General features: G+C 34.2%; 3 protein-coding genes across 3 annotated transcripts; all 3 read right to left on the minus strand.

Annotated features, from left to right (window-relative positions):
- Positions 1-23,365: 23,365 nt before the first annotated feature.
- Positions 23,366-116,502, minus strand: LOC114339846 (period circadian protein-like). Its single transcript, XM_050645619.1, has 3 exons — positions 116,426-116,502; positions 30,143-30,174; positions 23,366-23,871 (listed from the first exon to the last, which is right to left on the minus strand). Exons 2-3 carry the CDS (start codon positions 30,164-30,166, stop codon positions 23,605-23,607), a joined length of 291 nt encoding a protein of 96 aa, XP_050501576.1. The 5' UTR covers positions 30,167-30,174; positions 116,426-116,502; the 3' UTR covers positions 23,366-23,604.
- On the minus strand, positions 86,057-112,540 carry LOC126881379 (uncharacterized). Its single transcript, XM_050645618.1, has 2 exons — positions 109,966-112,540; positions 86,057-86,483 (listed from the first exon to the last, which is right to left on the minus strand). The coding sequence occupies exon 1, from the start codon at positions 112,512-112,514 to the stop codon at positions 110,310-110,312; it is 2,205 nt and encodes a 734-aa protein (XP_050501575.1). The 5' UTR covers positions 112,515-112,540; the 3' UTR covers positions 86,057-86,483; positions 109,966-110,309.
- On the minus strand, positions 113,987-115,544 carry LOC126882625 (uncharacterized). The gene is made up of 2 exons (XM_050647599.1): positions 114,111-115,544; positions 113,987-114,013 (listed from the first exon to the last, which is right to left on the minus strand). The coding sequence occupies exons 1-2, from the start codon at positions 115,542-115,544 to the stop codon at positions 113,987-113,989; spliced, it is 1,461 nt and encodes a 486-aa protein (XP_050503556.1).
- Positions 116,503-288,358: the final 171,856 nt, after the last annotated feature.

Genomic DNA, 288,358 nt, shown 5'->3' on the forward strand with positions numbered 1-288,358 from the left:
TATTTATCACCAAATGGGCCTTTTAATGAGTAGAGCATGTAGAATATGTCAAATGACAGGAATTATGACAGGTGATAAATAGCAGTCTAATTTTTGCATGAGAGTTTAATCTCTATTCGGAGAGTTTAAGTCTGTTATGTCGGACAAAATAAATGTGCCGTTTTCGTGGTGTGACCGTTCCAAATTTTCAACCTGTTTCACAATTAAAACTGCCCCTGTTCCAGTGTTCCCATATATAAAAGTTTATCCGACTAAACACCCTTAAGCTATTAACAAATTTTCAGCTTGCTATTAATCAACTTTTTTTTCATACGCGGGATCCAGACCTAATAGATGCATTTATAACCCATAATACTTATATAAAATATAGTATTACTATCAGAATCTCTAACTACTAATGGAAAGATTTTTACGTTTCCTGAAAAATTTACACATTGTAACATACAGTGCTTCCATAAAGTAACGCATAATTTCATTATTTCGTAAACCGGCGACTTTAAGGAAAATTTTCGAAACAGGTCGATTTTTATTTTTAAATTACAATTTTTTGGCATATTACATATCATACTAGTGATGTCATCCATCTGGGCTTGATAACGTAATCGATGAATTTTTTAAATGAGAATAGGGGTCATGTGATAGCTCATTTGAAAGGGTATTTAATTCTCTATTTACTAATACAAACAATAACATAATTATATATACAGGGTGTCCAAAAAGAATTCTTTAATTAAATTAATTGAGACAAAAAGAAAAATGTATGTAACTTATTTAATTCAAAATTCGTTTTACTTTTGTCAGAAAATTAAATGTTAGAGCTGCCATCCACCTGCCTCTTGGAAGTTTAAGATTACGCTTAAGCGAAAATCAATATTTAGGTTTTAAATAAAACATTTTTATGTTTGCTGGCACCAATAAAATATATTTAGAATTAAACAAATTACATACATTCATCTTTTTATACCAATTAATTTAATTTAAATAACATTTTTTGGACACCCTGTATAAATAATTATATTAACAATTATATTATTGAATAGAGAATTACATACCCTTTCAAATGAGCTATTACATGCCCTTTATTCTTATTTAAAAAAATCAACGATTACGTCATCACGCCCAGATGGATGACGTCACTAGTATGATATGTATGCCAATAAATTGTAATTTAAAAATAAAAATCGACCTGTTTCGGTATTTTTCCTGAAAGTGTCCGGTTTGTGAAATAATGAATTTATGCGTTACTTTATGGACGCACTGTATATTGTTTCGCAATGACCCATTAAATTATTATAAATGCAATTAACCATTGACCATGTCATGAAAATGGCAATATAAAATTAATTTTTCAAATGTCAAACTTTAAAATTTGTTTTTGTTAACAAAAAAATAATTTAAATATCTATTATGAAATTCGTTACAAACAAAATCTGATATTTCAACTAAACGAAACAAAATACACAATAAAAGTGAATTATTAAACTCATTCAGGGACCCGTTCAGACAAAAGAGCCTACAACTGGTTTTTACCTGAGTGCGAGTGGAAGACTTGTAACGTGAAGCGATCGATATTATGTATCTAACTAGGTACTGTCTTTTCCGTAAAAATGTATATCTTGGCAACATCCTGTTGTTGCCAAAGTGATGTTTAAGCAATGTTTTTGACCTACGGGGGTCAAATTGTCGTTATAGTGTAAGGAATAAAATATATAAATAAATCGGATTACTGAAAATCCGACAACGGTGCCAAGCTTAAAGAAGTGTACTAAGCGAACATTCACGGATTATACCTAGAAAATGATAGCATTTCTAGGTGATGCCAAATGACTGCAACGTGAAAAGATGCCAATTTAATAGCGGGATGTATATATATATATATATATATATATATATATATATATATATATATATATATATATATATATATATATATATATATATAAAAACAAATGTTTAAATTTAGATGAAAACTAGAAAAATAAAAACTTACTGCTCGTGGTTTACAAAATAACTAACATAATTATAAAAAACATAAAAATTCTTTCTAAAAAATATAAATTGTAAACGTAAATTAATTTTGAAATATGTCAAAAAGACATTAATCAAATGTAGTTAGACTACTTTAATAACTCGATAGATTGGGAAAGAAGTTAGTTAACAGTGTATAAAATAATGATATAAAGATGTAAGTAAATTTGAAGTTATAATTATTAGTAAAAAAAAAACTGATAGTAATGTAAAACAAGTTGATTTAGAATGTTATAAATATTTTTCTTTTGATACTATTTAGTGAAATTTTAAAAATTAATAAGACCAAATTGTTTCTAAATTGCATAAATTTGTAATATCAGATCTCAAAATTAAAGTCAAAGTTAGTAAAAATTACAGTCAAAGTTAGTTAGTCAAAGCCAAAATGTTATTATAAATAATGCTTAGATTATTGATATCAGATCTCTTATTAATACAATTTGATTTTTTTATCCAAACCATTTCTTTAAATTCTCTTTTACGTAAATTTACTTCTCTTTCCAAAATTGTTGCTTCTTGAAAAATGAAAACATGATCATCATTAATAACATGCTCTGCCAATGCACAAGAAGGGATATTTCTCTTGATATCACTTTTATGAGACGTTAGTCTAAGAGATAGGTTACGTGAAGTCTGTCCGATGTAACATTTACCACAAGTACTACAAGGTATGGAGTAAATAACATTAGAACTCTCCATAATTTTTAGCGGAGTCTTAGTTCTGGTATAAAGACTGTTCAAAGTTTTGACATTTTTAGTAGCAATTTTAATGTTTTTGTTTTGTTTAAATAACTTAATTAATTTTGGTGTTAAAGATGGTAGATATGGTAAAGAAAAATAAGATAAGGTAGGTATACTTTCTATCTCTGTTCCTTGTTCATTGATATCTGTCTGCAGTGTTCTATTATAATTAGTGCTAAAAATTAATTTATTTAATAAACCCCTAGGATATCCATTTTCTAGTAAAATTTCTCTTAATTTTGTGAGGTCACTATTAATAAAATCCCTATGTGATAGTTTACATATTCTGCTTTTTAGACCTAAGATCAAGTTAATTTTCATTTTATAAGGATGATGTGAAAGGTAATGAATATAGCGATTACTACAAAGAGGTTTTCTGTACCATTGAGCTCTGAGGATATTATTAGAATCTCTGTGAATCAGCAAATCTAAGAAAGGTAAGCAATTGTTTACCTCTCTTTCGTAAGTAAATTGGATATTTTCATTCCAATTATTAAAAATAGACAATGTATACTCAATTTTTTCCGATGGTAAAGCCAAAATTAAATCATCTACAAACCTCTTTATAAAAGGGATTGGAAAATTAATTTTACTTCTTACATCACTAATTAGGTCATCCAAAACAAAATTACTAACTATCGGGGAAATTTTTGAACCCATCGGTGTCCCATGGACTTGTTTGTAAATAATATCTTGAAAAATCAAAATATTTGAGTTAAATATGAATTCAAAACACTTTTAAACGTTTGTAAATTAAGTTTACAATTTTTTGATATTAAATTCCAATGTTTCTCAACACTTACTAGTACCATATGTAATGGTAAGTTAGTAAACAAAGATGTTACATCAAAACTAATGAGTTCATATCCATTTGGCAATTTAAAATTATTAATGTAGTTGCTAAAGTCAAAAGAATCTTGTATACTAAAATCATTAGAGAAATTGTATGATTTGGTTAAGATTTCTGTAAAGAATTTAGAAAGTTTACTGTTGGGAGAATCAATTGCTGAAATAATTGGTCTCATTGATAAAGTAGGTTTATGTATCTTTGGCAGAGCATAAAATCTAGGAACCACAGAGTTATATATTGTCAAAGTGGAAGCATTTGATATAACTTCTTGTATATATATAACTTCTTGTGCATTGGCAGAGCATGTTATTAATGAGGATCATGTTTTCATTTTTCAAGAAGCAACAATTTTGGAAAGAGAAGTAAATTTACGTAGAAGAGAATTTAAAGAAATGGTTTGGATAAAAAAATCAAATTGTATTAATAAGAGATCTGATATCAATAATCTAAGCATTATTTATAATAACATTTTGGCTTTGACTAACTAACTTTGACTGTAATTTTTACTAACTTTGACTTTAATTTTGAGATATGATATTACTAATTTATGCAATTTAGAAACAATTTGGTCTTATTAATTTTTAAAATTTCACTAAATAGTATCAAAAGAAAAATATTTATAACATTCTAAATCAACTTGTTTTACATTACTATCAGTTTTTTTTTTACTAATAATTATAACTTCAAATTTACTTACATCTTTATATCATTATTTTATACACTGTTAACTAACTTCTTTCCCAATCTATCGAGTTATTAAAGTAGTCTAACTACATTTGATTAATGTCTTTTTGACATATTTCAAAATTAATTTACGTTTACAATTTATATTTTTTAGAAAGGATTTTTATGTTTTTTATAATTATGTTAGTTATTTTGTAAACCACGAGCAGTAAGTTTTTATTTTTCTAGTTTTCATCTAAATTTAAACATTTGTATTTTTAGATTGTCTTGATAAAGGAAATAAATTGTCCGAAAGCTCGACAAAAGTTCAAAGTGTTTCACTTCTAATCAGCCCAAAACACATTGACTGCATTCCCCAAAATTATTCTTTTTGTATTATTAACAGTCACTACATATTAATAATTATATATATATATATATATATATATATATATATATATATATATATATATATATATATATATATATATATATATATATATATATATAGTTTAAATATGATTCTTGAACCTTAATATATTTTTTAATTTGGGTTTCTTGGGCTTAGGTTCACAAAGAAAAAGAGATGGCTATGATATTATGTCATATCATTTAATCGACGTTTCGACAGGAATATCCTTGCCTTTTTCAAGATCATTACGTGACTAAAAAACATTTCGTCACAGATACAATACCAAAATTTAAGAAAAAAATTTTGAATTACCCTGCATGTAAAGTTGGCAGTGAACAATAACAATAATAGACGTCACAAAATAAAACAATGTTAAAAACATAGGGACAGACCCACTAGTACATACGTTTAAAATGTATGTACGTATATGTTTAAAATGTATGTAATATGTTTGATGTCTTTTTTGTCATTAATAGCATGGTTGTTCTTTTTTATTTCTATAGACTCTAGGAGCTCCCTCTTTTTCTTGTTGTGTTCAGTTTTTAAGATTTTGGTGTTGACAAAATCGAATTTATGTTTTTTCTCGTTTTCATGTTTTCTGAGGGCCGTTGAGTTTTTTTTATCATATTTGTGAGAACGTATTCTTGAGTTGAGTAGCTGACTGGTTTGTCCAATGTATACCCCATCGCAATCTGAGCAAGGGATTTCATATACTACATGCGATTTTTTTGATTGAGGAGTTTTTGTTTTTAGTTGTGTGAAATTACTTTTCAATAGATTGTACCCTTTATGAGCAATTGTGATGTTGTGTTTAGATAGGAGATTTGCAAGCTGTTCTGATAACCCTTTTATATACGGAAGAGACATATAATTCTTCTTTACCTATTTAGTTTTATTGTTATTCTGGTTGTTGTAGAAGGTATGTAGTCGCGACTTAAAAGTGTTTTCAATGAGATGATGGGGGTAAGAATTAAGCGTCAATGCTGTTTTTGCCTTTTTGATGGCCTGAGGTCTGTTTATGGGGTCGGACAATCTGATGGCTCTATCAGCTAGCCCAATAACTACTGATTTCTTTTGGGACAGAGGATGATGTGAGTTGAAATTCAGATATCTCGACGACCAGGTTTTTTTAGTGTGCCATGAAGTGGTTATGATACTATTTTCTCTATGTTAAGTCAGGTCCAGAAAGTTGGTTTGACAATTTTTTTCTATTTCTAATGTAAATTTGAGTTTTGGGTGGAAGTTATTAAATTCGTTTAACAAAATATCCAGTTTATCCTCTGGTGCTGCAGTCAAACAGTCATCTATATAACGATAGAAAAAAGGAATATCGAAATCTATCTTATTTAGGACAATTTCTTCTAGGTGCTCTAAAACTAGTTGAGCGATAGCACTAGATATGCTAGCACCCATAGCACATCCACCTGTTTGTTGGAAGAACTTGTTTTTATATATAAAGTATGTTGAGTTTAATGTTGTTTCAACTGCTAAAAGAAATTCTTCTAGTGGAATGTCCGTAAATATTTTGATTTCATTCCACTTTTGCTTAATAATATCTTTCGCCAAAGCTGTTGGAATATTGGTGTATAAAGATACGACATCGAGCGAAACTAATTTGTACTCTTTAGGTAAATGTGTATTTTTGAGTTTTGATTTCAGGTGATCAGCGTCTTTTAAATAGTGTGGATTTTTATTAATTATATTAGAAATAATGTTCTTCAAATATTTTGAGAGGTTTTCAAAAGGGGACTGAATACATGAGACAATATGACGTAGAGGCATACCTTCTTTGTGTGTTTTGGGCAGACCGTATATTTTTGGAGCAACACCATTATGTATTTTGAGGAAGTTAGCGGTATTTGGTGAGATGTAGCACTTTTTTTCCCATCTGTTCCTCAAAATACATAATGCTGTTGCTCCAAAAATATACGGTCTGCCCAAAACACACAAAGAAGGAATGCCTCTACGTCCTATTGTCTCATGTATTCAGTCCCCTTTTGAAAACCTCTCAAAATATTTGAAGAACATTATTTCTAATGTAATTAATAAAAATCCACACTATCTAAAAGACGCTGATCACCTAAAATCAAAACTCAAAAATACACATTTACATAAAGAGTACAAATTAGTTTCGCTCGATGTCGTATCTTTATACACCAATATTCCAATAGCTTTGGCGAAAGATATTATTTTTCCCTGGCCTTGTCTGTCATCATCTCCGTGACTCTTACTTGCTGTAGTTCTCTGAAGAGGAATCGCTCGGCAACGTATTTTGGGACTTTGGCTGCTTCTCTTGTGGACCGCCTGTATCTTCTTTTTTGTTGTGTTACACACGTGTCCCCATGCGAGAGATGCGTACGTTAATATCGGAAGTATTATGCTATTTATGAGCCTTATTTTAGTCTTCAATCTTAGTTTATTTCTCTTTCCTGTTAGTCCTCTGAGTGTTGCTCTTGCCATGTTGGTTTTTTGGACTGTGGCTTCTACATGTTTCTTGAAGGTTAATCCTTTGTCCATGATGACTCCTAGATATTTGGCTTCGTCTTTCCACTCGATGGGGGTGTTCTGCACCGTCAGTTGTTCTTCTGGCTGTTGTCTACCTTTCTTGTATAGTACCGCTTGCGTTTTTTCGGAGTTGATGGCTATCTTCCACTTTATACACCATCATCATTCTCTTTGCCTTATCCCTATGCGGGGTCGGCTTCCCTAATTGCATTTCTCCACACAATTCTATCTTGGGCCATATCAATGTTAATCCCCTTTACCAACATGTCCTGCCTTATCGTCTCCCCCCAGCTCTTCTTTGGTCTTCCTCTCCTACTCCTTCCAGGAATCTGCACTTCAGCTATTCTTCGTATTGGGTGGTTAACGTCTCGACGTTGAACATGACCAAACCATCTTAACCTATGCTCTCTCATTTTGGCATCAATTGGTGCCACACCTAGACTTCCCCTAATATACTCATTTCTAATTTTATCCTTCTTTGTCACTCCACTCATCCATCTAAGCATTCTCATTTCCGCCACATGCATTCGCTGTTCCTCTTTCTTTTTCACTGCCCAACATTCAGTTCCGTACATCATAGCTGGTCTTATGGCTGTTTTATAGAATTTTCCCTTCAGCTTCATTGGAATTTTTCTGTCACACAACACACCACTCGCTTCTTTCCACTTCATCCATCCAGCCCTAATTCTACTGCATGCATCTCCATCTATTTCTCCATTACTCTGTAATACCGATCCTAGGTACTTAAAACTATTGCTTTTTACAATCATTTCACCATCCAAAGGTACCATTTTATTTGTAGTAGCTCCATCTTTAAATGAACATTCCAAATACTCTGTTTTTGTCCTACTAAGTTTTAAACCTTTTTCCTCCAGAGCTTGTCTCCACTGTTCCAGTTTTTGTTCTAAGTCTCTTTCACTATTTCCTACTAACACGACATCATCAGCATACATTAAGCACCATGGAATGTTACCCTGTATTTTCGCTGTTCTGGTCCAAAACTAATGAGAATAAATACGGACTAAGCACAGAACCTTGATGCAATCCTACTTTCACATGAAATTTATCAGTCTCTCCCACACCTGTCCTAACACTAGTCGTTACTCCCTCATACATATCCCTCACAATCTTTACATATTCACCAGGGACTCCTTTCTTATTGAGTGCCCACCACAGAATCTCTCGAGGAACTCTATCATATGCTTTCTCAAGATCAATGAATACCATATGAGCGTTTGTTTCTTTACTCCTGTATTTTTCCATCAACTGCCTTATAATGAAAATTGCATCTGTTGTTGATCTACCCTGCATAAAGCCAAATTGATTCTCGGATATTTCGGTTTCTTCACGTATCCGTCTATCAATTACTCTTTCCCATATTTTCATGGTGTGGCTAAGCAGTTTTATAGCCCTGTAGTTTGTACATTGTTGTATATCTCCCTTGTTTTTGTAAACAGGTACCAGTATACTGCTTCTCCATTCGTCTGGCATTTGTCCAACTTCCATAATTCTATTAAATAGACCTGCTAGCCACCTTGTTCCTGTCTCTCGCAATGCTCTCCATACTTCCCCAGGAATATCATCTGGTCCTACCGCTTTTCCTTTCTTTATTTTTTGAAGCGCTTGAGCCACTTCCTCGTTGGTTATTTTGGTGACCATTGCTGCTACTGTCTCCGTTGACTCTACAGGCTGTCTGTCAAATTCTTCATTTAATAAGCTGTCAAAGTACTTTCTCCATCTCTTTTTGACATCCCTTTCGTGAACTAGTATTTTATTATTTTCATCTCGGATACATCTAATCTGATTAAAATCTTTTGCTTTCTTTGCTCTCTGTTTGGCTATTTTATATATCTTCGTTTCGCCTTCCCTGGTATCAAGTTGATCGTATAGGTTTGAATACGCTTCTGCTTTAGCTTTTGCTACTGCTACTTTCGCTTCCTTTTTGGCGACCATATAGTTTTGAAGATCTATGTCCGATCTGGTTTCTTGCCACTTTTTATATAATTTTCTCTTCTCTTTTATGTTTCCTTGTACTTCATTTGACCACCACCAAGTCTCTTTATCTTCAAACTTCTTTCCTGACGTTTTCCCAAATATTTCAATAGCCGTCTCTCTAATAATATTGGCCATTTTTCTCCAAATTGTGTTAGGGCTTCCTTTCATGTTCCAACATATTTTTTCTACTATTCTTTCCCTGAATAGACCTTCCTTCTCATCTTTTAGCATCCACCACTTGATTTTTTGTGGTCCTCTCCGATATTTTTGTTTAGTTTCGCTTTTTACTTCGATGTCCAGAACAAGCAGCTTATGTTGTTGGCTTACTGTCTCACTAACTATTACCTTGCAGTCCTTGCATTCACGTATGCCTTCTTTCCTTATCCTTCCACTTTATACACCATTCCTCTATATCTTCTAACGCTATTTGCAGGTTGGTCACTGCTATGTCTACGTTTCTGTGTTTGGCCGCTATCGCTGTGTCGTCTGCGTAGAGGCTCATAAGGGTACCTGGTGTTCTAGGTACGTCTGCGGTGTATATAGTGTACAGCAAGAGTGACAGGACTGCTCCCTGTGGTACTCCAGCCTCCGGGCTCCCGAGCTCTGACAGGACTTGTCCTATCCGAACCCTGAAACTCCGGCCGCCTAAGTACGAAGAGATCAGCCTCGTCATCGCCCCGCTGTACCCATAGCCTCGCATTTTATATAAGAGCCCCTTATGCCATACTCTGTCGAAAGCTTTGCTCACGTCCAGGAATGCTGCTCCAGTGTACTGCTTATCATTGAAACCAGCTGTTATGTACTTAGTTAGTCTGAGTACTTGTAGCTCACTGGAGTGCTCTGCTCTGAATCCAAATTGAGCTTCTGGAATTATCTCTAATCTGTTTGTTTCCGCTTGGAGTCTGCTGAGGATGATTCTTTTCACTATCTTGCTGATCGCTGGAAGTAAGCTGATTGGCCTGTAGTTCTGCGGGAACGTGTGGTTTTTGCCAGGTTTTGGGATCATGATGACATGGGCCTCTTTCCGTCTGTTTGGGAATATTTTGTATCTTAATATTGCGTTTACTATGTTTGTGCAATACACTATAGCTCTTCTGGGGAGGTATTTTAAGGCTCTATTTGATATTTCGTCTAGACCAGGCGCTTTTCTCGGTGAACTGTTTCTTATGTGTTCGCTTATTTCTTCCGGTGATGTTGGGGGGGATGATGTCTTCTGGCTCCTCCGGTCTTTCTTCTTGCTCCTCGACTTCTTCCTTGAAGTCTGCGTCCTCATCTTCATGGAAGTTTAGCCTGTATTCTCTTTGGAGTGTGGACCTTATCGCAACAGCTTTTTCTTCTATGGAGTATACCATGCCGTTTTCTCCATGGTATGGTGGTTCCTGTTTATCTGAACCATCTCAGATAGTTAAGGGGTGGTTACCCCCTACTATAGGGGTTAATGAAGTAACACTACTCACAGTATATTCATTTATTTATAAGTTGAAGTAACTACGGTAAAGAGTTGGTGGCTAAATATTTATCCGCTGTTATGTTTACCCGCTGGGATCTCAAATACCAATGATTAATGTTTACGCAATGAATTTAGAACTAAGAATGTGGAATCCCCTGTTTATGTTTTGGAATATATAGAAAGTGAAAGTGTTTGTATTATAGATGCTGAATCAGCTTGATTATAAATAAAAAAAAATATTTGCTACTACAGCTGACATTAGCGATAACTGATACACTTGTATAGTAATATGGGTTAATCATATTTATGATAAACAACGCGTATTCGTTTACCAAGGACATTTAAATATTAAAAGAATTAGTCTTGCCCTTAATAAGATGGTCACTAAGAGATGCTGTGAATCCCAATACATCTTCCCCTTCCCTCAAAAATTTTCTGACTACGGAAAAGGAAGAAAATTTTCAGATAGTACCACCAACTGATTACTGCGTTTTAATCAATACAAATTAAATTTTTATTTCCTATAACTAATAATTAAATACAAAAAAAATGTTCGTTATCAACCTTGTTCATGTTCCACTTGTCACGCACCGTGTTCTCGGATTGTAAGCATATAATCTATTCTTATGTATTTCCTTGATTTTATTCTTTTCCATTCTGATATTACAATTAACGTTATTTACCCCTGTTATTGTGAAGGGGCCTACATAAAGACTATTACACTTACCTTTCTCTTCCCTTTTTACCAGGACTTGGTCTCCTATTTTAAAGTGTTGTGATGTTGTATTGGGCTTATTTTTTCTTGCCGCTCTTTTTTGTCTTCATTGCTTCTAGTGAATTGACCTATCGTGTCTATGTACGCTGTGTCCTCTGGTTTCGAAGAAGTGTCCGATATCACGACTTCTTTGACATGTGCTCTTTTCGGTTTGTTAATTTGACATTCACGGCATTGTTTAACGTATTTCCTTACATCTTTTTCCAAACTTTTCCATCTAAATCTCGCTTTTAGCTTCTTTATTAGTCTATTATTTCCTACGTGTCCTCCAAACATCGGGTGATTATGATATTCTTCTATTAATCTGTGTTTTTCTTTGTCATCTTCTATTGTTTCTGGTACATCACATATGTATATTTCTACATTCTTCAATATTTTGTTTCCTTGTTTAATAAATTGATTTATTGTGCACAATTTAAAAATAATATCGTTTACCTATATTTTTACTTTACGTACTGCATTCTCTACCGCCAGCTTATCAAGCTGTGCCAACATTTGGTTTAAATCGAAATGATTGAATCCTGTGGCTATGCTCTTGCTGTATTTTATTTTGTTTTTGACCCTAATGCTCAGTCTTGGTGAGATTACTTCTGCTCCAAAAGACAAAATTGGTAGTCTATGCGCCTCTAAATTATTTAGTACCTTTCTTACTGTCTATTTGGGGGCTTCTCGCTGTAGTGCGAGTTCACTTTCTGCCTTCGTTTGCCTTGATTCTTTCTCCTTTTCTCTTGCTTGAGCTCGTGTTATAGCTAATATATGGGTATTGTCTATGTATAGGTTTTTTAGTTGATGTAATGTTATTCTTGAAAGAGTGTCTGCGTAGTTATTTTTCCCTGTTATATACTCTATTTCGAAATCGTTTTCCTCTAAATCTAATCTGATCCTTGTAAGTTTCGAAGTTGGTTCTTTCATTGCAAATAAATGTCTTAGTGGTTTATGATCCGTTTTGACTAAAAATGTTGGTGCTCCATATAAATAACATTTGAAATGATTAATTCCCCAATGAATCGCTAGTAATTCCTTAACGATTATAGGTTTATTACATTCTCCTTTATTGAAACTTCTTGATGCGTATGCTATTGGTAGGTCTATTCCGTTATAATCTTGACTTAAAATTGCTGAACAACTCTCGTTGGATGTGTGTGTTGTTAGGATAAATTGTTTATTGAAATCTGGATATTTTAGGATCGGTGGCTTCATCAGAGATGGTTTAAGCTTATTGAATGCTTTTCACATTCTTCTGACCAAAAAAATTCTACTCCTTTTCTCGATAATCTGTTGATCTGGTGTGCATATTTCGGCAAATTTTTGAATAAAACGTCTATAATAGTTACAAAATGCTAGGAATCTTTTTGTTTCTTCCGCTGTCTTAGGTGTCGGGTATTGTTCAATCGTTGCATATTTTGCTTTGGCTGGTGATAATCCTTCCTGGGAAAGATCATGTCCTAAATATGTTATATCTCTTCTAAAAAATTGACATTTTCCTGGGTTAAGTTTCAAATTGAATTTTCGACATGTCTCGAATGTCTTTTTCAGGTTGTCTAGGTGATGTTTTTCAGATACTCCTATTACTACTATATAGTCCATGTAAAGAAATGCTTTGTCTGGTGTTAATCCTGAAAATGCTATTGACATCATCCTTGAAAAGCTATTCGGGCTCACGTTTAATCCAAAAGGTAATCTGGTAAATTGAAATGCTCCATTTTCCGTGCTAAACAATGTGTATTTCCTAGATGATTTTTCTAATGGTATTTGGTGAAAACCTGACATTAATTCTATAACTGAAAACCATTTTGCTCTTCCTAGTTGATCTAATATCGAGTCTATTCTTGGAAAAGGAAATTTGTCTGTGATTATTTTCTTGTTCAGTTGTCTAAAATCTATGCATAATCTCCATGCTTTATTTCCATCTATCGCTTTTTCGGTACCAGCACTACTGGGCTCTTGTATTCTGATGTGGACGGTTCTATTATTTATTCCTTGGTCTCTCAGTTTTTGTACTTGTCGGTTTAATTTCTCTGTTTGTGCATGAGGTGTCCTATAGTTTTTAATATATACCGGAGTTTGGTCTTTAACTCTCAGTTTCTGTTCGTAGAAGTTGTTACATATTAGCATGTCATGCCTTAGGGCGAATATATCTGGATAATCTTCGCATAAAGATATTAATTTATCGCGTATGTATTCTGGAATGTCTAACTTCAATGATTCCCGTTATTCCTTTTTCCTATCCTTGCTGTCGTTGTTCAGTCTATATATGTTGAATAATTTAATGTCTAATGTTTTGATTGCGTTTGTCTCTACTTTTACTGTTTCGTAGGTTGTGTTCAAAATTTTGATGTATGGATTATTACTTGAAATAATTTCTCTCGCTATGAATATTCCTGGTTGTATTTCCTGTTGTTTGACTATCCTGTCGTTCTTCAGCGTTTGAAAAATTTTTATGACTCTCTAAATTTCACATCTAGGCGGTATTATTATCGTGTCATTATCTATATTGTCCAAAATGTTCGTACTAATGTAACAATCATTGTCCTCTTTAATGCACATTTTAAGGTTTGCGTAGTCCAGTATGCATTGAAAGTTTAAAATTAAGTCTCTCCCAATGATTCCGTCAGTTGGAATGGGAAAGCTAGGTTCAACTAATTGAAAGATATGCTCAAATCGAGATCCTTTTACTTCTAGTGTTGTTTCAACTTCTCCCATTGTTTGTAATTCTCCTTTAGTTACTCCTTTTATTTTCGCCTTTGTGTTTGGTTTCACACGTTCCTTCATAAAATCTTGTGAGCATTTCAGTATTGAAATATCAGCTCCTGTGTCTATGATAAAGGTATTTGTGTTTTCTAGGACTCCTGTTTTCATTCGTAAAAAATTCGTTAGGTTTAAGTCGAAGTTTTAAATATTATATTCCACTTCTGACTGTTTACTTCCATTGTTTCGTTCATTCAAAACCCCAACTGCGGGTTTTCCGGTTCCTCTTGGCTGTCCTCTAACTCCAGTAGCCTTACGTTTCTGTTACGTCCTCCTCTCTGGTTCCCTCTGTACGTTTGGTTGTTAGATTGTTTATATCCTCTGTTCGAATAGTTCCGTTGGTTTTCTGTTGCTTCTCCTTCGTTCCGTTGTCCGAAGTTATTTCTTTTTCCTCTATCGTATTTGTTATGGTATCCTCTTCGGTATTGCTGCTGTCCTCTCCTATTTTCATAATTCGTCCTATAATTGAACACTCTTCCATGTGTGTTCTCCTCTGTCGTATCAATCGATAAAAATTTAGATACTACTTCCTGCGGTGTTGTGAAGTTACCTGCCTCCAGTATTAACTTAGCTCTATCCGTATTAACATTTGGTTTCATTGATGCTACAACTGTTTCCGTTGTGTATTTTTTCGCTAATTGCAATGGCGTTCCTTTCGCTATGTATGCTACCTTCAACTGTTCCGCTAGTTCCTCTACCTCAGATGCGTACACTGCTGCATCTTTGTTTCCTTGCCTTTTCTTTGCTATAACTTGTCTATTATCGTTTTCGGATTGTCGCCTCTTAATTATTTCTTCAGTGCCGCGGCTATAAGTGGGATCGTATCCTATGTAGTTATCAGGTTTCTAGCCTTATTGGTCAATCTTGTCTATATTAATGTTATTGCTGTTTCTTCATGTCCTTCTGCTATTTTTCCAAGTAGTTCTAATGCGTCTAAAAATGGTTGTAGTTTACCTGCGCTTCCATCAAACCCGTTCGGCATTACCGTGCTTGCAATATTCAAAAATTCGTTAATTGTTAGAGCCATGTTTAATATTTTTATATCTTGTTTTATGTCGCCTTTTTCCTCTTTTATTTCCTCGTTAATTGTTTCCTCTATCTCCTCGTCACTTTCTTCCTCTTCTACTTCTTCGTCGCTTTGTTCTTCCTCTATTTCCTTGTCGATTGGCTGATGTATTGAACTTGGAACTACTGTTCTTAAGTTTACAGCTTGAAATGAGCGTATAACTTTGTCTCTGATTCTTCCAAATTATTTGTTGCACGCTTCTCTTTGTTTGTCCGATAGTGCTTCCCAATTGTTCTTCGTTAAGTTGGTGAATTTGTTATAAAATTTAATTAACTGTGTCGTTACTTCTTCTTGTATATCCTTAGATTTAGGTACTTTCTTCTTCAAGACCCTTCTACTTTGTCTTATTACTTCTTGCGTAATCTCCTCAACTATTTTGACGAAGTCTTCCCAAGTAACTTTGTTGCTACTCATTTATTCATAATTTTCCTATCCTTATTCCTGTACTTCGTAACGAACGCATAAATTTGATAGTCTTACGAGGTATAGTAAATATATATATATATATATATATATATATATATATATATATATATATATATATATATATATATATATATATATATATATATATATATATATATATATATATATATATATATATATAATATTATGTCAAAAAAATAGTAAATTGCAATGGAAATTATTATATCAATCATTATGCATCATTATAAAAATCAGTTCAATAGTAGTCAATAAAAATGGTAATAGTATAAAATAGTAAATATATGTATAAGAAAAATCTTGTAAAAATGTAAAAATGGATCAATACCTCCTATAAATAACCATAATATTTGTAAAAAAAAATCTCGATAATAGATTCTAGATCTCGATAATAGATTCTCGATAATAGATTCTCGATAATAGATTCTCTATAATAGATAAGTAATTAAAAATAGATTAAGTAGATACAAATAGGTAAAATTAGGATACGTGTATCTTAAATTACGATTATATTATTATTATATTGTGAATTACGACTATATTGTGGAAATACCATAAGAACAGATAATATGGACTTACCACTTTAAACGTCAATGTTCGCATCACCAAAAGTCCTCGCTGCACGTCCCATACCATTGTCCATTTTCATGATGTTCATCTCCATACCATGTTCCATTCGGCTCCATGTCAGGCCTGATGTCTCCATCCATTTCTATATACCACACTGTTTTCTAGGGTGGTCGAGGTGCAAGATCCTCAGCAATAGACGTTTTTTCCATACTCGTCCCGTTTACCAGTCCTGTGTTCTTCCCTAGTCTTGGATCGCCATATGGTGGTTCCTGTTTATCTGGACCATCTCAGATAGTTAAGGGGTGGTTACCCCCTACTCTAGGGGTTGATAAGGTAACACTACTCACAGTATATTCATTTATTTATAAGTTGAAGTAACTACGGTAAAGAGTTGGTGGCTAAATATTTATCCGCTGTGATGTTTACCCGCTGGGATCTCAAATACCAATGATTAATCTTTACGCAATGAATTTAGAACTAAGAATGTGGAATCCCCTGTTTATGTTTTGGTATATATAAAAAGTGAAAATGTTTGTATTATAGATGCTGAATCAGCTTGATTATAAATAAAGAATAATATTTGCTACTACAGCTGACCTTGCATTATCGATAACTGATACACTTGTATAGTAATATGGGTCAATCATGTTTATGATAAACAACGCGTATTCGTTTATCAAGGACATTTAAATATTAAAAGAATTAGTCTTGCCCTTAATAAGATGGTTACTAAGAGATGCTGTGAATCCCAATACAATGGGTTTTCTGTCACTTCTTAACATTTTATGGAGCTTCCAGACGTTTTTCATGTTTGAATCTAGTTCTTCCATCTATTGTACATAGCTGTCCCATTTTTCGCTGCGGTGTTGTCAAAGAGCCGTCTTCATCTCTCTGTTTAACGTATTTGCCCAGGTTTTATCTACTCTGTTTCTCGTTCTTCTGGCTATTTGCTTCGCTCTGTTCTTTTCCCTTATAAGGTCTTTTACTTCTTGTGGTATGTCTTTGAACCTTACCGTATGGATCTCGACTTCTTCTTCCGTTGTGCTGTTTCTAATTGCTTCTTGTATGATGTTTTCTAGCTCCAGGATTTTTCTTCTATTTGTTCTGGATCGTTTATAATTGGCACTATATTTATACTTTCACTAACTAATCTTTTATAATTTGTCCACTTTATTTTCTTTTTAATTCTTTTCGGTTGGTTTGTTTCTTCCCATGTTCCTAGTTCTAGTAGAATGGGGTTGTGATCTGTGGTTCCTTCGTCTAGTGTGATTAGGCCTGCTTGAAGTCCTAGGTTTTTAGCAACAACGATGTCTATGTGGGTGGGAAGTCCATTTTTTGGGAAGTGTGTTGGATCTTCTGGGCCCATTGCCACTATATCTTCGTTATTTTCTATATAGCTGTTTAGTAGTCTTCCGTTTCGGTTCGTAGCTCTATCATTCCAGTTGGGGGATCTCGCATTTAGGTCTCCTATTATTATTGTTGATTCGGCGATATTTAGGAACGCATCTAGGTCTTCATCCATTAATGGGTCTTGCGGTCTTACGTAGGCTGATGTTATTCTGACTGCGCCTTGCCTCATTTTCACTTCTATTGTTGTTGTCTTCATGTTTACTAGTGGTGGAGTCGTGAATATTGTGTGTTTAATTCCCTTCTTGACTAGGATAGCCGTTCCTACTGATCATCTTGTGTGGTCGTTCCTATATACATCGTACCCAGGAAACTTTAGGTTGGTAAAGTTGTTGGTAAGCTTGGTTTCCTGTATTGCTACGATGTCCATCTCGTATCTGTTGGCGAGTTCGTCTAGGATGTTTTGATTCGTTGATATGTTGCCCGGATTCCAGGAGCCTATCCTCAAGTATCCCCTGTCTGCCAGCATTACTTCTGTGCCTCCCTGGTGCCCAGTATCACTTGTTTGACTACCTTAGTCACTATGTTGGTGACCATTCTGACTAGGTAGTCTTCGTCTGGGATCGCTGTGTTGTTCTGCGTGGCCTGGGCGTAGGAAACCCCGGTTGCTTGCGGTTGTCTTTGTTGCGCTTGTTGTTGTGGCCTCCTTGGTGGTGGTCTTCCCCATGTTGGGCACCTAGGGCATCCTCGGTAGCTGGCTGGATGGCTGCATTTGCAGTTGGCGCATGTTGCTTTTTTCTCTCTGGCACGTTTGCACTGCTTTGTAGGGTGGTCTTCACCGCATTTAACACACTTTGGGTCTTTGTGGTACGCGTTCTGGGCGTGGTGGTATCCCTGGCAGTTGAAACACTGCTTTGGTCCGGTTGCCTTCCGTAGGTCCTCTACCATGACCTTCATGTGGCACAGGTTGGTTATCCTCTTTGCTTCCTCGATGTCCTCGTGATCCAAGAGTCAGAACGAACATTGGGAGCTGTCTCTTGGGGCCAGCTCTGGTGGACATATTTTTTGCTGAGTGGCAGACAATATTGTATTGTGCTGCCATTTCTTATTTTATTGTTTCCTCGGTGGTGTTAGTGGGTAACCCTCTGAAAACCACTCTGGGTTTTTTGTCTTCGTCCAACGGGAAGACTATCCATTGTAGCCTCTTGTTTTTGTCTTTGGCGTCATATACCTTCGCATATTCTTCCATTATCCTGACCATATTTCTATAGTCTTCGGGGCTTTTTGCTTGGATGAGGGTTTCCCTACCGCTCCTGGAGATCTTGTTTACCGTGATTATTTTCTGTTTTTGGGCTATGCTGAGGATGGCCCCTGTTTCACTCACGCTCTGTAATTTTATTACAGGCGGTTTTCGTTGATGTGTTATCTGTTTTTCAGGCAACACGGCGATGTCTTCATCTTGATTCGTTTCCATTATTTCCAACTCTGGAACACTGGGACGTCGCGGGGCAGGCATACCACCACCTGTGCTCGTAGCTGGGTGGATCGGTTGGAGTGGTCCTTGTGGTAGGACGTACATTTCCTCTATTTGGGATGACTTGGCCCTTATTGATTTGGGATGACTTGGCCCTCTTTAGATGTTTTATGCGACGGGAATTCTTCTCTCTTTTTTGTATTTTCTTTCTTCATAGTTCCGGTGGGCTTTTGGTGGTTTCCAGTCGGTAGTTTCGACAGCTTTTCAGGTTGGCTTTTGATGTTGTTGTCCTGTTGTTGCTTCTCAGTTTGTGGCCTCGGTAGCTTTGATGGCTGATTTCCTGTTGGTGGCTCATCTCTAGTAGTTTTCGAGTTTCTTTCAACTCTTTCAACAGGTCGTTCATCCGGTTTGACATCTTCATAATTTCTTCTCTTTGTTGTGCCATTACGGCATTTTGTCGCTCGATTTTGGCCCTTTGTCGGGTTACATCTTCTTCTTTCTTTGCCATTTGGTCATCAAACTGGGCACTCATCTTTTTTAGCAGTTCCCTCATGGCTGCTAGTTCTTCTTTTGCGCTTTTCACATCTTCGCTCTCGGATTTGGCTGTCCGAGCTCTTTTGGTAGTGCCTCTGCCTGCCGCATCTACCTCGTCTTCTTCCATGTCCTCTGCTTCACTCTGCGGTTTGTCTTCACTCTTTTCGCTTTTTCCTCTTTATTCTTTGACTTTTTCTTATTCGACGATTTCCTGGGAATTTGAAAATCCCCGTCTTTCTGTGACCGCTGGTCGTCAACGGTCGAGTAGCCGTCGCCTTCTTCTGAAAGTTTCTGGAAAATATTAGAACCCTCGTTTCGAGAGTCCTCATAGGTCGGCGGGGAGTGCGCCTTGGTACGGGGGGGTGACCGAGATCTAACTCGAGATATCATGGGTTGGGACGAACGGTCCAAATTTTGTCTGCCGACTGGCCCGACGCCAGCTCAGCTTCAGGGTTGGCTCCCTGCACCAAACGCGGTTGTTCTCGTACCCAGACAGAACTAGGTACGGGATCCTCTTGACGTTCTCGTCCTACAGACCTAGGGGCCGGGCTGCCCGATGTAGATCCTAAAAAACTACACCTTGCAGTGTCGATACCCTTTCGGAGGCACTTTAGTATCCCGTAACGGGCTCACGTCGAGCCCGTTTTTCTTTTTCCGCTAGCCGATCTCTAGCTGTAGCGTCTCAGAGAACCTATAAAAATAAAATTCCCTGAGTTCACCACATCCAGTAGACTGGCTTTTGCCTCTCCTTCTTGCCTAAGGGTAAGTCCCCGATTTCGCTACAACGCTTACATTCGTGGTCGGAAGAAAAATTCCTGCTAATCTAGCTACTCCCTTCACCGTCGGCTCCTCGTCGACTTCTCGCCTCAGAGAGTGAGAAGCGCTCAACTGTTGTCGCGCTTACAGTCGCGACTGAACTAAAAAGTTCACAGTCAAGCCACCCCCACCTCGTCGGCTGCTTTCGCTGCTATTCCGCTCCGCTGGCACGCGTGTTGCTCCTCCGGTGTCCAGACCAAGCCGTAGACTCTATTGAGTTTTATACTACGGCGTTAGCCTTTTATTAATTTCATGGCCTAGCTGAGGCTCGAACAAGCGATCGCAAATCCACTAAACTTGTCGATCGACTGCGCTTCAGCTAATTGGACCGTCTAGATCGATTTTTTTTTATTAATTTTTTTATTTTATATAAAAATCAATTTTATTATTAATAAATAAACTAAAGTTATTTATTTATTAATATTTATTTATTTATATTTGTTTTTAATTTTAAATATATACTTACTTTACTTAAGCCGCCCTCTTGTACCTTACGGTGTCGAGGTTTTAAATACCTATATATTAAATTGTTAATATTAGAATTATACATTATAAAAATTTTTAATATAGAATATAATAATATAATGTTAAATATAATAATATAATATATTTAAATATAATAATTTTATCCTACTAACTTAAGAAATACAGGGTGTAACAAAAATACAGGTCATAACTTAAATGACATATTCTGGGACCAAAAATAGTTCGAATGAACCTAACTTACCTTAGTACAAATATGCACATAAAAAAAGTTATAGCCCTTTGAAGTTACAAAATGAAAATCGATTTTTTCGAATATATCGAAAACTATTAGAGATTTTTTATTGAAAATGGATATGCGGCATTCTTATGGCAGGAGCATCTTAAAGAAAAATTATAGTGAAATTTGTGCTCCCCATAAAAATTTTATGGGGGTTTTGTTCCCTTAAACCCCCCCAAACTTTTCTGTACGTTCCAATTAAATTATTATTGTGGTACCATTAGTTAAACTCAATATTTGTAAAACTTTTTTGGCTCTCAGTATTTTTTCGATAAGGCAGTTTTTATCGAGTTGCGGCTTCTTTTTTAATATGTTTACATAAAAATTGTATGGGGCTTTTGTTCCTTTAAACCTGCCAAATGTTTGTGTACGCTCCAATTAAACTATTACTGCGATACCATTAGTTAAACAAAATGTTTTTAAAACTTTTTTGCCTCTTTGTATTTTTTCGAGAAGGCAACTTTTATCGAGATATGGCTTCTTTTTTAATACGGTTCAAAATATACCTAAAAATGTAAATCATACATAAGTTTTCATATTATTACCAAGTCTCCATAATGTGGTGGATTTGACAAAATATTCAAAATATCTCGATAAAAACTGACCTTTCGAAAAAGTACTAAGAGCCAAAAAAGTTTTAAAAATATTGTGTTTAAGTAATGGTACTACAATAATAATTTAATTGGAACGTACACAAAAGTTTGGGGGGTTTAAAGGAACTAAACCCCAATAAAATTTTTATGGGGTGTCCAAATTTCACTATAATTTTTTCTTGAGATGCTACTGTCATAAGAATGCCATATGTCCATTTTCAATAAAAAATCTTTAATAGTTTTCGATACATTGGAAAAAATCGATTTTCATTTTTGGTCCCAGAATATGTGATTAAATTTATGACCTGTATTTTGGTTACACCCTGTATATTTAATAATTTTCTTAGTTAGAATTACTTAGGTTTTATAATCAAAGTTCCCCATGGGCAGTTATTATCTTAAAGTAATCTTATAGTGTGTCTCTGCAACTACTAAAATATCAATATTGTTTTAAATGGTAAATGTTTTGATGTATGAGCGTGTGAACTCATTTCGTGCAATTCTTTATGAATTTTGCGACCAATTCTTGGATTCATTGGATTCTTTTCCAAACGATTTGCATATGTTATTTTATCTTTTACCTACGTTATGTTTGTTTGTAGTCGATTGTCTTTTTGGAAAAAAAGTAGTCTATATGTTTGTTTTCGCTTAAATGATTTTGTTAATTATGTTATTATAAAATTATGTGGGGCCGGCGTAGCTGAGTGGTAGTGTGCTAGGCTAGCGTGCCGGTGGTCCGGAGTTCAAATCCTACCGCCGGCAAGAACAACTAGACATTTTTAAAATGTTTATAGGCCCCAGGTCGACTCAGCCTGAATAAAATGAGTACCTTGGGTAAAACCAAGGCTAATAATAGGCGGTTGAAGCGTAGCACTGGCCCTGTTACCTTCCTTGTATACCGTAGGCCCTAGATATAGCAGACTACCCTGCTATACTCCCAAAGCCACGTGAGCGGTATAAAACGGGAGACTATTATTATGTTATTATGTTTCGTAATAGGTCTGGATCCCGCGTATGAAAAAAAGTTGATTAATAGCAAGCTGAAAATTTGTTAATAGCTTAAGGGTGTCTAGTCGAATAAACTTTGATATATGGGAACACTGAAACAGGGGTAGTTTTAATTTTGGAACAGGTTAAAAATTTGGAACGGTCACAGCACGAAAACGGCACATTTATTTTGTCCGACAGAACAGACTTAAACTCTCCGAACAGAGATTAAACTCTCATGAAAAAATCAGACTGCTATTTATTACCTGTCATAATTCCTGTCATTTGACATATTCTACATGTTCCACTCATTAAAACGCCCATTTGGTGATAAATAGCAGTCTGATTTTTGCATGAGAGTTTAATCTCTGTTCGAAGAGTTTAAGTCTGTTCTGTCGGACAAAATAAATGTGCCGTTTTCGTGCTGTGACCGTTCCAAATTTTTAACCTGTTCCACAATTAAAACTACCCCTGTTCCAGTGTTCACACATATCAAAGTTTATTCGACTAGACACCCTTAAGCTATTAACAAATTTTCAGCTTGCTATTAATCAACTTTTTTTTCATACGCGGGATCCAGACCTATAAGAAAAGTACAGTTAGAAACTTCTATAACTAAAAAATATTTATTAGTACAATACTAATTTCTTAAAATTATTACATTCTGTAATAAGTACTTAGAGTATTATATTAAATTAAATAAATAAATTAATAATTACAAAAACATTTTACAATACACAATAAAGATAGATAAACTATACAATTTTATAGAGTCCTGATGTAAAATTAGGTATAAACATTTCATTAAGAACAGTTTTTATGATTTTCAATTGAAATCACTGGTCAATTCAGTTTGAAATCAAATTTAAAGCCATCACCAACGCCAACGTTAACGCCAACGCCACCACCACCGTTATTGGCTTTGCTGCCGTTACCGCCATTGCCTGTTCCTTTGCCACCGCCAACGCCAACGCCAACGTTAACGCCAGAGTCCTTGCCAACGCCAACGTTAACTCCAACGCCACCGTTACCGGCTCCTCCCCATTGAGGATCCGGTGCAGGTGCTGCGGATATAGTTTGGATTATCAAAAGGACGACGCAGATGGTTGCCTAGAACAAAAAATAAATGTTAAGCTCCCATTTCACAGAGACGTTACGATATAACCTACATTTATATTGTATTGATTATTCTCAGTTCTCAGTCTAAAATCTTGACAGGCAAGCTTTTCTAAATGCATGGCATGCTACGATAATTGTGCTATTTAATTGCAACTGAAAGAGCTATGGTGCTGTGCTAGTAAAAGTAATTCCACAGGAAACGAAGCAGTTAACAATCACAAAATTACTAGCCGTATGTTTAAATTGGAACATAAGAAAGAAGTTAATAGAGAAGGCGAACCATCGCGTGGCTATCGAAAATTTTTACTGCGTCACAGTGTTTTTATTAACATTTAAACAAAAAAGTGGGACATCTTTTATTTTTCAATATTTTAAAAGAACTACGTATTGTTTTTAAACAGTGGAGTAGTTTTTAACACTAGAAAGTCGGGCATATCTTACCTACCTAGAAAGCCGGAAGGGATCATTTTGGCCCCACGTTCTTTAATCAATTAAAACTCAGTTTAAAGAAATTAAATCTTCTCTAGACGATAGAATCTGATTTTATTTTTTACTTTCATTGTTTAACACATTCGCTGCCTATCAAAAACATTAGGAACATCATAGAGTTTGCAGTTTTTGATATTTGCCACACCACACATTGCCTTGTTACAGCTGCGACAATGATTGGAAGTATGATTTCCTTTACAAAATATTTTCAACTGATATTTTTGTCGTTTTTGGATAATAACAGTGATAGTTGTTGGTAGACCTGGTGTTGCTAGGCGTAGTTCCAGAGTTCGGGAGGCAAGGTATGGAGCCCATAATTCTTCCCACAACCGAAGAATAAACTTACAAAGACTGAGTCTACTTCCAGGTATTTCTTTATAAATAATCCATGCCTTTATTGCTTCCAAGTCAAAAGTATTATAAAACACATACACAGGCCATCGTCTTGAAGTTACTTTTGTAGTATAAAGACGCGTCATTTGGTCCTCTACACCCACAATTGTATCTTTGTGTTCACTTGTGTTCACCAACAATTTTATCTTTATTACGTAGATGATCAGTACCAGTATAAGGGTAACCATTTACAATAAACATACATAAATATAATTTTACCCATCCGACAGGAATTTGAAAGAAAAGCTCGTCGAATTTCCCAGAAAACGATAATAACTTACACAGGGCCAATTTAGCCCTTTTAGACTTCTAAGGTAAATTTGTTAGAAAAACCATTTAATAAATTTAGTAAACAATATTTTTTGTGTTAAATAAGTCTTTGTATCAAAATATTAAAAGTCATAAAATATGAAATTATTATTGCCTCAAATAAAAAAACTACTAAACTAACCAAACTAACTAAAAAAAAAATAACTTCAAATCGCAACAGAGGCCAAATTGGCCCCTCCGACTTTCTAGTGTTAAAAATTCTATTTGTTTATCCCCTTTTAGAGAAAAAAGCTCGTTTTCAAATGGCTGTTTGGCGCTTTGTCAATATTTGGAAGAGATTTTTTGATCTTATTCATTTCGTAGAGTTTCAAATTTTCATGTTTTTAAAAAACCATTTCCATTCATATTTTTTTATTAATAAATAATTGATGCAGAATGAAGGAATCTTTTTCGCCTTATAAACAATTAAATTAGTTATCTGCGCCGTTTTAACCTTTACAAAAAACAAAATACACCATATAAAAGAATATGAAAAAATACATCTTAAAAAAATTAAGATTGTATGACTGATCGAACCAAAGATATTTTTTTTAATACACAGAGCAATTATTTTAATTGGGTGGCTTTTGTCAAAAAAGATAATTTCATACCCACAAGCTGAAACTTGTTTTAATCGATAGATTATAATGCCAAATATGCTATGTTTAAAAGTCTGCCGATAATTTTCCATGGCAACCTATTCATTTATAACAATTTTTAAACAAATTATAAAAAAATGCTTTCTCGCTTTGAAATAACTTTTTTATAACTTGTAGGTATTATTTTAATAAATATAAATATTTGGGTACAATAATTAATGAAACTAATGAGTAAACAGAAGAGATTAAAGCAAGAATAGGACAGGCAAGAAATGCTTTCAACAAACTGAAAAAAGTACTCTGTAGCAGGGACATTACAATTTCTTTAAAGATAAGACTTCTGAGATGCTACGTGTTCTCCGTATTATTCTATGGGTTGGAGGCTTGGACATTAAAGAAGGATGTTTCGGACAGATTAGAAGCCTTCGACTTATGGGCCTACAGAAGAATATTAAGAATAAGTTGGGTGGATAGAGTCACGAATATCGAGGTTTTGAGAAGAATAGGAAAAGGTAAAGAGGTTTTAAATACAATTAAAGTCAGAAAACTGCAATATCTGGGACATGTTATGAGGGGCGAGCGTTATAACTTGTTACAATTAATAATACAAGAAAGAATACAGGGTAGAAGGAGTCGCGGAAGAGGATGCATCTCCTGGTTAAACAATTTGAGCGCTTGGTTTAATTGCACTTCTGCTGATCTCTTTAGAGCAGCGGTATAGAAAGTGCGAATTGCCGTGATGGTTGCCAACCTTCTTAGAGGAGATGGCATATGAAGAAGAAGATTATTGTTAGAGGAAAGTTAATCTTGTAGTTTTTTCATAAAATGCTTACTTTAATCGTAAAATTCAAAGAAACAATTAAAAATGCCGAAAAAGCCAATTTTATCATTTTCGGGGTTTTTTCAATCGGTTGGGCATCGAATTTAATAAAATCTTATTGGATGAAAGCTTAAAGTAGTTTTAAAATAAACAATTTTTGATTTTATCTTTTCAATCATTTCAAAAGAATTTTTTTCGTATATCTTCGTATATCTTTCGTAAGAAAGAGTTTCGTATCTCTACCCGTGAACGTGATCCTGCATATAGATTTTTTAATGCATTGAGGAGAGTGTAGCTTACTGGTGAAGAGTGCAGAACGTCCTATATCTTATTTAAGAGTAATATCATTATTTAAGAGTAATGTTATCATAAGCTTTTTGTATGTCAAGGAATGTCAGGGGCGTTTCTCTGTTTATTGCTGTTTTTTTCTATAATTTGTGTTAAACTAAATAAGTTGTTTTTACAGGAGTGGCCAGTTTTAAAGCCCCCTTGTTCTTCCTCTTCATATTGGCTGTATTCGGACTCTATTATGTTTCTCAGTATTTTTCTATACAGTCTACTGAATGTACTGGACACCAAACTTCCCACCAATAAGCCATTTTCCATTCATGGGGTACTGGATGTCCATATAAGAGTTCCTCAAAGACTTTTGTATTAGCATTCGAAATAGCTTAGGTGTTCCATTTCTAATCAGTTGTACTGGAATACCTTCTGGAACGTAAGTTTATCATTATTTAAGCTTCTCATCATCTTATCATAATTTTTACGTCGATAATTATATGTTCTCCTGCTATTTCTATACCTGGTGAAGCTATATTTTACAGATATTCTTATCATTTTTCTGTTAACCAGTTTTTATATTTAGTCCAGGGCGCATCTGTCTTGAGAAGGACGTTGAGAGGTGACTCAAATTTTTTTGCAGAAATTGCTTAAAAATAACTCAAATAATAATATTTGAGTTATCCTTCCACTTAACATGGTCCGGAACATTGTTTAAATAACTCAAATAATAATATTTGAGTTATCCTTCCACTTAAAATGGTCCGGAACATTGTTTAAATAATCAAAGTGTCAAAATATGAAGGAAAAATTCGATTTTTTTATTGGTTTTTTGATTATAACTTTAAAATTATTCATTTCTAAGAAAAGTTGTACTGACATAAAAGTTGCGTAATTAAATTTCCTAAAATATAGGATAAGTTACAAATTAAAGAAAATAGTCACCCTTGTTGCAAAATAGCAATAATTGCGAAAAAAAAACATACAAAAAGAAGTATTCGCATTTTACGCTTTTCAACCATTTATGCTACACTTAGGACCTTCATATTTTACCCAGAAAAACTTTATGACATAGTAAAACAACGCTATATATTTTATTAAGATCGGTTTAATAGATTTTGCAAAATAAATTTTGAAATCAAGCTTTCGCAAAAAAAATTCATTTTTTAAAATGTTGCAGGACTGAAAATAAAGCAGATAGCAAGTTAAATTTTTTTGCTTATAGAAGTGTACTGTACCTTTCATTTGCAATTTGCAAAATTAAAATCGATTAATTACCACGGCGATAGGAAATTTTTTAAATAAACATTAATTTTTGGTGCTACGCGCAGGAGAGCGGTGTTCGATTAACACAAGTTGATTTCCACCAAAATTTCTTCCAACCTTTATCTAATATATTATTTTCTTACTCTATATTTTGTTGAATTTTAAGATTTTAATCCCACAAAAATCAAACTAATTTTATTATTGTTTGTGAAATATTGTTTAAACAATTGCATATGTTTAAAACTAATAAACTTTTATTCTCTAAGTTAAAATATATGAACAAAGAAAATTTTTGCTAAAAAAGTATTATTTCAAAGGATAGAGTATGTGTTTTTATTTTGCAATAAACACATTTATTTATTTATATCGAAACGTAATAAAAATTAAAATGTATTAATCATTATCAAAGGTCATTGGAATGCCCAATCAGAGCAAACTATCCGCTGTCCTACGCGTAGCACCAATAATTAATGTTAATTTAAAAAAATTCCTGACCCCGTGGTAATTAATCAATTTTAATTTTTCAAATTGCAAATAAAAGGTTCAGTAGACTTCTATAAGCAAACAAATTTCTACTTGCTATCTGCTTTATTTTCAGTCCCGTAACATTTTGAAAAAATGAATTGTTTTTGCGAAAGCTGGATTGCAAAATTTATTTTGCAAAATGTATTAAACCGATCTTAATGAAATTTACAGTATTATTTTACTGTATTATAAAGTTTTTCTGGGTGAAATACGAAGGTCCTAAGTGTAGCATAAATGGTTGAAAAACGTAAAATGCGAATACTTGTTTTTGTATGGTTTTTTTGCAATTATTGCTATTTTGCATCAAGGGTGACTATGTTTTAAATTTTTAACTAATTTTATATTGTAGGAAATTTAATTACACAACTTTTATGTCCGTACAACTTTTCTCGGAAATGAATACTTTTAAAGTTACAATCAAAAAACCAAGAAAAATATCGAATTTTTCCTTCATTTTTTGACATTTTGATTGTTTAAACAATGTTCCGGACCTTTTTGAGGATACCTCAAATATTATTATTTGAGTTATTTTCAAGCAATTTCTGCAAAAAAATTTGAGTCACCTCTCAACGTCCAAATGTGCAAATATTTTTACAGGTGCGCCCTGGTCTAATTGGTCCATTCATTTTTGTGACTGTACCAAAAGAAATATTAACAACATAAAATATGAAGTTGATTATGATTATGATAAACTCTGCTGAACAACTCCAACTACTACTAAACAAGAAAAGCAGTGTCTATAAAAACTATGGACTAAAAATCAATTTAAAAAGGGCTTAATAAATGATAATAACAAAGAAAACAGATATACAAACAAACAGATATTTGTTAGGTGTACCGATAGAAAGGGTTAAAAAATACAAATATAGTATGTTCGCCAAACTCAGACACAACTAGCTATTGATTTTAGTAGGTAATTTTTTTTGTTTTTGGCCAATTTTGCCAAAATTACTAACTATTTAGTAATTATTAACTATTTAGTAATTATTTTTTTGCCAATCTTACCAAATTGGCAAAATTACTCACTAAAATTACTAGCCAGTTGTGCCTGAATTAGCGAACCGACTATATCTGGAAACTTGCATTTCAGAAAATAACGATCAAACAACAGAAATGAGGGCCAGGAGTAGAATATAGATATACTTTATTGTTACTGAAAATTATACAATTTTATAGATGAAGCTTACAAAGAGTCAGAAAATAACAATAACAATTACAATCAACTTTATCTGGGACACGTAATGAGAGGACAGCGATATGAAATGCTAAAATTGATAATACCGAAAAAATAAAACCACTAAGGAGTATGGGAAGAAGGAGGGTGTTATGATTGAAAAATTTAAGGGGCTAGTTTAAATGCAGTTCAGTATAATTCTTTAGGTAATTTATTAATCAATAGTAGAAGTACTTAGAGAAGTGGTAGATAGAGTAAAGATATTGGTGATGATATCAAACCTCCGATTGGGAGATGGCACTTAAAGAAGAAGACTAAATAGATAAATTTAATAAAAAGAAAGAATATAACATTGAATAACAAACATTATTATTTTTATATTTATCAAAAATTAAAGCACAAACTCACCACTATTGCAAACGCATTCTTCATCTTGAAATAATCTTCAATATAAACAAAATTTAGAAACACTTTTTAATATTTATTCGTTAAAAAGTAATTTATCGATACAGTTAAAAGGAAGAATATCTCGCAAATAGGCAAATTATTCTTTTTATATACCATAATATTATCTACATGAGATTTTTATGACGTAGAGGATGTTGACACTTTTTTTAGTTAGTAAAGCCGGGATTTTACGCCCCAAAATGGTCTTTTGTGATTGATATGATTGTTTTTATTATTTTATTTTGCAAAAAACCCACAATTTAATCTTGAGAAACAATTATTTTGACCATTCTCGGAAAACGTTATCAAAATATAAAAAAAATAAATTAAACTCATTTTTTGTCGGTGCTTGGTGAAAAAAATTCTTCTAATAATTTAATTTAACCTGACTCATTCATATTAACAATTCAGACATGTATTATTATTTTTAAGTAGACATATTATTATGATAGTACGGGATCCGAATATAGGTCGATCTGTACCCATCTGCTTACCGGATGAAACATTTTTTTTATTAAAGTTCATACATAGACAAATATTTCTAGCGTGGGTGGCCTATCAAAATTTTGTCATAGCTACCCAAGAAGCAATTGGACGTAATATTACGACGTATTAACGTTGGATTAAATGCCCCAACGTTAATACGCGACGTTGCGACGACGGCGACGGTCAGAAAACCATTATTTGCACCTAAGTGGGGAATAGAAATACGGGTTGCCTCGACGTCCCCCTCTCGACTTCTCAGCTCGAGATATTTTATCGTCAAATTACGTTAGTTTTTAGGACTTTGGTCTTGTAACGTAATAGCATTGTTTATCTACACAATGGTCTAGTTATGCAATGGTAATAGTATAAAATTCTTTATCACAGAAGTACGGCCGACACAATTCATTTTTACCAAATAGGTTAATAATCTTGAAGGATATTAAATCATCAGAAACGAAGATGCATGACGGCCTGTTGATACTTATTTAAGTAGGTTCCTACTCTATTCAGAATATAACCTAAGTGACTTGTATAATTATTTTATTAATCATCTGCCTCATTGCATAATGCGGTCGAAAATTTACAAACGCAAGGAAGTATACTGTTAAACTAGGTATAAAAATTGCTAAAAACTGAAAGCGCCTCAGAAATTTACAGGTTATGTCGAACAAAACGGTAAAAATAGAAATAACCATCGTAATTAAAAAAAAACATATTATTATGTCTAGACCCATACAAAATTATTCTTGATTTATATATAAACAAAATTCGTTAATTAAAATCAAATATTCATTAAAATCTAGCAAAACAATTGCCAAACATTATGTTTCAAAAAATGGCTGAACCATGGCGATTTTTCATTAATGGCGGATTTGACTCGCGACCTAAATTGCACTACATTTTAACTGATTTGGACAAGGACACCCCCTGCCGACCTTTAGTATAACCTATTTTTACCTTGCACACCTCGAATTTACCTATTGGTATACCTAATGCGTCCTAAAGTAAGCGCAAACAACCTGGTCTTGACGACAGACTCCCGACGACCGGTCGTCACCCCCATTGCTCATTTTTGTTGTCGTTATTAATTTGGGTGTTGCTACTAGTGTCCTCGCATCTTTTGGTAATCCGGAGATTCCAAAAGATAACAAAATATCTAAAAGCTCATTATTCCATTTTTGACTGCCCAACGCCTCAGCTTCTCCAGCCTCAAATACTTTGATTCTATTTTAAATTCCAAATTAGTCACCTCATCATCATCATCTGTAAGCTCAAACTCGTTAGCGATTAGATCACATTCATGCCCTTTTGGTGTAGTATCAGGTCTGTTGGTGTTGGCAGAAGTCAGAATGACATCTTCCTGTTTGACCTCATCATCTGTTAAGGTTAATCTGCTTGTAGATGCTTGTGCATGTACATCAGGCAGCTTAAACCGAAGGGTTTTATGAATACATTTTTTAATCTACTTATAGTTGGTTATTTTTATTTGTTGCATATATGTTTACCTCATGAAAATCTTTAGTCCCATTTTGAGTAATTAGCTCTTCAGGTTCTGTATGTGCCATTTTCAAAAGTTTAGCTTTTTGTCTGTAAAAAGGTGTTGAATATCTAAAAGTTTTTAATTTCTTTTTTCCATGCATTTCCCCTTCATTTTGAGACATTGTTTTCCTCAAAGAACAACTATATATTTTTTTAACTATATAGGTTTTTCATTCAATAAATTGTTATTGTTAATATACTGTGTATAGAAAAACTAGAAAAACCAAGTGTAAAAAAGTAAGGTTATGTTATGCAATGTAATATCTGTCATATTATAGTCATATAAGTCAAGATGAGTTAAGTCAGATAGGCCCTAATCAGCAAATCTTTACGTCGTTTTTTAGTTGGAAACTAAACAACCAATTGTCGAAAATTTACTTTACGACGTTGGATAGTCGTCGACGTTTTTTAGTAAATTACAGGTATCTTATAAAAAAAAACTTTGACGTCAGGTTAACGTATACAACTTTACTTAAGTACTACGTTGTTATTACCTACGTTGTATTGTCGTTCTCACCTTCCCGCAAGTACACGCAGCAATCTACCATATACCTACTGAGGAAACACCCGACGTCTCCTGAACGTTGGGTTCGATACTAATAAATACTCTGTAATCCCCGACGTTGAGCAGTCGTTAAATGTCTTCCGGTAAATTACATTGTAGTATAGACGTTATACCTGACGTCAGCTTAACGTTAAACCTTAACCTAATAATTAACGTTGGTATTCTCAACGTTAGATTGTCGTTGTCGTCTTCCCGAAAAATACGTCTACCATACTCGATAAAACACCAACGTCCTCTGAACGTTGGCATCTATCCTAAAAAATACGTTGTAATTCCCGACGTTGAGTAGTCGTTGATGTATGCCACTTAATTGCACTTATACTACAGATAGGTTAAGACCGACGTCAGCTTAACGTCAAACCTTATCCTAATAATTGACGTCGTTATTCCAGATGTCGCATGTCGGTTGGTCATCAGATTATATTACTTATTAGCAGCAACATAGGTCCATAGGAAAAACCGACGTTGTCCTTGGTTAAGGCTTATTGTGAACCAATTTTGTCCTTAAATTTAACGTCCCATTAGGACAAAATTGGTTGCAGGTCTTAAAACTGCTACTTAGGTATCCTTAAAGGTGGGGGGTGTAGTGGTTGAAATCAATAGTTCAAGCACATTTTTTTCTAAATTATGGTAGAATTATTTTATTTTTAAATTAAATAGTTATATTCAGTACAATTCATAGAATATTCAAAAAAAAATTCAAGGAAAAATATTAAAAAATAAGCCAACGGTGGCAAATTTTTAAAGAAACAATGAATTTTGCAGTGGACATCAGAACTCATCGTTAGATGATGTTAAATAAAAATTTCAAAAATATTTTATTAGCTTATGAGTTCCTCGAGCTAATGATGTCGAGTTTTTTGGTTTTATCGGATTTTGACTGTTTGCTATAATTCAGAAGTCAAAACAACGAATTTTTTTTTGCAATAAAGGGTGATAATCAACATATTTATTATTGGAGAACAAGCCTACGCTCTCTCCGATGAGACTCCAATTAGAGTCGAAAATCGCGATTCAGAGGGCTGGACTGCGCTCAGTATTCTAATTGAAAAATAAGATTGTTTTGCCTTCGCATTGCAACTGAATTAAAAATGAAATTTTTATTTTATTTTTATATTGGTGTTTACTCCTTTGAGTAACTAGGTCCATTTTCTGTTGAAATTTACCAGCTGAACACACGGGGTCGTGAATTGTAAGTTTTGAATTCCCTCTTGTCTTCTTCGCTTCAGCATCCATATGGCTTGCAAATTTTAGAAGCCTTGGAGGTGTTACCAAGGAAATGGGCCAATAAGTTTTCAATTTAAAAATCTTTTAGTAATATTTTTAATATTTTTAAATATTATTAATAATGCTATTAGGATTGAAAACTTTATCCTCCATATTTATTATTGTTAAACAAAAATAAGCATAAAACAAAAAATATCTCGACAGTGTTACCTCAAGAAATGTCTAAAGAAAATATATACAAAATTCCAGGTGAGTTGGTCAAGTAGTTTTTGAGTTAAAATATCTGCAGGCTTAGAAATAAGCAGTTTTGAGAAAAGGGCGTTTAAAGTATTGTCAACTATTATTTTCAATTTCTTTTTTGTCTATCAAATTGTAAAGTGGTGGAAAATGAGAACAGCTGGCTGTTGTCTGTTTCTCACTATGCTCAAGCGCGCTGGCGCGAAGTTGCTGCAAAGCGAGTCAAAGGTAGGGAGGTAGGGAGATAGTGTTGAATATCCCTATCTTCGACTCGCTTTGCAGCAGGTTCGCGTCAGCACGCTTGAACGTAATGAACAACGGTCAACAGCTGTTCTCATTTTCTTTTGTAAATCTTTTTTTTTCTAAATTTCTAAAAAAATTTCTTTTCGTTCTCATTTTACGATTTGACAGACAAAAAAGAAATTGAACATAAAAGTTGACAATACTTTAAACGCTTTTTCCTCAAAACTACTTTTTTTCAAAGGCTGTATATATTGTAACTCAAAAACTAGTTGACCGATCCACCTGGAATTTTGTATATCATTTCTTTAGATATTCCTTGAGGTAACGTTGTCGAGATCTTTTTTGTTTTATGCTCATGTTTTGTTTAACAATAATAAATATAATTAATTTCACCCTTTTCGGCAAAAAAATTAATTTTTTTGATTTCTGAGTGATATCAAAAAGACAAAAGTCACCGCAAAAATAATTATATTTTGAGATGTGTTCAAAAGTTTGTCCCATTGTTGTGATGTAGCCCTTTAAAGGGATTTTAATAAAAATTTTATACCTTTTACAAAGGATTTTTTCCAATTTGTCTATGTATGAAATTTAATAAAAAAAATGTTTCATCCGGCAAGCAGATGGGTACAGATCGACCTATATTTGGATCTTAGACTATGATATAAATAGTAAGTCAATAACATGCTAAGGATACATCATGTATATTTTAAAATAACATACATATAAAATCAGAGTTTTGTGTGTATTTTGAAAGTAAACTGAATGTAAGACCAAATACTTACAATGTCGGGATAGTATCATTAGGTTTTTTCCTGTTTTTTTTCCTCGTGATTTACTATGGAATTACTGACACGAGAATTTCACTGTCCACTGTATGTCTTTTTGAAAACAAATCATATGCTATAATTTTTCTGACTTTGAAGTAAAAGTTGATTTCATATAATCGAATGAACTATCTTCCAGTAAAGTCGTCCTAGGAACGCAATCAATAAATATTGGCAATATCATTATAAAGTCGTCTACTATAAAATATCTGTCTGAATTTTCAATATGAATGAGTCAGATAATATTAAATTATTGGAAGAATTTTTTTCACCAAGCAACAAAAACAAAATTCAAACGTCAAATAAATTTAATTTTAAAGTAAATCGTGCTTTATTTCTTATCTTAAATGGCATAAGAGAGACTGTCAAACTAATGTCAGAACGTGTATGTATCAATCTCTAAATTGGTGCCGAAATTTGTAATTATTACTGTAAATACTAGTTATTAAAATTAGTTTTCGCTCAAACAGTGACTAATAACAATTGTGTTACTTGTTAATCATCAAGAACAAGCTGTAACTTCAGTCAGTAAGAGAGTCAAACTGTCAATAGTTTTTCACTGTTGCTATCCCGTCCCAACGGACGCCAACGGTTAGGTAACCAGTATTGCAGTAATGTATCCAAGGTTATCACTATATCACTTATTTCCAGACATCCAAAGCGTTAATATAAACAAGTTCAAGTTACTTTTGACTACATCTGTTGACTTTTGACTTACAATATCTGCGCTGTATTGCCCCCCACGACACTCTATCACAAACGAACAATTTAAAGATTATTTCAATTCACTTGGGAGCCGCTTCATAGCAGCAGGGGACTATAATGCCAAACATACCAGGTGGGGATCAAGACTAATCACTCCGAGAGGTAGAGTTCTCTTAAATATCATAGAGTCAAATAATATGGATTATTCATCAACCGGCGAACCAACATACTGGCCCTCGGACAGAAATAAAATCCCCGATTTGGTCGATTTTGCTGTAATTAAGAACATCCCTAGGTCTAATATAAAAGCTACATCATGCTACGAATTATCTTCTGATCACTCGCCTATACTATTCACAGTTGGAACCCAGGTACTTATTAAAGAAATATCCCCCTCACTTTATAACAGACGCACACACTGGCCAAAATTTAGATCTATCCTGGAGAACAAGGTGTCTCTAGACATTCCACTAAAAACCAAAGAGGACATTTTTCTTGCTGTGGAACAACTAACTACAAATATCCAATCAGCTGCCTGGCAAGCAACACCAACAATACAAAATAAATGCATAATAAATGACTGCCCACAAGTTGTCAAAGAAAAAATTTTGCTAAAGAGAAGACTGAGGAAAAGATGGCAACAGACCAGAGATCCTGCTGATAAGCGTAGATTCAATAGTGCATCAAGGGAATTAAAAAAGCTCTTCGAAGATCTCAAAAACCAATCACTTCAGTACTACTTGGAAAATTTAGATTCCACTAAAGATACCGATTATTCGCTATGGAAAGCCACGAGAAAACTGAAACAACCCCAGAAACCGTCACCTCCAATTAGAAAATCGGACAGAGAATGGGCTCGTAGTGCACAAGAGAAAGCAAGTTGTTTTGCAGAGTATTTTCCGAAGTATTTACTCCCAATCAAGTGAATTCACCTGTGGAAGTAGACGTATTCTCATTTCTTCAAAGTCCATATCAAATGAGTTTGCCTATTCCGAAATTTAAGTCGTCCGAAGTCATCTTGGCTATTAATAATTTAAACGATAAAAAATCTCCAGGGTACGATTTGATCAGTGGAAAAGTATTGAAAGAATTACCTATCAAATGCATAAAACTTATAACGTTTATATTCAATGCCATATTAAACTTAGGTTACTTTCCTGATCAATGGAAAGTGTCTCAGATAATAACCATTCTAAAACCGGGGAAACCTCAAGAAGAAACTACATCGCACAGGCCAATCAGCCTCTTGCCAATCACGTCTAAAGTTTTCGAAAAACTATTAGTAAAAAAACTCGAACCCTGGATCAAAAATCTAATTCCAGACCACCAGTTTGGATTTCGATCCCATCAATCAACAATCCAACAAGTTCACAGAGTGGTAAAACATATAAATGCTGATTTTGAGGCCAAAAGGTACTGTTCAGCGGCATTTCTTGACGGTAGGCAGGCATTTGACAATGTATGACATGAAGGCCTCCTATACAAGCTAAAAAAGACATTACCGCACAGCTTTTACATTCTTCTTGAGTCATATTTGTCAAGTAGGTGTTACTTTATTAAATACCAAGATGCAATTTCCAAACTCTATTCTATCAAAGCTGGCGTACCACAGGGTAGCGTGCTGGGACCTACCTTGTATCTCTTGTTTACCGCAGATATACCTCCACCTCTTCAGGAACCACTAGAGGAGAGACCACTTACAGAAGAAATGATGCTAGGAACATTTGCCGACGATACTGCAATCCTAGCCTCACACACAGACCCTATTTATGCCTCGCATATCCTTCAAGCGTATCTAGACAGAGTACAAATTTGGTTTTTGGAATGGAAAATTAAAGTGAATGAAGGAAAATCTATTCAAGTTACATTTACAACACGAAGAGGAACTTGTCCTCCTGTAACTTTAAACAATCACCAATTACCATCAGCCAACGAGGTAAAATATCTTGGTATTCATTTGGACAGAAGTCTCACATGGAGGAAACATATCTGGACCAAGAGAAAGCAACTAGGTCTCCAATTCAGAAATATGTATTGGTTAATGGGCCGTTCATCAAGACTATCTCTGGATAATAAATTGCTGCTCTATAAGGCAATACTTATGCCAATCTGGACATATGGGTTGGAACTATGGGGAACAGCCAGTCACTCCAACATCGAAATCATCCAACGCTTCCAATCAAAAACCCTCAGAACCATCACTAATGCACCTTGGTACATCAACAATAGAATTATTCATCGAGACCTTAAAACTGATACGGTACAAGAAGTCATCACAAAACGTAGCGCTGCTTACATTGCCAAGTTGGAGGATCATGAAAACCAGTTTGCACTTAACCTCCTAGACAATTCCCAAGAACAGCGTAGGTTAAAGAAGTTCAAACCATTGGACTTACCATTTAGAGTAAACTTTTAAACTAATGAGTTAGTAGTTATGAAATGTAATTATTTTGTACAGAACTTTATAAAAATTGTACTTTCCCTAATAGCACACGACGTCCTTTTCACGTCCAAAATAGGTCCATTTTTGGTCCTTACGTCCATGGACTATTAACGGACGTCCTTTGGACGTCCCATTTTGGACGTCCTTCGGAAGGAATAAATATGGACGTCCTTTGGACGTCCGACGTTGGACGTCCTTCGGACGGAATAAATATGGACGTCCTTTGGACGTCCGACGTTGAACGTCCTTTGGACGTCCATACTGGACGAAATACGGACGTTTTATGAACGCGTATATATTATATTGGACACATTATACCAATTACGGGATCAAATAGCAAAATAATTCAATAAAATATTAACTTACGCGTTAACTTTACGTTAATGAAATACAGTCAAACCTGTCAGTAACGGCCACTAAAATGAAAGAACTATTGGCCGATATAGAAAGGTGGCCGTTATTGCCAGTTTTTGTAGTCTAGATATACAGTAAAACTTGTGTTACTGGCCACCTGATAAAATCGGCCACCTGTACTAACGGCCAGTTTAAATATTCCCCAAAACAATTATATCTAGACTACAAAAACTGGCAATACCGGTCACCTTTCTATATCGGCCAATAGCTTTTTCATTTTTAGTGGCCGTTACTGACAGGTTTTACTGTAATTGGTTTGGGGAATTTTTAAACTGACCGTTAGTACAGGTGGCCGGTGTTTGCAGGGGGCCGGTAACACAGGTTTTACTGTAGTTTAAATTGAAAAGATTAAATCTTAATTCAAAATTGTATATACAATTATTACAATTATAAACAAACTATATAGTTTAATATCCAAAAAATGTTTTTGATTTTATGTAATGTAATGAAAATCTTATTTGTAAATTATTGGTTACAATGTTTAACAATAGGAAATATTCAAGAATAAATAAAATAAAAGTTTAATCCTAACAACACAAAACATTCCAGGAATGTAGGTACTACCGTTCTATTCCGTGAACATCTATCTGATTAAATTATGGGTGGAAAGTTACCACAAGATTCTATGAACATAGTACAATGTCTTCCTGGAGGGGTAAAATTTTCCATTACAAGATTTTAAGAGAGGCCATTTATTGTACTGTTCAATTTGCGTTCATTTTCAAATTTGCCGCGCGAGTATCTATGTAGCGTCTCGTGGTCATTGGTCATCACATTTCATTTTCATAACATAACCGATAACCTAAAAATTTAGTAAAAAAGTAAAAATTTTGATTGGAAAAAAATGCATCGATAAGGGGATGTGGGAAATGGAAATTAGTGGCTTTTTTGCTGTACTGTCTGCTAGTTTTTGCTCTGGGCACTGGCTAGATCTCTTGTTTAAACAATTTTGTAAGTATTATAAAATCCGTTTTCAATTTTCTTTATTCTTTATGAAACGAATCATTTATACATGCATATTATTACCTGTAAATAGGTACCTATTTCTTTTGATTTTTAATTGTAAAGAATAGAAAAATTACCGTTCATTTTAATTTTTTTTAGAATCAGCTGAAAGTGGCCTACAAAAAAAAACCAAGAAGGAAATGTATAGCCTTGTGGCTATGAAAGGCAAAAGAGAGATATAAAAAGTGTATTGGCTAGTTGGAAGAAAGTCCACATTGTCCATGCATAATAAGTTATTACATTATCAACAAATATCAAGAAGATAGCAGGGTCACGAGCATCAACTTCATGAGTTCAAGAATATCGAGGAAATCCAGCTCCTCGATACTACTGGGCAAACTAGAAGATTGAAGAGGACAAATCCTTTTGAACTAGTTTGAGTGATAGGTGATAGTGAAAAACGGAGCATAGTGCTTGTGTGCTGTGCCTGTGTATGTTAGAATAGTGCACGATCTTGTTAGATTAGATAAGAGACGCTATGGGGTAAGCTCTTCATTTTAAGAAACAGTAGTAATTTAGGCTAAATTAAAATTGCTCATTGGTCAGTTATGACCAGATTGTTTTTTTATATTTGGCAAAAAGGACTTAAGTCAGAATTGCACATTGATAATGTTTTGATGATTTCTGGACCAGAAAAAAACTGTTGTAGATGTAAACTGTATGTACAGTAGAATCTACTACAGTACTGTAGAAATCATCAAAACATTATCGATGTGCAATTCTGACTTAAGCCCTTTTTCCCAAACATCAGAGAATTGTAATGTACAATAATTCTCCTATCTGCTTTTTCATGAATTTTGTAGGAGACGAAAAACCATTTTTAGGATCATCTGCTTTCACATGTTTTGTAGTAAATAGATAGTTGAATTTACTACAAAACATGTCAAAAAATATATGAAAACAGGAGGTGACTATAAAAAAAGTTTTTAGTCTCTCTTACAAAACTCATGAAAAAACAAATCGGAGGTATGTCACATCAGTGACTAAGAATGTCTAAAAAATATACTTTGATGTCCCAAGAACCAAATGTAACCTACAGTCCATCTAATTTACTTACTGTTGCACGTCATTATCTACGCCAGAGATCTAAGTTGACATAGTTGCCAAAGTATAAAAAGATCCTGAATCCATTTTAAATCAAATATGTCACATAATTATTGTAAACGTGGATTATACAACAAAACAAATTAATATTCAATGTAAATAAGTAAAAACTTAAGAAATAGAGAACAAGAATTAAGTTATAATCTTTTAAGATTTGCAGTGCAAGAGTTTTTGCACTGCATTGTTAATAATTAAAAAACGGCTCCGAACTCTTGGCAAAAAGCCGGTAGGTTTCTTTGTATAAGTATGTCTACAATAACAACTAAAAAAGTTGTCAGATACCTCGATTATTCCAAGTCGTTATAAAATTAGGTGAAATTTATATTTTTATAGTAGAGGATCTTTTTATAGTAAAGTAAATAATAAAAACAGTAAATATAATAAATAAAACAGATACTTATAGTAAAGAATACCCAGATAGCACAAGTACGTTTTATGGACATCCAATGGACGTACATCTGTGTACATTGGAACGTCCAATGGACGTCCCGCTAAGGTACAATGGACATCCGATGGACGTCCAACGAATGTCCAGAGTTCACAAAATTGGACGTCCATAGAACGTCCGCTACAAACGTACATTGTACGTTGTATTGGAGCTTTCAGTGTACACCTTATGTACATTCAATGTACGTCTTATGGACATTTGTAGGGCACTTTTCAGAAAGCAATCCAGTATCCATAATTTTGTGAATACATAGCAAAAAGCTTTTATAGGAAATAGTTCCTTATAATACTAAACTTATAGATACTTAAAAATATTACACAAAAGACCTTTTTTATTTCTCTTTACTATAACTTCATTATAATATATACTTTATTATAGGAACTTCATTAATGCACGACTGCACTTGCACGATAAACAGAAAACACAAATATATCACAGGATGTATTTTCATAAAGACGAGATTCAGATAATGACGCCTTAGGAAGCATGCACATTAAAAGAGGTTTAATCTCTGTTCTGTTTCTGTTCCAAACTATTTTTAGAGTCAGTACCGTTGTTGTATATTACAAGCGCGTTTGCCATTCTGTGAATTATCATAAATAAACCATCTTTCAGTATTCCACAACAATTAACAGCGATAATCCCCTAAAAGTACCTGCCTAAACTACACCTTTCACGACCGATAGCGCGAAGAGCGACAACGTTGTCAAGAAGATTCTCATTTAGTTTGTATTGGGACTTAAAATAATAGTCGCGTTTTGTGTAAAATATCCATGGACCACAAATGGATGTCCAATGTACGTTGAAATCAAACGTCCAATGGACGTCCCGTAATGTACGTACATAGTACGTCCAGTTTTGGTCCATGGACGTTTGGACTTTAAATGTACGTTATATGGACGTACATCGGACGTTGTGTGCTATATGGGTATAAACAAATATGAAGTGTCATCACCGTAACTGTCAAATAAATGTTACCAATTTATTCTAAAATGTCACCTTCGTTCGATTACAGTTACAGTGTGATCCGAACAAATCTGCTTCATAAAAACGCTTTATAATCCATTTATACAAATTAAATGAAACATATTATTGTGTATTTCTTTAGGTTAACATTAATAGAAATCTTCAAATATTATTTCTACGCGTATATAATAAAATATGTCTAGTGGCTGTAATTCCAGTGTACTCGGCAAAGTGATTCTAAAAAAGAACACACCTACCGCCTAAATATTTCGTGTTGGTATCATGCAACCTCACAGGCTACGACGCGGATGACGCGCAACAGTTAGTAAATTAGACGAAGTATGTAGATATATACAGGGTGTAACAAAAATACAGGTCATAAATTTAATCACATATTCTGGGACCAAAAATAGTTTGATTGGACCTAACTTACCTTAGTACAAATGTGCACACAAGAAAAGTTACAGCCCTTTGAAGTTATATATATATATAATAGCACCAAGGGTCTTAGAGGCCCATGGCTTGAAAAGTTTGTTTTTTTTCTTCATTTTCACGTTTCTTTATGTACTGAGATCTTCTCTGGCTTGATATGTGATTTTTCTCCATTCCTTCCTGTTATTCATTTTTCTTTTCTGACCCTGTAGCACCATTCTTTCCAAATCTTTTTCGACCTCTTGCTTCCATCTATTTTTCGGCCTTCCTCTTCTCTTTCTTGAAGCTGTAGTGTAGTTTAGTACCATTTTTGGAGTCCTCGTGTTTGGCATCCTTTCAATGTGACCTCGCCATCTAAGTCTCTGTGCCTTTATCATTCATTTGAAGTTACAAGATGAAGTGATTTTTTCCAATATATCGAAAACTATTAGAGATTTTTTATTGAAAATGGACATGTGGCATTATTATGGCAGCAGTATCTTACGAAAAAACTATAGTAAAATTTGGACACCCCATAAAAATTTTATGGGGGTTTTGTTCCTTTAAACCCCCCCAAACTTTTGTGCACGTTTCAATTTAATTATTATTGCAGTACCATTTAAACACAACGTTTTAAAAACTTTTTTGCCTCTTATTGCTTTTTCGAAAAGTCAATTTTTATCGAAATATTTTGAATATTTGTCAAATCCACCACATATTTGTATATGGTTAAGTATGATTATGGAGACTTGGTAATAATATGCAGACTTATTTATGCTTTACATTTTTAGGGATATTTTGAACCATATTAAAAAAGAAGCCAGATCTCGATAAAATGTGCCTTATCGAAAAAATACAAAGAGGCAAAAAAGTTTTAAAAACATTCTGTTTAACTAATGGTACCTCAGTAATAGTTTAATTGGAACATACACAAACATTTGGGGGGTTTAAAAGAACAAAACCCCCATAAAATTTTTATGTAGACATGTTAAAAAAGAAGTCGCAACTCGATAAAAACTGCCTTATCTGAAAAATACTAAGAAACAAAAATATTGAATTTAACTAATGGTACCACAATAATAAAATTGAATTGGAACATACACAAAAGTTTGGGAGGATCTAAGGGATCAAAACCCCCATAAAATTTTTATGGGGTGCACAAATTTCACCATAATTTTTCTTTAAGATATTCCTGCCATAATACTGCCACATGTCTATTTTCAATAAAAAATCGCTAATAGTTTTCGATATAATCGAAAAAATCGATTTTCATTTTGTAATTTCAAAGGGCTGTAACTTTTTTTATGTGCATATTTGTACTAAGGTAAGTTAGGTTCATTCAAACTATTTTTGGTCCCAGGATATGTGATTTAATTTATGACGTGTATTTTTGTTACACCCTGTATATACAGCCGATTACGCACCACCTTAAAAATTGGGCATTTTTGATGTCTCGAATTTCCTAAACCTGTTGTTGCATCTAAGTGATTTTTTTATAATATTCTAGCCTAGGCCCTAGGCTATAGGTTAAGTACCTCCTTATGCTTGTCATGCACGGGGAGCTATACTGTAATATATATTATATCACATCGCACTCTATAGTAATGAGTGAGCCTGCACATATGGAACCATTTGTTTTCTGTCTGCAGGCTCACTCATTACTATAGAGAGCGATATGATATAATGTACATATATTACAGCATAGCTCCCTGTGCATGACAAGCTTAAGGAGGTAACCTATAGCCTAGGCTATAATATTATAAAAAAATCACTTAGATGAAACAACAGGTTTAGGAAATACGAGACATAAAAAATACCCCATATTTAAGGTGGTGCGTTAATTTCTTGGAGAAGTGTATTGTAATTTAATGTAAATAATGTAATATCCAATAATTGTAATTTAATATAAGATGTAATATAAGTTCCTTAAAAAATATATTTTTTATTTCCCACGACATTAGATGGATGTTCGGCAGCAAGACATTGGACCAAACTGGGACGTCCTATGAAGGCCCAATTGACGTCCACCGAACGTCCCTTCGGATGTTAAGTGGACCTCCATTGGGCGTTTGGTAACGTGGCATTTGGACCAAAATTGGACGTCCTGTGAAGGTCCAATTCACGTCCCCTAGAACGTCCGGTTAAGGTCCAATTTTCTTCCGATTAAGGTCCAATTTACGTCCGATTAAGGTCCCATTTACGTCCGATTAAGGTCCAATTTACGTCCTATTAAGGTCCAATTTACGTCCGATTAAGGTCCAATTTACGTCCGATTAAGGTCCAATTTACGTCCGATTAAGGTCCAATTTACGTCCGATTAAGGTCCCATTTACGTCCGATTAAGGTCCAATTTACGTCCTATTAAAGTCCAATTTACGTCCGGTTAAGGTCCAATTTACGCCCGATTAAGGTCCCATTAAGGTCCAATTTACGTCCTATTAAGGTCCAATTTACGTCCGATTAAGGTCCAATTTACGTCCGATTAAGGTTTAATGTATGTCCGATTAAGGTCCAATTTACGTCCGATTAAGGTCCAATTTATGTCCGATTAAGGTCCAATTTACGTCCGATTAAGGTTCAATTTACGTCCCCTAGGACGTCCGATCAAGGTCCAAATTACGTCCGATTAAGGTCCAATATACGTCCCCTCGGACCTTAGATGGACGTCCAATGGACGTTCGGTAGCGCGACATTTGGACCAAAATAGGACGTATAAAGGACGTTCCTCGGACGAAAACGGACGTCCAATGGACGTCCCTAAAGTCCGTGAAGGACGTCCAATGGACGTCCATTGGACGTCCTTGTGCTATTAGGGTTGATTTTGCCAGTGGGTAAAATCTTTCTTGTCCTTAGTCAATGTAATTACTTTTGTTTATTGTTGACACTCAACAGATTGCAAAATAAATTTAAATAATAAAAAAAAAACTTTTGACTACATGAGTAACAATTTAAATCAATGTTCCCCCACTGTTAGCAACACCATGTCTGGGCCCAATTCTTCCAGTAATCTTACTAGTTCATATGCAACTGGTACTATGACTAAACAACGTCCGAAGTATCCCAAGAAGGCCGAAGCAATTTTATAATTAGTTGTACGTCTCTATAGTATCCAATGATTGTATATCCAATTTTTTTTCTTCATAATTTTTACCTAATGTTATTTAAGATTTAGAAATTAACTGTTATAATAATTAGTTTTAAGTCCTTATTGTAATTAATTATTGTATAATCAATATTGTTTGTGTCAATGGCCATTGCTGCCGAGAAACATAAATTTAAATAAAAAAAAATTGCATAAGATGCCACAAGCAAATAGTTTCAGGGAGTCATCGTTATCAAATATCAATATAAGACCACATTTACTATTTCAATTAATGTACAATCATCTTCCGTTACAACTTAAATCTGCAACATCTTTCCCTAAGTTCCGAAAAATGACAAAAGCCTATCTATCCAAAAGACCATATTATTCAATAGAAGAATTTCTTAATGAATAACTAAGAAAATTGGGTTCCATGCGCAGTAGCATAAACTTGTCAGTTCCTTATGTTGTACCATTTTATTTTATTTGTTGTATGTTCAATTTGCAATTTATATATATTTTGCAATAAATTGTTTTTGTCTTGGCTTTTATATCTTATACTGTATATTGTTGACGATTTATCTAATTTTAGTAAATTGTAGTTGTTATTTGTTATTTATATTATGTTTTTCTTTTGACTGTATGTAAGCTTTGTCCATAAAATTGTAAAAATTTTCAGTGGCAATAAAGCATAAATATTTCTATTCTATAATGATCAAAAACATTTTAAACTCTATTGAAATTTTTAACTTTCCCTTAACACATTCAGCAAACGTAAATAATCCACCTCCCTGGTTAATACCTTCGCCTACTTTAAATTTTCAACTATTATCATATCATAAATCTGAAAGTAATCCACAAATATTTATAAGCAATTATAATAGAATACTTTCTTCTTTCCCAGGGCCTCACCGTCCACGTGTGCAATGTGTGCGACGCACACAAGCGCCAGCAATTAAGGGGCGCCACTAGAGTTTTCACAAAAATTTTAGGCGGATCGAAATAACACTTACCCATGTTTTTCAGCTTTTACTAAACGTTGGGATATCATAAAACAACACTTTGCAAGTCTGGCTTTAAAGCATTTATCTAATACACGCTGGTCCAGCAGAATTGATGCTTTAAATCTATTATACAAAAACAACAATGTTTTATGTGATACAACGAATTAGGATAAAGATCGTGATTGAAATTATCAAGTTAGATATTTAGGAGATAAAATATCAACATTTACATCCATAAACACAGTTGTTCAGTCTACATAAAGTTCTGATGAAAGTTAACTTCGTTAAATTCGCAAAGTTTTTCAACCAAAAACAAAATGAATATGCAGCTGGCCTTAAATGCTTTGCAAGAGATAAAACAATTATTGTTGGTAGAGTTTTGGACAGATATCAAATTTAATGATGATATTACTACAGCAAATGAAACTGCAGAGAAACTGGATGGGAAGCCCAGTTATCAACCAGCCACACAGTTGCGGTTTCGGAAAAAAGCTGACAATTCGATTACGAACATAAAGACGAACCGATTTTGGATCCTGTCGTACAAAGTTAATTGAAAATGTCATACAAAGTTAATTTATTTCGTTGTATTCTTGAGCAAGCATTAGCCCTAGAAGGACCAAGGAGGGTTAAAAAGTATCCACATCCAACATTGCATTACATCCGATTTTCTAAATACATTTGTTCCTAAAAATCTCAAATAATTAGTAGTTGTCGGCATACTACTGCCCTATTAGATGGCGTAATTAGCATTTTTATAATTTAATTCATTTCCTAATTCTTTTTTAAAAACTTAGTGAATATTATACATTTTATCAGTAGACTATAAATAATCCTCTTGAATACCTTCAACACCATCCCAAAATGGAAATGGACGATATCATTCATGTGTGAAATTAGCAAAATCTAAAATAAAAAAAGGCCAATAAGTGGGCAAAAACAACAATAGTTTGTTCAAAATGCAAGTATGTATGCAGTAAGCACAACAAGAAGTCAAAAATGTTTCTGTATCCTACGATGATGCCAATTTCCACTGAGTCCGAGTAAATTATAAATTCTATCTTTTAACTGTTCCATTAACGTCTAGGAATAATATAAAAGTGTTATTTTTAAATTAGTTTAAATAAAGAAGCACGTTTTTAATTAATTTATGTGTGTACATTTATTGACCCTCCTCGGTGTTTCTAATAAAAGGTTGGTCCTGCAAGGGTTAATGTCAGTAAATGAAAGATTTTCATATTGGAAAATCATGTTAATTCTTTCAAATTTTTATATAATTTGAACGACAGTACAGAAAACTCAATTAAAATTTTGTGTAAAAATTTGGAAAACAATCTTAGATTTAATGATCATCTATATATTTTATTATAGAGGTAGACGATTTGTTTAAAGAACTATATGAATTATACAGCTTCAGCCTTTGTTAAAAGAATTAAATAATGATGTTTGTAAAATTTTAAAATATTTATTTATAAAGGGATTAACTGTTTCTTCTTCTTGATGTGCCTATCCGTGAAGAATGTTGGCGATAATCATGGCAATCTTTATCTTAGCTATATCCCCGCTATTCAGAGCGGAAAAGCTGCACAGATGTTGTGTTGAACCAAGTTCTGAGGTATTTTAACCAGGATGTTTTTCCTTGCTGGACCTCACTTTCCAAATATTTTTCCTTGCACGATGGCTTGTAGTGGGGCATATATAGATTCATTTCGGAGTATTCTAACTTCGAGATTTGATGGTGGTCAGTACTTCTCGGTTCTTCTTCATTTTTCTGAGAACCTTCTCATTTGTAGCCCGGTCGGTCCACGGGATTTTAAGAATTCTACGGTATAGCCACATCTCAAAGCTTAAAATTTTCTGCTCATATCTTCGTTTAAGGTCTACGATTTAACACCATAAAAAGGACAGAGAAGATGTAGCATCGCAGCATGATTACTTTTATACCAAGAGAGAGGTTGTGACTCTTGAAGAAAGCCCCATACGGTTGAAGGTGAATTTAACTTTTTATTTCCAATGCGCGCTCTTATTTCTTGATTGTTAGTCCATTCTTCATTTATTATGGCGAGGTACTTGTGTGCGTCACTCTTTCTACAGGGGTTTGGTTGATTTACAGTTGCCTCTCTGTTATCTTTTCCTTGCTAATGATCATAAGCTTTGTCTTTATTACGTTTATATTGAGTCCGTATTATCTACTGTCAGCCATAGGCCTATAAGGCCTGTTAGCGCTGTTATATATTATCGATTGTAATATGTGATTTTGTTCATGAGGACTTGAAGGTCTTCTAGGTTGTCCGCAACAAATGTTATGGTCTCATCTACATACATGATGTTATTTAACAGGTACCCGTATAGTAGAATTTCTTTTCAGTTTCGTTCAAAGCTTCGATAAATATTCTTTCAGAGTTAGAGATTAAAAATTAAGTAGAGATATTCACGTATTCAGTGTGTTCACCTTCAACTCTGAGGTTTGCAATATGATTGCAGTAAATGCTGGAAGGCGCGAAAAGTGATTTTTTTCTGAAATAGATATTTGTTTTCAAGTTTACCTGTATCTTTAGTTATTGATGTTGTTATTACCTCAAAGATTTATTTTTACTTAATTTTTTTAACTTAGTTTATTTTCCTGTTGCATATATGAGAATTTTTAGTTATTTTTGTTTGTTTACCATAAATAATTGTTCCATTTCACATTATTTAATTTAACGAGACGATTTAAAAAAAAATGGGTATTTTTGGGCGCCATTAAATGTTTTGCACACAGGCGCTAACACGTGCTGGCGCGGCACTGTTCTTTCCCTGGATATATCCAAGTTTACACAGATGCATCTAAAACAACTTCTGGTGTAGGATCATAATTATTTGTTTTAAGAGACATAATAAAAAGTTTCAAATTGCCCACAGAATCCACTGTGATAACTGGAGAAATGTATGCAATATACAGAGCTCTAAATAATTTAAAAACAGTCAAAACAGATAAATTCCTTATTATTATGACTTATTCAATCTCCTCCATAAACTATCAAAAATGTACACCTACAACCCGACATCTAAATTAACTAAAAACGAGATGCAGCAGCTGAAGAACAAAACATTAGTGTTCGTGTGGGTACCGTCAGAGCCACTTACAGTTTGGCCGCTCACGTGCAATTCCAAGTATGCCGCCCCCTCTTTAACTATAACTATTTAGATTGGCCTTTCAGAAAGTCCCTTAGTTTTGTTACATACAGAAGGGTGTGAAAAAAGAAAAAGAATACTTCACAAATAATAACCATTTAATAATGATAATTTGCAATATAACATTTTAAAACTATACGTTAATATTCTTAAGAAACACTTACTACAAAACAAAAATGTAATTATTATATTCTTAAATAATACAAATTGTTACAAAATTATTTAAATGATTGCTTGTTTTAAAAATACATTACGAAAAAGTACAAATTTTTATAATTATTAAAATCTAAAAAATAAAATAACACAATATCAATATGTATTTATTTTATAATTAAAAAATGGTTTTAAGCATAATTATTTAAAGGATAAAAGGAAACAGCTTTAAAATTTAATAAAGCTCCAATAAATGAACGTGAAATACGGCGATACGGTATAATTTTCAGGTCAACTCCTAATTGCATGAAAATTTGGATTTAGGTTCTACTCATACTCCACTTCAAAGTTGAACTTTGTGCCGATTGTTTGCTTTTACTTGGGGGATGAAAGTCACTCCTTCTCGGGGGTGAAAAAAATATACGTTTAAAATAAGACCGGAAACAGATTAACTGACTAACCTTAAGCAACTTTTGTTCTATCGAGTTTTTTAACTTAGGTACTAGGTTAATTCAGTAGTACTAGAGTCATTTGCGACTAAAAATGTTTACTTTTCAACAAAAAAAAAATACGTTTTCAGGCGGTTTTTTGCAAATACTCAAAAAGTAAGTATTTTATTGAAGAAATATTCTTAGAAAAAATGTAGCATATCAAAATACGAAAAAATGGTACAGTAAAACCTGTGTTACCGGCCACCTGTCAAAACCGGTCACCTGAATTAGTCGCCAGTTTCAAAGTTCTCCAAACCAAAATTTGTGGACTACAAAACATGGTATTAGCGGCCACCTTTTAATATCGGCCAATAGTTCTGTCATTTTTAGTGACCGTTATTGACAGGTTTTACTGTATATTCGTAGTATATAGAACCAGTGAAAGCAAATTTGTAGCTCATGAAAAAGATGCTCTTATCCGTCAAATTCCAAATCGAATATTTCAACGTGAAATTACCAAAAATTGAAGCTCTTTTCGGAAAAAACCCATTAAAACTTTTTTAATATGTTTACAAAAAGCTTTAAATTTATGTTTTATAAAAGTTTCTAGCATCAAAAGTAAGCAAGTTAGCTTCAAAATAAAGTTGGTTCCTTTTTTTTGGTGAAAATATCGTGAAAATATCGTGAAAATCTCCCCATATTTAGCGGCCCAAATTAAATTAATCGTTATCGCTTTACAAACTGTACTTTTTACTTATACATATAATATATTTTATATTATGATCTGTAGTACTTAAGTTTAACCGGTTCAAAGTGCTTATTTTTGAAAGAGTTTTAGTTGAAAGGGCTTGAACGAAATAGCCATATCTTAACCAATTTTTGTCTTACGGAAAAACAACATAAAACTTTTTTTTAATTTATTAAATAGACGGGATCACCCCGTTACAGCATTATAATTATTATAATGTTATTATAACATTATATTTTTTTATCTAATTTATCTTATAACTACACTTTAAAATTCAATACTTAGAAACAATTATTCTATGTAGAGTTTACTATTAATCATGGTTTTAAATTGATTTAAACTTTTTAAACTAAAATACATATTTATAAAAGCAAAAACTACATTTTTTTACTCTGAGATTTTTTGTTTCACTAATACTTTTTACGCTAAATAACGACATTTTTCCAAAAGTTTAAAAATATTTTTTTTTTAATATAAAACCAATTTTTTTCTAAAATATGCACTTCGAACCGGTCAAACTTACATATCATAATATAAACAATACATATACCTGTAAATTAAATGGTAAAGCGGTAACGATTAATTTCATTTAGGATGTTAAAGTAAGGAGGATTTTCACGATTTCTTTTTATCAAAAAAAAGGGGCCAACTTTATTTTGAGCATAACTGGACAAAAATAAACATTTTCTTAAACACTTTAAAAAATCTTAATGGATTTTCCCCGAAAAGTGCTTAGTTTTTTGGTTATTTCACGTTAAAATATTCGATGTAGAATTTGACGAATAAGAACGTCTTTTTCATGAGCTACAAATTTGCTTTTACGCTATTACTGGTTCTACACACTTTACGAATATACCATTTTTCGTTTTTTTATATGCTATGTTTTTGTAAATTATTTTTTATAAAATACGTACTAAAAATTTCATTAGTTACAACTTTTTCGTTTTTTTATTTGCTACATTTTTGCTAAGAATATAATTATTTTTCGATAAAATACTTATTTTTGAGTTGTTTTGTTTTTCTTTTTTTTTATTGAAAAATAAACATTTTTCCTCGCAAATACCTTGAAAAGTATTGACGTTGACCGACAGAACATCTATAGACGTCTAATCTCTATTGATGTAATGTGACACAACGTCTATAGACGTTGCATTTTTCCCTATTCTACTTTGCAAAATACATATAGTAGCCAGATCAAAGAACAATCTGACCCCAAAAAAAATAAAGGAAGGATGAAAATTTAACAATAGGTAGTTGAAATTGTCTATTATTATATAAGAAAAAGTTTACAATTCTACATCCTCTGCATTTTAGAAAAATGGAGGGGAATACCCCCTCTCTAAGGTGAAAAATATACATTTAAAATAAGACAGCAATTAGATAAAATGACTAATTCTAAACAACTTTTGTTCTATAGAGTTTTTTCACTTAGTCAATACTTTTTGAGTTATTTGCGAGTGAATATGTTCATGTTTAACAAAATAAAACGTGTTTTTGGACGGTTTTTCGGAGATAACTCAAAGAGTAAGTATTTTAACGAAAAAACTATTCTTATAAAAAATATAGCTTATAAAAAATTGAAAAAAACGATGTATACATGAGGTCTGTCGATCTAGAAGAAGCAGAGTTGCAGCTAATGAAAAGTAGGTTCTTCTTCGTCAAATTCCAAATCGAGTATTTCAATGTGCAATAACCCAAAAACGGAGCAGTTTTCGGGGAAAATTCATTTTAAATTTTTAAAGTGTTTAGAAAAAAGTTTATTTTTGTTTTAAAAAAACTTGTAACATTAAAAGTAAGTGAGTTACGCTCAAAATATTGTTGGTCCCTTTTATTTTTTGGTAAAAAAATCGCGAAAATCACCCCCTAATTAGCATCACAAATAAATTTTATTATTACCACTTCACAAGTTACTTTTTCTATGTATTATTTATATGAGCTGTAAGTTTCATCGGTTCAAAGTGCTTATTTTTGAAAAAGTTGTAGTTAAAAAAAACTTGTAATTGAAATGGCCTGAACGAGTAACTAATCACGAGTTTAGGGAAAATTTGAACAGCCATACCATAACCAAATTTTGTCTAACAAGAAAACAAAAAATCATAAATATTCAGAAAAGCAAAACGTACATTTTATTACTCTTTTAGATTTTTGTTATTACTAATAATTTTTAAGTTAATTCCACAAGCAATTCCAACTTTTTTCAAAATTAAAAAAAAAATTTTATTTTAAACCCAATTTTTTTTAAAGCTGAGCACTTTGAACCAATGAAACTTTTAGATAATATAAACAATACATAAGTAAAGTAACTTGTGAAGCGGTAACGATTAATTTTATTTGAGAAGCTAATTAGGGGGTGATTTTCGCCATTTTTATACCAAAAAATAAAAGGCACCACTTACTTTTAATGTTAGAAGCTTTTTAAAAAAACAAAAATAAACCTTTTTCTTAACACTTTAAAAAAGTTGTAATGAATTTTCCCCGAAAAGTGCTCCGTCTTTTGGTTATTTCACACTGAAATATTCGATTTGGAATTTGAAGAAAAAGAACCTACTTTTCATTAGCTACAACTCTGCTTCTGCTGGGTTAACCTTCCGATGACCAACATTTTTTTGTTACACGGATGACCAACGGGGGTAAAAATGACCTCAGGTCAAAAATGACCTGGAATAAATGTTTTCAGTATTTAAATCTTCATCTAACAATACATCCTCGTTTTCTGATACTATTTCATCTTCTATAATATATGATATGGTATGATGATATTATCATCATAAAAATCGCTAGCAGTAACAATTTCCTATAACTCAGCCTCAGTAAGATATTTGCGGGCAATATCTTATATGTACACCAAATGCTAGGAAACTATAATAATATACGCCAGGAAATAATAATAATGACTAACTGTAGCAGACAGGAATGTCATGATTCGTACATAACAGGCACCATAGTCTAAAAATAGATTTTGATAACGGGCAGTGTAAAACTACATACGTGGAATTCCACATAAAAGACGGTATTTTACTAAACATCAACTTCAAAATATATTTTTTATTCGTAAAATATAGGGAATTTTTTTTATTTCAAAATATGAGGATATCTAGAATGATATTTAAGTCAAATAAAAAAATAGTGAGTTAAAAATTAAAAATACTTTTGAATTTATTAAAGAAAAACATACGTTGGGGTTCAAATTTACCCCCTTGGTCATTAGAAGGTTAACAGAACTCATGCATACACCATTTTTCAGTTTTTTATAAGCTATATTTTTGCTAAGAATATTTTTTTGGCTAAAATACTTAATTTTTGAGTTTTCTCCGAAAAACCGTCCAAAAACATGTTTTTTTTTTGTTAAAAATGAACATATTCACTCTCAAATAACTCAAAAAGTATTGACTTAGTGAAAATACTCTGTAGAACAAAAGTTGCTTAGAATTGGTCATTTTATCCAATTCCGGACTTATTTTGAACGTATATTTTTTTCACCCCCGAGAAAATATTTTTCACCCCGTGTTTTCCAATTTTTGTAAAATGGAGGGGATGTAGAATTGTAAACTTTTTCTTATATAATAATAGATAATATCAACTACCTATTCCCAAATTTTCATTCATCCTTTATTTTTTTTGAGGTTTTCGTAAAATTTTGTGTTCCCTAATCGGACTATAGTGTCACAAAACTTGCCTATAAATTTGACGCACTGTCCGTCAACGTGTTAAAAACTCTACCTATAGAACAAAAGTTACTTAGAATTAGTCAATTTATCCATTTCGGGCTTATTTTTAACATTTGTATTTTCACCCTCGAGAAGAGGTGACTTTCACCTCCCAACTAAAAGCAACCAACGCCTACGGTACCAGTCCAACTTGGAAGTAAATTACTGGGATATGAGGTTTAACGCAAATAATTTGCCACCTATATCAAAATGTATTTTATTTCGGTTAATATAATTGAGGAATGTAAGGTATTAGATTTTGTAATAAAAAATTTTAAAACTACATTATCGATTTCATAACACACTTACCACAGTAAGATGCCTCAGTTTAATCGAAAAATTAAGCTTCAGTCGCTTTAACACAACCAAAGGCGGATTTGAAGAATTGCCGCCCCTGGGCTATCCACAATTTGTCGCTTCCCCCCACCAGCATTTTATACTTTACCAAAATTTTCCGCCCCCTGGATTCAGCCCATATGTAAATCCACCACGAACACTGATATTCAATTATTGTCTTACTTTTAAAATACTCACAATAAATTCACAATCACAAGATATTTTGACTTTTTTAGAAATTTATAATCCACACTCGTATTCGTATCGTACAACAACTTGATGACTAACAGAAAAAGAGTTTAGGGACAAAAGCACAAACTAAGCATCAATTAATAAGGCGATAAAAAAGTGTTTAATATTAAATGAAACAGAGGCAAATAATAATGTTCCTGAAATTTATTACAAATAAACAAAATGCGAGTGGATAAGTTAAGTGCTGTTTTGCTTATATCGCAGGTTCTGAATACATATTATAGTTATATTTTCAAACGTACATATTCAGCTGTAATGAAATCAGATACATTAACAGACTTTTATAAAAAAAAAGGCTATTATATTTCCAGTTGGTGATTCGCTTTATTTCGTATAAAAGAAAAATAGTAATTGCTCTCCGTCCTTACTTGTTCTGTTTGTTTGGGTTTTGATTTGCCGCCCACTGAACATGCCGCCCTTGTGAGCTGCACCCCTTGCACGCCCGCTAACGGCGGGCATGAGTACCGTCACATATAGGCATTAAAGGAAATGAACTAGCTGATCAAAATACTCAAGAAACAGCAAATTCCCCAAATATCAGACCAAAAATAAAACCATTAGCGGAATATCTCAAACCGCATTTTAAACAAAAACTTATAATATGTAATTGGACTAAACGTTGGGAAGAAAAATCGTCAAAGTTGAAAGAAATAAAACCAAATTTTGGACGATGGAGTAACTACCGTCCAGCCGTTCCTTTCAGGTTGTGTTAACCAGATTTCGATTAGGACACAGCAATCTCACACATGAATATCTTATGAAGAAGGAACCTCAACCAAAATGTACTAGTTGTGACGTGCCATTAACAGTGAAACATGTATTAACAGAGTGTCCCAAATATAGTGCTGAAAGACTAACTTATAAAATCCCATCAATTATAAGGGATATTTTTAGTGACTCTACCAGTGAAAATATTGTCAAATTTTTAAGAGAATGTAACATGTTGAACCACGTATAATTATGTTATTTATAACCATTATTGTATACAGTAAATCCATCCGCTTATAACCAATATGGTTGATGCAGCTGCCTTTAAATAAAGAAAAATAGCTTCGGAACAATATGGTATTGTTTTGTTTTACTCCATACATAATAAACTAATCGTTTGCTAAGTTGACACATTGCCGCACACAAATGGTACTTTATTGTGTTTTTTCCTTCCTGAAGCAGTCCGTGCATGTATCCTGGTCACACTGCATCCTGCTCACACTGAAAACACTATAAACTTTTGGCTTATAGTGTTTTCTCGGTCTCTCTATTGCATAGTCTGCAACTCAGATCTACATACCCCCACACCCCACACAGGCACCCATATGAGTTTTACCCCGTTATGTTCTGCCAGGGTGTTAAGTTCGTCGCGGCATTCCCAGAATGGCATATACCTCTGCCTGAAATACGGAGGTATATTCTCCGAGTGGAATGGAGCCGTTATAGTCCCTATTTTCAATATGTACTCCTGATACCCACCCATCTTCTATCTTGGACACCTCTGTATATCAGGTGTGGCCCTCATGTTTCGGATATCTGCTAGAAAAAGTATTTTCATTTCATGAATTTCATTTCATTTGGGGACTGAACAGTGATGTGGGAGAGAGGGGATACGACATAAGGGATGATTTTGTATTTACTAGATGGAACCACTTGATTTGACACTTTTGTGCTACATCCAATATGGCGACGGTCAGGTTTTTATACGTTATAATATGGAATATGTTATTAATTAGTTATGAAAATGATTAATCATTTATATATTTATATAATATAATATAATTTTAAAATTATATATTTTATATAAGGCAGAAAATACTACCAAAGAGTTGTTCCGCCAAATTGGATGGAGCGTTTTTGCGAGTGAAACCGAGCCCATCTACCTCACCATATGCCGCATCCCCTCCCTCCCACATCACTGGGACTGAATGATCTGTTGTCATCTTCCATATTGGATCCCCACATATATCCTTGATGCTTCAGTGTCCTTTGCCCACTGTAATTTTAATTTAATTTCTCTGCAGTTTAGGTGTCCCCATGTTTGCCTCAACCTTCATTATAATGTGTAAGAGAAAGGTCTAGTAAGTCTGTGTCATGAGCATGTAGTGTATCATGTGTGCGTCTGATCACCATTAAAGTCGTCACCGCTCTTCTGGTTATTTGTTCTAGGTGTTGATTCTAGGTAAGCCTCGAGTATGTTATGACTCCGAGGTATTTTACCTCCCTCTCCACCTTTGGGGAAATCCCTTTGAGTTTCACACGTCATATTTCCTTTAATGGCCTCCTGCTGGTGACGGTTAATATGTTGGGTTTGTGAGGGCTGACGAACAATTATGTCTCACTCGTCCATTTTGATACACCATTCTATCCAACTGAAGCTTAATTCATCCACTCTTTTCAGAGGGATGGCCCCTCTGATTGCATCGAATGTTATTGAAGGCTCCCTCTATATCGAGCATGGCTCCCAACATTACCTCTTTGTTTTCCAGATCATGCTACATTCTCTGTACCAGATGTTGCAGTGTTGTTTCTGTTGAAAAACCTGGCCTATATGCAAATTAGTCGTGTTATATTGGGTTTTCAACCAATATTCCATACCTAATAAATCTATCTACCAATTTTTTCAGTGTCTTTAGTACAAAAGACATCAGACTTATTGCCCTAAGACACTTTACCGTTATTGTCCTTTTCATGATCATTTTTCAGTGCGTAACAAATGATAGGAAAAAGAGTAAGTCCGTGATAATACACATTTATGACATTTATTCTAACATGACATTTTAGTTAAATCTGACAGTTGTCACATTTTATTTTCAATTTAGAATAAAAACAAATTAAATGTGTTTCTTGCATTTATAAAATGGTATTTTCTTTGATTTGTATAGTCTTATAAATTATACAGATTATATTTGTAATATTATTATCTAATTAAAAAAAAAATATTTTTTTTAATTATGGCGCCATCTATCGACAACTAGAATAATCACAGAACTAGAAGTAATCACCGACGTGCCTTTTTTCTGTCACATACAATTTAATGCGTTAGAAAGAAATCGAAAAATTGTGACGCACTGAAAGATGATCATGAGAAAAAGAATATCTGTCCTCCCTTAGCAGGACTTGGTATGACTACTAGACTTGTCGACCTTTTCGGTTGGAGTGTGTCGAACATACTCCAGCGGAATACTTCCACGAAGTATTGTATACATTTACTTGTACATTGCTTTTTTACTCTTTGAAAAAGTGCAGGATAATTTATGTCCATTCCCGATGTTTACATGGTTTGAATCAACTTACTTCCTATTTTATTTTGTGCTGTGTCACCATTTATTTTGCAGCTCTTTAGCTTCTAGTTTTATATTTCATGATATATGGTCCTTCTTGCTGTAGAACTTCTGGTCTCATGATTCTTGTTGCTGACCCAGTGAAATGAACGTTGAAGAATTCCTCAGCGTTTCTTCACTGGTCTGTGTGCAGTAGCCCGACTATATATGGAGCATGGCGATACTGCTACTAGGTTCCTTCGAGCGAACCCTTTTGGAGCCTAGCCACTTCTGAAATATGTTCTATCTCCTAGCTCATTTGGCTTTCCTAAGGGCTTTGTTATATTCAGTCAGAGCCTTGCGCTATTTGCACTCTTCCACTTGCCTGATCATCTTGCGGAACTGAATTCTTTTGTCGCATCTCTCCTTCTTTTATCAAGTTCTTTGTTCTACCAATGCAGTTTCCTGTTGGAGCTCCTTGCTGCTTCGGGATAAGTTATCTTTACATGATGATAATGTTGAAGCCAGAATTCAAATTAAAGGACAATGTATCAAAAACATAAGATACGCAGATGACACGGTGGTATTCGCTGACATTTTGAAGCCCTCCAGATGTTAATCAACAAAATCGCACAAGTCAGTCAGGGATACGGACTTTCACTAAACACGAAGAAAACAAAATGTATGACGATCTCTGAGAGAGCAATTTGGACGAATCAGTGTGAACGGTCAACAAATATAAAGAGTTAAAATATACACCTACCTTGGTCGAACGTCAATGAAAATTGGAACCATTCCATAGAAATCAAATGTAGGATAGAGAAAGCAAGATCTGCATTTCAAAAAATAGCTAAGTTATTTAGATGTCATGATTTGTCGATACCCATGAAAATCAGGTTACTAAGATGTTATATATCTTTCCTGTACTGTTGTACGGAGTTGAGTCGTGGACTCTCAAAGACGCCACCTGCAAGAAAATTGAGACTTTTGAGATGTGGCTTTATCGTAGAATCCTGAAGGTATCTTGTACCGACCACATTACTAATCAGGGTGTTTTGCTGAGAATGCGAAAGGAAAAAGAGCTGTTAATCACAATAAAAGCAGCTAAAATCGAATATCTCGGTCACATCATGAGAAAGAGTAAAAGATATCGACTGCTGCAAGGAAAAGTAGAAGAAAAGCGAGGACCAGGAAGGCGAAGGATTTTCTGGCTGAAAAATCTACGAACGTGGTTCAACACAACAACCACAATTCTTTTTAGAGCAGAAGTGTGCAATTTGAGATTGTCGTGATGGTCGCCAACATCCGAAACGGATAATCACTACAAGAAGAAGATATTTACATGCTTCTATGACTCTATCCTGAAATGGTTCAGTACCAGCTCTATTGTGTTCCTTATCGGCTTTATAGCCCTACGAAAACTGTATGTCAGGTATGCTTGATAGGCTTCCCATTAAGTTTTCCTGGGGTTTCAAAAAGTCTTTGTTCCGTGCTCGTGGCCCGTTACTTCAAAGCTTATGTGTGTGGTCTCAAAAACTCGCCTTATCTGACAAATAACATTTCCTAACGGTGCTGCTTGCAAATGCTGTCGCCATCCTAATTTGCGATTGAAAATGAATGTAGAGGGCATGTCGATCGCTGTGTCATATAAATGGTATAAACATACATTCAATTGAGGACCACAACAATACCAATTTGATTTAAAATATTTTAATGTACTCATAATGCAAATTCCATCAAATCAACAACTTTCTGGTGTGTTTATACCACTTTCAGCAGTTTAAATTTATTCTGCCAGAGGTTAGAAACTTTGTTTTCAATTGCGAATATTGACAATCTCCTTACTATTTGCAGTTACAAAGGTAAGTTTGTAGTAATTACAGTAATAAACAGTAGTTATTACTTACTTTTTTCGTTCCCGGAGCTCCCCCAGCTGATGTGATGCGAATTGGAGTCACAACCAATGATTATCTGCAATTTTTGCCTCTACATTCTCTCATCAGCTACTCCAATTTCCTTGGTGGTAGTGGGTAAAAATCATCATAGGGCAGGTAAGCTGTTCCGAGTATTATCTCCTTCATCCTTCAGGGTTCTTAGATGAGAACAACATCAAAACCCTACTTTACCATAGCAAGTTCCGCCAAAGCTGCCTTACTGTGCTGATGGCTGGTTTGGATCATTCTCACCTTTGCCATCTGACTCCCTTACGATCTTGAACGTTACCCTTCCCATCTTATAAAGGGCCTTGAGTTGGATCTGCTTGCCCTTCGACCTGCCCTTCGACCTTCTGGCTTTTCAGTGTCCAGTCTGTCATATTAAGCCCCATGCGGCAGATTCGTGCAAATATTATAATAATTGCGTATTTAATGATACAAGCATATAATTTGGACCACATTTACTACACATATTAAAAAGGTTGAAGTTTAGATATGAGACCATCTCAGATTTTGCCTTTTAGAAAAATGGCGGGCATTCAAACACATATTATGTGTTTAATAGCACGATATCCTTTGAACGAAAAGCCCGATTGCAACCAATTTTGGTACATTAGTTCTTTTTGTGATTTATAAGATTAATGTGATAAACTGGAAGAATCGGTTTACCAGAAGTTGTGTTTTTCCTGGTTTTTTATGTAAAAATATGTTTTTAAGTTCTTCACCCTGAATATATTGATTTTTCAAAAAGGTAATACCGTCATTGAAAAGAACGTAAAAATATTTTTTAGGAAATATTTTGAACTTTTTAGTTATGTTAATTACCATTTAGTAATTGCATAAGGTATCTTTACATGTATTCCTATGAGCATATTTTTCTGTAAAACTACACATTTTAAAGTAAGTTTTAGTTAGTTGGGAAAATGTTTGCATTGAAAATTATAAATTATTATGAGTCAATTTAAGGTCCCATAATAATTACTACTTTAGCCTATCCATTCCTGGACAAAGGCCTCCCCATGAGTTCTCCATTCTTCTCTGTTTTGTGCTATTTGGTGCAGTTTCTCCCCATTTTTGTTTTGATGTCGTCTAGCCATCGTTTTTGTGGTCTTTCTCTACTACGACTGTGCTCACGTGGTTTCTAATGTACAATGTTTCTCGCCCACGTTTCGATGTTTTGTCGTGCTACGTATCCTACCCAAATCCATTTCTTGTATACACCGTTCTTAGGCGTCAACGCCCTTCGGTAGGGATCTATGGAGGAGTATCACCAAGCCGGAAGCCCTTATCCCTTCCCGTACCGCTCCTCCATAGGCCGATCAGACGCCAGTTTATTCCAGACCAAGCCGTAGACTCTATTGAGTTTTATACTACGGCGTTGGCCTTTTATAAATTTCATGACCTAGCTGAGGCTCGAACCAGCGACCGCAAATCGCAAATCCACTAAACTTGTCGATCGACTGAGCCCCAGCTAACTGGACCGTCAAGACCGACCATCCATTTCATTTGCGCAATTATTCCATCCATATCCTACATCTTCCACTTTCGTCCTGTATCGCACGTCCTCATTTCGTATATTTTCCCTCAGAGATATTCCTAACATAGCTCGTTCAATCGTCCTCTGTGTCGTTCGATTCCATTCCATTCCATTCATAATACTTTAATTATAACATAGTGGACTGAATGATACAATGTATAAAGATAAAAATCAAAGTAATATATTATTGGAAACAAATATCGCCACAAGCACAAATTGCGGTACACTGCAAGGCAGCCTTATTTCAGCCACACCGAATTAGTTCTCTGCAAACTTGGGAAGCCTCTGGTAATGTTGTCCAACATATTTCCCATCCAACTTCAACTTTTTTCTTCCAGCCCAATCCACTGGTGACCGGAGCACTGAGGCTGCGACCATCATTTGGGCCCAGCAGTAACTAGCCTGATAAATTGCTCTCTGTATTTGCTGAATGAGAGCATCTTGTGACGGAGGAAGATTGTCGATTGCTCTACATTTCCGGTTAAACAGGTGTTTTCGTGTATCACTAACTAACTCGTGACTGCCAGTACGATCATATTTATAACAATACTAAAAACCTCTCCAATGGTTTCAGCAAATCTTGTAAAGTTTTCAGATAAGGTCTGTCAGCCAATGCACAGAACGTTTTAGTAATGTCTGGATAATGACTCAGACGAGAAGAAATATAGTCCCAGAAAACATTATACATGAAGATGACATTGAAACGGTTGAAAAGTTTACATACCTGGGAGTAGAAATATATGCCGACGGATCAGAAGATGGAGAAATACGGAAGAGAATAACGCAGGCAAACAGAACTTATTTTGTCCTCTCCCATATATTTCGGTCTAAAAGTGTCCACCGAAATACAAATATTAGAATCTATAAAACCTTAATTCGACCAATAACACGCTATGGCAGTGAAGCCTGGGTACTGAAAAAACATCCAAAAACAAATTCGACACATTCGACAAGCAATTTGATTCAACCCGACCTGTGGGAGATGTCCACCCTATCGAAAAAGTAGTCGAGGTGTTTTGACCCGAGTACAACAGGGATCACCCCACCTCGCTCCAATGCCCTAGGCCATCCCTTTCCCCCCATAGCATGCTGATGCGCGATGGAGCACAACTATCGTAGTCAAATGCTTTTCACAATGGAATCCTGGGTAATAAGATTCCATGTGGTACCCTAATCGAATGCAAAAAACTAGGCCAGCGTGAAGCGCTCTATGCCTTTATCTTCTTAATTACTTATCCGCGGAACTAAAATTGCTTGCTTGGGCCCCAAGTCATTGTACCGCGTCCCATTGAGCTCTGTCCAATGACTTGTTGCTCGAGTTGTTTTGGGTGTTTTTTTGGTTTTTTTTTTATATTTTTTTGGGGGCTTACGCCTTTTTTGTATTTTATGTATTTTTTTGGGGGCTTACGCCCATCTGTATTTTTCTATTTCTGACTTAGCTTAAAGGTGATCGTGGTATTGGACCTACGTGTGTTACGTTTTCTTCGGCACTTGTTTTCGAGCTACGAACCCTTCACTATTTACACTATTTTATTTCTTTATCCCACTTAACAATATTTGTTGCTTTGGACGTATGTGCTTCCATCGGTGGAGAGCGTCGTACCTTAGCATCTCTCGCAATATTGGGCTTGGATGGTGTTCCAGTTCTGCAAATTTTACCCTGGCCTTGTCTGTCATCATCTCCGTGACTCTTACTTGCTGTAGTTCTCTGAAGAGGAATCGCTCGGCAACGTATTTTGGGACTTTGGCTGCTTCTCTTGTGGACCGCCTGTATCTTCTTTTTTGTTGTGTTACACACGTGTCCCCATGCGAGAGATGCGTACGTTAATATCGGAAGTATTATGCTATTTATGAGCCTTATTTTAGTCTTCAATCTTAGTTTATTTCTCTTTCCTGTTAGTCCTCTGAGTGTTGCTCTTGCCATGTTGGTTTTTTGGACTGTGGCTTCTACATGTTTCTTGAAGGTTAATCCTTTGTCCATGATGACTCCTAGATATTTGGCTTCGTCTTTCCACTCGATGGGGGTGTTCTGCACCGTCAGTTGTTCTTCTGGCTGTTGTCTACCTTTCTTGTATAGTACCGCTTGCGTTTTTTCGGAGTTGATGGCTATCTTCCACTTTATACACCATTCCTCTATATCTTCTAACGCTATTTGCAGGTTGGTCACTGCTATGTCTACATTTCTATGTTTGGTCGCTATCGCCGTGTCGTCTGCGTAGAGGCTCATAATGGTACCCGGAGTTCTTGGTACGTCTGCGGTATATACAGGGTGAGTCATGAGGAACTGTACATACTCCTACCTCGTATAGAGGCCCATATGGGGAATAACAAATGACCATTAAAAAGTGTCTGCTCCCATTGTTTAATAATATACAGGGCGAGTTTCGCATTTTAACAGAAATTTGTATTCGTCATAATTTTTGAACGGTCATATCGATGTGTCTCTTATTTTGGCCAATCGTTACACTATTGTTACCTAATCAACTGATTTATTCAAACTAGAGAAAAATCAGGTCCGGCTTTAAAAAAATTGGTTCGTTTGGGTCTTAGAAAAAATTTCACTCTGTATAAGCTTTTTGAAAAGTCTAATATGAATTTTACAAATTAGACAAATAGGCAATTAAAATAACATATTTATTTTTTACCGCACACGATTGCTTAATTTTTTATAAAAAAATCAATTTTGATTATGAATTAAAAGTTTGGTAAAGTGAACCATACATTTAACAAAATTAACTTTTATTACCAAAATTAATTTTTTTGAACAAATATTTAATTTAGGTTACCACCAATCAACTGACTTATTCAAACAAGAAAAAAATCAGGCCCGGATTTAAAAAATAAGTTCGTTTTGGTCTTAGAAAAATTTCACCCTGTATACGCTTTTTGAAAACTCTAATATGATTTTTACAAATTAAACAAATAGTCAATTAAAATGGCATATTTATTTTTTTCCCCACACGATTACTTAATTTTTTATAAAAAATATCAAATTTGACTATGAATAATTAAACGTTTGGTAAAGTGAACCATAGATTAAAAAAAAATAACTTTTATTACAAAAATGAATTTTTTTTTAACAAATATTTAATTTATGTTATCACCCAATCAACTGATTTATTCAAACTAGAAAAAAATCAGGCCCGGATTTAAAAAATTAATTTGTTTGGGTCTTACAAAAAATTTCAACTTGTATACGTTTTTTGAAAACTCTAATATGAATTTTACAAATAAGACAAATAGGCAATTAAAATGGCATATTTATTTTTTCCCCACACGATTACTTATTTTTTTATTAAAAAAATCAAATTTGACTATGCATAAAAAGTTTGGCAAAGTTTTTGCATAGATTTAAAAAAATTAACTTTTTTTACAAAAATTAATTTACAAAAACAACGTTTTTCTTAAAATTAAAAGTTTTACCATTTTTTTTTTCTATAACACGTCTAGATCTAAAACTTCTCATAACACTTCTTTTGGACTCTATAGTTTAACATAGACGTGATCAAATTGATAAATTTTAAATTTTTCCGCCTAATTTTTGCAATTTACAACTTTGCAACTTTTACAAGAAGAAGACTGAAAGTCTACAACAATTTTCAGAGTCTTCACAATGGTAAGAGGTATGTGCTGTAAAAATTTCAGAAAAAAAATATTACAACGGAACAGAGTTGTAGCGAGTTAAACCGTGAGTTCATTTTTTTTTCATTTTTAGGTTAAAATTCCGATTTTGATAAATTTTATTTTTTAATAAAAAATTAAGTAATCGTGTGGGAAAAAAATAAATGTGCCATTTTAATTGCCTATTTGTCTTATTTGTAAAATTTATACTAGAGTTTTCAAAAAGCGTATACAGGGTGAATTTTTTTCTAAGACCAAAACGAACAAATTTTTTAAATCCGGACCTGATTTTTCTCTAGTTTGAAAAAATCAGTTGATTGGATGGTAATATAAATTACTTATTTGTGCAAAAAAAATTAATTTTTGTAATAAAAGTTATTTTTTTTTAATCTATGGTTAACTTTACCAAACTTTTAATTCATAGTGAAATTTGATTTTTTTATAAAAAATTAAGTAATCGGGTGCGGAAAAAAATAAATATGCCATTTTAATTGCCTATTTGTCTAATTTGTAAAATTCACATTAGAGTTTTCAAAAAGCGTATACAGGGTGAAATTTTTTCTAAGACCCAAACGAACTAATTTTTTTAAAGCCGCACCTGATTTTTTTCTAGTTTGAATAAATTAGTTGATTAGGTGGTAATAGTGTAACGATTGGCCAATATAAGAGCCACATCAATCTGACCGTTCAAAAATTATAACGAATACAAATTTCTGTCAAAATGCGAAACTCGCCCTGTATATTATTAAACAATGGGAGCAGACACTTTTTAATGGTCATTTGTTATTCCCCATAGGAGCCTCTATACGAGGTAGGAGTATGTACAGTTCCTCATGACTCACCCTGTATTGTGTACAGTAGGGGTGACAGGACTGCTCCCTGCGGTACCCCAGCTTCCGGGCTCCCGAGCTCGGACAGGACTTGTCCTATCCGAACCCTGAAACTCCGGTCGCCCAAGTACGAAGGAATCAGCCTCGTCATCGCCCCGCTGTACCCATAGCCTCGCATTTTATATATGAGTCCTTCATGCCACACTCTGTCGAAAGCCTTGCTTACGTCCAGGAATGCTGCTCCAGTGTACTGCTTATCGTTGAAACCAGCTGCTATGTACTCAGTTAGTCTGAGTACTTGTAGCTCACTGGAGTGCTCTGCTCTGAATCCAAATTGAGCTTCTGGGATTATCTCTAGTCTGTTTGTTTCCGCTTGCAGTGTTCTGAGGATGATTCTTTCCACTATTTTGCTGATCGCTGGGAGTAGGCTGATTGGCCTGTAGTTCTGCGGGAACGTGTGGTTTTTGCCAGGTTTTGTGATCATGATGACATGGGCCACTTTCCATCTGTTTGGGAATCTTTTGTATCTCAAAATCGCATTCACTATGTTTGTAAAATACACTATGGCTCTTCTGGGAAGGTATTTTAGGGCTCTATTTGATATTTCGTCTAGACCAGAAGCTTTTCTCGGTGAACTGTTTCTTATATGTTCGTTTATTTCTTCCGGTGATGTTGGGGGGATGATGTCTTCTGGATCCTCTGGTCTTTCTTCTTGCTCTTCGACTTCTTCTAAGAAGTCGTCGTCCTCGTCTTCATGGAAGTTTAGGCTGCATTCACTTTCGAGTGTGGACCTCATCGTCTCAGCTTTTTCTTCTATGGAATATACCATGCCGTTTGTTCCATGTAATGGGGGGATGGGTTTTCTGTCGCTTCTTAGCATTTTCTGGAGCTTCCAGACGTTTTTCATGTTTGGGTCTGATTCTTCCATCTCTTGTACGAAGTTGTCCCATTTTTCGTTGCGGTGTAGTCGAAGAGCCGTCTTCACCTCTCTGTTTAGTGTATTTGCCCAGGTTTTATCTGTTTCTCGTTCTTCTGGCTATTTGCTTCGCTCTGTTCTTTTCCCTTATAAGATCTTTTACTTTTTGTGGTATGTCTTTGAACCTTCCCGTATGGATCTCGACTTCTTCTACCGTTGTGCTATTTCTAATCGCTTCTTGTATGATGTTTTCTAGCTCTAAGACTTTTCCTTCTATTTGTTCTGGATCGTTTATAGCTGGCACTATGTTTATTCCTTCACTAACTAATCTTTTATAATTTGTCCACTTTATTTCCTTTTTAGTTCTCTTCGGTTGATTTGTTTCTTCCCATGTTCCTAGTTCTAGTAGAATGGGGTTGTGGTCTGTGTTCCCTTCGTCTAGTGTGGTTAGTTCTGCTTGAAGTCCTAGGTTCTTTGCAACAATGATGTCTATATGTGTGGGTAGTCCATTTCGTGGAAAGTGTGTTTGATCTTCTGGGCCCATTGCCATTGTATCTTCGTTATTTTCTATGTAGCTGTTTAACAATCTTCCGTTTCGGTTCGTAGCTCTATCATTCCAGTTGGGGATCTCGCATTTAGGTCTCCTATTATTAGTGTTGATTCGGCGATATTTAGGAACGCGTCGAGGTCTTCATCCATTAATGGGTCTTGTGGTCTTACGTAGGCTGATGTTATTCTGACTGTGCCTTGCCTCATTTTCACTTCTATTGTTGTTGCCTCCATGTTTACTAGTGGTGGAGTCGCGAAACTTGTGTGTTTGATTCCCTTCTTGACTAGGATGGCTATTCCTCCTGATCTTCTCGTGTGGTCGTTCCTATATACATCGTATCCAGGAAACTTTAGATTAAAGTTGTTGGTAAGTTTAGTTTCTTGTATGGCTACGATGTCCATCTCGTATCTGTTGGCGATTTTGTCTAAGATGTTCTGGTTTGTTGTTATGCCGCCCGGATTCCAGGAGCCTATCCTCAAGTATCCCCTTTCTGTCAGCATTACTTCTGTGCTTCCCTAGTGCCCAATATCACTTCTTTGACTACCTTAGCCACTATGTTGGTGACCATTCTGACTAGGTAGTCTTCGTCTGGGATCGCTGTGTTGTTCTGCGCGTTTTGTGTGGCCTGGGCGTAGGAAACCCCGGTTGCTTGTGGACGTCTTTGCTGTGTTGGTTGTCGTGGCCTCTTTGGTGGTGGTCTTCCCCATGTTGGGCACCTAGGGCATCCTCAATAGCTGGCTGGATGGCTGCCTTTGCAGTTGGCGCATGTTGATTTTGCATCCCTGGCAAGTTTGCACTGCTTTGTGGGGTGGTCCTCGCCGCATTTGATGCACTTTGGATCCTTATGGCACGCTTTCTGGGCATGGTGGAATCCCTGGCAGTTGAAGCACTGCGTGGGTCCTGTTGCTTTTCGTAGATCCTCTACCACGACCTTCATATGGCACAGGTTAGTTATACGCTTTGCTGCCTCGACTTCGTGTTGGTTTAGAGTCAGGACGAACATTGGTAGTTGTCTCCTTGGGCCGGCTCTGGTTGACATGTTTTTCGCTGCTTGGCAGTCAATATTATACTGTACTGCCATCTCTTCTTTTATGAGTTCCTCGTCGGTATTTGTGGGCAATTACTCGTATTACCACTTTGGGTTTTACATCTTCCTCGAGTGGGAAGGCTGTCCATTGTAGCCTTTTATCTTTCATTGTTTTTGCGTACTCCTCTATGATGTGGGTCATTTTACGGTAGTCTTCCGGGCTTTTTGCCTGGATGAGGGTTTCCCTACCACTCCTGGAAATCCTATTTACCGTAATGATGCCTTGCTTTTGTGCTATACTGAGGATAGCTCCTGTTTCGCTCACACTCTGTAATTTTATTACAGGTGGTTTTCGTTGTTTCGTTACCTGTTGTTCAGGCAACGCGGTAGCTTCTTCTTCGTCTTGGTTTGTCACCATTCGTTCTGACTCCGAAGTACTGGGGCGCCGTGCGGCAAGCGTATCTCCACCTATGCTTGTAGCTGGATGGATTGGTGGAACTGGTCCTCGGGGCAGGTTGAAGGTGTCTTGTATTTGGGGAGAAGTGGCCCTCATAGCGTTGTCTGCTTGGTGTTCCCATGTCGTCGCCTCTTCTTTTGAGATCGGTGATTTCAGTATTGGGAAATCTTTGTTTTTCGGTTTATTTTCCGTTCGAATTTTTTCAGTCTCTCTTCAGCGGTTGGTTTTGGCTTTGTGGCTTAAGGGGCTGGCTGTGGCTTCTTAGCTCCTGAGGCTGGCTGTGGCTTCGGTTCGGTTTCCTGTTGGTTCTTCTCAAGGAGTTTTCTAGTCGCCTTCAGCTCTGCCAATAGTTCGTTCAATTGGTTTGACATCTTCTTGATGTCTTCACTTTGTTGGGAGATTTCGGCCTTTAGTCGCTCGTTTTCTTCATCTTTCTTTGCCATTTGATCTTCGGCTTTTTGAAACCTGGCTTTCATCTCTTTTATCACTTCTTGCAAGGCTGATACTTTCGGATCCTCTTCTTCGCTCTAGGATTTGGCTGTCCGTGCTCTTTTGATGGTACCTCTACCTGCCTCGTCCGGAGCGTCTTCCTCCATGGCCTCTACTTCTGGGTTGTCCTTATCTTTCTTTTTTCCTCTGGTTTATTTTTCTCGTCGCTCTCTTTCTTTTTCTCCTCTCTCTTCTTTTTGGAATTTTCTCTCTTCTTCTCACTCCTAGGGAGTTTAAAACCATCGTTGTTTGCACTTTTGTCGTCCATGGACGAGTATCCGTCAGTTTCATCTGAACTTAATCCCTGAAACAGGTTAGAACCCACTTTGCGTGTGTCCTCATAAGTTGGCGGGGTAGGCGCCATGGAACGGGGGGTGACCGAGATCTGACTCGATTCATCTGGGGCTTGGGGACGGAATTACCTAATTTTGGTGAAGCCTTTTTGTCTGCCGACTGGCCCGGCACCACGTCGGCTTCAGGGTTGGCTCCCTGCACAAAAGCGCGGTTGTTCACGTACCCAGACAGAACTGGGTACGGGATCCTCTTGCTGTTCTCGTTCTACTGACCTAGGGGCCGGGGCTGCCCGATACAGATTCAAACGAACTACACCTTGCAGTGTCGATACCCTTACGGAGGCACAGTAGAAATCCCGTAGGGCTCTCGTCGAGCCCGCTTTTCTTTTTCTGCTAACCGATCTCTAGCTCTGGCGTCTCAGAGAATTCAATAAAGTCAAACTTCCTAAGTTTCACCACATCCAGTCGATCGGCCTTTGCCTCTCCTTCTCGCCTCAGAAAGTGAAAACGCTCAACTGCTGTCTTGCTTACATTCAAGACTGAACTGAAAAGTTCACAGTCAAGCTATCCCCACCTCTCGTTGGCTTCCTTCACTGCTGCTGCTTCGCTCCGCTCGTACGCGTGTTGCTGCTCCGGTGTATGGCACCGAACTTACTATGTGGTTACTATTACTAGACGATACAACAACGAGCTTTATTAACTTTATAAGGAAACGCCCCTGTCAGAATTCATTAGAATACAAAGAATGCAATGGGCCGGACATGTGATAAGAATGGGGGAGGATAGGCTACAAAAACGAGCAATGAATGCTAGAATGCAAAGAAAGAGACCGGTTGGGAAGCCACGAAAGCGTTGGGAAGACACAGTAAACAGCGACGCACAAGCCCTTTTAGGGGTCCGTGTATGGAGAAGAGCAGCCACAGACAGGCAAGGGTGGAGGCAAAAAATAAAGAAGGCCAAGGATCAATTTGGGCTGTACTGTCATAGAAGAAGAAGAAAAATGTCTGGATGTGCATTCCAGCTATTACATGCAGAAATAACGATACGGTTTCACACCCAGTTTTAGAGATAGTCCTTCCACTATAACTTTTCCCATGCGGTACGATTCATTTTCAATAAAATTAAGTCAAAACAGAAAGTGAAACGTACGCCGATGTGTGTAGTATATAGTATACAGAACACAAAATGTATATACACATCGACGTTCGTTTCAATTTATGTTTTGACTTAATTTGATTGAAAATGAATCGCACCGCATGGGAAAAGTTATAGCGGACGGACTATATATAGTTATAGCGTGAAACAATGGCAAGACAGTATAGAGATCACGACCCAAGGATCGTGATAAATCATACGATCCTGCTAAGATCCGGTAATTCTGTCCCCCTCAAAAACAACCTATAGTTCCTCAATGCTTAGAAGGTGTGCTGATAAAATGGCAAAAACTAAAACATCTGGGTCTGAAGTGCGTATTTCAGCTTTGATACATCCTTGCATATCCTAAAATACAACAAACCATTGGCACTGATATTCGTGGACTACGAGAAAGCGTTCAATACCATAAACCAGCAAAAAATGTTAAAAGCATTGACAGAATGCCGAATAGACCATCGCTACACTAACATGACAAATTATATCTACCACAATGCAACGGCTAGCGTAAGACTCTCTGATCAACAAACTAATAAATTCTGTATGCAGCGAGGAGAACGGCAAGGAGACACCATCTCACCAAAGCTGTTCAAAACCCTTTTAGAATACACTTTTAAGAAGGCAGATCTGAACGAATATGGTATCAATATAAATGGAGAGAAACTCAGTCATTTGAGATTCGCAGATGACATCGTCCTTATAGCCGATCATATCGATGATGCAATAATAAAGTTTGGTTGAAATCGGATTTTTAGTTCGCAAGTTATCGTGTTTTTAGACACATATGTATAGCCGCCCTTTTTTATACCCGCCATTTTTATAAAAGTAAAAATCTGAGATGGCCTCATATCTAAATTTTAATCTTTATACATATGTGTAGTATATGTGTTCCAAATTATATGCTTGTATCATTAAATGCCCAATTGTTTCACATATCAGCCGCACTACCCTGCATTCTGCTTGTCTAAGCGACTCCTGAACACTTTTTCGCTTATGTCGGTCTCAGGCACGTGCAAAAGAACAATCAGTCTTCTTGAACCTTTGGATTCGACAAAATTCAAATCCGTCGACTCCCAGAGATCCAGAGGCTTTTGTACCACCCCTCCAGCCCAGATATGGTAGGCTCATTCACGAATCCCCGCACTGAATCTCCTCTTAGGAATTGCAGTGGATTTTGACTTCCACCTAGTGCCTCATGCACGGCATCTTCCAATTTTGTCCTAACCAGGTCAGCTTGTTCCTAGTTCAGTTTAACCTCAAGATGGCGTCTGTCTACACCTCCATCCTCAGTTTGTCTGTCGCTTAGCCGTAAGTGCCAGTCTGCATTTTACCGCCCCTTGCATCTTCAGCACTAGCGACTGGGCCAGTCTGCGTTTTACCGTTCCTAGTCACATTGTTACCTGCGTGTTTCGTATTTTCCTTCGGTCTTTTGGTCTCTCGAGGTTTTTTGTTGGGGTCGAGCCTCCAAACAGGATCGTTTTCATTCACATGGTTGGCTCACTTTTCCCCTTTTAGCCTGTGGTCTTCTTATGTTGGTTTCCTTTCACCCACGTCCCAGCAGCCATTTCTACGTGGTCAGCTTCCACGTCTCTTTCTTCGGTACGATTATATCACTGTTAAGTGGCTACTCCATAGTAACATCTCTCTATACGCATAAATTTTATTATACAAGTTGTGTCAGAAGTAGCGGCACGGGTAAAAATTTCGCGAAATTTACATCGTAACGAAAAACACGTGTTCCATATCTTTTAAAAATCTATCGAATTACACCAGCACGGCCCACCAACTACACCCCCCTGGAAATGGAGCGAAGGTTACTTTAAAATCTTAATTTTTGTAAATCCCATTTTTTTATTCTAGATTTGGATTCTTAATGCAAAAATAACTAACTTTTATAACGTTGTTGATCGCTTTAATCGGAAAAATAATATTTATCGTCACCCTCTAGGTAAATTGGAGAAACGGTTTCGAGAAATACACTTAAAAAAAATAAAAAAACCAAACAACACGGCTTTAATATTTTTCAAAAATCTGTCACACCAAACAGGACTCATCCCCTCCGCCCTTTGCAGGGTAGGGGGCGAGGACAACTTTACAGTCTCAAATGAAAAACCACTTGTTTCATTGGAGATTAGGTTCTACAAGAAAATTTAAACCTATTTTATCTGTTTTTTTTTCGATTCGCTCTAGATGGCTCTGTAATCACAGACAAACATATACAGATCCGATGTCTGCAAACTAATTTTTATGGTCTGAATACGATTTTTGAACGATGTTTTGTAGAATCAGAATCTGCAATAAAAAAAGGAGGTTCCTATTTAAGTTTTTAAAGATACTCCCTCCAATTCATCCCCAGAGAGTAGTTTAATTATAGAATAATAAAATATAACTATAGAAATTATCATCAAACCGCAAGCCCATATCCCTTGCCGTACTGCTCCCCCATAGGCCGATCGGACTCCAGCGTATTCCAGTCTAAAAGTCAGATTAATTTATTAAAATTTTAAATAGCAGCGTTAGCCTTTTTGTTTTTACGGTCACAGGGCCAGGGTTTGAACTCATATACTTCACAGCGAAATTTAGTGCGGGCGAGTTGATGTCAAAGTAGGGGTTCCTATTTAAGATATTAGAGCTACCTTCCGCCCGACCCATAGATAGTGGAAGTGGTAGGTCGTGTTTGCTGTCATTCGATAGATTTTTCAAAAATATTGAACACGTGTTTTTCAGTTTTCCGGTCAGATGTAAATCTTGCGGAATATTCGACTGTGCCGCTACTTCTCACACATCCTGTATTATTTTTTGCAATTTTGTTGTGCAGTTAAACTGCAGAGCTAAATAATAAACTGTTTCAGGATAAAAATTCCATAAAATATTAGTAAATTATAAAGACAATCATAATTTCTGCAAAATAGCCTTAAAAATAAAGCAGCTATAGCTATTTGTATAACAAGGTAGGAAAGTGCTACTTTTCCTCCCGAGAATGAAGTTTACTGCCCGACGCGTAGCGGAGGGCAGTAATCATTCAAGGGAAGAAAAGGCACTATACTCCCATGTTACAGATATGGTTTTTCCACCTTCCTCAAATTAATAAAAAGTCATTTTTTCATTTCTACTTAATTTATTTATGTAACTAACCAACAAATTTTATTAAAACTGAAACTAACAAGTAGGTACAATATAACTGTCAACTGTCAAATATAAGTAAAATTATTAATGTAAACATTGTTAAATCAAAATAGCAATTTACTGTTTTTTGCCATTCTGCAAAATACAGGATGTTTTATAAATAAACATTAAAATGTATACATACTTACGTAATAGAAAATAGATATTTTACAGGGCGTCAATAAGTTATATTTCATGAATGAAATAGCATGACGTCACTTTTACTTTTCTTCCCTAGGGAGGAAAAATATTTTCCTCCCTAGGGAGGAAAATTACAACTTCGCTCCCTACAAACAGAGCCGGAAAAGCATACTTTCGGTAGAGGTAGGTGGAAAAATTATTGTTCCAGCTTATTCTTCCTAGAATTCAATTTCCAATAAAATTAATAATCTATTTTCCGAGTTGTAACCAGAATGATCCTAAGGGAGGGTTACAACTACTTGATTATAGAAAAAAGGGGGGGGGGGTAGAAAAAAGAAAATACATGATTCGACCGAAATAGTCCTGTCGCCAAGGAGGGTACAGCGGCTTCCTTTATACAGATGGAATTACCCAAGTTTTTTATGTATTTTGACCCGTAGAACACGAATTTTTTGGGTAACAGTTGATCCAGATGTCGATAAGTTTTTTATAAACAAAGAACTTGAGGAATTACATAACAGCAATTTCTCGCAAAACAAAACATTTTTATGTATTTTGGGTCATTCTAAGCAAATGTTCTTACAAGCTTTTTCGTAGGATGCATAGTTTTCGAAATAAACTCGGCTGAACTGTCAAAAAATCAAAAAATTGTAATGTTAAACCCGAATAACTTTTGAGTAAAAAATAAAATATCAATTCTGCTGGCCGCATTTGATAGTTCAGGTCAAATTATATCGGTTTTAATTATTTGCATAGCTAACAACTTATTTTTTTTATTGTTAAACAAAGCTATAAACACGTAGTGTTTCCCGTGCCCAATACATGCGTTTTAATGCATCCTACACGTAGAAATTGCCTCGCTTGCACTTCTACCTACTCTACCTACTCTTTCGATTCTAAATGAGAGATCATTGAAAGCATCACTCAAGCACTATGTGGACGAGGGCATTTAGCACAAAATAAATAGATTTTTAAATAAAGCACCTAGAGACTTACAGTTTTTTGCATTATATTCAGGTCGTGACATCAGGAAAAAGTCTACTATTCAAAAATGGGTGGAAATGCATAATTACACTGTAAAGTGCATAAAATGCATCCAAAATTGCATAGATATAAAAACAAAGTTAAAATCAGTATACTAAGGAACAAAATTTATTATTTGGGGAGTTTTGGGTTCACTGAATACGATTACGCCATCAGGACTGACCCCCGGATTACCTGGTGCCCAAGGTCAGTGCAAGAGACGTCATCGTCTGGAGTTTCGATGGTTTTCGGCATTAATCGGTGCAAACGGATTACTCACGGGTTTTAGGGGTCACTAAGTACTAATATGCCATTAGAATTGACCTCCGGAGTACTTGGTGCCCAGGGTCGTAAATTGAGCAACTGGACTATTTGGGGGGTTTTTAAGGTGGTTAAATACGAATACGCCATCGGAACAGATCTCTGGATCACCTGGTGCCCAAGGACACTGCAAGGGACGTCATATTCTGGACTTTCGATGGCTTTCGGTATTAAATTGGTGTAAACGGATTACTCGGGGGTTTTTAAGTTTGCCAATCACGAATATGCCATCAAAATAGACCAAAGGATTACCTGGTACCCAAGGTCACTGTAAGGGACGTCATCTTCTGGAGTTTCGAGTGCTTTCGTTATTAAATTGATGCAAATGAATTACTTACTGGTTTTTGGGGTCGCTAAGCAAGCACGAATATGCCATCATAATTGAATTCCGGAGTTTCCAGTGTTTTCGGCTTTCAACTGATGTAAACGGATTACTCACAGATTTTTTGGGGTTGGTAAACACGAATATGCCATCAGAACTGAACTCCGGAATAGTTGGTGCCCAGGGTCGCTACTAGGGCACGTTATCTTCTGGGGTTTCGGGGCTTTTCGGCATTTAATTGACGCAAATGGATTACTGGAGGGTTTTTTAGGTGGCTAAACACGAATATACCATCAGAACCGACACCCTGTGCACCTGGTGCCCAAGGACACTGCAAGAGAAATCATTTTATGAAGTTTTGAGGGATTTCGGCATTAAATTGATGAAAATGGATTACTTGGGGGATTTTAAAGTCGTTAAACACGAACATGCGATCAAAACAGACCATCGTAGCACCTGATTCCCGCTGTCACTGCAAGGGGCGTCATCGTCTGGGCGAGGTTTTTCGGTACTATATTAACGCAAACCGATTATTATTAGGTTTTTACGAATATACCATTAGAACAGACACGGGACCAGCTTCCAAAATTTGTGGGTACTAAATTGATTCAAACGAATTACTCATGGCTTTTTGGGGTTACTGAATAGGAATACGCCGTTAGAACACACACTGGAGCACGTGCCAAACGTACGTTATCTTCTGAGGTTGCCTGGGTTTTCGGTACCAAATTCATTCAAACAACTTACTTTTGGGTTTTTGGTGTTATTGAACACGAGTATGACTTAGATGAAAGATTCTGGAGCAAATAGTGATTACGATGATCAATAATAACGCCAACGCATAATAACATTGTCATAATAGAATATAGTAAATCGATCTGGAAATAAATAAAAGAAAAACATTGTCAGATATAAAAAAGTTTATATAAATTATATATATATATATATATATATATATATATATATATATATATAAAGTAGTTTGGTATTATTGACTGACAATATGTAGATACAAGTTTTTATTGAGGTTGCAGTCAGTGTAAGGGGCAGGATGAGAGAAACTCTTTGTTACAATCGAGCTTTCGCAAAATTTATTTGCTTCGTCAAGATTAGAACGTGAGGTTAGTTCATTAATTTAACATTTCCACAAAACATAATTATATAAAAATATCCTTATTTTAAAATTTTATTTATTTTATTTACTGCAACCTCAATAAAAACTTGTATCTATATATATATATATATATATATATATATATATATATATATATATATATATATATATAAACAAATGAAATAGAGAATGTGGAAAAATCCCCTTACGAATAACTCACACATCCACTATTTCTGGCTGGGAAAAATTTTTCGAATAGAATCAAAGATCCAAACACCAGTTCTTAGAAATGTGTTTCGCCCTCTTCAACCTCCGTGGGCTCGTCGGTAAAGATGAGAGGTTGAATATCTTTAGACACATTCCATCAAAAAACAACATCCGAGACATAGACATAACAGGAGCGTAAATCTACGCCCAACCTGAAAATGACAGTCTCAAGTTTTAATTCCCTAATTACTTTAGAGTAAGTAAGATAATGTTTATGAAAAAACAAAAGATGTAGATCTTTGAAACACACTCAGTGATCAAAAGATCCACAGGTACTGGTTTAACGACCACTCGTACGAAATCAAACAAATGAAATAGAGAATGTGGAAAAATCCCCTTACGAATAACTCACACATCCACTATTTCTGGCTGGGAAAAATTTTTCGAATAGAATCAAAGATCCAAACACCAGTTCTTAGAAATGTGTTTCGCCCTCTTCAACCTCCGTGGGCTCGTCGGTAAAGATGAGAGGTTGAATATCTTTAGACACATTCCATCAAAAAACAACATCCGAGACATAGACATAACAGGAGCGTAAATCTACGCCCAACCTGAAAATGACAGTCTCAAGTTTTAATTCCCTAATTACTTTAGAGTAAGTAAGATAATGTTTATGAAAAAACAAAAGATGTAGATCTTTGAAACACACTCAGTGATCAAAAGATCCACAGGTACTGGTTTAACGACCACTCGTACGAAATCAAACAAATGAAATAGAGAATGTGGAAAAATCCCCTTACGAATAACTCACACATCCACTATTTCTGGCTGGGAAAAATTTTTCGAATAGAATCAAAGATCCAAACACCAGTTCTTAGAAATGTGTTTCGCCCTCTTCAACCTCCGTGGGCTCGTCGGTATATATATATATATATATACATAAATATATATACATAATAGACGAGGGAATTTAGCACAAATTAAATTAATTTTTAATACAGCACCTAGAGATTTGCATTTTTTTGTATTATGTTCAGGATGACGTCAGGAAAAAAATATACTATTCAAAAATTGGTAGACATGCATAATTGCACTTTAAAGTGAATAAAATGCATCCAAAAGTGCATCAACATGTCAAAATCGGTATACTAAGGACCAAATTTTGTTATTCGGAGTTTTTTTGGGTCACTGAAAACGAATACGCCTCAGAACCGACCCACGGATCACCTGGTGTCCAAGGTCACTGCAAGGTTTAAACGGATTACTCATGGGTTTTTGGGATCGCTAGACACGAAAATGCCATCAGAATTGACCTCCGGATTACCTTGTGCCCAGGGACGCTACGAAGGCACGCCGTCTTCTGGGGTTTCGAGAGTTTTCGGCATTTAATTGATGCAAATGGATTACTCGAGGGTTTTGAGGTCTCAGGTCTCTGAGAAAATGGGAAAAGGTCCCAAATCAGTCTTTTCATATAAATAAACAAGTCTGGTTTTTTCCGGCTGATCTGAATTTACTAAAGTACTTATTTTGTTTTTAATTAATATTGTTGGTAAGATTAATATTACTACTTATCTTATTTTCAAGCTGGTTAAGTTGAAATCCATTTAAATCTCTTGAATCACAGCTACTATCCATCGCATCCTCAATATCGGGCGGTTCGCCTCCACTAGATGATTCCATAGAAATATTTTCAAGTAAGGTTCAACTTATTAACACTTTCAAAGTGTAAACGAAATAAGAAAAAGTTTAACAAAACTAAACAAATTAAATTAGAAATCAAATAATCCGCCAAAAATTAATATTTTTGGAGAGCTTCCCAAATTTAAACTAATTTTGGCAGTTATTTTGACGTCTCTGAAAAGAGACTCGAATTGAATGAAAACGAAACCGATTATTTTATTTTTTGATTTATCATTAAAAACAATATTGATATTTTAGTAGTTGCACAGATACACTTTACGATTACTTTAAGATAATACAGCCTATGGGGGAACTGTAATTATAATACGTAATTCTAAGTAGGTAAAGTTAGAAAGGTTATAAGAAAAAACATACATTCCGTCCACTATAACTTTTCCCATGCGGTACGATTCAATTTCAATCAAATTAAATCAAAACATAAATTGAAACAAACGTCGATGTGTATATACATTTTCTATACTGTATACTATATACTACACACATCGGCGTACATTTCACTTTCTGTTTTGACTTAATTTGATTGAAAATGAATCGTACCGCATGGGAAAAGTTATAGCGGAGGGACTATATATACAAGTTGCCATTAGAACGTAATACAGACACACCGATAATATCCGTAGTATATTCTTTTTCTTTCGGCATCATAAACCTTGGAAGGGTCTTTACCTTTCTGGCCATGCCCTTCCATTTTACGATTTGAGATATATATACTGAAATATTGTGGAGCAGCAATGACAATTAACAACATTAATTAACAAAATCATAAAACACAATAAAATACCGAAAGAATGGAGAACGAGCGAACTAATTCTACTATTCAAAAAAGGAGATAAAAAGCAGCCAGAAAACTACAGAGGTATCAACTTGTTAAATACTACCCTAAAACTTAAAACTAAAATTTTACAAGACCTAATGAATCAGATGATAAGTTTAGCAGATGAACAACAGGGTTTTTGTACTGAAAGATCTTGTACAGATGCAATATTCGTCATAAAGCAAATTACTGAGAAATCACTAGGGTATAATAGATCGGCATTTCTAGGTCTGATTGACTTGAAGAAGCATTTGACAGAGTAAGACTCAAAGATGTAATCCATCTCCTGTGTAATAGAGAAGTCCCTCTAGATATCATAAAAACTATTAAAAATATCTACCAAACAACAAAATGGAAGTCAGAATAGATGGACAACCTACAGAACCTATAGATTATAGGCAGCGGAATAAGACAGGGAGACTCATTGTGTCCTATGCTCTTCAATTTAATCATGAAAACGTCATCAAAGGACGCGGATATAGAGTGGGAAACAAAGGATTAAAAATATAGAGGAGATGACGCAATATTGATAGCCCAAGATGTAGATAGTCTGCAAAGATTAGTCGACAGATTTAACATAAGAGCAAAAAAATTCAATATGGCAATTTCATCTCAGAAAACCAAAACAATAGTAATCAGTAAAGAACCAATCAGATGTAAAGTAGAAATTGATGGTATCAGTATTGAACAAGTTATGGAAATAAAATACCTTGAAATTACATTGTGAAGTTACGGAGACCTGGACAAATAAGTGAGAAATCAAGTACAAAGACCAAAATAGACTAGCAGGATGCCTTAATAACACCATATGGCGAAACCGACATATAACATTGAGATGAAGTCGAGAATTTATAAAGCCAGTGTAAGACCAATAATGACATATGCATCAGAAACAAGACCCGATATAGCCACAACACAAAGGCTTCTGTAAAGGGCAGAGATGAGACTACTGAGAAAAATTACAGGAAATACACTGAGAGATCGAAAGAGGAGTGAAGATATCAGAAGACAATGTAACGTACAGTGTATAAACGAATGGACACTAAATAGAAAATGGGAATGGAACAACCACATAACCAGAATGGGGGAGATACGTGTGGTCAAAATAGCAAGAGATAAATCACCAATCGGTAGAAGAAGTATCGGCCGACCGCGCAAAAGATGGAGTGACAACCTTCCATAGAGGTATCAATCCGCCAATGAACAAGCAGAATTGCTTATAAAGAGAAAGAAGAAGAAGGATACATATACAGTCGAACCTGCTTATTAGAATACCGGTTATAGGAATATCCCGGTTTAACGAATTGAAATTTGAAGTCCCGAAACGTTTCTACTAGCCACAAATGATCGGTTATTAGATTATCCTGGTTATAGGAATACTTTTGCTTGGCACGAAGGCTATTACAATAAGCGGTTTCGACTGTAATAGCTTTGGGATTATTTCTAGGTTTTATTATCATGAGAATTTCCCCACTGTCCATTGGTTAGGGAAGTGGTTGAAGATTACAATTGCATTAAATACTTGTTACAATGGCTTTGTTGTATTTTTGTATTATGTACTAATGTTATTACTATTACTATTTCTTTGCAAGTAAATTTTCTGGTGGAGAGGAATCTTTTTGTACGTAGTCTGAGGGTTTAAAAATATTTTTTTAAATACTGCTCAAATGAATTTGCCTTTTTCCTAATGCTTCTAGCCCAGAGTCCAGGTATGTCTCTTATCAAAGGTATTTGTTGCGAAGAATGTTTGATTTCCCGTGTTCTACAACAGAGATAATAATCTGTTGCTTCTGTAAGTGCAGACTTTTCAAGTTTGTTTATAAAATATTTAATCATAAATGAAGTTGCATAGTCCAGTTTTTTCTAAAAGCAACCCAATTTGTATTTTTGTTGGATAGATGTGGACCATGTGGTTTTTCCACTATCACGGCGAACATTATTGGAGAATGATTGGCTGTTATCTGGCATTCTTTAGTATCTGAAAGCCAGTATGCAGGTTTACTTGTTGCCATCGAGTTTAGACTCTTGTTAGTGACAGTGAGCATCAGTTCTCTGACTTTTATGTTTGTCAATCGGGAACCACAGCGTGAATTCTTGGCGTAGAAGTCTCTGCTGGTTATGAATTTTTCCTGAGCGTTTGGGTATAGCTTTGACATTAATTTTTTTATTGTTAAATATAAGTGGGCAATTGGGCAATATACTAAGGATACTGAGAAAAGTATACGGTCAGGTGAAAGAGGAAAACGACGAGGTTAATGAACTGAATGAACGTTACGATATTATAAGATTTGTGCAAAGACATTTGGCTGGGACATGTCCAGAGATAAGACGATGCAAAAACAACATAGAGAATATTACAATGGAAGCCGATAGGAAAGCAAAAAAGAAATGACTAGCTCGAGACGGTTGGATGACGTGTAAACCATAAATATAAGACAATGGAGAAGAAGGAACAAGAGAGATCTGAATGGAAGGATATAGCCAGACAGGCAATGACCCATCCAGTGTTATGATGCTAAAAGGAGAAGAAGAAGAATATACTATGGATATAGAGGAAACTTGTATATTTTTTTTCTTATAAGGTTCCTGTTTATAAGGTTAGTTAGAATTACTTAGGCTTTATAATTAAAGTTCAATTAAAGAATAATAAAAGTATTATCTTATAGTATGTCTTTGCAACTACTAAAATATCAATATTGTTTTTATACTCTGGGCTAATTAGCAAAATACAAGGAAAAGTTATTTACCAGCAATTTTATTGCTGAAATCGAATCTTATGATTGTATATATTAATAATATGGGTATGCAAAGTCCGTAGATAGTGTGCTACTTTTTTTATAAACAAAATGGCGCCCGAAAATCGTGTTTTTAAAATTTTTGCTCTATAACTCCAAAGATTTTAACTTTATACCAAAAATACCCAAATAAAAATTGACCGTAATAAAATTCTGCATAGAGACGTGTTTTTCCCGATTTACTTCGACGAAAATTATCACCGGAAAATGCAGGTTTTTCCAACAAAATCTTTAATTTTCAACTAAAATTTTAGATAAGTATTTGTTTATCAAGAATTAAATAACTTGGCAATATAAAAGCTCTTTTTATATAGATTATAATTCCAGAAGCCGATGGAAATTGAATGAACAGTTTAGCAACAATTGAAATGCTAATTAAAAATTTAGGGTCGCTATAATTACCACAATATTAATAACACATAAGAATAACTATGATTGTTGGATAAAAAGACACTGTACCTATTTAATATACTTTACCTAATTGAAATTGGACTATTTAAGCGGCTTTAGGAATATTTTAAAATTATAAACAATTTCTTGGCTTATAAACAAATAGAATGTTTCGAGAAATACTAAATTAAATTACATCATGAAAACGTTATTAGAAATAAGGCGGCAGGAAGCTTCTTCTAAAAAAAAAAACGTTTAATTGTGATGAGTGGTTCCTGAGATACAGCCGGTTGAAGTTGACCGTCATTTACGGCAAAGATATAAACAATAGGATGATAATTTTTAAACCATCACCTTTTTATTTTTATCCTCTTTCTTCACACCGATTTTCATATCTTTAAAATAATCATAACATATATTACTATAATAAAAACTATCGATATTACGAGTGAAAATTGACAAAAATAGCAAAATTTCAATCAAAAATCAGGTTCGAGAAAATGTAACCTCAAAGTTCAAAATCGGTTTACGTTAAAAAATGCATTTTCTCGGCTTCCCATGGAGCAATTTTCTTCATTCTTTTTTTGTTCCCAAGTAACTCGGGTAGAGCCATCTAACTAACGCATTACTAAATGTTAAACTGGCTTTTGTTTTGTTATAATAGATTAATTTATTTATAAGAAAAGAAAACTACATATTTTTTCCAGTTGTAGACTTTTTTTAGGTAAACTTACTACAAGTGTACCTTTTAACGTTAAAAACACAAATATGCTCATTTGAAAGCTGTATAATTATTTAAACAATCTTTATTTAAGCAAATTAAAAATTTTGTTATAATAAATAAATTAATTTATGTAACAAAACAAAAGCAACTTTGACATTTAATAATGCGTTAGTTAGATGGCTCTAATAGAGTTACTTGGGAACAAAAAAGAATGAAGAAAATTGCTCCATGGGAAACCGAGAAAATGCATTTTTTTAACGTACCTATACCGATTTTAAACTTTGAGATTACATTTTATCCAACCTAATTTTTGATTGGAATTTTGCTATTTTTGGCAATTTGCACTCGTAATATCGATAGTTTTTATTATAATTATATATGTTATGATTATTTTAAAGATATGAAAATTGGTTCGAAGAAAGAGAATAAAAATAAAAAGATAATGGTTTGAAAATTATAATCCTATTGTGTATATCTTTGCCGTAAATGCCGGTCAACTTTGACCGGTTGTACATCAGGAACCGCTTATTACAATGCAATGTTTTTCTCTTAAAAGAAGCGTCCTGTCGCTTTTTTTCCAATACCGTTTTTATGATCTAATTTGATTTAATATTTCCCGAGGTATTCTATTTGTTGATAAGCCAAAAAATTGTTTATAAAAAATTGTTTAAAATATTCCTGAGGCCGCTTAAATAGTCCAATTTTAATTCTGTAAAGTACATTAGATAGGTACAGTGTTTTTTTATATAAAAGTTATAGTTATTCTTATATATCATAACTATTGTGGTTATTATAGCTACCGTAAACTTTTAATTAACAATTCAATTGTTGCTAAACTGTTCACTCAGTCTCCATCCACTTCTGCAATTATAATATATACGAATAGAGCTTTTATGCTACCAAGTTATTTAATTGTTGATAAACAATTACTTAGCTAAAATTTCAGTTGCAAATTAAAGATTTTGTTGAAAAACCGGCATTTTCCGGGGAAACTTTTCGTCGAAGTAAATCGGGAAAAACACGTCTCTATGCAGAATTTAATTACGGTGAATTTTTATTTGAGTGTTTTTGATGTAAAGTTAAAATCTTTGGAGTTATAGAGCAAAAATTGAAAAAAACACGATTTTCGGGCGCCATTTTGTTGATAAAAAAAGTAGCACACTATCTGCGGACTTTGCATACATATATTATTAATCTATACACACATAAGATTCGATACCAGCAATAAAATTGCTGGTAAATAACTTTTCCCAAAAATGGCCTATTCTCCGATAATCTGCCCAGACTAAATGTTTTGATTTATGAGCGTGTGAACTCATTTCGTGCAATTCTTTATGAATTTTGCGACCAATGTAGTTTAACTGGATTCTCTTTCAAACGATTTGCATATATGTTATTTTATCTTTTACGTTATGTTTGTTTGTAGTCGATTGTCTTTTTGGAAAAAAAAGTAGTCTATATATTTCTTTTCGCTTAAATGATTTTTTTAATTATGTTATTATGTTTAGTAAGAAGAGTACAGTTAGAAACTTCTATAACTAAAAAATCTTTATTAGTACAATACTATTTTTTTTAATTTATTACATTCTGTAATAAGTACTTCGAGTATTACATTAAATTAAATAAATAAATTAATAATTACAAAAACATTTTACAATACACAATAAAGATGGATAAACTATACAATTTTATAGAGTCCTGATGTAAAATTAGGTATGAATATTTTATGAACAGTTTTTATGATTTTTAATTGAAATCACTGGTCAATTCAGATTGAAATCAAATTTAAAGCCATCATTAACGCCAACGTTAACGCCAACGCCACCACCACCGTTATTGGCTTTGCCGCTGTCACCGCCATTGCCTTTGCCTTGGCCACGGCCAACGCCAACGCCAACGTTAACGCCAGAGTCCTTGCCAACGCCAACGTTAACTCCAACGCCACCGCCTCCTCCCCATTGAGGATCCGGGGCAGGTGCTGCGGATATAGTTTGGATTATTAAAAGGACGACGCAGATGGTTGCCTAGAACAAAAAATAAATGTTAAGCTCCCATTTCACAGAGACATTACGAGATAACGTACATTTATATTGTATTATTTACTCTAAGTTTTCAGTCTAAAATCTTGCCAGGCAGGCTTTTCTAAATGCATGGCATGCTACGACAATTGTGTTATTTAATTGCAACAGAACGAGCTATGGGGCTGTGCTAGTACCAGGGTTGGACAAAATTGGTTTAAAAAAAAAACAACAAACATGTTTTTTTTGGTTTAAAAACAATGTTTTTTGTTTTAAAACAGTTTTTTTCATGTAAAAAAAACCACTGCTTTAAAACAAAAAAAACACTGTTTTAAAAAAACACTGTTTTAAAACAAAAAAAAAACGATTTAAAATAATTATGTACTTCACTGGATTTCTAACGGGGATTCCCATAAACCTCAACTGGCACACCTATGGGATTCCCGCGAAGACGCGACCTGCGCGCACATACAACGAGTGTTTAACTGTTTCGTTTCCTTATACCACGTGATATTATGTAAATCACATTCGCTATTCAGTTTTTCAGGATAAGTCGGAAGCTTTAAGTTCTGCTTTATTATAATATAATTTCATATTGGTATCTTCGGTTCAAGTTTAATTTCTAGTGGATAGTTGCAGTGTATACAGTAAATTATATTAAGCTGATACAGTAGCGATCAACAGGTAGCCAAAACGCGTTCCAAGATTGCGGCTGTAATTTTGAATATTTTTTCGAGATATTTGGTACACGTATTCGTAATATAATAAAGAATGACGGTACAGAGCCCAATTTGAAAAATATATTAATATGTGGAAGTTACTCTGTAATTAAATACAATATTAAAAAACGAGCCTTTACCGCCAGTAAGAAGAACAAAAAAAATACACTTCCTTCAAATAAACTTTCTTATCCGATGCCTAGATTTTGTGTCATTTTGGAACTACTAAAGAAATAAAAAATTTTAGTACAGTCGACTCTCGATAACTCGAACCTCAATAAGTCGAATTCTTTGATAATTCGAATTTTTTCCGTTCCCTTGAGAAAACCTGCCTAAGTCGAAAAAAAACCATGCGTAACTCGAATTAATTTTGCACCCGAATTTTACCTTAATAACTCGAAGTGATAGAAAAATTACCTCTATAACTCGAAGTTCAGTAGATAAGTCGAAGTCTTTAAATACATTACCTCTATAACTCGAAATTTTCAGATCAACCCTCGCTAACTCGAAGCTGTGCTGTGTTTACAGCGAACCTGTGTTAGGTCAAAGACCTAGCCGAACAGGTTTGGACATGTCGCTGAGTGCCGTTTGCAGTCAGTTCCCACGCATTTAGTCAATAGAGTGGCACGTTCTCGATGCCGGTAGCATATTTACAGATTCTTGCGTGTGTAGACACCAGGGTGTTGAAATCAGTTAGGGTTTGAAAAAACAGTATATTTACACATGCTAGCGCGTGTTGACACCACGGTGTTGAAATCAGTTAGGGTTTGGAAAAACAGTACGTTTACAGACGCTAGCGTGTGTTGACACTAGGGTGTTGAAATCAGTTAGGGTTTGGAAAAACAGTACAGTTACAAATACTAGCAGATTTGGACAGCAGAGTGTTGAATCCAGCTAGCTTTTTTAGTAATTAATATACATGCATAAATGCTAACGGCTATTGACGTTGATTTTATATACTTACTGCTGTGGAAAAATATTTAAGTGATTTAGGTATTAGTAAATAATTAAACGTTGTTGGGATATAAACAATAATATATTAACACAAAAGAACAACATAAAAAATAATGTTGCTCTCAAGCTATTTGCTTGTGGAATTTTTATAATTAACTATTTAGATGGGAAATAAGCCACAATTAAATTGAAAAAATAATTTTATTAACGTTTCGATGCCCAAATCGCGTGTCGTTGTCAAAATAAAAAATACTACTACAGGGTGTTTGGTAAAGAATGGGCCATAGCTTAACCTCAGGTTCCTGAGGTTAAAATAGGCCGATTTAAGCTAACTTACCTTAGTACAAAGTTTATAATAACCGAGATACAGGGTGTCAAAGTTAAACTTTTTTTTATTTATTATTGAATATTTCCTGACAGGCATGAGATATCAACACGAAATTTGGTATGTGGGGGTTTTTCGGGACGAGAAAACTAAATTCTCTACCAAAAGTTATGTGTTGCCCAGAGGGCGCCACATACTCCTTTCAGCACTCATTTAATACGTTCAATTTTTTTTATCCGTCACTCCGTATAATTTTGACATTAAAATTTGTATTCCCCTATTAGTTTTACTTAAAAAAGGTATACCTATTTAAAGCATTTTAAATCTGCGGTGCAACATAATTTTTATCATAATATCATTGTAGTTACATCAGAAAAATAACTTAAAACCATAAAATTATCCAAAAATGTATCGCAAATTTATTCAAATGGAATTTGCGATGCAATGCCATAAATTTGAGAACTGGCACAATTATTATGGTTTTAAGTTATTTTTCGGGTGTAACTACAATGATATTATGCTAAAAATGATGGTGTATCGCAGATTTAAAATGCGTTTATCTCGAAAACGGTTGAGTTTAGAGAGATGAAAGAAGTATAGCTTTTTTAAGTAAAACTAATAGGAGAATAAAAATTTTAATGTCAAAATTATACAGAGTGAGGGATAAAAAAATTTAACGTAACAAATAAGTGCTGAAAGGCGTATGTGGCGCCCTCTGGGCAATACATAATTTTTGGTAGGGAATTTAGTTTTTTTGATGCAAAAAAACCCCACATACCAAATTTCATGTTGTTATCTCATATCCGTCAGGAAACATTCAATAATAAATAAAAAAAAAGTTTAACTTTGACACCCTGTATCTCGGTTATTATAAACTTTGTGCTAAGGTAAGTTAGCTTAAATCGGCCTATTTTAACCTCAGGAACCTGAGGTTAAGCTATGGCCCATTCTTTACCAAACACCCTGTATATTAAACAAAAATGTTGTTGCTTAGTAAAAAATTCTACTAATAATTTTAAGTAGTTTTTACATTTTAAAGTATTTTTTACTAAACAACAACATTTTTGTTTAATTTAGTAGTACGTATTTTGTATTTTGACAACGACACCAGATTTGGGCGTCGAACCGTTAATAAAATTATTTTTTGTTAAATTTAATTGTGGCTTATTTCCCATCTAAATAGTTAATTACAAAAATGCCACAAGCACATAGCTTCAGAACAACATTATTTTTTATGTTAATATGTTTTTATTTATATCCCAACAACGTTTAATTATTTATTAATACCTAAATCACTTAAATATTTTTCCACAACAGTAGGTATATAAAATCAAGGTCAATAGCCGTTAGCATCTATGCATGTATAACCACTAAAAAAGCTAGCTGGTTTCAACACTCTGGTGTCCAAATCTGTTAGTATTTGTAAATGTACTGTTTTTACAAACCCTAACTGATTTCAACACCCTAGTGTCAACACACGCTAGCGTCTGTAAACGTACTGTTTTTCCAAACCCTAACTGGTTTCAACACCGTGGTGTCATCACGCGCTAGCATCTGTAAATGTACCGTCTCTCCAAACCCTAACTGATTTCAACACCCTGGTGTCTACACACGCAAGCATCTGTAAATATGCTTCCCGGTACAGTATGAGTGACAACGTGAGCACTAGAAAAGTGAAAACTTTGAATATAGGGGACAAGTTGAAGATAATAAAGTTAGTGGGTGAAGGGAAGAGGAAAAAGAAAGACATTGCCGCAGACTTCAGCATTCCTTGCAGCACGCTGTCAACGATCTTGAAAAAAAAAGAAGAAATTCAACAAAGGGCTATCGAAGGTAACTTAAAATGTAAAAGGAAAAGAAATGCTGAATTTAAAGATGTAGAAGAGTGCATGATTAAATGGTTTAAACAGTGCAGAGAAAAGAATATTACTCTAGGCGGCCCATTGGTAAGAGAAAAAGCTGAGCACTTTGCTAGATATTTGGGCCACATAGAGTTTAAAGCCAGCAATGGGTGGCTTAAAAATTTTAAAAAAGGCACAGAATTTCTTTTAAGAAAGTTTGTGGAGAAAGTGGAGCTGTAGACGATGACGTAGTAGTTGATTGGAAGGCTTCATTACCAGATCTCATTAAAGATTATCACCCCAAAAACGTATTCAATGCTGACGAAACTGCTCTGCTCTTTAAGTGTCTCCCTGATAAGACTTACGAGTTTAAAGAGGAAAAATGTCACGGGGGCAAACACAGCAAAGAACGAATTACTCTTTTGCTTGCGTCAAACATGACAGGCACGAATATGTTAAAACCTCTAGTGATAGGGAAATCAAAAAAACCTCGATGCTTTGCAGGAGTAAAGTCATTACCTGTTGACTACACAGCAAATAGGAAAGCATGGATGAATGCGGAGTTGTTTGCAGATTGGTTACTTAAGTTAGATAAGCAAATGGGCAAAGGGAAGCGAAAAATTATTTTATTTATTGACAACTGCAGTGCTCACAACACTATTCCTGAGCTCAAATGTGTAAAGGTCCAGTTTTTACCAGCAAATACAACATCAAAATTACAACCGCTGGATCAGGGCATTATTAAGAATTGTAAAGTTCTTTACAGAACTGAAGTTGTAAGAAGATTTGTGGCTGATATTGAAGAAAGAAAGGAGTGTTCAATCAACTTGTTACAAGCCATGCGGTTGATTGACAAGTGCTGGAAAAGTGTAACAAAACAAACTGTTGTCAATTGTTTTAAGTCGTGCGGGTGTGCAATGGATAGGGACCAAGATGTGCCAAGTGACAATGACCATGAACTAGAACCGAGACTTCCCAACGCTGAAGCTGAGTGGACCGTGATAAATAACGAGCTCCCGAATTTAGACTTTGATGATTTTGCAAATGTCGACGAGGGTGTTTCAGTCTACGGATCATTCTCGGGCCAAGACATCATCGCAACTGTAACAAGTGAAGACGTACTCTCTGATGATGACAATGACGACGGCATGGAGCAGCCACCGGACATCACAACCAAGGAAGCCAAGGCCACAGTGAACACTTTACGTAGCTACTTAGAACAATCAAGTGACGTACCAGACAAAGTGTTCTCTGCTGTTGTTATTGAGAACATTATAGACTTAAATTCTGAAAGAAGCCTTAGGCAGAAGAAGATTACGGATTATTTTCAAATTTGAATTGTATGTACGTATGAATTGTAGGCATACATTGCAGTGTGACATTAAGTACAAGTAGTTACAGTACATATTAGTTTTGTAAAGGATGTAGGGAATACAAAACATCGTTTATTTGTACCCCTATAACTCGAATTTTATTTTGTTTACCTCTGTAAGTCGAATTTAGTGAAATATTACCTCTATAACTCGAACTATTCTTAAGTCGAACTATACGTAACTCGAAGAAAACAGCCGTTCCCTTGAAATTCGAGTTATCGAGAGTCGACTGTAGTTCCAAAAGGACACAAAATCTAGGCATCGCATCGGATAAAAAAGTTTATTTGAAGATAGTGTATTTTTTTCTTCTTCTTAATGGCGGTACAGGCTCGTTTTTTTTAATATTGTATTTAATTACAGAGTAATTTCCACATATTAATACACTTTTCAAATTGGGCTCTGCACCGCCATTCTTTATTATATTACGAATACATGTGCCAAATATCTCGAAAAAATATTCAAAATTACAGCCGCAATCTAGGATGGCGTTTTCGCTACCTGTTGATCGCTACTGTTTCCTCTTAAGTATATAAATATGTCATGTCAAGCAAGGAGGAGAGATCCAATTTGGATAAATTTTAATTTGATTGAAGTGAATATCAATTTTGAGGATGGGAGAGAAAGTAAAAAGACAGTGTCTAACGCTGAGTGTAAAAAATGCAAGTAGCAATTATTGTCTATATTAGTTGCAAGAATGAAAAAGCATCATGAAAAATATGTTTTAACTTTAACGAATGTTGATTTTGAGGAGACAGAGGAAGCTAATAGTAGGACTGTGAAATAGATGCTGTTGTAATTCAATAATTATTTACTCTTAATTTTCTTTTTCTTTCAACTTTATTAGGAGTATTGGTTTAGTTAATGTTACTACAGCACTCAGCACTGTCTACCAGTACTAGTATGCTTGCTACCTGAACATAAATAAAGTTTAGTCATTTACTTTTTTTCAGTTTCACTTTTTACTTCGCATTAATATTCTTATTGCACCTACTTACTCTATAATCTGTATTTGCAATTTTGCAAATTAGCAAACACAAAAATGTCTTATAACAATGTTGTTTAAATAAACAATAACGAAAAAAAACTATGTTTTAAAACAATGTTTTAAAACAGTGTTTTAAAACACAACTGTTTTTTTCCAGTGTTTTTAAACATGTTTTAAAACGTTGTTTTAAAAAGCTTGTTTTAAAACAGCCCAACCCTGTTAGTAAAAGTAATTCCACAGGAAACGAAGCATTTAACAGTCACAAAATTACTAGGTAGCCATATTTTTCAATTGGAACATCAGGAAGAAGTTAATAGAAAAGGCGAACCATAGCGTGGCTATCGAAAATTTTTAATGCTTCACGGTGTATTTTAAAAGAACTACGTATTGTTTTCAAACAGTGGAGTAGTTTTTAAACAATTCTATTTGTTTATCCCCTTTCAGAGAAAAAAGCTCGTTTTCAAATGGCTGTTTGGCGCGTTGTCAATATTTAGAAGCGATTTTTTGATCTCATTTTATTCGTAGGGTTTAAAATTTTCATGTTTTTAAAAAACTCTTTCCATTCATAATTTTTTATTAATAAATAATTGATGCAGAATGAAGGAACATTTTTCTCCTTATAAACAATTAAGTTATTTATCTGCGCCGTTTTAACCTTTACAAAAAAAAAATACGCCATATAAAAGGATATGAAAATATTCATCTTAAAAAATTAAGTTTGTACGACTGATCGAACCAAAGATATTTTTTTAATACACAGGCAAAAAATTTTTGCCATGGAAATTTTCCATGGCAACCTATTCATTTATAACAATTTTTAAACAAATTATAAAAAATGCTTTCTCGCTCTGAAATAACTTTTTTATAATTTGTATTATTTTAATAAATATAAATATTTGGGTACAATAATTAATGAAACTAATCAGTACACAGAAGAGATTAAAGCAAGAATAGGACAGGCAAGAAATGCTTTCAATAAACTGAAAAAAGTACTCTGTAGCAGGGAGATTACAATTTCTTTAAAGATAGGACTTCTGAGATGCTACGTGTTCTCCGTATTATTCTATGGGTTGGAGGCTTGGATATTAAAGGAGGATGTTTCGGACAGATTAGAAGCCTTCGACTTATGGGCCTACAGAAGAATATTAAGAATAAGTTGGGTGGATAGAGTCACGAATATCGAGGTGTTGAGAAGAATAGGAAAAGGTAAAGAGGTTTTAAATACAATTAAAGTCAGAAAACTGCAATATCTGGGACATGTCGTGAGGGGCGTTCGTTATAACTTGTTACAATTAATAATACAAAGAAGAATACAGGGTAGAAGGAGTCGCGGAAGAAGACGCATCTCCTGGTTAAACAATTTGAGAGCTTGGATTAATTGCACTTCTGCTGATCTCTTTAGAGCAGCGGTATAGAAAGTGCGAATTGCCGTGATGGTTGCCAACCTTCTTAGAGGAGATAGCACATGAAGAAGAAGAAGATTATTTTAAGAGGAAATTTAATCTTGTAGTTTTTCATAAAATGCTAACTTTAATCGTAAAATTCAAAGAAACAATTAAAAGTGCCGAAAAAGCCAATTTTAACATTTTCGGTTTTTTTTTTTTCAATAGGTTGGGCATGGGCATCGAATTTAATAAAATCTTATTGGATGCATGCTTAAAGTAGTTTTTAAATAAACAATTTTTGATTTTATCTTTTCAATCATTTCAAAAGAATTTTTTTTGTATATCTTCGTATATCTTTCGTAAGAAAGAGTTTCGTATCTCTACCCGTGAACATGATCCTGCATACAGATTTTTTAATGCATTGATGAGTGTGGAGGATGGATTTTCTGTTAACATAAATAGTTCATTCCGTCAAAATAACTGTCAAAGTCGTGCTCGTTTTTCTTGGATTTATCCAAAAAAATATTAATTTTGGCAGTTTTTTGGTATATTCCGGGCTTATTTTCAAGTGTATTGGTTTACTAAAAGTTTCTGTTTTGTGTGTTATACGGGTATAACATTATTTTGTTCCCCCATGGGGGAAACAAGTGTAGGGACGTCTTTGTTGACGAAAATGTCAGTAGATAATAGTGAGGCCTCTCTGGACAAAAATGCTTGCATGGAACCAGCAAAGAAAACCTTTAACCTGCTTTCAGATAAGTATAATATACAAAATATTTGGGTTTATATTGAGAGACTTAATAATGAAGGTAGTCTGGGCAAATTGCATCCTATGTGTGTCGCAGATATTTTATTTAAGAAACTTAAACTCACTAACATTGTAGAAATCAAAAGTTTAGGAAAAAATCGCATAAAAGTTATGTTGAAGTCCTTATGGGAGGCAAATAATTTGGTAAATAATAAATCATTGAAATTAGAAAACCTTAAGGCTTACCTACCAAATCATTTGTTGGAAATTAAGGGCATAGTACGCGATGTAGATACGAAATTTAATGTAGATTATTTAATGGAAAATATAGAATGTTCTTCTAAAGTCACTAATATATACAGAACCAAACGTAAAATTATAAATGACAATAAAGTTGAATTTGTCAATAAGAAAATGATAATAGTCACCTTTGAAGGCAACGTTTTGCCAAATTATGTTTCCTTCAATAAGGTATTTTGCCCCGTAGAACAGTATATTACAAGGGTCGTTCAGTGTTACAAATGTCTTTTATTTGGGCACGTATGCGGTCAGTGCAAAAGCACACAAGAACGATGTATGCAATGCAGTCAAATTAAAGAAAAAGATCACAATTGTAGTAAAGAACTCATATTTTGTATGCATTGTAAGGGTAAGGAACATATTTCAATATCAAAAAAATGTCCTCAATTTGAGAAACAAAAACAAATTAAAAATATAATGGTTGAGCATAAGATGTCCTTTCTAGAGGCACGTAATTACTGTGACAAATCTTTTTCAAATTTTGTAAGCAATAATTCCTTTGAATGTTTAGCAGATAATGAAAGGAATTTTCCTAGTCTGCCTTCCACTAGTAAAAATATTTCGATATCTAAACCAGTTTCTAAAAACCCAACTTCTTTTGCTTTTACTCAACCTGAAATAAATAATACTAATAAAAAAAGAAAATTTAATTCACCAAGTGCACAGACGACTGCTGAGAAACCGATGTTCCCTTTTGTTTTCGGGCCTGATAAGCCTTTACCTGTTAATACAACTGTACCAAATTATGGTAATATTGAAATTAAGAAAAATGTAACAGAGATTCTTTCTACTTTTATATTGCAACTTTTACAAGGTATACAAAATTTTGATGATATACGATCAATCGATAAAAAATTAATAGTCAGTAGCATTGAACAGGTATTGGAGGGTACTTTGATTAATATTAAATAAATAATGCCCTGTCAACCTAAATTAAAAATAATACAATGGAATGCTCGTTGTGTTGTCTCAAATAAAAATAGTTTGATGCATTACTTAGTAAGTAAAAAATAGACATAGCTCTTATTAGTGAAACATGGTTTAAAAAAAATGTGTTATATAATTTTAATGGATATAATCTGGTTCGTAATGATAGGTCAGATGGTTATGGTGGAGTTGCAATACTTATAAATAAATCAATTTGTTTTACTGAACTAAAAATAGAAAATAATAAGTACAATAATGAAATACAGTTATGTGCTATAAAAATTAAATATGGAAATAGACAAATTAGTTTTATATCACTGTATAGGGCACCTAAAATTAGATGCACAATAAATGATTGGATGAACATATTTTCCCAGGTACAAAAACCAATTATAATTGGAGGTGATTTTAATGCCCATCATTCTGTTTGGGGTTCAAATACAAATGATGAAATTGGAATACAACTGATTAAAATGGCAGATGATCTTGAATTTACAGTTTTAAATAATGAAAATCCAACTTTACTAACTCAACCTAATCAGAATTACTCAATGATTGATGTTAGTCTCTGCAGTCCTGATCTTGTTAGTAAGACTGAATGGTATGTCTCTTCAGACACTCTTGGATCGAATCACTTCGTTATACATGTGGATATTTGCATTAAAGACGAAACGGAAACAATTTTACCGAAAAATAAATGGAACATCAAAAAAGCGAATTGGCCTTTATATACTTCTTTGGTACAAAACTTTTTTAATAAAAATGGTGATGTTCAAAATAATGTATCAAGCAAATATGAATATTTAATAAATAGTATAAATTATGCAGCTGAGATTGCAATACCACAGTATAGAACTTTTAAGCCAAGAACCCGAAATCCGTCACCGTGGTGGAATACTGAATGTGACATGATTATTAAAAAGCGTCAATTATCACTCAACGATTATAAAAAAGAACGTAATTTTGAGAACTATATAAAATGTCAATCAATTATGGCAAGTACCAAAAAACAACTAAAAATTATTGCAAAACAAAGCTGGGTCAATTGGGTTTCTTCTCTCAATAAATCAATTCCATCATCAGTACTCTGGACTCAAGCTAGGAAGTAATACAGAAAATCACCAACAAAATCAAAATCTTTTGAGGATGATTGGATAGAAGAGTTTTTTGACAAAATAGCCCCACCAACAGCAAAATCTATGCCTAATGAATCTAAGAAAATCGATACTGACAAAAATCATTTTTTATTTCAACCTATTAGACTAACTGAACTAAGTTATACCTTAAATAATCGTCCTAGCACAAGTCCTGGCTATGGATTAAGTACCCTATGATTAATATGCTTCCTGCAATCGCTAAAGATCTTTTATTGGAAATATTTAATGAAGTCCTATATGCAGGTACGGAAGAATTTAAAGAAGTCATTGTCATTCCAATTTTAAAACCAAACAAAGATCCGAATCTGGCACAATCATACAGACCAATTTCACTTATGTCTTGTATTCTCAAAGTTTTAGAAAGGATACTGAAAGTAAGACTTGAATGGTGGATAAATGAGAAAAAACTACTTCCAAATTCTCAGTACGGCTACAGACAAGGATGTGGTACTATGGATGCCCTCGCTACTATTGTAACTCATATTCAAAATGCATATTCTCGAAATACATATGTACCAATGATATGTTTGGATATTGAAGGTGCATATGACTGTGTTAATTTAGATATACTAAAAGACAAAATGATTCATCGATTCGAAATACCTTCTCTTCTAGCTCAAAATATTGTCAATTTCTACAAAAACAGGAAAATATATATCAGGGTTGAAAATAATAAACTCATTGGACCACGTTTTAATAGCTCAGGTCCCCACAGGGGTCAGTTTTAAGTCCTTTTCTATTTAATCTTTACACAGCTGATTTTCATAATATTAGTATCGACAATATTTCGTTTAATATAATACAATATGCTGATGACTTTTGTATTTATACTGAATCTAAAAAATATAATGATGGCTTAAACACATTGGAAAATATCCATGAACATTGCTGTGAGTGGTTTAAAAAAAATGGTTTTGAGTTAGCAAACAACAAGTCTAACATTTGTATATTCACTAGACACAATGTACCTCAAAGAGAACAAATACAATTAAATGATGATTACTTTCCTGTTTGTAAATCAGTAAAATATCTGGGTATGATTATGGATACCAAATTGACCTGGAAACTGCACGTTGATTTTATGCTTGATAGATGCAGTAAAGCACTAAATTTTCTTAAATCAATTGCAAAAACTTGGTGGGGTGCAGATGTTGAAACATGTCTTTTATTTTATCGTTCATATATCAGATCTATTATAGATTATGGCTCAGTACTGTATGGATCGGCTAGTAAAAATATTTTAGGTCGCATAGATGTTTTTCTAAACACAGTATTGCGCTGTTGCATAGGTGCTATGAGATCTACCCCTATCGAACCACTCTATGTTGAAACAATGGAACCGCCGACTAAATTCAGAAGGGAATATCTCAGTCAAAAATTTCTTCTAAAGATCCGATGTTACAACACTTGTTTATATAAAGAAATTAGTACTTTAAATTATTTTGATTTAACAAATAAATATTGGGCTCACAAAAACTCGCCACCGTTATGTGAGGCATTTCGAAACACTGCGGATAATAATACTGAACTTGCAGTTGCAAATAAAGTGGTAGATTTCGAAGATTTCTTTGAGTTACTAAATCAAGTAGATATTATACAACCCAGTTATCATGAGCACTTTTTATTAAACAGTATTGTTTTAAACAACTACCTTACAAATTGGTCAAAATCTGTTTGTATTTATACAGATGCATCCAAAAGTTCAAATGGTACTGGTTGTGCCTTTTATATTCCAGATAAATTTATAGAAAAAATGTTTAAACTGCCCTCAAATTTCTCCATTTTTACTGCCGAGGCTGCGGCGGTATATGAGGCTTTAATTTATTTCAAGTTGGCATCCTATAATTCCGCAGTAATTTTATCTGATTCATTATCTGTGCTTACTGCTATTCAAACACCTCACCTACCTTGTAGTACTTCTAATCCATACATTTTTTTAATAAAAAAAATCTTATTTGAAATTAATAAACACACCCCAAAAATAAAACTTATGTGGATCAAAGCACATTCAGGACTTACACATAATGAGCATGTAGACCAATTAGCTAAAAATTCCCTCATCCATGGAACAGTAACCAAATATCAGCCCTGCATTCTAGATGCTTTTGCTTGTTTAAGAACTGAACAGATGAAGAGCTGGAAAACACACTGGGAAAGGTACTGTAACATTTCAACAACACAATACTGTTTGATACAACCGATTATTCCAGAAAAACCTTGATATAAGAATTTCACCCTCCCTCGCAAATACATATCCACCATCAGTAGAATTAGATTTGGACATGCATGTTATCCTGCACATTTATTTAAAATAAACATATTAGATTCGAATATTTGTCAAGAATGTGAGGTTAAAAGTGACTTGAACCACATATTTTTTGAATGCAAAAAGCATAAACACCTAACCAATCACCTAATTAAAAGAATTATAGACCAGAACATCCCACTCCCTGTAAATATTCTCTTTATTCTGTCACTGAATAAAAAGAAAATTTTTGACTGTTTGGTATCTTTCTTGTCGGATAGTAAAATATTATTGTAATTAGTTATAAGTATTTGTAAAATATGTTTAAAAAAATATAAAAAAAATAAAGAGAAAAAAAAATTAAAAAAAAATAAATAAAAACATGAAACAAAAAAAATAAATAAAAAAATTAATAATTAAAAAAAATATTAAAGAAAAAATCACTAAGAGGATTTAAACCTCCGCGGGGATGAACCGGGTTGACATCCTATCGTAGTGACAAAAAAAGCAAAAAAAAAAAAAAAAAAACTAAAATACAAAAAAGAATGCATTTATTTTAATATTAAGATTAATATTTTTATTTGTAAAATGTATACATTATGTGTTCTTGATAAACATTAAGTAATATAATATATTTATATTTATTAACATAGTATGTACATTAGCTGTAATGAGTAGGTAAATAAGAAGTAAAAAATTGTAATAATATTATAATAACCAAGTTTCACTAATTGGCAATATCTTTAATACATTTACTTTTGATTGAGACTGGCTGAATGACCATAGTCCAAGCCAAAAAAGAAAAAAAAAACATAAATAGTTAAGAGAATGGAAAGAAAGTTAGAGACTTATCAACCAAGAGAACAGGCAGGATTCCGAACAAATTATGGAACAAATGACCATCTACAAAGTATAAAAAACCCTGATAGAGAAAGTAGTGGAATACAATAAACCCCTAGTTCTAGTTTTTATCGATTTTCATAAAGCCTTTGACACAGTTGAACTTAGCAAAATATTACAGGCGCTTAAAGAATGCAGGCTAGATTATAGGTATACAAAATTATTACACAAAATATACTTACAGGCAACAACCCCTGTCAAATTACATACTAACAGTAATCGCATAAAAATAGAACGGGGGGTTAGACAAGGAGACCCAATGTCACCTAAACTTTTTAATACGGTCTTAGAACATGCTTTCAAGAGTTTGGATTGGATGACAAAGGGAATAAAAATAGATGGAGAATATCTAAACAACTTACGTTTCGCCAATGATATAGTCATAGTAGCTGAGGATCTAGGTATGGCAAGAGAGATGGTACAAGAACTCGTTGTAGCTACAGAAAATGTAGGTTTAAATATAAACATCTCAAAAACAAAAATAATGACAAATTTGGTACCCAACCAGAACATCAGTATTGGTGGGAAGGAAATAGAACTCGTAGATAGATATAAATACCTGGGACATGAAATTACGATTGGCAGGGATAACCAGACTCATAAGCTGAAGAGAAGAATCGGTCTTGGGTGGGCAGCATTTGGAAAACTGAGAGAAACTTTTAAAAGTGAGTTATCCACATGTCTAAAGAGAAAGGTATTCGATCAGTGCGTCCTCCCAGTCTTGACGTACGGATCAGAAACACTTACCTTAACTAAAGCCTCAGCTACCAAACTAAGAGTCACGCAGAGAAGAATGGAGCGGTCAATGTTAGGAATAACTCTGCGAGACAAAATCAGAAACGAAGAAATCAGGAGAAGAACAAAGGTGACTGACGTCATCGAGAGGATAGCCAGGTTGAAGTGGAGATGGGCAGGACACGTAGCCAGAATGACAGATGGGCGATGGACGAAGAGGTTATTGGAATGGAGGCCAAGAGAAGACAAGAGAAGCGTCGGTCGACCGCCTACAAGATGGACTGACGACTTAAGAAAGGTAAATAAAAACTGGATGAGGGCGGCGCAGGATAGATGGGGTTGGAAACGAGGGGAGGAGGCCTATGTTTAGCAGTGGACTTTTGAGGCTGGATGATGATGATGATGATGATGAGTGTGTAGCTCACTGGTGAAGAGTGTAGAACGTCCTTTATCTTATTTAAGAGTAATATCATTATTTAAGAGTAATGTTATCATAAGCTTTTTGTAAGTCAACGAATGTGAGGTGCATTTCTCTGTTTATTTCTGTTTTTTTTTTCTATAATTTGTGTTAAACTAAATACGTTGTTTGTACAGGAGTGGCCAGCTCTAAAGCCCTCTTGTTCTTCTTCTTTATATTGGCTGTATTCGGACTCTATTATGTCTCTCAGTATTGTTCTATACAGTCTACTGAGTGTACTGGACACCAAACTTCCCCTATAATTTCCGAAGATTCTCCTATCATTTTTCTTATGGATGGATGACATACAAGCCATTCTCCATTCATGGGGTACTGGATGTCCATATAAGAGTTCCTCAAAGACTTTTGTGTTAGCATTCAAAATAGCTTAGGTGTTCCATTTCTAATCAGTTCTACTGGAATACCTTCTGGAACGTAAGCTTTATCATTGTTTAAGCTTCTCATCATCTTATCATAATTTTTACGTCGATAATTATATGTTCTCCTCCTATTTCTATACCTGGTGAAGCTATATTTTATAGATATTCTCATCATTTTTCTGTTAACAAGTTTTTATATTGGTCCATCCATTTTTGTGACTGTACCAAAAGAAAGATTAACAACATAAAATATGCAGTTGATTATGATTATGATAAGCTCTGCTGAACAACTCCAACTACTACTAAACAAGAAAAGCAGTGTCTATAAAAACTATGGACTAAAAATGAATTTAAAAAGGGCTTAATAAATGATAATAACAAAGAAAACAGATATACAAACAAACAGATATTTGTTAAGTGTACCGATAGAAAGGGTTAACAAAATACAAATATAGTATGTTCGCAAAACTCAGACACAACTAGCTAGTGATTTTGGTAGGTAATTTTTTTTGTGTTTGATCAATTTCGCCAAAATTACTAACTATTTAGTAATTATTTTTTTGCCAATTTTACCAAATTGGCAAAATTACTTACTAAAATTACTAGCCAGCTGTGCCTGAGTTAGCGATCCGACTATATCTGGAAACTTGCATTTCAGAAAATAACGATCAAACAACAGAAATGAGGGCCAGGATTAAAATATAGATTTACTTTATTGTTACTGAAAATTATACAATTTTATAGATGAAGCTTACAAAGAGGCAGAAATTAACAATAACAATTACAGTCAACTTTATCTGGGACACATAATGAGAGGACAGCTTACTGCCAAAACCAACTAACTCCACTTTTTGTCGATTCTGAGTTAAGTACGCCTTTGTACTTAATAATTATCAAAGAATGTACTGATGAAACCAGACACTTCAAAGCAGATTTTAAATGTGGGGAACAGAAGGGTCTCAAAACAACTAACTCCAATGATGACACTTTTATTCAGCCAAAAACAGATATCTGCAGTTGTCTACACATCTCTGTTTAAATAAAATAGTAATTTATCATTTACAATATTCTAGTTTTGCCAAAACAAGACACGTGCCAGATATGGAGGACAGTGATGTTCAAAGTTACCTGGAAGTTGACTAACTTTGTACAGCCAAAACCCGACAAATGCCGAAAAAAAATGTTTTTGTACTTTTTTTTAACTTTTACTTCATTTTAATAATTTTTTAACAAAATGTTTCGTTTATAATGTTATTTACTTTAATATTTTTTCAGTCATTAATGCCCGGTTGCACCAACAGATCTTAATCTTAAGACGAGAATAACATAAGAATTAATATAATATAAATATAATATATTATACTAAAAATATCATAATATAGTCATAGATATAATTGATAATAAGGCAAGAATCGAAAATTATGATGCAACGTAAGTGACACTCAAGGAGGCCCTACCTATAAGTAGAGCTTAGCTAAGCTGGAGCTTAAGATCTGTTGGTGCAACCAGGCATTAATCATTTTTAAATTCAAACGATTTTTCATTTCAAATTAAGGTTTAAAACGTCGATTCCTCAAAACTTTAAAAAGTGGAGTTAGTTGGTTTTGGCAGTAAGCCGACATTATGAAATGCTAAAATTGATAATACCGGAAAAATAAAATCACCAAGGAGTATGGGAAGAAGGAGGGTGGAGTTTCAGTAGTAAGTCCGGTGTCAGACACCGGAAGAGCTACACGTACGAGCGGAGCGGAGCAGCAGCGAGAGCAGCCGAACGAGGTGGGGGTAGCCCAACTGTGAACTTTTTAGTTCAGTCTTGAATGTAAGCAAGACAGCAGTTGAGCGCTTCTCACTCTCTGAGGCGAGAAGGAGAGGCAAAGGCCGATCGACTGGATGTGGTGAAACTTAGGGAGTTTGATTTTATTGAATTCTCTGAGACGCCACAGCTAGAGATCGGTTAGCAGAAAATGTAAAGCGGGCTCGACGTGAGCCCGCTACGGGATTTCTACTGTGCCTCCGTAAGGGTATCGACACTGCAAGGTGTAGTTCTTTGGAATCTACATCGGACAGCCCCGGCCCCTGGGTCAGTAGAACGAGAAAGTCAAGAGGATCCCGTACCCAGTTCTGTCTGGGCACGTGAACAACCGCGCTTGGTACAGGGAGCCAACCCTGAAACCGAGCTGGCGTCGGGCCAGTCGGCAGAAAAAAAGGCTTCGCCAAAATTAGGACAATTCGCCCCCAACCCCAGATGACTCGAGTCAGATCTCGGTCACCCCCCCCCCGCTCCATGGCGCCTACCCCGCCAACTTATGAGGACACACGCAAAGTGGGTCCTAACCTGTTTCAGGAATTAAGCGCAGATGAAACTGACGGATACTCGTCCGTGGACGACAGAAGCGCGAACAATGATGGTTTTAAACTCCCTAGGAGCGAGAAGAAGAGGGAAAAGTCCAAAAGAAGAGAGAGGAGAAAAAGAAAGAGAGCGACGAGAAAAATAAACCAGAGGAAACGAAGAAAGATAAGGACAACCCAAAAGTAGAAGCCATGGAGGAAGAAGTTCCCGACGAGGCAGGCAGAGGTACCATCAAAAGAGCACGGACAGCCAAATCCGAGAGCGAAGAGGGTCCGAATGACGAAGTAGCAACCCTGAAAGAAGTGATAAAAACGATGAGTGCCAGGTTTCAAATTGCCGAAGACCAAATGGCAAAGAAAGATGAAGAAAACGAGCGACTAAGGGCCGAAATCAAGAAGATGTCAAACCGGTTGGACGATCTGTTGACAGAGCTGAAAGAGACTAGAAAACTCATTGAAAAAAATCAACAACAGGAAATGCAGACTAAACCGAAGCCACAGCCAGCCTCTGAAGCCAAGAAGCCACAGCCAGCCCCTGAAGCCAAAAAGCCAAAACCAACCGCTGAAGAGAGACAGAAAAAGATTCGAACCGAAGACAAACTGAAAAAAAAAAAAGAAGAATTCCCGGTACTGCCATCCACCTCCAAAGATAAAGAATCGACGACATGGGATCGTCAAGCCAATAATTCGATGAGGGCCAAGTCACCCCCAATAGAAGTGCTCCTGCCAAAAGGACCAGTCCAACCAATCCATCCAGCTACGAGCGCAGGTGGTGGTGCGCCTGCCCCAAGACGTCCCAGTGTCTCAGAGTCAGAATGTCAGATGGAAACCAACCAAGATGAAGATACCGTAGCGTTGCCTGAACAACAGGTAATACACCACCGAAAACCGCCTGTAATAAAATTACAGAGCGTGAGCGAGACAGGGGCCATCCTCAGCATTGAGAAGACAAACCGAAAAAAAAAAAGAAGAATTCCCGGTACTGCCATCCACCTCCAAAGATAAAGAATCGACGACATGGGATCGTCAAGCCAATAATTCGATGAGGGCCAAGTCACCCCCAATAGAAGTGCTCCTGCCAAAAGGACCAGTCCAACCAATCCATCCAGCTACGAGCGCAGGTGGTGGTGCGCCTGCCCCAAGACGTCCCAGTGTCTCAGAGTCAGAATGTCAGATGGAAACCAACCAAGATGAAGATACCGTAGCGTTGCCTGAACAACAGGTAATACACCACCGAAAACCGCCTGTAATAAAATTACAGAGCGTGAGCGAGACAGGGGCCATCCTCAGCATTGCCCAAAAACAAAAATCATTACGATTAACAAGATCCACAGGAGCGGTAGAGAAACCCTAATACAAACCAAAAGCCCCGAAGATTATAGGAACATGGTTAGGATAGTGGAGGAGTATGCTAAAGCATACGAAGCCAAAGACAAAACCAAAAGGCTACAATGGATAGCCTTCCCGTTAGACGAGGATAGTTAACCCAGAGTGGTTATAAGAGGGTTACCAACAAATACCACAGAAGAAGAAATAAAAAACGAAATGGCAGCACAATATAATATTGTCTGCCATTCAGCGAAAAACATGTCCACCAGAGCCGGCCCAAAGGGACAGCTTACAATGTTCGTCCTGACTCTGGACCATGAGGACGTCGAGGATGCCAAGCGAATCACAAACCTGTGCCACATGAAAGTCATGGTAGAGGACCTAGGAAAGGCTAACGGACCAACGCAGTGCTTTAACTGCCAGGGCTTCCACCACGCCCAAAACGCGTGCCACAAAGATCCAAAGTGTGTGAAGTGCGGTGAAGACCACCAAACGAAACAGTGCAAACGGGACAGAGAAGTTAAAGCAACCTGCTCTAACTGCAAAGGCAGCCATCCAGCCAGCTACCGAGGATGCCCTAGGTGCCCAACATGGGGAAGAACATCACCAATGAGGCCACAACATCAAGCACAACAACAAAGACAACCGCAAGCAACCGGGGCTTCCTACGCCCAGGCCACACAAAACGCGCAGAACAACACAGACATCCCAGACGAAGACTACCTAGTCAGAATGGTCACCAACATAGTGACTAAGGTAGTCAAAGAAGTGATATTGGGCACCAGGGAGGCACAGAAGTAATGCTGACAGAAAGGGGATACTTGAGGATAGGCTCCTGGAATCCGGGAGGCATAACAACAAACCAGAACATCTTAGACGAAATCGCCAACAGATACGAGATGGACATCGTAGCCATACAGGAAACCAAACTTACCAACAACTTAAATCTAAAGTTTACTGGATACGATGTATATAGGAACGACCACACGAGAAGATCAGGAGGAACAGCCATCCTAGTCAAGAAGGGAATCAAACACACAAGTTTCGCGACTCCACCACTAGTAAACATGGAGGCAACAACAATAGACGTGAAAATGAGGCAAGGCGCAGTCAGAATAACATCAGCCTACGTAAGACCACAAGACACATTAATGGATGAAGATCTCGACGCGTTCCTAAACATCGTCGAATGAACACTAATAATAGGAGGCCTAAATGCGAGATCCCCCAACTGGAATGATAGGGCTACGAACCGAAACGGAAGATTATTAAACAGCTACATAGAAAATAACGTAGATACAATGGCAATGGGCCCAGAAGATCCAACACACTTCCCAGGAAATGGACTACCCACACATATAGACATCGTTGTTGCAAAGAACCTAGGACTCCAAGCAGAACTAACCACACTAGACGAAGGGAACACAGACCATAACCCCATTCTACTAGAACTAGGAACATGGGAAGAAACAAATCAACCGAAGAGAACTAAAAAGAAAATAAAGTGGATAAATTATAAAAGATTAGTTAGTGAAGGAATAAACATAGTGCCAACTATAAACGATCCAGAACAAATAGAAGAAAAAGTCTTAGAGCTAGAAAACATCATACAAGAAGCGATTAGAAACAGCACAACGGCAGAAGAAGTTGAGATCCATACGGGAAGGTTCAAAGACATACCACAAGAAGTAAAAGATCTTATAAGGGAAAAGAACAGAGCGAAGCAAATAGCCAGAAGAACGAGAAACAGAGTAGATAAACCTGGGCAAATACACTAAACAGAGAGGTGAAGACGGCTCTTCGACTACACCGCAGCGAAAAATGGGAAAACTTCGTACAAGAGATGGAAGAATCAGACCCAAACATGAAAAACGTCTGGAAGCTCCAGAAAATGCTAAGAAGCGACAGAAAACCCATCCCCCATTACATGGAGCAGACGGCATGGTTTACTCCATAGAAGAAAACGTTGAGGCGATGAGGTCCACACTCGAAAGTGAATGCAGGCTAAACTTCCATGAAGACGAGGACGACGACTTCTTAGAAGAAGTCAAAGAGCAAGAAGAAATACCAGAGGATCCAGAAGACATCACCCTCCCAACATCACCGGAAGAAATAAACAAACACATAAGAAACAGTTCACCGAGAAAAGCGCCTGGTCTAGACGAAATATCAAATAGAGCCCTAAAATACCTTCCCAGAAGAGCCATAGTGTATTTTACAAACATAGTGAATGCGATTTAAGATACAAAAGATTCCCAAACAGATGGAAAGTGGCCCATGTCATCATGATCCCAAAACCTGGCAAAAACCACACGTTCCCGCAGAACTACAGGCCAATCAGCTTACTCCCAGCGATCAGCAAAATAGTGGAAAGAATCATCCTCAGAATACTGCAACCGGAAACAAACAGGCTAGAGATAATCCCAGAAGCTCAATTTGGATTCAGAGCAGAGCACTCCAGTGAGCTACAAGTACTTAGACTAACTGAGTACATAGCAGCTGGTTTCAACGATAAGCAATACACTGGAGCAGCATTCCCGGACGTAAGCAAAGCTTTCGACAGAGTATGGCATAAGGGACTCATATATAAAATGCGAGGCTATGGGTACAGCGGGGCGATGACGAAGCTGATCTCTTCGAACTTGGGCGAGCGGAGCTTCAGGGTTCGGATAGGACAAGTCCTGTCCGAGCTCGGGAGCCCGGAAGCTGGGGTACCGCAAGGAGCAGTCCTGTCACCCCTCCTGTACACAATATATACCGCAGACGTACCTAGAACTCCGGGTACCATTATGAGCCTCTACGCAGACGACACAGCGATAGCGGCCAAACATAGAAATGTAGACATAGCAGTGACCAACCTGCAAACAGCGTTAGAAGACATAGAAGAATGGAGCATAAAGTGGAAGATAGCCATCAACTCGGAGAAGACGCAAGCGGTACTATATAAGAAAGGAAGACAAAAGCCAGAAAAACAATTGACGGTGCAGAACACCCCCATCGTGTGGAAAGCCGATGCCAAATATCTAGGAGTCATCATGGACAAAGGATTAACCTTCAAGAAACACGTAGAAGCCACAGTCCAAAAAACCAACATGGCAAGAGCAACACTAAGAGGATTAACAGGAAAATGAAGTAAACTGAGACTGAAGACTAAAATAAGGCTCATACACAGCATAATATTACCGATACTAACGTACGAATCTCTCGCATGGGGATACGTGTGTAACACAACAAAAAAGAAGATACAGGCGGTCCACAACAACAGCCTAAGAGAAGCAGTCAAAGTTCCAAAATACGTAGCCGAACGATTCCTCTTCAGAGAACTACAACAAGTAAGAGTCACGGAAATGATGAGAGACAAGGCCAGGGTAAAATTTGCAGAACTGGAGCACCATCCAAGCCCAATACTGCGAGAGATGCTAAGGTACGACGTTTTCCACCGGTGGAAGCACAGACGTCCCAAACAACAAATATTCTAAAGAGGGATAAATAAATAAAATATTGTAAACAGTGAACGGTTCGTAGCTCGAAAACAAGTGCCGAAGAAAACGTAACACACGTAGGTCCAATACCACGATCACCTTTAAAGTAAGTCAGAAATAGAAAAATACAGAAGAGCGTAAGCCCCCAAAAAAATATATAAAATACAAAAAAGGCGTAAGCCCCCAAAAAATATAAAAAACCAAAAAAACACCCAACCACAACTCGAGCAACAAGTCATTGGACAGAGCTCAATGGGGCTCGGTACAATGACTTGGGGCCCAAGCATGCAATTTTAGTTCCGCGGATAAGTAATTAAGAAGATAAAGGCATAGAGCGCTTCACGCTGGCCTAGTTTTTTTTGCATTCGATTAGGGTACCACATGGAATCTTATTACCTAGGATTCGATTGTGAAGAGCATTTGGCTACGATAGTTGTGCCCCCATCGCGCATCAGCGTGCTATGGGGGGAAAGGGATGGCCTGGGGCATTGGAGCGAGGTGGGGTGATCCCTGTTTGTGCTCGGGTCAAAACACCTCGCCCCAATGAATTGTTACACCCGAATGTACTTTTCGATAGGGTGGACATCTCCCACAGGTCGGGTTGAATCAAATTGCTTGCTTGCTTGAAGAAGGAGGGTGTTATGATTGAAAAATTTAAGGGGTTAGTTTAAATACAGTTCAGTATAACTGTTTAGGTAATTTAATAATCAATAGTAGAAGTACTTAGAGAAGCGGTAGATAGAGTAAAGATATTGGTGATGATATCAAACCTCCGATTGGGAGATGGAACTTAAAGAAGAAGACTAAACAGATAAATTTAATAAAAGGAAAGGATATAACATTGAATAACAAACATTATTAATTTTAAATTTATCAAAAATTAAAGCACAAACTCACCACTATTGCAAACACATTCTTCATCTTGAAAAAAAAAACAATGTTATGGACAAACTTCTGATAGAATGGACTGTAATATATTATATTAAAAACTTCTTGTATTCAGCTAAAAAATTAATTACAAATTGTTAAAAAATGTGATTTTATATTATGACAATCAATCTAATAATTTTAATGACAATCTGACAAATATATGTTGTGTATTTTTGATGCTTGTTTTTTCCCGTCATTGAGCAAGGGCGGAACTGTCTATCCAATAATAAATAATACTTTTCGTCCATACTCCCCGCCTTGAACAGCTCCAAGACCGTTCAAACACAAATCACCTAAGTTAATGAGGAACACTAGAAACAAGTCTCAGCTAATGGTAATGCACAAATTTTAGTTATTCCTCGTTTATAAAGTCCATGAGCGGTTTTAACAGTTACCACTCGAATTTCACCATCATCACCAGGGTGAACAGACACTATTCTTCCTAACTGCCACTGACAAATGGGCAAATTGTCAGATTTTAAGAGCACTAAAGATCCGACTTGAATGGTGGAAGTACTACTTCTCCATTTATGACGTTGTTGGAGATCATTCAGATAAATCTTTGACCATTGCTTCCAAAAGTCTTGCAACAATTTCTGAATCAGTTGGAATCTGGACAATTGGTTTATTTTTATCTCTCCTTGAAACGTATGATCAGGGACAGCGGTCATCGGTCTTCCGATTAAAAAATGTGAGGGAGTTAAAGGAGTGTAATCGTTAGGATCAGATGATAGAGCATATAAAGGACGTGAATTCAAAGTGCCTTCAATCTGAATTAAAAATGTACAGAATTCTTCATAAGTTAGAAGGGTTTGACCAATAATACGAGATAAATGATATTTTACCCCTTTTATATTACTTTCCCATAATCCCCCGAAATTTGGAGTACTAGGAGGAATGAAATGCCATATAATATTCTGAGCTGCGCAAGAGGTGACAATTTCATCCTCTGATTTTCTAATGAAATCATACAAAATTTTTAGTTCATTTTTGGCACCTACAAAACTTGTACCGTTATCTGAATACAGATGCCCGGGTTTACCGCGTCTAAAAACAAATCTTCTAAGGCCTGCCATGAAAGCTTCAGATGTCAAAGAACTAATTAATTCTAAATGTACTGCTTTCGTGGCGAAGCAAATAAATAAACATATGTACGCTTTATACGTTTTACATCCGCGACCTTTTCTATCCTTTAATGTAACTGGCCCTGCGTAATCTAATCCAGTTATGAAAAAAGGTTGTGATATATTAACACGATGTTCTGGCAAATCAGCCATAATCGTAGAACCAGGTTTGGGTTTAAACCGATAGCATCTAATGCAATTCCTTACAACTGTTTTAGCTAGGGACATCCCCGCAATTATCCAAAATTTTTGACGAACTGTCGCTAACAAGAGTTGTGGACCTGCATGTTGAAGTTGCACATGCTCATGTCTCAATATTAGTTTGCTTAAAACATGAATCTTATCTAATAGTAAGGGATGTTTCCCATCATAATTCCTAGAAGATTTTCTAAGACGTCCTCCTACTCTCAATAATCCAGTTTCATCTAGAAAAGGCGTTAAAGGTAATAATCTACTCTTTGACGAAAGGTCTTTACCGTTATTTAATAATGAAATTTCTTCAACAAAACTTTCTGTCTGAGCTAATCTAACAAGAAAAACCTCTGAATCAGTAAATTCGATTGCTGAAATCGGGCCATACCTTCTACTATTAGACTTTGACTTTGAATTATTAACAAATCTTCTACAATAAGCCATAATTCTAATTAATTTGTTCAGATTCGAGTATTTATAAAAAAGTGAATTAAAATCATTTTTTATAGAAACTAATGCCTTAGATTTCTTTCTCATTTCAGGAAGGTTTGATATATCAAGTAAATCATAGAACTTAGTTTTATCAAAATCTGTTGATAAAAATTGAGGGCCATTAAACCAGAGCTTACAGTGAGCTAATTGGTCTGGCAAAATTCCTCTACTACCAATATCTGCAGGATTCTCAGACGAGCTAACATAATTCCAATTTTCAATTGTAGTACATCTTTGAATTTCTGCAACACGGTTTCCAACAAAAACTTGAAGGTTTGCTGGGTCATTATTGAGCCAATGCAAAACAATTTGTGAATCACACCAATAATATGGAGTGTACTGAAAAGTAACAGAATCTGAAACAGATTTCATAAGTTGGACCAATAATAAGCTACCACACAATTCTAATCGAGGAATAGTCAATATTTTGACTGGGGCGACTTTAGTCTTAGCACATAACAAGTGAACATTTATAGAACCTTGTGAATCAATGCATCGAGTATAAATTGTTGCACAATATGCGTATTGTGAAGCATCACTAAATCCATGTAATTCTATTATTTTAGGTTTATTACTCAGAACGCACCGTGGAATTCTTAAATCATTTAAGTGACATAACTTAGACTGGAACTTTTTCCATTTATCACACAAATCAAAGGGGACTTCGGAATCCCAATCAAGTTTTAACGACCAAAGAGATTGAATCATAATTTTTACTAGGATTATACAACAGCTGGCTAAACCTAAGGGATCATAAATTTTTGCGATTGCAGAAAGCATTGTGCGCTTCGTTATTTTTGATAAAAGATCAGGGTTTTCAACATGAAAACTGAAAATATCTAACTTACTAGACCATTGAATACCAAGAGTTTTAATACACTCGTGATCTCCTAAATTAAGTACTTTTAAAGGATCGGAATAATCTTTAAAGTGATCTAATACCAATTGGTTGTTTGAAGACCATTTCCTTAAATTAAAACAAGCTGACTTCAATATTTTGACCACTTCATCACATCTTTTAATAGCTTCAGCCTCACTTGAAAATCCAGTAATGAGATCGTCAACATAAAAATCTCTCAGAATAATTTCACTTGCTTCAGGAAACTTGATTTTATTATCAAATGACAATTGCTGGATACACCTAATGGCTAGATATGGCGCACTGGCAGTGCCATATGTTACGGTTTTTAAATTATAAATTGAAATTGGCTGAGAAGGACTACTATTCCTCAAGACAATTTTTTGCATTCTTCTGTCATCGGGATGAACAAGTATCATCCTATACATTTTGCTGATGTCGGAAACAACAACAACTGCATGTTGTCTAAATCTAATCAAAATACTCAAAATATTATTTTGAATTGCTGGTCCTGAATATTGGATATCATTCAATGACTTCCCATTAGTCGATGGGGCAGAACCATTAAAAACAACACGGAGTTTGGTTGTCAGGCTTTCATTTTTGATAACACCATGATGTGGTAAAAAATAATTAGGTTCTGTGGTGCCTTCCGCATCTAAATTATAATCAATTGACATGTGATCTAAATCTAAATATTCTTTCATGAAATTTAAATAACCATTTTTAAGTTCGGGACATTTCTTAAATCTATCCTCTAAATACAATAATCTTTTAACAGCTAATTGTTTAGAATCGCCTAGGACAGAAGGATGTTCCTTCCAGGGAATTTTAACAATAAATTGACCAGTTTCTGATCGAGAAAATGAATTTTTAAAATGATTTTCAACATAAACATCATCCTTTGAATAAGAAATATGAGACTTTGGCTCTTCAACAGACCAAAATTTCTCTAATTGTAAATCATCACTACTAAATATTTGTGAAAAATGACATCTAATATGATTTTTTGTTGGATATGGAACTTTACCAACCACAATATAACCAAAAACAGTATTTTGGAGGGAGGGTAAATTCTTTCCAAGATCTATGCGACCATCTAACATTATATCCCAAAACAAACTAGCATCAAGTAACATATCTACCTTACTGCTTACATTAAATGAATCATCTGCCAAAGTTATATTAGGGGGTATTGAGAAATTTGAGACATTAAAAGTATAAGTTGGCAAATTCTCAGTAATCTGTTGCACCACTATGCAATGTAAATTTGACTTAAAATTGTTTAATATAGAACCAATTTTTAATTGACATTTTTTATTTAAAGATGAAACGGAATTATTAATTCCTGAAACACAAATATTTACTCTATTTGTGTCTAAATCGAGTTTACTTAGAAAATCCTCTGTAATAAAACATGATTGGCTCCCTGAATCTAGGATTACTCGTGCGATATGAGTATTTCCGTATCTATCATATACTCTAACTTTAGCAGTACTCAACAGTACATAATCATTATTTGAACAATTATTTTTTAAAACAATCTCATTTCTATTAACATTATTTTCTGAAGTATTAGTTGACAACTTAACTTTATTTGGTTCATTCTCGGAATCATTGTTCGGGTTGAAATTATTTGAACTGTTGTCTTTAACATGAATATCAGATGGTTTATTTTCATGTAAAAGAGAACTGTGTTTGGCTTTACATATCTTACAACCGAACGATTTACATTGTTTGTAGGAATGTCCGGTACATAAACAATTTCGGCATAAATTTAATTGTTTTATTTTATCCCATCTTTGGGTTACTGAAAGTTTAAGAAATTCTTCACATAGGTAAATCAAATGATTTTGTTTACAAAAATTACAACTTCTGCTTTTACTAGTTAGCAGAGATCTAGAGCGTTTATCTTGGTAATTAGATTTATAATCCGGTTTTGTCACATTGCTTAACTCTATAGTTTCCAAAAAATCAGCACGATTCTTCAAGAATTCAAGAAATTCGTTTAAACTTGGCAAATAATTATCTATTTTTCTTTTTTCCCATTCCCTAGAACTAAATTTATCCAATTTACCACTTACCAAATACACCATAATAGCATCCCAATGTTCAGTCGGTAGTTGAAGTGATTTTAAAGCGAATAAATGCTTTTTAACTGAATCTATCATGCTTCTAAAACCTAATGCAGATTCTTTATTTAAATTTTCAATCTCAAAAAGAGCTTTTAAATGATTGTTTACTAACATCCGAGAGTTGTCAAATCTGTTGCATAGAGTCTGCCATGCAGAATTGTAATTTTGTGCAGAAAAATCTAAACTTTGTATAATTTTCAATGCATCACCTTTTAAACTCGCACGTAAATAATGATATTTTTGAATATCTGCCAATACTTTATTATGATGAATTAACCCTTCAAAAGTATCTTTAAACTCAATCCACGTCAAATAGTCCCCATGAAAGACAGGTAACTGAATAGGAGGTAATTTGACACCTTCTAATCCACTATATTCATGATTTATATCTAACCTTTTCGACTCTGAACTGGATGAATCGGAACATTTTCTTTTTAAAATCGTTCTTGCTTTAGACAAAGTTTTTGAAAATATAGTATCTAATCGTTGTCTGTTCGCATACTCTTGCTGAATATCTTGATCCTGACAATTTAATTCAATTGACATTTGGATTTCATCAAATTCCGTAACTAAACTTTCAGTTCTTTCAATATTCCATTCTATTTGCGAAAAATGGTCTTCGCTTAAATCATTAATCGCGATATTTGTCATCGACTCTATAAATTTAATAAAATTGTTTAATCTTTGTTCAATTATATCTCTTTTGCGATATAATTGACGAAAATCAGAAGCTTTCATAGGCATTTTTAGCTTTATATTAATCAAAATACGTAGCAAATAATATTATTTAATTGTACGAACTCAAAAATCAACGTTAAGCAATCAAGTAATAAAAGTCAAATCTAAATCTGCCTTTTATCTAATAATCAAACTTAGCCGAATATTGGCTATGGTCCTATAATCATTTATATTTAAATAAATCCAATAATAATAGCAATATCTACTAATAATAATCAGAAATCGTATAGCATTCCACAAACTAATACTCCAAATCAACTCAAATACATATTTGCATACACACAAAGGTGTACAAATCAATCTAATAAGTAATTATTTTTTAGCTAAATAAAATTATAGGTTATAAATCAACTATTCAATGCGCAAAATCAAAATTTTTAATTGAACCCCAAAATCCTCAAAAATCTAATAATTTATTGGCACTTTGTTGAAAGGAAATAAATATGAAGGATAAACAAAGAACAATCAAGATAATAAATGGAAAAACCTCACATTTAATTCAATCGGCAGAGCGGATCCAATCTGGCTGAATCATAAATTCTTCAAAAACCAATAATCTTCATACCCATCTGGATCTATTAGACCATTGTCTCAATCATCGGGTTCGATCGGACACAATTTTATGCTTCTCGGGCTCGAAGGTACCAAATGTTATGGACAAACTTCTGATAGAATGGACTGTAATATATTATATTAAAAACTTCTTGTATTCAGCTAAAAAATTTATTACAAATTGTTAAAAAATGTGATTTTATATTATGACAATCAATCTAATAATTTTAATGACAATCTGACAAATATATGTTGTGTATTTTTGATGCTTGTTTTTTCCCGTCATTGAGCAAGGGCGGAACTGTCTATCCAATAATAAATAATACTTTTCGTCCAATCTTCAATATAAACAAAATATAGAAAAACTTTTAATATTTATTCGTTAAAAAGTAATTTATCGATACAGTTAAAAGGAAGAATATCTCTCAAGTAGGCAAATTATTCTTTTTATATACCATAATATTATCTACATGAGATTTTTTTGACGTAGTGGATGTTGACACTTTTTTTTAATAAGTAAAGCCGGGATTTTACGCCCCGAAATGGTCTTTTGTGACTGATATGATTGTTTTTATTATTTTATTTTGCAAAAAACCCACAATTTAACCTTGAGAAACGATTATTTTGACCCTTCTTGGAAAACGTTATCAAAATATACAAAAAAAAATAAATTAAACTCATTTTTTGTCGGTGCTTGGTGAAAAAAATTCTTCTAATAATTTAATTTTACCTGACTCATTCATATTAACAATTCAGACATGTATCATTATTTTTAAGTAGACATATTTATTATTATGATAGTACGGGATCCGAATATAGGTCGATCTGTACCCATCTGCTTATTGGATGAAACATTTTTTTTAAAGTTCATACATAGACAAATATTTCTAGCATGGGTGGCCTATCAAAATTTTGTCATAGCTATCCTTAAGGGGGGGGGTGTAGGGGTTGAAATCAATATTTCAAGCACATTTTTTTCGAAATTATGGTAGAAATATTTTATTTTTAAATTAAATAGTTATATTCAGTACAATTCATAAAATATTAAAAAAAAATTCAAGGAAAAATATTAAAAAATAAGCCAACGGTGGCAAATTTTTAAAGAAACAATGAATTTTGCGGTGGACATCAGAACTCATCGTTAGATGATGGTAAATAAAAATTTCAAAAAGATTTTATTAGCTTATGAGTTCCTCGGGCTAATGATGTCGAGTTTTTTGGTTTTATCGGATTTTGACTGTTTGCTATAATTCAGAAGTCAAAACAACGAATTTTTTTTTGCTAAAAAGGGTGATAATCAACATATTTATTATTGGAGAACAAGCTTACGCTCTCTCCGATGAGACTCCAATTAGAGTCGAAAATCGCGATTCAGAGGGCTGGACTGCGCTCCGTATTCTAATTGAAAAATAAGATTGTTTTGCTTTCGCATTGCAACTGAATTAAAAATGAAATTTTTATTTTATTTTTATATTGGTTTTTACTCCTTTGAGTAACTAGGTCAATTTTCTCTTGGAATTTACCAGCTGAACACACAGGGTCGTGAATTGTAAGTTTTTGAATTCCCTCTTGTCTTCTTCGCTTCAGCATCCATATGGCTTGCACATTTTAGAAACCTTGGAGGTGTACCAAGGAAATGGACCAATAAGTTTTCAATTTAAAAATCTTTTAGTAATATTTTAAATATTTTTAAATATTATTAATAATGCTATTAGGATTGAAAATTTCATCCTCCATATTTATTATTGTTAAACAAAAATAAACATAAAACAAAAAATATCTCGACAGTGTTACCTCAAGAAATGTCTAAAGAAAATATATACAAAATTCCAGGTGAGTGGGTCAAGTAGTTTTTGAGTTAAAATATCTACAGGCTTAGAAATAAGCAGTTTTGAGAAAAAGGCGTTTAAAGTATTGTCAACTATTATTTTCAATTTCTTTTTTGTCGGTCAAATCGTAAAGTGATGCACACTGGAATATGTTTTTGAATAGCGGGGTAATTTACAAAAGAAAATGAGAACAGTTGTCTCTTTCTCACTATGCTCAAGCGCGCTGGTGCGAAGTTGCTGCAAAGCGAGTCAAAGGTAGGGAGGTAGGGAGATAGTGTTGAATATCCCTATCTTCGACTCGCTTTGTAGCAGGTTCGCATCAGCACGCTTGAACGTAATGAACAACGGTCAACAGCTGTTCTCATTTTCTTTTGTAAATCTTTTTTTTTTCTTAAACATTTTCTTTTTGTTCTCATTTTACGATTTGACAGACAAAGAAGAAATTGAACATAAAAGTTGACAATAATTTAAACGCTTTTTCCTCAAAACTGCTTTTCTCAAAGGCTGTAGACATTGTAGCTCAAAAACTAGTTGACCGACCCACCTGGAATTTTGTATATAATTTCTTTAGACATTCCTTGAGGTAACGTTGTCGAGATCTTTTTTATTTTATGCTGATTTCTTGTTTAACAATAATAAATATAATGATTTTCACCCTTTTTTGCAAAAAAAATCATTGTTTTGATTTCTGAGTGATATCAAAAGGACAAAAGTCACCGCAAAAATAATTATATTTTGAGGTGTCTTCAAAAATTTGTCACCGTTGGCTTATTTTTCAATATTTTTCCTTGAATTTTTTCTTGAATAATCTATGAAATATACTTAGTAAGCATATTTAATTTAAAAATAAAATAATTCTACCATACTTTAAAAAAATGTGCTTGATATATTGATTTCAACCCCTACGGCCCCCCGTAAGGATAGCTAAGACACGATTTTGATAGGCAACCCATGATATTTGTCTATAAAATCCACAAGGAAAAGAAAATGTTTTTCCTGTAGTTGGCTGTATACCATCAATCACAAAATTGGAAAAAATCCTTTGTAAAAGTATAAATTTTTTATTTAAATCCCTTTAAAGGGCTACATCACAACAAAACGTTTTCAAATTTTATAAAAAATCATCATCAGTTTTAGATAAATTGGATGCTAGCTGAGCCACAAAAGAAAAATATCCGGGTAAAAACCCTTTAAATAAAACATGTAGATGAGTTAAAAGTGCATACTTTAATAAAAAGCCTTTTATGATGGTCACATGGCAACTAGGATAATGCCGCCCTAAGGTAATGTATTAAAATTTCCCAACACGTGGGATCCAAATTGAGTTGTTTACATTTCAATGACTTAATGGTAACTCAGTTTTTCTGCAATCGGAAACGTTTTGTTGTGATGTAGCCCTTTAAAGGGATTTTAATAAAAAATTTATACCTTTTACAAAGGACTTTTTCCAATTTGTCTATGTATGAAATTTAAAAAAAAAATGTTTCATCCGGCAAACTGATGGGTACGGATTGACCTATATTTGGATCTTAGACTATGATATAAGTAGTAAGTCAATAACATGTTAAGGATACATCATGTTTATTTTAAAATATCATAAATATAAAATCAGAGTTTTGTGTTCATTTTGAGAGTAAACTGAATGTAAGACCAAATACTTAACATGTCGGGATAGTATCATGAGAATTTTTTCTTGGTTTTTTCCTCGTGATTAACTATGGAGTTACTAACACGAGAATTTTACTGTCCACTGTATGTATTTTTGAAAACAAATCATATGCTATAATTTTTCTGACTTTGAAGTAAAAGTTGATTTCATATAATCGAATGAACTATCTTCCAGTAAAGTCGTCCTAGGAACGCAATCAATAAATATTGGCAATATCAGTATAAAGTCGTCTACTTTAAAATATCTGTCTGAATTTTCAATATGAATGAGTCAGATAATATTAAATTATTGGAAGAATTTTTTTCACCAAGCAACAAAAACAAAATTTAAACGTCAAATAAATTTAATTTTAAAGTTAAATTGTGCCTTATTTCTTATTTTAAATTGCATAAGATGCCACAAGCAAATAGTTTCAGAGAGTCATCGTTATTAAATATCAATATTAGACCACATTTACCATTTAAATTAAGGATCAGAAAACATTTTAAACTCTATTGAAATTTTTAACTTTCCCTCAACACATTCAGCAAACGTAAATAATTTACCTCCCTGGTTAATACCTTTGCCTACTTTAAATTTACAACTATTATCATATCATAAATCTTAAACTAATCCACAAATATTTATAAGCAATTATAATAGAATACTTTCTTCTTTCCCTGAATATATCCAAGTTTACACAGATGCATGTAAAACAACTTCTGGTGTAGGATCATCATTATTTGTTATAAGACAGTAAAAAGTTTCAAATTGCCCACAGAATCCACTGTGATAACTGGAGCAATTTATGCAATATATAGATCTCTAAATAATTTACAAACAGTCAAAATAGATAAATTCCTTATTATTACTGACTCAATCAATCCCTTCCATAAACTATCAAAAATGTACACCTACAATCCGACAGCTAAATTAACTAAAAACAAGATGCAGCAGCTGAAAAACAAAACATTAGTGTTCGTGTGGGTACCGTCACATATAGGCATTAAAGGAAATGAACTAGCTGATCAAAATGCTCGAGAAATAGCAAATTCCCCAAATATCAGACCATTAGCAGAATATCTCAAACCGTATTTTATGTTGGGAAGAAAAATCGTCAAAGTTGAAAGAAATAAAACCAAATTTTGGACGATGGAGTAACTACTCCCCTAGCCATTTCTTTCAGGTTGTGTTAACCAGACTTCGATTAGGACACAGCAAACTCACACATAAATATTTTATGAAGAAGGAACCTCAACCAAAATGTACGAGTTGTGACGTGCCATTAACAGTGAAACATGTATTAACAGTGTGTCCCAAATATAGTGCTGAAAGAATAACTTATAAAATCCCATCAGTTATAAGGGATATTTTTAGTGACTGTACCAGTGAAAATATTGTCAAATTTTTAAGAGAATGTAACATATCGAACGACATATAATTATGTTATATATAATCATTATTGTATACAATAATCCATCCAGTAATAACCAATATGGTTGATGCGGCTGCCGTTAAATAAAGAAAAATAGATGAAGTAAACCCAGTCAATATTTAAAGAAAAATAGCTTCGGAACAATATGGTATTGTTTTATTTTACTCCATACATTATAAACTAAGCGTTTGCTAAGTTGACACATCGCCGCACACAAATGGTAATTTATTGTGTTTTTTCCTTCCTGAAGCAGTCCGTGCATGCATCCTGGTCACACTTCAACCTTTTGGCTTATAGAGTTTTCTCGGTCTCTCTATTGCAAAGTCTGCAACTGAGATCTACATTGTATAGCCCCATCGTGTGTAGGTGTCCCTTTACTGAAAAATGGAGAGTTAGGAAACCTGTAGCATTTCTGAGCTGACTTCTGTTCATTTGGCGCAGTTCCTCAGCTTTTTTCGCGCATATCTTTTGTATAAATCTCTTCCCATGCTATTGTGTGGAAAATTTTTTCCAGTATTTTTTGTGTTTTCTTCGTCACCAGCCTCTTAATCGGTCTCTGATTGTGCTTTTGGGCACGGCCAATGCCGGTTATGAACCAAAGTATCTTGTTCCTGATCCTCGTCTAGCAAGTTCCGGGGCTTTCTCATTGCCAGCGATCCCTTGATGCCCAGGCACCCACATGAGTTTTACCTCGTTATGCTCTGCCAGGGTGTTAAGTTCGTTGCGGCATTCCTATACAAACCTGGAGGATATTCTTGGGTTCTTTAAAGCTCTCAAGGCCGCTTGGCTCTTTGAACAGATACTGATTCTCTTATTAGTAAAAGGCCTCAATCTGTTTATTTTTGTATAGTGCAAAATGGCATATACCTCTGCCTGAAATACGGAGGTATATTGTCCTAGTGGAATGGAGCCGTTATAGTCGCTATTTTCACTATGTACTCCTGATACCCACCCATCTTCTATCTTGGACACATCTCTATATCAGGTGTGGCCCTCATATTTCGGATATCTGCTAGGAAAAGTATTTTAATTTCATGAATTTTATTTCATTTGAGGACTTAATGATCTGTTGTCATCTTCCATATTGGATCCCCGCATATATCCTTGATGCTGCAGTGTCGTTTATCCACTGCAATTTTAATTTAACTGCATGTGTGCGTCTGATCACCATTAAAATCGTCACCGCTCTTCTGGTTATTTGTTCTAGGTGTTGATTCTAGGTAAGCCTCGAGTATGTTATGACTCCGAGGTATTTTACCCCCCTCTCCACCTTTGGGGAAGCCCCCTTGAGTTTTACACGTCATATTTCCTTTAATTACCTCCTGCTGGTGACGGTTACTATTTTGGGTTTGTTAGGGCTTACGAACAATCCTGTCTCACGTGTCCATTTTGATACACCATTATATCCAACTGCAGCTTAATTCATCCACTCTTTTCAGACGGATGGCCCCTCTGATTGCATCGAATGGTATTGAAGACTTCCTCTATATCGAAAATGGCTCCCAACATCACCTCTTTGTTTTCCAGAACATGCTACATTCTCTGTTCCAGATGGTGCAGTGTTCTTTCTATTGATAAACCTGGCCTATATGCATATTAGTCGTGTTCTATTGGTTTTTCAACCAACATTCCATACCTAATAAATCTATCTACCAATTTTTTCAATGTCTTTAGTACAAAAGACATCAGACTAATTGCTCTAAGCAACATACTCCAGCGAAATACTTCCACGAAGTATTGTACACATTTACTTGTACATTGCTTTTTTACCTTTTTGAAAAAGTGCAGGATAATTCATGTCCATTCCCGATGTTTACATGGTTGGAATCAACTGACTTCCTATTTTATTTTGTGCTGTGTCACCATCTATTTTGCAGCTCTTTAGCTTCTACTTTTATATTTCATGATATATGGTCCTTCTTGCTGTAGAACTTCCAGTCTCATGATTCTTGTTGCTGACGCAGTGAAATGAACGTTGAAGAATTCCTCAGCGTTTCTTCACTGGTCTGTGTGTATTAGCCGGACTACATCTGGAGCATGGCGATACTGCTACTAGGTTCCTTCGAGCGAACCCTTTTGGAGTCTAGCCACTTCTAAAATATGTTCTATTTCCTAGCTCTTTTGGCTTTCCTAAGAGCTTTGTTATATTTAGTCAGAACCTTGCGCTATTTGCATTCTTCCACTCGCCTGCTCATCTTGCGGAACTGGATTATTTTCTCGCATCTCTCCTTCTTTTATCAAGTTCTTTGTTCCACCAATACACTTTCCTGTTGGAGCTCCTTGCTGTTTCGGGATAAGTTATCTTTACATGATGATAATGTTGAAGCCGGAATTCAAATTAAAGGACAATGTATCAAAAACATAAAATACGCAGATGACACGGTGGTATTCGCTGACAGTTCTGAAGCCCTCCAGATGTTAATCAACAAAATCGCAAAAGTCAGTCAGGGATACGGACTTTCACTAAACAGTAAGAAAACAAAATATATGACGGTCTCTAAGAAGGAAGAGTAATTTGGACGAATCAGTGTGAACGGTCAACAAATATAAAGAGTTAAACCGTACACCTACCTTGATACGAACGTCAATGAAAATTGGAACCATTCCATAGAAATCAAATGTAGGATAGGGAAAGCAAGATCTGCGTTTCAAAAAATAGCTAAGTTATTCAAATGTCATGATTTGTCGATACCCATAAAAATCAGGTTCTTAAGATGTTAAATATTTCCTGTACTGTTGTACGGAGTTGAGTCGTAGACTCTCAAAGACACCATCTGCAAGAAAATTGAGGCTTTTGAGATGTGGCTTTATCGTCGAATCCTGAAGGTATCTTATACTGACCACATTACTAATCAGGGTGTTTTGCTGAGAATGCGAAAGGAAAAAGAGCTGTTAATCACAACAAAAGCAGCTAAAATAGAATATCTCGATCACATCATGAGAAAGAGTGAAAGATATCGACTGCTGCAAGGAAAAGTAGAAGGAAAGCGAGGACCAGGAAGGCGAAGGATTTCCTGGCTGAAAAATCTACGAACGTGTTTCAACACAACAACCACAAATCTTTTTGGAGCAGCAGTGTGCAATTTGAGATTGTCATGATGGTCGCCAATATCCGAAACGGATAGGCACTACAAGAAGAATATATTTACATGCTTATATGACTCTATCCTGAAATGGTTCAGTACCAGCTCTATTGTGTTCCTTATCCGCTTTATAGCCCTACGAAAACTGTATGTCAGGTATGCTTGATACGCTTCCCATTAAGTTTTCCTGGGGTTTCAAAAAGTCTCTGTTCCGTGCTCATGGCCCGTTATTTCAATGCTTATGTGTGTGTGGTCTGAAAAACTCGCCTTATCTGACACATGCCAATTCTTAACGATGCTGCATGCAAATGCTGTCGCCATCATAATTTGCGATTGAAAATGAATGTAGAGGGCAGGTCGATCGCGGTGTTATATAAATGGTATAAACACACATTCAATTGAGGACCAGAACAATACCAATTTGATTTAAATATTTTAATGTACTCGTAATACAAATTCCATCAAATCAACAGCTTTCTGGTTTGTTTATACCACTTTCAGTAGTTTAAATTTATTCTGCCAGAGGCTAGATACTTTGTTTTCAATTGCGAATATTGACAATATCCTTACCATTTGCAGTTACAAAGGTAGGTTTGCAGTAATTACAGTAATAACAGTAGTAATTACTCACCTCTTTCGTTGTTTCCGGAGCTCCCCCAGCTGATGTGATGCGAATTGGAGTCACTACCAATGATTATCTGCAGTTTTTGCCTCTACATTCTCTCATCAGCTACTCCAATTTCCTTGGTGGGTAAAGATCATCATAGGGCAGGTAAGCTGTTGCGAGTATTATTTCCTTCATCCTTCAGGGTTCTTAGATGAGAGCAACATCAAACCCTTACATTACTATAGCAAGTTCCGCCAAAGCTGCCTTACTGTGCTGATGGCTGGCTTGGATCATTCTCACCTTTGCCATCTGACTCCCTTACGATCTTGAACGTTACCCTTCCCATCCTATAAAGGGCCTTGAGTTGGATGTGCTTGCCCTTCGACCTGCTCTTTGACCTTCTGGCTTTTCAGTGTCCAGTCTGTCATATTAAGTTCCATGAGGCAGATTCGTGCAAATATTATAAAAAATGCGCATTTAATGATACAAGCATATAATTTAGAGCACATATACTACACATATTATATAGGTTCAAATTTAGATATGAGGCCATCTCAGATTTTGCCTTTTACAAAAATGGCGGGCATTCAAATTGGCGACTATACATATGTGTTTAATAGCACGATATCTTTTGAACGAAAAGCCCGATTGCAACCAATTTTGCTACATAGGTTCTTTTTGTGATTTATAAGATTAATGTGATAAACTGGAAAAATCGGTTTACCAGAAGTTGTGTTCTTCCTGGTTTTTTATGTAAAAATATATTTTTAAGTTTTTCACACTGTATATATTGATTTTTTAAAAAGGTAATACTGTCATTGAAAAGTGCGTAAAAATATTTTTTAAGAAATATTTTGAACTTTTTAATTTTGTTAATTATCATTTAATAATTGCATAAGTTATCTTTACATGTATTCCTATGAGCATATTTTTCTGTAAAACTACACATTTTAAAGTAAGTCTAAGTTGGGAAAATGTTTGCAGCGAAAATTATAAATTATTATGGGTCGATGGAAGGTCCCATAATAATTACTACTTTAGCCTATCCTTTCCTGGACAAAGGCCTCCCCATGAGTTCTCCATTCTTCTCTGTTTTGTGCTATTTGGTGCCAGTTTCTCCCCATTTTTGCTTTGATGTCATCTAGCCATCGTTTTTGTGGTCTTCCTCTACTACGACTGCTCTCGCGTGGTATCCAATGTACAATGTTTCTCTTCCACGTTTCGATGTTTTGTCGTGCCACGTATCCTACCCAGATCCATTTCATTTGCGCAATTATTCCATCCATATCTACATCTTCCACTTTCATCCTGCATCGCACGTCCTCATTTCGTATATTTTTCCTCAGAGATATTCCTAACATAGCTCGTTCAATCGTCCTCTGTGTCATTCTATTCCATTATATTCCATTCATAATACTTTAATTAAAACATAGTGGACTGAATGATACAATGTATAAAGATAAAAATCAAAGTAATATATTATATTATTGGAAACAAATATCGCCACAAGCACAAAGTGCGGTACACTGCAAGGCAGCCTTATTGCAGCCACAACGAATTAGTTCTCTGCAAACTTGGGCAGCCTCTGGTAATATTGTCCAACATATTTCCCATCCAACTTTAACTTTTTTCTTCCAGCCCCAATCCACTGGTGACCGGAGCACTGAGGCTGCGACCATCATTTGGGCCCAGCAGTAACTAGCCTGGAAAATTGCTCTCTGTATGTGCTGAATGAGAGCATCTTGTGTCGGAGAAAGATTGTCGATTGCTCTACATTTCCGGTTAAACAGGTGTTTTCGTGTATCACTTACTAACTCGTAACTGCTAGTACGGTCATATTTATGCCAATACTAAAAACCTCTCCAACGGTTTCAGCAAATCTTGTAAAGTTTTCAGATAAGGTCTGTCAGCCAATGCACAAAACGTTTTAGTAATGTCTGGATAATGACTTAGACGAGAATAAATATAGTCCCAGAAAACATTATACATGAAGACGACGTTGAAACGGTTGAAAAGTTTACATACCTGGGAGTAGAAGTATATGCCGACAGATCAGAAGATGGAGAAATACGGAAGAGAATAACGCAGGCAAACAGAGCTTATTTTGCCCTCTCCCATATATTTCGGTCAAAAAGTGTCCACCGAAATACAAAGATGAGAATCTATAAAACCTTAATTCGACCAATAACATGCTATGGCAGTGATGCCTGGGTCCTGCAAGAAACATCCAAAAACAAACTCGACACATTCGAAAGGAAAGTACTTAGGAGAATACTAGGACCTCTGAGGGAAAACAGAATCTTCAGAAGTCGATACAACAACGAGCTTTATCAACTTTATAAGGAAACGCCCCTGTCAGACTTCATTAGAATACAAATAATGCAATGGGCCGGACATGTGATAAGAATGGGAGAGGATAGGCTACCAAAACGAGCACTGAATGCTAGAATGCAAGGAAAGAGGCCGGTTGGGAAGCCACGAAAGCGCTGGGAAGACACAGTAAACAGCGACGCACAAGCCCTTTTAGGAGTCCGTGTATGGAGAAGAGCAGCCACAGACAGGCAAAGGTGGAGGCAAAAAATAAAGGAGGCCAAGGCTAAATTTGGGCTGTAGTGCCATAGAAGAAGAAGAAGAATGTCTGGATGTGCATTCCAGCTATTACATGCAGAAAGAACGGTGTCACACCCAGTTATAGCTAATATATAGTTATAGCGTGAAACAATGGCAAGACAGTATAGAGATCACGACCCAAAGATCGCGCTAAATCATACGATCGTTCTAAGATCCGGTAATTCTATCTCCCTCAAAAAGCAACCCATAGTTCCTCAATGCTTAGAGGTTGTGCTGATAAAATGGCAAAAAACTAAAACATCTGTATCTGAAGTGCGTATTTCAGCTTTGGTATATCGTTGCATATTCTAAAATACAACAAACCATTGGCACTGATATTCGTGGACTACGAGAAAGCGTTCGATACCATAAACCAGCAAAAAATGTTAAAAGCATTGACAGAATGCCGAAGAGACCATCGCTACACTAACATGATAAAATATATCTACCACAATGCAACGGCTAGCGTAAGACTCTCTGATCAACAAACTAATAAATTCTGTATGCAGCGAGAAGTACCGCAAGGAGACACCATCTCACCAAAACTGTTCACAACCCTTTTAGAATACACTTTTAAGAAGGCAGATCTGAACGAATATGGTATCAATATAAATGGAGAGAAGCTCAGTCATTTGAGATTCGCAGATGACATCGTTCTTATAGCCGATCGTATGGATGATGCAATAATAAAGTTTGGTTGAAATCGGACTTTTAGTTCGCAAGTTATCGTGTTTTTAGACACATATGTATAGCCGCCCTTTTTAATACCCGCCATTTTTAATACCCGCCATTTTTATAAAAGGCAAAATCTGAGATGGCCTCATATCTAAATTTGAGTCTTTATGTGTGTAGTATATGTGTTTCAAATTATATGCTTGTATCATTAAATGCCCAATTGTTTCACATATCAGCCGCACTACCCTGCATGCTGCTTGTCTAAGCAACTCCTGAACACTTTTTCGCTTATGTCGGTCTCAGGCACGTGCACAAGAACAATCAGTCTTCTTGAATTTTTGGATTCGACAAACTTCAAATCCGTCGACTCCCAGAGATCCAGAAGCATTTGTACTACCCCTCCAGCCCAGATATGGTAGGCACTGAATCTCCTTTTAGGAATTGCAGTGGATTTTGACTTTCACCTGGTGCCTCATGCACTGCGTCTTCCAGTTTTGTCCTAACCAGGTCAGCTTGTTCCTAGTTCAGTTTTACCTCAAGATGGCGTCTGTCTACACCTCCATCCTCAGTTTGTCTGTCGCTTAGCCGTAAGTGCCAGTCTGAATTTTACCGCCCCTTGCCTCTTCAGCACTAGCGACTGTGCTAGTCTGCGTATTACCGCTCCTGGTCACGTTGTTACTTGCGTGTTTCGTATTTTCCTTTGGTCTTTTAGTCTCTCGGGGTGTTTATTGGGGTCGAGCCTCCAAACAGGATCGTTTTCATTCACTTGGTCGGCTCACTTTTCCCCTTTTAGCCTGTGGTCTTCTTATGTTGGTTTTCTTTCACCCACGTCCCAGCAGCCATTTCTACGTGGTCAGCTTCCACGTCTCTTTCTTCGGTACGATTATATCACTTTCAAGTTGCTACTCCATAGTAACATCTCTCTATATGCATAAATTTTATTATACAATTTGTGTCAAAAGTAGTGGCACGGGTAAATATTTCGCGAAATTTACATCGTAACCAAAAACAGGTGTCCCATATTTTTTTAAAATCTATCGAATTACACCAACACGGCCCACCAACTACACCCCCTGGATATGGAGCGAAGGTTACTTTAAAATCTTAATTTTTGTAAATCTCATTATTTTTTATTATAGATTTGGATTCTTAATGCGAAAATAACTAACTTTTATAACGTTGTTGATCGCTTTAATCGGAAAAAAAATATTTATCGTCACCCTCTAGGAAAATTAGAGAAACGGTTTCGAGAAATACACTTAAAAAAATAAAAAAACCAAACAACACGGCTTTAATATTTTTCAAAAATCTGTCACACCAAACAGGACTCATCCCCTCCTCCCTTTGCAGGGGAAGGGGCGAGGACAACTTTATAGTCTCAAATGAAAAACCACTTGTTTCATTGGAGATTAGGATGCTACAAAAAAATTTAAACCAATTTTATCTGATTTTTTTTCGATTTGCTGTAGATGGCTCTGTAATCACAGACAAACATATACAGATCCGATGTCTGCAAACTAATTTTTATGGTCTGAATACGGTTTTTGAACAATGTTTTGTAGAATCAGAATCTGCAATAAAAAAAGGAGGTTCCTATTTAAGTTTTTAAAGTTACTCCATCCACTTCATCCCCAGAGAGTACTTTAATTATAGAATAATAAAATATAACTATAGAAATTATCATCGAGCCGCAAGCCCATATCCCTTGCCGTACTGCTCCCCCATAGGCCGATCGGACTCCAGCGTATTCCAGTCTAAAAGTCAGATTCATATATTAGAATTTTAAATAGCGGCGTTAGCCTTTTGATGTGCAGTTAAACTGCAGAACTAAATAATAAACTGTTTCATGATAAAAATTCCATAAAATATTAGTAAATTATAAAGAAAATCATAATTTCTTGCCTTAAAAAGAAAGCAGGTACAGCTATTTGTATAACAAGGTAGGAAAGTGCTACTTTTCCCCCCGAGAATGAAGTTTACTGCCCGACGCGTAGCTGAGGGCAGTAATCATTCAAGGGAGGAAAATGAACTTTACTTCCATGTTATAGATATGGTTTTCCCACCTTCCTCAAATTAATAACAAGTCATTTTTCATTTTTACTTAATTTATTTATGTAACTAACCAACAAATTTTATTAAAACTAAAACTAACAAGTCGGTACAATATAACTGTCAACTGTCAAATATAAGTCAAATTATTAATGTAAACATTGTTAAATCAAAATAACAATTTATTGTTTTTTACCATTCTGCAAAATACAGGATGTTTTATAAATAAACGTTAAAATGTATAGATACTTACGTAATAGAAAATAGATATTGTACAGGGCGTCAATAAGTTATATTTCATGAATGAAATAGCATGACGTCACTTTTACTTTTCCTCCCTAGGGAGGAAAAATATTTTCCTCCCTAGGGAGGAAAAGTACAACTTTGCTCCCTACAATCAGGTCCGGAAAAGTATACTTTCGGTAGAGGTAGGTAAAAAATTATTGTTCTAGCTTGTTCTTCCTAGAATTCAATTTCCAATAAAATTACTTATCTATTTTCCGAGGTGTAACCAGGATGATCCTAAGGGGGAGGGTGTTACAACTACTTGATTATCTCTAGGGGGTATGAAATAGTAATGGTGTTAAGCGTATTTATAGAGCTCAAAGTACATCCAAATTATGGGGTGGCTTATAACCGCCGAACCCCCCTGGTTACGCCTATTATTTTTAAGTCAGGGCCCGGATTACGTACACTCGATACGCATCGTATCCGCCATGTTTTACCGTAGCGCCTTATGGGAAAACATGGCGGATACGATTCGTATCGAGTGTTCGTAATCCGGCCCCAGAAGTATGTCTAATACAATTAGTAACTTTGCGCAGGAAAAAGAAAATACATGATTCGACCGAAATAGTCCTGTCGCGAGAGAGGGTACAGCGGCCTCCTTTATTCAGATGGACTTACCCAAGTTTTTTTTTATGTATTTTGACCCGTAGAACACGAATTTTTTGGGTAACAGTTGATCTAGATGTCGATAAAATTGTAATAAATAAAGAAATAGAGGAATTACATAACAGCGATTTCTCGCAAAACCAAACATTTTTATGTATTTTTGGGTCATTCTAGGCAAAAAATGTTCTTAAAAGTTTTTTCGTAGGATGCATAGTTTTAGAGATAAACGCGGTTAAATTGTCAAAAAATCGAAAAATTGTAATTTTTGAACCCGAATAACTTTTGAGTAAAAAATAAAATATCAATTCTGCTGTCCGCATTTGAAAGTTCAAGTCAAATTATTTCGGTATTGATTATTTGCATTGCAAAAAACTTATTCTTTTATTGTTAAACAAAGCTATAAACACGTAGTGTTTCCCGTGCCCAATACATGCGTTTTAATGCATCCTACACGTAGAAGCCTCGCTTGCACTTGTACCTATTCTACCTACTCTTTCGATTTTAAATGAGAGATCATTGAAAGCATCACTCAAGCACTATGTAGACGAAGGCATTTAGCACAAAATAAATAGACTAGCAGTTTTTTGCATTATGTTCAGAATGACGTCAGGAAAAAGTCTACTACTCAAAAATGGGTGGATATGCATAATTGCACTGTAAAGTGCATAAAATGCATCCAAAATTGCATAAATATAAAAATTAAGTCAAAATCAGTATACTAAGGAACAACATTTATTATTTGGTGGGTATTTTGGGGTTACTTAATACGATTACGCTATCAGAACTGACCCCCGGATCACCTAGTGCCAAGGTCACGGCAAGAGACGTCATCTTCTGGAGTTTCGATGGTTTTCGGCATTTAATCGATGCAAACGTATTACTCACGGGTTTTAGGGGTCACCAAGCACTAATATACCATCAGAATTGACCTCCGGAGCACTAAATTGATGCAACTGTACCATTAGGGGGGTTTTTGAGGTGGTTAAACACGAATATGCCATCAGAGCAGATCTGTGGATCACCTGGTGCCCAAGGTCACTGCAAGGGACGTCATTTTCTTTCTGGACTTTCGAGGGCTTTCGGTATTAAATTGGTGCAAACGGATTACTCGGGGATTTTTGAGTTTGCCAAACACAAATATGCCATCAGAATAGACCAACGGATTACCTGGTGCCCAAGGTTACTGCAAGGGAAGTCATCTTTTGCAGTTTCGAATGCTTTCGGTATTAAATTGATGCAAATGGATTACTTACGGATTTTTTGGGTTACTAAACACGAATATGCCATCATAATTGAATTCCGGAGTACCTGGTGCCAAGGATCGCTACTAAGGCACTTAATTTTCTGGAGTTTCCAGTGTTTTCGGCATTAAAATGATGTAAATGGATTAATCACGGGATTTTTGGGGTTGGTGTACACGAATATGCCATCAGAACTGAACTCCGGAGTACTTGTTGGCCAGGGTCGCTACTAGGGCACGTCATCTTCTGGGGTTTCGAGGCTTTTCTGCATTTTATTGGTGCAAATGGATTACTGGAGGGTTTTTGAGGCCGCTAAACACGAATATGCCATCAGAACCGACACCCTGTGCACCTGGTACCCAAGGTCACTGCAAGAGACGTCAGCTTCTGAAGTTTTGAGGGATTTCGGCATTAAATTGATGAAAATGGATTACTCGGGGGATTTTAAAGTAGTTAAACATGAACATGCGATCAAAACAGACCATCGTATCACACGATCCCTGCGGTCACGGCAAGGGGCGTCATCGTCTGGGCGAGGTTTTTCTCTACTATATTGACGCAAACCGATTACTTATAGGTTTTTACGAATATGCCATTAGAACAGACTCCTGACCAGCTTTCGAAAGTTTTGGGTACTAAATTGACTCAAACGAATTACTCATGGCTTTTGGGGTTGTTGAATAGGAATACGCCGTCAGAACACACACTGGAGCACCTTGTGCCCAGCGTACGTTATCTTCTGAAGTTGCGTGGGTTTTCGGTATCAAATTCATGCAAACAAATTACTTTTTGGTTTTTGGGATTGCTGATGAAGATGAAGGATTCTGGATTATCTAGTGATTACGATGATCAATAATAACGCCAACGCATAATAACATTGTCATTATAGAATATAGAAAATCGATCTGGAAATAAATAAAGGAAAAACATTGTAAGATATAAATAAAGTTTATATAAATTTTATATAGTAGACGAGAGCATTTAGTACAAATTAAATCAATTTTTAAATACAGCACCTAGAGATTTGCTGTTTTTTGCATTATGTTCAGGATGGCGTCAGGAAAAAGTCTACTGTTCAAAAATGGGTGGACATGCATAATTGTACTTCCAAAAGTGCATCAACATGTCAAAACCGGTATACTAAGGACAAAATTTTGTTATTCGGGGTTCAATTTTCATATTTTCATGTTCATATTTTTTGGGTCAATAAACACGAATACGCCTCAGAACCGACATCAAGGCGTCATCTTCCGAAGTTTCGGGGATTTTTGGCATTAAATTGATGTAAACGGATTACTAATGGGTTTTTGCGAATACACGAAGTTGCCATCAGAATTGACCTCCGGACTACCTTTGCCCTGGTGCCCAGGGTCGCTACGAAGGCACGCCGTCTTCAGGAGTATCGAGAGTTTTCGGAATTTAATTGATGCAAATGGATTACTGGAGGGTTTTGAGGTCTCTAAGCACCAATATGCGATCAGAACCAACCCCCTCTGCACCTGGAGCCCAAGGTCATTGCAAGGCACGTCCTCTTTATTGAAAATGAATTAGATACTCGGGGGTTTTTGAGGTCGATACACACGAATATGCCATCAGAACAGACCACTAGATGACCTGGTGCCCAAGGTCACTGCAAGGGACGTCATCTTCTGGAGTTTAGAGGGCATTCGGTACTAAATTATTACAACCGGATTTCTTAAGGGTTTTTGGGGTCACTAAAAACGAATATTCCATCAGAGTTGAATTCCAGAGTACCTGGTGCCCAGGATCGCTACTAAGGCACGTCAACTTCTGGAGTTTTGTATGTCTTCGGCATTAAATTGATGCACATGTATTACTTAAGGGCTTTGAAGTCGCTAAACATAAATACGCAATCAGAACCGAACTCCAGAGTACCTGGTGCCTAAGATCACAGCAAGAGACGTACTTTTCTGGAGTTTCGAAGGTATTCGGCATCTAATTGACACAAATGGATTACTAGAAGGTTTTTGAGGTCGCTAAATACGAATATGCCATCAGAACCGACCTTTGGTGCGCCAGGTGCCAAGGGTTACTGCAAGGGGCGTCATCTTCTGGAGTTTCGACTGTATTTGGTACTACATTGATGCAAATGGATTACTCATAGGTTTTTGGGGTTGCTGAATACGAATACCCCATCAGAACAGACACCGGTGTACCTGGGGGCTCAGGCACGTCATCTTCTTGAGTTTCTAGAGTTTGCAGTACTAAATTGACGCAAACGGCTTACTCTTATATTTTGGGAGTTGCTGAATACCAATATGACTTAGATGAAAGACTTTGAAGTATCTAGTGACCACGAAGGATCACACTATCAAAATAAAATATAGTAAATCGATTTTGAAATAAACGAAGGAAAAACGCTCTCAGATATAAATTGAGTTTATATTTATAAACAATTAAAAAAATTGTATAGCACAACATAGTTATTTTAATAAACAGTCTAAGTAAGATATCAAAATAAAAATATTACCAATTTAAACGTTTTCTTTGAAAAGCAACTCAGAAAACCTTCGAGTACTCGATGTGTACCAATTTATTGTCGGAATGCCTCAAAATTCTAAAACATGACGTGCATGGCAGCGACTCTGGCCACTAGAAATGCAGGACGTTGGTTCTAATTTCATATTGTTGTTCAGCAAACCCAAAAACCTATAAGCAATTTATTTGCATCAACTTAGCACTGAAATTTCTCGAAATTCTATAAGATGGTATGCCTTAGCCGCCAGGTGCGCTGGAGTCTGTTTTGATGGTGTATTTGTATTCAGCAACCCCAAAAACTCATGAGAAATTCATTTGCATCAATTTAGTATTGAAAACTTCCGAAAATGGTCATGGTCACCAGGTGCTCTGTGGGTCTCTTCTATATTCTGCATATTCGTGTTTGGCGACCACAAAAACCCACTAAGTAATACATTTGCATCCATTTTATGTCGAAAACCCTCGAAACTCCAGAAGATGACGTGCTTTAGTAGCGATCTTGGGCAACAGGTGCTTCGGAATTAAATTCTGATGACATATTCGTGATTAGGGACCCCAAAAACCCGCAAGTAAACCGTTTGCATCAATTTAATACCAAAAGCCCCCGAAACTCCAGATGACGTCCCTTGTAGTGACCTTGGGCACCAGGTGATCCGGTGGTCTGTTTTGATGGCATATTCGTGTTTAATGAATCAAAAGCCCCCGAGTAATCCATTTTTATCAATTTATGCCGAAATCTCTCATACTCCAGAAGAGGACACCCCTTGCAATGACTTTGGGCTTCAGGTGCACAGAAAGTCGGCTTTTTCTTGGCATATTCGTCTTTATTGACCTCAAAAACCCGTAAGTAATGCGTTTGCATCAATTTAATACCGAATGCTTTCTAAACTACAGAAGATGACGTCCCTTACAGAGGCATTGGGCACCAGTTAATGCTAAGGTCTGTCATGACGGCATCTTCGTGTTTAACCACCTCAAAAACCCCCGAGTAGTCCAGTTACATAAATGTGCCTATGTAGCGACCCTGGGCACCACGTTCTCCGGAGGTCAATTATAATGGCACATTCGTGATTAGCGACCCCAAAAACCCGTGAGTAGTCCATTTGCATCAATCAAATGCCGAAAACCCTCGAAACCCCAGAAGATGACATACCTTGGTACGACCCTGGGCACCAGGTAAAGCCGAAGGTAAATTCTGATGGCATGTTTGGGTTTAGCGATCTCAAAAACGCGTAAGTAATCCGTTTGGATCAATTTGATACCGAACGCACTGGAAACTCCAGAAGATGACGTTCCCTGCTGTGACCTTGGGCACCAGGTGAGCCAGAGGTCTGATCTGATAGCATATTCGTGTTTAACCACTTCAAAAACCCCCCGAATAGTCCAGTTGCATCAATTTATTGCCGAAATTTCTCGCAGCTCCAGAAGATGACGTGCCTTAGTAGCGACCTTGGGCACCAGGTACTCCGGAGGTCAATTCTGATGGCATATTCGTGTTTAGCGATTACTGAAACTCGTGAGTAATCCATTTGCATCGATCCATTTGCACGCCGGAAACCATCGAAACTCCAAAAAGATGATGTCTCTTGCCGTGAGCTTGGCACCAGGTGATCCGGGGGTCAGGTCTGATGGCGTAATCGTATTCAGTGACCCCAAAAACCCACCAAATAATAATTGTTGTTCCTTAGTATACTGATTTTGAATTTATTTTTATGTTTATGCAATTTTGGATGCAAAATTAAACACTTTACAGTGCAATTATGCATTTCTACCCATTTTTGAATAGTAGACTTTTGTCCTGACGTCATCCTGAACATAATGCAAAAAACTGCAAGTATCTAGGTGCTGTATTTAAAAATCTATTTATTCGGGTGTTTTTAATGCTAAATGCCCTTTTTTAACGTGTTTATAGCTTTGTTTAACAATAAAAAATAAATTCTTAACAATGCAAATAGTCAACACCGATATAATTTGACTTTCAAATGCGGTAAGCAGAATTGCTATTTTATTTTTTAAACAAGAGTTATTCTGGTTCAAAAATTGCAATTTTTCGATTTTTTGTTAAACTGCGTTTATCTCGAAAACTATGCATCCGACGAAAAAACTTTTCAGAACATTTTTTGCTTAGAATAACCCAAAAAATACAAGGGAATAATTTGGTTTGCGGGAAATCGCTGTTATGTAATTCCTCAAGTTCTTTGTTTATAACAATCTTATCGGTGACATCCGAATCAACTGTTACCCAAAAAATTCGTGCTCTACGGTTAAAAATACATAAAAAAACGTGGGTAAGTCCATCTGAATAACGGAGGCCGTTGTACCCCCCTGGCGGCAGGACTAAAATTTCATATTTATTATAAAATTATACAAAAAAGTATTTTTGTTAGTAAAGTTATGTTATTTAAAATTATAAGATAAACGGTTTTTACCATGTTTGGATTTTATCAGTTATTGTGCATAAAAGTAATGTTAATACCTAATAATAACTTTTATCATCGGTAGGGTAGGAACCATGTTTTTAATGCAACAGAAATATAAATACCGGGTTTCATAATTTTGTTATTGATCGGGTTATCGATATTTGGTAGTGTAGCATCGCATTCACACCTTACTTCCGATATTGGTTTTATCTTTAACATTATACCATGTAATAATGAAGCAAATAAATTTAAAAGAATTTTTTTGCCAATGATAAAAAAATTGTTTAGTTTATTAATGTATCGTATTGTGATAACGTTTTCCTACTCCGAGAAGGGTCAAAATAATCATATTACAAATTAAATTGTGGGTTTTTTTTGCCAAGTTAAATATTAAAAACAATTATATCAGTCTTAATACGAAAAATATATTTAGGTACAACATAAAAAATCATCATTTTATCATTTCGGGACGTAAAATCCTGGTTTTAATAAAAAAAGTGTCAACATCCTCTACGTCATAAAAATCTCATGCAGATAATGCAACGGTATATAAAACGAATAATTTGCCTATTTGCGAGATATTCTTCTTTCTAAGTTTATCGATAAATTACTACTCAACGAATAAATACTAGAAATCGTATACTATAATATATTTTTTTATTTTGAAAATTAGTTCAAGATGAGGAGTGTGACTGCAGTAGTGGTGAGTTTGATGTTTAAGTTTTGATAAATATAAAAATAATAATATTTATTCGATGTCATATTGTTTCCTTCTATTAAATTTATCTATTTAGCCTTCTTATTTAAGTGCCATCTCCAAACGTAGGTTGGATATCATCACCAATATCTTTACTCTATCGCTGCTCTGAAGAGATCTGCGGAACAGCTTTTAAACCAGTGCCTTTAAAATTTTCAATGGTGGCACCCTTCTTCTTCCGTAATCCTTCCGTATCTTATTTTTTTCTGTATTATCAATTTTAGCATTTCATATCGCTGTCTCTCATTATTGTGTTTATTATTTCTCGCAATACTTCCGCGCTCATTTTCTTCTGTCTCTATTCTATTCTAAACATCTTTCTGTAACACCTCATTTCAAATGACCGTAGCTTATTTATGTGTTCTTGCTTCAGTGTCAAACTTTCAAGTCCATATTGTAGTCTCGAAAATATTTATGGTAGGGGAGCAAAGTATGCTAAATGTGCAGTCACTTGAGCGTTATGGGAACCTATTGGGTTGTGAAGAGTAGGTCCTAAAACCAAAAAAAGTTAAGTAAAGTTTTCCATTTTAGTGGGCACTTTCCATTTTTATTTTAATTTTCCATTTCCAACAATCTTTTTTTAGATTATAGCGCCATCTATCCATAATTTGAAAAAATGTCTCGAATAAAAGTTACTTATTTTTACGTAAGGAATCCAAATATGCAATAAAAAATGGGGGGCTCCCATTTAAGATTTTAAAGTAACCCCCACCCCACCTGTATGAGGGGTCGTGCTTGATGCCATTCGATATATTTTTCAAAAATATTGAATAAGTGTATTTGTCAGTTTTTCGATCTAATGTTTATTTCGCGAAATATCGAGGGATTTGTATTTAAAATTTTAAATTTACCCCCCGCCCCTCTCCGTGACAAGTCACGTTTGGTATCATTCGATAGATTTTTTAAAAATATTGAGCACGTATTTTTTAGTTTTTCGATCTGTCATTCATTTCGCGAATTATTCGCTTTTTTCTTGTGAAACTTTGGGACTCACCCATTTCCTAACGCCCCTCTCAAATCGTCAGATTTTTGAAATATAAACTGCTTTGCATGTACTTAACTTACCTTATCTTATTCTGACGATTTCGAGTTTTTCTAAGAATGGTTTTTTTTTCGACCCCCTCTTAACGAACTCCCTTGCAATAAAGAGCCAATATATGGTAGGGGTACATGTTCAGGGTACAAGGTTTCTCCCCATGTAATAGTATGACGCGCTCGAGTAACTGCAAAAATCCCCGCTGGGGCTCCCCTACCATTAATATCTCAGAGCTCTTACTTTAACCTTTAATCTAAGGTCTTTATGAATTACTTTTTGTTAGCTTTGACCATAAAATTGTGGAATTTTCGTTAAAAAGAAAGCATATTTATATTCTATTTTAAATTAATTTTTCACACGAATTTGTTGCTATTTCTCTCCGGCCCCTTATTTCTGTTGTTTGATCTTTGTCGTCCGGCCCCTTATATCTGTTGTTCGTGGACAGAACACGTCAAAAACAAAGAGGTTCTGAGAAAGATGAATAAAGAAATGGAAATCCTAAATAGCATTAAAACAAGAAAATTGGAATATCTCGGACATATTACACGTGGAGAGAGATACAGCTTGCTCCAATTGATTATGTAAGGAAAGATTCAAGGAAAGAGAAGCATAGGGAGATGCAGAATATCGTGGCTGCGCAACCTGAGAGAGTGGTACGGATGTACATCAAATGAACTTTTTAGAGCAGCCGTCTCTAAAATACGAATAGCTATGATTATTGCCGACCTCCGCCGCGGAGATGGCACTTAAAGAAGAAGAAGGTCTTTATTTTCTGCAATCCATGTTTCCAGATATTTATATTTGTCAACGCATTCCATCAGTAGACCTAAAAAATGTCTGTTTACATATTTGTTATTATCATTTATTAAGCCCTTATTAAATTCAATTTTAGTTCATATGTATTTTTTATAGATATTACTTGTCTTGTTTAGTAGTAGTTGGAGATGTTCAGAAGAGTTCAGAAGAGTTGCCATAATCAAGGTGTCAACTGCATATTTTATGTTGTTAATATTTCTTTCGATAATTATGGCTCCTTCACTTTCACATAGTAAATTTTTTCAAAAATAGATTCACTATACTGAATATATTCACTTATATGTATTCACATTGAATACATCTCTGCCTAACTCCTCTCCTGATTTCAATTTCTGAACTGCGATCTGTTCCAATTTATGCTCTTCCAGTAAAAGTCCCGTTGTCTAGGTTTTTTGTTTTTAGAATTTGGACTAATTTTTAAATCTTACGTTCTCAAAGTTTTGTCAATGTTTTGTCAATGTTTTTTCAAAATCAACCTAACCATCACATACACACACACATCCACATTCATTTTTATACATATTTGAGCTATTACATCAAAAGCAAATAAAACCTCTCTGGTTCCTAGTCCGTTTCTGAACCCAAACCGACTATCGTCTATTTCTTTCAGTTTTTTATTTACACTGCCGTTTATTATTTTCAGGCATAATTTGAGAACTTGATTTATAAATTATATTGTTGTGTATTCACTATGTACAGTCTTTACCGTCTATAATTTTAGGGAGAGCCCAAATGGTGAATAGTAACCATTGTTTCGGAATAATATGTCCTGTTTTGTATATTGTGTTAAACAAGTCTAATATTAATGTTTAAGGTACTATTACACTTTAGAAGACCAAAAATAATCATTTTTTTCTCAGAACTTTTAATAAAAATGGACATAAAACTTTTTACATATTAATACCTAACTCTTACAGAGTACAAAATATATATATATATATATATATATATATATATATATATATATATATATATATATATATATATATATATATATATATATATATATATATATATATATGTTTTCATTTATGACGTACATTAATATTGTAGAGGGCGCAAAATCGAGGCCTCGAAAAATGATGGCGGACAGTTAATCTCAGGATTGGGATATCTGAAATAAGAAAATCGTACTGCATTTGAAAAAGGAAGGTTTCTTACGTGACAATTTACCACAATTTGACCAAAAAATAAAAAATAAATATTTTTTAACCATGAAAAACTAAAGAAAAACGGCGATTTTTCCACAAAATTTTTTCAAATTTCCGTAAAATCTTTTTTTTTGCGAATTTTTCACTAAAGGTGGTAAATTGTCACGTAAGAAACCTTTTTTTTTTTCAAATTCCGTTCAAGTTTTTTGTTTCAGAGATCCCAATTCTGGGATTAACTGTCCGTCATCGGAACTACTTTTTTTCGAGGCCCCGGATTTGGCGCCCTCTACAATATTAGTGTACACGCATAAATGAAAAAAGATATATTTTTTGTATTGTCTAAGAGTTAGATATTAGTATGTAAAAAAGTTTTATGTTCATTTTTAATAAACGTTCTGGGAAAAAAAATCTTGAAAAAATGCTTATTTTTGGTCTTCTAAAGTGTACTAGTACCTTAAGGTTTTAATATTTACAAATTTTAACCTTTATATTGGTATTGAAAAAATGCTTATTTTTGGTCTTCTAAAGTGGACTAGTACCTTAAGGTTTTCATATTTACAAATTTTAAGCTTTCTATTGGTATTCCGTCTGGACCTACTGCTTTGCAATTTTTGGTGTTTTTTTTATAATTTTAATTTTCTTTTTTAATATCTGTAATACCACACCATCTTATAGTTCTACTTCCATCTGCTCTGTTCTATATTCTTTTATCAACCCATTGATGTATTATGTTGTTCTGAAGCTATTTTCTTGTAGCATTTTTACAATTTTAACTATTTATAATGGGAAATAAGCCACAATATTATTAAAAAATTATTTTTATTAACGTTTCTACGTCCAAATCGGGTGCCGTTGTCAAAACACAAAATACTACTAACATAAACAAAAATGTTGTTGCTTAGTAAAAAAATTCTTCTAATAATTTATTTAATTTGACTCATTTATATCGGCCATTCAGAATATGCTACATTTTAAAGTAGAACACTTTAAAATGATATTGCCAATATTTATGAGTTGCGTTCCTGGGACGACTTTACTGAAAGATAGTTCATTCGATTACATGAAATCAACCCTAACTCAAGAATATCCGTCACAAAAAAATCATAGCATGTGATCTGTCTTTAAAAAGACAACCACATGCAACGGTGACATTAAAATTCTCGCGTTAGAGATCTCATAGTAAATCACCAGGGAAAACCAGGAAAAACCTCGTGATACTATCCCGACATCGTAAGTATTTGGTCTTACATTTAATTTACTCTCAAAATTAATACCAAATTCTGAATTTACTATAATTTTGTTTAAATTATAAATAATATCAACAATACATGGATATATAAGTAATACTAAAATATAAAATATGTACTAACTCGACTATTGACTTACTAATTGTGGTATTTTCTTTCTATTGACTTCCTCTTTCAGTATGGGTATCCACATCCTACTGCATTCCACCGAGGAATTTGCGACACAATTGGTTTCGTTTAGCAAAATTAGAGCCGTTTCTTTGATTTTTCTCTTTTTACTATCTGTTTCTTTCATGACTATACTTGAATCTCTCCACTGAACTCTATGTTCAATATCCCATGCGTGTTGACATATTTGAGATCTATCAAATTCTCGATTTTTAATATAAGATTGATGTTCACTTATTCTAACGGTTAATGGTCTTGATGTTTCACCTATACAAAACTGTTCGCATTCACGAGGTATTTTATAAATACAATTATTTGTCCTTACTTGTTCATTGTTAGGTTTAGTTTTAGATAGAATAGATCTCAATGTGTTGGTTGTTTTGAATGTTGTTGAAATGTTGAATTTATTTCCTATTGTTTTAAGTTTCTCGGATAGTCCTTTTATGTATGGTATTGATATTTTCCTCGTATTATTTCTTGTGAAGGTTGTAGGATGCCGTTCTATGTTGTTCTGTTCCATTCGATCCAATCTTGATAATTCCTTATTTATAGACGATAAAGGATAATCATTTTTTAATAAAACAGGTGTTAAGGATTGTTTTTCTTCTAAAAATGAATTTTCGTTAGAACAAGTAATTTTGGCTCTATCATATAAGGATTTTATGTTTCCCTTTTTAACGTTGATGTTGTGATTTGATTTGTAATTGAGATATCTGTTGGTATGTGTTGGTTTTCTATACACTTGAGTCTCATATCCAGTATCCTTCTTTGAGACACATCGAGGAAAGGTAGGGTGTTATTATATTCCTTTTCCATTGTAAATTTTATTGTCTCTTCTTGATCGTTTATAATATTCAGGAATATATCCAACAATTCTGATCTATGAGGCCATATTGAAAACACATCATCTACATATCTCCATCATACAGTGGGTTTTAAAGTTTGTTTAGAAATGATATTACAATTTCACAGGTCAAATTTAGTTTTTATTGAACAAGACATCGTAAGTATTAAAGATTTGCTTTTCGGAATGATATCAAATTCTGATTTTGATCGAATTATTTTTAGTTTACACATAATTTATCAAAATTCATATCAGAAATAAAGAAATATACATTTAAATAAATTTAATATTCTTTAGAACAAAATGGTATACATACTTTTGATAACCTAAATAGAAATAATGACATATTAGCGACAGTTTTCAATCTATCAAATAGACAGTTAAATGCAACGGAGAATTTGGTATTGTCAAAGGGTTTAAACTATGCTGTTACTCATCCATCTATTATCTGTGGCAAAAAGTTTATCTAATGCCATCCCCTCTTTGTGAACACACACACACACTCATCCATCTCTTCCAAAATTAGACATAATTAGTTCAGTGGAAAAAATATTCCAGTGTTTACCAACTCATGAAAAAGAACAGTATAGGGTACTATGCAAACTTGAATTGGAAAAGACAAATAAAATTGAACAGAACATCAGTAAAGAGGAAATGAAAGCTTTAAAAACTTTAAAAAATGATGACTCCATAACGATCCTACCAGCGGATAAAGGAAATGCAATTGTAATAATGAATAAAATACAATATGAGGACAAAATTACAGATCTAATTACAAATGGACCTTATACCAAATTAACGAAGGATCCAACAAAAACACTGGAAAACAAAATCTATAGAACTTTATTCAAATTTAAAAATGATCTAACATACTATCCAAGAAAATTAATGACACCTCATTACAGTAAGTCACCACATTTTTATGGAGTGCCGAAAATTCATAAAGCGAACATACCACTTAGACCCATTTGTAGTACCATCAGTTCTCCTTGTAGTGAACTATCAAAATTTTTATTAAACATTATAAAACCATTTGCTAATAATGATGACACAATTATAAAAAATACAAAATATTTTTTAAACAAATTATCAACTACTGAGTTTAATCCAAATAATATTTTAGTAAGTTTTGACATAAACAGTTTATTTACAAATGTGCCATTAGATAAAACTTTAAACATAATCAAAACGAAATTAGACAATGATGATACATTGACAACTAATACAAAACTAAATGTATCAGCTATAATGGAGTTATTGACATTATGTATTAATAATACCTATTTTCAACTAAATAATGAATTTTATAAACAAAATTTTGGTCTAGCAATGGGCTCCTCTTTATCTCCATTATTGGCTAATATATTTATGGAGGATTTCGAAACTAATATCATTTCTAAACAAAATTTAAAACCCACTGTATGGTGTAGATATGTAGATGATGTGTTTTCAATATGGCCTCATAGATCAGAATTGTTGGATACATTCCCGAATATTATAAACGATCAAGAAGAGACAATAAAATTTACTATGGAAAAGGAATATAATAACACCCTACCTTTCCTCGATGTTTTAGTCTCAAAGAAGGATACTGGATATGAGACTCAAGTGTATAGAAAACCAGCACATACCAACAGATATCTCAATTACAAATCAAATCACAACATCAACGTTAAAAAGGGAATCATAAAATCCTTATATGATAGAGCCAAAATTACTTGTTTTAACGAAAATTCATTTTTAGAAGAAAAACAAATCTTAACATCTGTTGTATTAAAAAATGTTTATCCTTTATCGTTTATAAATAAGGAATTGTCAAGTCTGGATCGAATGGAACAGAACAACATAGAACGGGATCCTACAACATTCACAAGAAATAATACGAGGAAAATATCAATACCATACATAAAAGGACTATCCGAGAGACTTAAAACAATAGGAAATAAATTCAACATTTCAACAACATTCAAAACAACCAACACATTGAGATCTATTCTATCTAAAACTAAACCTAACAATGAACAAGAAAGGACAAAGAATTGTATTTATAAAATACCTTGTGAATGCGAACAGTTTTATATAGGTGAAACATCAAGACCATTAAACGTTAGAATAAGTGAACGTCAATCTTATATTAAAAATAGAGAATTTGATAGATCTCAAATACCTATGTCAACACGTATGGGATAATGAACATAGAGTTCAGTGGAGAGATTCAAGTATAGTCCTGAAAGAAACAGAAAGTAAAAAGAGAAAAATCAAAGAAGCGGCTCTAATTATGCTAAACGAGACCAACTGTGTCGCAAATTCCTCGGTGGAATGCAGTAGGATGTGGATACCCATACTGAAAGAAGAAGTCAATAGAAAGAAAATACCACAATTAGTAAGTCAATAGTCGAGTTAGTACATATTTTATATTTTAGTATTACTTTTATATCCCTGTATTATTGATATTATTTATAATTTAAACAAAATTATAGTAAAGTCAGAATTTGGTATTAATTTTGAAAGTAAATTAAATGTAAGACCAAATACTTATGATGTCGGGATAGTATCACGAGGTTTTTCCTAGTTTTCCCTGGTGATTTACTATGAGATCTCTAACGCGAGAATGTTAATGTCACCGTTGCATGTGGTTGTCTTTTTAAAGACAGATCACATGCTATGATTTTTTTGTGACGGATATTCTTGAGTTGGGGTTGATTTCATGTAATCGAATGAACTATTTTTCAGTAAAGTCGTCCCAGGAACGCAACTCATAAATATTGGCAATATCATTTTAAAGTCTTCTACTTTAAAATGTATCATATATCTGAATTGCCGATATAAATGAGTCAAATTAAATAAATTATTAGAAGAATTTTTTTACTAAGCAACAACATTTTTGTTTATGTTAGTGGTATTTTGTATTTTGACAACGGCACCCGGTTTGGGCGTCGAAACGTTAATAAAAATCATTTTTTAATAATATTGTGGCTTATTTCCCATTGTAAATAGTTAAAATTATATGTATTATGTCCATCTTCATCACTTCTATTTTTCGTTAGTTTTCAACACTAGTCTCCCACTTATATCTTTCAGTATATGTTACTATTGCCTACTATTGCAATTATTTAGGGGTTTTGATTTCTATGTTCTTTCAAATTCTACACAATATTGTCTAATAAAAGTTTTTAAACTATACTTCTGTCTTCAGACTTTGTGCTCTGTACTATGTCTTCTTTTCTCCATTCAATTTCCAGCTTTCTGTGCTTCTGGTGCCTCTGGTTTCTTTCTTTCGCTTCGAAGTTACTTTTAATAATACGTGTTATTTTAAAACAAAAGCTATGTTTGTGATTATTCCGTTAAATTCTTATTTTAAGAGTAAAAAATGCAAATATACAACTAAAAATGCTAAAAAAAAACAATTTATCATTTTGCGGGGTCATTTTCCATAGGTCAGATATCGAATTAAAAAAGAACAAATAATATTGGATGAAAACTCGGTCAAGTATTTTCAAATTGTGCAATACCGCTGTGTTTTGGGATATATATGGCCTTGACGAACGTCTGAACTAAAGGTTCCAAATACATTGATTATTTCTTACCCACAAGCTGAATCTGGTTTTAGTCAAAAGGATGATGCTACAGTTTATCCCAAATTCTTGTTTCAGTGTGTCATATTTTGTCGAATTCGCTCTAACGCAATTAAGCTCGAAGTGAGAGAAAAAACGTACGAATTGATTATTATACATAGCAATTCGAAAATCATGTATTCATAACAAAAGTACTAGATTCATAACAAAACTAATCTATCGCAACAGTACTTTCACAATATTAACAGGTAAAATTTTTGTTATTTGAAACCAATATATTTTTTCGTGGATATTAATTGATAAGATCAAATCAAGAATTGTTTATTTTGAAACTACTTTAAGGTTACCTCTCATTATTCTTTTTAGTTCGATATCCAGCCTACTGAATAATGACCTCGAAAACATTAAAATTTGCTTATTCGGCCTTTGTAATTGTTTATTTGCATATTTATGCTTATAGTAAGTATTTCATGAAAATCCTACCAAATTAACTTTAGTCTTAAAATAACCCAAATTATCAAAAAAAAATTATTTTGAATCGAGGAAAGCATTTTTTTATAATTTGTTTAAAAGTTGCTATAAATGAATAGGTTTCCGTGGAAAAATGTGTGCCAAACTTTTATACATAGCATATTGGTTTTATAATCTATCGAATAAATAATCAAGTTCCAGCTTGTGGGATGAATCAACCTTTTCTGGCAAAAGCTACTTGACTAAAACAATTAATAATCTGTGCATTAAAAAAAAAATTGATTCTATGAGTCGTACACGTACACATCTTGTTTAATGTGTACTTTTTCATATCCTTTCACATGGTGTATTTTGTTTTTTTTTGCGGAGGTTAAATTGGCGCAGATAATTTATTTGGTATCTGGCCAAAAATGGTACTTCATTCTGCATCAATTATTTATAAATAAAAAATTATGAATGGAAAATTTTTTAAAAACATGAACATTGAAAACTCTACAAAGACAGTGAGATCAAAAAAATCCCTTCTAAATATTGACAAAGCTCCTGAAGGACAAACTACAGCCATCCGAATATGAGCTTTCTTCTCTGAAAGGTTATAAATAAATAGAATTGCTTAAAAATTACTCGACCGATCGGTCCATCTTCTGCACGTATAGTAGCTACATAAAAACTTTATTCACAATATTGAAATGAATGAGAAAAGCCGCTTTTCAATTTTTTTGTTTAAATGTTTTGAAGGAAAAAAAATTTGCGTAAATAAAAAACCGTGACGCATTAAAAATTTCGATAAAAACGGGATGGTACGCCTTTTCTATTAATTTCATTTTAAAATGCTTCGTTTCCTATAGTATAATGAATTACTTTTACTAGCATAGTAGACCAGGGCGCATTTGTAAAAATATTAGTACATTTTGACGTTGAGAGGTGACTCAAATTTTTTTGCAGAAATTGCTTGAAAATAAATCAAATAATAATATTTGAGTTATCCTCCCTCTCGAAAAGGTCCGGAACATTGTTTAAATAATCAAAATATCAAAAAATTAAGGAAAAATTCGATTTTTTTCTTGGTTTTTTTATTATAACTATAAAAGTATTCATTTACGAGAAAAGTTGTACTGACATAAAAGTTGCGTAATTAAATTTCGTACAATATAGAACTGGTTAAAAATTTAAAAAATAGTCACCCTTGTTGCAAAATATCAATAATTGTGAAAAAAAACATACAAAAACAAGTATTCGCATTTTACGTTTTTCAACCATTTATGCTACACTTAGGACCTTTATATTTCACCCTGAAAAACTTTATGATACAGTAAAATAATGCTCTAAATTTTATTAAGATCGGTTTAATAGATTTTGCAAAATAAATTTTGCAATCCAGCTTTCGTAAAAAAAATTCATTTTTTCAAAATGTTACAGGACTGAAAACAAAGCAGATAGAAGGTTGAAAATTTTTTGCGTATAGAAATGTACTGTACCTTTCATTTGCAATTTTGCAAAATTAAAATTGATTAACACCACGGCGTCAGGATTTTTTTTAAATAAACATTAATTATTGGTGCTACGCGCAGGACAGCCGAGAGTTTGCTCTGATTGGGTATTCCAATGACCTTTGATAATGATTGATACATTTTAATTTTTATTACATTTCGATATAAATAAATAAATTTGTTTATTGCAAAATAAAAACGCATACACTATCCTTTGAAAAAACACTTTTATTAACAAAAACTTTCTTTGTTCATATATTTTAACTTAAATAATAAAAGTTTATTATTTTTAAACATATGCAATTGTTTAAAAAATATTTCACAAACAATAATAAAATTAGTTTGATTTTTGTGGAATTAAAATATTAAAATACAACAAAATATAGATTAAGAAAATAATATATTAGATAAAGATTGGAAAAAAAATTGGTGGAAATCAACTTGTGTGAATCGAACACCGCTGTCCTGCGCGTAGCACCAAAAATTATTGTTTATTTCAAAAATATTCTGACGCCGTGTTTCAAAAATTTCAAATGAAAGGTACAGTACACTTCTATAAGCAAAAAAAATTTCATCTTGCTATCTGCTTTATTTTCAGTCCTGTAACATTTTGAAAAATGATTTTTTTTTGCGAAAGCTGGATTGCAAAATTTATTTTGCAAAATCTATTAAACCGATCTTAATGAAATTTACAATATTGTTTTGCTGTATTACAAAGTTTTTCTCGGTGAAATATGAAGGTCCTAAGTGCAGCACAAATGGTTGAAAAACATAAAATGCGAATACTTGTTTTTGTATGGTTTTTTCGTAATTATTGCTATTTTGCAACTAGGGTGACTATTTTTTAAATTTTTAAGTAATTCTATATTGTAGGAAATTTAATTACGCAACTTTTATGTCATTACAACTTTTCTCGAAAATGAATACTTTTAAAGTTATAATCAAAAAACGAAGAAAAAAATCGAATTTTTCCTTCAATTTTTGACATTTTGATTATTTAAACAATGTTCCGGACCTTTTTGAGAGGGAGGAGAACTCAAATATCATTTCTTGATTTATTTTCCAAGAAATTTCTGCAAAAAAATTTGAGTCACCTCTCAACGTCCATCTCAAAACAGATGCGCCCTGGACTATAGCCCCAAAGCTCGTTCAGTTGAAATTAAATAACACAATTGTCGTAGCTTTAAAAAACTAGCCTAGCAAGATTTTAGACTGCGAACAACTTATAGTAAACAATACAATATGTTATATAGTAATAGACCAGGGTAATAAGACAAAAATATACCCTGTTCGTGACACTTCAGCAACCAGGGTACTGAAGCGTTTTTTCGACAAGTAATACCTATACGCTCTGAGCTTCGCTGGTGGCGCTCCTAGCGGATTACTGGAATTATCTTTCACCGGTAATTTTTAAATTTATTATTTAATTGTTATCGCTTAACATTTACAACGCAAAAAATTAATTATATTGTAATCGATTTTTTTGAGATTTTGCTAATCATTTTGATGTTCTATTGATAAAATATGAATTTCTTACTTCGGATACTTTCACAATTATCGTGTAGATGGCGCTAAGATTTTTAGATTAAATTATAATTACATATTACGGAACATTAAAAAAACTTAAATTCAGTATTTAAAACGTAAGTATATTTAAGGTAAAAATATATACCACAGCTTTGACCAACTAATATTTTTTATAATTAATGTTTTTAATTTTAATTATACATTAATCACTTTGACATTTATGTCAAATTTCCGGTAAACGTTTACAGACTTGCCACTACTGGCGCTCGAGAATTTGTAAACACATACGTCAAAATAATTGTCAAAGTTAATTTAAATTTGGAAATCTCTCCGAAAAATATTAATTTTTGGCGGATTATTTGATTTATACCGTTCTAATTTAGTTTGTTTAGTTTTGTTAAACTTTTCCTTATTTAGTTTACATTTTGAAAGTGTTCATAAGTTAAACGTTACTTGAAAACTCCTCTATGGAGTCATCTAGTGGAGGCGAACCGCCTGATATTGAGAATTCGATGGATAGTAGCTGTGATTTACAAGATTTAAATGGATTTCTACCCAACCAGCCTCAAAATAAGATAAGTAGTAGTATTAATCTTAACAATATTAATGAAAAACAAAATACTTTAGTAAACTCAGATCAACCAGAAAAAACCAGGCCTGTTTATTTATACGAAAAAATTGATTTAGGACCTTTTTACATTTTCATTGAAAACTCCAGTTTAAATTTTACAGGAAAATTAAACGCTGTTAAAATAGGCGAGATCCTATTTACGTTACATCCAGAAATTGACAATTATATAAAAAAAATTGACTCAATCGGACGCAACCGAGTTAGGGTCTCATTTAAAAATTATAGTAGCGCAAATGCTTTAGTTACTTCCAAATTCCTTATTCAAAAAAATCTGACCGCATACATTCCAAAATTTCAATTGTTTAAACTAGGTGTAGTAAGGGATATAGATTCAGATATATCGGAAGAATATCTTAAAAATAGAATAAAGGAATTTGATCACCATTGCAAATTCTCGGTTGAGTATGTGAAACGAATAACAAGAAAAATAGTAGCAGATGACAAAGTAATATTTAATCCAACAAAATCAGTTATTGTGTCTTTTAAATGCCAGAATATACCAAAGTATGTAGTAATTAATCATGTCTTACACACTGTTGAAAAATACCAGCAAAAGGTAATTATCTGTTACCACTGCTATAGGTATGGGCACATGAGTAAGCAGTGTAAAAGTAATCCTCGCTGTTTTAAGTGTCATGAATCTCACCTTTCCGATTCTTGTTCTTTATCATCGTTTAACAAAAAATGTCTATCCTGTGAAGGTGAACACTTCACTAATGAATGGGAGATATGCCCAGAATTTGATCGCCAAAAGAAAATAAAACATTATATGTCTGAAAACAGCTTATCTTTTAAGGAAACAATTAAACTCTTTCCTAAGATAACTTATGCATCTATAGCAGCCAATAATTCCTCAATAAATTCTCATCAAACTCCAAATATGAATGCACCATCCTCTTCATATTCCTTTACTCAATTGTCCACGTCTCAAACATCTTCCAATCAGTTCGCTCTACCTTCAGTTTCAAATAGATATACAATAATAAAACCACCAAAATACAAACGACCTATCTCTTCCTCACCAGACCAAGTAACAATGGAACATCAAAAAATAATAAAGTTAAACCCCATGTCCAACAGACCTGGTGGTATTATCACCTCTTCTTCGTATCAATCTACATTTAATCCAGAACAAGGATCTAAAATACATGAACCATCAAAAGAATTAACAGAATTAATATCAAATATAGTTACAAGTATTATCTCTAATATAAATCACAAAAATTTTGAAATTCCAGAAAAATCAGTTCTAGTAAATTCAATTCAATCAGTTTTAAGTTCTCTCTTATATAATAATGAATAGATTGGTAATTTGTCAATGGAATTGTAGATCGGCTAACTCTAATAGAGAAAACCTTATCCACCTATTAGAAGACCAGAAAGTTGATATCGCATTATTATCAGAAACTAGATTTAAACCAGAAAAGTATTATAACTTTCACGGGTACAATATTGTCAGAGACGACCGCTTTTCAGTAACTGTTGGCGGTGGCTCAGCAATTTTAATAAATTCAAACCTATATTACGAGGAAGTCACCATGAAAGTAGATTTAATAAACGTCAATAAAGTAGCAATAAAAATAAAGTTTAAGTCATATACTGTCACATTTATATCTATGTATGTTCCCCCAGGAACCAAGTTATTGTTACAACAATGGAACAATTTCATAACATCTATAGAAAGACCATTTATAATAGGAGGTGACCTTAATGCTCACCACATTGCCTGGGGCCTAGACAACCAAACAGATATGAAAGGTAAAATCTTGATGGACTGTATAGACGATAATAATTTAATATTCAAAAATGATGGCTCTCCTACTTTCTTTAGGAACTTCTCGAAATCGGCAATAGACCTGACCATTTGTACTCCTGACTTAAACCACCTGATCACTTGGAAAACACTTCAAGACCTATTTGGTTCAGACCATACACCTATAAGAGTAGAGTTAGAGGATCAACCAACTCATACATATAATCCATATTCACAAAAGTGGAATTTAAAGAATGTCGACTGGAAATTATATGAACAGTATTCGGAAGATGTATTCTCTCAATTTAAAGATATAAATTCTTATGAACAAATTTTGCACAATATAAATACAACTGCATCCTACTGCATCCCCAAATTTAAAATAAAAAAACCGACTTCCAGAGGAAAATACTGGTGGGATTTAGAATGTGAAGAAGCAGTCAGAAGAAGACAGGAAAGTTTTTGTATATTCAAAGAAAATCCAAACCATGAAAACCTACTTAAGTATAAAAAAGATGATGCACATGTCAAGAAGATCACTAAACAAACTAAAAGAAATAGCTGGAGAGATTATGTCGGATCCCTAAATAGGTCAGTCCCTATTAAAGATGTATGGTCAAAAGTTAACCGAATAAAAAATAGAAAAACAAAGAACAAAGTCCCTGTTATTCTGTCGGAAGCTTCGTGGATAGAAGAGTTCCATCAAAATATCACACCGCCGTCTGCAGAATTAGTAATTCCTGATTTACAACTAAATGCTCTGTACGACTATCCAGAACCAATCCGTTTCCTAGTCAAACCATTTTCTGCCACTGAACTAAACTTTGCGTTGAAGAAAAACTCAAATTCAGCACCAGGTGCCGATAATATCCATTACTCGATGCTATCAAATCTTTCAAGAATTGGTAAGGCTGCACTACTAAATATATATAATGAAATTTGGATGCGCCGCATAAAGATTCCTGACGATTGGCACGTTTACACTATTATCCCGGTTTTAAAACCAGGAAAATCATCAAAGAATTGGGATTCTTACCGTCCAATCGGTCTGGCTTCCTGTATACTAAAAACATATGAGAGACTTATTAAAAACCGTCTGGAATTTTGGCTAGAAAAGAACGACCTATTACCAAGAAGTCAGTTTGGTTTTAGAAAAGGTAAATCCACACAAGATAGCCTCTGCCACTTTTTAATAGACATTTATAGTTCCTTTACGTATAAGAAAGCAGTTAGTGCTTTGTTCTTAGATATAAAAGGGGCTTACGACAACGTTAATCTTCACATACTATACGCGAAAATGTTGGAAATAGGAATACCCGAGATAGTAACATGGAACATCATTAACTTATACATTAATCGAGCAGTTCACGTTAGATTAAATGGAGATCAATCTAACTCCCGATACACATCTTTGGGACTACCTCAGGGTAGCATCCTAAGTCCTATATTATATATACTGTATACTGCTGACTTAGAAACTAAACTTCCTCAACACATAAAAATCCTACAGTACGCTGATGATGTTGCGATATATGCAGAAAATAAGTCAATAGATAGATGTAATAACTACCTTAAATCGACATTGAATATTATAAAAAAATGGGCTACCGATAATAACTTAACAATATCAGAGAGTAAATCAACCATTGTTACTTTCACTAAAAAACGATATGTTCCTCAAAGCCATCTACAATTTGATAATACTAGTATTCCTTATAAAACTTCAATAAAATTTCTTGGCGTATTTTTAGACTCCAAATTAAATTGGAAAGAACACACAAATTACATATTACGAAGAATGGAAAATGCAATGAATATCATGAAGACTGTAAGTGTCAGTAACTGGGGAGCTGATCCAAACATATCAATATTACTATACAGAAATTTGATAAGATCAATCTTAGACTATGGATCTATTTTTTATGGCTCAGCATCAAACTCTGTACTCCAAAAAATCGAGAGGATCAAAAATAAGGCACTTAGGTTATGCACTGGTTATCTTCGTAGCACACCTATATTGGTCATGGAATGTGAGCTTAATGAACCTCCACTTTCATTACGCAGGGAATACCTAAGTGAGAAATTTATAGTTAAAACAGCGGTTAACGATAAACTGCTATTAAATAAAATTGTTCATTTAACCACCTCATACCTAACTCATTATTACTGGGAAAAAAAGAAACTGCTTTTAGTTGTGGAAAGCTTCCTCAACGTTTCTAATTCCATTGGCGACATAGACCAAATTGAACAAAGCTCGTCTCGAAAGCTAAATTATGAAGATTATTTATCTCCAGTTAACTGTCATTTAAGTAATATTCGTGCGACAGACTTCCTTACTAAAATAGACCACCTTCAGTGTGTACAAAAAAACTGGGGGAGTTATCAGAAATTATATACGGATGGTTCAAAAATGGAAGGAAAAGTTGGATATGCTATATATTACCCACAAAAAAGTATAAAAATAAACAACAGATTACCTGATAAAATGACAATTTTCACAGCTGAACTCATTGCAATCAAAGAAGCATACAAAATATGTATTAATCAAAAAGAACTCAATTATGTTATATTTACAGACTGCCAAAGCATTGTAAAGACATTGAAATACAATGTACATAATTTTGCAGAAAATTATATCATCAGTGACATCATAGCAATGAACAGTGAAGCTTTGAAATCGGGCAAAAATATAATATTGTGTTGGATAAAAGCACACATTGGTATAAAAAACAACGAAATAGTAGATGATCTGGCTAAAAAAGCAACAACGAAGGAATCCACTCTGCATACTTATCAACTTCCTATGGGAGACATAATTTCTATTATGAGATCTATCAAACGGACGAAATGGCAGGAACAATACAATAATTCAGACAAAGGAAATTATTACAAAAAAATCCAGCCTACACTTCCCATCAAGACATGGTTTAATCAAGTTTCCAACAAAGGCTTTATCAAAACTATTTGTCGAATAAGAAGTAATCACTGTCTGACTCCAGTCTACAAAAGAGAAATAGGACTTGTAGATAATGATGAATGTTTATGTGGAGAGCTAGCTGATCTACAACATATGCTATTAGAATGTCCTTTACATTTTATTGAAATATCAAACTTTTTTGCCAATCTAGTTCAAATTAATGTACAATTTCCTTTTAATCTTATATACCTTTTACAATCAAACAATCTAGATGTTTATAAAATTTTGTACAACCATGTTAATTGTTTAAAATTAAAGCTCTGAGAAAAAAAGAAAAAAAAAATAAAAAAAAAAAAAAAAAAATAATTAAATAAAATAAAAAGTTACTAAGATCTAAACCTCCGCGAGGTTGAATCGGGTTTAGGTCTTAGCGCGATAAAAAAATATACAAAAAAAAAAAAAAAAAAAAAAAAAAAAAAAAAAAAAAAAAAAAACTAAAAAAAAACTAAAAAAAAAATAAAAAAAAAATAAAAAAAAAATAAAAAAAAAATAAAAAATGTAATAAAAAAAATGTTAAAAAATATAATAAAAAAAATAATAAAAAAAACAGAGTAAAAAAAAACAGTAGTACTAATAGTTTTAAATTTAGATACTAAGCATATATTTTGTAAAAGAGAGAATTCAAAACACATTGACTGGCCAGTTGGTTGCTTAAACCAGTGCCAATAAAACATAAACACACACAGAATTTGTAAATATCCCCTCTACGTACGAGCTCACAGCGGATAGGAACAAATTGTAACTATTTCCTGCGTAGGATCTGGCGGCCATTTTTATTTATAAACCATTAACTGTCAAAAATGGCATTTTCCCTTTTTTCAAATCAATGGAAAACAGTGAAACTTATGATTTTTTTAGTACAAATATCTTTGAGATTATGGAGAAGGCTTTAAAATGACGTATTACAAAGTTTTATATACTTATTTATCGTTAATATAATTGCGAAAAAAGGTCGGAATTGCAAAAAAAAACTATTTTCGCAATAACTGTTGTAAAAATTATTGTACAGGTTTAAAATTTTTGTCATAAATATGAGGGTTCTTTGGTGCTTAATATGTGATAAAAATTTCAAAGCGATTCATTCAATTGTTTAAATTTTATTCAAATTGTTTATCCCAGAGAGCATTTTTTTTGCAATATCATAAGTCAGAAAAACACGACGTTAAAACCATTCCACAGGTGTCAAATGAAAGAGCATGAGCTATATTTTCAACTTGGTTTAAAAAAGCGAATAAAAGATGCATTTATTAGTAATAAATAATTATGCAAAGTATCGTAAAGCTTTCCTTATAAACTTTTTGGATAACTTTTTCCAAAAAAAATTAACTTTTTTACCCTGTTTTAAGTGCACAACTACCAAGTAATGTTATTTATATCATAATTGGTAAAAAATTGTAATAAATAAATAGAATTTCTTATACAGGGTGTCCCGAAAAGATTGGTCATAAATTATACCGCACATTCTGGGGTCAAAAATAGTTCGATTGAACCTAACTTACCTTAGTACAAATGTGCTCATAGAAAAAGTTACAGCCCTTTGAACTTACAAAATGAAAATCGATTTTTTCAATATACCGAAGAAAACTATTAGAGATTTTTTATTGAAAATGGACATGTATCAATCTTATCGTAGGAACATCTTAAAAAAAATTAGGTATAGTGAAATTTGTACATCCCATAAAAAAATTTATGGGGGTTTTGTTCTCTTAAACCCCCCCCCAAACTTTTGTGTACGTTCAAATTAATTCATTATTGTGGTATCATTAGTTAAACACAGTGTTTTTAAAACTTTTTTGCCTCTTAATATTTTTTCGATAAGCCAGTTTTTATCGAGATGCGACTTCTCTTTTAATATATTTACAAAAAAATTTTATGGGGGTTTTGTTCATTTAAACCCCCCAAATGATTGTGTACGTTCCAATTAAACTATTATTGTGGTACCATTGGTTAAACACAGTGTTTTTAAAACTTTTTTGCCTCTTAGTCTTTTTTTGATAAGTCACCTTTTATCAAGATGTTGCTTCTTTTTCAAAATATACCTAAAAATGTAAATTAGAAATAAATTTTCAGATTATAAACAGGTCTCTATAAATCTTACTTAACCATCAAATATGTAGTGGATTCGACCAATATTCAAAATATCTCGATAAACACTGGCTTATAGAAAAAGTACTAAGAGGCAAAAAAGTTTTAGAAACATTGTGTTTACCTAATGGTGTCACAATAATAATTTAATTGGAACGTACACAAAAGTTTAAGGGGGTTTAATGGAACAAAACTCTCATAAAATTTTTATGGGGTGCACAAATTTCACTTTAATTTTTTTTTAAGATATTGCTGGCATTATAATGCCACATATCCATTTTCAATAAAAAATCTCCTAATAGTTTTCGATATATGAAAAACAATCGATTTTCATTTTGTAATTTCAAAGGGCTGTAACTTTTTTTGTGTGCATTATTGTATATAGGTAAGTCAGGTTCAATCAACCTATTTTTGACCCCAGAATCTGTGGTATAATTTATGACCAATCTTTTCGGGACACCCTGTATAACAAAAAAAAAGTTACAAAGGAAATATTTACGATACTTTTGCATAATTATTTATTACTAATAAATGCATTTTTTATTCGCTTTTTTTAAACCAAGTTGAAAATATAGCTCATGCTCTTTAATTTGACATCTGTGGAATGGTTCTAACGTCATGTTTTTCTGACTTTTGTTATTGCAAAAAAATGCTCTCTGGGAAAAACATTTTGAATAAAATTTAAACAATTGAATGAATCGCTTTGAAATTTTTATCACATATTAAGCACCAAGGAACCCTTATATCAAAAAAATTTCAAAGCTGTACACTAATTTTTACAATAGATATTGCGAAATTATTTTTTTTGCAATTCCGACCTTTTTTATTTATTTATTTTTATTTATTTAACAATAAATGAGTATATCAAATTTTGTAATAAGTCATTTTAAAGATTTTTCCATAATCTCAAAGATATTTGTAATAAAAAACCATAAGTTTCACTGTTTTCCATTGATTTGAGAAAAAAGGGAAAAATGCCATTTTCTGACACTTAACTGTTTATAAATAAAAATGGCCGCCAGATCCTACGCAGGAAATAATTACAATTTGCTCTTATAGATATTACCTGTCGAAAAAACGCTTCAGTACCCTGGCTGATCGAGTGTCATGGGAAAAACCTTATTACCCTGGACTATAATATCTCTGTGAAATGGGAGTTAAACATTTATTTTTTGTTCTAGGCATCCCTTTGTGTCGTTCTTTTGGTAATCCAAACTATATCCGCAGTACCTGCGCCGAATCCTCAATGGGGAGGAGGCGGTAACGGTGGCGTTGGCGTTAACGTTGGCGTTGGCAAGGACTCTGGCGTTAACGTTGGCGTTGACGTTGGCAAACCTGGCGTTGGCGTTAAAGTTGGCGTTGGCCCTAACTTATTTAACTTAGGTATACGTGTTGGTCAGTGAGTTGGAACATAAAACCAAACCAGTGATTTTAAGTGATAAAAACTGTTCTCAAAGAAATGTTCATATAGTCGGTTCGCTAAACTCAGACACGACTGGCTAGTTATTTTAGTAGGTATTTTTTTTTGTTTTTGGCCAATTTTGCCAAAATTGTCTAAATTACTAACTATTTAGTAATTATTAACTATTTAGTAATAAGTTTTTTGCCAATTTTACCAAATTCGCAAAATTACTTACTAAAATCACTAGACCGTTGTGTCTGAGTTTAGTTAACCGACTATAAAAATTGTATATTTTATCTACCTTTATTGTATATGTATTTTATGTATTACAGTATGTAAAAAGTTAAAAAAATTATTGTCCTAATAAAGACTTTTAGATTGTAAATGTTTATAATTGTAGTTTTCTTAATAAACTTAATTCACAAAATTGATGTAAGCGAAAACAAACACATAGATTACTTTTTTTTACAAAATAGACCAGGGCATTCAGCACTAAAAACACCCGAATAAATAGATCTTTATATACAGCACCTAGAGACTTGCAGTTTTTTGCATTATGATCAGGATGACGTCTGGAAAATAGTCTACTATTCAAAAATGGGTGGAAATGCATAATTGCACTGTAAAGTGTTTAATTTTGCATCCAAAATTGCATAAACATAAAAATAAAGTCAAAATCAGTATACTAAAGACCAAAATTTATTACTCGGGAGGTTTTTGGGGTCACTGAACACGATTACGCCATCATAACTGACCCCAGGATTACTTGGTGTACAAGGTCACTGCAATAGACGTCATTTTCTGGAGTTTCGATGGTTTTCGGCATTCAATTGATGTAAACGGATTAATCGCAGGTTCTTGGGGTCGCTAAATACAAATAGGTATGCCATCAGAATTGATCTCCGGAGTACCTGGTACCCAGTGTCGCTACTAAGGCACGTCATCATCTGGAGTTTCGAGGATTTTCGGCACTCAATTATTGATGCAACTGGACTACTCGGCGGTTTTGAGGCCGTTAAATACGAATATGCCATTAGAGCAGACCTCTGGATCACCTTCTTATTCTTAAAGTTCCATCTCCTAGCGGAGGTTGGATATCATAATGGCTATGGTCACTTTGTTGGCTGCTGCTCTGAACAGTTGTAATGAACTACAGTTAAACCATTCTCTAAGGTTCCACAGCCAGGAGATGCGTCTTCTTTCTATGCTTCTTTTTCCTTGGATCCTTCCTTGCATAATAACTCTCAGCAGCTCATATTTCTCTCCTCTGGTAATGTGACCCAAATATTCTAGTTTTTTTGTTTTTATGGATCACCTGGTGCCCAAGATCACTACAAAGGACGTCAAGTTCTGGAGTTTCAGGGGCATTCGTTACTAAATTAATGCAAACGGATTACTTAAGGGTTTTTGGGGTCGCTCAACTCGAATATGCCATCAGAATTGAACTCCGGGGTACCTGGTAGCCAGGGTCGCTACTAAGGCACGTCATCATCTTGAGTGTCGAGGATTTTCGGCACTTAATTGATACAACTGGACTACTCCGGGGGTTTTTGAGGTCGTTAAACACGAATATGCCATCAGAACAGACCTCTGGATCACCTGGTGCCCAAGTTCACTACAAAGGATGTCAAGTTTTGGAGTTTCAGGGGCATTCGGTACTAAATTGATGCAAATGGATTACTTAAGGGTTTTTTGGGTCGGTAAACACGAATATGCAATCAGAATTGAACTCCGGAGTACCTAGTGCCCAGGATCGCTACTAAAGCACGTCATCTTCTGGAGTTTCGAGGCTTTTCGGTATCAAATGGATGCAAATAGATTACTCAAGGGGTTTTTGATGTCGCTAAACAAGAATATGCCACTAGAACAGACCCACGGAGTACCTGGTGCCCATGGCCACTGCGAGGGACGTCATCTTCTAGAGTTTTAAGGGTTTTTGGCATAAATTTCATAAAAATGGATTACTGGAGGGTACGTGAGTTCGCTAAATACGAATATACCATCAGTACCGACTTCCGGAGAACCTGGTGTCCAGGGTTATTGCAAGGGGCGTCATCTTCTGGAGTTTTAAGGGTTTTCGGCATTAATTTAATAAAAATGGACTACTGGAGGGTACGTGAGTTCGCTAAATACGAATATACCATCAGTACCGACTTCCGGAGAACCTGGTGCCCAGGGTTATTGCAAGGGGCGTCATCTTCTGAAGTTTCGAGTGTCTTCGGTACTAAATTGATGCAAACAGAATACTCATAGATTTTTGGTGTTAATGAACGCAAATACGCTATCAGATCTGACCATTGGTGCCTAAGGCAGGTCATCTTCTAAAGTTTCGAGGAGTTTCGACATTAAATTGGTGCAAACGGATTACTTACTCTTGAGATGTTAGGGTAGCTAAACACGATTCCGTCGGTGAGTTTCGAAAGTTTTCGGTACTTAATTGATGCAAATATATTACTAATGGATTGTGGGTGTTGCTGAATGTAAATACGCTATAAGAAGAGACACCAGAGCACCTGGTGCCTAGGGCACGTTATCTTCTGTTGTTTCGATAGTTTTCGGTAGTTAATTAATGCAAATGGATTACCCTTGAATTTTATGGGCTGCTGAACATAAATATGCCATTAGAACCAACCCACGGAGCACCTGGTGTCTATGGTAGGTCATCTTCTGGAGTTTCGGAGGTTTTGGGCATTAAATTGATGCAAATGGATTACTCATTGGTTTTTCCTTTAATTATTTCCAGGTAGATTTACTATATTCTATTATAATAAGGCTATTACGCGTTGGCGTTATTATTGATCATCGTAATCACTAGATACTCCAGAATCTCCCAGAAAACTCTAGCAACTTCAGAAAATAACGTAAACCTTGCGCATGGTGCTTAAGGCAACAGGTGCTCCAGTGTCTGTTCTAACGGCGTATTCGTATTTAGCAACTCCAAAAAGCCATGAGAAATCCGTTTGCATGAGTTTACTACCAAAAACTTTCGAAACTCCAGAAGATGACGTGCTTTAGGCACCAGTTGCTCCGGTACCTTTTCTGATGGCATATTAGTGTTCAACATAGGGTATTCGTGGTCAGCATCTCCAAAAACCTATGAGTAATCTGTTTGCATCAATATAGTACCAAAAAACCTCGCCCAGAGGATGACGCCCCTTGCAGTGACTCCGGGCACCAGGGACTACGATTGTCTGTTTTGATGGCATGTTCGTGTTTATCGACCTTAAAACCACTGAGTGATCCATTTTCTTCAATTTAATGCCGAAATCCCTAAAAACTTCAGAAGATTACGTCTCTTCCAGTGACCTTGGGCAGCACGTGCACAGGGGGTCAATTCTAATTTGTGTTTAACGACCTCAAAAATCCTCCTGTAATCGACCCCAAAAAACCCGTGAGTAATCCGTTTGCATCAATTTCGTGCCTTAGTAGCGATTCTGGGGACCGTGTACTCCGGAATTTAATTATGATGGCATAGTCGTGTTTAGCGACCCCAAGAACCCGTAGATAGCCCGTTTGCATCAATTTACTACAAAAACCATTGTGGGCACCAGGTAATCCGGTGGTCTGTCCTGATGGCATATACGCATTTAACGACCTAAAAAACTCCCTCAAAACTCCAGAAGAGGACGCCCCTTGCAGTGACCTTGAGCTGCAAGTGTACAGTGGGTCGGTTATGATGGCATATTCGTGTTTAGCGACCTCAAAAACACTCCAGTAATCCATTTGCATCAATTAAATTCCGAAACCCCAGAAGATGACGTGCCTTAATAGCGACACTGAGAACCAGGTACTCCGGAGGTCAATTCTGATGGCATATTCGTGTCTGGCGACCTCAAAAATCCATGGATAATCCATATACATCAATTTAGTGCAAAACGCTCGAAACTACAGAAGATGACGTCCCTTGCAGTGACCTTGGGCACCGGTGATCCGGGGGTCAGTTCTGATGGCGTATGCTTGTTCAGTGACCCCAAAAAACCCCCAGAATAACAAAATTTGGTCCTTATTATACTGATTTTGACCTGTTGATGCACTTTTGGATACATGATATGCACTTTAAAGTGCAATTATACATTTCCCCCCATTTTTGAATAGTAGTCTTTCTTCGTGACATCATCCTGAATATAATGCAGAAAACTGCAAGTCTCTAGTTGATGTATTTAAAAAACGATTTATGTTGTGCTAAATGCCCTCGTCTAAAAAGAAAATCGAGTAAAACAAACATAACGTCGCACGTCGGTAAAAGATAACATAATAAAATGCATAATTTTTTTTGGAAAAAAATTCAGAAAATTACATAGGCTGCAAATTCATAAAAAATTGCAACAAAAAGCATATCCCAGAGGAATGCCGACGAAATGAGTTCACACACTCAGAAATCCAAATATTTATCATTAAAAACAATATTGATATATTAGTAGGTGCAGGGGCAGACTTTACGATTACTTTAAGATAATACAGCCCATGGGGAATTGTGTTTACGTAATGCTAAGTAACATTATGAACTGGAAGGTTATAAGAAGAAACATTATACAAGTTGCTTCAGTAGCATTAGAAAGTAACACAGACAAACCGATAATATCCATAGTATATTCTTCTTTTTCTTCTTTTGGCATCATAACTCTGGATGGGTCTTTGCCTGTCTGGTTATGCCTTCCATTTAGATCTCCCTTCTGCCCTTCTTCTCCATTGTTTTCAGGTCATCTTCCACTTCATCCAAACATCTCGTTCTGGCTCTTCTTTTTTTTTTGCCTTCCTATCGGTTTCCATTGTGATATTTTCTTTATTGTTTTTACATCGTGTTATCGCTGGACGTGTCACAGCCATGACAGTCTCTGACTTTTCACAAACCTTCCAATATCATAATTTTCATTCAATTCATTAAGACATTGCGTGCCACGCTTTAATCGGGATACTACTCTCAGGGGCCACTGAAATCCACAGCCATGAAAGTTAGTCATACGTGTATATCAATACGTGTCTCTCGTGTTATGAGAGAGGGGCACGCAATGAGTTTACCTAGTCGTTTCTCCTGTTTCTCCATGTGCCGTCTTCCTTTTGCACCGGGCCATATACTTGTCTCAGTACTAAATTGATTTAAACGATTTACTCATGGCTTTTTGGGGTTGCTGAATAGGAATACGCAGTTAGAACACACACTGGAGCACCTTGTGCCTAACGCAGGTTATCTTCTGAAGTTGCGAGGGTTTTCGGTACCAAATTCATGCAAACAAATTACTTTTGGGTTCATGGGGTATTTGAACACGAGTATGACTTAGATTAAGGATTCTAAAATATCTAGTGATTACGATGATCAATAATAACGCCAACGCATAATAACATTGTCATAATAGAATACAGTAAATCGATCTGGAAATAAATAAAGGAAAAACATTGTCAGATATAAATAAAATTTACTATACCAATTTTATATAAACATAACAGAAGAGGGCATTTAGCACAAATTAAATTAATTTTTAAATACAGCACCTAGAGACTTACAGTTTTTGCGTTATGTTCAGGATGACGCCAGGAAAAAAATCTACTATTCAAAAATGGGTGGAAATACATAATTGCACTTTAAAGTGCATAAAATGCATCCAAAAGTGCATCAACTTGCCAAAATCAGTATACAAAGGACCAAATTTTGTTATTCGTGGTTATTTTGGGTCACTGAACACAAATACACCTCAGAACCGAGGTTCATTGGTGCCCAAGGTAACTGCAAGGGCGTCATCTACCGTAGTTTTGAGGATTTTTGGCACCCAATTGATGTAAGCGGATTACTTATGGGTTTTTGAGCTCGCTAGACACGAAAATGCCATTAGAATTGACCTCCGGAGTACCTGTTGCCCAGGGTCGCTACTAAGGCACGCCATCTTCTGGGGTTTCGAGAGTTTCCGGCATTTAATTGATGCAAATGGATTACTGGAGTTCTTTAAGGTCACGAAACACGAATATGCCATCAGAATAGGGATGGCGGTTTTTGACAAAACACCGGTTTTCTGTTATACCGTTTTTTTTTTGCTTACGGTTTAACCTGGCGGATATAACCGGCCAAAAAAACCGGTTTTTCCAAAAACCGTTTTCCGTTTTTTTTAATCCAATAGGTTACAATGTTACATTTACAATGCACTTTAGTTTGCGATACTCCACTCGACTCGATACTCGATATCAATATGATCAAAATTAGTACTATCGAAAAAAAATCGATATCAATACAAATAAAACACAATTTTTAATAAAACCTTTTTATTCTATTAATTATTATATTTATTTATTATTTTATTATTAATATATATTTATTGATTATTGTTAAATATAATATAGCGTAAGATTAATATATTATACATACTGCAATAATATACAATTTAACCCAACCATTTCAACAAAAATTTCCCAGAGTCTTTCAAATGGGATTTAAAAAAAATAATATCAACATAAATATTTTACTTAAAAATAAATTGGATAATGCAATTTATCTTTTACTTTTATTACCATCAAAAGAATTATCATGTATTTCTTTTAACACGTTTGTATATTTTTGTATAATAGGTACATTTTAACTAATTTAATACTTCCTGTATTGGTGTATCGTTTTGAAAACGTAGCGAAATCCTTGGAAATTCGTATTCGTAATCGGTAATTCGATATTCATAGTCAGAACATTATTTTTGGTAATTAGAAAAAGTCATTTACTCACTTTCGATGTCAAGAGTCAAGTGTGAAAAATAGACGATGTTTGCGTCTACTTCAACCAGATCACTTATGTAAATATTATGATTACAAATACCTTTTCAACGAAATATTATAATAAAACATAATTGTTTCTGGCTGATATGAGTTTGCAGTTTCAGTTTGGTTCTGTATTTATAAACTAAAATTTTAATTATGGTTTTGTTTGGAATAATTACTTAAGAATAATAATTATGATTGGGATCCAAAATAATACCTAACCTAATCTTAATCACCGTAAAAACCTAATAACCGGTTTTTACTTTAAAAATAAAAAACCGGTTATAACCGGGACAAAAAACAACCGGTAAAACCGGTTGTTGCGAAGTAAAAAAGCCGGTTTTCGGTTAAAAGCAGTAGGTTTTTCCCATCCCTAATCAGAACCGACCCCCTCTGTACTTGGAGCTCAAGGTCACTGCAAGGGACGTCCTCTTCTGGAGTTTTGAGGGATTTCGGTATTAAATTGATAAAAATGAATTACTGGGGTTTTTTGAGGTCGATAAACACGAATATGCCATCAGAACCGGTTATAACCGGGACAAAAAACAACCGGTAAAACCGGTTGTTGCGAAGTAAAAAAGGCCGGTTTTCGGTTAAAACCAGTAGGTTTTTCCCATCCCTAATCAGAACCGACCCCCTCTGTACTTGGAGCTCAAGGTCACTGCAAGGGACGTCCTCTTCTGGAGTTTTGAGGGATTTAGGTATTAAATTGATAAAAATGAATTACTGGGGGTTTTTGAGGTCGATAAACACGAATATGCCATTAGAACAGACCACCAGATCACCTGGTGCTCAAGGTCACTGAGAGGGACGTCATCTTCTGGAGTTTACAAAGCATTGGGTATTAAATTGACGCAAACGGATTTCTTACGGGTTTTTGGGGTCGCTCAACACGAATATACCATCAGAATTGAATTCCGGAATACCTGGTGCCCAGGATCGCTTCTAAGGCACGTCAGCTTCTAGAGTTTTGTATATCTTCGGCATTAAATTGATGCAAATGTATTACTCAAGGGATTTGAGGTTGCTAAACATAAATACGCAATCAAAACCGAACTCCAGAGTACTTGGTGCCAAGTACAAGGTGGATCAAGAGACGTTATTTTCTGGAGTTTTGAAGGTGTTCGGCAATTAATTAATACAAATGGTTTACTGGAAGATTTTTGAGGTCGCTAAATACGAATATGCCATCAGAACCGAACCCTGGTGCACCAGGTGCCAGGGGTCACTACAAGTGAAGTCATCTTTGTAATACATTGATACAAATGGATTACTTATAGGTTTTTGGGGTTGCTGAATACGAATACTTCACCAGACCAGACACCGGTGTACTTGGTGCCTAAGGCACGTCATCTTATGGAGTTTCTAGAATTTTCGGTACAAAATTGACGCAAACAGCTTACTCTTATGTTTTTGGAGTTGCTGAATACAAATATGATTTATATAAAAGACTTTGCAGTATCTAGTGACTACCAAGAATCGCACTATCAAAATAAAATGATTTTGAAATAATTGAAGGACAAACGCTCTCAGATATAAATTGAGTTTATATTTTTATAAACAATTAAAAAAATTGTATAGAACAACATAGTTATTTTAATAAACAGTCTAAGTAAAATATAAAAATAAATTTTACCAATTTGAACGTTTTTTTTAAACTGCAACCCAGAAAACCTCCGAGTACTCGGTGTGTACCAATTTATTGTCGGAATGCTTTAAAATTCTAAAACATGACGTGCGTAGCAGCCACTTTGGCCACTAGGAATGCAGGGGTCGGTTCCGATTTCATATTCGTGTTCAGCAAACCAAAAACCTATGAGCAATTTGTTTGAATCAATTTAGCACCGAAATTTCTCGAAATTCTATAAGATGATATGCCTTAGCCACCAGGTGCTCTGGTGTCTGTTCTGATGGTGTATTCGTATTTAGCAACCCCAAAAACCTATGAGTAATCCGTTTGGATCAATTTGATGCCGAAACCCCCGAAACTCCAGAAGATTAGCTGCCTAAGGCACCAGGTGGTCCGTGGGTCAGATCTGATTGCGTATTCGCGTTCAGCAATTCCAAAAACCCTCCAGTAATCCATTTGCATAAATTTAATGCCGAAAACCCTCTAAACTTCAGAAGATGACGTCCCTTGCAGTGACCATGGTCACTAGGTGCTCCGTGTGTCTGTTCTAAATGCATGTTCGTGTTTGGCGACCTCAAAAATCACCCGAGTAATCCATTTGCATCCATTTTATGCCGAAAACCCTCGAAATTCCAGAAGATGACGTGCCTTAGTAGCGATCCTTGGCAACAGGTGATCCGGAATTAAATTCTGAAATTAAATATTCGTGATTAAAGACCACAAAACCCGCAAGTAATCCGTCAGCATTATTTAATACCGAAAGCCCCCGAAACTCGAAAAGATGACGTCCCTTGCAATGATCTTGCACACCAGGAGATCTGGTAATCTGTTTTGATGGCATATTCGTGTTTAGCGACTCAAAAACCCCCCGAGTAATCAATTTTTATCAATTTAAGGCCGATTTCATCTCTCAAACTCCAGAAGAGGACACCACTTGCAGTGACCTTGGGCTCCAGGTGCACAGAGAGTCTTTTTTTTTTCTTGGGATATTCGTGTTTATCGACCTCAAAAACCCGTAAATATTCCGTTTGCAACAATTTCATACCAAAAGCCATCGAAACTAGAGAAGATGACGTCCCTTACAGTTGCCTTGGGCACTAGGTGATCCTAAGGTCTGTCCTGATGGCATCTTCGTGTTTGAGCACCTCAAAAACCCCCGAGTAGTCCAGTTACATCAATTTAGTGCCGAAATCCCTCAAAACTCCAGACGATGACGTGCTTTTGTAGCGACCCTGGGCACCATGTACTCCGGAGGTCAATTCTGATGGCGTATTCGTGTTTAACGACCCCAAAAACCCGTGAGTAATCCATTTGCATCAATTAAACGGTCTTGGACATTTCTACGTCGCCGTTTCGCCGTCGCCGTTTCGCCGTCGAGCCATTTCGCCGTCGCCGTTTCGCCGTCGAACCATTTCTCCGTCGCCATTTCGTTGTTAGCATTCGTACTTATAACTTCGGGATGATGATTACTTGTATATAAGTTTTGAATGGTTTTCGAACGATTATATACTATCACTTTTGCAAAATGAAGTTTTTTATTTTTGAGACAGTAAAAACAATTGAAATTGAAATCCCTTTTCTCAATATTGTTTATTTCCGGGAATCTGATAATAGCATTTTTATCTATTTAATGATGTATTCTAATTATAGTCTTGTTTATTGTCCTTAATTCCCTAGAAATAATAGGTTAAAATTAAAATTACAAACAATAGGTGACATTTACGCGGACGCAGCAAACAGAAGGCTTCAAACAGAATTAGGAGTCGACCACCCTACAATATGGAAATTTATCGACAGCCTCCGTAAGGTGCAGAAGGGTAGGGACGTTCACGATGAACAATTAGTTGCTGGGAATCTGCCAACCTTGAAAAAGAAAAAATATAGGAACGCGGATGAGCGAATTTTAAGAGTAGTCCGAAACTTCAATGCCGATGGAGATATTTTAGAATATCTTAGAGGACTTGCCCATAATTATGAAATGTAACTTTTTAAATATTTTTAATACTGTAAATATTTTAGTTTTCAGACAAAAACAATGTAAAGTTGAATACGAAAGTATAACTTGGTTTTACTAGCAATATCAGCATTTTATTTACACTGATATTTAGTATAAAAAAAAGTTAGTAGGTTATCACGTTCTTGCAAAATTAACCAATGCCGGGATGGGGACGGCGAAACGGCCGACGGCGAACTGGCTCGACGGCGAAACGGCCGACGGCGAAGTGGCTCGACGACGAAAGGGCGACGGCGAAATGGCGACGGCGAAACGGCGACGGCGAAACGTCCCAGTCCGTCAATTAAATGCCGAAAAACCTTGAAACAACAGAAGATGACGTGCCTTAGTAGCGACCCTATACACCAGGTACCCCGAAGGCAAATTCTGATGGCATATTCGGGTTTATCTACCTCAAAAACCCGTAAGTAATCCGTTTGTATCAATTTGATACCGAAAGACCTCGAAACTCTAGAAGATGACGTCCCTTGCCGTGACCTTGGGCACCAGGTGATCCAGAGGTCTGCTCTGATGGCATATTCGTGTTTAACCACCTCAAAAACCCCCGGAATAGTCCAGTTGCATCAATTTAGTGCCGAAATTTCTCGAACTCCAGGAGATGACGTGCCTTAGCAGCGACCCTGGGCAACAAGTAGGTACTCCGGAGGTCAATTCTGATGACATATTCGTATTTAGCGATTCCTAAAACTCGTGAGTAATCCGTTTGCATCGATTTAATGCTGAAAACCATCGAAACTTCAGAAGATGATGTTTTTTACCGTGACCTGGCCACCAGGTGATCCGGGGGTCAGTTCTGATGGCGTAATCGTATTAAATGACCCCAAAAACCCCCCAAATAATAAATTTTGTTCCTTAGTATACTGATTTTGACTTTATTTTTATGTTGCAATTATGATGCAATTTTGGATGCAAAATTATGCACTTTACAGTGCAATTATGCATTTCCACCCATTTTTGAATAGTAGACTTTCTTCTGACGTCATCCTGAATATAATGCAAAAAACTGCAAGACTCTAGTTGCTGTATTTAAAATTCTACTTATTCGGGTGTTTCTAGTGCTGAATGCCCTTTTCTAATGTGTTTATAGCTTTGTTTAACAATAAAAAATAAATTTTTAGCAATGCAAATAATCAAAACCGTAATAATTTGACTTTAACTTTCAAATGCGGTAAGCGATAACCAAAATTGCTATTTTATTTTTCAAACAAAATTTATTCGGGTTCAAAATTGCAATTTTTCGATTTTTTGAAAGTTCAACTATGCATCCTACGAAAAAACTTTTCAGAACATTTTTTGCTTAGAATGACCCAAAAAATATAAAAGATTGTTTGGTTTTGCGAGAAATCGCTGTTATGTAAAGTTCTTTGTTTATGACAACCTTATTGACATCCGGATCAACTATTACCCAAAATATTCGTGTTCTACGGGTCAAAACACATAAAAAAAACTTGGGTAAGTCCATCTGAATAAAGGAGGCCGTTGTACCCCCCTGGCGACATGACTAAAATCTCATATAAAATTATACAACAAAGTATTTTTAATAGTAAAGTTATGGTATTTAAAATTAGAAGATAACGGTTTTTACCATGTTTGGATTTTATCAGTTATTGTGCTTAAAATTGTTAATACCTAATAATAACTTTTATCAGTGGTAGGAACCGTGTTTTTAATGCAGCAGAAATAAAAATACAGGGTTTCATAATTTTGTTATTGATCGGGTTATCGATATTTGGTAGTGTAGCATCGCATTCCCACATCACTTTACTGTTATTATTTTTTTCGTTAAACATTATACCATGTAATAAGGGAGCAAATAAATTTAAAAAAATTTTTTGCCAAGGATAAAAAAATGTTTAGTTTATTAATGTATTGTATTGTGATAACGTTTTCCGAGAAGGGTCAAAATAATCATATTAAAAATTAAATTGTGGGTTTTTTTGCTAAGTTAAATATTAAAAACAATTATATCGGTCTTAATATGAAAATATATTTAGGTACAGCATAAAAAATCATCATTTAATCATCTCGGTGCGTAAAATCCTGGTTTTAATAAAAAAAGTGTCAACATCCTCTACGTCATAATAATCTCATGCAGATATTACAATGGCATATAAAACGAATAATTTGCCTATTTGCGAGATATTCTTCCTTCTCAGTTTATCGATAAATTACTACTCAACGAATAAATACTAGAAATCGTATACTATAATAATATTTTTTTTTATTTTGAAAATTAGTTCATGATGAGGAGTGTGTCTGCAGTAGTGGTGAGTTTGATGTTTAAGTTTTGATAAATATAAAAATAATATTAATGTCATATTGTTTCCTTTTATTAAATTTATCTATTTAGTCTTCTCCTTTAAGTGCCATATCCAATCGTAGGTTGGATATTATCACCAATATCTTTACTCTATCTATCGCTGCTCTGAAGAGATCTGCGGAACATCTTTTAAACCAGTCCCTTAAAATTTTCAATGATGGCACCCTTCTTCTTCCGTAATCCTTCCTGGTCTTATTTTTTTTCTGTATTATCAATTTTAGCATTTCATATCGCTGTCCCCTCATTACGTGTCCCAGGTAATGTACCTTTCTTATCTTTATGGTGTTTATTATTTCTCGCAATACTTCCGAGCTCATTTTCTTCTGTCTCTATTTCTGTAACACCTCATTTCAAATGACCGTAGCTTATTTATGTGTTCTTAATTCAGTGTCAAACTTTCAAGTCTATATTGTTGTATCGAAAATACTTATGGCAATGGAGCAAAGTATGCTAAATGTGAGGTCACTCGAGCGTTATGGGGACCTATTGGGTTCTGGAAAGTAGGTCCTAAAACCAAAAAAATTAAGTAAAATTTTAAATTTTAGTGGGGACTTTCCATTTTTAATTTAATTTTCCATTTCCAACAATAGTTTTTTAGATTATAGCGCCATCTATACATAATTTGAAAAAATGTCTCGAATAAAAGTTACTTATTTTTACGTAAGGAATCCAAATCTTCAATAAAAAATATACTCTGTTGGGGGTCGTGTTTGGTACCATTGGATAGATTTTTCAAAAATATTGAATAAGTGTATTTTTCAGTTTTTATTAGATAGATCTTTAAGAAATATTGAGCAAGTATTTTTTAGTTTTTCGATCTGTCATTCATTTCGCGAAGTACTCGCTTTTTTCTTGTGAAACTTGGGAACTCACCCATTTCCTTACGCCCCGCTCAAATCGTCAGATTTTTGAAATATGCACTGCTTTGTATGTACTTAACTTACCTTATTTTAATCTGACGATTTCGAGTTTTTCTAAAGATGGTTTTTTTTTCGAGCCCCCCGCCCTTAACGAACTCCCTTGCAATAAAGAGCTAATATATGGTAGAGGTACATGTTCAGGGTACAAGGTTTCTCCCCATGTAATAATTTGACGCGCTGGAGTGACTGCAAAAATCCCCGCTTGGTCTCCCCTACCATTAATATCTCAGAGCTCTTACTCTAAGCTTTAATCTAAGGTCTTTATGAATTACTCGTTGTAAGCTTTGATCATAAAATTGTGGAATTTTCGTTAAAAAGAAAGCGTTTCGTTTTTATATTCTATTTTAAGATAATTTTTCACACGAATTTGTTACTATTTCTCTCCGGCCCCTTATTTCTGTTGTTTGATCTTTATTTTCTGCAATCCATGTTTCCAGATATTTATATTTTTCCACCCATTCCATCGGTAGACCTAGCAAATGTCTGTTTACATATTTGTTATTATCATTTATTGAGCCCTTATTAAATTTAATTTTAGTTCATATTTTTTACACACACTACTTGTCTTGTTTAGTAGTAGTTGGAGATTTTCAGAAGAGTTCAGAATAGTTGCCCTAAGCAAGGTTCCAACCGCATATTTTATGTTGTTAATATTTCTTTCGGTAATTATGGCTCCTTCATTTTCACATAGTAAATTTTTTCCAAAATAGATTCACTATACTGAATATATTCACTAGCCATATGGCGACAGGACTATATTTACTAGATCGACTAAAATTGTTTATTTGTACAATTATATTGTTCCTTTAATACGGTGAAGCTCGTGCACTAAAACAGTGGGAATTTCTAGAAATACTGTTCCCCGACTTGTTTCCAACCTTAGACCTGTTTGTCTATTGTTTTGTAGCATACATAATATGTATGTATAAATATATGTTTCTGTATTTTTTTATCCACCTACGTTTATTCCACAAAAACACAAAGGAAATGCGGAGTTCGAAAAGTTTCTACCTTAAGCATATTTGTGTTAATTCATTTTACAAGCAACAATCTTGTTCTAGCGTATCACACCGGGTATCCTTTGGTCTTTCCCTTATATTCCTTGTAGGAACTTAAAAGTCAGTGAGTCTTCGCACTGGGTGATTACCTTAAAACTCATAACACTCCTTCTGTATTATCCATGTATTTTAACTGTGCTCCATGGCTACAACTACTGAAGTTGTAGTTGCAGCTATCATAGTTTTTTAGTAAGGTTATATTACAGAACGGAGTATCAATAATTTTACAGATACAGATAGGACTTTGACAGCCTATTGTGCCTTCTAGTGAACATTGCCCCAGAGAAATCTATTAGAAAATTTGGAATGACAACAAGAAGAACCATTATTAATAGGAGTATACAAATACTAGCGTATACGGATGACATCGATTCCTTAGCTAGAAAAATGGCGGTGTAGTCGTTCACGGCAGTGGAAACAGCATCAATAAGAATAAGGCATACTTTAATACTAGTAAATGCGCCATATGTATTAACATTGAATACATCTCTGCCTAACTCGTCTCCTGATTTCAATTTCTGAACTGCGATCTGATACAATTCGTGCTCTTGCAGTTTATTTTTAAGTCCCGTTGTCTAGGTTTTTTGTCTTTAGAATTTAGACTAATGTTTATATCTTACTTTATCAAAGTTTTGTGTTTGTGAATGTTTTTTCAAAATCAATTTGTGTTCAAAATCAATCAACACACACACACACACACACACACACACACACACACACACACACACACACACACACACACACACACACACACACACACACACACACACACACACACACACACACACACACACACACACACACACACACACACACACACACACACACACACACACACACACACACACACACACACACACACACACACACACACACACACACACACACACACACACACACACACACACACACACACACACACACACACACACACACACACACACACACACACACACACACACACACACACACACACACACACACACACACACACACACACACACACACACACACACACACACACACACACACACACACACACACACACACACACACACACACACACACACACACACACACACACACACACACACACACACACACACACACACACACACACACACACACACACACACACACACACACACACACACACACACACACACACACACACACACACACACACACACACACACACACACACACACACACACACACACACACACACACACACACACACACACACACACACACACACACACACACACACACACACACACACACACACACACACACACACACACACACACACACACACACACACACACACACACACACACACACACACACACACACACACACACACACACACACACACACACACACACACACACACACACACACACACACACACACACACACACACACACACACACACACACACACACACACACACACACACACACACACACACACACACACACACACACACACACACACACACACACACACACACACACACACACACACACACACACACACACACACACACACACACACACACACACACACACACACACACACACACACACACACACACACACACACACACACACACACACACACACACACACACACACACACACACACACACACACACACACACACACACACACACACACACACACACACACACACACACACACACACACACACACACACACACACACACACACACACACACACACACACACACACACACACACACACACACACACACACACACACACACACACACACACACACACACACACACACACACACACACACACACACACACACACACACACACACACACACACACACACACACACACACACACACACACACACACACACACACACACACACACACACACACACACACACACACACACACACACACACACACACACACACACACACACACACACACACACACACACACACACACACACACACACACACACACACACACACACACACACACACACACACACACACACACACACACACACACACACACACACACACACACACACACACACACACACACACACACACACACACACACACACACACACACACACACACACACACACACACACACACACACACACACACACACACACACACACACACACACACACACACACACACACACACACACACACACACACACACACACACACACACACACACACACACACACACACACACACACACACACACACACACACACACACACACACACACACACACACACACACACACACACACACACACACACACACACACACACACACACACACACACACACACACACACACACACACACACACACACACACACACACACACACACACACACACACACACACACACATCCAAATTCATTTTTATACATATTTGAGCTATTACATTAAAAGCAAATATCACCTCTCTGGTTAGAATAGAAATATGCTTTATTGTCATGATAAATATAATAATTTTATAGACAAAGCTTACAAGAATCAAAGATAAAAATAACAAATAACAAATACAATTTACTAAAATGATGTAAATCGTCAATATAAATAAAATATAATGAAGTGGTTCCTAGTCCGTTTCTGAATCCCAATCGAATATAATCTATAGGTCTGGATCCCGCGTATGAAAAAAAAGTTGATTAATAGCAAGCTGAAAATTTGTTAATAGCTTAAGGGTGTCTAGTCGGACAAACTTTGATATATGGGAACACTGTAACAGGGGCAGTTTTAATTGTGGAACAGGTTAAAAATTTGGAACGGTCACACCGCGAAAACGGCACATTTATTTTGTCCGACAGAACAGATTTAAACTCTCCGAACAGAGATTAAATTCTCATGCAAAAATCAGACTGCTATTTATCACCTGTCATAATTCCTGTTATTTGACATATTCTACATCTTCCACTCATTAAAACGCCCATTTGGTGATAAATAGCAGTCTGATTTTTGCATGCGAGTTTAATCTCTGTTCGAAGAGTTTAAGTCTGTTCTCTCGGGCAAAATAAACGTGCCGTTTTCGTGGTGTGACCGTTCCAAATTTTTAACCTATTCCAAAATTAAAACTTCCCCTGTTCCAGTGTTCCCATATATAACAGTTTGTCCGACTAGACACCCTTAAGCTATTAACAAATTTTCAGCTTGCTATTAATCAACTTTTTTTTTCATACGCGGGATCCAGACCTAATTTCTTCCTGTTTTTATTTAAACTGCCGTTTATTATTTTCAGGCATAATTTGAGAACTTGATTTATAAATTATATTGTTCTGTATTCACGACAGTCTTTACCGTCTATATTTTTAGGGATAGCGCAAATGGGGAATAGTAACCATTGTTTCGGTATATGTCCTGTTTTGTATATTGTGTTAAACAAGTCTACTATTAATGTTTAAAGTTTTAATATTTGAAATTTTAAACTTTCTACTGGGATTCGGTCTGGACCTACTGCTTTGCCATTTTTGGTATTTTTTTTTATTATTTTAATTTTCTTTTTTAATATCTGTAATACCACACCATCTAATAGTACTACTTCTATCTGTTCTGTTCAATATTCTTTGACCAACCCATTGATATTATTATATGTATTATGTCCATCTTCATCCCTTTTATCTTTCGTCAGTATTCAACACTAGTTTCCCACTTGCACTTATATCTTTCAGTATATGTTACTATTGCAATTATATAGGGAGTTTGATTTCTATGTTCTTTCAAATTCTACACAATATTGTCTAATAGAAGTTTTTTAAACTATATTTCTCAGTCTTCAGACTTTGTGCTCATTACTATTTCTTCTTTTTTAGATTCAATTTCCAGCTTTCGGTGTTTCTGGTGCCTTGGTTCCTTTTTTTCGCTTTGAAATCACTTTTAATAATACGTGTTATTTTAAAACAAAAGCTATGTTTGTGATTATTTCGCAAAATTCTTACTTTAAGAGTAAAAAATGCAAATATACAACTAAAAATGCTAAAAAACCAAAGCATTTTGCGGGGTCATTTTCAATAGGTCAGATATCGAATTAAAAAAAGAACAAATAATATTGGATGAAAACTCGGTCAAGTATTTTCAAATTATGCAATACGATTTTTATGTTATATGATGTACCTAGTCAGCTCAAAAAATACATAAACCGAATTATATACCGCTGTGATTTAGGATATAATATATGGCCTTGACGAACGTCTGAACTAAAGGTTTCAAATACATTGATTATTTCTTACCCACAAGCTGAATCTTGTTTTACTCAAAAGAATGATGCTACAGTTTATCCCAAACTCTTGTTTCAGTGCGTCATATTTTGTCGAATTCGCTTCAACTCAATTAAGCTCGAAGTGACAGAAAAAACGTATGAATTGATTATTATACATAGCAATTCGAAAATCATGTATTCATAACAAAACTACTAGATTCATAACAAAAGTAATCTTTGGGGACAGTACTTTCACAATATTAACAGGTAATTTTTTTTTATTTGAAACCAATTTATTCTTTCGTGGATATTGATTGATACGATCAAATCGAAAATTGTTTATTTTGAAAATACTTTAAGGGGACCTCTCATATTTCTTTTTAATTCGATATCCAACCTACTGAATAATGACCCCGAAAATATTAAAATTTGCTTTTTCGACCTTAGCAATAATTGTTTATTTGCATATTTACGCTTACAGTAATGGTGTATTTTGTTTTTTTTGTGGAGGTTAAATTTGGCGCAGATAATTTAAGTGTTTATCAGGCCAAAAATGTTACTTCATTCTGCATCAATTATTTGTAAATAAAAAATTTATGGATTCGACCGTTACTTGATGGAAGTTCATTTTATCTAACAGTAAAACACTGAAAACGTTAGTTCTCTATACTTCCACAAAATTTATTACAACTAAGTGACTACAGCTGTTTCGGCAGACTGCCTTTCTCAAGTGATATAGTTTACAATGTGTTGGCCTTTTTAAGTCTTTAACTGACGAGGTTGAGGAGTGGGGAGCTGTTTGTCTCGAGTTGGTCATTGAGAATTATATCCGTATTTTTCAATTTATTAATTTCCATAAATTCTAAAAAAGATAGCTTAAGGCCTATATTTTGAATATGCAGAATTTGAAACTCTTCATTGAAAGAATGATTATGATCTAGAAGGTGAAGTGCGTATGTAGAAGTGTCTGTTTTTCTATTGCTGAAAGTCCTTTTGTGTTCTGCAATCCGTTTGTCAAAGGTTCTGCCAGTTTGACCGATGTAAGTTTTCGGACAGTCACCACACGTTAGTTTGTACACACCACTCTGTAGTTGCTTTCTCTTTCGGCTTTTATTGTTCTTAATATATTTGCTTAAGTTGTCGTTAGTTCTGAAAGCTGGTGTTATTCTTTTTTTTATGTATCTGGCTATTTTTGTTGTTATCTTGCCAGTGTATGTGAGAGAGCATATATTAGTTCTACAACATCTGGACCATCTCAGAGTGGTTGGGGGTAGTTACCCCCTACGATAGGGGTTGATGAAGTAAACACTACTCACAGTATATTCATTTATTCAACTCGGAGTACGACTGTAAAGAGTTGGTGTGCTAATGTACGTTCACCCTCTGGTGTATCTCAATTATCCATGATGATTGATCACGCAATGAAATTAGAATACCTACCTATGTTTACTGTATATATAAATAAAAGAGAAAGTGTTGATATTATTTATGCTGAGTCGGCTTTGGCCATTAATTAGGAATATGTAATATTGGATTGCTGACACAACAAAATTGACAACTGCTACACTTGTGTGGAGTAATCTGGGTCACGTCATGTGTATAATAAACAAACGTGTGTTTGTTTAACAAGGACATTTAAATTTTAAAAGAGTGTGTCTTGCTCTTAATTGGATGCTTAGTAATGGATGCTGTGAATCCCAATACATATTTCCCCTCCTGGCAAAATGACTTTTTAGAAAGGCCCTCCTGGTCTTTCTGACTTCGGAGAAGAAAGAAAATTTTCAGATAGCACCACCAACGGATTATTGCGTTTTAATCAATACAAATTAAATATTTATTTCCTATAACTTATAATTAAATACAAAGAAAAAAAATGTTTGTTATCAACATTGTTGCCGTTTCACTTGTCACTCACTGTGTTATCGGATTGTAAGAATATAATCTATTCTTATGTGTTTCCTTGATTTTATTGTTTTCCATTCTGATCTTACAATTAACGTTATTTACCACTGTTATTGTGAAGGGGCCTACATAAAGACTATGAAACTTACCATTCTCTTCCCTTTTTACCAGGACTTGGTCTCCTATTTTAAAGTGTTGTGGTGTTGCTTTGGGCTTATGCTTTTCTTGCCGCTCTTTTTTGTGCTTTAGTAAAAAGGTTCTAGCTCTCTCGTGTGCGCTTTTTGTTTGTACCGTAACTCATTGTAGTAGGCATCTATATTGTAACATGGTTGAATCTCGTGTGTAAGGTCTTCCGGTAGGTTAACCTTCCTCCCATATAGCAGTTCAAACGGTGTGTAGCCATGATACGCGTTAGGGGTTGTATTGTAGCAGTATGTGATCATTCTGCAACACACATCCCAATTTTCCCTGTCTTCGTCTATGAATGCTCTTACGTACTCGTTTAATGTTCTGTGAAGTTTCTCACAACTTCCAATGGACTGTGGATGGTATGCCGTTGAGAAGTTGTGCTCTATTTTTAGTAGCTTTGTTAGTTCCTGCAGTACTTCATTTTTATATTCTGTGCCTTGTTCTGTTCTTATTTGTTTCATGAGTCCGTATGTTGGTATAAAATGATCAAAAATTCCTCGGGCTATTGTCTCCGCTTCTTTATTGCACACGGGTATACTGACCGCGTATTTCGCCAGTTCACATAATATTGTGATACAGTATCTATTACTCTCCTTACTTTTGGTGAATGGACCTATCGTATCTATGTATACTATGTCCCATGGTTTGGAAGAAGTGTCCGATATCACGAATTCTTCGACATGTGTTCTTTTCGGTTTGTTAATTTGACATTTGTGACATTGTTTAACGTATTTTCTTACGTCTTTTTCCAAATGTTTCCATCTGAATCTTGCTTTTAGCTTCTTTAGTAGTGTATTATTTCCTACGTGTACTCCAAATATCGGGTGATTATGATATTCCTCTATTAATCTGCGCTTTCTTTGTCGTCTTCTATTTTTTCTGGTACTTCACATATGTATATCTCTACATTTTTCAATATTTTGTTTCATTGTTTAATAAATTCATCCATTGTGCACAATTTAAAAATAATACCATTTACGAGGAAAACAACGAAAAGCCCCAAATGCAAAGTTTACTACCTTTTAAACAATTAGAATAATTGAAATAAAAATATAATAAACAATATTTTAAATCCAAGAATAATTTTCGTTAATAAACTGCTTTCTGGCTGCATCCCATATCTCCGGATTTTACAATATATAATCACAAGAGACGACGAAAGTAGGAGAAAGCAAATAGAAGACGCTTAGGCCACGAATTTTCCTTCCCTTCGTCAAGGGAAAGAATAGCAAGGAAAAGGACCGAAAGACAGTTTCTAAATACTCAAACTGAGTAAAAACAAAAAAGATAAAAAAGATCAAGGCAGGTTTTGTTTATATTTGATTCAGAGTTGGACCACCATCTCCATATAGCTATTTCAGCATCCTTATGCCTCATCGGTGAAGCTCAGAAATCTCAACTCTGAAGGAAATACAAACAATTCTGCCAATTTAAGGCAAACCATCGCAATGCAATGAACCCACCTCTGAGACGCAATTCAGCGACATCTCTCGTATTACGAGGAAAACAATGAAAAGCCCCATATGCAAAGTTTACTACCTTTTAAACAATTAGAATAATTGAAATAAAAATATAATAAACAGTATTTTAAATCCAAGACTTTTCGTTAATAAACTGCTTTCTGGCTGCATCCCATATCTCCGGATTTTACAATATATAATCACAAGAGACGACGAAAGTAGGAGAAAGCAAATAGAGGACGCTTAGGCTACGCATTTACCTTCCCTTCGTCAAGGAAAAGGACCGAAAGACAGTTTCTAAATACTCAAACTGAGTAAAAATGAACAAGATAATTGTTTAAAAGGTAGTAAACTTTGCATCTGGGGCTTTCGTTGTTTTTCTCGTAATACGAGAGATGTCGCTGAATTGCGTCTCAAAGGTGGGTTCATTCCATTGCGATGGTTTGCCTTAAATTGGCAGAATTGTTTGTATTTCCTTCAGAGTTGAGACTTCTGAGCTTCACCGATGAGGCATAAGGATGCTGAAATAGCTATATGGAGATGGTGGTCCAACTCTGAATCAAATATAAACAAAACCTGCCTTGATCTTTTTTATCAATACCATTTACGTATATCTTTACTTTACGTACTGCATTCTCTACCGCCAGCTTATCAAGCTGTGCCAACACTTGGTTTAAATCGAAATGATCCAATCCTGTGCTATGCTATTGCTGCATTTTATTTTGTTTTTGGCCCTAATGCTCAGTCTTGGTGAGATTATTTCTGCTCCAAAAGACAAAATTGGTAGTCTATGTGCCTCTAAATTATTTATTACCTTTCTTACTGTCTGTTTGGTGGCTTCTGGCTGTAGTGCGAGTTCACTTTCTGCCTTCGTTTGCCTTGATTCTTTCTCCTTTTCTCTTGCTTGAGCTCGTGTTATAGCTAGTATGTGGGTATTGTCTATGTATAGGTTCTTTAGTTGATGCAATGTTATTCTTGAAAGGCTGTCTGCGTAGTTATTTTTCCCTGTTATATACTCTATTTCGAAATCGTATTCCTCTAGATCTAATCTGATCCTCGTGAGTTTCGAAGTTGGTTCTTTCATTGCAAATAAATGTGTTAGTGGTTTATGATCTGTTTTTACTAAAAATGTTGGTGCTCCATACAGATAACATTTGAAATGATTAATTCCCCAATGGATCGCTAGTAATTCCTTACTGATTATAGGTTTATTGCATTCTCCTTTACTAAAACTTCTCGATGCGTATGCTATCGGTAGGTGTATTCCGTTGTAATCTTGACTTAAAATTGCTGAACAACTCTCGTTGGATGCGTCTGTCGTTAGGATAAATTGTTTATTGAAATATGAATATTTTACCATCGGTGGCTTCATCAGAGATGATTTAGCTTATTGAATGCTTTCTCACATTCCTCTGACCAAAAAAATTCTACTCCTTTTCTCGATAATCTGTTGAGTGGTCTGCATATTTCATCAAAATTTTGAATGAAACGTCGATAATAGTTACAAAATGCTACGAATCTGTTTGTTTCTTCTGCTTTCTTAGGTGTCGGGTATTGTTCAGTCGTTGCATATTTCGCTTTGTCTGGTGATACTCCTTCCTGAGAAACATCATGTCCCAAATATGTGACTTATCTTCTAAAAAATTGACATTTCCCTGGGTTAAGTTTCAAATTAAATTTTCGACATGTCTCGAATGTCTTTTTCAGGTTGTCTGGGTGATGTTTTTCAGATATTCCTATTACTACTATATCGTCCATGTAAAGAAATGCTTTGTCTGGTGTTAATCCTGCAAATGCTATTGATATCATCCTTGAAAAGCTATTCGGGCTTACGTCTAATCCAAAAGGTAATCTGGCAAATTGAAATGCTCAATTTTCCGTGCTAAACGATGTGTATTTTCTCGATGATTTTTCTAATGGTATTTGGTGAAAACCTGACCTTCAGTCTATAACTGAAAACCATTTTACTCTTCCTAGTTGATCTAATATCGAGTCTATTCTTGGTAACGGAAATTTATCTGTGACTATTTTCTTGTTCAGTTTTCTAAAATCTATGCATAACCTCCATGCTTTATTTCCATCTATAGCTTTTTTCGGTACCAGCACTACTGGGCTGTTGTATACTGATGTAGACGATTCTATGATTCCTTGGTCTCTTAGTTTTTGTACTTGTCGGTTTAATTCCTCTGTTTGTGCATGAGGTGTCCTATAGTTTTTAATATATACTGGAGTTTGGTCTTTAACTCTCAGTTTCTGTTCGTAGAAGTTGTTACATGTTAGCATGTCATGCCTTAGGGCGAATATATCCTAATATTCTTCGCATAAAGATACTAAGTTATCGCGTATGTATTCTGGAATGTCTAACTTCAGTGGTTCCAGTAATTCTTTTTTTCTATCCTTGCTGTCGTTGATCAGTCTATATATGTTGAATAATTTAATGCCTAACGTCCTGGTTGTGTTTGTCTCTACTTTTACTGTTTCGTAGGTTGTGTTCAAAATTTTGATGTACGGAATATTACTTGAAATAATTGCTCTCGCTATGAATATTCCGGGTTGTATTTCCTGTTGTTCCACTATCCTGTCGTTCTTCAGTGTTTGAAAATTTTTTACGACTCTGTAAATTTCACATCTAGGCGGTATTATTATCGTGTCATTATCTATATTATCCAAAATGTTCGTACTAATGTAACAATCGTTGTCCTCTTTAATGTGCATTTTAAGGTTGGCGTAGTCTACTATGTATTGAAAGTTTGAAATAAAGTCTCTCCCAATGATTCCGTCGGTTGGAATGGGAAAGCTAGGTTCAACCAATTTGAAAGATATGCTCAAATCGAGTTCCTTTTACTTCTAGTGTGGTCTCAACTTCTCCCATTGTTTGCAATTCTCCTTTAGTTACTCCTTTTATTTTCGCCTTTGTGTTTGTTTCACATGTTCCTTCATAAAATCTTGTGAACATTTCAGTATTGAAATATCAGCTCATGTGTCTATGATAAAGGTAATGGTGTGTTCTAAGATTCCTGTTTTCATTCGTACAAAATTCGTTAGGTTTAAGTCGAAGTTGTAAATATTATATTCCACTTCTGACTGTGTACTTCCTTTGTCTCGTTTATTCAAAACCCCAACTGCGGTTTTTCTTATTCCTCTTGGCTGTCCTCTAACTCTAGTAGCCTTACATTCCTGTTACGTCCTCCTCTCTGGTTTCCTCTGTATGTTTGATTGTTAAATTGTCTATATCCTCTGTTCGAATGGTTCTGTTGGTTTTCCGTTGCTTCTCCTTCATTCCGTTGTCCGAAGTTATTTCTTCTCCCTCTATCGTATTTGTTGTGGTATCCTCTTCGGTATTGCTGCTGTCCTCTTCTATTTTCATAATTTGTCCTACAATTCAATACTCTTCCCTGTGTGTTCTCTTCTGTCGTATCAATCGATAAAAATTTAGATACTACTTCCTGTGGTGTTGTGAAGTTACCTGTCTCCAGTATTAGCTTAGCTTTATTTGCATTAACGTTTCGTTTCATCGTTGCTACCACTGTTTCCGTCGTATATTTTTTCGCTAATTCCAATGGCATTCCTTCTGCTATGTATGCCACTTTTAACTGTTCTGCTAATTCTTCTATTTCAAATGCGTACACTGCTGCATCTCGATGCCCTTGCCTTTTCTTGGCTAACTTGGCTATTACAGTCTTCGGATTATCGCCTCTTAGTTCTTTCTTTAGTGCCTTGGCTATACGTGGAATCGTATGTTCCGTGGTTATTAGGTTTCTAGCCTTATTGGTCAACCTTGTCTTTAATAATGTTACAGCTTGTAACGAGTTAGCGATGTACTACCCCTCTAATTGAAATAATATTCAAAAATATTACCTCAACTAACCAAGATAGCCATCGTCACACCCTCAGCTTAGCTCAGTCACTCAGGTGTGTGTTCGTCTTGTCCTAACCTCAGATATGGACTCTGAAAATTTAGAATGGAAGCAAACAAAACAATAATTTTAACTAATCATGTTTATTGTTCATAAAGATATAATAAATAAAATGACTTAGTAAATTGCATTAACAAACATATTCAAATTCTTGCCAAAAACTAAAAATTCTGGATTATACTTATGGCTTTTGGTAGCTGATGGTATCTTCTTGATGTCGTATGGTACTGCTGTCGACTTGTAGACCTGGGCAGGTGTTATGGCCCTAGGTCGCTGCAGCTACGGTCTTGGTGATGTCTATGATGTTGGGTGCTGTTGTCTGTCTAAAGATGTTAGGTTGTCAGCCATCTGGTGCATCGCCGGCGATGGGCTTCATGCTCCCGAAAGGAGAAAGTAGATTTTATTCCAAAAACTGTAACAGTAAAACACATATCAACAATCAAGAAGAAAACCAAATTGTACCTTTGCCAAATAGTATTCAGAAATAGTAATTGGCAAGGTTAAATTACATAGAACTAAGATGAGGAGAATAGTTAAAATTTTGATAACTAAACGTGCATATTAATAGATGAAAAGAAATATAGAAATCAAACACATTGTTAAACATTTGAAGGTTAGATAAAAAAAAACAATATAAAAACTGTTAGATGGAGAAATATAATTATAATATAATGTTATTCTTACCCCAACAGATGATTTGATGGAACGAAAATGATTTAATTTTGGAATTACATGCCTTTTTAAGGATTAATTTTTCCCTTCCAGTTTGTGTCTTCTGGTAGGGATGAAGTATGAAGTGACACTTTCATGACAGTGCGACATAGGTGGCGGGCATGTTCCGAATTGAGACTTGATAATGTTGATTTAAATGAAAAGAGATATAGTAAATAGAAGATAATAAAAAAGGATAATAAAATGATAATCAAAGAGGATAATAAAAGAGGATAATAAAAGAGCGCCAACCAATTTTTAAAGGGGGAAATGGGTAAACCAAATAGAAGAAGATAATTATTAATGAAATATTAAAGAAAATATGGTAAAATAATTATTTAAAAATAAAATATCAAAGATGTGACGTTTGTAACATTACAAGCTATTTCTTCATGTCCTTCTGCTATTTTCCTAAGTAGTTCTAATGCGTCTAAAAATGGTTGTAGTTTACCCGCGCTTCCATCGGACTCGTTCGGCAATACCTTGCTTGCGATATTCAAAAATTCGTTGAACGTCAGAGCCATGTTTAATATTTTTATATCTTGTTTTATGTCGCTTTTTCCCTCTTCTATTTCCTCGTCAATTTTTTCCTTTTCTATCTCCTCGTCACTTTTTCCCCATCTACTTCCTCGTCGCTTTGTTCTTCTTCTATTTCCTTGTCGATTGGCTGATGTATATAACTTGGAACTACTGTTCTTAAGTTTACATCTTGAAATGAGCGTATAACTTTGTCTCTCATTCTTCCAAAATATTTGTTGCACGTCTCTCTTTGTTTGTCTGTTAACGCTTCCCAATTTTTCTTTGTCAATTGTGTGAATTTGTTATATGATTTAATTAATTTAGTCGTTACTTCTTCTTGTATATCCTTAGATTTAGGTACTTTTTTCTTCAATATCCTTCTGCTTTGTCTTATTATTTCTTGCGTAATCTCCTCAACTATTTTGACGAAGTCTTCCCAAGTAACTTTGTTGCTACTCATTTATTCATAATTTTTCCTATCCTTTATTCTTGTACTTGGTAACGATAGCATAAATTTGATAGTCTTCCGAGGTATAATAAAATTTTCATATAAATAATATATCAAAAATAGTTAATCTTATATAGTGATTATATAGTGAATAGTGATTTTTATTGCAATCATTATATCAATCATTATGAATCATCATAAAATCAGTTTGATAGAAATCGGTAAAAAAATATTTGGATAAAATAGTAAATATATAAAAATCATGAAAAACTGTAAAATGTATCAATACGTCCTATAAATAGCCATAATATTTGTAAAAAAATCCCGATAATAGCAATAAAGGTAATTAAAAATAGGTTACGTCGATAAAAATAGGTAAGAATTAGATTATGTATACCTTAAATTAATGTTATACCTGTCATCATTATTATTTATATTATACGAATTACTACTATATCATGGAAATACCATAAGAATAAACAATATGGACTTACCACTTTTAAACGTCAATGTTCGCTGTTGATCTCGCCAAACCGCGATGAATGTTTCTCTTGAGGTTCCTCCGGTGTGCCTTCCATAATGACCATGCCAGTTTCAGGATCAGAACTGCCGTGATAATATAGAGCAGTACCTTCAACTCAGTGTCGGGTTTGACGTCCTTGTTCTTAACCTTTAACTACACTCGCTGGCGTACTTTGTACGCCAGATATAAGAATTCTACTGGAAATATATTTAAAAATTTAATTTTTGACCTTGCTTATTTTTCTAACCTATCACTGGAATGTGCTTTACAATTTGGTTTTAGTTTCGTTATAATCGGCGTTCTGGAAAGATCGTAATTTACATTTTATTATTTGTTGTTTCCGGTGGTGGACAATATACCCCAGGATTATATTACTATAAGTCGTAATATAAGTACATATTTTAATTGTTGTTTAGTCATTATGGCAAAAAAATATATTTTTCTTTGTAAACAATACTTTTCTCCTGTAAAAAATCACATTTAAAAAAAATTTTTATTAGTAATTTTATTTATCATGGAATCCAGTTATTCCATGATTCCAGTTATAAATCCCAATTGGCTTACTGAAAAGGAACTCCAAGTATTCACTGATGCCGAATAAGGTTTATAACAAACAACTAAATGTATTTTTTCAAAAAAAATTAAACAAATCCGCTGTTTTTAAGTGTATTTTCTTGTGGCGTACAAAGTACGCCACGCGTGTAGTTATGTTATAACTTGATGCGGGGGTAGTTAAAGGTTAACGATGAAGTTACTATTCACCACTCCATTCTCCTGGACTTCATCCTTGGACGACTTTCCTCCCATACTCGTTCCAAAAGTTCTCGCCTGGTTTTAGATCGCCATATATTAGTTCTACAACATCTGGACCATCTCAGAGTAGTTGGGGGTAGTTACCCCCTACGATAGGGGTTGATGAGGTAAACACTACTCACAGTATATTCATTTATTTAACTCGGAGTACGACTGTAAAGAGTTGGTGTGCTAATGTACGTTCACTCGCTGGTGTATCTCAATTATCAATGATGATTGATCACGCAATGAAATTAGAATGCCTGCTTATGTTTACTGTGTATATAAATAAAAGAGAAAGTGTTGATATTATTTATGCTGAGTCGGCTTTGGCCATGAATTAGGAATATGTAATATTGGATTGCTGACACAACAAGATTGACAACTGGCACACTTGTGTGGAGTAATCTGGGTCACGTAATGTGTATAATAAACAAACGTGTGTTTGTTTACCAAGGACATTTAAATTTTAAAAGAGTGTGTCTTGCTCTTAATTGGATGCTTAATAATGGATGCTGTGAATCCCAATACAAGCAGAAGGTACTGGGTTCCACCACAGAAAGAACCCAGTACCATCTGCTCTCTCACATACACTGGCAAGATAGCAACAAAAATAGCCAGATACATAAAAAAGAAAGGAATAACACCAGCTTTCAGTACTAACAACAACTTAAGCAAATATATTAAGAACAATAAAAGCCGAAAGAGAAAGCAACTACAGAGTGGTGTATACAAACTAACGTGTGGTGACTGTCCGAAAACTTACATCGGTCAAACTGGCAGAACCTTTGACAAACGGATAGCAGAACACAAAAGGGCTTTCAACAATAGAAAAACAGATACTTCTACATACGCACTTCACCTTCTAGATCATAAGTATTCTTTCAATGAAGAGTTTCATATTCTGGATAGTCAAAATAAAGGCCTTAAACTATCTTTTTTATAATCTATGGAAATTAATAAATTGAAAAATACGGATATAATTCTGAATGACCAGCTCGAGACAAACAGCTCCCCACTCCTTAACCTCTTCGGTTAAAGACTTAAAAAGGCAAATACATTGTAAACTATATCACTTAAGAAAGGCACTCTGCCAAAACAGCTGTAGTCACTTAGTTGTAAAAAATTTTGTGGAAGTATAGAAAACTAACGTTTTCAGTGTTTTATTGTTAAATCAAAAATTATGAATGGAAAAAGTTTCTTAAAAACATGAACATTAGAGACCCTACGAAGAGAGTGAGATCAAAAAATCCATTCTAAATATTGACAAAGCTTCTGAAGGACAAACTACAGCCATTTGAATATGAGCATTTTTCTCTGAAAGGTTATAAATAAATCGAATTGCTAGACCAGGGCATTTAGCACAAAATAAATAATTTTTTAAACAGCACCTAGAGACTTGCAGTTTTTTGCATTATGTTCAGGATGACACCAGGAAGAAAGTCTCCTATTCAAAGATGGGTGTAAATGCATAACTGCACTGTAAAGTGCATAAAATGCATCCAAAATTGCATAAATATAAAAATAAAGTCAAAATCAGTATACTAAGCAACAAAATTTATTATCTGGGGGGTTTTTGGGGTCACTGAATACGATTACGCCATCAGAACTGATCTCCGGATCACCTGGTGCCCAAGGTCACTGTAAGAGACGTCATCCTCTGGAGTTTCGATGATTTTCGGCATTAAATCGATGCAAACAGATTACTCACGGGTTTTAGGGGTCGCTAAATACGAATATGCCTTCAGAATTGACCTCCATAATACCTAGTGCCCAGGGTCGCTACTAAGGCACGTCATCTTCTGGAGTTCGAGGGATTTCGGCACTAAATTAACGCAACTGGACTATTCAGGGATCTTTGAGGTGGTTAAACACGAATATGCCATCATAACAGACCTCTTGATCACCTGGTGCCCAAGGTCACTGTAAGAGACGTCATCCTCTGGAGTTTCGATGATTTTCGGCATTAAATCGATGCAAATGATTACTCACGGGTTTAGGGGTCGCTAAATACGAATATGCCATCAGAATTGACCTCCATAATACCTAGTGCCCAGGGTCGCTACTAAGGCACGTCATCTTCTGGAGTTCGAGGGATTTCGGCACTAAATTGATGCAACTGGACTATTCAGGGGTCTTTGAGGTGGTTAAACACGAATATGCCATCATAACAGACCTCTTGATCACCTGGTGCCCAAGGTCACTGCAAGGGACGTCATCTTCTGGAGTTTCGAGGGTTTCGGTATCAAATTGATGCAAACGGATTACTTACGGGTTTTTGAGGTCGTTAAACACGAATATGCCATCAAAACCGACTCCCTGTGCACCTGGAGCCCAAGTTAACTGCAAGGGACTTCCTCTTCTAGAGTTTGAGAGATTTCGGCATTGAATTGCTAAGAATGGATTACTCGGGGGGTTTTTGAGTCGTTAAACACGAATATCCATCATAACAGACCACGGACCACCTGGTGCTCAAGGTCACTGCAATGGACGTCATCTTCTAGATTTTCGAGGGTATTCGGCTTAAAATTGATGCAAATGATTTACTCGGGGGGTTTTTGAGGTCGCCAAACACGAATATGCTATTAGAACAGACCCATGGGGCACCTGGTGACCATGGTCACTGCAAGGGACTGACTGTGCTATTCAATTCTCTTACTTATGTATATATATATATATATATATATATATATATATATATATATATATATATATATATAATTTATATAAACTTTATTTATATCTGACAATATGTTTTCTTGTTTTATTTCCAGACCGATTTATTATATTCTATTATGACAATGTTATTATGCGTTGGCGTTATTATTGATCATCATAATCACTAGATATTCCAGAATCCTTCATCTAAGTCATACTCGTGTTCACCAACCCCAAAAACCCAAAAGTAATAACGTGCCTTGGGCACCGGGTGCTCCAGTATGTGTTCTAATGGCGTATTCGTATTCAGCAACCCCAAAAAGTCATTAGAAATCCGTTTTAATTCATTTAGTACCGAAAACTTTCGAAAATCAAGAAGATGGCGTGCCCTAGGTACCAGCTGGCCCGGTGTCTGTTCTGATCGCATATTCGTGTTCAGCAACCACAAAAACCTATAAGTAATCGGTTTGCGCCAATATAGTACCAAAAAACCGCGGGTACCAGGTGCTACGATGGTCGGTTTTGATCGCATGTTAATGTTTAACGACTTTAAAAAACCCCGAGTAATCCATTTTCATCAATTTAATGCCGAAATCGCTCAAAACTTAAGAAGATGACGTCTCTTGCAGTGACCTTGGGCACCAGGTGCACAAGGTGTCCATTCTGATGGCATATTCGTGTTTAGCAACCTCAAAAACCCTCCAGTAATCCATTTGCATCAATTAAATGCCGAAAATCTTCGAGAAGATGACATATCCTAGTAGCGATTCTCGGCACCAGGTACTCCGGAGCTCAGTTTTGATGACACATTCGTGTTTACCGACCCCAAAAAACCAGTGAGTAATCCGTTTACATCAATTTATTGCCGCAAACAATCGAAACTCCAAAAGATTACGTGCCTTAGTAGCGATCTTGGGCACCAGGTTGTCCGGAATTCAATTCTGATCGCATATTCTTGTTTAGCGACCCCAAAAACCCGTAACTAATCCATTTGCATTAATTTAATACCGAAAGCCCTCGAAACTCCAGAAGATGACGTCCCTTGCAGTGACATTGCGCACCAGGTAATCCGGTGGTCTATTCTGATGGTATATTCGTGTTTAGCGACATCAAAAACCCCCCGAGTAATCCGTTTGCACCAATTTGATACCGAAAACCTTTGAAACCCCAGAAGATGACGTCCCTTGCCGTGACCTTGGGCACCAGGTGATCCGGTGGTCTGTTCTGATGGCAGATTCGCGTTTAACCACCTTAAAAACCCCCGAATAGTCCAGTTGCATCCATTTAGTGCCGAAATCCCTTGAAACTCCAGAAGATGACGTGCCTTAGTAGCGAATCTGGGCACCAGGTACTCCGGAGGTCAATTCTGATGGCATATTCGTACTTAGCGACCCCTAAAACCGGCGAATACTGCGTTTGCATCGATTTAATGCCAAAAACCATCGAAACTCCAGAAGATGACGTCTCTTACAGTGACCTTGGGCACCAGGTGATGCGGAGGTCAGTTCTGATGGCGTAATCGTATTCAGTGACCCCAAATAATAAATGTTGTTCCTTAGTATACTGATTTTGACTTTATTTTTGTATTTATGCAATTTTGGATGCATTTTATGCACTTTACAGTGCAATTATGCATTTCCACCCATTTTTGAATAGTAGACTTTTTTCCTGGCGTCATCCTGAACGCAATGCAAAAAACTGCAGGTCTCTAGGTGCTGTATTTAAAAAATTATTTATTCGGTTGTTTTTAGTGCTAAATGCCCTGGTCTATGCTTAAAAACTACTCGACCGATCGGTCCATCTTCTGCATGTATAGTAGCTACATAAAAACTTTATTCACAATATTGAAATTAATGAGAAAAGCCGCCCCTTTTTGTTTAAATGTTTTTAGGGAAAAACATTTGCGTAAATAAAAAACCGTGACCCATTAAAAATTTCGGTAACAACGGGATGGTTACGCCTTTCCTATTGATTTTCCCCAGATGTTCCAGTTGAAAAATAGCGGCCAGTAATCTTTCGATTTTTAAATGTTTCGTTTCCTATATAGACCAGGGCGCATCTGTAAAAATATTAGTACATTTGGACGTTGAGAGGTGACTCAAATTTTTTTGCAGAAATTGCTTGAAAATAAATCAAATAATAATATTTGAGTTATCCTCCCTCTCAAAAAGGTCCGGAACATTGTTTAAATAATCAAAATATCAAAAAATTAAGGAAAAATTCGATTTTTTTCTTGGTTTTTTGATTATAACTTTAAAAGTATTCATTTCCGAGAAAAGTTGTACTGACATAAAAGTTGCGTAATTAAATTTACTACAATATAGAATTGGTTAAAAATTTAAAAAATAGTCACCCTTGTTGCAAAATAGCAATAATTTCGAAAAAAACCATACAAAAACAAGTATTCGCATTTTACGTTTTTCAACCATTTATGCTCTACTTTCGACCTTCATATTTGACCCAGAAAAACCTTATGACATAATAAAATAACCTGTAAATTTTATTAAGATCGGCTAAATAGATTTTGCAAAATAAAATTTGAAATCCAGCTTTCGTAAAAATTATTCATTTTTGCAAAATGTTACCGGACTGAAAATAAAGCAGATAGCAAGTTGAAATTTTTTTTGCGTATAGAAGTGTACTGTACCTTTCATTCGCAATTTTGCAACATTAAAATCGATTAACACCACGGCGTCAGGAATTTTTTTTAAATAAATATTAATTATTAGTGCTACGCTCGGGACAGCGGATAGTTTGCTCTGATTGGGCATTCCAATGACCTTTGATAATGATTGATACATTTTAATTTTTATTACATTTCGATATAAATAAATAAATTTGTTTATTGCAAAATAAAAACACATACTCTATTTTTTGAAATAACAATTTTATTAGCAAAAACTTTCTTTGTTCATATATTTTAACTTAAATAATAAAAGTTTATTATTTTTAAACATATGCAATTGTTTAAACAATATTTCACAAACAGTAATAAAATTAGTTTGATTTTTATGGAATTAAAATATTAAAATTCAACAAAATATAGAGTAAGAAAATAATATATTAGATAAAGATTGGAAGAAATTTTGTTGGAAATCAACTTGTGTGAATCGAACACTGCTGTCCTGCGCGTAGCACCAAAAATTATTGTTTATTTCAAAAATTTTCTGACGCCGTGGTAATTAATCGATTTTAATTTTGAAAATTGCATATGAAAGGTACAGCACACTTCTATACGCAAAAAAATATTTTAACTTGCTATCTGCTTTATTTTCAGTCCTGTAACATTTTGAAAAAATGAATTTTTTTTGCGAAAGCTGGATTGCAAAATTTATTTTGCAAAATTTATTAAACCGATCTTAAAGAAATTTACAGTATTGTTTTACTGTATCATAAAGTTTTTCTGGGTGAAATATGAAGGTCCTAAGTGTAGCATAAATGGTTGAAAAACGTAAAATGCCAATACTTGTTTTTGTATGGTTTTTTCGCAATTATTGCTATTTTGCAACTAGGGTGACTATTTTTTAAATTTTTAACCAATTTTACATTGTAGGAAATTTAAATACGCAACTTTTATGTCAGCACAACTTTTCCCGGAAATGAATACTTTTAAAGTTATAATCAAAAAACGAAGGAAAAAATCGAATTTTTCCTTCAATTTTTGACATTTTGATTATTTAAACAATGTTCCGGACCTTTTTGAGAGGGAGGATAACTCAAATATTATTATTTGATTTATTTTCAAGCAATTTCTGCAAAAAAATTTGAGTCACCTCTCAACGTCCATCTCAAAACAGATCCGCCCTGGACTAATAGTATAATGAATTACTTTTACTAGCATAGCCCCAAAGCTCGTTCAGTTAAAATTAAATAACACATTTGCCGTAGCTTTAAAAAAACTTGCCTAGCAAGTTTTTAGACTGCGAACAACTTAGAGTAAACAATACAATATAGGTTATATTTAGTAATGTCTCTGTGAAATGGGAGTTAAACATTTATTTTTTGTTCTAGGCATCCCTCTGCGTCGTTCTTTTGGTAATCCAAACTATATCCGCAGTACCTGCGCCGAATCCTCAATGGGGAGGAGGCGGTAACGGTGGCGTTGGCGTTAACGTTGGCGTTGGCAAGGACTCTGGCGTTAACGTTGGCGTTGACGTTGGCAAACCTGGCGTTGGCGTTAAAGTAGGCGTTGGCCCGAACTTATTTAACTTAGGTATACGTGTTGGTCAGTGAGTTGGAACATAAAACCAAACTAGTGATTTAAGTGATAAAAACTGTTCTTAATGAAATGTCCATGCCTAATTTTACATGTGGTTTCTACAAAATTGCATATTATATCTGCCTTTATTTTATATGTATTTTATTATGTATTACAGTATGTAATAAGTTAAAAAAATGATTGTCCTAATAAAGACTTTTAGATTGTAAATGTTTCTAATTGTAGTTTTCTTAATAAACATAATTCACAAAATTCATGTAAGCGAAAACAAACACAATTACTTTTTTTCCCAAAATAGACCAGGGCATTTAGCACTAAAAACACCAGCAAATGGATTTTTAAATACAGCACCTAGAGACTTGAAGTTTTTTGCATTATGTTCAGGATGACGTCTGAAAAAAAGTCTACTATTCAAAAATGGGTGGAAATGCATAATTGCATTTTAAAGTGCATAAAATACACTCTAAAGTGCATAAATTTAAAAATAAAGTCAAAATCAGTATACTAAGGACTAAAATTTATTACTCGGGAGGTTTTGGGGTCACTGAACACGATTACGCTATAAAAAAGTGACCCCAGGATTACTTGGTGCCCAAGGTCACTGCAAGAGACGTCATCTTCTGGAGTTTCGATGGTTTTCGGCATTCAATTGATGCAAGCGGATTAATCACGGGTTCTTGGGGTCGCTAAACACAAATATGCCATCAGAATTGACCCCCGAAATACCTGGTACCCAGGCTCGCTACTAAGGCACGTCATCTTTTGGAGTTTCGATGATTTTCCGCACTAAATTAATGCAACTGAACTACTCTGGGGGTTTTTGAGTTTGTTAAACACGAATATGCCATCAGAACAGACCTCTGAATCACCTGGTGTCCAAGATCACTACAAGCACAAAGGACGTCATGTTCTGAAATTTCGGGGACATTCGGTACTCAATTAATGCAAACGGATTTCTGAAGGGTCTTGGGGTAGCTAAACACGAATATGCCATCAGAATTGAACTCCGGAGTACCCAGTGCCCAGGATCGCTACTAAGGCACATCATCTTCTGCAGTTTCGAGGGTTTTCGGCATTAAATTAATGAATAATGGATTACTGGAGGTTTCTTGAGGTCGCTAAATACGAATATACCATCAGAACCGACCTCCGGAGAGCCTGGTGCCCAGGGTTATTGCAAGGGGCGTCATCTGCTGAAGTTTTGACAGGCTTGGTTACTAAATTGATGCAAAAAGAATACTCATAGGTTTTTGGTGTTGCTTAATGCGAATACGCTATCAGATCTGTCTCCTGGTGCCTACGACAGGTCATCTTCTGAAGTTTCGATGGTTTTCGACATTAAATTTGTCCAAACGGATTACTTACTCATGGGATGTTGAGGTAGTTAAACGCGATTGCGTCATAAGAACAGACACCACAACACCTGGTGCTTAGGGCACTTTATCTTCGGGAGTTTCGAAAGTTTTCGGTACTTATTTGATGCAAATGTTGAGTTTGGGGGTTGCTGAACACAAATACGCCATCAGAACAGACACCGGAGCTTCTGGTGCCTAAGGCACGTTATCTTCTGTAGTTTTGATAGTTTTTGGTACTAAATTAATGCAAATGGATTACTCTTGAGTTCTTGGGGCTGCTGAACCTGAATATAGCATTAGAACCAACCCAGGCAGCACGTAGTGCCCATGGTAGGTGATCTTCTAAAGTTTCGGAGGTTTTCGGCATTAAATTGATGCAAATGGATTACTCATTGGCTTTTCTTTTATTTATTTCTAGATCGATTTACTATATTCTGTTTCAAATAAAGTTATTATGCGTTGGCGTTATTGATCATCGTAATCACTAGATACTCCAGAATCTCCCAGAAAACTCTCGCAACTTCAGAAAATAACGTAAATCTCGCACCTGTTGCTTAAGGCACCAGGTGCTCCAGTGTCTGTTCTAACGGCGTATTCGTATTTAGCAACCCCAAAAAGCCATGAGTAATCCATTTGCCTCAGTTTAGTACCGAAAACTTTCGAAACTCCCGAAGATGACGTGTCCTATGCACCAGCTGGTCCAGTGCCTTTTCTGATGGCATATTCGTGTATAACATGGGGTATTCGTGTTCAGCATACCCAAAAACCTATAAGTAATTTGTTTGCATCAATAGAGTACCGAGAAACCTCGCCCAGAGGATGACGCCCCTTGCAGTGACCCCGGGCACCAGGTGATACGATTGTCTGTTTTGATGGCATGTTCGTGTTTATCGACCTTAAAAACCACTGAGTGATCCATTTTCATCAATTTAATGCCGAAATCCCTTAAAACTTCAGAAGATGACGTCTCTTCAGTGACCTTGGGTACGAGGTGCACAGGGGGTCGGTTCTAATGGCATATTTGTGTTTAACAACCTTAAAAACCCTCCAGTAATCCATTTGCATCAATTAAATGTCGTAAACCTTCGTAACCCCAGAAGATGACGTGCCTTAGTAGCGACCCTGAGCACCAGTTAATCCGGAGTTCAATTCTGATGGCGTATTTGTGTTTAGCGACTCCAAAAACCCGTGAGTAATCCGCCTGCATCAATTTAATACCGAAAACACTCGAAATTTCAGAAGATGACGTACTTTAGTAGCTCTCCTGGCACCGTGTACTCCGGAATTCAATTATGATGGTATATTCGTGTTTAGCGACCCTAAGAACCCGTAAATAGCCCATTTGTATCAATTTAATACCGAAACCATTGTGGGCACCAGGTTATCCGGTGGTCTGTTCTGATGGCATATACGTATTTAACCCGGCATTGGTCGCTAGGTAGGTTGTTAAGCGAGTGGTCGCGCGTGAGATTTTCTCTCACATATCCAACTTTTGCCTTTCTTTACAAAATTTTACAAAAAAGATAAGATTTTATCAACGATAAAGCCATTTGCTTTAAAAATACACGAGGTTTTTCTGTTTTATTATTATTATCTTTATATAAAATGTGCCGCTAATATTTAACATTGAAAAATATAAAGTAAGTGGCCATCTACAACTAACCCGTAAAACGGAATATAGGATTTTCATATCATCGACCACATCCACGGCGCCTTTTATTACATCATAAAAGGATATTATTTTAGGTTTTAAGGGGGAAAATTATATAAATAAAATAAAAATTTTTATACACAGTTGGGGCCGCCGGTGGTCGCTTGATGAGAGAATCTCTCACATAAAGGGCACTGACTCAACAATATAGTGATACTAAGTAAACTGAGTCACTATCTGAGTGAACGAGTCTATTAGATTGTCATGGGAGGATAGTTAGGGACTATAGAAGGAACTACAGCGCGTATAATTACCCAGAAAAAAGTTGTGCGCAATTTCCTGAAACCGTGAGAGAAAATCTCATATAGCGACCACTGGCGGGTTAACTATCTCCAAAAACCCCGAGTAATCTATTTTTATCAATTTAATACCTAAATCCCTCAAACCTCCAGAAGAGGACATCCCGTACACTGACCTTGGCTCGAGGTGCACAGAGGGTCGGTTCTGATGGCATATTCGTGTTTAGCGACCTCAAAAACTCTCCAGTAATCCATTTGCATCAATTAAATGCCGAAAACCCTCGAAACCCCAGGAGATGACGTTCCTTAGTAGCGACACTGCGAACCAGATACTCCGGAGGTCAATTCTGATGGCATATTCGTGTCTGGCGACACCAAAAATCCATGGATAATCCATTTACATCAATTTAGTGCCCAGAACCCTCGAAACTACAAAAGATGACATCCCTTGCAGTGACCTTAGGCACCAGGTTATCCGGGGGTCGGTTCTGATGGCGTATTCTTGTTCAGTGAACCCAAAAAACCCCGATTAACAAAATTTGGCCTCTAGTAAACTGATTTTGACATGTTGATGCACTTTTGGATGCATTTTATGTACTTTAAAGTGCAATTATACATTTTCCCCCATTTTTGAATAGTAGACTTTTTCGTGACGTATTCCTGAACATAATGCAAAAAAACTGCAAGTCTCTAGTTGCTGTATTTAAAAATCGATTTATTTTGTGCTAAATGTCCTCGTCTAAAAAGACAATCGAGTAAAACAAACATAACGTAGGTAAAAGATAATATAATAAAATGCGTAATTTGTTTTTGGAAAAAATCCAGAAAATTACATATGCTGCAAATTTATAAAGAATGGCAACAAAAAGCATATCCCAGAGGAATGCCGACGAAATAAGGGCACACACTCAGAAATCCAAATATTTATCATTAAAAACAATATTGAAATTTTAGTAGTGGCAGAGACAGACTTTGCGATTACTTTAAAATAATACAGTCCATGGGGAACTATGTGTATTATACGTAATGCTAAGTAATATTATGAACTGGAAAGTTATCTTCTTCTTCTTCTTAGCCTTCTATCGTCCACGTTTGGACATAGGCCTCTCCCAACTCCTTCCATCGGTCTCTATCCTGAGCAACATATTTCCAATTCGTTCCGGCTACTCTTTTAATATCATCAACCCATCTCATCTGTGGTCTTCCTCTCGGTCGTTTACTTTGGTAAGGTCTCCAATGTTGTATCGTGGCATTCCAACGTTGGTCATTTTGTCTAACAGTGTGGCCTGCAAAGCTCCATTTAAGTTTGGCAACTTTTGTTGTTATGTCCTCGACTTTTGTTTTTGATCTTACCCAGTCACTCCTCTTTTTATCTGACTGTCGTATACCTAACATTGTTCTTTCCATAGCTCTTTCTGTTGTAGCTAGTTTATTCAGATTTGCCTTGGTTAGGGTCCAGGTTTGACACCCATATGTCATGATAGGAAGGATGCACTGGTTGAACACTTTGGTCCTCAAATATTGAGGTATTTTGCGGTTCTTAAGTATCCAACCAAGTTTTCCAAATCCTGCCCATGCTAGTCTTGCTCTCCTATTAATTTCCGCACTTTGGTTTTCTTTGTCAAGTTTCATAATTTGGCCTAGGTAGATATATTCCTGGACTTTTTCTATCTCACTGCCATTTATAGTTATGCGTCTGGGGTCACCTGTGTTTGTCATTATTTTTGTTTTCTTCATGTTCATTTTTAGGCCGACGTATTGGGAGCTGCCTGCGAGTTTCTCTATCATAATTTGCAGTTCCTCGAATGAGCTCGCTATAATCACAATGTCGTCAGCGAATCTGAGGTGATTTAGCTTCTTGCCATTAACGTTAATGCCATAGGTTGACCAATTTGTCGTTTTGAAGACGTCTTCTAGTGCTAGGTTGAAAAGCTTTGGCGATATTGCGTCTCCTTGTCTCACGCCTCTCTTAGTAGAGATGGGATTTGTATTTTCGTCTAGTTGTACTATCATAGTTGCATTTTCATATATTATGTATTAGTTGTCTATATCTCGAATCTATTCTACAATTATTAATAGCTTGTTCTATGGCCCACATCTCGATACTATCAAACGCCTTTTCATAGTCTACGACGGCAATAAATACGGGTAGTTGGTATTCATTTGCCTTCTCTATCAATGTTCTTATTGTCAGCAGATGGTCTGATGTACTAAATTCTTTGCGGAAGCCAGCCTGTTCCACTGGTTGGTAATTGTCCATTTTGTAGGTCAACCGGTTGTTAATAATTCTCATGAATAGTTTGTATACTTGACTGAGCAACGATATCGGTCTATAATTCTGTAGGTCTCATAGAAAGAGTAGGTCTGGAAAGTTATAAGAAGAAACATATACAAGTTGCCTCAGTACCATTAGAAAGTAACACAGACACACCGATAATATCCGTAGTATATTCTTCTTCTTCTTCTTCTTCTTCTTCTTCTTTTGGCATCATAACACTAGATGGGTCTTTGCCTGTCTGGTTATGCATTCCATTTAGATCTCCCTTCTGCCCTTCTTCTCCATTGTTTTCAGGTCATCTTCCACTTCATCCAAACATCTCATTCTGGCCCTTCTTTTTGTTGCCTTCCTATCGGCTTCCATTGTGATATTGTTTTTACATCGTGTTATCGCTGGACGTGTCACAGCCATGACAGTCTCTAACTTTTCGCAAACCTTACAATATCATAATTTTCATTCAATTCATTAAGACATTGCGTGCCAAGCGTTAATCAAGATACTAGTCTCAGGGACCACTGATATCCACGGCCATGAAGGCTAGTCATACGTGTATATTAATATGTGTCTCTCATATATAAACGACGTGGCACGCAATGTGTTAACCTAGTCGTTTCTCCTGATTCTCCATGTGCCGTCTTCCTTTTTCACCGGGCCATAAATATACTTGTCTCAGTATCCGTAGTATATTGCCCACGTAAATTTAATAATAAACAAATAAATACCAAAGCTATATCCAAACGCTCAGAAAAAAATCATAACCAGCTGAGTCCCTTACACCAAGAATTCGCTGTGTGCTTCCAGATTGAAACACATAAAAACCAGATAAATGATGCCCACTGGGTATCACTAACAATAGCCTAAACTCGATAGCAACAAGTGATCATGCATCATCATCAATCAGCCATTCGCGTCCACTACTGGACATATACTTCTCTCAGTTATTTCCAGTTTTCTTTACACTCTGCCGTTTGCAGCCAGTTTCCGGCTACGCCTTTTATATCGTTGGTCCATCTAGTTGGTTGTCATCCTCGGCTTCTTTTATAGTTCCTGGGCCTCCATTCCATGATTCGTCTTATCCACCGTCCATCTTGTGTTCCAGCTTAATGCCCTGCCCAGTTCCATTTAAACGTCGTAGCTCTTTTAATGACGTCTTGAACTCGTGATCTTTGCTTGACATTTGGTTTGTTACATCGTCTCGAATACTCAAGGTCAGCATTGCACGTACCATCGCTCATTGTGTAACTCTGAGTTTATTTACGGATTTTTTTGTCAGTGTGTTAAGTTACAGTCTCTGCTTCATAAGTTTGTACAGGCAAAACACCTTTCGGTTGGGACACATGGAAATTGAACTTTTTAGAATATGGCTTAATTTGCCAAATGCTGCCCATATCAGGCCTATTATTGCCCCTGTAGTTTATGTGTTTAATTCTATCTGCTTATTTTGATCTCATGTCCCAGATATTTGTAAATGTCTGTTTGTTCTATGGTATTATTGTCAATAGTCAGATTCCCAATTATTACGAGATTTGTCACAAGTTTAGTTTTCTCGAAGTTTATTTGTAATCCTGCTCTCTCAGACAGAGTTTTAAGCGAATGTATCATAGAAACTGTATCCTGCAAGTCATCTGCGAATAATATAATATTAATCGCAAATTTAATATCAGCTGATTTAATCTTCCTCCATTTATATTGATGCCCATATATTGCCATTGCGTGGTCTTAAATTTTGACTATCGAGCAGACGTGAACAATTTTGGTGAAACGTTGTCCTGTTGTCTTACTCCTCGGCCTAAGTTGAATTTTTCTCTGTCTTCGTGTATTCGTATACTTGTAGTCTATTCGGCTTTGCTTTAGGGCTTCCAGTACCGTTTCAAACTCTACTCAATCAAAGCCTTCTCGTAATTGACAAATTCAAGAACCAGTGGTATGTTGTACTTAATACATTTTTCAGATAATATACGCTTTATGGTATGCAAGCAGTAATTTGTGCCATATCCTGTCCTGAAGTTTGCTTGTTCTTTGGGCTGACAGACATCAAGTTCAGATATAAGTCTCTTCGTTAAGATTTTCATAAAGAGTTTGTGAATATGTGTCAAGAGGCTGAGGGGTCTATAAATTTTTAATTTGGTAATATGACCTTTTTGTGTAACAATACTATCACTGCATTGTTTCACTCTTGCAAAGAAATAGTAATAATAGTAGTAATACAAAAAGACAACAAAGGCATTGAAACAAGTATTTAATACAACTGTAATCTTGGATCCAATGCAAAGTTGTAGAAATTCGCATGATACTGAAACCTCAAAAATATCCCAATGAGTTGATACCGTACAAACTAATGATCTATGAACTATTTTAAACTTTATCATAAAACGGTTGGTGCCACATTCAAGCATGGAACTATGGATGCTGACAAGCTCGAGCTTAGCTCGGCTTGGCTCGGCTCGTTTGGCGAGCTGAGCTTCAAGAACAAGCTGGTTTGTTTCTTGCGAGCCGATCTTCGAACCGAATCAAATATTTTTGGAGCCGAGATTCCCTTAACGAGTTTGTCAATATTTTATCTAATACTCTAATATTTTTTCTAATTAATTTAGTTCTTCGAATTTATTAGGAAAAAGTGAAAAATAAAACCTATGCCATTTCCACAAAAATTTTAATTTATAGTAACCCTCAATACACTTTCTTTACATTAGCATAAGTAATGATTTCAACAATTTTGACCGGTCTAGAATCCATATTTTTGAAAAAAGGTATAATTTAATAAAATCAGAATTTTTTAAATTATCATAATTTTCATTTTATTTTGATAATAACTCCAAAAATACTCAATATACGTAAAAAATGATATATAACCAAATTCTAGTTTTTTCTGTATTGAATATTTTACCAGTTCTACTATTTTTGTAGGGTAAAAAATAACCGAAATAGAAACGTTTAAAGCTTAAATTTTGTTGCGAGAACCATGTAACCGGGGCAATTTTACCTTTTATTTTAAAAAAAAGTAAAGGGTTTTAAAGACTAAATTCAACGTGGTTTAATAGCCCTTAGAATTAACTTTCAAGTGGTTTTCATTTGACCCTTACATAGTAAAATTCGATTCGAATAAAATAAACACAATGCCGTGGTAATATTTTGCAAATCTATCTTTGTCTTACAACGCACTCAGCCGAATGTAATATTGTCAGCATATATTGTCATTCAGACACTGACAATCAGTGACAATTTTAAATATTTGACATTATATTATGTGATATATTCTGGCGAGATTCGAGGCTTCCCTATAATATTTATTTATATCGTTCGATAAAGTATAGCAAAAATGTATGACGATATGACGTGTTTATGCACTTTAACCTTTAACCTGATAATAACAGAGACATTAGAAACTAAAAATATGGTAAATTACGGAAATTATAGTGCAGTCACTGAAGGTGGGTATTAGCTATTACCTCCGATTTCGTTGAACCTTCACCGATTTGCATGAAAATTGGTGAGTGGTGAAAGGATGCCTCAAGGAACAAAGGTGACATGGTGCCAACTTGCGCTTTTGCCCTTGGGGTGGATGCTACCCCTTCTCGGGGGTGAAAGTTATTTTATTAAAAATAAGCCCACACTTCGATAGAGGGAAAAATTCTAAGCAAAATTTGTTATATAAAGTTATTAAAATAAATCAAAACTTTTGAGTTATTAAAGATCAAAAATTTTAATTTTTCGTGAGAAAAATGCACGTTTTTAATCGATTTTTGATAAATAACTCAAAAATTATAAGTTTTAACAAAGAAGTTATTATTACCAAAATTGAATTTTATAAAAAATTAAATAAACTCCTTACTAGAAAAACCTTTTAGTTTTAAATAAAGGTAAATTATAGGTAATTGAATATATATTTTTTTCTGCGAGTACCCATTCAAGCATAAATAACGGGAAAATCATGAATTTTATAACATAAATTTATTAAACATTTGTCAAAGTACAAAGAAATGTCTATCAACTGAGTCCCGAACAAGTTGATTGCATTAAAATTTATGCTCCAAAATGTTTTCAAAATTTATCTTTTAAAATTTTTTCCAAAAAATGTTATTATGTTTTTTTAAATAACTCCGTTAATTTTTACTATGTAAGGGTCAAATTAAAACCACTTGAAAGTTAATTCTAAGGGCTATTAAACCACGTTGAATTTAGTCTTTAAAACCCTTTACTTTTTTTAAAAATAAAAGGTTAAATTGCCCCGGCTACATGGTTCTCGCAACAAAATTTAAGCTTTAAACGTTTCTATTTCGGTTATTTTTTACCCTACAAAAATAGTAGAACTGGTAAAATATTCAATACAGAAAAAACTAGAATTTGGTTATATATCATTTTTTACGTATATTGAGTATTTTTGGAGTTATTATCAAAATAAAATGAAAATTATGATAATTTAAAAAATTCTGATTTTATCAAATTATACCTTTTTTCAAAAATATGGATTCTAGACCGGTCAAAATTGTTGAAATCATTACTTATGCTAATGTAAAGAAAGTGTATTGAGGGTTACTATAAATTAAAATTTTTGTGGAAATGGCATATGTTTTATTTTTCACTTTTTCCTAAAAAATTCGAAAGGGTTCTCTTATTTGCATCATAACTTGCGTAATTTTAATGCTATTGACTTCTTCTGGATCTAATTTAATAGGTATTCCAAAGTACTTTGACAAGTGTTTAGCTGATATATTTTATAAAATGCATACTTTTTCTGTTATTTAAGATTGGATACTTAGGTATGAGTACTCGTCGAAAAAATATACATTCAATTACCCATAACTTACTTTGAATTAACATTAGTTTAGTTCTTCCAGTGAGCAGTGTATTAAATTTTTTATTATCTTCAATGTTGGTAATAATTACTTTTTTGTAACAGCTTATAGTTTTTGAGTTATAAGTGAAAAACAGCTTTAACCCTTAAACGCCCAAGGGTGGGTAAAAAATGTCCACCTAATGCGTATTCTCTTGTAACATATTTATTACGTGTTTAAATTTTTTTAAAAAATTATTTATTGTTAAAAAGACAGCCCATTATCGAATGTTAATTTGGTTCTACCAATATTTTTGAAAATAAAAGCAGCATCTTGAGTTAAATATGGATGGGCATAAAAAGTACACCCTTGGCAAAACTTGTTACTGAAGGTTTCTATATAATTTCTCGTTGGTAGGAAGATAATCCATATAATTATCGATGTATAATTACATAATCTACATAATTATCCGCCAATGAGGAGGCTGAAAGAAAGAATATGGAGAAAATCGACAAATCTGAATTACTGGTAGGTTAATTTTGATGTACATTGTAATTTTGTTGTAAGGTTTATAAATTGTTTATGTTAATATTTTAGAAGATGCTGTGTTTATTAAGCATAAGATTCTTAAGTTTAATCCATTTCGAACAACTCTCAATAAATATATTAGCTATTTTCGAGGTGGACATTTTTTACCCACCCTTGGTCGTACATGGAACCTAAAAAAGGTTGGGTTTAAGGGTTAAAACATGCATTTTTTACGAAAAATACAATTTTTGATCTTTATTAACTCAAAAAGTATTGATTTCTATCAATAACTTTATATAACAAATTTTGCTTATAATTTGTCCCTCTATAGTTTAGTTATATAATTTTTAAAAATATAATTTTTTACCCCAGGGAAGGGGTGGCATCCACCCCAGGGTAAAGGCGCAAGTTGAAATTACGTCACCTTTGTTCCTTGATGTATCCTCTAATTACTCACCAATTTCATTGAAAATCGATGAAGGTTCAACGAAATCGGAGGTGAAAACCTTCAGTTTCAGATAAAAAATATTGAGATGCGTCAAATTAAAAATCATTTTTTAATTGTGGTTAAATTTAAAACAAAAAATCTTTCATGCCATTTTTTCATATGATGCGCCGTTTTTATGCAAAAAAATAAAAAATCTTAACGTTTACAAAGTATTTGAAATAAGTTTCTATGAATATGGAAACTACCTCGAATACTTTGAAAGCGTAAAGATGTTTTATTTTTTGTATAAACTTCATATATCTTCATATGAAAAACAGACAGGATATATTTTTTGACACAGATTATAGGAGGCATTCAAAATTGATTTTTAATTTGACATATCTCAGTAGCGTACTATTTTTTTCTTTAAAAAAAATCAGATTATTCCCGTACGCGCGCAAATGATGAATATAAAATTTTTCTGCCACCTCTAAAAGACGTCATTTTGAACATTTGTTGTAGCTTTGCACCTAGTTAAAATCTTATTAGTAATAATTTCTGTTATTGTTCTAGTTTAGTATTATTATATTCAATAGTTCTTGATAATGTTTTAAGAAGTGAAAAATACGTGCCAATATGTTTTATTTTTTTGCATAAAAACGGAGCACCATATAAAAGAAAGTCAAGAAAGGATTTTTATCATAAATTAAACATGGAATTTAAAAATAATTTTTAGGGTAAAATATCACAGTGATGTACTATTTTTTTCTTTAAAAAAATTCAGACCATTACCCGTAGGCGCGCCAATGATGAATACAAAATTCCTGATTGTATGTCAAAAAATGCGCAATAATTACCTTTTAAAACCCACCAAATTTTATTTTCATAGCTCAACCGGTCTTAGAGCAATAAATAAAGTGGCAGTTTGAAATAAAAATTTCAACACCCCGTATCTCGGAAACAAAGCATTTGCGGACATATGTTTATAGAGCAAATTGTCATTATTTTTTCATTTAAAATTACCCCTTAAAGTTTAACTTAATTATTTACTAACACCCTGTATAGTCAAAGTAATGAAACTTAAAATAGGACAAAACCTCGCAATTTTTACAGAATGGATCGATTGGCTTGAAGATTTGAGAATAAGTAGTGAATAGTCCAAGGATCAAAATCTATTTGATGTCAAAAGACGCTTTTACCTTAGGGGTGGTTGCCACCCCATCTCGGGGGTGGAAATTTTCTATTATAATTTGACTACAAAAGTTGGTAAAAACATTAATTCTAAGCAAAAAACGTTCTATACATTTTTTTAATAAAATTAATAGTTTCCGATTTATTCGCTATCGAAAGTGTTAATTTTATACCGAAAAAATCAATGTTTTTAATCAGTTTTCTGCTAATAACTCAAAACCGTTTTTTTTTAATTTCCTTTAAGACCAATAGTAATCGATCTATAGTTTATTATGTTAGCTCTTCTTCGTCAAATGCTAAAGATTGTAGTTTCAAATTCAAAAAAAGGAAAACTATGCATTTTTCGAGGATAACTTGTTCAAACTAATTTAAAGTATTTAAAAATATCTATCTCTAAAAATAAAAAAGTCTCTAGCTCAAAAATTAAGTGACTTTTAATGAAAAGAATGTCAGTCCCTATTTTTTTCAGCGAAAAAGTGATCGGAAACTGCCCCCTAATCACCACCCTAATTAAAATTAGTTATTGACCTTATTTGGTCTTTTTTATTTATGTATTATTAATGGATTCTAGCAGTATGACAGGTTGAGAATGACAGTTTAAAAGAAATGGAATTGAAAGCGAATTACGGATTTTTGGAGTTTGGTAAAAAGTGCCTTTTATTCAGAATAGAAAGATTAGCAATAGAGATACAAAAAAATATTTAAATATGAAATTGTAACTTATTAATTCACAGAAACTTGCTTTGCAACCATTACCAGAGAACGGGAGTTCTCGCCAGTTGGCGCACACCAACACCCTCTACACGCGACACTTTATACACACGAAATTTTCGATTTTTTAAATCTGACTGATTTGAAAGATGAGCCAAGTCCCATCTTAAAGTTCAGAAAAAGGCTCATCCATTCATATGTCAACGATCCATTTTGGTCCACGGGTGTGGATCTTACGGCCCTTTCTATTTAGGGTCTGTTTTTCGTTCTCGGCCCAAAACTCCCAAAAACTTCAAAAATTTAAGTCCGACCTTTACGGCTTCTAATAGTACTGATCATTACCTTTCCAACACATGTCTAATTTTGAAAATCGGTTATACCATTTAAAAGTTACCGAGCTCACAAATATGACTCAATTTTTATTTAAAAAAGGGAAAATGTTTGTGGATATGTAGGTATGTGTGTTTTAAAGTTAAACCGATTTGAATTTTTTTTTCTGAGTTTGAAGAGGGGTCTGGGCCGTTACAGCACCGGTCTAGTTTGTGACTTTTGACCACCCATAAGCCAGCTAGAGGACTTGGTAAGTACAAAACGGCATATTTTTTGGGGGTATATATCTTCGGATCAAGATAAGACAGGAGAACCTCGAATACACCAAATCAGTAGCGTTGAGTTAAGCTTTTAAATGGTGTTTAAGCCGTCAGGATCAGATATACAGACACGGCTCAGTATAGCCGAAAAACTAAAAAACTATACTTTGAAAATTTTGGGTTTTCGACAATTACTCAAAATTTCAACCTACGAATTGCGCCAATAACTGAGCGTTTGTAGAAGGACTCTAGACAAATCTAACAGTATATACGCCATATCCGGGAAAATTCGAATTTTTAATTTATAGGCTTAATAAATATGATCAAATCTATTTCCTACGGGAAAAACGGTTTCTCGAGCTCAATAATTCCTGTAATAGCTTCAGTTATCATACTTGACCTTAGATTCATCAGATACTACTGGTAAATACGTTTAAAACTCATGTTTACTGATCAAAATCGATTAAGCCTTTTAGAAGTTATTAAGCTACAAAAGTATAATCCAATTAACGATTATTCCCGAAATGGTTTATGTAGTTGTAGTGATTACGACGCTTTTGATCTGGCAACGGGCAATCCGACTTCATTTACCGGTCATCTCAATATTTCTTTTTCAATCTATTTCGAATAGAACAAAATCTAGTGTACACTCGATGGACACTAGATCATTTGGGGGATAATGCAACAAAGGTGACCATTTATAAAACTTAACGAGTAATAGAGGAACATTGCATTCAACTTCATACATTTAATTTATAAATAACATTGAAAAACTCCCGATACAAGAATAAAAAAACCGCTAACCGCCTTAAAAATGAGTGGCGCATACAATATTCCAGCTACAAAAGATCTGATATGAATATTACGTGGCGCGAAAATGTATTTTCATTTTGATGTAAAACAAAATTCTAGTTTTATTTTAACCTTTAACTACCCGCGCATCAAGTTATAACATAGCTACACGCGTGGCGTACTTTATACGCCATAAGAAAATACAGTTAAAAACAGCGGATGTGTTTATTTTTTTTTGAAAAAATACACTTAGTTGTTTGTTATAAACCTTATTCGGCAACAGTGAATACTTGGAGTTCCTTCTCAGTAAGCCAATTGGGATTTATAACTGGAATCATGGAATAACTGGATTCCATGATAAATAAAATTACTAACAAAAATTTTTTGAAATGTGATTTTTAACAGGAGAAAAAGTATTGTTTATAAAGAAAAATATATTTTGTGCCATAATGACTAAAAAACAATTGAAATATGTACTTATATTACGACTTATATTAATATAATCGTGGCGTATGTTGTCCACCACCGGAAACAACAAATAATAAACTGTAAATTACGATCTTCCCAAAACGCCGATTATAACAAAACTAAAACCAAATTGTAAAGCACATTCCAGTGATAGGTTAGAGAGATAAACAAGGTCAAAAATTAAATTTTTAAATATATTTGCAGTAGAATTCTTATATCTGGCGTACAGAATACGCCAGCGCGTGTAGTTAAAGGTTAAAAGATTTTTCCATAGTATTTGCTAAATTTGAACTAAACGCGCCACAAAAGAGTTTCAAAATTCAAACTGTATCAAAGTTACTCTTTTGTGGCGCGTTTACTTCAAATTTAGCAAATATTATGGAAAAATCTTTTAAAATAAAACTAGAATTTTGTTTTACATCAAAATGAAAATACATTTTCGCGCCACGTGTTTGTATTTGTTGTTTAACTTCTTCTTCAAGTGGACTGTATCTTTTTATGGGTAGTTCAACGTTGTTTTGTATATACTTTTGAGACTGCTTTTAATCGTGAATATGAATGCTTTTCTTGTCAGGTTGACAAAATATAAAATTGAATTGTATCTAAGGTTGGCGTGTACCTAGTTACAAAACCTAACAAAAACAATAAACTAACTTAAATCTATAGTCGTTAACATACTCCCCCTTTTTGAAGGTTTACCTTCAAAATTCATATTTGTCTATGGGGTTAACGTACTCACTAAACACTAGAACTTGAGTTTTACTTCATTTGCGTAGGTAAAGGTAATGGACACAAATGTCTGGTTGACCGCTTGATAGTTCCTGATGAAGTCCTGATGGAAGCCACTCGAGTCACCCCGTCGCGTCCAGGATGGACCTGTAGAATTCTGCCCAGAGACCACTTGTTGGGCGGTTGCTGGTTGTCGTGAATTAGAACAAGCACATCGGGTTCTAATGGAGTTGGTTGATCTTTCCATTTGTATGACTGCGACAAGTTGCTTATATATTCTTTGGTAAATCGCTTCCAAAATTGGCCTTTGAACTTTTGTATGGCCTCCAATGATGCAAGTTTGTTATCACGGACATGGGAAAATTCGTACTCAGGTAGAGCATTAATGGAGCGTTCAATTAGGAAATGAGATGGATTGATGGGTTGAAGGTTATTGGGATCATTCGACATGGCAAACAAAGGTCGTGAGTTCAATATTTCCTCAACCTGTATTATTAATGTATTCATTTCCTCATAGGTTAAATTTACATTTGCAATAGATCGTTTTAAATAGAATTTGGCACTTTCACGGCGGCTTCCCATAAGCCTCCGAAATTTGGAGAGTAAGGAGGAATAAAATGCCAGGTTATGTGTTGAGAAGTGCAGTAGCGGTTTATTCTTTCGGAATTACTTTCTAACAAACTATAAAGTTCCTTGATTTCATTGTTAGCTCCCACAAATGTTTTTCCGTTGTCAGAATATATATGCAGTGGAATACCTCGTCGAGAAATAAAACGCTTTAGGCAGGCTAGAAAGCATTCAGAAGTAAGATTAAAGACCAGTTCTAGATACACCGCTTTGGTGCTAAAGCATATGAAAATGCATAGATAGCACTTGATTAGTTTTGCATTGCGAAGAGTTCGATCTTTTATTAAATAGTAGGTAGCAAGATCTTCATATCGAGCGATTTAACTAAACTACAAAGGGAACACGAACTCAAAATTAAGAGCGAGCTGAAGACCAGAATCGATAATGGCGAAACTGATCTAAGGATCAAATACTTGAATGGAGTGCCGTCTATAGCTTCAAAAAACTGAAAAATCTAAAACTCAATACTGTTCCTCCCAATGACCACAAAATCAGTGTTTATTACCAAAATGTACGTGGCCTTCGGACAAAGCTTGGCAAGTTATTAGAAAATACTCAAGGATGCTTTTATAATGTTTTGGTGTTTACGGAGACCTGGCTAACTGAGGGAATTACCGACGCCGAGCTGAACCTAGCGGACTTTAATGTCTACAGAAGTGATAGGTCATCTTCAACCAGTGCCTATTCTAGAGGAGGAGGCGTTCTTATTGCCGTATCCAAGCAATTGAATAGTAAGCATTTGCCATCTTCACTTGATATCGAGCAACTGTTTGTAGCCATTATCAATGGTAACGAAACCATTATTCTCGGCACTGCATATTTTCCCCCAAAAAGTGACTCTGAGAAATTTTCCATCTTCAATGACAATGTTGACAACACAGTCAACAATTTCAATCCATCCCAACTATGCCTTTTGGGTGACTTTAATCTGCCTAATGCATCGTGGTCCCATGACAATTTCAGTTCATCAGGCACATTTAATCAACTTGCTACTCCTAACGAAAGAACATCCATTGAGATTATCTCAAATCTATCCTGTCTGCATAATCTATACCAGATTAACGTTTGCCCAAATACCTCTAATTCTTTATTAGATATGATACTGGTCCAAAATAAAGATATCGCCGTTGTTGAACCTACAGACATTTTAATCTCTCCTGACCAATATCATCCCCCACTGGTGTTTGAACTACCCATAACTACCAGATATAATGAGGGACTTTTACCGGAGGGTTACTATCATGACTTTAAATCAGCAAACTTTTCTCTAATTAAAGGCTATCTCGATTGTGTCAACTGGGATACTTTAATGATTGGATGTTCAGTCGATGAAATGGTTAACATTTTATATGATATTCTGTACTCAGCTATTGACATCTATGTTCCTGTTAAAAAATTCTCTTCTAGAAAATTTCCTATCTGGTACTCTTCGGAACTAAAATCGTGTATTATTAGAAAGAAGATAGCACACAGGAGACTTAAAGAGTCCAAGCTGCCAAAAACCAGTTACCTTTACAAACAGTTCTCAGAGCTCCGATCTCAGTCCCAGATACTTGCCAAGCGTGACTATTTAAACTTTACATTGTCTACTGAAAACTCTCTTCCCGGCGGTCTGAATAAGTTTTGGTCTTTTATCAATAACAAAAGAAAATCAAATGGAATTCCTTCTGAGTTATCTCACAACGGTAAAACTAGTTCATCTGGTAAAGATATTGCGAATTTATTTGCTAATTTCTTTTCATCAGTTTACTCCTCTGTTGTTGTTGATTTCCCCGAAGACATCACTTCTTCACCCTTAAACCTGTCATCATGTAAACTATCCATCTCTGACATTTACTCTAAATTGTGTAACCTCAATCCTTCTAAAGGCCCGGGACCTGATGGCATCCCATCAAGCTTGCTCAAGTACTGTGCATTTAATTTGGCTCGGCCATTATTTCTCATCTTTAACAAGTCTTTAGCTAGTGGAAGCTTTCCAAATGTTTGGAAGACCAGTTTCCTATTGCCCTTACACAAAACAGGTGACAAAAGTCTTGTGTCCAACTATAGACCTATTAGTATCCTAAACTCTATTCCTAAACTATTCGAATCACTTGTCTGCGATTTCCTTACACCCTCCTTGAACGGTGTTCTTTTGGAACAGCAGTTTGGTTTCAGGCGCCATAAGTCAACTGAACTCAATTTGCTGACATATACTAACTTCTTACTGAACGCCTTGGACGAAGGACTACAGGTGGACGCCCTGTACACCGACTTCTCTGAGGCTTTCGACAGAGTTAATCACAATATTCTATTAGAAAAATTGCAGCGATTAGGGATACATGGTTCACTTCTGCTGTGTCTTAGGGAATATCTTCTGGACAGAAAACAAATCGTCAAGCTCTACAGCTATTTTTCCTACGAAATAGTTGTCCCTTCGGGCGTACCGCAGGGATCTCATCTTGGACCTTTGTTGTTTAATGTTTTTATTAACGATATAAAAGACTGTTTCCAATATGCGAAATTTCTTTTATTTGCTGACGATGTTAAGTTTTACTGCCACATTAGGAATCCACTCGACTGTTTAAGGCTTCAGTCCGATTTGAATCGGTTGAATGAATGGTGCAGCAACAATGACATGGTTCTCAACTCCTGCAAATGTTTTCACATTTCATTCACGCGTTCGAAAAGTCCTATCTCTTTCACATACAAAATAGGTGATATAAATATCACAACAGTCACATCCATAAAAGATCTTGGAGTTACACTTGACTCTGGACTATCTTTCAATATTCATATAAGCAATATCATCTCAAAATCGCTTCAACTGTTAGGTTTTATTAAAAGATGCTCCCAAGACTTTAAGCAGTTGAGATCGTTTAAACTGTTGTACTGTGCAATGGTGAGGCCAATCGTGGAATATGCATCTTGCGTCTGGTCACCCGCCTATGAGACATACAACTGTAAGATTGAAAGGATCCAGCACCTATTCCTTAGGTTCGTCGCATTCAAAACAAACCGTAGAGACTGGAATTATATGGATCTTGAACTAGAACTTAACATTGACACCTTATCAAGCAGACGGAAAAAGAAGGACATGTACATGTTGTATAATATTATAAATTCAATTCACGACTGCCCTGAGCTCCTGGAGGAAGTAGGTTTACATATTCCCTCCAGAATCACACGTTCAAGATCTACGTTTCATACTCCCATCAGCAGAACTAACTTCACTGCAAATTCTTTCATCTCGAGGGTTTCTAGACAGGCAAATGCTTGCTCCAATTGTGTGGATTTCTTTGCGGATAGTTCGCTATTTTTAAAAACGCTAAAGGATTGCACCCTCTAGTTTTATGTTCTTGAATATTTTAAACTTGTGATTATATATCTTTACCTGTTATTTTTACTTTTTGACTTGCTTTATTGTCGTAGTGTTTATTGTATCTTATTGTATTTTACGTATATTTGTAATATTTTGTTAGTTCTTCATATCTTCTGTAATGTTTTATTGTGATGAGCTTTGCTCGTAAATATATATAAATAAATAAATAAATAAATAAATATGGGCCAGCGTAGTCAATTCCAGTAATTTCGAATGGTAGAGAGGGGGTTATTCTCTCTCTAGGCAATTGACCAATAGGGCAAGAAGCTAGTTTGGGCTTAAACTTGAAACAGCGAATGCATTGATGCACGGTTTGTTTGGCTAAATTACGGCCACCTGTTACCCAAAATTTTTGCCGAATGGTGGCAAGCAGTAACTGTGGACCTGCATGTAATATATTAAGATGAATATGTCTAAAAAGTAATTTCGCTAACGGGTGCTTTGAAGACAATAGTATTGGATGTTTGATGTTCTGATCATACGAAGACAATTCGAGCCGTCCTCCTAATCTTAATAAATTTTTAGCATCCAAAAATGGAGATAGTGAAGATAGATTACCTTTTTTACGAAGCATTTTATTTGATGCAATAGCTTGAATCACTTCCAAAAAACACTCCATTTGTGACAATTTTATTAAAAGGGAAAATGAATTATCTAGTTCGTACAGAGAAAGTGAACCTTCGTGTTTACTATTCTTAGGATTCGCATTATTACAAAATCTTAAGCAGTAAGCGACTACTCGTTTTAGTTTATCTAAATTGGAAAAAAAAGGAATAATATCACAAGGGTTTGTAGTTACCTTTTAAATTCAGGCAATTGTGTTTCAGAAGTAAATGGATAAGTGCGTGGCCAAAGTGACTCATCTTCCCGAAGAAATATAGGGCCATGCCACCATAAGTTTTGATCGAGTAATATTTGAGGTTGTGATCCTCTTGAAGCTATATCGGCAGGATTACTTTTCGTGTTTATGTAATACCAATCTTTCGGATTTGTTAAAGATTGAATATGACTAATTCGATTGGCTACAAATACTTGAAACTTATTGGGTTCATTACGAATCCAAGCTAGGGTTACTTGAGAATCTGACCAAAAGAAAACCGGAAGTGAGATTCGCAATGAATTGATTACTTGGTCAAAGAGTTTCGAGCCTACTAACGCTGCACATAGTTCTAAACGGGGAATCGTAATACTTTTCAATGATGTCACCTTTGTTTTTGAGCACATAAGATGACATGAATACTCATTATTATAATTTCTGCTTCTCATATAAATACATGCAGCATAATCACTTTGCGACGCATCACAAAATACATGAAAGTCAGTCGGAATTGAATTTTGTCCGGAGACGTGTCGCGGAATTCGAAGATTATTTTTTAGCAAAGATAAATTACGTCGAAAATGCATCCAACTGTTAGCTATATCATGTGAGATTGGCTCATCCCATGATAATCGTTTGGACCATAACATTTGAATAAAAATTTTAAATAGTATTATGCAAGGACTTAATAGTCCTATTGGGTCATATATGCGTGCAATATCTGACAAAACAGTTCGTTTAGAGATGGTTGTTGGGTGATTGATTTCAGGAACATTATACATTAATAAGTCTATATGATTACACCAACGGATACCTAGAGTTTTTGAAGATTCATCTTCGCCTAATGTTAAAATATAATTAGGTATATTGTTTACCGGGAGACCACTTAAACAAGATGACTCATTAGTAAGCCATTTTCTTAATATGAAACCTCCTGCTTTTAAAATTAAAAATACGTCGTTACACCGTTTATTTAATTCCTCCACATTATCAGAGCCAGTCAATAGGTAGTCGACATAAAAATCCGAAAGAATGGTCTTACTGGCTGCAGAAGATTCAGGTAAACTGTCCTGAGCTAATTGATTAAGACAACGGATTGCTAAAAAGGGAGCGGAGTATGTAACGGTATTTAGTTGATAAACTGACAAATCCTCAGAAGGATTGTTACGCCAAATAATTCTTTGGAGAGGCCTGTGTTTCTCGTGCATAATTATCTGCCGATACATTTTTGATATATCCGCAGATACGACATATTTGTGATATCTAAATCGGATCAAAATATCAAAAATTTCATTTTCTAGTTTCGGATCTGTTAATTGAAGATCATTCAAGGACCAAGCTGAAGTTGTAGAACATGAACCATCGAAGACGACTCTTAATTTTGTGGTGAGACTGTCTTCCTTAAAGACACCATGATGAGGTAAATAATAGGATAAATCAGGTTGATCATCTGTAGCTACTTTAGACATATGTCCAAGAGAAATATATTCTTCAATGAAATCTTTATACATAGTTTGCATTTTTTCATTCGAATTGAGTTTTTTCTCTAAGTTATGAAATCGTCTAATAGCAACACATTTGCTATCACCTAAAAAACTAGGACAATTTTTGAATGGAAATTGAAAAACAAATTGTCCATTACTGTTACGTGTAGTTGCTTCCGAGAATATCTGCTCGCATTTAATTTCTTCTTTACTCAAGGAACTCGAAGAGCCCTCTTTCTCTTTAATTGAAACTTCTTCCAGTTCCCAAAAACGTTTTAATTGTTCATCTTCTGGGATGAATTTTAACAAATGACAAATAGATTTAGTAGGACTATTTGGGACGGATCCGGTGATAACCCAGCCAAATTTCGTCTCATGGAGTACTGGTAACCCTTTACCAAGTGAAATTTTACCTTGCTCAAGACAATCGCAAAAGAGATTTGATCCTAATAAGATATCTATTGGCTGAGGTTCAGAAAACTGTGGATCTGCCAACTCAATTGCTTTTGAAATAATCCATTGATTTGTGCACACCTTTTGGTCAGGTAGATTACAAATTGTAGGAACAACATAAGCACATACATTTGAATTATAATTGTTAATTCTGGAAAAAATCGACATATTACATTTTTCTTTTAACAAACACGATACTTGATTAATACCTACTAATGGAATCCTAGTAGATGCTGTGGGTAGTTGCAATTTTGCAAGACATTCTTCAGTAATCAAATTAGATTGCGCACCACTGTGTAATAGAGCTCTGCATGATGCCTTTTTTCCATTGGAATTTCTTACAAAGACAACCACAGCGGACAATAATACTTGGGTATTAGAATTGTTATTTACAAGAAAAACTGAATTTGATGGTTCAGAAAATGTTGTGCTTGGCGCCGAAAATGGACAGATACCTGGAAAATAAAAAATGTCTGGACAGTGACGAAACAACGGATGATGGCACAAAAAGGAGGACAAGAGATGAGGGTTCAGATAACGAAGAAGAAAGGTCAACGAAGAGTCGAAAACTCTCCAAGACTTCATCCAAAACAATAGATAACCATGATGAGACAAAACTGGATAAATTAATAGACATGATGAACATTCTGGCAAGTGACATCAAAGAAATAAGGAGAAACCAAAACAGAAGTAATGAAGCAATAGAAAGACTAATTGCTGATAACCAGATTTTAAGAGAAGAAAATAAAGACCTGAAGAAAGAAAATATGAAAATCAAAAAGGAGTTAAATGAAGTTAAGGAAACTATTAAAATCATGGAAAAACAAAGAAGAAAGAACAATGTAGTCATGAGTGGACTAGCAATTGAAACATACGATCAAAGCGTCTTAAAAGAGGGAATGGGCAACTTGATTAAACACAATTTGAAGATAGATGTTAAAATTAAAAATGCATGCAAGTTGGGGGAGAAAACCTGTCTGATTGAATTAGCAGAACATGACGAGAAGGTAAAGGTTATGAAAAATAAATCAAAACTAAGACATGTTGAAGAAGGAAAAGTATACATAAATGATGATACTACGAATAAAGAGAGAGAAATTCAGAAAATAATTAGAAAACTTGCGCAAGAAGAAAAGGAGAAAGGAAGCGATGTAAGACTTGGAGGAAATAAAATATGGATCAACAAGGTCGGCTGGAAATGGGACAACAAAGAGGACAAACTAGTCAAAATGGGGTCAAAAAACTAGTAAACAAATATGCCGGAAATACTATGACAAACGAGGCAATGACAATGGACACGAACAATTATAGAATAGGTAGTAAACACAAAGATAGATCCATAAATAATGACCAAGGACGTGAGCAACGAGAGACAAGAAAGGGTAAACCCATAAAAATGCAGTCTGCAACGAGCGAGAATATAAACAGTAACTATTTAAAACCCACAAGAGCAGTGCTAAAGCCCAAAGGGTGGACATTAGCAACATGGAATGTCAGAGGTCTCAACGGCAAAGAAGTAGAACTTGCTGAAGAATTCGAGAAACATCAAATAGACTTACTGGGTATAACAGAGACCAAAAAGAAGGGAAAAACACACACTTTTTAGAGAATGGACACTTCCTCATCACCAGTGGAGTGTCACTTGGCGAAAGGGCAAAAGAAGGGGTAGGCTGCCTGATACACAGCAACCTAATAAAGAACATTAAAGATTGGGAATGCATTTCCGAAAGAATTTTAAAGATAAGACTGGTAACCGAGGAACACAAACTAGTCAATATCATCGTTATATATGGAATAAATGATGACGAAAGAGCAGCTAGCAAAGACATATTCTGGGACAAGGCTTCAGAAATAATAGACAGTTTAGAAGGCAATACTATAGTACTGGGGGATCTAAATGGTCGAGTCGGTGTAAGAGATGAACATACACAAGATGTATTAGGACCATATGGAGAAGAAATAAGAAATGACAATGGGGAACGTATTATTGATATATGCAGAGAAAATGATTTAATAATAATGAACACGTTCTTTAAACACAAAGATGCACATAAATATACAAGAGAAGTCAAAATTAGAGGCGAAAGATCCATCATAGACTATGTGTTAGTAAATAGATCAGCAAGGCAATGTATTAAGGACGTAAGAGTAAAACGAGGAGCTGAATTATATAGTGACCACTATTTAGTTGTAGCCAGGACCAGCTTGGGAGTGCGACCAGAATTAATAACGAAAGAGACCAAGAAAACAAGTAAAGCTCATGATACACCTACTATAGAAGTAATCAGGTCACATAAGCTAGCAGACAAGGAGACAGCAAACAAGTTTAAAAACTACGTTAATAACTACCTAACAGAGCACGCTGAACATGACGGTGACTTAGACCAAACTTGGCAAATACTGAAAGAAGCACTCCTAAAAGGTGGTAAACAAGTATGCGGGATAACAAGAAATAACAAAAGCAAAAAGTGTACAAACTGGTGGAACAATAAAATAAAAGCAGAAGTGAAGTCTAAGAAGATAGCTTGGAAAAATTATTTAAGGAACGTAACCGCAGACAACTACCAAATATACAAACTGCAAAGAATCAAAGTCAAAGATATGGTACTAGCAGCGAAACGGAAAAGTTGGGAAGAATTCGGAAACAAGATGGAAGAAGACTACCACTCTAACGAAAAGTTATTCTTTAAAACCCTGAAAAATTTAAGAATCGAAAAGGCTCCACAAACACCAAAGCAAATAAGGGACAAAGAAGGACACTTACTTCATGACAATGACCACATCCTAGAGAGATGGAAGCAATATTTCGAGGATATACTGAATATCCAAATCGATGTAGACATTATCAGAGAAGAACCAGAAGAGGTAGAGTAGGAAGACCAAATTCAAGACGAAATAACTATAGCGGAAACAAAGGAAATCATACAAAAACTTAAGAAAGGTAAAGCGGCTGGATTTGATAAAATCACAGCGGAAATGCTTAAAAACATGGGCGACAAGGGCATTGAACTGCTAACAAAAGTGTGTAATAGGGCATGGAGTGAGAGCCAAATACCAAAAGATTGGGAAGTGGGAGTTATTCTACCCATTTTCAAAAAAGGTGACAGACGCGAATGTAGCAACTACAGAGGAATAACACTACTGAGCATCTCATCCAAAGTATATGAGAGAATACTAGAAAAACGTCTTTTACAAGAAGTTGATTCTAAAATGGAACAATCACAGAGTGGATTTAGAAAAGGCAGAAGCATCAAAGATCACATTTTTACTATCAAGAAATTAATACAAAATGCACGGAACTCAAGCACCGAGTTATACCAAGCCTTTATAGACTTAGAAAAGGCATTTGATAGTACTCCAAGGAAGGTGATTGACATATGTTTAAAAAAGAAAGGTGTGAAAATCAAACTCAGGCAAGCCATTATGAGTATATATAGACATACAAGGAACAGAATCAGAACTGATAATATGGAATCCGAAGAGTTCATAGTAAATGAAGGTCTACGTCAAGGAGGAGTCCTAGGCCCCATACTGTTTAACATTGTCTTGGATGACATAATTAAAGAAACTAGAGCAGAAACAGTAAAGTTATATGCCGGACATAGAAATTTAGAAGCAGTGTGGATCTCAGAGTGTGCATACGCAGACGATCTAGTGATATTTGGGAAAAATGAAGAAGCACTCAATCGAAATTTACAAGTATGGAACGCTGCACTAATTAAACGAAATCTGAGAATCAATAATGAGAAGACGAAAGTAATGGTATGTGGAAAAAGTAGAAAACAAACGAAGATAACAATTAACGGAAATATACTTGAACAAGTCGATACTTACAAATACTTGGGAGTACAAATAGAGAGCAGAGGAACTGAAGAAACTGAAATAAGTTCCAGAATAGAAAGTGCTGCTCGGATGTACCACGCAATCCAAAGTACGTTTCTGTCAAAAAAAGAAGTATCCCAAAAAGCCAAAGTGTCCATATACAAGACGGTGTTTGTGCCGATTTTAACTTTTGGTAGTGAAAGTTGGACGCTTACTGATAAGTTAAAATCGAAAATACAGAGCATAGAAATGAAATTTCTTAGAAGAATAATGGGTATAACCAGGTTCGACAGAATTAGAAATGAGGCAGTCAGAGAACATCTTAAGGTCAAACCAATTATTAAAAAAATTGAAGAGGCCCAATTGAGATGGTATGGACACATGGTTAGAATGAACCCAGAAAGACCAGTTAAAAAGGTATGGGAAGCCAGAAGACAAACCAAGAGACCAAGGGGCAGGCCAATGAAGACATGGGATGATAATGTAACCTCAATCCTAGAAACACGAGGAATCAGCAAAGAACAAGCAAGAAACCAAGCAAAGAATAAGAAGCAATGGAGAAAAATTGTGCATGCAACTAACTAAAGATATTACACCCGACACCTTAGGGTAAATGGGTTTAAGGTTATATATACATATATAAGTCTATATGATTACACCAACGGATACCTAGAGTTTTTGAAGATTCATCTTCGCCTAATGTTAAAATATAATTAGGTATATTGTTTACCGGGAGACCACTTAAACAAGATGACTCATTAGTAAGCCATTTTCTTAATATGAAACCTCCTGCTTTTAAAATTAAAAATACGTCGTTACACCGTTTATTTAATTCCTCCACATTATCAGAGCCAGTCAATAGGTAGTCGACATAAAAATCCGAAAAAATGGTCTTACTGGCTGCAGAAGATTCAGGTAAACTGTCCTGAGCTAATTGATTAAGACAACGGATTGCTAAAAAGGGAGCGGAGTATGTAACGGTATTTAGTTGATAAACTGACAAATCCTCAGAAGGATTGTTACGCCAAATAATTCTTTGGAGAGGCCTGTGTTTCTCGTGCATAATTATCTGCCGATACATTTTTGATATATCCGCAGATACGACATATTTGTGATATCTAAATCGGATCAAAATATCAAAAATTTCATTTTCTAGTTTCGGATCTGTTAATTGAAGATCATTCAAGGACCAAGCTGAAGTTGTAGAACATGAACCATCGAAGACGACTCTTAATTTTGTGGTGAGACTGTCTTCCTTAAAGACACCATGATGAGGTAAATAATAGGATAAATCAGGTTGATCATCTGTAGCTACTTTAGACATATGTCCAAGAGAAATATATTCTTCAATGAAATCTTTATACATAGTTTGCATTTTTTCATTCGAATTGAGTTTTTTCTCTAAGTTATGAAATCGTCTAATAGCAACACATTTGCTATCACCTAAAAAACTAGGACAATTTTTGAATGGAAATTGAAAAACAAATTGTCCATTACTGTTACGTGTAGTTGCTTCCGAGAATATCTGCTCGCATTTAATTTCTTCTTTACTCAAGGAACTCGAAGAGCCCTCTTTCTCTTTAATTGGAACTTCTTCCAGTTCCCAAAAACGTTTTAATTGTTCATCTTCTGGGATGAATTTTAACAAATGACAAATAGATTTAGTAGGACTATTTGGGACGGATCCGGTGATAACCCAGCCAAATTTCGTCTCATGGGGTACTGGTAACCCTTTACCAAGTGAAATTTTACCTTGCTCAAGACAATCGCAAAAGAGATTTGATCCTAATAAGATATCTATTGGCTGAGGTTCAGAAAACTGTGGATCTGCCAACTCAATTGCTTTTGAAATAATCCATTGATTTGTGCACACCTTTTGGTCAGGTAGATTACAAATTGTAGGAACAACATAAGCACATACATTTGAATTATAATTGTTAATTCTGGAAAAAATCGACATATTACATTTTTCTTTTAACAAACACGATACTTGATTAATACCTACTAATGGAATCCTAGTAGATGCTGTGGGTAGTTGCAATTTTGCAAGACATTCTTCAGTAACCAAATTAGATTGCGCACCACTGTGTAATAGAGCTCTGCATGATGCCTTTTTTCCATTGGAATCTCTTACAAAGACAACCACAGCGGACAATAATACTTGGGTATTAGAATTGTTATTTACAAGAAAAACTGAATTTGATGGTTCAGAAATATTTGTATTGTTTGAAGACATACTAACCTTCGTTGCTTCGTTATGGAGAAGGCTATTGCGCCTTTGATAACATTTTCTACATGGTCCCCGTATACAAGTATCCTTCCTGTGACCAGTTCTTAAGCAGTTCTCACAGAGATTTAATTGTATACATTGTTCCAGACGATTTTATGGAGTTAATTTCAAAAACTATTTGCAATTATAAATTAAATGACTTTGTTTACAGTAATTACATTGTGAATTAACTGCTTTTTGATTATTTGATGAAACTTGATTTTGAATGAACTTTTTGTTTATTTATAATTGGTTTTCTAAAATCGTGTTTACTGCTATTATTATCATCATCCAATGAATTTAAAACATCAACCTTTTCTTTAAGGAATTCTAAGAACTCCTCGAGTGTAGGCAATTCGTCTACATGAGTAGATACTTTCCATTTTCTTAAAGAATGTCTATCTAATTTATTGGATAGATGAAAAATAATTGTTGATTCCCATAAAATAGTTTTAGGAATCTTTAATCCATCCAATGCAGAAAGATCTTCAGAAATATCATATAAAAACGTGTTAAATTGATCGGCTGATTCTTTCTGCATTGTCGGTAAATTAAAAATTGCTTTTAAATGGTTATCTACTAATATTTTTTTTCTATCATAAGTCTCACATAGAGTGTTTCAAGCTATGTCAAAAGTGGTGTCATCAATATGATCATGCTGCATTAATCGTTTAGCATAACCTTCAACAGATACTTGAAGGATCTGATACTTTTGATAATTACTAACACCAGTCACAGAACGGATATTTGTTCCGAATGAATTTTTAATATCAAGCCAGCCCTATGCGTCCCCTTTAAAAGTATTTATTTTAACCTTTGGTATTAATATATTCTGCAAGTGATTTTCAATACCCGCATTTGTGGAGGCTGATATTAAATTGTAAGATTGACTCTGTTTTATTATGAAATCTCTAAAGAAATTTACTGCTTTGATATATCGGTTTTAAAATGGTCAGCTTCTTCTTGATTTTCCTTGAGCTTGATTTCGTCACAAATATCTTCGATTTGACCTTGATTAATATTAAATTCCTGCAACATGATTTCAGCAAGAGAAATTTTCATTTCTACTTCTGTTATACTTGGTTTGCTCTGTTGATTATCAACCTCAATTGTTTCAATATGTCTTTCTAAATATGTCATTTTTTGTTTTAAACTCCCTCTTTTTCTAGTGAGTTTCTTTACAGCAGTTTCGGCCATATTTACTATTACAAAAGTATTAAAAATCGAGAACAAATTTGTAATTATATCGGCACAAAACTAAAATTGTAATTAAATTGTTTCAATGCACATAACCTGACATGCAATAGTACTGAAATTGTTTTTAAATTGTTAAATTAAACAAGTTCTTGAATGCTACGTATAAATTGATAGAGTATGATTAAATAGCAATTAAATTGGATTAAACTTGAATAAATATTTGAATACTGTGTATAAAATTGACGCAGTATTGAAAATAGTTGTTTTATAATCGATAGTACATACTAACTTTATAATAATCGAAATCGAAAATCGACGTGTGTCAACACATAAATCGAGTTGATATTCAAAGATCGAACGGGTCAATTGGGCAATGGCCGCCGAAGGATGTTTTATGTAGAATGAAAAATTTATTTGAAGTTATCTAAATAATCCCTAAAGAAAAGTTAATTTTTAGTTATAATTCGTGAAAGTGAAGTAGCTTAGTGTTGTCTGGTATAGTTATTGTAGTACAATTATGGCAGTTTAGCTTATTATTAAGGAAGAATTATTTTCGAGCATGATTGCTAATGTGTTTGTTCTTAGTTAAATGGAATAATGGATATTTGAAGAAAAGTTATATATATTATTTGTAAGGATAAAAACGTAGGTTTTGCATTGTTTCGAGCAAGACTCGCATAACCTACATACATGTACTGGGTAAATGATAGCGTATTGCATAATCGAAACCCATAAAAAAAGGAAGAAGAAGAAGAAGAACACATAAATCGATACTGTGCTGAAAAATAGTAACTTTATAATCGAATGAAGAATCGTTAAAAATAGTAAATAGGTTGCATGGGAATAGAATAGACTATAAAATTGTTTATTGCTCTCACTTCCTTAAATCTGCCATGCCTTGACGAATTGGGAATATAGGCCAGGGTAATAAGACAAAAATATACCCTGTTCGTGACACTCGAGCAGCCAGGGTACTGAAGCGTTTTTTCGACAAGTAATACCTACAGGAACAAATTGTAACTATTTCCTGCGTAGGATCTGGCGGCCGTTTTTATTTATAAACAGTTAACTGTCAAAAAATGGCATTTCTCCCTTTTTTTTTCAAATCAAAGGAAAACAGTGTAACTTATGATTTTTTTAGTACAAATATCTTTGAGATTATGGAAAAAGCTTTAAAATGACATATTACAAAGTTTGATATACTCATTTATTGTTAATATAATTGCGAAAAAAAGGTCGGAATTGCAAAAAAAATATTTTCGCAATAACTGTTGTAAAAATTAGTGTACAGGTTTGAAATTCTCGTCAAATGAGGGTTCTTTGGTGCTTAATATGTGATAAAAATTTCAAAGCGATTCATTGAATTGTTTAAATTTTATTCGAATTGTTTATCTCAGAGAGCATTTTTTGCAATAACATAAGTCAGAAAGCAATGACGTTAGAACCATTCCACAGGTGTCAAATGGAAGAGCATGAGCTATGTTTTCAACTTGGTTTAAAAAAACGGAATAAAAAATGCATTTATTAGTAATAAATAATTATTCAAAAGTATCGTAAATCTTTCCTTATAAACTTTTTGGATAACGTTTTCCAAAAAAATTAACTTTTTTACCCTGTTTTAAGTGCACAACTACCAAGTAATGTTATTTATATAATGTTATTGATAAAAAATTGTAATAAATATATATAATTTCTTATATAACAAAATAAAAATTTTATAAGGAAAGCTTTACGGTACTTTTGCATAATTATTTATTACTAATAAATGCATTTTTTATTCGCTTTTTTTAAACCAAGTTGAAGAAATAGTTCATGCTCTTTCATTTGACACCTGTGGAATGGTTCTAACGTCATTTTTTTTTTTGACTTATGTTATTGCAAAAAAAAATGCTCTCTGGGATAAACAATTTGAATAAAACTTAAACAAGTGAATGAATCGCTTTGAAATTTTTATCACATTATATTAAGCACTAAAGAACCCTTATGTGACAAAAATTTCAAAGCTGTATACTAATTTTTACAATAGATATTGCGAAATTAATTTTTTTTGCAATTCCGATCTTTTTTCGCAATTATATTAACAATAAATGAGTATATCAAACTTTGTAATACGTCATTTTAAAGTTTTTTCCATAATCTCGAAGATATTTGTACTGAAAAAACCATAAGTTTCACTGTTTTCCATTGATTTGAAAAAAAAAGGGAAAAATGCCATTTTTTGACACTTAATTGTTTATAGATAAAAATGGCCGCCAGATCCTACGCAGGAAATAGTTACAATTTGCCCTTATAGGTATTACCTGTCGAAAAAACGCTTCAGTACCCTGGCTGCTCGAGTGTCATGGGAAAAACCTTATTACCCTGGACTAATATGAATTAACTGATAAATGGATAGATAACAAACTTGCACACCTCAATCGTCGCTGAACTTTGTGCGACGATTGCAATTATTGTAAATGGCTTCTCCAATCGCTTCACAAATTATATACTTTTTACCTCAAATCCAGGCTCGTGGGAACCAAATTATGTTTGTAATTGTTATTTAACTTCTTCTTCAAGTGGACTGTATCTTTTTATGGGTAGTTCAACGTTGTTTTGTATATACTTTTCAAATAAAATCAGCATAACAAACTTTGAGACTGCTTTTAATCGTGAATATGAATGAAAATTTTTTCTGTGAGGTTGATAAAATACAAAATTCAATTGTTTCTAAGGTTGGCGTGTGCCTAGTTACAAAATCTAACAAAAACAGTAAACTAACTTAAATCTATAGTCTTTAAACCACGTAATATTCATATCAGATCTTTTGTAGCTGGAATATTGTATGCGCCACTCATTTTTAAGGCGTTTAGCGGTTTTTTATTCTTGTTTTTTCTACGGCAAAAATTGAGTGAGCTATTGACAATTAAAATAATATGCAAAAACCGGTTCCATGACATCTTGTAACGCGACAGTTCGTAACCGGACAAATGGTAACGGACAATTCGTAACAGCGACAGTTCCTAACGGCGACACTTCGTAACGGCGATATTTCGTAACTATACTAATTCGTAACGGACAATTCGCAACGCCCAAATTGAATTTTTTGTTTATTTTTGTTAACGTGGAAACTAACTGTTATTACACAAGTGAAATTATCTTTATCAATTTAACGAATCAGTATCAGGATAAATATTTTTAAGGCGTTTCATATTTCTTGTTTCAGAATAGGTTACTACCCCAACCAAATAATAATAACAGGTAACTATAATCTGTACAAATAGCTTTACAAAATGTTTACTTACAAAGCTGGGAATGCCTAAAGACGGTTGTTGGCTTAAAGATTTTACGAATTACTTCATTATTCCTTTGTCTAGGTATATGCAAATTTAAGGAACAATAAAAGGGATACACCTTTAAAAATATTGTTAAAAGTTTGTATGTATTTAAATATTTATTTGTTTTAAAAAACTTTTAATATCTTCTGAAACACGAAATATAAAATGTGTTAAATATGTTTATTCCGGTACTGAGTCGTTAAATTGATAAGCATAATTTCAATAATTATTATAACTCTAATAACAATTAGTTTCCACGTTAACTAAAATAAACAGAATAATTATTCAATTTTGACGTTACGAATTTGTATAGTTACGAACTGTCGCCGTTACCAGTTGTCCGTTACCACTTTTCCAGTTACGAATTGTCGCGTTACGAGATGTCTGGTCACGGTAAAAACCACCTTTACCAACCCTTTCAAAGTCACCACTTTTTGCGTCTGAGGATTTTAAAAGGATTTAATAATAGCCTTATAATATAGATCTTGTAAAAACCTACAAAATTCTTTTTTACCAAACTTTCTAAGATAAAAAATAAAAGAGTTACGGTTAAAAAATCAATATAGTTTTTTGAAAAAAAAAGAAAAATCCAATTGGAAGCATAATAATGTAAGTAAGCGGTGTTTTTAGTCACTGGCCTTATTCATTTTTCTGTATTTATATATTATTAAAAGATTCTAGAAATTTGGCTGGCTTAGAATGATTAGTTATTAAAACTGGAGTTAAAAGCGAATAACGAATTTTTGTAATTTGGTAAAAAATGTAATTTTCTTCAGAATATAAAGGTTATCTTCAAATATACGAAAAATTGTTTAAATATGAAATTGTAGGTTATTTAATGCCCAAGATCATGGTTTAAAAAAGATTTTCTACTGCAAAAATTGAGTGAATCGTAAATGAGTAATATCGAAAAATATTGAATTTTTCGATATAAACTAAAACTTTCGATAGCGAATAAATCAAAAACTATTAACTTTATCAAAAAATGTATCTAACATTTTTTGCTAAGAATGAATGTTTTTATGGAGTTTTGCGGTCAAAATATAATAAAAAATTTCCACCCCCGAGATGGGGTGGCAACCACCCTCATGGTAAAAGCGCCTTTCGGCACTATATAGATGTTGATCCTTGAACTATCCACTACTTATTCTCAAATTTTCAAGCAAATCAATCCATTCTGTAAAAATTGCTAGGTGAAAAGCTTCGGTTCCTGGACTAATATATAGAGCATATCCAAAATAGTGGGACAGTCAAATATTTCGCGAAATTTACATCGGACCGAAAAACTGAAAAACACTTGTTCACTATTTTTTAAAAATCTATCGAATGACACTAAACACGACCCACCACTTCCACTCTCTGTGGGTAGGGCGGAAGGTAGCTTTAAAGTCTTAAATAGGAACCCCTATTTTTTAGGGCAGATTAGGATACCTTATAAAAAAATAAGTGTCGATCAAATAGCCAAACGGGATAGGATCTTGCCCGCACTTAACTTCTGGGCAAGGGATTGCTTGCGGATTGGTGAAATTTCTGTAGTTTTATTCTATGATTCTATAATTAAACAATCCCCTAGGGATGGAGTAGAGGTAACTTTAAAAACTGAAATAAAAGAAAATCAGATAATTTTTTCAATTTTTTTTTGTAGAATCCTAATTTCCAATGAAAAAGGTTGTTTTTAATTTAAGGCTGTAAAGTTGCCCTCGCCCCACCCCCTTCAACAAGTGGCGAAGGGAATATGTTTGGTGCCATTCGGTACATTTTTGGAAAGTATTAAATCCGTGTTGTTTGGCTTTTTTTTAATTGTCTTTCTCGAGATGTGAGACCGTTTATATAATTTACTAGAGAGTCACGATAAATATTTTTTCTAAGTATAGCGCCATCTATGAACTATGAGAAAAAATGTTCATTATAAAAGTTAGTTATGTATTTTACCATAAGGAATTAAAATCTAAAAAAAATGAGGGTTCCTATTTTAAGATTTAAAACTAACCTTTGCTCTATTCCCAGGGGGTAGAAGTGGTGGGTCGTATTGGTGTAATTCGATAGATTTTTAAAAAATATGAATGTACATAAAGTTAGCGAATCACTTCTCGCAAATATTATGGCAAGCCCAATGAGAATTTGCCGCTAATTAGTTGTGGAAAAATTAATTTTGCCGCTCTTTTATTTTTTTTAATATTCGATGTTTCGCTAACTTCATATGAAATTAGCGAATCACAACAGCAAAAAATGTTTCAAATTGAAATCGACTTGGTGCTGAATTTGCCGCTTTTTTGCCGCTCATTAGTTGTGGAAAAATTAATTTTGCCGCTTTCTTATTTTTTTTTAATAGTCGATGTTTCGCTAACTTCATATGAAGTTAGCGAATCACAACAGTGAATAATGTTTTAAGTGTAAATTGAGTTGGTCTTGAATTTGCCGCTTTTTTGCCGTTAATTAGTTGTGGAAAAATTAATTTTGTCGCTTTATTATTTTTTTTTAATATCGCGTGTTTCGCTAATTTCATAAAGGTTGGAGAATTAGTGCGAAGAAGTCCAATTACTCGTTTATCGTAAGAGATATAAAAAAATGTTATTTAAGTTAAAGTTGCTGCCCAGAGATGACCATAATTTAAAAATATTTTCAAATATACAGGGCTATCCGTATTGACAGGGTGACACAAACTTATGCTTTTTTAAATAACACACCCTGTATATTTTTACATTTTTGGATTCTCCTTTATGTTTTTTTTCCTAAAATATAGGTTTTTCTAATAATATACGAAGTAGTTTAAAAAAAAATACGTTTTTTTGTTAATTTCGTAGCAATATTCACACCCTGTAGAATTGTAGTAATTTGACATAAACATTTCTATTTATGTTCAAACGATTTTTAATATTGTCTACTATTTCTAAAATTACTAATGTAGAGAAACGTTTAGTTTTAGTATACAGGGTTGGTCAAAACTCGGAATGAGTATTTTTTGAGTTTTCTTAAAAAGATTTTAGTGTAGTATTTTAGTATTATTCTAGTGAAATGATATTTTATGGAACTTTTTATTTATTAAGTATTCCCTATACCTACCTCAGTGCTTTAATTTGTGAGTTATTCGTGATTCTCTAAGCCACACACTATTTATTGCAACAAAAAATATGTACCTGAAGTTTTATTAGGTGACCGTGAAAATATTCAATTAAAATAATTTTTCGAAAAAAAAATATAATAATCTAGACTGGTCGTTACTTTATTAATTTTTGAACTAATTAATTTATTAATTGAAAAAGACATCAAAATACCTACGTACAAGATTGTTAACGCGTAAAATATAAACCAAAACATATTTATTTATTTTATTTATTTATTGTTCATACATATGACCTGGCCTCTAGTGACTAATCCAGGTCGTTTTTTTCCTGATGGGATTACAGATATTTTTTTTATATTTTTACATTTTTTACTAAACTACTAAATCTATTTTTACAATTAATAATTTGCCATAATCTACTAATTACATTTAACAAATTTAAAGAAACAATATATATTTGTTAAAATATTTTTGGTACTATCAACTCCCTTCTAAGTTATAAAGACAGTCCCTCTATTTTCAGAAGAGAGTTGGTAGTTATTTTTTTAATTTATTGAATTATTATTTTTATTTATTTATTTTATATTGAATTGTTATTATTATAATTGTGAATATCTATTTTTGAATTTATATTTTATTTTATTTATTTTAACTTTATCTTACTCAAGTTAATCAGGGTTGGATTATTTGTTGTCTTCTTCTATTATTATAAATTTCTTGTTGTTTTTTAGATATTATTTCTGTTAGATTGTTTAATATTCCAAAATATTCTTCATTTTGTAATATATCTCTTATTTCAATTCTTTCTAATCTTCTTCTCATTTCTCTATGTTCTTCATCTTCTATAGTATTTTCACAATGTAACACTATATGTTCTGGTGTACCTAGTTCTCCACATTCACAATATGCATCATCTTTTAAGTTAAATCTTTCCAAATATGTTGGGTACGGTCCATATCCTGTTAAAAGTGTACTAAACCTTGTTTTGGATTAAAATAATTTGGAATGTTTTCTAATATTGGTATAAAATTGTATAAACGTCTAGATTTTGTTGAATTTTCCCATTCATTTTGTCTTTTTCTATTTATTATTTCTTTTAATTCTCTTTTGTTTCTTATATCTAATCCTATTATTTGTATTATTATTTCATATTTTTCTTTTTTTTAGCCAATAATTACATGCTCTTTTTTGTGTTTCTAAATGCATTGGCATTACTCCAGTTAAAACTGTGAGTGCCTGTGTTGCAGTTGTTCCAAATGCTCCCGTCATTCTTACAAGAAATCCTTTCTGAGCTCTATTTAATTTTTCTGCATTTTTTTTATTTATTAATCTATGTGCCCATACACTTGAACCGTACCCTATAATTGATGCAAGTATTGTACTTAGGTATATTCTCATCTGTCGGAACGAAATTCTATATTCCTTCTGTGCTAGACTAGCAATGCTATGCATGATCTTTGTTGCCTTTTCACAGATACAACTCATGTGTTTTGTAAATAATTTTTGTTCGTCTATTATAATACCTAAATATCTTGTTTCCTTTTTTCTTTTTACTGTTTTCCCTCTAATTTTTATAATTGGATCTCTTTCTAATTTTCCTTTTATTAAACTATATGTTGTTTTTGAATCTGATATTGTTAATTTTACTTTATTCATCCAATCATTTACTCTTATTAATACTTCATTTGATTTATTTTCTAATTCTCTTCTTGAGTTTGCATCTATGATCAACAACAAATCATCTGCATATGCTATTCTTCCAAGCACTTCAGGATCTATAGTCAATTGTTCCAACAGTTCCTCTAGCATTAAACATTAAACTAAAAATCTAACATTACACCAAAACATATATAATATTCGCTAACTTCATAATGAACTTAGCGAATCACAACAGCGAATAATGTTTCAAATTCAAATTGATTTGGTGCTAAATTTGCCGCTAAATAGTTGTGGAAAAATTAATATTGCCACTTTTTTTATTTTTTTTTTTAATATTCGATGTGTCGCTAACTTTTGTTTACTTTGTTGGTGCAAAATGTAAACATATAACCCGATGACGTCACGACGCGTTTTGGGCTGACTGGTATAATTTGAATTTTTAATCGTGTTTAGGGGCCAAACGAATGACAAACAAAACTTTTTTATCTTTGACACATGTTTTAAATTATGTTCGGTTGTGGTTTATAACATTTTTCTCGAATTTATAATTTTATGCAAGTTCCCTATTAAGATGCACTAAAAATAAACAAGCACGAGGAGCACCACCAAATCATGATTTGGGAGTGGTCCTCGAACATTCAACGTGTCTTGGTTTGTTTATTTCTATCTAGTGCAGTTTTATTGTGATTATAGTGTAGACAGTTATGTCTCAGATTAGTTTTCTCAGTATTAAAAAAAATGAATGCATTTAAAAACAATTTGACCAAAATTTTGCCCAAGTATTATACATTTTTGTAATCAGTATTTCAAAAGCTTTTAAATGAGTTGTTACATCATGTACTTACCTATTTAAAAAAAATCAAATTTATGACTGTCACCTAAAGAGGGATCACGTAAAGTTCGAAACATTGATGCTATAATATATATGTACTATGATACTGTACTAAATATGTATGCACTATGAAATATGTACTATGAAAATAAATGAGTTAATATGGGGTGGGGGGGCTAACATTTATTCTAGCGCACTGTATATGTATATATATAAACATATATATATATATATATATATATATATATATATATATATATATATATATATATATGGCTCACAAATGATAGGAAGCCCGCTACAACCTGCCGATGAATGGAAGCCCGCGGTTTACGGGGTAAGGGGATTGTAGCACTGTCTTATTCCTACAGTCTTACGAAGCCCACTCGTATAAACGCGTTCACAGTGTATATGGATTACGCATTATACGAAGCCCGACGATGTTGCCATGTTTTAATTTACGTTTAAATAATACGACTGTTCTACGAGATCCTTATATGTGTATATAAGTCGTCATATTGCCTGTTATAAGAAGCCCAATTCTATTCAGCAATCTATACGAAGCATTTTAGAAGAGTCAAGATAGAACGAAAAGATGCATTGTTTCGGAGCAATTCAAACAAGATTATCTTTTTCTAAAACTTTTTTTGTTAGTTTATATATATGTTAAAGTAAAAAAGTTCTACTCACAGATTTTGCCGCTAATTGATTATTATTTGTTTAAACAATAACAATAATTGTTTTGTACAGTGTGTCCAATTAACACGTTGTCGGACACTGCGTCAAATGTATAAGCAAGTGTTGTGACACTATATGTATTTTGCAAAGTAGAATAGGGAAAAATTCAACGTATATAGACGTTGTGTCACATTACATCAATGGAAATTAGACGACTATAGACGTTCTGTTCGTCAACGTGAAAAGTTGTGCATGGTCTAAATTAAAAATAGAACCATCAGTTCATTTTTTTTAAGCCGTATACGAGATATTATGTCAAAAAATATGAATTTTACTCAAGAGTAAAGTAGCTTTATTATTCAAAATATTAAAAATTGTTGTAATGAAAAGTTGTTTGGAATTAAGAACTATATTCTAATGTTCCACTTCATCTTTCTAATTAAAAAAAAGTTGAATTTTTTTAATTATGGATATACAACATTATTTTCAGTTATTTCAATTATGATAACTATTTTATTATAGACCAGTAAGGATTTGTGAAAAAACGTCTATTTTTGGATGTGAAAGGTGGCATTCGAATTTTTGCAGATAAAGTAAGGTGATAACTTCGTTAATAATAATTTACTTATGCTCCTTCTCAAATATGGCCGGAACATTAATAAAAAAAATAAAATATTTAAAAATTCGAAAAACGTCGATTTTTTTCTGTTTCTTTGCTTATAACTTTAAAACGATTCGTTTTGGAACAAAGTCGTAGAGAAATAAAATAAAGATAATTGAATTTTGTATGATATCCGACGGGTCAAAAATGTCCTAACTTATTACCTTTTCTGCAATATAGCAATAAATACAAAATAAGGGGGCAAAATATGCCTGTTGTTATTCAATGTTTTTAACCACTTCGGTGGTACTTAGAACCTTAGTAATTCGCTTAGGAAATTCTTTGTAACACACTTAAACTGTGTACCAAATTTCATTAAAATCGACCTAATAGATTTTGCATAATAAATTTGCAATTTAAATGTTTTTAAAAAAGTTCAAATTTTTTAAAATCTTTCTGAACAAAAAGTAGACCATTTAGAAGTTATCTAATTTTTTTACATATAAAGAGGTGCTTTACCTATCTAATACACTTTACAGAATTAAAATCGGATTATTTAAGGGGCCTCAGCAATGTTTTAAACTTATAAATAATTTTTTGGCTTATAAACAAATAGCTTTGTTTAATAATAAAAAATTAATTTTTAGCAATGCAAATAATTAAAACCGGTATAATTTGATTTATACTTTCAAATTCTGTCAGCAGAATTGCTATTTTATTTTTTAATCAAAAGTTATTCGCGTTCAAAAATTGCACTTTTTCGATTTTTTGAAAGTTCCACTGCGTTTATCTCGAAAACTATGCATCCTACGAAAAAATTTGTAAGAACATTTTTTGCTTAGACTTACCCAAGAAATATAAAAAAGTGTTTTATTTTGCGAAAAATCGATGTTATGTAATTCCTCAAGTTGTTTGTTTATAACAATTTTATTGATATCCGGATCAACTGTTACCCAAAAAAATCGTGTTCCACGGGTCAAAAAATACATAAAAATCTTGGGTAAGTGCATCTAAATAAAGGAGCCCGCAGCACCCCCTCCTGGCCACAGGACTAATTTGTTTATAAGCCAAAAAATTGTTTATAACTTTAAAACATTGCTGAGGCTGCTTAAACAATCCGATTTTAATTCTGTAAAGTGCATTAGATAGGTGGAGTGCTTCTTTATATGTAAAAAAATTGACAAATCTTTGTATACACTAGTTTTTGTTGTGCAAGATTTTAAAAAAGTTTAATTTTTTAAAAAAAGTTTAGATTGCAAAATTATTATTCAAAATCTAGTAAGTCAATTTTAATGAAATTTGGTGTACGGTTTTAGCACATTACAAAAATTTTCTAAGCGAATTAGGAAGGTTCCAAGTGTAACCTAAGTGATGGAAAATAATTGAATAATAACAGGCTTGTTTTGCCCCCTTATTTTATATTTATTGCTATTTTGCAGCAAGGGTGATTAATTAAGAGACTTTTAACCAATCGCATCTGATAGAAAATTTAATTACCTTTGTTTTATTCCTATACGACTTTGTTCCAGAATGAATCGTTTTAAAGTTATAAGCAAAAAAATTAGAAAAAAAAAACGAAATTTTTTGAAATTTTTAAATATTTTATTTTTTTTATTAATGTTCCGGGCATATTTGAGACGGAGCATTAATCAATTATTAATAACGAAGTTATCACCTAACTTTATCCGCAAAAATCTGAATGCCACCTCTCACATCCATCTAAAAACAGATCCTTACTGGTCTATTATTAATTATACGAAAAAAAAGTTATCCTTTGTAAAAAGTTCTGCATGGCCAAAGACCTTAAATACAACCATCTTATATCAATTTTGATTAATTTTATACGAGGTATGTCAAAAAAGATAAATTTCGATCAAGAATAAAGTACCTTTATAGTTCAGAATATTTCAATGAGAAGGATGGAATATTCGAAGATGGTTTTTAGTGTTGTTCTGAAGCTATTTTCTTGTGGCATTTTTATAATTATTTTGATTCGGAAATAAGCCACAATTAAATTGAAAAAATAATTTTATTAACGTTTCGACGCCCAAATCGGATGTCATTGTCAAAATACAAAATATTACCGAGTAAATATTAGTAATATTTTATATTTTGACAGCGACATCCGATTTGGGGTCCAAACGCGAATAAAATTATTTTTTCAATTTAATTGTGGCTTATTTCCCAACCAAAGATAGATTCCCAACCTAGCGACCCGGCATTGGTCGCTAGGTAGATTGTTACGCGAGTGGTCGCGCGTGAGATTTTCTCTCACATATCCAAATTTTACCTTTTTTTACAAAATAAAGTTTTTAAAACAGTTTTTAAACTTTTTTTCTTAACTAATAATAAGAAAAAAAATGTAACATAATATAGATAATAATATAATAAAATAAAAAGAAATAATCGGAATTAAACCAATATTAATCAATCTCCGTATCTTGATAATTTACGGCACAGCACACAAATATAACAAGAATGCTCTGGAAAAATTGATTGATGACAATTACAATTGTTTTTACATTATTTTAGGTTTTAAGTGCCAAAATAAAATTAATTTTTATGTACAGTTCGTAACGCGGGTGGTCGCTTGATGAGAGAATGTCTCACTTGAAGCGCGCTGACTCAACAATTGGGTGATATTAGGTCAACTGAGTCACTATCTAAGCGGACGATTCTATTAGATTGTCGAGGAAGGATAGTTAGGAGACTAGAAGGAACTACAGATCTTATAATTTCCCAGAAAAAAAATTCTGTGCAATTTTCTGAAACCGTGAGAGAAAATCTCATATAGCGACCACTGGCGGGTTAATTATGGTTTTTAGTTCTAAACAACTTTACATAAGCACAATTTTCAATATTGTGAAAAATAAGGGTATATTATTTAAGTACTCTTGGGAAAATTCATATTTTTTTTATATACCTCGTATAAAATTGACAAAATTTGATATTAGACGGTTGTATTTTAGGTTTTAGACCCTGTAGAACATTTTATAAAGAATAACTGTTTTTTGTAAAATGAATAATAAAAGAGTTTTCCACCTACCTCTACCGAAAGTATACTTTTCCGGACCTGATTGTAGGGAGCAAAGTTGTACTTTTCCTCCCTAGGGAAGAAAAGTAAAAGTGACATCATGGTATTTCATTCATAAAAATATAACTTATTGACGCCCTGTACTTTTGATTTAACAATGTTTACATTTTTATTTTGACTTATATTTGACAGTTGACAGTTATATTGTACGTACTTATTAGTTTTAGTTCTAATAAATTTTGTTGGTTAGTTACACAAATAAATTAAGTAAAAATGAAAAAATGACTTGTTATTTGAGGAAGGTGGAAAAACCATATGTATAACATGGGAGTAAAGTGCCTTTTCCTCCCTTGAATGATTACTGCCCTCCGCTACGCGTCGGGCAGTAAACTTCATTCTCGGGAGGAAAAGAAGCACTTTCCTCCCTTGTTATACAAATATCTATATGTATCATAATTGAAATAAAAAACTAAAAATAATGTTGATTAGAAAAATTTTCAAAATTTTTTTTTCCATTAGAAGGATGAAATTGCATATCAGAATATAGTTCTTAATTCCAAACAATCATGTTAAATTATATAATTTAAAATAATTTTAAAAATATCGTTGAATTTTGTTTCTATTTTGTTTTTGATTATGCTGAATCCGAATATGGCATTACAATTTGAAAATGCTTATAAAGAAGCTCTTCTACACTATGTCTGCGTAGCAAGGAACCATATTTGAAACATTTTTATTACAAATTTTACGAAAAAAAGTTTATTCTTCATAAATTGCTTTGCATAGTCTAAAATCTAAAACCCAATCATCAGATATCAAGTTTTATCAATTTTATACGAGGTATGTCAAAAATACGAATTTTGTTAAAGAGTAAAGTACCTTTATATTCCAGAATATCAAAATATGGGTATTATAAAAAGTTGTTGGGAATTAAAAACTATGTTTTATTATAATTACATCATTATAATTGAAAAAAAAAATTCAATGTTTTCTCAAATTACGGATACCCATCATCATTATTTTATTTCAATTATTTCAACTATTTTATTATTAATTTTACGAAAAAAAGTTATTCTTCATAAAATACTCTATTCTGGTCTAAAGTCCAAAAAACAACCATCAGATATCAAACAAATATGACTTTTGCTTAACAGTTCAGTATGGTTTGTTCAACAGTAAATGGTTGAGTTCAATTAGTGCGGTCGTAAATATTATTAAATTTATCTGACCTGGCCCATTGTTAAGACCCACCCGGAGTGATAAGCAACCGAGGTAGACAGAGTTGGTCTTTTGACAATTAACACTGACTAGACGGTAATCCCATAATAAAGCAAAGAAATTGTACCAGAAAACATATTTAAATTTTACCTGAAACCGGACCTTTTATACTATTATCGGTTATTCCAGGATGTTTATAGTGGTAACTAATTGAACTCGACCATTTACTGTTAAACATACCATACCTTTTTAGTTCACAATATCTCATTTAGAAGAATGTAATTAAACAGTGAAACATATTTTGTAATTCCAACCAACTTTTTTTAATAACAATTTTCGATATTGTGAAATCTAAAGGTACTTTACTCTTGAGTGAAATTCATATTTTTTTACATACCTCGTATGTCAAAATGTAAAATCGTATGTAAAACCTCGTATGTAAAATTAATAAAATTTGATATTTGATGGTTGCATCTGAGATCATATACGATGCAGAGTATTTTATAAAGAATAACTTTTTTCGTAAAACTGGTAATAAAAAAGTTATTAATAGGTTCGAAGTTACGCAGACATAATGTTTAAGAGCTAAAAATATTTTTTTGTTGAAAATTTATTATTGTTCAAGCTTATTATTAAATATATTTTAGGTAAGTTTTAGAGAAAACATTTTTGATCACTTTTTATAAACAATTTTTTAGTTGGTAATTTTCGGTTTTTGTATTAGGTACATTTTTGTTATCTTTCTTAATTTTTGTCAAAAAGGAATAGTTTCATTCATAGTTTCATAGTTTCATTTCTAAAATAAAATTATTGAGTAAATTTTAAAAATACATCAAATGCTTTAAAAAATCACCTATAAAATTGTAAAAAATCTTTTCAAACTTGAGTAATACCGTTTTAAAGTGCTGGTAATTCTGTAAACTACGTTTTTCCTTAAAACTTACGTAAAAGTTTTCAAAAATTGCATTTTTGCGTCATATCATTTGAATTAAATTTTTGGCATTTTTTTGAATGAAACATTGTTTAGTAAGATGTTTGAAAGGTAAGTTGTGCAAATTTGAGAGCTTTATAAGAAAATTTTTATTAGTTACACATTTTTAAATAATGTTTAAACAAAATTCAGCCCACACCGTACTTATGCCCATACATTTTATTTCTTTTTATTATAACCATAAGATAGCTTAATTGTTCTTCTTTCCAATTAAGCTATTCTTTCTTGTTCCTTCTCTTAATTTCCTTCTTTCTTGTCCAATTTGTAAAATTTTATTTGATCCATTAATTAGAGAAATACACTGAAATAACTCAGCCGTGCACTTCGCTAGTTTACAGTGCGCCAATGTTTGTGAGAAGGGTGACTTTAGCGTTATAAATAAAAAATTATAGAAGCTACAGATTTAATTTTATAAAAATTTTAATCTTATATTTAGGTTTTCTTCAATTGTCTGAATTTTTCAAGTCAAGTCAGTTTTTTTCTAAAATTTATATTTTCGGGGTTATTTAAAGAAACATCTAATTTCGCAGTTCATTTGTTTAATAAAAAATGAAGTGCCCACTTCTAGAGTAGAACTTTTTAATATGTTGTTTATTAAACATTTCTTAGGGCCATCGGTACATAATTCGCAAATATTTTAAGGCTATCCCCACTCTTTCTGTCTTTACACCGCAAATTACGTGTAGTAAAATTGTCACTGGTATGGATATGTAAACTTTACTTGACAACTTCATCATTAACTGTAAAGATGGCTTTTGAATGTTCTTGGATAACTTTTACTAGTATAATTAATTGCCTTAATTGTTAATTCAGTTAATTAATATGATTATTTCATATTTCCGACCAATAGAAAGCTACAGAAATACAAATTAAATTGATCATTTTTGATAATATCCCATCGTCAAGTATATTACGTCAGTTGCCCTTCGTTGCTGTGAAAAATACATTCAGTGACATTAATGACAATTACTGTTTTAAAACTTATAAAAGTGATGACTTTCAATCGTCAAATATTTATAACAACTGTGTGTTTAATTGTACTAATTTGTACTTACATAAATAAATTACAATAAAATTTTGGTTTTAAACAGTTTTATTCATGAAATAATCGCAGCAAATTGCAGCTCGATCTCTGAAATTATTATCGAATTGTTTCCCTCGTGCCACTTGACGTAATTTCACTCCCCTTCGGGTCGTGAAATTAATACTGTCAAAGTGTCACTCGGGAAAAATTCGATAATTTCAGAGCTCTTGTGCAATTACTACTGATAATTTTTTCACTACCTATGTATTCAGTAATAATTTATCTACTGTACAACAAAAGCTAATAATCAATCGAGAAAAGAGGAAAAGTGATAAAGTGATTTTTTAATAATATATTGTTACTATGAAACGCTTACAATTTTGAACATCTGTAACAACACAATACTTGGATCACTGAATATATCCTGGTGTATTCTCTGCTTTGGATCTTCCATAAATAATAAACAAGAAATAACTTTTTATTAAGTTCACGTCTTAAATCAAGTATTTATTAAACACATTATCAATATTATTTAATCAACAACTGAAAATATTCCCAATGCCAGGTCAAATATTTAAAATTGTCACTGTCTGACTGACAATATGATGGCAATATTCTATTTACTACTGACAAAGATTTGGAAAATATTACCACGGACATTGTGTTCATTTTTTTTCAAATCCTGAAAAAAAAACAATAAATATTTTTGAAAAATTTAAACGCAAAATGAAAGACTAAATTATTACCGAGGGCCGAAAGTCTCTTACAATAAATAAAAAGTTTATTTTGAATGAGATATTTTGAAATTAAAAGTCACACTAAATTTTCTTTTAGTTTTTAGCCCTGTAACTTATTAAAATAAACATTATAGAAGTTCTCAGGGACTTTCGGCCCTCGCTAATAACGTAATCTCTTATTCTGAGTTTAAAATTTTCAAAAATAATTATTAGTTTTCTCAGAATTCGAAAAAAAAATGAATTCCATTTGAGTAGCATTTCAGCAGAAACTACGTGCCCATTCCCTTAATGAAATTAAAAAACATCTATATTGTTTGATTTTTTCCGAAGGGAAAATCTATATGCATTATTGTATTAAATATTTTGTATTTGTATTAAATGAGGCGCTCAGAGCAACAGTGGCACAGTCCACAAATTGAGCATTTTTAGATTAATACATCAATAAAAGCAGAAAAATTGGATATATGGTTCAACAGTGGTCTACACAATCTAGCTCTATATTTGGCAATATGGCACTACATAATGTATTGTTGCCTTGACAAATACTAAAAATACGAATGAAACAGTGGCCTAACCCTCAATTGTGTGGCTCAGACCCATCAAACAAGTGTTCATCGTATCAGAATCAGAATAATACGCATAATTCATAAGAATGACTATTTTTAATTTTATAAAGTAATATTTAATAATAATAACTTTAACTCCGTCCTTGACTGAGTGGTAAGAGCGCCTACCTTTGGATCGAAAAATCCGAATGGTTGTGAGTTCGAATCTCACCAGGGTCAGAAATGTTTCATTTATTATAAATTAATAAATGAAAATAGTTTCTGTCCTTGTGGGATCGGTACTCACCGGAGGAACCGCAGACGTTCGGATACAGTTAGCGTCTCTTTGCAAAGACAATGACGTCAACTTTGCAAAGTAACAAGACACTTACTCAACACACACACACTACACATTACACTAGGTACCTAACTGTTAAAAATTACCGTACCTACCATGCCAATGGCCATTAGTTGTCGAGGCATTAACCTTTTTTAAATAAAAAAAAACAATAATTTAATTTGTCATATTAATTTCCTATTTGGTAGCAAATTATGTGGCTTATTACAAACTAAAATAGTAAATTAGTAATACAAAGTGTTAATTTGTATTAATTGTATCAATTAAAATAAATAATTCTTTTGCGATTCAATTTTTAAATCTTTTTTCTGTCGGTATCTTACTGTGTACAGGTAATGCTAAGAATTACCATAATCTGTTCTCGGGAGTCTTAGTACACAAGATTAATGACGATGAACGACCCAAAAATACAAAAAATGTGCATTGCCAGGTAATAATAAAAATGTTTACAAGCTAATAGTACTTTGAGGAATATGCAAAAACGTTGCCAAACTTCAGGGCTTCTTATAATCGGTAGCTCAATGTGGGCTTCCTAACGCTGCTGAACTTCTACAGAGTATATACTTCTTTTCGCAGCGCAAACTGGTGGTAGATACCATGAACTACGAGTGTATGTTTTGATAATAATTCCAGGCATAAGCAGCCCGGGCTTCGTATTGTTAATCATGATTTCAGAGCTACCTATGGTACATTTCTAAAATTTGTCCGAATATATATGAAGCCCAAGCGTATTCACATGTTCTGAGCTTGGTTAAAATATCGAGAGATGGTGTAAAGTACGTTTTTTGGGGAAATAACATTAAAGAATTACGAAGCCCGAATCCGGGCTTCGTAAGGAGGTGTCGGGCTTCGTATGACCGGTGCGATATAGCGTTTTTGGCTTCCTAAAGTCGGAATCCATATATATATATATATATATATATATATATATATATTTAAAAACATAAGATGTAGATCTTTGAAACACACTCAGTGAACCAAAGATCCAAGGTTATTGGTTTAACGACCACTCGTACGAAATCAAATAGATGAAATAGAGAATGTGGAAAAATCCCCTTACGAACAATTCACACATCCACCATTTCGGGCTGGGAAAAATTTTTCGAATAGAATCAAAGATCCAAACACCAGTTCTTAGAAATGTGTTTCGCCCTCTTCAACCTCTCTGGGCTCGTCGGTAAAGACAAGAGGTTGAATATCTTTAGACACATTCTAATCAAAAAACAACATTCGAGACCTAGACATAGAAGGTGCGTAAGTCTACGGCAAATCCGACAATGACAGTCTCAAGTTTTAATTCCCTAATTACTTAAAGTAAGTAAAATATATGTTTAAAAACATAAGATGTAGATCTTTGAAACACACTCAGTGAACCAAAGATCCAAGGTTATTGGTTTAACGACCACTCGTACGAAATCAAATAGATGAAATAGAGAATGTGGAAAAATCCCCTTACGAACAATTCACACATCCACCATTTCGGGCTGGGAAAAATTTTTCGAATAGAATCAAAGATCCAAACACCAGTTCTTAGAAATGTGTTTCGCCCTCTTCAACCTCTCTGGGCTCGTCGGTAAAGACAAGAGGTTGAATATCTTTAGACACATTCTAATCAAAAAACAACATTCGAGACCTAGACATAGAAGGTGCGTAAGTCTACGGCAAATCCGACAATGACAGTCTCAAGTTTTAATTCCCTAATTACTTAAAGTAAGTAAAATATATGTTTAAAAACATAAGATGTAGATCTTTGAAACACACTCAGTGAACCAAAGATCCAAGGTTATTGGTTTAACGACCACTCATTTTAACATTAGAATGTGTCTAAAGATATTCAACCTCTTGTCTTTACCGACGAGCCCAGAGAGGTTGAAGAGGGCGAAACACATTTCTAAGAACTGGTGTTTGGATCTTTGATTCTATTCGAAAAATTTTTCCCAGCCCGAAATGGTGGATGTGTGAATTGTTCGTAAGGGGATTTTTCCACATTCTCTATTTCATCTATTTGATTTCGTACGAGTGGTCGTTAAACCAATAACCTTGGATCTTTGGTTCACTGAGTGTGTTTCAAAGATCTACATCTTATGTTTTTAAACATATATTTTACTTACTTTAAGTAATTAGGGAATTAAAACTTGAGACTGTCATTGTCGGATTTGCCGTAGACTTACGCACCTTCTATGTCTAGGTCTCGAATGTTGTTTTTTGATTAGAATGTGTCTAAAGATATTCAACCTCTTGTCTTTACCGACGAGCCCAGAGAGGTTGAAGAGGGCGAAACACATTTCTAAGAACTGGTGTTTGGATCTTTGATTCTATTCGAAAAATTTTTCCCAGCCCGAAATGGTGGATGTGTGAATTGTTCGTAAGGGGATTTTTCCACATTCTCTATTTCATCTATTTATATATATATATATATATATATATATATATATATATATATATATATATATATATATATATATATATATATATATATAAATAAATAAGCAAAATCATTGGCTAATACTCGTAAGGTGAATGTGAATTTAGTTGGAAATATATAAAATGATGAAGGGTCATCATTCCATACATTTCTGTGCAACTATATACACCGGTGTTTCGGCCTATTTGGGCTTCGTCAGTATAGTGTAGCAAGTTAAAAAAGTTGTTTGTTAACTTGTAAAAGGATTTTATATATTTCCAACTAAATTCACATTCACTTTACGAGTATTAGCCAATGATTTTGCTTATTTATTTTTATATTTGTACTCGATTATCCAACATCATTATATATATATATATATATATATATATATATATATATATATATATATATATATATATATATATATATATATATATATATAATCCTACTATCAATTTGGCATCGATACATTATGCATTTACCATCAATTTGGCATCGCCTTGCAAAGTGGCATCTGTATATCGATGCCACTTTACACTACCTTAATAACTTTTTTCCTGTACTTGTTAGCAGAAGTCTAATCAACTCTGTAGTTAGAGATTTGATTCCTTGATGTTACTTTAATATATCAGCTTTCTTTGTTTATTCCTTACTGACTTATATAAGTTTATTCCATAAAATGTTTGAGTTCAAAATGATGGCACAGTGAAAATATTATATACATTTAGTTCAGTGTTTTACCGTTTTGTCGCTGCCGCTATATACATGAAAACGTATATCCCACTTTCATTATCAATCATTTTGGCATCAGAAATTTGGCATCACTGTTGAATACAATATTATCCACAACGAAAAATAGGCAATTTGAGAATGTATATATTATTTTCATCAACAAATCATTCTGGCATCAAGTTGTTTTCACCCAATTTTGAAAAAATGTGAAAGCTTATAATCCAAGGATGGTACTAAAGGTGAGAAATTTGACCTAAACTATCTGTCCGTCGGTCTGTCCGACCGCGAATATAACTCTTACGTCATTATACCAGGTAGAATGACAAATGAGGTGTCAAATGAAAGCGTATAATCCAAGGATGGTACTAAAGGTGAGATATTTGACTTAAACTTTCTGTCCTTCGGTCTGTCCGACCGCAAATATAACTCCTCCGTCATTATACCAGGTAGAATGACAAATGAGGTGTCAAATGAAAGCTTATAATCCAAGGATGGTACTAAAGGTGAGAAATTTGACTTAGGCTGTCTGTCCGTCGGTCCGACCGACCGCGAATATAGCTCCTCCGTCATTATACCAGGTAGAATGACAAATGAGGTGTCAAATAGAAGCTTATAATCCAAGGATGGTACTAAAGGTGAGACATTTGACTTAGGCTGTCGGTCCGTCCGACCGCGAATATAACTCCTCCGTCATTATACCAGGTAGAATGACAAATGAGGTGTCAAATGAAAGCTTATAACCAAAGATGGTACTAAAGGTGAGAAATTTGACTTAGGCTGTCTGTCCGTCGCGTCGGTCAGTCCGACCCCGAATATAGCTCCTCCGTCATTATACCAGGTAGAATGACAAATGAGATGTCAAATGAAAGCTTATAATCGAAGTATGGTACTAAAGGTGAGACGTCGGTCCGTCCGACCGCGAATATAACTCCTCCGTCATTATACCAGGTAGAATGAAAAATGAGGTGTCAAAAGAAAGCTTATAATCCAAGGATGGTACTAAAAGTGAGAAATTTGACTTAGGCTGTCTGTCCGTCTGTCCGTCCGACCGCGAATATAGCTCCTCCGTCATTATACCAGGTAGAATGACAAATGAGATGTCAAATGAAAGCTTATAATCCAAGGATGGTATTAAAGGTGAGAAATTTAACTTGGGCTGTCTGTTCGTCGGTCCGTCCGACCGCGAATATAACTCCTCTACTATACCAGGTAGAATGACAAAAGAGGTGTCAAATGAAAGCTTATAATCCAAGGATGGTACTAAAGGTGAGAAATTTGACTTACGCTGTCTGACCGTCGGTCCGTCCGACCGCGAATATAGCTCCTCCGTCAATATACCAGGTAGAATGACAAATGAGGTGTCAAATGAAAGCTTATAATCCAAAGATGGTACTAAAGGTGAGAAATTTGACTTAGGCTGTCTGTCCGTCGCGTCGGTCAGTCCGACCCCGAATATAGCTCCTCCGTCATTATACCAGGTAGAATGACAAATGAGATGTCAAATGAAAGCTTATAATCGAAGTATGGTACTAAAGGTGAGACGTCGGTCCGTCCGACCGCGAATATAACTCCTCCGTCATTATACCAGGTAGAATGAAAAATGAGGTGTCAAAAGAAAGCTTATAATCCAAGGATGGTACTAAAAGTGAGAAATTTGACTTAGGCTGTCTGTCCGTTTGTCCGTCCGACCGCGAATATAGCTCCTCCGTCATTATACCAGGTAGAATGACAAATGAGATGTCAAATGAAAGCTTATAATCCAAGGATGGTATTAAAGGTGAGAAATTTGACTTGGGCTGTCTGTCCGTCGGTCCGTCCGACCGCGAATATAACTCCTCTACTATACCAGGTAGAATGACAAAAGAGGTGTCAAATGAAAGCTTATAATCCAAGGATGGTACTAAAGGTGAGAAATTTGACTTACGCTGTCTGACCGTCGGTCCGTCCGACCGCGAATATAGCTCCTCCGTCAATATACCAGGTAGAATGACAAATGAGGTGTCAAATGAAAGCTTATAATCCAAGGATGATACTAAAGGTGAAAAATTTGACCTAGGCTGTCTGTCCGTCGATCCCTCCGACCGCGAGTATAAATCCTCCGTCATTATACCAGGTATAATGGCAAATGAGGTGCCAAATGATAGCTTATAGTTCAAGCATGGTATTAAAGATGAAAAATTTTACCTAGGCTGTCTGTCCGTATGTCTGTCCATCCGCGAATACAACTCCTCCGTTATTAATACAGATAGAATGACAAATCGGGTGTCGAATGAAAGCTTTTAACTTAAGGATGGTATTATTAAAGATGAGAAATTTGACGTCGGAGTTCCGGTTTTAGAGTTGCAACCGTAAGTATTTACTATTTTAAAGTTGCCGAAAGAGAATAAGTGATATATTATTCAACGTGGCTTAGCAAGATGAGAACAAATGTAAAATTTTGGTTTTTACGTAATTTCCGCTTAAAAAGTTATAACCGGAAATGCCATTATTCGCGGTGTGCAAGTACTTGGAACGGATACGAGAAACGATCGTGCGCGAATAGCGGAGAAATATTGCAACTTTCTTAAATAATTCATATTGTCCATTGAAATTGTCAAATTGACGTACATTTCATACCTACTGTCATTGAAGAAGAAAAATTATATGTTGCTCTGCAATATTGATATTATATGCAATTATTATATGAAGGCAAATTAAATTAATTGTATTTTGCTTGCAGTACTGCATTTTAATAACTAATTTTATTTACTACATACAATTGTTTACGTTTTAATAACATAACCTGAATCTTATTTTTTCTTCTTATTATTTTTTTGGATTATGGCCTTGACAATTATCCAGTAACCAGGACTAATATAATTGGCCAATATAATTAAAAGTGCGAATAAAGTTGCAGAGCGTAGAAACCAGGTGTCGTTTTGCCGAACTTGCACGGTCCCAATAGACTCAGAAATAGTATACGAACACATAAATCGAAGCGTATTGAAAGGTTTGAATCTTTAGAGTTATTTCTGTGTAAACAGTTTAGTAAAAATGACTCAAAATTAGTAAATTTGTATATCAATCCACGCAAAGTTACACGAAGAATTCAAATATCGACTTCCAATTCTACTTTCGATTACTTTGGGTGAAAACCTAGGACTTACGAAGTCCAATTACTTGTTTTCTTTAAAAATAAGACATGTCATAAATATGCCTTAGGCATCATAGAAGACAATGACACAGAAAAATCAAACAAGCAGCAGGTCAAAAGGGCCTTAGTTATGTATCTTCGGTCCTATTGGTTCAATCGTGACGTACAGCGCCTGAAACGATGGGATTTAACTGGCAGAATACGATGGTGTAGACAAATGAAAATGACGGCATGTAATAACACTTTAAAATTGTAGAAATAAAATGGATTAACGCACATGGTATGACATATTATGTGAGAGTATTTAACAAATAGAATACGATTACATACGTCCAGTTTTTGACAAGCGACTTCTCTACATATGATAAACGCGAAAGGGCCCCAACGTTCACTGTTCGACATAGGCCTCCCGTTCACTGCATATACCCACTGCTTTCTGACGCTGTGACTTAAGAGGATAGGATTTAACGAATAAAACGACAAAGAAGACTAAACAAGGCAGATCACGGGAAAAACACAACTGTCCGTTTTATACTCCACAGGGAAGCATCAAATATTCAACGTAAGGATATATTATAGTATAACGGTATGATAAATCTTTTTCTTTTTTTTTTTTCATTTAGTGCATTCCGTACGTTTTTTAAACATAATCAGGAGAAGTTGTTGAATTTCTGAAGTCTATAAAAGAATTTCTTAACAAACCTTTTTTTAATTGTGTTATGGATTATTTTTAAGAATGTGTTTAAAAGGTAGCTCACAGGCTTATTGTTCAATGGTCTTATCACTTTTAAACGCCTGTCTTTTTTGTAGGACTATTAATTGTGATTTCAAACATTCTAGCGGGACAATGCCTTTTGTGTAACTGAAATAAATATTGTTATCCATTTAATTTTTTTCCTCAATTAATTGAATGCCTCCTACTGGTGTTTGGTCTAAGCTTACCGCTTTTCCCCATTTAAGCTAAACTGCTCGTCAAAAGTTAGGGATATAGAAAATTATGCTCATTTTCATAGCTAATTTTTTCGAGAACAGATTAACGGATTCCACTAATTTTTTTTAATATTTTAGATTTTTCGTTAGTATTTACACAGTTGTGCAAAAGTTTACCCAAACTTTTTTTTGTACTTTTACCGAGTGGTATAAGTACAAAAAAGAAGTTTGAGTAAACCTCTTGTTAGGTATTAGTTACGTATCTTCACTCCCATTGGTCCAAACGTGTCGTACGGCGGCTCAAATGATAGGAATCAGTCAACAGAATACAATGACACAGAAAAATCAATTACAGTAAAATATTGAAAGGGCCTTAGTTACGTATATTCGCTGCTATTTTTCCAATCATGACGTACGGTGGCTAAAATGGTAGGAATTAACCAACAGAATACAATGACACCCAAATCCGGTGTCGGAAAGCTGGTCGAGAACACTTCGTCGACGGAAAATTGGTCGACAACAGTTGGTCGACAAACAGTTGGTCGAATGCACAATTCATCGAATGGACAATTCATCGACGAACATTTGATTGAATGGAATTTTCGTCGACAAACTGTTATTTATCTTTAGGATAAAGGGATTAATGGTGACAAACGACGGGTAACTGGAATATTGTATTATATATTTTTTTTTGGGTTTTGTTAATTTTGTACCTAAATCTTACCGGAGGTATTGCGCCTTTTATAAATGTGTAGTTGTGAATTAAGTTTTTGATAATAAAATCAAGAGGGTAAGAATCGCTTTACTTTTAAACTCTTCACTTTTGGCGCATCATGGACGGCTCGTTTTTAAAAGAATCGTTTTAATTTTTTTTTGTATAAACATGCTCTTTCATTCGTTTAAATGTTGCTTTTCAAATTTTCTAATATTTATAAACAAAGCCCCGGTGAATTTTTGAAAAAAGTGGCTAACTCGGGTTTTAAGGGTTGTAGGGCATTAAATTTTTGTTTCAGTTTCTATAAGAATACCAACATGTCGAATAAAAAAAATTAACTTCCTACGTGTTGTTGTTCTGAAGCTATTTTCTTGTGGCATTTTTGGAATTAACTAGTTTTGATGGGAAATAAGCCACAATTTTACTAAAAAAACTGATTTTATTAACGTTTCGACGCTCAAATCGGGTGTCGTTGTCAAAATAAAACCATTTTTTTTAGTAAAATTGTGGCTTATTTCCCATCAAAATTAGTTAATTCCCACATGTTAATGCGGTTGTTATTTTAATTGTTTATTCGCGAACTCAATCGACTATAGGTGGCAGTGCAGTTGCATGAAAATGGCCGATGTAATTGGGATAATGCATTTTGATATAATTAATATTTTTATTGATGTAATTAATTAATATAAATAAATCATTCATTAAATGAACACACCAGACAAGCATTCAATCGACATCGATATATAGGTTAACGGATGTTTTGTTTAAATCTTCATCCCAATTCCTCTAGTTCAAAATAAGCGGCAGCACCCTCGCTTGAGTTCGCGAATAAGCTTAAAATAACACTACTTTTTCAAAATTATTTTATAATTATTTATAATATTTATTATAAACTTTTTATTCAAGACTTGATCTAATTTGATAAATTGAACCTTTCTCTTTGGTTTGATGTCTTTAGAATTTATGTTGACCTAATAGTTTATGCATAATAACGCTGTAGATAGAAGCTTTTTGGGATAAACAATTTCAATTTTGCAATAACTATTAGGTAAAACTTCTTGAAATTTTAACGGCTGAATACTTCTAATATTGTTCCTTTACTTACGCGAAAATAAAGCTTTTAGTGTATTTTTAGAAAAGTTATTAATTATTTTCAAAAAATCGACTTTTGAAGCTATTTTCCCAATAACTAAGCAACAAATTAACAAAAAGAACTTTCCAAACACTCATTTTAAAGAATTTTCTATGCTCTTCAGTAAAATTGTATCACCTTTCCATACAGCATACCGGTCTCCACCTTTAATATTTACAATCAAATAGCGATCTTTAATTGTTTATATATTGTTTATAAGTTAAAAAGTACGTTTGATTTTTTGCATAATTTTTATATTGGATACTGTTGTAACTAAATTTACCCTAATGCCATAAGCAGTTCTTAGATACCTGTATCAACGGATGTCACGAAAGAGGCCATTTATTTGCTAATTTCTCTGGTCTATCACACCCTTTCTTATCTGTGTTTACAATCCAAATCATTAAGCCACATAAAGAGGTAGGGCAATAAACTCACTATAGCTATAGAAATGCTTTTACTACAAAATTTTAAAAGATAAGAGTTATAACGGAACAAGTATGCATACCTGCATTTTAAGACCCAGGTAGATTTTTGGGGATGACACAATGACACTAAAAGATGGCTTTGCCGATGATTGCATTCAATTGAGATGGTAAGTAGGTATGAATCACCTCTAGTTATATTTTAATGGCTTTGTAATTTAACTTCATGGGGTACGAAAGAATTAAGAAACTTTTAAGAATTTGAAAAAACATAGTTTTTGGGGGGTTTAGGTGTTTTACACAATTTTTGAATATCCCTAAAAACTCAGTTATTTCAAATTATATATACGTAACCTATAAAAAACCTTGAGTTAGTCTATTTTGAAGTATATAAAATGGAGAAAATCCCAAAAAACTACCGAAAAAACCAGTTTTCCGGATTTTTGAAGATGGCGCACCTTACGAATAAATCTGAAAAAAGTCAGAAATACAGATTTTGATAAAATTCACAAAACGCAAAAAAATTAGACATGCAGCCATCGCCAAAAAAAGTTATACGTACCTATTAAAAAAACAAAAAACATTGAGGTTATGTACACTCGACCTTCGGGTCCATAAAAATATATGTTTTGTAAAAGCCTCAGCTGTGCGTGTGAATTTTTTGTAATTTATAATTTAATTGCAAACCAACTTAAAAAAAAATAAAATCGAAAAATTGACATTTTTTGATGTGGGGAAAGGGGAAGGGGGTGGTGGGCTAAAATTGCGGTGATTCTTAATTTTTTTAATCACATAGAACGTAAAAAAATAAAAAAAAATATTCAGGCTGTATCGACTTCAAAATAATACAGCATCATGCCAAAAGGGCCTTAGTTATGTATGTTCGGCCCTATTGATCCAATCGTGACGTACGTCGGCTGAAATGATAGGAACTAACCAATAGCATACAATGACATAGAGAAATCAAATACAGCCTCATGTCAAAAAGAATAGAATAAACAAAAATTTCTTTTGAATTAAATATTTGAAATAAAAAATCACACTAAATTTTCTTTTTTTTCACCCTTTCACTTATCAATATAAACATAAAAGTTTTTAGAGAGTTTCGCCCTCGGTTATAATGTAATCTTTCATTCTGCGTTTAAATTTTTCCAAAATTCTTATTAGTTTTCTCAGGATTCGAATAAACTGAATGCATTTAAATAGCATTGGTCATAATTTTGCGCCTACTCCCTCAAGGCTTAAAAAATGTAACATTTCAAAGGAATGGAGATATTTCAAAGATTCGCTGAGACTATAATTTTTATCTAATATACATATATCTGTAGTCCATCCACTCACGGTAAATATTGCAAAACCTCCGAATTTTAAACAACCGCTTGGATTGACATGAAATTGGGTATGCACATAGCTGACAGGTCAAAGAAAAAGTGATATTGTGCCGACGTGTGCTTTTGCCTTGGGAGTTAGTACAACCACTTTTATAATGTGAAAAGACATACATTCAAAATAAGTCCTAAAGTGGATAAACTGAGTAATTCTAAGCTAATTTTTGTTCTATAGATTTTTTCTTAACATACTGTTTGAGTTATTTGCAAGTGAATATATTATGTTCGTTTTTCAACAAAAAAGTCACGTTTTTAGACGGTTTTAGAAAAAAACTCAAAAAGTATTTTAACGAAAAATATTCTTAGCAAAAATATAGCGTATAAAAAAGTGAAAACAATGGTGTATGTATGAAGTCTGTAGACCCTGTAAAAGTAGAGTTGTAGTTAAGAGGAAACAGTAGCGATCAACAGGTAGCGAAAACGCGTTCCAAGATTGCGGCTGTAATTTAGAATATTTTTTCGGAATATTTGGCACACGTATTCGTAATATAATAAAGAATGGCGGTACAGAGCCCAATTTGAAAAATATATGAATATGTGGAAATTACTCTGTAATTAAATACAATATTTAAAAAACGAGCCTGTACCGCCATTAAGAAGAACAAAAAAATACACTTTCTTCAAATGAACTTTTTTATCCGATGCCTAGATTTTGTGTCATTTTGGAACTACTAAAATTTTGTATTTCATTAGTAGTTCCAAAATGACACAAAATCTAGGCATCGGATAAAAAGTTTATTTGAAGAAAGTGTATTTTTTTGTTCTTCTTAATGGCGGTACAGGCTCGTTTTTTTAATGTTATATTTAATTACAGAGTAATTTCCACATATTAATATATTTTTCAAATTCGGCTCTGTACCGCCATTCTTTATTATATTACGAATACGTGTGCCAAATATCTCGAAAAAATATTCAAAATTACAGCCGCAATCTTGGAACGCGTTTTGGCTACCTGTTGATCGCTACTGTATCACCTTAATGAAAAGCAGGTTCTACTTCGTCAAAATACAAATCGAATATTTTAACATGAAATAACCATAAAACGAAGCACTTTTCGGGAAAAACTCATGACTTACAACTGTTATAAAATGTCTAAAAAGTTTTATTTGTATTTTTATAAACGTTTCTAGCATCAAAAGTTAGTTAGCATCAAAATGAAGTCTCTTTTTTGTTAAAAAAATGTAAAAATCACCGCCTAATTTACTTATGTATTGTTTATGTGATATGTACATTTTTTACTCTTTGAGATATTTAGTATCACTAATGTTTAAGTTATTTTAAACCAAGGCATTTTTTTTCAAAATTAAAATTTTTTTATTTTAAAACCAATTTTTTTTAATAAGCATTTCTTGCCAATAAATCTTATAGATCATATAAACAGTATAATATAAGTAAATTAACTAGGGCGGTAACTATTAATTTCATATGGAATGCTAATTAGGTGGTGATTTTCACGATTTCTTTTAGCAAAAAAAGGGACATATTTTATTTAAAGCGTAACTTACTTTTGATGCTGATGGTGATAGAATAGATACTTTTTAAATAACAAAAATAAAACTTTTTTAAACACTTTAAAAAATTTGTGGCGAGTTTTCCCCGAAAAGTGCGTTATTTTTTGGATATTTTACGTTGAACTAGTCGATTTGGAATTCGACGAATAAGAACCAACTGTTGTTCAGCTCCAACTCTGTTTTTATTGTGTGTCCAGACTTCATACATACATAATTTTTTTTACTGTTTTATAAGCTTTATATTTGCTAAGAATAGTTTTTTCGATCAAATACTTACTTTTTGATTTATTTACGAAAAACCATCTAAAAACAAAAAATACAAGGAATTTAATTAGTTTATCCACTTACGGACATATTTTTACCTATATTTTTTCACACTCGAGAAGGGGGTGGTACTCATCCCCAGAAAAAAGCACACACTGGCACAATATCACTTTTTTCTTTGACATGTTAGCTATGCTTATGTCAAATTTCATGCCAATCCAAGCGATTTTGTAAAATCCAAAAACAGTGAGTAAATTGTCCAATGATATCTTTAAAAAAGACTAGTGCATTTTACAAAAACTTAGGTCAATAAATAATATGAAAACAGCGGAATATCAACCAATGTTGAATGTTTTTACAAAGTATTGTTTATTTTTCGCTACTCGAAGGGGACAACTATTAAACTGGTTTCTTCCACTTCCAGACAATTTTTTAACCGCATATGACATCAAAACCAGAATTAAAAAAATTCGGTTTCGACCTCTTAATACACGTAAATTGATCAAGTATATTTTTCTGTGACTATGTGTGTCACTTCCGGGTACACCATTTTAACCGGAAGTGGTGTAAAACTAAAAAAAGTATTTCTTTGTTCTCATTTTTCTAATGCGCGTCAAATTTCTAATCGCTAGTACCATCTATGGGTTATAATCTTTCATTCAACCTCTGTGATTATATCTGACAGACGGACGGACAGACAGGCATAAAACCGGACAGGCATAAATATTTGTTCTCGTCTTTCTAAGGCGCGTCGAGTAATACATAGTTTGTACTATTTCTGCGAATTTAGAACAATACTTCGGGTTGCAACTCTTTATCCTGAAGTCGGAGGCCAAATTTCTCACCTTTAGTACCATCTTTGGGTTATAAGCTTTCATTCCACATCTAATTTGTCATGTTTTAACCCGGCATCCGACAGGTGAACTTTTTTGCCACTAACAGACAGGTGGGATGTGACAAACCCCAGCATTGAAAGAGTTAAAGAATCTCAAAAAATATCTCTACGTTTAGATTAGTTAACAGAAACAGTAAAGATGCAGTAGAAATAAACAAACCAAGACACGTTAAATGATACTAGGAGCACTCCCGAATCATAATTTACAATGTGTAAACTTTGGAAATCATGACTTGGAATTTACAATGTATATACTGATGTGATCTTGATTATTGATATGAGATAATATTCTTATATGTCACTTAATTTAATCAATGTATTAATACTAATCTAATTAATTAACCAGATCACATATCAATATGTTTTCAATCTCAGGGCGAATTATAAATTAATTACTTACTTTCGTGGCTTCTGAATATTTCTTAATGGTTCCTAATCGGGATAGAAAAGAAAAGAGTAAAAAAAAAATACAAATATGGGTTACAATTATAATCAAAATATTTTTTATTTTATTCAAAAGGCAATCAATGCTTAATATTTGCTATTTCTTATTATTCTTAAACATAACATTTACAACTGGGAATTTTATTTCCTTTTGGTTTTCTATTGAAAGTTTTTATTAACATTTAACTATTAGGAGTTATTAGGGACAACTCTATTTAAGTTTGATGAAGCTTTTCTGATATTATTGATTATGTTATTCAATTTTTTATGTGGAATTTAATACGAAAAACCCATACATTCATGTCCAAACAAATGAGACTGACCTTTTCCTGGTGAACTGAAAATGTCCTCACACAAAACCCTTTCCTGCTATCCTTGGCTGCGATCAAACCTCGTCCTGGCTTCCAGTGATGTTCTCCTTTGAAAAACTAGCTCGAATAGCTCTCGTTCCTGCTTTTGTCGTGATGCTGTGTTCTACCTTTTTCGAAACTGCTATCAGCTACCGGGACACTCTGGGCTCAAGGAGGTTCTTTTACTCTCGACCTGGCCTACTTCTCGTTCCACGATAGATACTCCACACTCACGGAACTACCGGCTTTCTCACTCCTCGAACACTACCGTCTACTACTCGACTTCACTTCTCGACAGCTCAAAACATTCTGATCCCACTTTGTCATTCATTCACCTACTTTCTCAATATCCCTTCCAGATTCACAAATCAACCTTCCACCACCAACTCTCATTCTCAGTATTCCTCAAAAACCAATTTTTAATCTTTCTAAATATGCTTAATGGATTTCAAAAGAAAATATTTAATTCCCATTCTAAAATCACTTTCTACTATTTACAAATTTTAATGACCTATTCTCTCTTTCAAATGAGTCTTATTTAGCATAGGCTAATGATCGAAACCTTCCGCGAAAAACGATAATGAACTATCATCTATTTCACTGAGTTTTATTTAGCATAGGCTAATGATCGACCTTCCGAGAAGAACGATAATGGTACGCGTCATTCACTTTGTTTATTTTAAGCGCACTGTCCCGAGTTCCGTCTAATCACTTCTTAAAATTAAATATAACAATTTGTTGTATACAGGGTGTTCTAAATTTATATGCCCGTGGTTGAGAAAATTGAAAATATTTTATATTAAATTGAATCCTGTTTACAACCATCAAAATTTAATTTTCATATCAAATAGAAATATAACAATACATTGTAAATAATTATGATTCGGGAGTGCTCCTAGTAGCATTTAACGTGTCTTGGTTTGTTTATTTCTACTGAATCTGGATTTTAAATTTAGTATAAATTTCTACGTATTATGACTGTTTCTTGTTGAGAATAAAGAAAAAACTTCACCAATTATGGTTTCATTTCGAAAACAACGCACACATCTTATGGAAAATATAATGTCACTCAAATTCAATAAAATTTATACGAATAGATCCGTTTTAATTTACCGATCAAATCTTATCATTGCGCCAACTCTCTATTTTCAAAAATAAGAGCAGAAATTGATACAAATAAATCTGAAATCAAATGGGTAGGTACATAAGTTAGAGAGAGAAAAAATATTTTAAACTACCCAGATTTTCGGTACTCCATAAATCAGCGGATTAGTTTCACTAATCCGCTTAGGCCCAGCGGGATTTAAGCTCTTATGAATAGCACTCGGAGCAATAATGATTGTAACTTTAACACTTTTAACACTTTATGGACTCCAAAAATGTGATTTCGATAAACTTTAATTGCAATTTGCGCCGTAATTAATCATAATTAAGAGTTGGCGCAATGATAAGATTTGATCGGTAAATTAAAACGGATCTATTCGTATAAATTTTATTGAATTTGAGTGACATTATATTTTCCATAAGATGTGTGCGTTGTCCGTATTATGACTGTTTCTTGTTGAGAATAAAGAAAAAACTTTACCAATTATGGTTTCATTTCGAAAACAACATAAGTCCACAAACTTTAAAACATAATATCAAAAAAATAAGCAACATTTAAACTTTTTTGGTCTTTCAGATATAGGTCTGGATCCCGCGTATGAAAAAAAAGTTGATTAATAGCAAGCTGAAAATTTGTTAATAGCTTAAGGGTGTCTAGTCGGATAAACTTTGATATATGGGAACACTGGAACAGGGGCAGTTTTAATTTTGGAACAGGTTAAAAATTTGAAACGGTCACACCACGAAAACGGCACATGTATTTTGTCCGACAGAACAGACTTAAACTCTTCGAACAGAGATTAAACTCTCATGCAAAAATTAGACTGCTATTTATCACCAAATGGGCCTTTTAATGAGTAGAGCATGTAGAATATGTCAAATGACAGGAATTATGACAGGTGATAAATAGCAGTCTAATTTTTGCATGAGAGTTTAATCTCTATTCGGAGAGTTTAAGTCTGTTATGTCGGACAAAATAAATGTGCCGTTTTCGTGGTGTGACCGTTCCAAATTTTCAACCTGTTTCACAATTAAAACTGCCCCTGTTCCAGTGTTCCCATATATAAAAGTTTATCCGACTAAACACCCTTAAGCTATTAACAAATTTTCAGCTTGCATAGTAGATGCATTTATAACCCATAATACTTATATAAAATATAGTATTACTATCAGAATCTCTAACTACTAATGGAAAGATTTTTACGTTTTCTGAAAAATTTACACATTGTAACATACAGTGCTTCCATAAAGTAACGCATAATTTCATTATTTCGTAAACCGGCGACTTTAAGGAAAATTTTTGAAACAGGTCGATTTTTATTTTTAAATTACAATTTTTTGGCATATTACATATCATACTATTAGTGATGTCATCCATCTGGGCTTGATAACGTAATCGATGAATTTTTTAAATGAGAATAGGGGTCATGTGATAGCTCATTTGAAAGGGTATTTAATTCTCTATTTACTAATACAAACAATAACATAATTATATATACAGGGTGTCCAAAAAGAATTCTTTAATTAAATTAATTGAGACAAAAAGAAAAATGTATGTAACTTATTTAATTCAAAATTCGTTTTACTTTTGTCAGAAAATTAAATGTTAGAGCTGCCATCCACCTGCCTCTTGGAAGTTTAAGATTACGCTTAAGCGAAAATCAATATTTAGGTTTTAAATAAAACATTTTTATGTTTGCTGGCACCAATAAAATATATTTAGAATTAAACAAATTACATACATTCATCTTTTTATACCAATTAATTTAATTTAAATAACATTTTTTGGACACCCTGTATAAATAATTATATTAACAATTATATTATTGAATAGAGAATTACATACCCTTTCAAATGAGCTATTACATGCCCTTTATTCTTATTTAAAAAAATCAACGATTACGTCATCACGCCCAGATGGATGACGTCACTAGTATGATATGTATGCCAATAAATTGTAATTTAAAAATAAAAATCGACCTGTTTCGGTATTTTTCCTGAAAGTGTCCGGTTTGTGAAATAATGAATTTATGCGTTACTTTATGGACGCACTGTATATTGTTTCGCAATGACCCATTAAATTATTATAAATGCAATTAACCATTGACCATGTCATGAAAATGGCAATATAAAATTAATTTTTCAAATGTCAAACTTTAAAATTTGTTTTTGTTAACAAAAAAATAATTTAAATATCTATTATGAAATTCGTTACAAACAAAATCTGATATTTCAACTAAACGAAACAAAATACACAATAAAAGTGAATTATTAAACTCATTCAGGGACCCGTTCAGACAAAAGAGCCTACAACTGGTTTTTACCTGAGTGCGAGTGGAAGACTTGTAACGTGAAGCGATCGATATTATGTATCTAACTAGGTACTGTCTTTTCCGTAAAAATGTATATCTTGGCAACATCCTGTTGTTGCCAAAGTGATGTTTAAGCAATGTTTTTGACCTAGGGGGTCAAATTGTCGTTATAGTGTAAGGAATAAAATATATAAATAAATCGGATTACTGAAAATCCGACAACGGTGCCAAGCTTAAAGAAGTGTACTAAGCGAACATTCACGGATTATACCTAGAAAATGATAGCATTTCTAGGTGATGCCAAATGACTGCAACGTGAAAAGATGCCAATTTAATAGCGGGATGTATATATATATATATATATATATATATATATATATATATATATATATATATATATATATATATATATATATATATATATATATATATAAATATATATATATATATATATATATATATATATATATATATATATATATATATATATATATATATATATATAATACATATTATTCAAACCACTATATATATATATATATATATATTTGTACAAATATTTTTGACCGCACTGTGTTATAGTGGTTTGAAGTTTCAGCAATTCGGTCATGCGAAATAAAATTCTATTTGTTATTTCTCAATATTTCGTCACACTTTTGTGACTTCTTCAGGAGAAAACTGTAAATTTATTAAGATTAGAAATTAACAAAAGCTAAATATTTAGTTACTTACAACTATAAGAGTATTAATTTAGATTTTTTTTTATTTCTAACATATCGTAAGGGACATTGACTTAATTTTGATTTTGACATTTATTATTTCGGAGTTATGGTAACTGTAATAAATTTTATTTTCATAGAATATTGTCTGATATTTAAAATTCTTTTTTTAATAATGAATAGGTCAAAGTAAACCAAAGAAAATATTAACGGAATTTTAAGGTGGAAAAGTATGATTAATAGTAGAAAAATTTTAGAAAGGGGCTAGAGTATATTAAATTGATCTATAAAATGTAAGTGATGGTACATAGTGAGTTAGTATAAGGCTGATATTTTTAGAAATTAAATAAAAATTAAGATGGATTAATTATTAGATGAATAATTGAGTAATTTGTTTGAATTTTTACACTTTTTGAAAATATTTTAAAGGTTATTTATTATTTAGAATGTTACAGTAGATATTACTCAAATTGTTAGTATCAGTCTTATAATTAATAGATTCTGTAGTTTTGATAATATGTACCATCTCAAGGAAGAGTCGTTTTTTATAATTGTCAACTTGTTCCAAGATTTTTACATTGTTAAAGTCAAATTTATGTCCCGTCTTTAAATGGTGTTCTACCAAGGCACAACAGTTTTTTCTGATATTACAGTCACTTTTATGTTGAGTGACACGTTGCTTAAGCCACTGTTTACTTTGACCTATATAACAACCTTGACATTCAATGCAATTTATTTTGTAAATTATGTTGCTCATTAATCCGTTTGGAGTATTAGCTTTAGTTTTCGAGAACAAGCAATATCTAATTCACTTAATCAAAATATTCAATTCACTGTCGAAAATGAAAATGAAAATAGTATACCTTTTTTAGATACCAAAGTTATAAGAACAAATGATAACAAAATTATATTAGATTGGTATATATATAGGATATGGTACATGAAGAAAAATAAAGTAACAGCCCATACCGAAAAAGAATCCTGCGTACGCGAGTGACGAGAAATTTTTTTTTATTGCCCCCTCCTTGCAAGGTTGCTGGATCCGCCGTTGGCCGAGCCAAGCCGAGCTAAGCTCGAGCTTGTGAGCATCCCTAGTTCCATGCTTGAATGTGTGCTGCGGAAACCAATTTGATGTTGTGGGCTTAAGTTTCACTCTAGAGGATCGGCACCAACCGTTAAAATAGTTCATAGATCATTAGTTTGTACGGTGTCAACTCATTGGGATATTTTTGAGGTTTCAGTATCATGCGAATTTCCCCAACTTTGCATTGGTTCCAAGATTACAGCTGTATTAAATACTTGTTTCAATGCCTTTGTTGTCTATTTGTATTACTACTATTATTAGTATTTCTTTGCAAGAGTGAAACAATGCAGTGATAGTGTTGTTACACACAAAAGGTCATATTACCAAATTAAAAATTTATAGACCCTCAGCCTCTTGACACATATACACAAACACTTATGAAAATCTTAACGAAGCGAATAAATAACATCTGAACTTGATGTCTGTCAGCCCAAAGAACAAGCAAACTTCAGGACAGGATATGGCACAAATTACTGTTTGCATACCATATACCATATTTATATTATCTGAAAAATGTATTAAGTAGAAAATACCACTGGTTCTTGAATTTGTCGATTACGAGAAGGCTTTGACTCAGTAGAGTTTGAAACGGTACCGGAATCCCTAAAGCAAAGCCGAATAGACTACAAGTATACGAATACACGAAGACACAGAAAAATTCAACTTAGGTCGAGGAGTAAGACAAGAGGGCAATGTTTCACCAAAATTGTTCACGTCTGCTCGAGAGTCAATATTTAAGAACACGCAATGGCAATATATGGGCATTAATATAAATGGAGGAAGATTAAATCATCTGATATTAAATTTGCGATTAATATTATATTAATCGCAGATGACTTGCAGGATAGAGTTTCTATGATACATTCGCTTAAAACTCTTTCTGAGAGAGCAGGATTACATATAAATTTCGAGAAAACTAAAGTTGTGAACAATCTCGTAATAAGTGGTAATCTAACTATTGACAATAATACCATAGAACAAACAGACATTTACAAATATCTGGGATACAAGATCAAAATAAGCAGATAGAATTAACACATAAACTACAGAGACAAATAGGCCTGATATGGGCAGCATTTGGCAAACTAAGCCATATTTTCTAAAAAGTTCAATTTCCATGTGTCTCAAGCGAAAGGTGTTTTTCCTGTAAAAACTTATGAAGCAGAGACTTTAACACACTGACACAAAAATCCGTGAATAAACTCATAGTTACACAATGAGCCATGAAACGTGCAATACTGAACTTGAGCCTTCGAGACGATATAACAAACCAAATGACAAGCAAAAATCACTAGTTCAAGACGTCATCAAAAGAGCTACGACGTTTAAATGGAACTGGGTAGGGCATTAAGCTGGAACACAAGATAAACGGTGGATAAGACGAATCATGGAATGGAGGCCCAGGAACTATAAAAGAAGTCGAGAACGACAACCAACTAGATGGACCGACGATATAAAAGGCGTAGAAAGAAACTGGCTGCAAACGGCAGAATGTAAAGGTAACTGGAAATAACTGAGAGAGGCATATGTCCAGTAGTGGACGCAAATGGCTGATTGATGATGATGCAGGTTCACTTGTTATTATCGAAATTAGACTGTTGTTAGTGATACCCAGTGGGCATCAATTCTCTGGTTTTATGTGTTTCAATCTGGAAGCACACAGTGAATTCTTGGTGTAAAGGACTCCGCTGGTTATGAATTTTTTCTGAGCGTTTGGATATAGCTTTGGTATTTATTTGTTTATTATTAAATTTACGTGGGCAATATACTACGGGTACTGAGACAAGTATATTTATGGCCCGCTGCAAAAAGGAAGACGGCACATGGAGAATCAGGAGAAACGACTAGGTTAACACATTGCGTGCCACGTCGCTCATATAATATGAGAGACACATATTGAAATACACTATACACGTATGACTAACTTTCATGGCCGTGGATATCAGTGGTCCCTAAGACTAGTATTCCGATTAAAGCGTGGCACGCAATGTCTTAATGAATTGAATGAAAATTATGATATTGTAAGGTTTGTGAAAAGTCAGAGACTGTAATAGTTGTGACACGTCCAGCGATAACACGATAACACGATGTAAAAACAATATCACAATGGAAGCCGATAGGAAGGCAACAAAAAAGAAGGGCCAGAACGAGATGTTTGGATGAAGTGGAAGATGACTTTAAAACAATGGAGAAGAAGGGCAGAAGGGAGATCTAAATGGAATGCATAACCAGACAGGCAAAGACCCATCCAGTGTTATGATGCTAAAAGAAGAAGTAGAAGAAGAATATACTACGGATATTATCGGTGTGTCTGTGTTACTTTCTAATGGTACTGAGGCAACTTGTATGTTTCTTCTTATAACCTTCCAGTTCATAATGTTACTTAGCATTACGTAAACACAGTTCCCCATGGGCTGTATTATCTTAAAGTAATCGTAAAGTCGGTCTCTGCCACTACTAAAATTTCAATATTGTTTTTAAAGATACATATTTGGATTTCTGAATGTGTGAACTCATTTCGTCGGCATTCCTCTGGGATATGCTTTTTGTTGCAATTCTTTATGAATTTTGCAGTCTGTGTAATTTTCTGGATTTTTTCCAAAAAAATTACGCATTTTATTATGTTATCTTTTACCTACGTTATGTTTGTTTTACTCGATTGTCTTTTTAGACGAGGGCATTTAGCACAAAATAAATCAATTTTTAAATACAGCAACTAGAGACTTGCAGTTTTTTGCATTATGTTCAGGAATACGTCACGAAAAAAGTCTACTATTCAAAAATGGGGGGGGGGAATATATAATTGCACTTTAAAGTGCATAACATACATCCAAAAGTGCATCAACATGTCAAAATCAGTATACTAGGGAGCAAATTTTGTTATTCTGGGGGGTTTTGGGGTCACTGAAAAAGAATACGTCATCAGAACCGACCCCCGGATAACCTGGTGCCCAAGGTCACTGCAATGGACGTCATCTTCTGTAGTTTTAAGAGTTTTTCGGAACTAAATTGATGTAAATGGATTATCCATGGATTTTTGGGGTCGCCAGACAAGAATATGCCAACAGAATTGACCTCCGGAGTACCTGGTGCTCAGTTTCGCTACTAAGGCACGTCATCTTCTGGAGTTTCGGTGCTCAGTGTCGCTACTAAGGCACGTCATCTTCTGGAGTTTCGAGGGTTTTCGGCATTTAATTGATGCAAATGGATTATTTGAGGGTTTTTGAGGTCGTTTAACACAAATATGCCATCAGAACCGACCCCTGTGCACCTGGAGCCCAAGGTCACTGCAAGGGACGTCCCCTTCTGTAGTTTTGAGGGATTTGGGCATTAAATTGATAAAAATAGATTGCTCGGGGTTTTTTAGGTCGTTAAATACGTATATGTCATCAGAACAGACCAACGGATCACCTGGTGCCCACAATGGTTTCGGTATTAAATTGATGCAAAACACGGTGCCCAGGATCGCTACTAAGGCAAGTAATCTTCTAAAGTTTCGAGTGTTTTCGGCATTAAATTGATGCAAACGTATTACTAACGGGTTTTTTGGGATCACTAAACACAAATACGCCATCAGAATTGAACTCCGGATTACTTGGTGCTCAGGGTCGCTAAGAAGGCACGTCATCTTCGGGGGTTACGAGGGTTTTCTGCATTTAATTGATGCAAATGGATTATTGGAGGGTTTTTGAGGTAGTTTAACACAAATATGCCATTAGAACCGACCCCTGTGCACTTGGTGCCCAAGGTCACTGCAAGAGACGTCATCTTAGAAAGTTTTGAGGGATTTCAGCATTAAATTGATGAAAATGGATCACTCGATGGTTTTTAAGGTCGATAAACACAAACATGCCATCAAAACAGACAATCGTAGCACCTGGTGCTCGGTGTCACTTCAAGGGGCGTCATCTTCTGGGCGAGGTTTTTCGTTACTATATTGATGCAAACAAATTACTTTTAGGTTTTTGGGGATGCTGAACACGAATACCCCATGTTGAACACGAATATGCCATCGGAAAAGGTACCGGACCAGCTGGTGCCTAGGCCAAGTCATCTTCTGGAGTTTCGAAAGTTTTCGGTAATAAACTGATGCAAACGTTACTCATGGCTTTTTGTGGTTGCTAAATACGAATACGTCGTTAGAACAGACACTGGAGCACCTGGTGCCTTAAGCACCAGGTGCGAGATTTACGTTTTTTTCTGAAGTTGCGAGAGTTTTTTGGGAGATTCTGGAGTATCTCGTGATTACGGTGATCAATAATAACGCCAAAGCTTAATAACCCCATTATAATAGAAGATACTAAATCGATCTAGAAATAAATATAGGAAAAACCAACGAGTAATCCATTTGTACCAATTTAAGGCCGAAAACCTCCGAAACTCCAGAAAATGACCTACCATAGGCACCAGGTGCTCCGTAGGTTGGGTCTAATGCATATTCATGTTCAGCAGCACCAAAAATTCAAGGGTAATCCGTTTGTATTAATTTAGTACCAAAAACTATCGAAACTACAGAAGATAACGTGCCTTAGGCACCAGGTGCTCCGGTGTCTGTTCTGATGGTGTATTTGTGTTCAGCAACCCGAAAACCCATTAGTAGTACATTTTCATCAATTAAGTACCGAAAACTTTCGAAACTCCTGAATATGACGTGCCCTAAGCACCAGGTGATCTGGTCTCTGTTCTGATGACGCAATCGTGTTTAACTACCCCAACATCTAGGGATGGGAAAAACCTACCGGTTTAAACCTAAAACCGGTTTTTTTTCTTCGCAATAACCGGTTTTACCGGTTGTTTTTTTGTCCCGGTTATAACCGTTTTTTTCTTTTTAGAGTAAAAACCGGTTATTAGGTTTTCACGGTGATTAGGATTAGGTTAGGTATTATTTTGGATCCCAATCATAATTATTATTCTCAAGTAATTATTCCAAACCAAACCATAATTCAAATTTTATTTTATTTTATAAATACAGAAGCAAACTGAAAGTGCAATCTCACATCATCCAGAAACAATTTATAAGTTTTATTATAATATTTCCTTGAAAAGGTATTTGTAATCATAATATTTACATAAGAAGTGATCTGGTTGAATTAGACGCAAACATCATCTATTTTTCACACTTAACTCTTGACATTGAAAGTGGGTGAATGACTTTTTCTGATTACCATAAATAACGCTCTGACTATGAATATCGAATTACTGATTACGAATACGAATCTCCAAGAATTTCCTTAGGTTTTCAAAACGATACACCCATACACGAAGTATTAAATGAGTTAATAACAAATGTACCTATTCTACAAATATACAAACGTGTTAAAAGTAATACATGATCATTTTTTTTGATGGTAGTAAAAATAAAAGATAAATTGCATTATCCAATTTATTTTTAAGTAAAATATTTATGTTGATATTATTTTTTTAAATCCCATTTCAAAGAGTTTGGGAAATTTTTTATAAGTTGAACTGGTTGGAGATTTTTTTGGGTTTGGGAGGAGAGGAAAATTGGTGGGTATTTTAGATGATTATATTTTTAAATGGTAAATTAAATTTGCATCATTAATTGAATACAATAATTGCATATTATATTCTACTCTCATAATAATATATTCAATGATGATAGAACCTGAATTATTTCAGGGCTCTCTGTTGAGCAGTAGTAAAATAATAATTTTGGTTTACTGTTCTCTACATCTGACTACTGAAATTCACAAATCTTTGGGATTCACACAAATCAAATTTTATTTCGATCCAATGTATATATTAATCTTACGCTATATTATAATAATATTTAATAATAATCAATAAATATATAATAATATTAAAATAATAAATAAATATATTAATTAATAGAATAAAACGGTTTCATTAAAAATTGTGTTTTATTTATATTGATATTGATGTTCTTTCGATAGTATGTACTAATTTTGATCATATTGATATCGAGTCGAATGGAGTATCGCAAACTAAAGTGCATTGTAAATGTAACTTTGTAACCTATTGGATTAAAAAAAACCAAAAACCGGTTTTTGCAAAAACCGGTTTTTTTGCCGGTTATAACCGCCAGGTTAAACCGTAAGCAAAAAAAAACGGTATAACCGAAAACCGGTGTTTTGTCAAAAACCGCCATCCCTACCAACATCTCATGAGTAAGTAATCCGTTTGCACCAATTTAATGGTAAAAACCCTCGAAGGTTCAGAAGATGACCTGCCTTATTCGCCGGGGGTCAGATCTGATAGCGTATTCGCGTTCAGCACCACCAAAAACCTATGAGTATTCCGTGTGCATCAATTTAGTAGCGAAGACTCTCGAAACTCCAGAAGATGACGTCTCTTGCAGTAACCCAGGTCACTAGGTTCTCCGGAAGTCGGTTCTGATTCGTATTTAGCGACCTCAAGAACCCTCCAGTAATCCATTTTAATTAATTTAATGCCGAAACCCTCGAAACTCCAGAAGATGACGACCCTTGCAATGGATATAGGCACCAGGTACCCCATGGGTCTGTTCTAATGGCATATTTGTGTTAAGCGACCTGAAAAACCCCCCGAGTAATCTATTTGTATCCATTTGATGCCGAAAATCCTCGAAACTCCAGAAGATGACGTGCCTTAGTAGCGACCCTGGGTACCAGGTACTCCGTGGGTAAATTCTGATGGCATATATGTGTTTAGCGACCCCAAGAACCCGTGATTAATCCATTTGCATCAATTGAGTGCCAAAAACCATCGAAACTCCAGAAGATGACCTCTCTTGCAGTGAACTTGGGCACCAAGTAATCCTGGGGTCAGTTCTGATGGCGTAATCGTGTTTAGTGACCCCAAAACTCACCCGAGTAATAAAGTTTGGTCCTTATTATATTGATTTTGACTTTATTATATATATATATATATATATATATATATATATATATATATATATGCACTTTTTGATGCATTTTATGCACTTTAAAGTGCAATTATGCATTTCCACCCATTTTTAAACAGTAGACATTTTTTCCAGACGTCATCCTGAAAATAATGCAAAAAATTGCTGTCTCTAGGTGCTGTATTTAAAAAACGATTTATTCGGGTGTTTTAAGTGCTAAATGCCCTGGTCTATTTTGGGAAAAAAAGTAATATATTTGTTTGTTTCCGCCTACATGAATTTTGTGAATTATATGATTTATGTTTATTAAGAAAACTACAGTTAGAAACAGTTGCAATCTAAAAATCTTTATTATGACAATAATGTTTTTAACTTATTACATACTGTAATACATAAAATACATATAAAATAAAGGTAGATAAATACACAATTTTATAGAAACCAGATGTAACATTAGGTTTGAACATTTCATTAAGAACACTAGTTTTTATCACTTAAAATCACTGGTTTGGTTTTATGTTCCAACTCACTGACCCACACGTATACCTAAGTTAAATAAGTTAGGGTTAACGCCAACGTTAACGCCAACGCCAGGTTTGCCAACGTCAACGCCAACGTTAACGCCAGAGTCCTTGCCAACGCCAACGCCACCGTTACCGCCTCCTCCCCATTGAGGATTCGGCGCAGGTACTGCGGATATAGTTTGGATTACCAAAAGAACGACGCAGAGGGATGCCTAGAACAAAAAATAAATGTTTAATTCCCATTTCACAGAGACATTACTAAATATAACCTATATTGTATTGTTTACTCTAAATCAGGGGCTCTCAAACTTTTTGAGTCATGTACCACCTACAGTTCTTTTTATTATTTTTGGTACCACCTATATTTTTAGATTGTATTATCAAGACTTACTAAGCACTACTATTTTAATTTTTTTTGTGTCTTGTGTACCACCGCAAATAATGAGATGTACCACCAGTGGTACATGTACCACAGATTGAGAACCGCTGCTCTAAATTGTTCGCAGTGTAAAATCTTTCTAGGCTAGTCTTTTTAAAGCTACGACAATTATTGTGTTATTTCATTTCAACTGAACGAGCTTTGGGGCTATGCTAGTAAAAGTAATTCATTATACTATAGGAAACGAAGCATTTAAAAATCGATAAATTACTGGCCGCTATTTTTCAACTGGAACATCTGAAACTTTTTTAAAAGGTGTTTTTAAAAAACTTTTTTCATTCATAATTTTTTATTTATAAATAATTGACGCAGAATGAAGTACCATTTTTGTCCTGAAAAACAATTAAATAATCTGCGCCAATTTAACCTCCACAAAAAAAATACACCATGTGAAAGGATATGAAAAATACACATTAAACAATAAGTCTACGACTCATAGAATCAAAAATGTTTTTTAATGCACAGAGTAATAATTGTTTTAGTCGGGTATCTTTTGCCAGAAAAGGTAGATTCATACACACAATCTTGAACTTGATTATTTATTCGATAGCTTATAAAGCCAGTGTGCTATCTTTAAAATTTGGCAAAAATTTTCCATGGCAACCTATTCATTTATAGCAATTTTAAACAAGTTATAAAAAAATGCTTTTCTCGATTCGAAATAAATTTTTTGATAATTTGGGATATTTTAAGACTTTTACTATATTATTACTTACTATTTTACTATTTTATATATTATTTACTACTATTTTACTTACTGTAAGCGCAAATATGCAAATAAACAATTACGAAGGCCGAAAAAGCAAAGTTTAATGTTTTCGAGGTCATTATTCAGTAGGTTGGATATCGAATTCAAAAGAAATATGAGAGGTAACCTTAAAGTAGTTTCAAAATAAACAATTTTCGATTTGACCATATCAATTAATATCCACGAAAGAATAAATTGGTTTAAAATAAAAATAACTTTTGCTGTTAATATTGGGAAAGTAGGGGAATGGCGGGTACAACGGGGTGGACGGGCAAGACGGGGTACCGCGATTGAGAACGAAACCCCCAACTCTATCTACTTTGTACCGTCACAGGTACTTCCAGGAGACGAGCCTCTGTAATTTGATCGAGTTTTAAACCGGTAGTGCAAACAATACCGTTGTAGGCGACTGAAGTGTATTGTGTGACTAACGGACGAGTAGTAGTTGTAATTGTTAAGACCGATTTAAACTAAGGTAAGTACTGTTAGGTTATTTGCACATTTTTTTTTTTTCATTTCAGCTAAACATGTACTATTTTGAGCGTAATATGTCGTAGCGGTTGTTCAAATAAACAATGTTTTAAGAATTTTTTAACACTTAACCTAAAAGAAATGCAAAGCGGGCTAAACGGGGTAGAGTAGGGTAGGGTAAAATGGGGTACCCCATTTTGCCCTTCCTTAAATTAGGTACTTTGTTTCAGATGGTGTTTAAATACAAACGTGTCACTCAGAGGCAGAGCTGGTCTACACAGTCTATGGAAGGGGCGGTCAGAGCTGTAATCAACGGCGAAATGGGACATTGCCGTGCATCGGTTCAGTTTAATGTCCCACAAACCACACTCGAACGTTATGTGAAAAAACGAAAAAATGATCCAGATGTGCCTATTTCAAAAACTATGGGAAATTACAAGCCAGTTTTTACACAGACGCAGGAACAGGAAATCGCTGGTTACCTAAAAAATATGGAAGAACGATTATTTGGGTTTATTTGGAAAAGCTTGGATGCAAAGCTTCTTAAAGAGACATGCGGAGCTGTCGATAAGAAAACCTGAGGCTACGTCTGGAATGAGAGCTAGAGGGTTCAATAAAGTTGCTGTTTCACAGTTTTTTACACTACTGGTAGAAGTAGTTGAAAAGTATAATTTTTCAGCAGAAAAAATATATAACGTCGACGAAACCGGAATTACAGTGAATCCAAAGGGAAGTTCCAAAGTTATAGCTACGAAGGGTAAACGGCAGGTGAGGAACTTAACATCCGGAGAACGCGGAGAGTTAGTAACTGCGGAGATATGTTTTTCAGCAGCAGGTGCTTACATGCCTCCTATGTTGATTTTTCCTCGCAAAAGAATGCAGCAAGGGTTCATGGATGGACTGGTGCCTGGTGGTTGGGTGGAGTTGAATCAAAAAGGGTGGATAGACATGGAATTTTTTTTTTAAATGGTTTAAGAAATTCGTAAAATTTTCTAAAGCGTCAAAAGAAGCACCGGTGCTTCTTTTATTGGACGGCCACTCTTCCCATACAAAGAATTTGGAATTAATAAATTATGCAAGAGATAACGGTGTAATTCTCTTATGTTACCCTCCTCACACAACTCATCGGCTGCAAGCTCTTGACGTCTCATTCATGAAGCCGCTAAGCACTTATTACGATGACGAAGTGAGAAAATGGCTGAGAACCAATCCAGGTAGAGTAGTGACATTTCACCAACTCTCATCATTATTTAGTGCTGCTTTTATAAGGGCGGCTACAATGACAACTGCTATAAATGGGTTTAAAAATACTGGGGTGTGGCCTGTAGACTTAGGTGTTTTTTCTGACGCAGATTTTTTGCCATCTGCAACAACTGAGATTGAAAAAAGAGAGAGAACTCCTGAACAAAATTGTGAGGTCTATCGAACTAGCAGTAAGCCAAACCAGCAAACAAATAATAATCCGACGTTTTCTGATGCAGTGCCATCAACTTCAAAAGCTATTACTCAATTCGAAGAAATAACACCAAGAAAGAAAACGATACCCACCGTTAGCCCACAACCAGACACATCAAGAGCTACTGTTCCATTCGGCGAAAGAACCCCTGAAAAGAATACAACACCAATCAGCAATGCGAAGCCAGGTACCTCTAGTTCTAATGATTCAGCTTTTCCGATAGTATCACCAACCGTTTTTATGCCTATTCCGCAAGCCAGTGCTGCAACTAAACGGAGTTCACACAGAAAGGGAAAGACTGCTATTTTGACTTCTACTCCTTACAAGAAAGAGCTGGAAGACGCTTTAGAAAAAAATAAGCCGAAAAGAATGCCAATGCTTGGGGTAGTAAAAAGAAAAATAGGAACCATCAAACAAACCGATAGTATTAAAGGGAAAACTATCACGAAAAAAGTAAAAGTTTCTAAAAAGTGTGATTCTTCAAGTGATAGTGAATCATGTGCTAGTGACACAGAGTGCCTTTATTGTGGAGATCTTTATTCTACATCCTCTGAAGGATGGGCTTCATGTTCCAGGTGCATTCGTTGGGCGCATATGTCATGCGCTGGGATTGAAGAAGATGACGAAGAGATTTTTGTTTGTGAACTCTGCAAATAGGTAGTTTACGTGTTTATTGGGTTATTATGCCTTATTTTGATCCTACCCATTTTACCCTACCTGACGGGTAAAACGGGGTAAAAGGACTTTTCTTAATTTTTTATTGTTTTCATGTTGTATTTGTTTTTTGCTAGGAATAATTTATGTTTTTTTTGGATGTCCAAATATGCTTTTATTAATAAAATCATATGATGTTATTGTAAATATACACATTTTTTTTGTACTGATCTTTCAACCTTAAGTACCCCATTTTGCCCGCCTTTCCCCTACTGTCGCGATAAATACTTTTTTTTATGAATCTAGTAGTTTTGTTATGAATAGATGATTTTCGAAGTTGTATGTTTAATAATCACTTACGTACATTGTTCCTGTCACTTAAAATTCCTTGTGTGCGACAAAATATATGACGCACTGAAACAAGATTGGGATAAACTGTAGCATCATTCATTTGATTAAAACAAGATTCAGCTTGTGGGTAAGAAATAATCAATGTATTTCGAACCTTTAGTTCAGACGTTCGTCAAGGCCATATATTATATCCCAAAACACAGCGGTATAATATAATTTTGTTTGTGGATTTTTTGAGCTGACTACATCATATAACATCAAAATCGTATTGGATAATTTGAAAATACTTGACCGAATTTTCATCCAATATTACTTGTTCTTTTTTTAATTCGATATCTGACCTATTGAAAATGACCCCGCAAAATGCTAGATTGTTTTTTCTTTAGCATTTTTAACTGTATATTTGCATTTTTTACTCTTAGGACCGGTTGTTCGAACGCTAATCAACATTGATCACTATCAAATATTTAATTACTGTCACAACTGTCAATGTCAACTTTGGTTGGGTTACTGAAAACATAGTTAATTATAATTATGAGATTAGTTAGTCAATTAACATAACAATTATTAACATAATTGATTAACTAATTTCATAACTGTCATAAATAATTATGTTTTCGGCAACCCAACCAAAGTTGACATTGACAGTTGTGACAGTAATTAAATATTTGATAGTGATCAATGATGATTAGCGTTCGAACAACCGGCCCTTAAAGTAAGAATTTTACGGAATAATTACAAACATAGCTTTTGTTTTATAGTCCAGGACGGATCTGTTTTGAGATGGACGTTGAGAGGTGACTCAAATTTTTTTGCAGAAATTGCTTGAAAATAAATCAAATAATAATATTTGAGTTATCCTCCCTCTCAAAAAGGTCCGGAACATTGTTTAAATAATCAAAATGTCAAAAATTGAAGGAAAAATTCGATTTTTTTCTTTGTTTTTTGATTATAACTTTAAAAGTATTCATTTCCGAGAAAAGTTGTACTGACATAAAAGTTGCGTAATTCGATTTACTACAATATAGAATTGGTTAAAAATTTAAAAAATAGTAACCCTAGTTGCAAAATAGCAATAATTGCGAAAAAACCATACAAAAACAAGTATTCGCATTTTAGTTTTTCAACCATTTATGCTACACTTAGGAGCTTCATATTTCTCCCTGAAAAACTTTATGATACAGTAAAACAATACTGTAAATTTCATTAAGATCGGTTCAATAGATTTTGCAAAATAAATTTTGCAATATAGCTTTCGCAAAAAAAATTCATTTTTTCAAAATGTTACAGGACTGAAAGTAAAGCAGATAGCAAGTTGAATTTTTTTTTGCTTATAGAAATGTACTCTACCTTTCATTTGCAATTTTCAAAATTAAAATCGATGAATTACCACGGCGTCAGAAAATTTTTGAAATAAACAATAATTTTTGGTGCTACGCGCAGGACAGCTGTGTTCGATTCACACAGGTTGATTTCCACCAAAATTTCTTCTAATCTTTATCTAATATATTACTTTCTTACTCTATATTTTGTTGTATTTTAATATTTTAATTCCACAAAAATCAAACTAATTTTATTATTGTTTGTGAAATATTGTTTAAACAATTGAATATATTTAAAAATAATAAACTTTTATTATTTAAGTTAAAATATATGAACAAAGAAAGTTTTTGCTAATAAAAGTGTTATTTCAAAGGATAGAGTACGTGTTTTTATTTTGCAATAAACAAATTTATTTATTTATATCGAAATGTCATAAAAATTAAAATGTATCAATCATTATAAAAGGTCATTGAAATGCCCAATCAGAGCAACCTATCCGCTGTCCTGCGCGTAGCACCAATAATTAATGCTTATTTAAAAAAATTCCTGACGCCGTGGTGTTAGGCGATTTTAATTTTGCAAAATTGAAAATGAATGGTACAGTACACTTCTATGTGCAAAAAAATTTTTCAACTTGCTATCTGCTTTATTTTCAGTCCTGTAACATTTTGAAAAAATGAATTTTTTTTACGAAAGCTGGATTTCAAAATTTATTTTGCAAAATCTATTAAACCGATCTTAATGAAATTTACAGTATTGTTTTACTGTATCATAAAATTTTTCAAGGTGAAATATGAAGGTCCTAAGTGTAGCATAAATGGTTGAAAAACGTAAAATGCGAATACTTGTTTTTGTATGTTTTTTTCAAAATTATTGCTATTTTGCAACAATTGTGAGTATTTCTTAAATTTTTAACTAATTCTATATTATAGGAAATTTAATTACGCAACTTTTATGTCAGTACAACTTTTCTCGGAAATGAATACTTTTAAAGTTATAATCAAAAAACCAAGAAAAAAATCGAATTTTTCCTTAATTTTTTGACATTTTGTTTATTTAAACAATGTTCCGGACCTTTTTGAGAGGGAGGATAACTCAAATATTATTATTTGATTTATTTTCAAGCAATTTCTGCAAAAAAATTTGAGTCACCTCTCAACGTCCAAATGTACTAATATTTTTACAGATCCGCCCTGGTCTATTAAAATAACACGTATTACTAAAAGTGATTTCGAATCGAAAAAAGGAACCAGAGGCACCAGAAGCACAGAAAGCTGGAAATTGAATGGAGAAAAGAAGACATAGTACAGAGCAAGTCTGCAGACAGAAGTATAGTTTAAAAACTTTTATTAGACAATATTGTGAAGAATTTGAAAGAACATAGAAATCAAAACCAATATATAATTGCAATAGTTGGCAATAGTGGCATATACTGAAAGATATAAGTGGGAAACTAGTGTTGAATACTAACAAAAAATAAAAGGGATGAAGATGGACATAATACATATTATATATCAATGAGCTGATCAAATAATATAGAACAGAACAGATGGAAGTAGAAGTATAAGATGGTGTGGTATTACAGATATTAAAAAAGTGGATGAAGATGGACACAATACATATTATATATCAATGAGTTGATCAAAGAATATAGAACAGAACAGAACAGATGAAAGTATAAGATGGTGTGGTATTAGAGATATTAAAAAAGAAATTGAAAATAGTAAGAAACACCAAAAATGGCAAAGCAGTAGGTCCAGACCGAATACCAATAGAAAGTAGGGATGAGAAAAACCTACCGGTTTTTTACTTCGCAATAATCGGTTTTACCGGTTATTTTTTTGTCCCGGTCATAACTGGTTCTTTCTTTTTAAAGTAAAAACCGGTTATTAGGTTTTTACGGTGATTAGGATTAGGTTAGCTATTATTTTGGATTCTAATCATAATTCTTATTCTCAAGTAATTATTCCAAACAAAACCATAATTTAAATTTTATTTTATAAATACAGAAGCAAACTGAAAGTACAAACTCACATCAGCCAGAAACAATTAAGTTTTATTATAATATTTCGTTGAAAAGGTATTTTTAATTATAATATTTACATAAGAAGTGATCTGGTTAAAGTAGACGCAAACATCATCTATTTTTCACACTTGACTCTTGACATTGAAAGTGGGTGAATGACTTTTTCTGATTACCAAAAATAATGTTCTGACTATGAATATCGAATTACCGATTACGAATACGAATCTCCAAGGATTTCCCTACGTTTTCAAAACGATACACCCATACAGGAAGTATTAAATGAGTTAAAACGTACCTATTATACAAATATACAAACGTGTTAAAAGAAATACATAATAATTTTTTTTGATGGTAGTAAAAATAAAAGATAAATTGCATTATCCAATTTATTTTTAAGTAAAACATTTATATTGATATTATTTTTTTAAATTCCATTTGAAAGGGACTGGGAAATTTTTTATAGGTTGAAATGGTTGGGTTAAATTGTATATTATTGCAATATGTATATATTAATCTTACGCTATATCATATTTAATAATAATCAATAAATATATAATAATAATAAAATAATAAATAAATAATAAATAAACAGAGATCTGGTACAGATATCTGGAAATTCAAATACGAAGACAATGGAGAATGCAAAGTACCCAGACGATACCTATTATTATGTATACTGCAGGAGTCATTCCGAAGAATCTCCTCGAAAGCATAAAAAAGCTGGGTCTAAATGAACATCTACAAGACCATGCAGAAAGCTGTACTACTCGCAACGGCCAGATGTGTACGAAAATTTTTTAGGAGATACACCTGCATACCAAGTCACCTAGGGCTCGATAACACCGTTATAACACGGAATGAGTCCCACCAGAGCTCAATCCTTTTGATACCGTAGGTATCTGAGATGAGTCAATTTTCCCCTTGTGTGAGCTGTATGGCTAAATCTGGATAATATAACAATTAATAGAATAAAATAATTTTATTAAAAATTGTATTTTATTTATATTGATATTGATGTTCTTTCGATAGTACTAATGTTGATCATATTGATATCGAGTATCGAGTCGAGTGGAGTATCACAAACTAAAGAGCATTCTAAATGTAACATTGTAACCTATTGTATTAAAAAAACCGAATACCGGTTTTTGAAAAAACCGTTTTTTTTTGGCCGGTTATAACCGCCAGGTTAAATCGTAAGCAAAAAAACCGGTATAACCGAAAACCGGTGTTTTGTCAAAAACAGCCATCCCTAATAGAAAGCTTAAAATTTGTAAATATTAAAACCTTAAACATTAGTCTTGTTTAACACAATATACAAAAAAAGGACATATACCGAAACAATGGTTACTATTCACCATTTGGGATATCCCTAAAAATATAGACGGTAAAGATTGTAGTGAATACAGAACAATATAATTTATAAATCAAGTTTTCAAATTATGCCTGAAAATAATAAACGGCAGTGTAAATAAAAAACTGGAAGAAATAGACGATAGTCGGTTTGGGTTCAGAAACGGACTAGGAACCACAGAGGTGTTATTTGCTTTTAATGTAATAGCTCAAATATGTATAAAAATGAAAGTGGATGTGTGTGTGTGTTATTGTTAGGTTGATTTTGAAAAAACATTGATAAAACTTTGACAAAATAAGATATAAAAATTAGTCCAAATTCTAAAGACAAAAAGCCTAGACAACGGGACTTGAGAATAAAAAAACATTTACTGGAAGAGCACAAATGAAATCGCTTATTGTATAAAGGGAATAAGTCCACTTCTGTATGAAATTAAAGTGAGATATACAGGGTGTAACAAAAATACAGGTCACAAATTTAATCACATATTTTGGGACCAAAAATAGTTCGATTGAACCTAACTTACCTTAGTACAAATGTGCGCATAAAAAAAGTTACAGCCCTTTGAAGTTACAAAATGAAAATGGATTTTTTCCAATATATCGAAGACTATTAGAGATCTTTTATTGAAAATAGACATGTGGCATTCTTATGATAGTAGTATCTTAAGAAAAAATTATAGTGAAATTTGGACACCCCATAAAAATTGTATGGTGGTTTTGTTCCTCTTTAAACCCCCCCAAACTTTTGTGTACGTTCCAATTTAATTATTATTGTAGTACCATTAGTTAAACACAACATTTTAAAAACTTTTTTGCCGCTCAGTACTTTTTCGAAAAGTCAGTTTTTATCGAGATATTTTGAATATTTATCAAATCCACCACATATTTGTATATGGCTAAGTACGATTATGGAGACTTAATAATAATATGAAAATTTATTTATGATTTACATTTTTAGGTATATTTTGAACCATATTAAAAAAGAAGTCACATCTCGATAAAAAGTGCTTTCTCGAAAAAATACTAAGAGGCAGAAAAGTTTTAGAAATATTGAATTTAACTAATGGTGCCACAACAATAATTTAATTGGAACGTACACAAAAGTTTGGGGGGGGGGTTTAAGGGAACAAAACCCCCATAAAATTTTTATGGGGTGCACAAATTTCACTATAATTCTTTTTTAAGATGTTTCTGCCATAAGAATGCCACATGTTCATTTTCAATAAAAAATCTCTAATAGTTTTCGATATATTCGAAAAAATCTATTTTCATTTTGTAACTTCAAAGGGCTGTAACTTTTTTTATGTTCATATTTGTACTAAGGTAAATTAGGTTCATTCGAACTATTTTTGGTCTCATAATATGTGATTTAATTTATGACCTGTATTTTCGTTACACCCTGTTGGTTAAACCAACGTCTACGGATCGATGAGTCTATAAAGAAAATTTTTATCTCTCACCATACGCAAAATATCGCACGATCAAATTTTTGTTGAGCGTATAAAGGGAACTAGTCCGGGACTGATTACCGTTATACAAAAATTCTTGTGGTGCCACCATAGTTTGTGTCATTTTGTTTACAGAGTCGTTTATTTTATTACTTCGGTTAGCTTACGTTAGGGTTTGCTTACTACTGAGAGCAATGGATTGTATCCTCGTTCCGGCCCTTGATCCTTGGTATTTATATTCATGAATTCTCGCATTTAAAATATGTAATGTATTTATTTTACACTAGCTGACCCGGTGAACTTCGTTGCACCTTAGATAATGTGTCATAATTAGATAATGTGTCATAATTTTAATTCTAGATCAATTGGTCGAACGCAATTGCTAGAGATCAATAACTCAAAATCAACTGCTCGAAAATGAATTGCTCGATATAAAAATTGATCGAAATAAAAATTGCTCGAATAAAAAAGAAAATTATATGTCCAAATATTTATTCACAATAATGCAAAATTTGTAGGTATATAAGAGAGGTACATTTAATAGGACAAATTATTTAATATTCTACGTATATAATCACAGATATTAATTTGTGGTTCATAATATGTAATTGTTTATTAAACGCAATAACCTATCAACACTATCTCTATATCTTCTATGATCATTTTGAGGTTGTTTGCCACTTATGGATACTCGTTCTCAGAGGCATCTTTCAGTGCATCACAGGTTTTCGATTTCTTTCTAACGCATTAAGTTGGAAGTGACAGAAAAAATGGTACGTCCGTGATCACAGTTTGTTATAACATTTATTCTAGTTGTTGATAGATGGCGCTATAATCTAACAAAAAATGATTTAGGAATTATATATACGACTATAATCTGTACAATTTATAAGACTATACAAATCAAAGAAAATAACATTTTATAAATGCAATAAACACAATTGATTTGTTTTTATACCAAATTGCAAATTAAAGGGTTAAACTGCAATACCCTTTTCATATTTGGCTGATTACGATTCTGACAACTGTCACAATTAACTTAAATGTCAGATTATAATAAATGTTATAAATGTGTATTACCACGGACTTACCTTTTTTGCGGTTACTTGTGACATACTGAAAAATGCCTCTGAGAAGGACCACACTGTTAAATTTTTAGTTCATTTAAACTTTGTTCTTGTTCTAGAGCGGAAATAAATTTCTGCCGTTATTTTTCTTATATTTCCAAAGCTCAAACATATTTAAGATTTATAATAAAGATGTTTTCAGCATAAATTAATATACGATTATATATGTGGAATATCATATAATTTGTTCTATTAAGCCAAGCGTCCACAGACCCGCATCGTACGCATCGTACGCAACGGATTTTAGTTTGACAATCGATAATGCGATCCGTACGATGCGGATCAGTGGACGCGGTTACATAAGTTTATGTACAAGGCAAACTAAAATCCGTTGCGTACGATGCGTCCGATGCGTACGATGCGGGTCTGTGGACGCTTGCCTTTATACTGTTCTTACGATGTCAGTTGGACCAGTATAAAAACAAAATTCGACACCGATTGTCGGCACCGTTTGTAAAACATAGGCGGCGCAATAGAAATTAATGAGTAAACTTTTATTTTTAAATTATGGTTCAATATTTGTTAAACAGTAATAATGTTGTTAACTGTTCACATTTCTTTATGAAATTGACACCAAAGATAATTAAAAATACATAATACAAATGAAATTTAACGTGCTTATTAATTTGAGAACTAAAGAAATAAGACTACACTTTGAATATACACATAAAATACATGAAAATGAACAATTCCTCTTCCAGTCGAATTGTCTAATTCATGACTAATGAAGAGATCACTTTTACTACTGTATAGTATTTTTACTACAAAAGCGATATTACGTAGGTCAAAACTGTCAAAACATTAGAATGTGACTCTTCATTATATCCATGTTTATAATAAACATGGCAATAATGAAAATTCACATTCTAATGTTTTGACAGTTCTCTTACGTCAAAAATTTTGACCTACGTAATATCGCTTTTGCAGTAAAAATACTATACGTAGGACATGTTTTTGACAAGTTGAAATATATCACTATCCGTGTGTTCAGAACTTGATTCGACACTTGTCGTGTTTATAACTACCACACCAATATTGGAAAAGAAGTGAAAGGCGCAATTTACACAACAGTTATCAGACCAATAATGACATAAATACGCGGCAGAAACACGACTTGATACAGAAAGGACAGAAAGAATGCTAGAAACAGCAGAGATGAAAATACTTTGAAAAATCGATGGGATATGGGAAGAGGTAGAAGTGCAGATATACGACAGATATGCAAGGTGAACAACATCAATAACTGGGTAAAAAGCAGAAGAGTATAATGGAACAACTACATGAGCCAAATGACAAAAAACAAAGTAGTAAGGACGGCGAGAGACGGTTCCCCAATAGGAAGACGATCAGTTAGGTCTGTATCCCGCGTATGAAAAAAAAAGTTGATTAATAGTAAGCTGAAAATTTGTTAATAGCTTAAACGGTGTCTAGTCGGATAAACTGTGATATATGAGAACACTGTAACAGGGGCAGTATTGTGGTTAAAAATTTGGAACGGTCAGACTTAAACTCTCCGAACAGAGATTAAACTCTCATGCAAAAATCAGACTGCTACTTATCAGCTGTCATAATTCCTGTCATTTGACATATTCTACATGTTCCACTCATTAAAACGCCCATTTGGTGATAAATAGTAGGCTGATTTTTGTATGAGAGTTTAATCTCTGTTCGGAGAGTTTAAGTCCGTTCTGTCGGACAAAATACATGTGCCGTTTTCGTGGTCTGGCCGTTCCAAATTTTTAACCTATTCCACAATTAAAACTTCCCCTATTCCAGTGTTCCCATATATCAAAGTTTCTCCAACTACACACCCTTAAGCTATTAAAAAATTTTCAGCTTGCTATTAATCAACTTTTTTTTTCATACGCGGGATCCAAAACTAAGTGGGAAGACCACGAAAACGATGGAATGACAACTTACTGGAGCCACATTGAAAAACAGACAGTCATGTCTACACAAGAAGAAGAAGAAGGAAAAGAAGAAGAAGACATTAATATTGGTGACAAAGCAAGATAATATTTTTATTTTACTTGAACTTGAGCTACACAATTTTTCCAAATGTCACTTTTGACTTGTAAGTATATATATTGTATTAAAACAGAAAATAGTGAAGAATTACCAAGAATGATGGAAGCACTAGATAGTGAATCGACAAAGATGGGACTGAACATCGCTTACAGTAAAACAAAAGCCATGACCAATCAACAAGGAGAACCAATAATTACAGTGGCACAAACAAGAATAAAGCAAGTAAAAGAGATATTCTAGGACAAATCACTAAATTAAATAAAAAAAATCAGACCGAAGAAATAAAAAAAATAATAAGATTGGCCTGGGCATCACTCGGAAACCTCTTTTATTCTAAAGAAAAAAAAATACCCCCAATACCTAAAATCAAGAGTCTTCAATCAATGTACACTCCCTCTCCTCATATATGGCTCTTAGACATGGACACATACAAAGGAAAATATGGAAAAAATAAAAATATGAAACATGAAAAATTCCATTAATTACATTATCCAATCAGCGGACTGAGCAAATTGACGTCATTAAATCTCGCATAATATATGGGACATCCTGTATAAACAATACAGTTTCAGTATAATACAATACAATAAAATTTAAAATTGATCATTAAAAGTATATAATACTTACAAATGCAATTTAATGTGCTTATTCATTTTTTAAGTACTAAAGAAATGAGACAAAAAATGTATTATAAAAATAAAATAATTGTAAGTTATGACGACGACACTGTTTATTTAGTGTTTATATTGCTTGCCGCCTTTGAAACATGAGAAGGTATTTTGACCAGATAACGATATGATTTGAGCCTAAGCACTTCCGAACAATTTGACCAATTACTCTTCAGTATTGCCCAATAAGATACGTTAGAAAGTAGTAAGCCACACCCGCGTCCATGTGAACTAATACAAGGAGTGATCAATTTTGAAGCAAGCAAATGTTTATATGGTTTATCTTTATTTCTATGCTCTTCGTAGAATTATTGACCGGACCCCAAAAATGCTTCTGGTCCAACTGACATCGTAAGAACAGTACTATCTTTCTTATGTCTATATTTTGTACTATTGTGAATAAATATTTTAGATATACAATTTTCTTTTTCATTCGAGCAATTAACTTTGAGTAAATATGACCTTTCGGCAGTTGCTTTTCTCTGTAATAATTGTATAAACTCTAAAAAACGTAGGTGTTCTACAAAATATTTTATAGAAAAATTTTTTGATCAACAATAGAGTTTGATTTTATGCTTCTGTATTTTGGTAAAATTTTAAAAGCATTAAAAAGAGTAAACTGACGGACGGACCTATTGAGACAGAGAGCGAAGTGTTCTTGCGCTAGTTTTTTGGCGAAAAATTATTATTGTAGTAGAGATACACGCCTTCGCCAAAATTTTGATTATTATACCAGAGATGCGCCTCTATAAAAGCATCTGCCAAAATTTTGATTATTATACCAGAGACATGGTCCTTCGGCAAAATTTTGAAATATTTTTGGTACATTAAAAATAGTAATCGATAAATTAAAAACTTCATAATTTCACGGATGTTAGTACAATTTTCGCCCGTTCTTCTCGTGTGCTTAATGTCGTCTCTCGTGCTCTCGTGTTGTCCTACGATTTATATACCGTTGGATAGCGAACTCATCAGGAAGTATAACTGCCAAATTTCATAAAAATCGGTCTAGTAGTTTCGGAGGAGTATGGCAACAAATACTGAGAAAGAGTATTTTTTATATATATAGATGTTAAATATTTAAATGGCTATTAAAAAATAACGGTTGAAGATAAAAAAGTGAAAATTTAGGATTGTGTGTATATTTTGGTTCTACATCGTATAAAATTAAGAAAAGAAAATTTGGCCAAAAAAATTTAAAATAATTTTGGGGGGGCAAGCCCCCTTTTCACTTAGGTAGAACGTTCCACTTCAGAAACCATCCCGGGTTCATGCACAACAACTTCGATTAAGATCATCATACGATCAAATGCATAGTTTGCGAGTCTATACGGAACATACATACATACAAACATTCATTTTATTTATATAGAAGAGGTAATATTTAGATGGCTATTAAAAATTAACGGTTGGAGATAAAAAAGTGAAAATTTAGGATTGTATGTATATTTTGGTTCTACATCGTATAAAATTAAGAAAAAAAAATTTGGCCAAAAAAATTTAAAATAATTTTGGGGGGGCAAGCCCCCTTTTCACTTAGGTAGACCGTTCCACTTCAGAAACCATCCCGGGTTCATGCACTTTGATTAAGGTCATCATACGATCAAATGCATAGTTTGTGAGTCTATACGGAACATACATACATACAAACATTCATTTTTATTTATATAGAAGGGGTAATATTTAGATGTCTATTAAAAATTAACGGTTGGAGATAAAAAAGTGAAAATTTAGGATTGTATGTATATTTTGGTTCTACATCGTATAAAATTAAGAAAAAAAATTTGGCCAAAAAAATTTAAAATAATTTTGGGGGGGCAAGCCCCCTTTTCACTTAGGTAGACCGTTCCACTTCAGAAACCATCCCGGGTTCATGCACAACAACTTTTATTAAGGTCATCATACGATCAAATGCATAGTTTACGAGTCTATACGGAACATACATACATACAAACGTTCATTTTTATTTATATAGAAGAGGTAATATTTAGATGGCTATTAAAAATTAACGGTTGGAGATAAAAAAGTGAAAATTTAGGATTATATGTATATTTTGGTTCTACATCGTATAAAATTAAAAAAAAAAGGCCAAAAAAATTTAAAATAATTTTGGGGGGGCAAGCCCTCTTTTCACTTAGGTAGACCGTTCCACTTCAGAAACCATCCCGGGTTCATGCACAACAACTTTGATTAAGGTCATCATACGATCAAATGCATAGTTTGCGAGTCTATACGGAACATACATACATACAAACAATCATTTTTATTTATATAGAAGAGGTAATATTTAGATGGCTATTAAAAATTAACGGTTGGAGATAAAAAAGTGAAAATTTAGGATTGTATGTATATTTTGGTTCTACATCGTATAAAATTAAGAAAAAAAAATTTGGCCAAAAAAATTTAAAATAATTTTGGGGTGGCAAGCCTCCTTTTCACTTAGGTAGACCGTTCCACTTCAGAAACCATCCCGGGTTCATGCACAACAACTTTGATTAAGGTCATCATACGATCAAATGCATAGTTTGCGAGTCTATACGGAACATACATACATACAAACATTCATTTTTATTTATATAGAAGAGGTAATATTTAGATGGCTATTAAAAATTAACGGTTGGAGATAAAAAATTGAAAATTTAGGATTGTATGTATATTTTGGTTCTACATCGTAAAAAATTAAGAAAAAAAAATTGGCCAAAACAATTTAAAATAATTTTGGGGGGGCAAGCCCCCTTTTCACTTAGGTAGACCGTTCCACATCAGAAACCATCCCGGGTTCATGCACAACAACTTTGATTAAGGTCATCATACGATCAAATGCATAGTTTGCGAGTCTATACGGAACATACATACATACAAACATTCATTTTTATTTATATAGAAGAGGTAATATTTAGATGGCTATTAAAAAATAACGGTTGAAGATAAAAAAGTGAAAATTTAGGATTGTGTATATTTTGGTTCTACATCGTATAAAATTAAGAAAAAAAATTTGGCCAAAAAAATTTAAAATAATTTTGGGGGGGCAAGCCCCCTTTTCACTTAGGTAGAACGTTCCACTTCAGAAACCATCCCGGGTTCATGCACAACAACTTTGATTAAGGTCATCATACGATCAAATGCATAGTTTGCGAGTCTATACGGAACATACATACATACAAACATTCATTTTTATTTATATAGAAGAGGTAATATTTAGATGGCTATTAAAAAATAACGGTTGAAGATAAAAAAGTGAAAATTTAGGATTGTGTGTATATTTTGGTTCTACATCGTATAAAATTAAGAAAAAAAAATTTGGCCAAAAAAATTTTAAATAATTTTGGGGGGGGCAAGCCCCCTTTTCACTTAGGTAGAACGTTCCACTTCAGAAACCATCCCGGGTTCATGCACAACAACTTTGATTAAGGTCATCATACGATCAAATGCATAGTTTGCGAGTCTATACGGAACATACATACATACAAACATTCATTTTTATTTATATAGATAACGATCAACACTATAATTATCGACCGCTATGTAAAATAAATACATTATTTTAAATGCGAGAAGGGTCGGAGCGAGGATACAATCCATTGCTCTCCGTAGTGAGCACTAGTTAGTCTTACCATGTATTTTAGGTCTTGTTTGCAATAAAAAACATTTTTGATAAATAAATTATTAATTTAACTGTAGAGAAGCAGCATTATTTCGTCTTTTATTCATTGATTGTATAAAGTCTCAGCCTTTAAAAATGACTTTTTGGCCTTAATAGTTTTCAAAGCCAAGTTTGCTGTATCACATGTCACTCTACTAGTCTCCTTCTACGTTTCAGCTGTAGAAAAAAGTTGATAGGTCATCAAGTTTCTAAACTAAATAGTTTTTTTGGTTTTTCTCAAAACTACGTATTGTGAACTTATACCCTTTATACAATAAGCGCTTCAATTGTAACAGATCGCAGTTCAGAAATTGAAATCAGGAGAGGAGTTAGGCAGGTATGTATTCAATGTGAATACATATAAGTGAATATATTCAGTATAGTGAATCTATTTTGGAAAAAATTTACTATGTGAAAGTGAAGGAGCCGTAATTACCGAAAGAAATATTAGCAACATAAAAGATGCAGTTGACACCTTGATTATGGCAACTCTTCTGAACTCTTCTGAACATCTCCAACTACTACTAAACAAG

The sequence above is a fragment of the Diabrotica virgifera genome, chromosome 3 (assembly GCF_917563875.1).
Source record: "Diabrotica virgifera virgifera chromosome 3, PGI_DIABVI_V3a".
NCBI lineage: Eukaryota > Metazoa > Arthropoda > Insecta > Coleoptera > Chrysomelidae > Diabrotica > Diabrotica virgifera.

What these genes read in the sequence shown, in the direction of transcription:
- LOC126881379 (XM_050645618.1), bottom strand. Translation starts at nt 112,514, where the DNA reads ATGATTCAATCTCTTTGGTCGTTAAAACTTGATTGGGATTCCGAAGTC.
- LOC114339846 (XM_050645619.1), bottom strand. Translation starts at nt 30,166, where the DNA reads ATGAAGAATGCGTTTGCAATAGTG. An exon ending in AGAATGCGTTTGCAATAGTG is followed by an intron (nt 23,872 to 30,142) that starts GTGAGTTTGTGC and finishes TTTTTGTTCTAG; the next exon opens with GCAACCATCTGCGTCGTCCT.
- LOC126882625 (XM_050647599.1), bottom strand. Translation starts at nt 115,544, where the DNA reads ATGCCTATGAAAGCTTCTGATTTTCGTCAATTATATCGCAAAAGAGAT. An exon ending in GAAATACTCATATCGCACGA is followed by an intron (nt 114,014 to 114,110) that starts GTAATCCTAGAT and finishes TTTGTGTTTCAG; the next exon opens with GAATTAATAATTCCGTTTCA.